Source organism: Paramormyrops kingsleyae, chromosome 11 (genome assembly GCF_048594095.1).
Source record: "Paramormyrops kingsleyae isolate MSU_618 chromosome 11, PKINGS_0.4, whole genome shotgun sequence".
NCBI lineage: Eukaryota > Metazoa > Chordata > Actinopteri > Osteoglossiformes > Mormyridae > Paramormyrops > Paramormyrops kingsleyae.
The window spans coordinates 23,683,954-23,970,808 of NC_132807.1; the positions used below are offsets into that span (position 1 = coordinate 23,683,954).

At 41.0% G+C, this 286,855-nt stretch overlaps 6 protein-coding genes and 2 long non-coding RNA genes across 28 annotated transcripts in view; 3 read left to right on the plus strand and 5 right to left on the minus strand.

Annotated features, from left to right (window-relative positions):
- Positions 1–2,621: 2,621 nt before the first annotated feature.
- On the minus strand, positions 2,622–12,308 carry LOC140577511 (lysosomal acid phosphatase-like). Its single transcript, XM_023839829.2, has 11 exons — positions 12,121–12,308; positions 11,314–11,409; positions 11,126–11,212; positions 10,340–10,492; positions 9,171–9,269; positions 8,977–9,066; positions 8,682–8,814; positions 6,979–7,067; positions 5,221–5,327; positions 4,673–4,833; positions 2,622–4,269 (listed from the first exon to the last, which is right to left on the minus strand). The coding sequence occupies exons 1-11, from the start codon at positions 12,244–12,246 to the stop codon at positions 4,145–4,147; spliced, it is 1,266 nt and encodes a 421-aa protein (XP_023695597.1). The 5' UTR covers positions 12,247–12,308; the 3' UTR covers positions 2,622–4,144.
- Positions 12,309–12,670: 362 nt separating this feature from the next.
- LOC111858237 (uncharacterized) lies at positions 12,671–15,602 on the plus strand. 2 transcript variants are annotated; one of them, XR_002841544.2, is made up of 5 exons: positions 12,671–12,939; positions 13,053–13,174; positions 14,036–14,247; positions 14,345–14,451; positions 14,558–15,602. It is a non-coding gene; the product is annotated as an uncharacterized lncRNA (long non-coding RNA). The 2 variants fall into 2 exon arrangements; XR_002841543.2 differs by having other exon boundaries at positions 12,671–13,174.
- A 54,413-nt stretch (positions 15,603–70,015) lies between these two features.
- LOC111858217 (muscarinic acetylcholine receptor M4-like) lies at positions 70,016–81,829 on the plus strand. The gene is made up of 2 exons (XM_023839779.2): positions 70,016–70,346; positions 77,693–81,829. The coding sequence occupies exons 1-2, from the start codon at positions 70,292–70,294 to the stop codon at positions 79,150–79,152; spliced, it is 1,515 nt and encodes a 504-aa protein (XP_023695547.1). The 5' UTR covers positions 70,016–70,291; the 3' UTR covers positions 79,153–81,829.
- A 5,244-nt stretch (positions 81,830–87,073) lies between these two features.
- Positions 87,074–96,809, minus strand: LOC111858212 (midkine-B-like). Of its 2 annotated transcripts, none has more exons than XM_023839775.2 (5): positions 96,675–96,809; positions 89,390–89,472; positions 89,109–89,270; positions 88,488–88,649; positions 87,074–88,033 (listed from the first exon to the last, which is right to left on the minus strand). In XM_023839775.2, the coding sequence occupies exons 2-5, from the start codon at positions 89,469–89,471 to the stop codon at positions 88,005–88,007; spliced, it is 435 nt and encodes a 144-aa protein (XP_023695543.1). In that variant the 5' UTR covers position 89,472; positions 96,675–96,809; the 3' UTR covers positions 87,074–88,004. The 2 variants fall into 2 exon arrangements, with proteins under 2 accessions (XP_023695543.1, XP_023695542.1); XM_023839774.2 differs by having other exon boundaries at positions 87,074–88,036.
- An 8,226-nt stretch (positions 96,810–105,035) lies between these two features.
- On the minus strand, positions 105,036–190,752 carry LOC111858227 (diacylglycerol kinase zeta-like). 11 transcript variants are annotated; one of them, XM_023839798.2, is made up of 34 exons: positions 190,618–190,752; positions 189,595–189,893; positions 153,389–154,231; positions 150,895–151,003; positions 149,156–149,251; positions 148,158–148,235; positions 146,443–146,514; positions 145,663–145,719; positions 144,568–144,636; positions 144,360–144,431; positions 143,758–143,874; positions 143,580–143,651; positions 141,438–141,533; positions 140,374–140,456; positions 139,639–139,699; positions 138,659–138,772; positions 137,942–138,082; positions 136,503–136,581; positions 136,040–136,095; positions 135,876–135,938; positions 134,455–134,528; positions 133,372–133,483; positions 132,655–132,854; positions 129,131–129,231; positions 126,353–126,432; positions 125,520–125,580; positions 123,119–123,159; positions 122,687–122,880; positions 111,170–111,204; positions 110,216–110,259; positions 109,862–109,982; positions 107,964–108,000; positions 107,637–107,736; positions 105,036–106,580 (listed from the first exon to the last, which is right to left on the minus strand). In XM_023839798.2, exons 2-34 carry the CDS (start codon positions 189,885–189,887, stop codon positions 106,464–106,466), a joined length of 3,888 nt encoding a protein of 1,295 aa, XP_023695566.1. In that variant the 5' UTR covers positions 189,888–189,893; positions 190,618–190,752; the 3' UTR covers positions 105,036–106,463. The 11 variants fall into 11 exon arrangements, with proteins under 11 accessions (XP_023695566.1, XP_023695572.1, XP_023695568.1 ...); XM_023839804.2 differs by lacking the exon at positions 153,389–154,231; XM_023839800.2 differs by lacking the exon at positions 146,443–146,514.
- A 4,979-nt stretch (positions 190,753–195,731) lies between these two features.
- On the minus strand, positions 195,732–226,349 carry LOC111858213 (cyclic AMP-responsive element-binding protein 3-like protein 1). Of its 2 annotated transcripts, XM_023839776.2 has the most exons (12): positions 225,970–226,349; positions 212,414–212,612; positions 207,647–207,810; positions 207,427–207,505; positions 204,677–204,834; positions 203,733–203,882; positions 203,318–203,376; positions 202,749–202,817; positions 201,595–201,694; positions 200,377–200,503; positions 199,498–199,747; positions 195,732–197,712 (listed from the first exon to the last, which is right to left on the minus strand). In XM_023839776.2, the coding sequence occupies exons 1-12, from the start codon at positions 226,069–226,071 to the stop codon at positions 197,676–197,678; spliced, it is 1,494 nt and encodes a 497-aa protein (XP_023695544.1). In that variant the 5' UTR covers positions 226,072–226,349; the 3' UTR covers positions 195,732–197,675. The 2 variants fall into 2 exon arrangements, with proteins under 2 accessions (XP_023695544.1, XP_072574383.1); XM_072718282.1 differs by lacking the exons at positions 212,414–212,612; positions 225,970–226,349 and adding an exon at positions 208,633–210,099.
- A 14,566-nt stretch (positions 226,350–240,915) lies between these two features.
- On the minus strand, positions 240,916–246,898 carry LOC111858226 (uncharacterized). 4 transcript variants are annotated; one of them, XR_011993859.1, is made up of 4 exons: positions 246,597–246,898; positions 245,242–245,374; positions 242,324–242,345; positions 240,916–241,955 (listed from the first exon to the last, which is right to left on the minus strand). It is a non-coding gene; the product is annotated as an uncharacterized lncRNA (long non-coding RNA). The 4 variants fall into 4 exon arrangements; XR_002841538.2 differs by having other exon boundaries at positions 246,464–246,898; XR_002841540.2 differs by lacking the exon at positions 246,597–246,898 and adding an exon at positions 245,711–246,456.
- Positions 246,899–247,172: 274 nt separating this feature from the next.
- The window catches only part of LOC111858218 (PHD finger protein 21A-like), a 53,134-nt gene continuing 13,451 nt past the window's right edge, over positions 247,173–286,855 (plus strand). For 2 of the 5 annotated variants that reach the window (XM_023839784.2, XM_023839785.2), the window contains exons 1-15: positions 247,173–247,442; positions 251,949–251,984; positions 252,497–252,548; positions 255,113–255,211; positions 256,447–256,479; positions 258,726–258,791; positions 273,530–273,688; positions 278,218–278,466; positions 279,571–279,660; positions 282,479–282,763; positions 283,445–283,555; positions 283,840–283,891; positions 284,047–284,126; positions 285,054–285,114; positions 286,791–286,813. In XM_023839784.2, the coding sequence (XP_023695552.1) occupies positions 252,519–252,548; positions 255,113–255,211; positions 256,447–256,479; positions 258,726–258,791; positions 273,530–273,688; positions 278,218–278,466; positions 279,571–279,660; positions 282,479–282,763; positions 283,445–283,555; positions 283,840–283,891; positions 284,047–284,126; positions 285,054–285,114; positions 286,791–286,813 (1,338 nt within the window). In that variant the 5' untranslated portion in view covers positions 247,173–247,442; positions 251,949–251,984; positions 252,497–252,518. Of the gene's footprint in view, positions 247,443–247,495; positions 247,565–251,948; positions 251,985–252,496; positions 252,549–255,112; positions 255,212–256,446; positions 256,480–258,725; positions 258,792–273,529; positions 273,689–278,217; positions 278,467–279,570; positions 279,661–282,478; positions 282,764–283,444; positions 283,556–283,839; positions 283,892–284,046; positions 284,127–285,053; positions 285,115–286,790; positions 286,814–286,855 lie in introns of those variants that run through there. The other 3 variants (XM_023839781.2, XM_023839782.2, XM_023839783.2) reach the window with 3 other exon arrangements.

Genomic DNA, 286,855 nt, shown 5'->3' on the forward strand with positions numbered 1-286,855 from the left:
CGATAACTGCAAATACAATAAACCGCAAATGACAATAAAGATAATAAAAGTCCATTGAGAAGCAATGCGTAACACATCGGCACATATCTTCTGCACAGACATTTTTATTGTATTGTCATATTTTTTGACTGACTCATTTTATCAATTGCAATTGTAGTTACCGGCTCCCAAAGGAAAAATAAACACACGTTCGGTCTTTTGTGTTATTGCAAAAGTGTTATGACTTAAAAAAGCACCCAGTGAGACTGCTTGTCAATGAACTTTTAAAATTAATTAGAGCTTTATAAGAGCATCTGCTAAATATAGCGCATTAATGCCGTTAACCAACTGAATTAACTAACGGGGGATGAGGGCAAAAATCAGCCTTCCGGAGCTAGTGAGTTACCAAAATACTGGATTAGATAACTGGTTGGTTTTATAGTTTTTTTTTTTTTTTGCACTGGTGAGCTGCCACAGAGAAACGTTAAGGCCGGAAACACTTCATTCAGCCACACAATATCCAGACACTAGCATCTTATTTAGTTTATTAATGACGGTGATAATCGTTATAAATATTTGGGCAGAGAATGTTTAAAAGACAGGAAGAATTACAGTTGGTAACCACATTTCCAGTAGTTGTAGTTTCTCAGTGGGGCATTTCCACGTACACAGGATTAGATCTAGGGTAAAATGGGTCCGGTAACGTTTTAGGATCGGGTGTAAACACCGTAGGCTATTTTGTGACCGTCGTGATACGTGGCTGCAGGGGCGCCGTTTCGTGCGTTACTGGGAATGAACGCAATTAAGGTACCTGTTCACGTGCAGGCGCATTGTACGTAGCGTAGGGCCTAATTATTTTAACTTTTTCATTTAACGTACCATAATTATTTAAAAAAATTTCAAGACAGCTGTGTTTCCGCTTTCTCTACCATCCACTTATTTGTAATTATTAGTGTTGTCTCAGTAGTTATTATTGGAAATATGTCACTATAGTTCATTTTTAGTTTAAGTTGCATTTTAAGTCTGGATGATTAATTTGTCTCAGCTGTGAGTCGGGGAGAAATTGGAGATTGTAACCTCTTTTGATTTAGTCCACTTATCGCTATAATTTTTTCAAAGTAAACATAAAAAGCTAAAACAAATGGAAGACATATTGAGTAATATGTTTTTCTTCTTTACTTCATTAAGTTTTTAATAATTATAATACACTAAACTATAAAATACACGGGAATGCTTGTGTATGTTGAACACACCCTTTTTTTAATTTGGAACCTATGCTGATGGGCAGGTGTCACACCCTGCCCGGCATTCCTCCTGTTTCTTTCCCCATCGTGCCACACCTGTTGTGCTAATAAACAGTATAAAACTATAGCTTTAACTTTCAGTTGACAAAGGGCACAGCCATGTTGAATTGTGAGGTTGGGGTTGTGCAGATTCCTCTAACTTCACGAGTCGGAATTCCGACTTCAGGGGGCGCTCTGGTTGAAATTTCAAACAAGGAATTTGAAATTCATGAGTTTTGAGTTCAAACAAGAACAAGGTGGGTCGAAGAACCTCGAGGCGGGACCAATCAATTAGATGTCTTGGTCCCGCCTCCTCTAGTTGCTGGAACCTACCTCCTTTGTAATCTGATTGGTTATCTCTCTGAACCAATCATTTTTTTGTTCTGCCCTCAGAACATTTTTGTCTATAAAACTCCTACAAGTTAGTCCCGCATGGTAAGCGCAAAGCTAATTCCGATATTATAGCTAGCCACAATGCTAGTTTGACATTATATGTGGTGATTCTTTTGATTTGTTTTACATATAAATTGGGTAAAACAGAACAAGAAAGTTGTGTTGTATTTTACTAAGAATATAGGTCCATACTTATCTTACTGTGAATGTACTTTATTTTATGTGGCGCATACGAAAGATTACTTTAATGTATTGAAGCTGTGCAACACACTGTTCTACGTATAAAACATCATAACATGAGCCAGTTGGTTAAATTAAAAGGAGCTAAGAATGGTACTAAAACTACAATCAGGAGATTAGTTAATGTAAATTGATTACAGTGCAAAGGGTATTTCTATTTAAATTGATGTATTTTATTTCTAATTAATATTGTGAAACACAATGTATTGTACACATATTTGGCCTGTTACATGCTACATACGGTCGGTCAAGTTTTTGCGTGACCTGGAACTAGACTTCGAAATGTTGGTACACGAAGCTCCAGGAATTGAAGCTATACAGCTGCATGCAGAAAACTCCTCTTTTGGGACTTAATTTGGATTTCATCATATACATACCCCAACCCATTTTACAGTGCGTTAGGAATGCCTTTATCATTGAGGTGGTGAGGACTTTGACTTGACCTCAGTTATTGCAACAGAGGACTTGAGTGGACTTTTGAAACAATTTCAAGGGATCTGGTGATATAGGTATATATGTTTTCTTTCCCACTACTCAGGTAGTCAGTTTGTAATTTATTTTGCTATACACTAATTGCAGTAAATTAGATTCTTTACCTAATTACTATTTTAACTGTAGTGTGTTATTCTTGTCAGTAAATGTAATGCATCACAATACACAGTATCGTACATCACAAAATTGGCTAAATAAACAGCTGTGCCAGTAGCAGAATATAAGGTAAGATAATTGAAAAGAATAACTCCATCATTTATTTTTTGGAAATCTGCATTTACATTTATGAATATATCCACCGTTAATGGTTCTATGTACCTTTCATGCATCCTCTTTGAAATAAATAAAAAATAAAAGAAAAGCACGCAATTGTGGAACATTGTAATATTCTTGTAGCTACCTTTATAATTTGCAAATGTTAAAAGAATATGCAGAAGGGTTTACTTCCAATCATAGTTCCTGAGACAACACTAAGGAATACAAATAAGAGGACAGAACAGAAAGCGGAAACGCTGCTACTTTGAAAAAGTAGAAAATATGTAAAATGAAAACGTTAAACTAATTACGGTACGTGCAATGCGCAGAGGGCTCATGCAGATGAGCAAGAACCATGCATTCATTCCCAATAATGTGAAACAGCGCCCCTAGAGTCACATATTATGATGGTCACAAAATACGGTGTAACCCTGGCAATGGGTGAGAGGAGGCCACCAACTGCCAAAAGGACGTCACACACCTGAGGAATGCATCTAGATGGGTTTGTTGCGCATATAGGGTGAGTCTTTACAGGCGTGTAGCCAGCCAGCCAAGAAGATGAACACACAATTTGTTAAACAGAAAACAGGCTTGAACAAGGCAAAGAAAAACACAAAGGAAAAGAGAGTCTGGATTGTGGACAGGTTAAAGAACAGAAACCAAAACCAGTTTCCCTAAAAGGTAAGCAATTTGACCTCTTACTGAAAACAAAACAAATAAAATCTACCCACTCCAAGATTGCCTGACCAATAACAAAAATTACAAGGTTTAGCACCTACCCCTTACCTAGGGTGTCTGGACATTGCGATTTAGATGTGGTGGTTTGAATCGATGTACTTCCCCGTCCAGACCCCGAAACTTACCAGAGGCTGCTAATCACCATGGTCACTTACAGCATATTTAAATGCTTATTTACACAAACAGGCAAAGTTGTAACGCTGACCAATGCAGCAGCATGAAATAATTGTTTACAGGCAAAGTGTGCTGACCCATGAGTGGTAAGTCTGTCAATCATTTCCTTTACCGCTTGGCCCCTTAGGTGAACATAATTATGGCAAAACCATCTCTACAAGATTTTCTACACACTGTATGTGGCCATGAACTCAGAGCGAACTCGGAACTTGGGCGATTGTCTTCTATTCAAAGACGCTACAGTAATAAGCCTTGGTCGTTTCAGTTAGCTACACACTACTTAGCTACACAGCTTATTATATTTTATAACCTACAACAAAGTGATAAGCTACATAGCTAATTGGGGCGTGATAAGCTTCAGAGTTTATTAGGGTACAGATACATGCTCATATGATTACATCGTGCAACTGTAATTGGCCTGCATTCTCTTAAAGGTATCAAGGTTACATTGTCTTCTGCAGGTTACATCTTTTTGGTATTATTCTAAAGATTACATTCTTTAGCGTTATGTAGTTTTATATTTCATATAATATTCCATAGTGAAGTAACAGTATGAGTGAGTGAGTGCAGCATCTCAACGCACACAACAACTAAAACACTGCACGCCATTGGGAGCAAACACATCTTTCAATTTTGTGGCTCCTCCCCCGCGGCCAGCTGATTGGCTGGCAATGTTCCGGAGCATAATGACGTCTCCCGCCCAGCATCCTTTGATCTGCACACACCAAAAAGAAGCAACACAAGTAGAGCACACCTACTGGCTCTTGCATGTAACAGTAGTATAGTTGGTATTTTTTTTTTTTGCCATGGCGGGTCATCACGGAAAAAAACTCAGAGTGGAAACACTGCAATTAGCCATATAACATCCAGATACTGGTATGTTTAGTGATGACTGTTCATAGACAGCTGGGGCAGAAACTATGTTTAAAAGACAGAAAAGATTATAGTTGGTGATTACATTTCCAGTAGGTGTAGTTTTTGAGTGTGGGGCATCTTGCAAAAAAAACACACACACACACACACACACCACGCAGCATGAAGAGATTGGAAAACAAATTGAGACAATATGTTCTTGGATCATGCTGATTTTAGGATAAAAATATAGTATTCAAATGTACCCGTGTTCTTGTCACACTGCTCCTTCCAATTCAAAGGGATGACAGGTTTAGTGTGGCAGATAAAGTCCTCCAGGGGGCAGTAATGCTCACATCCCGGCAGGACCAGAGGGTAAGGCTCTGTGCTGGTGTCATTCCAGTAGAACATGGCAATGGAGAAAGACCTGAAGGCACAAAAATACACAGCTGGTGTCTATAGTCACAGAAGAGACCTAAATGAACTTCTCAATGGTGGATATTTCAGAATAGCTACACTTGGTGACAGTAATTCTGATGAAACCCTCGATTTTACAACATTTCTAAGGCTAAACTAAGACTAAAACAGAATGTTAGCTACTTTGCTATTAGTTTCATTACTTCTTTACCCATTGCTCCTACAATGCTAGGTATGTACAATAGGCTCTCAGTATATCTAAGGGTGTTTCAATTCAGCTGAATATTTATGTAATAACACAGAAAACAAAGAACCAACTGCTGGTTCATATACTTAAAAGCTTCAGGGAACTGCTTGAATTTAAGGAAATACTATTAGGAATAATGGACTGTCCTACCCATTGTCTTCTTGAAACAACTCAAAAATGTGGCAGGAAGCGTAGGGTGGCTCTTTTCCATTGAACACATTTAAGGCTGATTGTAGTGCCACGATGGTTGTATCATGCTGAAAAACACACATTCACACAATCAGGAAAACACCCGGATCAGCTTGCGTGGGGTGAACTGTTGCTCATTTCACAGTTCAAATGGGAATTTAACGGAAATAAAGTTTGTTTTTCCAAATGGAAATCTGTGGGAACTATGTTCTTTACAAGTCAGTGATTCAGAATCAAAACTATTTCATGTCTGCAATTTGCTAAACATTAGACGACAAAAACCTCTACGTTTATAATAATTTCACCGACATTTTCTTGTTTTCAAATACTGCGATGGACATACAACATAGCTAATTGCACTTTTGACATTTTAATTCCACTTCAAAGGACAAGGTCACCTTCTATGGAAGCAGATTTGTGCCAATATTATCAAGCAAAACTTTTTGGACATCATACAAAAACAAGGCTTCGAGAAGAAAAAAAGCTGAAGCAAAAGAAATGTCATCTCAAAAGTAAAATTTATAACTTGCAAACACATGATTGGTCTTTTGATGATGTTTTCCTTTGTTTACACTGCCAGGTTTCTCGCTTGCGCTCCCTGACTTTTTGTTTATAGTTCTGACACAAATCTCTTGCATGGGTGGGTTTTTTCAGGGATGCGTCCCCATTAGCTAATAAGTTTTTGACTGACAGGTCAGTGCCACAGACATTTTTAACTGGACATTCACTACCCACTAACTAATTTTTACTGGATCCGACAACAAGATTAACAAAGTGAAGTGCTGAAAAAAGCACTGTGCTCTCCTTAACTGGAAATAAAAGTGGAAAATAAGGTTAACGTTAGCAAGTTAGCTAACGCTAATTAGGTAAAAGCTAAATTACATAGCAAAGCTTAACTACACTTCTAATTTAGCACAATAAAATGTATAGTGCAGCACAAACAACATCAACATTTTGTTTTTGCTTGATGTCAAAAAAGTTTTGCTTGATAATATTGGCACAAATCTGATTCCATAACCTTCAGATTTCAAATGGTCACTTTTCTATTAATCTGATGCTATATAATAAGTTTTCTGATTGACATTTAAAGGTAGAGAGAGAATACTAAGCAAGGCTGGATTGGCCATCTGGCATACCGGACATTTTCCAGGTGGTATAACTGGTTCGTGAGTCGACAAATTTTTCATGGGGGAGGAACCCCCTTGGAGAAATTAATAATGACGGACCCAGAAGTACAGGGACAATTTTTAATCCCAGTCCAGCCCAGCACTGATTCGAATGCTAATTTTCATTTATGAACCTGGACAGTTGAACACAGGAGGAGAGCTCAGTTTTAAGTGTTTATCACCTTAAACACATAAAACAGTGAAGTAAAATAGGACTGAACCTCACTCAAAAAACCTACGTCATTTGCTTTGTCTCAAGTCCAGTTGATTTGATTCTTGGTACCACTAAATAGATAGGTTTCTATGTCATTTGTGTGACATATGCTTCCTTCATGCTATGTGTCATTTCCTTTTTGTTATGATGGTAAACAATGTTTGATTACATTTCCTTCAAAGGTTCTTGGGTTTGATACAGGAAGTTAGAATAAATTCTGGGGGGGATTGGGGGTCAATTGGTGAAGAGATCCAGAAGTAATAAGGTAGACTAGGCCGTTTTACTGTCCTTTAGAAAAAAAAAAAGCATTGAAGGTTCCCACCCAATGAGCCACCTTACCGCTGAGTACATTATCATCTTCAGTGGCTGATGTGACGCATCGGCTGCAACTGCTGAAATGTTCTTCAAAATTTGATCAAGCAGGACACCTAGGAAGCAACAAGTGACAATGAGGGCAAGAATCCACATTTGCACTGAAAGCCAAATCAAAGATGGCCTGTTGTTTGACTACTAAATCTTTGTAGGAGCCTGATTGTTCTTGTTTTAGGCATCCATGTCCAGTGTTTAAACATTCCTGTTTATTAATTTTTCTCTCCCAATCAGCATAGATTCTCTGATGATTTTATGCTGCTAATATCATACAGTGTGGTTTATGGTGCAGTTCTTGAGGCACAGTATCCATTGCAAAACAGCATTTTTATAAAAGTTAAACATCTACAGTCAGACCTTGGACATTTGCGAGATTCCAGAACCCGTCGCAAATGAGGAAGATTCGCGGATGTTTGGTAGAGTCACTAAAAATGGTAATACAGTGGTACCTTGGTTTACGAGCATAATTTGTTCCGGAAACATGCTTGTAATCTAAGGCACTCGTATATCAAAGCAAATTATTTCCCATTAGAAATAATGGAAACTCATATGATCCGTTCCACAACTCAAAAATATTCATATACAAATTATTAATACAAAATATAAAGTAAAAATACATAAAACAAATTAACCTGCGCTTTACCTTTGAAAAGAATCGTGGATGGTGTGAGGGAGACGAGAGAGGAGGGTTATTTTGTAGGACGACTTTCACTATAATTAACGGAATCACTGCTATATCTGTTGGCTCACTGGAATCATTTTCTGTTTGTGCGACTTTAACAAGGAACCCATCCAATGACAGCCTCTTTTGCCTGTGGACATTGCATTGTCGTTAAACAGATTCATCGCTCGCACTGCATGCGCTTCCTGTTTTGAAGCCGAGCGCACGTAAAAACAAGAAAAACAAGAAAAACAAGGAGCGCATGTGTGCCATATAATTTTTGATGATACTTGGCGTTCGTAAACCAGGACTTGCTCGGTTTCCAAGTCAAAATTTATTAAAAACCTTTGCTCGTCTTGCGGAACACTCATAAACCGCGTTACTCGTAATCCGAGGTTCCACTGTATGTGCTTCTTTCTATAGTTTTAAACCCTAAATATGACCCCAGTCATGCTCCCAAAACACTTTAATTTCATTTAAAAGTTAGCTTAATACATTACCTTCAAAAAAACAAAAACAAATGTTTGACGTAAAAATAGAGTACATGGATATTTGTCACACTAACACATTTATAGTACTGTATACTAATGTTACCCCTACTAATTCACAGAACACGGCATTGGCTGCCGTTTTCTTTGCATTCACAGTAAGGTAAAATGAGTAAACGAACGGAACTGTAAACTTATTGACAGAAGTCAAATACGTAACCAAGATACAATTCAATAAAATACCAAAATGTACTCTGCATACAGGGTAAAGGTATTCAACCAAATAAAAATGACATAAAGACGTACAGAAATAATAAGTTGTAAAAATACTATGTGTGCACTAACCACGAAAAAGAGAGCAAGAACAAAAATACATACACATTATTAAAAATATTTAATAAAAAACAGTAGAATGAAATTTTCACGGATCTGTGAATTCGCGAATCACGAAGCGAATGCACGAGAACTGACTGTATTGCATTTTTCTCAGCAGCTACAGAGTAGACTCCCTCTCATGTGATTACCTCCTTGAAGCCGACTCTTCTCCGTCCTATTATACATATCAAACATGATACTGAAGGCAAGGTCATTCAGTTCTTTAAGTTCGTCCATGACCTCTGGTGTTACCCATGGAGGATGTTTGAGGTTGTGTTTATCCTGAAAATAAAGAAGTAACCCATCAATGCACTTAGCGCTAAGCTTTAGGACTGCCCCCCCCCCCCCCCAAAAAAAAAGAATTACAAGTATAGCTCACACAGAAGGAAATTAAATGTTATGAAGGTCATACGATAGAAAGCCTTGAAACACCTCATTACTCACCTCACAGAACAATGTGTCATAGACACGCCATGCAGATTCTATGGTGACCTGTTCCAAGCCAGTCTTGTTGCTCACCATTGCCAAAAAATCCTGACATGCAGAGATTGACGGTGTAAGACCTATGTAGTTCATGACAGGATTCCAGGTAACATGTGTTCATGATGAACTGTAGTACAATGAGACGGGGCACCTACTTCATAGGTATCGGTCATATTTTTATAGGCATCTGTTTCCCTGGTTTCATTCATTAAGCGCTCATACTTCCGGCAGTCATGCAGGGGGAATGAGAGCAGCTGTGAGAAAACATGAAGAACATTTCAGAGCGCAAACACCATCAGGTGTGTAGTTGCAATGCTGATTATTCTGTATATAAAGACCATTGTCACGGGAGGCTTCTGTCAATAGGACATCAACAGGATGACAAGAACAGCAAACCCGAATTGCTCTATAGTTGATTTTTTTTTTACATTAAAGCAGAATTCTCACCACAGTACTTATGACCAGCCTATCTGGTTAATAAGATTTCTCTCATGATGGTAAAAGTTATACAAAGTGCTAAGAAACTGCAAACTACTCTAAGCTCAACATCAAACATAGTTTATTGTACAACAGATCACTGCATTTTGATCTAAAATACTGTTTGAATTTACCCCATAAAATGTTTCCTGCTTGCATGTCGGTTCCTGACAGAGTGTGCATGTGTCATGAATCAAGTGACCGCGAGTTCTCTCACAAGAGTTATTTATAAATGTCTGCCTCCCCGTCCTCCATAGGCTCACATCCATGTGGATTTTAACACTACTGACCACCTGCACTTTCACAAATTCCTCACCAGTCTCCATCCAAATTGGCAACATGTGCCTTATGAGAATAATTTCGCTTTGTGTTTGTGTTGCTCGTTTCCACTTCCCCCCGTTCTCCTTTTTTGCCGAGAAGGGACACTGTTCCCTGTCACCATAATCTGCGCCTCAGTCTAACCAGCCTTCCCACAGAGCGCTAGACAACATAACCTATTATAGGAAGTTGAGAGGCAACCATTACGCATTACAAGGCTAAACGTTATTGAACAGACCCTTTATCATTGTTGCTCAGCATCAACTGAACTTTCCACCAGAATTCCTCTCATTAATGCAGGAACATCTTCTGAAGCTCATGAAGTCAACATTGTTTGTGGACACAAAAGCAGCAGACCACGATTTTCACCTCCTGCTGTCATCCAGGGCAACATACAGTATTCAGTTTACCCACAAACTGTCAAAGCTCTTGTCAACAGATACAGCAGCACGACATGAAGCAAAATCCCTCCTGAGGGAAATTGCTACATAACTAATAAGCCGTCCGAACCCCTGAGAGACATACAAACCCTCTCTTCTGCCTGTGGTACTGTATGGACAGGGATGGGCTGCCAGGCAAGACTGGCGTTGAAGATTTGAGCCCCCTCAGGTGGGTACAGGCCGGCCAGGTGTGCCTCTGCACTCATCAGAGTCCGGTCATAATCTGTACTCCGCACCATGACCTACAGCACAAACGCAGAGAAAAATGATAAGTACTTGGTTTCTTCTAGGTGAGCAAAAAAGGGTCATAATTAATCCCTGTTGTAACTGACTGTATAACAACGCCTGCAATTCATTATTTAAAAAGCATTACAGTAGTTATTCTGTATGTCAGTCTCAGTGCCTGCTTTGGCAGCTTCTCTGATGACTTGGAAAGCACTTATTCTGTCAGGAAAATCCGTAAATTGGTGATTTTCAAATTATTGTGCTGTAGCTGAATAATACATGGGATGTCAAACACTAATTGTGCATGGCCAATAGTTTAGGAAATCCGTTTAAATCACTTTTTTTTGTTTCAAACGAGGGGTGGCACGGTGGTGCAGTGGTTAACACTGTTGCCTCACACCTCTGGAACCTGGGTTTGAGTCTCTACCAGGGTTCCACATGTGTAGAATTTGCATTTTCTCGCTGTATTGTGAGGTTCCCTCCAGTTTCCATCCACAGTCCAAAAATGCTGAGGCTAATTGGAGTTACTAAATTGGCCATAAGAGTGCGTGTGTGAGTGAATGGTGTGTGACTGTGCCCTGCAATGGGTTGGTTCCCTGCCTTGCACCTGTATAATTAAAGTAAACATAAAAAGTAAAAGAAAATATGACCTCATGCCGATTGTATGCAGCATTTAGAAAACCATCGTAGCGCCGTCTGAGCCTCTGTCCCAACTGATAGTGCTGCCTCATTCCTTCCTGTGGACATGAGAAATGTTACCAAATACAAGACACTTTTATAATACCAAAAATATAAATCTTAAACCAATTCACAGCTACTTTACAGCAACCTAAAATACCTGCGTTAGTTGTTCAAAGCCTTGAGGCCAGGCGCTCTCCTGGTGGGGGTCAGTGGGGAAGGCTCCGACTGGTGAGCGATCGCCATGCCGATACAACTAGAGAAAACACAGATCCCATGGGCAGGTCATTTAAATGACACTTTATTGTCCCTTTCAAACCCAGCCCTGTGACACCAAAATCCCCTCCAACCCCGCATTTAAAAAAATGATGCTGTCATTCCAAAAGAGACTTTCAGTCATATTTATTATAGTGCAAGATCAAAAGCTGTGGTTTCTGTGCTCTTTAAGTGATGACTCTCTTATCTGAGAAAATATAAAAATGTCAAGAACAATTTACAAAAACACAGTTCAGGCATAGTCACCAAGACTGTGAATTACCAGGTTATCAGCAGAAGCACTAACCCTCTGAAGACTGAGAGACTGAGGCCCCACGTCTGAACGTCTGTCCCTTTGAGTGACCAACTGATAAACAATACACTTTCAGCTACTTTAGGTTTTACAAACTATTTAAAATTTAAAGGCTTCTGTGCTTGGCTAAGTAGTTTGGTCGACAGCAGGAACTCCGTGCTTAAGTGAAATCCAGGTGCATTTAATTGAAATGGTAGTTTGCATACCCTGTCCTATCTCATAGCGACCTTCCTGTCATGGAGTAGGTGGTCACCCTAAGGACAGGGTACAGTATAAGCACACAGCTCGGTTTAATTTAGCCTGTTAGCGACGCATAGTAACCAGGAGCTCAGCTGTCGTCCGGGTTCATCCAAAACGCGGTGACACAAGAAGCGAAACCGCGGAGATAAGATGGCTTACCACGGTGACAAACACCCGAGTCCTCTCTCCGGCCGCCGCATCTGAAATAATAACTATTATCAATAATTTCTGCAAAAAGACAAGAGTCGTAAGGGAGGCACGGAGAGACGGTATCCTCAGCTCCATTACGGCACAAAAGAATAGAAACTGAAAGTTCAGGTTTTGATGTTGAACTTTAAAAAAAAAAAAGCATTTTATTATTCTAACTATATTATTCTAACTAAAATAAGTGTTTGAAAGGTTTTTTTTTGGTTTTTATTTCAGATATATTTTGATATTTGAGGTCTAATTTTTTCAATTGCATTTTTTTTTTCAAATTCAGATTTTTATTTAATTTTTTCGGTTTTCGGTATCGTTTTTTCCCCACTTTCAGATCTATTTTTCACTTCCAGGTCGTATTTTTGCGGTTTCAAAGTTTTGGCACTGATTTGGCGTAGGGGCGTTATATGACATTTGTGCCAGTATTATCAAACAAAACTTAAACATCAAGCAACAAGACTATGAGAGAAAATCAACTCACTGAAGAAAAAAAAAACTGAAAGGTAAAAAAAAATGTATAACTAGCAAACTTATTATTATTGGTCTTTTGTTTTTTGTAATAATATCCTTTTGTTTACAATTACAGCTTTGCACTGCCTCCCTTTTGCTTTTGCGTGATTTTTCCTGCATGATTTTTCCTTGCAGTTTTGGACAAGTTCTCTCACGTGGGCGGGTTTTCACTGGTGCGTTCCCATTGGACAATCAGTTTTTGAGTGACAGCTCAATCCCTCCGGCGTTGTGTAGTACAGTTTCGGCAGACGTCCTAAACAGTGGGACTGGGTATTTATTCGATTCTCGCAATATTAGTGACGTTTAAGTATTGATCATATATGTTTTGTCTTGTTAAGTGTAGGAGCGCTGCAATTCACGTACTCTCACTGTACCGCCTACAGGAAGCAAAGACCGTCGCCCGCCGTGTTGCTGCATTTCTCGTGTGGGCGAGTTAGTTCTGTCACTGCTCTTTTACCGTGTTCATCATGGTCGGTGTGCTGCAAAAACAGTGTTTGCAACAAAGGTAAAGGATTGTTTAGGATTCCAAAAAGTGGTATAAAAAAACGCGATCCCGAGAGGAGAGATTAAGTTTTATCTAGTGAGCACAAAAAGCGATGTTTGCGCAGGACATCTCAAGAGCGGACCTCATTGACAGTGATCCAACATAGCCAGTAGTGATGTGGTTATCCGTTCCTTTTGAGTAATCGTTACCACCTAGTACTCGGCAGTCCAGTATTCGTTACGTAATACTCGTTACCCAATACTCGTTACTACAATGAACTAAAGACGTACGCATATCTTATGTCGTTAGAACGGCGATGGGCGACTAATTACCCGGCCAGTCAGTGCAGTGACCCAGCCCCCCCATCAGACTCGTATGTGGGTCATACAACATGCAGGCAATGAGCGCAGGCTTCAGATAATGGAAACCAGCTGCAAGTGCATGCCAGCCAGAACTGTGGCAAATAAGTCTGCATGGCGAGTGCCGATTGGCCGGTTTGATCAGGCCTTTCATTACTGTCAGCAACGAATCCTTGAACGGCTGAATACTCGTAACTATTCGTTACAGCCTGGTATTCGTTACTTACTTACTCGTTACTACTCAAATCTACACCAATGATAAGAATAACACTAAAATGATTAGTGTATCTATGCTTGAGCCTTTGAACATCAGCTTGGTTTTTGTTAGCGTGCTACCGCATCTCAGGATCCCCATTCTGTTCATGTTTGTATCGACGGATGTAGCCCGAGCATAAATACAAGTAATTTTATGCCTTTTGCGGTACTTCATTTATAAGCTGATGTCATAAAATTCTTTGGTTTTAAAAGTATTACGTGGAAAAATATTAAAGCCATTCTTATTCTTGCACGTTGGGCAAACCAGTCGCTATGTATGACAGAGGCAACATTGACTGGCACCACAGCACAACACAGCAGCGGGAAGAGTCTGCCGACCTCACAGGTGTCCAGAGAGGAACACAATAAGAAACGGGCACTCGAGGCGATTCCTTCAGCCAAATGAAAGCCACCCATCTGGGGATGCTTGTACTGACACCATGGAGATCTCGCTGACAAATGAAACAAGTACTTTAACAAGTACGTCAAGTATCCTGCCCTGAAGTTACTGTAAGTGGTAGGGTTTGGTTTTGTCTTACACTATAAATTGATTTCATTTTCTGTTCTCCCACTCTAGCATCTGATGCCATGGATCTGATGCAAATGTTCCTCCCTATCCAACGTTTTCCCCATGCGTCAAATGCAGGGCTAGTGTAGCTGAGGGGGATCGTGGTCCTCAGAATGGTGCTGTACTGCATCACAATATGATGCTCTTTTTGTGTCAAAATATCAGTCACATGGCGTAATCCCTGACTTACAAATAACCATTTAAATGTCTTTGCTGTTTCAGGGTCTTAGGATGTCATCTCCACTCCAGATGATCCTGAAACAGGGGTTGGAGGCCAATATGACTCTGTGTGATTTGTTAGTCAAGGAATCATGCATCAGGTTGATGATGTGTGAGCTAGGCAGTCTCGTTGAAACAATAAACAGTTGCAAGGGAGGGGACTGGTCCCTAAGGGACAAAGATTGTGCAATATGGAGAGTGGAACAGTAAATATATTCAGCATGCATAAGTTTGTGTAGGTCAGGCAAAGTGCAAAGACAACTGATAATACTGCAAACATGTAAATAGTACACAGAAGTGTCTGAACTTGTGTGAACATCTTTCTTGGCAAGAAACCAGGTTCTTGTGGGAGTAATGGAGGCTCTCTGGGAGTGCTTGACCTAGCACAACAGCAAATAAATCCATCTGCACTTTACCTATAGAACACTGACTTAAGTGCAATCAAGCTAGATTTCTTGTAATAACAACGAAAACTTGCACAGCACTGTAACATTAACATTACAGCAACCTTACCATTTCATGACGAAATTAAGATAGAGATAACATACAAAAATAAATTATGAATAATAAGCAAGGTGTTTATATTTGTACTTGTGAATACATCAAAATATTTCGTCCACACTTTTTATGCTTCAGTTTTTGTACCCAGCCAGAAACAAAGAAATTATGGGCCTTCAGACTTTTAGTCACATATTCGTTTAGTTGTTTGCTTAAGTCACCCATGACCAGATAAATCTGGATATCCTCATAACTTAAGTTTTTCACTTTCAATGTGTATGAGTCACATCCAATAATATCAGTTTTCTCTTTATATATATTGCTTGCAACTGGTAAAAGCTGATACACATACGCAGAATTCTCCATCACTACGACTAATAAATGCACCAGGATGGCAACTAGAGGCGGAGTGAGGCGATGTTTCTCAAGCAAGAAATCTATGCATGATTGTCAAAATGTAACTATATGTTCTTTTAAAATATGTACTTATTTTATTGTATTAAATGATGGGTCAGTTTCTTTTCCAAAGAAATAAATGTCCTTAAATGAAGCTTGTGACTTTTTTTGTTTTTAAATTGCTATTGCTAACTGTCTAATCTAACTCCCCCTATCATACATGATACGGTAACTGCCAGTGCTCCGGCCAGGTCAATGCTCAACTCAATGCAAAAACCAGACACTGCTATGGACCCCCCCCCCCCCCCCCAACCTTCATCAAGATTCATTAATCAATACATTAACATTGACATTTGAAATCCCTCCTTTTGTCACTTTCTGTCTGCTGCATCATGGTCCTGGAAGAATGTTGTCTGATGTTACCTTAGGCCTACTTGTATATAGCTGGATTGACGATAAACTCCACTGGAATAGATGGCTGGAAGTGAAACTTCAGTTATAAAATACAAAATACACTTTTTTAAAATGAAACAAGTATGTAATCATATATATATATATATATATATATATATATATATATATATATAGTCATTTTGTTTCTTATGCACTTCTTTGTCTTTAAAACACACTCAGAGGTCCTTGAAATGGGATGAAGACTCGGAATCATTCAATGGTCCCAGAATGGGCAGAAGCCCTGGAACATGCCAGCAAAAATGGTATTTGTACATGTGGGGGCCCAGGCTGAGCTTTTATCAGGGGGGCTGGATTCCATATAAGATAAGGTATATAGTTGCTTTTTTATTGACTTGTTTTGTTAGCATTCAGACAAGCTATCAAGAAGAATGCAAAATGTATGTGGGTGATACAGTTTGCTATTCTGCTAAGAGACAACTAAGGTATGATCACAATGAACTAACAGCAGTAGAGCACTAAGTTCACTCTCATGATAGCTGTGACCAAAACGGCCTATCTATGTTTGTCATTGGTAGATCAGAGTGCAAAGGTTTGCCTTTTGGTGCAGGAAGCATAACTGGGAGATCAGCAAGACAAAGGAGCTGGTGGTGGACTTCCAGTGTAACTGAGACCAGTCATCATCCAGGGGGAGGAAGAGGAGGCGGCGCAGGGCTGCAAGTACCTGGGAGGTCCACCTGAACAGCAGACTGGGCTGGGCAGACAAGACAGCGGTGCTGTACGAGAAAGGCCAGGGAGGGCTCTACCTTCTGCGGAGGCTCAGGTCTCTTAACGCTGCAGTGCATGTTTTACCAGTTAGTAGTGGTCAGTGTGCTTTCTCATGCTGTGGCCTGCTGGGGAACTGGCCCCAGTTCAGGCTGTGTCACAACATCTGAACAAACTCATCAGGAAGGCCAGCTCCATCAGAGGAGGGACCCTGGACACACTGGAGGTTATACATAGAAGAGGATGTTGCCAAAACTGGTCACTATTATGAACAATTCTGCTCACCCACTTCAGGGGGCGCTATTCTGGAGCACATTTATCCACTTGCTCATTCCACCACTCTGGGCTAAAAAGCACTACTGGGGATCATTCCTGCCTGCTGCCTCCTCACATGCCCCAACCCCCAGCCAGAACATGTCAGGATATACAGTAACATGCCCATCATGTACAGTAGTTTAGTACTATTGCACATATTTCACTGCTAGTTTGTTATTCTTATCTTTCAACATTTATTTTTGTAGCATCACAATATTCTTTTTCTTCAGGATATTTTATTTGTGCACTGTGTGCTCTATAAATTTGTGTGCATCATATTTACTTGTCCACACTGAGTGCACTGTCTATGCACCTTGTTTGTTTGACAGTATATGTATGTTTCATCTGTGCACTAGATTCTCGTTACTCGATGCATAAAAGTTTCCTCCTGGGATTAGTCCATCTTAATCTTAAGGTTTTAGCCTTGCCGGTTGCCGATACTTGAAATATAATTGAATTTTGCAGTTATAACCCGTTTAGGCAAGTAAAATCTAAATGCATGCACAACGTAACACAACACATTAAGTATAAACGTATCACAACAATTTTCAATATTACTGACCTTGAATGACATCTTAAATCGGCTATATTGCACTCTAAAACCTAATGTGTTAATTAACAACACTTTTGTGTTATCACTTCTCAGTATTTAGTGTGATATAATCTTAAATATGTGTTAAAATGAAAAAGACGTGTTAACACATGATGTATTAAATAATTGTCCAATCACACTGCAGAGTGCAAGTTAGTGGTCATTGTTCACCCAGTAACTCACAATCACATCAAAATTGTTTTCTATATTGATTGTTTATGCCATTGAGGATCAGATGAATCTCAGGTAACTAAGCTCTAACCTTTCATAAATAATACTGTTTTCTTTCCATCAATGGAATATAGTCTGGGCAGGCGTCAGAACTGGAATCTCTTTGTTTGGACCATGGAGTCGACCCTAGAAAGCTCACAGCTAACAGAGAAAACAGAAGAGTCATTAATGCCTGAATTGAACTGTTCCCTGCACACCTGTTCATGCGTCACAAGTGTCGCCCTAGTCTTGATATTCATAGCAAACTTTATCTTGATATCCCTCCGTCATTTCAATGCCAGAATGCTAATTGTTTACTGTATACTTTGGCTAAGGACTTCAAAGAATTAGTCCCAGTGGGAATGGTATTTAGCAGCATGGTGGCAGCCCCCCTGTCTGTGTGCATGTGTGTGTGTGGGGGGGGCGGTTAGCTTGCTCTGCCTGTTGTGCGGGTTTCTCTGGGCTCTCTAGTTTCAGCTAATTGCAAACAGGCTAATAAGTGGATCTAAACTGCCTATGATGTGTGTGCCCCCCCCATTAGACTATTGTGCTACCCAGGGTGTCCCCCCCCCCATATCCAATTACCCTACGGCTGGGACTGTAGCGCAGAAGTCACTGTTAGTAACTCTTTGTTAAATCACAGTTTGTCTTTGAGGGTGAGTAGATGTGATCCATCCGCACACTATTAGTGCGACAGGTGTGTTTTTATACTTATTTCTTTCTTTGCTTCCTCAGCCCCACTACTCTTGTTACAGACACTACTGCATATAAATACATATGTCACAGAGTCTGGAGGGGGACAAATATATGACATTATCAACAGGCAGTTGTGTGCAATTTGCCTGAAATCTGAAAAAAAAATTAAAAATTGCAATGTATTTAATAGGACAGTAAATTAATATAATTTAACAATGAATGCCACTGAATATAGGAATGGCTGACTACTATTATTTTTATTTTTTTTTACTTTTCCGGATTGTTGTATATGCTGTATATGTTGGCATATTTTCCAGCTTGTTTTATCCTGGCTTTAAAATGAGCTGCATTTTACTTCCAACATTGTCCTCTTGGTGGCAGTAAAGTACAGATAGATAGAGAAGCAGTGAAAGGTTTCTCAAATAGAACATGTGCAGCAGAGGGATGAAATCCTCCCAAAGATTTTTTTATTTCATAGTAATCCTTAATAAATGCGATTCAGAATGTACAATATAGCCCACACACCATGAGTTGACATTAAGATCGTATTTTACTTGTAATTATATGTACTTCGTAGGGCCTCAATTAGCCTCGGTTTCAATGGTAACATTGGGCTGTGTGTAGACTGTCCAGACATTCCCTGTATGGTACAAAGGCAAACCCCTCCTCTGGACAGGACGCCCTTACAACACTGACACAGTGCGTGTTTCTTCCCGACGGAGTGAATGTTTTTAAAAGAAAAATCTGATGGCCTATTTTGATTATCAAAACACTGCCCACTCGTCAAGCTATAAGAAGCTTTTTTTAATTTAAAATGTCACTTTCTGATTAAGTTTCATCACAACAGTACATGTGCTTAGAACAATTGGGCTCTTCTGTGTTTACTGTGATAATTACTGATCTTGTCAAGAGGAGTGTCTGTCCTTTGAAGAATGAGCTTCTGTACTGAGGTAACAATGTGAAAGCTCTCTGCAGGCCTTTGTGAGGGATCTTCTAAACTTCTATCAAATAAATAAATAAATGACACTGTTTATCGCTTGAATATTTTCTTTTTAACTGTCTAATTTTTAGTGAATCTTTGCATCATGCCAAAAACACCTGCATACAGTACATAAACAAGAACAAAAATATTTCAATGAGTTTGCATGTGTGTGGCAAAAATAAAAAAAATTACTGATAATCCTGATAAAATGTCTTTTAAGAGTAAACTTCAGTTATACATCTCAGAGATTTTTTAAACCATCAATATCAATACATTTTCATATATTTGTACAAAATGTATTCAAGGTTTTGTTTTAAAAAACACGCTTAAAACAGCAAATCTGAGCATTTTTAGAAAAGAACACCCAGTGGCTCTGGAATCGTTACCCTTGTTACAGTCAAAATAAGGATCACGTGCATTATGAACTTTATCTCTACTGTTCATATTACGAACATTATTTTAATTGTATATCTGTGTGCTTTATTTTCAGAGCCTCTTTCCCAATTCCTTTTCTCTTTTTGTGGTTGAATGTATTACTTTAATTTTTAAGGGTGTAGGGAAAGGGAAACAAATTTGTGAAAGCCTCATCGTAGCTCATTAGCCCAATAAAGGTGTTTACTTGCTATAAACGAGTTCCCCTGCTTTCTGATTATCCTATTCATCCCCTGTTCCCAACATGTACCCTTGTAAACAAAATATCCATTATGCTTTAATTTAAATGCCACAAAATATGCTGTCATACATAAATTAGATGCATATTTCAAACCTTTGTTCTTCCTTATGTCTGTTAGGTCACATCACAAGCAACTTTATTGCTTGTCTCCATTACAAAAACAGGAGAAAAGTGATCCTATTCCTGTAAATATTTCTATCCGGGGTACTAAATCCTGTTTGTATGAAACTTCGTTTCTGTGATTTGATGGAAAAGTCCTGATGATGGAACAACACTAGTATTGGTTTAGAATAGGCATGTATCCATTCGTCTTCAGGAACTGCTTACTAAGTACCAGGATACAGTAAAATATGGTAATTCTGAAGCCATACTGATGACACTAAGTATAAAGCTGTTTTTGTTATGGCTGCCATACTTACTGCCCTTCTCTACAGCAGAGGACGAAAAGCCACCGCAGTCACTAATACAGATTGCTCAAATTTTGTGGCCCACTCTGTGTGGCGGACATGCCGCCTACGTTTGTTATACATGCGAGCGTATTCTTTAGATACTCACTCACTTGCTTGTCTAGTCACATTCCACACACATTTGCTCCTCCTGAAAATGAACACACACAAATGCCCGCATATGTGAACAAAGGCGACACACACTGATTAGCAATAGTATTTTGTTGTGATCTGAATTAGGCAGATGGATTCGGTATGCTGTTTTTCACGCCGCACGTGTAAAGGGAAACATCATGCTTCATGCGAAGCGCCTTCCTGTTGTATATTGGTGGGAAAGCAGCTGTTCTGAGTCCTGGCTGAGCGGATACAGGGCCCCTGTGAGTCAGGCTATAAGGCCGCACTTCTCCAGCTCACAGCACGCCCGGCTGATGATGCAGCTGGGTGTAGCACAGGCGCAGAAGTGTGCACGATGAGTGCTTGGGGTGCCCACTTGGAATGCGTAGGCAGCAATCTCCACCTCCTCTCTTGTTAACAAACACTAATGTCTGCAATCAGTATGGAAATTTGCTCATGCCAGTTGGTTTGCTGACCACCCACAGACAGGCCCGAATAGGAGAATGGTGGCAAACAGTGCTGAAGGTGGCCAGGGTTCGAGCTGCACATGCCAGTCACTGCACAAGCTTTGTATTTTGTTATCTTGTTCTGTTTGTTTTAAAAAAAATTAATAACATGTAAATGATCATTTGTGATCAATTGCCTTATGGTGCCTGGGCTACACTTCATGTGTCCCGGCAGTCTTGTACTGGAGAAGGGGTTGGGTGGTGGATGGAGGTTACATTGGGGATGGCAGTAACCGTTTAGGGTCCTGGGAGGAGCTGAACACAAAACTTTTTGTCAAAAGAATTTCTTGGGTCCTCTTGAAGATGTTTGTCTGCCTTCTCTTTCAGTTGTCCATGACAGTAGAGCTTGTTTAAGAAATCGGCACATTTCTCAGCCAGGCGCTTTTGATGCACAGTACTCCAGAGTGCTTGCCTGTGTGATCTCCAGCTCTGCGTGCTTTTGATTTTAAAATTGCCCACTTGAATGACAGTAAGTATTACATAACTACCGCAAAGAGCGGGCAGCCTGCGCCTGACAACAGAATCATCATGTCATATCGATGCACCGTCTTGCACAGACAGAGTACTCACAGCAACCAAAAGTGACTTCCTGAAACCTCAGAGGGATCTCACTGACATTACTCTGTATTTGAAGTTTCATCATTCATATACAGGGTGTAATTTTTTATTAATTTACCATTGTCCTGGTTTCATTTTTAGATATCAGTTACAGCGTGCATTTAGAGAAAGAGAGGTCGATCTGTTTTTATTGGTCTTTATTGCTTTAGGGGATGTAATGATACTCACTTAATGATACCTGATACTTTATTATACCTTTTACATAATTTCTGCCTGGAATGAACTCTGCAGCTTTTATGTCATACCTATTTGCATGCCAAGCCTGTCTGCTCATGTGCAATTGGTATATTCAATATTTTTCTTATCTAAATTTCTTCTATGGTAAAAAGAACTTGTTGAATATCTCATATAATGTACAGTGAGAAGCTTCTCTAACCAATGATTAATGTATGTTACCTCACATTTTCTTAATGGATGTCTTAGCTATGACATATATGAAAATGCATTGAATTAACTGGCACCCCATCCAGGCTGTGCACCTGCTTTATGCCCTATGCTGCCTGGGACAGACTCCCCCCCCCATGACTCAGAGCAGGATATGTGGTTTGAAGATGGATGGATGAATAGATGGATGGATGGATGGATGGCCTAGGTAATGTACAGTATTTTATGGTACTGAAATGAATTGAATGAAGTAAATTAATCCAGATAGTTGTTTGTATTGCATGTACTGTTATATATACGGAAACCTAAAACAGTGTTTTTCACCCCAGACAGTCCATGTTTTTGCTCCCTCCCAACTTCCTGCTAGACAGTCCACATTTTTGCTCCCTCACAGCTCTCGGCAAAAACGTAGGCTGTCTGGGGGTCCCTGTGGACTGGGTTGTGGTACACTGCCCTAGAGCACATCGCTTCTCTCTGCCAAAGCCTCACTTCACAACCGACCTCCCTCCACCAGCCATTTGCAGCTCTGACACAGGGTCCGCTACCCTGGGCGATCTCCCGTTGTAGCCAAGCTAGGCTCAGCTCAGTTCAGATCACACACGATTCCTTCAAACCATGATTATCATGGTACCTCTTTAATCAGCTCTGGAGTCTGTTTTCCGTCTTGTACGGTGGCCTTTATACTGAAATGTGGCACCATTATGTGAAAAACAAAAAAAAGTCTTGAAAATTTTTATCACTCTATCAATCTTAATTTCACATGGAATAATCAATCGATTAAATTAAGAGACATTTCACATTTGTCTATCTCTTGAATTAAATAATAATAACTTTTTAAATAACACATAAGTAAAATATAGTACTTTCAGACAGATTGTTGAAAAAAAAATGCTACTTTGTAGTCAACACCAAAATAGTACAATTTATTACACTATTCCTGCCTCCCTGCACTCCAAAAAATACATTTATTTAAAAAAACCAGACACACAAAGTCCTTTTTAAAGAGCTGAGCTGAATACTGTGATGTCACTCACTAGCTACAGAAAAGTTCACCTGATGTCTTGCGAAGCTGATGTGCAAACTGATCTGATTTATGACCCCATATCATTTTCGTTTCAGTCATTGTCAAGCCTAATCTGTTTGGGCTCCTCTCATGAACGTTTTCACAAAACCTGAATAGACTGAATAGCTATTGCATTTCAACCTTTTTCAACACTGAATTGTATATACACTCCATCCATTTGTGGAAATAAATCAAGGGAAAACGAGGTTCTCATTGACAACCAAAGTGCACGTCACTCATTTAGACAGATTCAATTTGTTATTTGGTTAATTCCATTTGGTACTTTTCAAAATAAAAGACAAATTGCATACATATAGTCATACCTGGTTCAACTGGCTACTCTAAATCGCCCATAGGTGTGACTGCGAGTGTGTGTGTGGCTGTTTGTCTGTGTTGGTCCTGAGGTGGACTGGCGGCCTGCCCAGGGTGGACCCCGCCTCTCGCCAGAAGATGCTGGGATTGGCTCCAGCTTCCCCGCGACCCAGATGGTCAAAGCGGTATAGATGATGGATGGATGGATGGATGGATAGTCATACCTGGTAATTTTTTATTGTATACTAAAGTTACATTTACATATAGCACACGAAATTAGTTAGTTTAGTTAGTAGATGAAATGTGTCTTAATTCTGTCACTACTATTTTAAAAAGAACAAATATATCCATAACATCCAATCAGTCAATTAATCAATCCGTCATTCAGCCACTTATTCAGTACAGACTCCCGATGATAAAATTAATACTTTATTAGTATGAAAAAAAATCATATCATAAATAAATTATACTTACAAATTCTGATGAATATCAAGGCCTTCCTCACACTGATTAACACTGATTAAGGTAATTTTAGCTGAAGCTCACTGGTCTTTTCATACTTTTGATTCTTTAAATTAATTGAAGCCTGAGGCAATTTTCTTGTATGCATTCGGTCAACACTGGAAACTATTATAACAAAATAAACTGAATAAAACACCTGTTAAATGGTCCCCACAATGTCAAAATTTATTACACTGTAGGGGACATCTGGTCCCCAAAATGTAATATGAACCTAACCCCCCCCCCCCCACACACACACACACACATACACTCTAAAGGCTGTTCAGAGAAACCAGTTTCTTTCAGCTAGATGGACTATGTGAGGAAACTATTCAAAAATACCTGTAGAATACCTGTACCTCACACACAGTTATGACTCAAACCGACAGTAGTTTGTGAGGCCAAACTACTACCTACTGAGTGACCCCACCACCTTGTTGTAAATTGCTAATTTTTCAAAGCACAATGTGTAATATTGCCAGATGAATAGGGAATGTAATGGATTTCATCTGATTATGAGTATAAGATATTCATGAGATAGTCAACTGCAGGCATGACTGTGTATGTAAACAGTACACGTGGTCTAATACACAGAGAATTTGGTTTAAGATTGTTTTCTTGTATTTTTCTATTAAGTACTTGTGTTTCTGATATCCATGGACCTGCTCTAAGCTGACCAATCCAAACCAGCCCTGCTGTGAGTTTGCCCATCATGTGCCATTACTCGGGGGGGGGGCTAAAATCGCAGTTCCATTATGTGTGGTCGCAACCTGTTGGATTGCATCATCCGTGGAGGCGTGGGCTGAGAGCGCGGAGCGAAAGCGATATGACCGTGACTGGTGTGCATGCATAAACATGGCCTCACACTCCAGCTCTCTCTGCTCAGACACCAGTACCAAGCCGCCTGTTGAACCAGCACTTAATGCACCCTTTTCTTGGTAGTGAAACATTTAGTCTTCAGGCTGACCTGCAGTATATCTTTCTGGTGTCTGTTCCATTGTCTAAAACTGCACTCATCATCAGTTATTTCATGTACCCAAACAATATGTAAGAACAATTATTTGAAATACAGAGGAGTAAAAAAACCATCTGAGCTATAGTGGTTGGCCATGGCTGTTACTCTGCTTGAGGAAGGGCAGAGTACTCACCCGGCACATAGTGATGTAGTAAAATTTCTTTGATCCCGACTAGGTACGTATCCAGACAGCAGAACCTCCTGCCCCCTCCCACCACCATCACCTCCCTAGTCAGCCAATTCTACCAAGGGGGACTGCCCCCCTCCCCCGCCCCGAAATTGTTTTCTCGTTATGGGCCTGGTGCCCACACCTATTAGATGCACAGGGAAAGGTGTGCACCAATCCTCTTTCAACCAGAGAAATGCTTTGAGCTTTTGGTAACTCCAGCTGAATCACACAACATAAACAACTGTCAAAGATATTCTACAGAACTCAGGTATCACGTCAGGTGCTTAAAATGTAGGTAATCCGCACTAACATACTATAAGCAGCATAAAGGAGCACAAGGGAAAGACCTTCTCTTTACGGTATTGATGTAAAGGTTCCCACAATTCCCTGTCTGCTCCCACAGTTATTGCAGATAAAACTTTTTTTTTCACTATTTAAGCAAGAGCAGAATAAGCAGTGCTCATGAGCATTATTTTTCTAAATTAATTTTAAAATATAAATAATTAATACGATTGTAGGTAATGACTGCATTTTTAATGGAATGATGTCCTGGGATTTGATAATGGCTCACGCAAATGGAATTAACAGAGTTCAGGTAAGAGCAAAGACAACAAAAACACTGTAATTTGATTTGGAGAGTGAAATGCTGATTGTGGTGACTGGGTACTCTAGATCCTGCTTAGGAGTTTATAATCACTTTCTCACAACAACAAGATAGAGTAAGCAAAAGTCTAACCTTATTAGCAAGGTCCTGAGCGAGTCCCTGACAGAATGCGACACCCCAAACTCAGCACATCCTCATGGCCAGGATTCCCATCTGTCAGTCCTTTCCTCTTCAGCTGGCAAGCCCCTAAGCCATATAGCTAAGAAGGCAATGAAGGATTGAAGCACCAAGTTACAAAGGCTAGAACTAATGAGAGGGTAGGGTAATTAGCAAAGACTGGCACCAAAGGCCAAGAGAGAAGCACAAAAATCTGAAAATTAGGAGAAAGCCAACCAAAGAGAGGAGCCCACTAAGTAGGAAGAGCTAGACCTCAGGTTTGTGTAAAATGCATTAAATACATTGAGTTACATGTGTGGGGGTGATTATATATCGAAATCTGGAAGCGGGCTGGTGAGAGCTGGATTCTGGACTGGATGTGACAAACTTATTCAACTTTTTAACCCTTTTTTGGGAAAAACATATATCAACCTCAAAGCATAATACCAAAACTGGAATGGTAAACAATGGTTTGTCTGAAACGCCAAACCTCTCACAGCATCTACGTCAAACCTGATATTTGCCTTTAAATTGACCTTGTCAGGATCCGTATTGCTTACTGAACATACATATGCTGTAATGCATCTGACCTACACTGAGTCACTACTGAGATTTTGCTACTGGCTGTTGTGGTTACATTTTAAAAGTTTTGCATTTAAATGACAAGGTGAGCTTGTTAAAATGGAGAGGCTCACACCTCCAGTGTTGAGGGTTTGTAACTCCAGTGTTGAGGGTTTGTAACCTGACTCTGCTTCGTGTTGGATTGAATTTGATGGCTGATAGAAACAGCTGTTAATACTTGAATTGTTTTGTGTCCAAGTAACAAATATCCACTGTTTGTGAAGGATTAGTTAAATGTGCATTTAGCTGTTTGTTTTGTGTGTGCGACAGCCTAAAGCTACTCAGTAGTTGCCAAGCAACTTTCATACAGCCTTCATTGTAGTTTTATAACAAAGCCGTGGTTTTGATCTTTTTTTCATTTGTATGTCTGTGTTCAGACAGCCTCTTCAGAAGGCATTTAATTTGCACTAGAGGAATTGCATGTTGAAGCTGCTTCAGGTGTTACAGATTATGAGAATTCAGAGATGCAATGCATTCACGTACAAAATTAAACTGTATCAGGTTTGGCATAATTGATTTCAAGGGACCTGGATTCAGTCCTATTTCTTGCTGTTGGATAAAGGTTGGATATATAACTCAGGAAGGTCTCTTCTTTGCTAAAAGCAGCAATGTAACTTCAAAGCAAAAGACTTGAACCAAACGCTATGATTTTCCATTGTATCTTCAAAACTTTATCTTCATACTTTTACTTTTGGGTGTTTATGTACCTAGGCATTCAATTGTTTATTCTTTAGAAGTATACGTTTGGGTTTAATTCTAGTCAAAGGATTGACAAATACATCACCGTTATGACTTGGTGCTGCTTGAGAATTACTTTCTCATTTTAAGCTGTCTTCGATGAGGACAGCTTACATTCTTGACCCTAAGGAAACACTCAGATCTCTAGGACTGCAGAGGTGTTGTAACACTCCTTCTGTGTTTTATTTAAAAAATCTTGTTGTTGTTTTTGATTTTCCTACCATTTACATTATCACTCACTATAATTATTATTATTGTTGTTCTTGTTGTTATTGTTATTCTGTCTTTACTGTAAGCTACCCTTTACTGAATAGTAAAGTTAATAACACACTTAAATTGTATTGCACTTCTTGAGAACCCAAAGACATTTACTGTATATCCTCACCCATTCATTTATGTCCATTGTAGTGGACATTTTGTTTTTGCATCTATCTTTTCACTGATGTAAGGAAACGTATTTATTCCTGTTTTACACTAAAGAGGACATGCTGTGAAATTAAAAATAAAAATAAATTTGAAAAAATCAAAATTTCCTTCGAAGACAAATAACCTAAAATTGAAGGACACTTTTTTCCTTGGGTCTCAGGAGGATATTACATAAGGGAACACAGATCACACCTAGGACATTATATGGTCTATTATATATATAGACTATTTTATCAAATAAAGCAGCGGAACATATATGCATATATGTGTTATATATTTTTGTTATGTAACATATAATAGTGAAGCATTATAGTGATGTGTAGTGCAGTTAATGTCTTGGCTCATGCAGCACAGACGCAGGACATAGTGACTCAGTCCACTGGTCTTTGCCCGTGGATAGATTCTTATGTACACAATCTCTTGGCCATTATTCTCCCCCACAGAAGTTCTGGCCTCCATTCCGTCCCCCACGGCTCTCCACACTCTCACCCCTGCTTCTTTCTTCTGCTCCTTCTCCCTCAAGGTGTGCTTCCTGTGTTACTCACCTCATGCCCCCCCCCCCCCCCCTGCTGATACCTGATTTATTATTGATAAAAAAAACACTATCCCCTGTCCTTGCCTGCTCTGCTTCCTGTACTCCATCTTGCGCGCATCCTTTTTTCAGGTTGTTTACTCTACTTTCGGCCGTTTCATCCCTGCACATTCTGAGGTACCTTAGCTCAGCTGGGGGTTATGTAAACCTCAACAGGTTAGGACACTGTGGCCATGATCAGAAGATTTGGGTCCTGTGTCTGGCAGATTGACCGCTGAGCCCCCCAGCATGGTTCTCCCACCCCCCAGTCTCTCCAGGGGTGCTGGATGCTGGCTGACCCTCAGCTTTGACCTCCACACCTGTATATGTGCCTGTGTCTCATGGTGAAAAGGCAATTTCTCCATGGGGATGAATAAAGTATCACTATTCTATTCAGTTTTCTGAATTTGGTGGCATTTATATCATGCACATTCTAGTTTTCCTGACGGGGAGAGCTGAATTATTAATTAAATACAAATTATTAAGTTTATTCATGGTTAAAAAAACGTTTCTCATTCAATCATTGTTCCAGCTTCCTTATTTTTTAAACTTTACAAAACTGAAAGCAAAAGATTTGATTAGTTCTTCATCCATTCATTGCCAAATAGCATCTCTGCTAATGTAATTTGCATTTTAATGACCAATTTTGGTTGCCATCTTTCAATGTACTGTTTCCTCTCTTCTCTAGGTACTGTTGCAATTTGATACACCTGTAATTAAAACACTACTAGCAGTTGTTAACTTTAATAAATAATTTTTACGGCTTGTATTTGATTTATTATAACTGTCTCATTCATGACATCTCTTCGGTTTTAATCACTGTGCCACTATTTTCTGTTCAAATCCTAAATCGGCTAATACCAAACCCCGCACATTTGGTTCTGCATAACAGAAAAATGTTACATAAAGAAAGACGGTTTTATAATCAGTCTCAGCATGTCGATGCCGGTTTTATGATCTCTCCACCTTTTTTGTCGGTTATGCATGAACCCTGCAGAAATAGCAGCACACAAGTACTCTTGGAAAAAACACTTAGAAAAATGGTTCCCCATATCTGTATCAGCTACCTGAAGGCCCTTGACAAACATGACTTCCTGTACATTTCTAAAATGATCATCTCCCATAGTCAATGCTGCATGACATCAAGGCAATGAGCTGACAATACATTCTGACATCATCCACACTTATAACTCATCTCATCGACGGCCGGTTACATTAACCAGGCTACTGGTCAGGCTAAGTCACACCTAAGATGGTACCATGTACCCACTGAAACGGTATTATGTTTGCCATTGAGCAATGGGCTATTTCTTTCTACTCTTCCAAAATATGAAACTTGCATCCTATGCACCCTAAAAATGAATTCCCTCTTGCACCGAACGGAAATGAATCGATTTTGCCATTTAACTGGGTGACATTGCCATCTGTCACACTATGATTGCATCTGTTTTTCAGCCTTCAGTCACGCAAATGGGGTCCGCAATATGGGTCCAATTTATGAAAATGAATACTGAACTGTGAATTTAAAACTCAGCTGGTGTGATATTTACCACATCAGTTACCTTTTTTTTTTAAAGATAAAAAAATGCATGGTTTGTGAAATTTAATTTCTCCCAAAGAATGTCATTATGCCATCATAGACGCATTTCATTTAACGCTGGCTGCAAAAGTTACATAATAGATTTAAATGCTTTAATTTCAATTCCGGAAACTACATTTCCAGTCTTGGTGTTGTTGGTTTTGATGTTACCTGAATAGATGAATTTTCTCTTTTTTACAGGTGAAACGAAGGCCTTTCTGTCATCATATCCAATCCATGACACAGTTCAATAATTACCTGCCACAGGTAACTAGGCTATTATAATATATTCTATTACCAGGTCATTGCTGAAGATCACACGTACCTTCAGATGATTACAATGTATAATTTACATATTTGAAATTAATGTATTTAATTAATGTAAGATGTAACTGTTTGGAACAGGACCAGGCTACATATAAAAACAATATTAATAATAATTTGTGTAATGGAAGATATATATTAATAATATTTTAATGGGTATATTATAATAATATGCTAATGTATTTTAAGAAGGGACTAGATTTTTCTGATGAAAAGAAATATTCTTTAGACACTATATTTGAAAGATGACTCGTTTTTCATTTCTGATCAATTGTGGCATGATCAGTAACACATATAGTGCCTAGATGTATGTTGAAATTTGACCTATTGTAATCATCTCTGCCTTGTCAGAGTTTAGTAGGAGGAAGGTATGTGTCCCACGTAAGGGTTCAGTATTTTGCCGGAGTTCACTGATATGTTGGTATAACTGAGGAAGTAGAAGCTTTATAATAACATTCCTCACTGGCAGCAGGTTCAGGCTCTAAGAGCATCAGGCTCCAAACACAGCAATGTGCCATTCTATCCGATCACGGCGTACAGCTACATGATGCGAAAGCCCACAGACAGAGATGCTATTTTGTATTCAGATACACTACTGTACAATAGATGGGCCTCCTGATTAATAGCTGTGTGATTCAGTCAAGCAAGTTTGAAAACGATAAAACTAGGACTGCTTTCATTTTCACATGAATTTACCGTGGACCTCCCAGTAACATTTCAGGCTTATCATTTCCTTAGTTGTCTTTCTAGGCATAATGAAATACCTCTAATTTAGCATTTCATTTCAGAACTCTAGTTATACTATGGGACATGTACATTATGTGTACAGTAGATGTGTTTTTGTCTTTTTGAAGTGGTTCAAAGTTTTATAGATTTTAATAAAAAAAGAACACAAAAATAAAATTTGATTTGAATTTGTACAGTAAAGCGTGGTTTTCTACATCTTTAATTTGTATGAAAAAGTAACATTAGTATAAGTCTCTTTTGTCTGATGAATTTATGGTATTGGTATGAATCAGCATCCAGTCCAAGGTTGGTTGGTCCAAGGCCATGTGCCCTGTGCTGCCAGGAATAATCTCCAGGTGATCTTTACCGCAATTAATGGCTGAAAGATGGATAAACTGAATTCATGCTAAATGTTCTGTTGCTGAGTAGCAAGATCTATAATAATTTCATTAAACCTTCACTGTTCTACCTCATAATTCTGTGTCTTATCCCAATGCCACATGATTCTATATGCTACTCCTCATATATGAATATACTATTTATCAGTATATTTACATTTATATAATTGTATATTACATATTTTTTTTAAACTAGCATCCTAACAAAGGGATACATAAAACCTGCAATTAATATAGTACCAAAAAGGTATGGGTTTGTGTACTCAATGGACTATATAATGCTCGAAGGAAATGGTTTTGTGCATCGCTAAGACAGTTTCAGGAGGTCTGACACTGGGCTAATGTATTAATGTATTCCTGGACTGTTGCTGCAATCCTAGGCTTCTTGGCCTATTTGTGATGTAACGGGGCTACTGTTCTCCCTGTGGGAGATTAGGGACCCCGGAACCACATGACCTTTAGCTATATGCTAACCCAAGGCGGTGTGCAGTGGTTAGCACTGTGGCCACACATCTCTGCAACCAGGGTTTGAGTCTCATCCATGGCCCCATGCGTGTGGCTTTTGCATGCTCTCCTCCTGTTGTCGTGGGGTTTCCTCTGGGTACTCCAGTTCAAGACAGAAAACATTCTCAGGTGAACTGGAGTTGCCAGATTGCGCATAGGTGTACATGTGTGAGTGCAGGTGCCCCCATAAATGGATGGATGGATATATGCTGAGTTCTTAATGACGCAGAAACACAACACATCATGATGGGTAACTAACAGGACATAGCCAAGCTATGAATCCATTGAAGTGGATCTGAGTTTCCCATGTGCTCAAACAGCCTACTTTTGAGAAGATGAAATATATTCTTTTAGAGACATGTGCAGTTAACCTAATTTTTAAAGTTATTATGTTTCTCATAAAAAGTTATTATGGTGCAAACACTGATAAGGTTAATTCATACCAAGATTTGTATACAGATGCTCCTCTACTTACGACCTTTCAACTTACGAACTTTCAGACTTACGAACGAACAGGACTGTAAGTCCAAATTGTGTTTGTTGGGCTCACGTTTCCTGTCCGCAACATCAATTTTTTCTTTCTGCGTGCTAATTCTGCCTAGTACAACTTCTGGGCTCTACTTCGTCTGTACTTTGCAATTGTTGGAAATGTGACATAAAAGCTGAATTATAATTTTTTTCCATTAGTTTCAAAAAATCTTTTTGTTTTGCATTTAGATAAGCTTCCATTGCTAATCTTGGACACCTGGGCAAAGCCAGGCATTTGCTTTCTGGACTTAAGCCCCAAACATTTTTAGCATAAACTCAATTATATTTACGCAGTCATCAGGATGCTATGATGAATAGAAGTTTCTGGCCCCCCAGATATTTGTTGACCCTAAAACATATTATTTATATGTTCCATACAAATTAATTTTTGTTCGTGTATCAGCCTGTGTGGTTGTTTTTTTCCCATTGTGTTCTGCTTTGCAGCCTGGATTATGTTCCTGTGTGTTTCTAATTTTCTTCTTCCTTTTGTCACAAGTGAGGAACCAGGAAGGAGCAGGAACCACGGTGGGTGAGAAGTTTAATAGCTTCCTTCCAAGCTGTGCCCCATCACTTTACAGCACGCGGGGGAAAAATGATAAATTAATCTCAATGTTTTATTTTAGGGAAAAACATTGCCATGAAAATAGAGAACCTTACGCTATCTTTTATGCAGATGTAAAATTGTAGCTTACAATTGTAGCGATTTAGGTATGAAAAAAAATTGTCAAGCAGGGTCATATTATTCAGGAATGGTATGTTTTGGGGGAAAAAATACGGCATATTTTGGAACATTCCGCGATATGGAGTACTCATTGCTGAGCACTTGTTCTTGTGATTTATGTGTATATAATTGTTATAACTAAATAAGATACACTCTTCAATGACTTTTCAATTAACATTTCATCCTCACCTGTGGTGATACTGTGTTTTCTATTGTTGCAACTGAGAAACACAATGAAACTAATTTTCGCCTTTCAGCCTCAGTGTCACAAGAGCTTGTTCACCCACCCAGTGAGGGCAACTGTCACAGTTATTTGGTGTCTTTGAAGATACTCTGGCCTCTTCATCACACTAGACTTTGAACTGATAATGAATGTTTGATTTTATAGAGACATAGCTGAACATCGCTTTCTCGAGGGTGGCACCACGTTTCAGGGTCAGTCTGACCCCACGTTTCTGGATTTATCACCCAGTTATTATACCAGGATTCTTTCACAGGGCTTTTCACCATGTAAGTGTTTTGTGAACTCAGATTATATTAAATTATGCAGGTACGTATGTATGTATGTATGCAGGGATTTTTATTATTGTTGTTGTCCTTCTTAATGTAACCAAATGTGTTTCTTAATTTAGGTGTACTTCAGTATAAAAAGTTTATCCTTTCAAAATACATGAAAATGTATGTTTAATTCATCCTAATGAATTAAATCTTGATTTTGATGCAAGATCAGTTTGCACTCCTGTCCCCCATGTCATTGTTCTACTGGTATGTAACAGATAAACTGTTCAGTCTTTGTCCATAACGAAGAACAACGTAAAAAATCACTACTCATGTACTGCATTCTTAATGTTTAGCATATTTAGTTACCTTTTTAAGGTACAGTTACTGAATTAATGTGTTAAGAAAGTTTGCTCTTTTATGCAGAGTCATACAGCATAAAAACATGATGGAATGTAAGAAAGGAGACAGTATACAGAGCTGAAAGATTGAGCAGGCTGGTGTGGACACAGGTGAGTAGGGAGGCTGAGAGAGAGGAGCCCCCCGTGCTCCTGTGTGCTCCCAGTGAGTAGGGAGGCTGAGAGAGAGGAGCCCCCTCACACCTTTCAGTACAGACCCCTTAAACCTGAGGAGTTTTATTAAAATGAATCTCAAACCATAGAATGGAAATTTTTCAATATCCAACCTATTATAATAGATACTGGAGGGTGGCATGGTGGTTAGAGGGTCACCTGACACCTTGGGGACCTGGGTTCGAGTGTCTGCTCTGGCTCCATGTGTGTAGGGTTTCCGCCTGGTACTCTAGTCCCCCCCACCCACAGTCCAAGAACATGCTGAGGTTACTTGGAGTTACCAAATTGTGCACGTGTGTGAGTGTGCCCCATCCTGGGTTGCTCCCTGCCTTTTGCCCATAGGCTCCAGACCCCCCCCCCTCCCCCACAACCCTGAATAGGATAAGCAGTTTCAGAAGCATTTAAAAACTTAAGGCCACTTGGTAGCAATGTTTTCTTTTTGTCTTTATTAAGCAGCAAACCATTTAAAGGTCCTTAAATTAACATTACAATGACCTCTTTAATAACAAATAATAAGTTTTCATTCACAGTCAGATACTGTGAGGGCCATTTGACCATTTTGAGACAAAAGGCAATTTTATAGTCACACTTGTATGCAGTTTGTTTTTTCATATGTAAACTATTGCTGTTGTAATTGCATCACCTCAGAATCCACCACGATGCCTCTCTCACTCTCCTGCACCCTGTCGTCTCTTATAAACACAGCCGAACTTTCCAGAAAGAATCACTAGCACAAACACTACATACATTAAATAGCGACAAGGAAATCTTCTCCTAGAGACCCATAGAAGTAAATAGAGGGAATTCACTGAATCTTTTCTTAGCGGTAAACTGGACTTTCTGCCAGCACTGGTTATGAGCTAAATGAGTTTTTGGTAACTCAGTAACTTACTCTATGGTGTTTTATGGTTTTATGGCTCTATGGTCTGGCATTGTTTTTTAATGGGCTTCTAGCTCATTCTTATGCTCTAACAGCAAACACAGCGGGATGAGAATTGTGACTGACACAAACACCTTTTACTGCTGCTTTATCAGTGTTGCTATTTGAGTCATATCAAATAAGATAATCTTTATGAAAATGAATCAACATGAGACAATTAAATGAAACCACTTCACATAATCTTTTATTAACTGTTGGCTATGATGCAAGGTCTTCAATGAGTTTAAGTTTAAATACAAGTATGCAGTGGAGTGAGAGGGTAACCATTGTAATATAGGGTAGGGGTTCCCTTGGTGAAAACTGACAGAAAAAAGACCTTCAAATTATGTGATGAGTTTCATTTAACTTGTGTGTATTACTTTTTTGTAAACCAGGAAATGTATTATATATATTTTATATATTATATATAACTAGTCCTCCCCATCTCAACATTGCGGGGGGGGGGGGGGGGGGGGCTTAACAGTAATCTGTGAAATACAGTAGAAATGCTAGGATGAATTTAGTGGATCAAGAGTGAAGGAATTATAAGCAAAGAAAATTTTTAATTTTTTTAAATTTGTATATTTTCCCAGGGATGATTCCTCTGGATTAAAAAAAAAAATTATAATATATATATATATATATATATATATATATATATATATATATATATATATATATATATATATATATATATATCCTCCTGATGATATTTGAAATCATGCATAAATTGTTACCGACTTGAGGCTCAGGCAGGGAAAAAGTGACAATCCATTTGTAACTCCAAGACAAAAAGTGGTTTATTAAAGAAACAGAACACACTGGGGTAACCTCCAAAAAAGGAACATGAGGGGTCAAAACAAGAATAAAATAACAGGAAAAACAAGGGTTGAAAAATTAAAGATACCCTTACTTAACAAGACTAGGAAGCAGGAGATCCCAAGCAGACTGACATGCACACAGTGGCATGAACAGAAGCATAATGACCGCAGAACAAAGCGGGACAGGCACTTAAATACATACTACAACTGGGCTAACGAGAGGCCAGGTGGCAAACATAAGACAATTATCCAATCACTGAGGGCAAAGGGCAACAAACAACAGGTGGAACAATTAACAAGCACAGAACTAGGAAATCTAACAAACACTGAAACCTGCTGGCTAAGTGGGGAAGAGACACGAAGGGCAGGGAGGGACAGATGCTGACCCTGACATAAACATTAGATGGTAACATTTACACATAAGTTGGCTCCTTGATAGCTGTATGCTGATGATGTAATATCTGTTTCGCTTTGGGATGAAATAATGTGAATATGAAAAGAAGAAAAAGCAAAAGAAGAAAACCAAACTTTGCTAAACAGACTAACAGAAAAGGAATACTCTCATTTCTTTATAAAGAATGAATGTACTAATTCCTTTGTGGCAATTTCTATGCCAAAATTTCAGTGAATAGGCAGCTTAACACTGCTAACATTTAAGTTATTGTTAGGCCTTTCTGCTTTTGAAACAATATAAAAAAAAAACAATGACCTTTAAATAACTGAGCCTGTTTTGTTATGGAGCAACCATCTGTAACCGTTTTCAGAAAACTGCAGAGTGCATTCAGAAATGGATACAATATTAGAAAACTGGATGCGACAATTGTATTATTAAAAAAAAATTTCATATAATATCAGTTGAAAGCATAAAATTTCCCTATGCCAATAAAGCATTACTCGGGGGGATAGGAACAAGGGGCGAGGGGATGTATACCCCTCAATATTTAATTTGGCCTTACCCTCCCCATGGATTGACCTTTGCCTTTATATTACTAAGTTGTATCCCGCACAATATCAAACTCATTCCTATGCCACTGATATCATTATACTATTTTATACTATTCTGAACTGCAGAAACTCAGTATTATTTCCTAGCATGCCTCTTGGTTATGCCTGTTTTTTGAAAGCTAATATCTTTCGCCGTTTTTAACTTGAATGTCACAGTTGTCACAAATGGACTTGATTAAAAGCACTCAGTTAGACTATACTTGAACCAGAAACAGAGAACCCCAAATTGGGCCATCCACTCACAAAGACAGGTTTCCTACCCGCTAGTTCCTGGAAATATTTCACAACACACCAGAGGAAACAGAGTGCCAGTGGGATTCTGAGCTGCTTACTGGAGTGGCAGCTCCAGAATAAGGTGCAAAAGAAGGGTTTTCCAGAGGAAAACAGCTGTAACACTAAAATGAGCTGTGAACACGGAAATGAGATGCCAACACACAAAAGTGCAAAGTGTCATGCCCCCCTCGTGAGAATGATGCACCCCAGGTTATTTAGGAAAGTAGTCGCACCTGGCGCTGGCCCTTTAAGAACCTGGGGCACCTCATACTGCAAAGTATCGTTGATCCAGGTGGTGATGTACTGAGCATTTCTTGCCTGTGTTTCGCATAGCCCTGACCCAACCTGCCTGCCATGTTCCTGTCCGCTTCTGTTTACCTCAGATCCCGAAGTTGGTTCTACCCCTGTCCAGTGTCTTCAGTGTAAGATTCACTTCCCTGGCTTACCTGACATTCTGTACTGTGACCCCGACAAAGTCTCTGCCTGCCAGTTCCCTGGTTTGAATAAAACCCTGCTTGCTCAGCCCCTAGATCTCTCCCGGGTGTTTTCTGTCACGACACAAAGCTGTTGACAATGCCGACCAAAACCCAGAAATAAAACACGTAAACTCAACCAAGGTCCTACAAACCAAGAATTGCGACTCTAAATAAACCGAGCTCTGAGCCTCATATTCTAAGAGCAATGACAAAAAGTGAGCAGCAAACAATGCTCACTGGTCCATTTAAACTAGATTCGGAACCAGCTACCACTGGATCATACCGAGAGCACACAGATATGGCTCAGTTACCCCATTACAAAAGTGGCACAGGTGTGTGAACAGTTAATCTGCATATGATATATGATTTCCTATGTTAGCTGACTTACCTCATCCCTGCAAACGCTAGCTGTCACAAACCCCTAGATGACTTCCTTTTAAAGCATAGAATATCCCCTGATATGGAGAATTAAGGAAACATCCTAAGAAGTTGCCAGACTTCACTGCTCTTTTGGTAATAGTCAAGCTACTTATCTGAGAGCACTTTGGGATGGTTCAATGATGAAGGCAGTCATATATTTAAAGATTTCTTCCTAGGTCATATACATAAGAAGCTGCTTTAATAAGGCGTTAGACCAAACCTGATTTCCACCTGCATTCCTAAACCTTTCCTCTCAGTACTGTCAATAACACATGCTGTGGGAATTGCAGAGGAATTACAACTAAGAATTTGGCCTATGACTAAGAAACTGTTATCATTTGGCTCCACATAAATTAATCAAAGAGGTTTCAAACAAATAAGCTAATTCAGCAAAACTGCTAGATATTTGTTTCCAATGACTTTTACACATAGAAAAGTTAATCTGTGCAAATACACACTATATAACAAAAGAACTGAGTCACCTGGCCATTAGACCTACAGGAACTTTTATGACATCCATTCTAAATCCACAGGCAGCAACATGGAGCTGGTCCCCCTTTGCAGGTGTAACAGCTTTCCACAACATTGTGGAGTGAGTCCATTCAGCCAGAAGAGCATGTGTGAGGTCAGCCACTGATGTAGGATGTGAAGGTCTGGCTCACAATCTCTGTTCTAGTTTATCCCAAAGGTGTTTGATAGGGTTTAGGTCAGGGCTCTGTTGCTGGCCAATCATGTTCTTCTACACCAAACTCACCCAAACATGTCATTATGAACCTTGCTTTGTGCACTGGGGCACAGTCAAGCTGGAACAGTAAAGGACCTTCCCCAAACTGTTCCGGTAAAGTTAGAAGCATAGAATGGTACAAAATGTCTTAGAATGCTGAAGCATTGAGAGTTCCCTTCACTGGAACTAAAGGGCCGATCCCAACCCCTGAAAAACAACCCCATACCATTATCCCTCCTTCATCAAACTTTACAGTTGGCACAAAGCAGTCGGGCAGGTAACGTCCTCCTGGCATCTGCCAAACCCAGACTCATCCATCAGACTGGCAGAGAGAGAAGCGTGACCTGTCACTCCACAGAACACATCTCCACTGCTCCAGCGGCGAAATTGCTTTATACGACTCCATGTAATGCCTGGCATTGCACTTGGCATGTGAGGCTTGCGTGCAGCTGCTCGGCCATGGAAGCCCATTCCATGAAGCTCCCAGGGCACAATGTCAGAGGAAGCTTGGAACTCTGCAGTTATTGAGTCAATAGAACATCGGTGACTTCTACACACCATGTGCCTCAGCACTCAGCAATCCTGCTGTTACATCATGTGGTCCTGCCACTTTGATAGTTTCTGTTGTCCCCATGCGCATCCACTTCACAATAATACTTCTTACAGTTGACCGTGGAACATGTAGTAGGGAAAAAAATTCATGAACTGACTTATTGCAAAGGTGTCACCCTATGACAGTACCAAGCTTGAACTCAGTGTTTGTTAGAGTTACCTAGTCCTGTGCTCATTAATGTGAGTCACTCCACCTGTTGTGCTCATTGCCAGTGCCTGTTCTGTCTGATTGATTGTCTTATGTTCCACATCTGCCCACCTCATTAGCCCGGTTACCTATGTTTTTACTTGCCTGCCCCTGCTCTGTTCTCCAGTCAGTCATTGTGTCTGGCTACAGTGTGTTTGTTGCTTAGTTCTGTTCCCTGTGTTGCTCGGTTCTCCAGTGTATTTGCTTTGTGGTTTCTTTCGTTAAGTTTTCATTTTTCCCATTTTGTTCTGACCCTTTGCAGTCTCTTCATTTTCTCCATTTCCCCAGTGTGTTCAGTTTGCTACTAAACCCCTTTGTCTCAGAGTTGCTCAGTGAATCGTCACTTTTCTCCCATCTGCACCATGCTGCACTGTGACACTGTGGCAATGGGTCTGAATGAAACACTTGAATTCAATGAATTTGAGGTGTGTCTCAATACTTTTGTCCATATAGTGTATATTAAACAAATATATTTTAATCAAGGGTCTGATTTATACTGCTAAATTGGAAATCTGAACGAATAAAAACATGCCCTTTTATCATCATCAATCTACATAAAAGTACTTTTAAATTTTTAACATGCCCTTTTATCATCATCAATCTACATAAAAGTACTTTTAAATTTTTATGGTTGGTTGTTAGGAATTCCACATTGGCTAATGATCTTGGTGGGTCTTCTTAATAAGAGATTCAAGATATGAATGCAACAGATTAAAAAAATGAGACCTTTCCTGCATTGTTGGTTCTGCGATATCTATTCATTCTTCTGTGTTTGTATGGACGAAAGTGTTTGACCTGGAAGTTAAAGGCTGTCTGAATTAAAATGAGACAAAATTGAAATGGCAGCACTTTTTGAATATATTATCTTGCATTAAATGTTAAATGCTGACATGTGATTTCTATGCAATATTTCTTGTGATTTTTTTTAAAGTGACACATTACTAATTACTTTTGATGTCAAAGGTTTTATGTGAAGTTTACAAAAACATAAAGAACTGATAATGATACAAATTGGATATTAAAACAGATGACACAATGTGAAGGAAGGAATATGAAAAAACAAGTTCTCATCCATTCTGGGGATTAAAACAATTTCTATAAATGATACTACCTGACTGACGAGCTGCCATGAGACTGAATGGCTTTCAGATGCTGTGAGTAGATAGCCGGGGGGGGGGGGGGGGGGGGGAGTTTGATGGACTGGTGACACTGACAATGCTCACAACCCCAATCTTAACATATATCAGGCTTTTGTTCCCTGGGATGAACATGATCCCTCTGCCAGTTAGGGGATCGTGCCCATTGTGTGGTGGGCCCAGTTTGGTGCTGAGTCAACTTATGGGCTAGTTTAATAGATAATGTTTGTCTGACTTGCAATTACTAGGCAGCAGGCTACTGTTCAGTGTTTTGTACTCATCATTCCTCTAAATCACTCACCTCTGGCAAGTGGGCGAGCTTAATTTCCAGCCCTGGAAGTACATTTGATTGTCAGAACTAAAGCTATATTAGATACTAAACTGGACATCACTAAAATTCTTTTGCCAGTGAAATTAAACGCAGTGAAAGCTTTGCGAAAGGAGCAGAAATTTAGACAGATCAAACATAACCTAGAGTTTTCGTTCCTGCTGTGCCTGAATGATCTCCATGTAGTCTGTGGTTAAAGTTTGTAACGAAGGTTGCACCCTTATGTGTGCCACAAACAAGAGTGTCATCGACTTGCCTCTGTTGCGTGTATTCATACAGTGTCTGTGGTAGGACAATTATGTCACCTCTCTAATAACACTAGCTAAGCCACTTAGAATAAAACTCTGGACAGTCACTTCATAATAAAGGTGAAGCTCTCTCAGAATTACTATTCAGCCGTATTACAAAGTGCAAAGTTTAATTCTTCATGCATCATCCACTGTAAAAGTTAGGGGCCACTGCATGTTTCAGGTGAAAAATCAATTTGAATACAGAAATTGCTAAAAATATATATATTTTTGGAATAAACATAATATTAACAAATATATCACTTTATGAATTTGTGCTGCAGTGTTCAATATATTGGATAGAATAAATAGAGATTTTCTTTAATTAAGAAACTAATTTAATGACTGAATAAATGATTTAATACTTATATATTATTTTTGGTTTGTGATCTGAATGTAAATTGCTTAAATTAGAATTTGTTTCTCATGACTTAATGGCTTATAAAATAGAAAAGATATATTTCATTAACTCCTATACTATCACTTTAAATGTGTTCAAAAACATCAACCTACAATAGATCAATGGGTACATCAAAATCATTGCATCTCTTTGTACTTCTTTTTGAATTCTTTGTTACAGGAATTGCCCAGTATAGGTCAAAGTACCATTCATTTTTATCTTTTACTTTAATGTACACTGTCGACCCCCAAATCAGGAATGGTGTAACAGGTGGAGGCCACTGACATTTTTCCCTCCTCATCTTTCCTGATTGTTTTTTCACTAGTTTTGCATTTGGCTACAGTCAGTGTCACTACTGGTAGCATGAGGAGATACCTGGACCCTACAGAGGTTGCACAGGTAGTCCAACTCCTCCAGGATGGTGCATCAATACGTGCCAGGAGGTTTGCTGTGTCTCCCAGCACAGTCTCAAGGACATGGAGGAGATTCCAGGATACAGGCAATTACTCTAGGAGAGCTGGACAGTTAGTAGAAGTTCCTTAACCCATCAGCAGGACCAGTATCAGCTCCTTTGCAAAGAGGAACAGGATGAGCACTGCCAGAGCCCTACAAAATGACCTCCAGCAGGTCATTGGTGTGAATGTCTCTGACCAAACAATCAGAAACAGACTTCATGAGGGTGACCTGAGGGCCCGACGTCCTCTAGCGGGCCCTGTGCTCACTGCCCGGCACCGTGGAGCTCGATTGGCATTTGCCACAGAATACCAGTATTGGCTGATCCGCCACTGGCGCCCTGTGCCTTTCACAGATGAGAGCAGGTTCACCCTGAGCACATGTGACAGATGCGAAAGGGTCTGGAGAAGCCGTGGAGAACGTTATGCTGCCTGTAACATTGTTCAGCATGACCAGTTTGGTGGTGGGTCAGTGATGGTCTGGGGAGGCATATCCATGGAGGGACACACAGACCTCTACAGGCTAGACAATGGCACCTTGACTGCCATTAGGTATCGAGATGAAACCCTTGGACCCATTGTCAGACCCTACACTGGTGCAGTGGGTCCTGGGTTCCTCCTGGTGCATGACAATGTCCAGCCCCATGTGGCGAGAGTATGCAGGCAGCTCCTGGAGGATGAAGAAACTGATACCATTGACTGGCCTCCTCGCTCACCTGATCTAAATCCAATAGAACACCTCTGGGACATTATGTTTCGGTCCATCCAACGCCATTAGGTTGCACTTCAGACTATCCTGGAGTCTAGTGATGCCCTTGTCCAGATCTGGGAGGAGATCCCCCAGGACACCATCTGTTGTCTCATTAGGAACATGCCCTGACGTTGTCAGGCATGCATACAAGCACGTGGGGGCCATACAAACTACTGAGTATGATTTTGAGTTGCTGCAATGAAATTTCGGCAAAATGGACTAGCCTGCCGCATCATTTTCTCACTTTGATTTTCGTGGTGTCTTTGAATTCAGCCCTTTGTAGGTTGATAATTTTCATTTCCATGAAGCGATGTGGCATCCTGTCATTCCTAACACATTACCCAGTCCATATCAGTATAGATGTCCAGCATGATTTTTTTCCCATTGAGATCTGATGTGTTTTCAAAGTGTTCCTTTCATTTTTTTGAGCAGCGTATAATCAAATCTGAGGGATAAGAACATGCTCTAAAACTAAATTGCAAAGGACTGTATTGAATCTCTTCAAGAATGACCATCCAGCCAAAATCTTTCAATTTGCCATAATCACATTATTTTCTATAAAAAGGAGATTATTTGCAAGAATACTTTATAGACTCTTTATTCTTTTTTGTTTTCTTTCCTCTTTCCCCATAATCTGTTATTTCTTTTTTTTTAAACCTAGAGGAACATTATAGTACCTAATTCCACATCAGATCAGAGTTCATACTATCATGCCTCAGCTGGTATTGGATGAAGTCTGTGAATGGGGATATCAAATTACATCTTGATTCCTTTTGATTCTTAGGGAATACAAATCATCGCCAAAGCTGCAGGCATAATGCATTGATTCTGAAGAGGCAAAATGCTTGCTAGGCTTTATAATTCACACCATTCAGTAGCCTCTAGACGAAAAGCCAGAAAAAATGCCCCAAAGTCTACAAATTCATCCCTTTAATATGACAGATTTTTTTCATATAATTTGGCTCATGGGAGTTTTAAACAAAAATGTTCTTAGGGCAGAAGGAAAAATGATTGAGAGAGAGAGAGAGTGAGAACCAATCAGATTGTAGAGGAGGCGGGATCAACTAATCGAATGTCTTGATCTATCATACTCTAGACGCCTGGACCCACCTCCTCCACAATCTGATTGGTTCTCTCTTTAAACTAATCTTTTTCCCTTCTGCCCTCAGAACATTTTTGTGTAAGTAAATCTCCCATGAGCTATAATTTGTTGTTAAATATTCTGAGTAACCGAATTATCATCAAAATTCAGATTGACCCACCAATCACTCAATATTTGTCTACTATTTGACTGTGTTAAAAGCATGAAAATCAGCCAGAGCCATACACATATTTTCATGACTGCATAGATACAAATTATATAACTCAAAGCTATCTATGTAGCTAACAAATACTTTAACTAGCCTGTCAAAAATTTTCCCATTGTGTCTTTGAATAGTAGTTCACCATAAATGAATCAATAAGGACTGGCATCCATTTAAGGATGTACCTCATTTGATAGACATTTATTAAAATTGAGGGATAATTGTTTTTAATTATCCAGTGCACTGGAAATACAGAAATCTATAATGTAATCTGAAAAACTCAATTTTAAAACTGGAATGAAGTATAAATGCCATTTTAGACCTTAATGAAGGTATTTATGACACATGGGTGTAAATGAAGACTGTAAATTATTCCTATATCAAAGTTATTTGCTTGGGCTTTTTATGTAGCACGGCCCCTTGAGGTTTGAAAACTTTTTTTGGTCGTAGTACTTTTCCATTGATCCCCATGTGACTCACATTTCTTCCCCCACACTTCTCTGAGTCAATAGTGCAGTGAATAGCATCTATTGAAGGAGCATGTTAAGTAATGGGTTACAAATTCAGTTTTGTATGCATCGCCTGATGAGACTCATTCACTGCTTTTATCTGTAAGGTGATCACTGGCAGCTGATGCCTCCGCATTTTTCACTTTACACTGCTTGATGTTTTTGGGAATTTTTTGGTGACATTTAATATTTTGTGTACTTTTGGTCCAAGAGCAAAAGCAGCAGGTTATTAGTTGGTTTATCTGCGGTAGTTCTCAGATTTACAGTTCCTGTTCTGCAGTGACGTCCACAGACTTCTTAAGGAACAGGGCGCGGGGGGGTAAGGTCAACCGGTACTTTTTGCCTGCGGGTCACAGGATTTTAGCCGCCAATCTTCATAAAGTCCTATCTCGCAGAGCAGCACACCAACCAGGCTTCACGGATGAGTATTTGGCATATTTACGAGCTGACATGGAGCTGCCAGTCATCAGATTGGGGGTAAAGTATCAACAGCTTGTGAATCAGGAGGATCTGAGTGATGCCTATTCTTTGATCTGTATCCTAGCTGACAGCAAACTTTATCAGCAATATTGGGAACAGGATCTTCTCTCTCTCTCTACTGCTGACATGTAAAAGACATTTCCAATAAAATAATACAATGGTACCTTGGATCACGACCTTAATTCATTCCAGAAGGCTGGTCGAGTTGTGATTCGGTCGATGTCCATGTCGAATTACTCCATAAGAAATAATGTAAATGAATTTAATCAATTGCAGAGCCCTAAATGATTGCCTATCTAAACCTGTTCCCCGCCTTTTGTCCATAGGCTCATGGTGTCCTGTAACAGACAACATGCAGTTGGCTTTTTCATGTTTATAGAGGTAGACACACTCTTGCTCCCAGGGCTGAAGACTGGCAGAGGTTACTGGCTTGTCTTATAGGGCCTAGCAAAAGTGTTGATTGCTAAGGTTTCTGTATTTTGAATCACAATCAGTTCAGTGTTTGAAATGAATGTCTTGATAGATCATGAATAATACTCTCCTTACTCACCATAGCCTTATATGTCGCATGCTAGCAAAACTGATTTTAAAAATTAAATGGAATAAAACTAGTGTGGTCACGAGTAACTATTTGAATTGACAGGTTTAATTGAAAGTCTGGCAATAAGTCTAAGAATTCTAATTATTTTGTCTAGTGTTTATTATTTAATTGCAGATTAAGGACATAGAGCAGGTGTGGGGCTAAATGAGAGGCATGCTTTTTGTCTGCATAATCATCCATGCAATTAAATTAAACTGTGTTAAATCTGTAAACTAATCTCTTAGATTCATTATTTTCACTAACTGTAGCTGCTCTGGTCTTCAACTCTGCTTAAATGTGTGTTCATTTACACTTTTATGATTACATTATATACAAGTAAATTCCTCTTCATAGGCTTTTTGAGGGGGATTTTGAATGTGCTTTTCACAATCCGTGTTTTTAGAGGACATGGGCCATTGTCTGGATTTTTAAATTAACGTTATTTTTCTTTTCAGAAAAACAACCCACTCTGCTTATTCATCTTGGCCTTCATAAACTTTGGAAAGTTTACCTTTTCAGAGAAAAGGCCTTACATCTGGCAAGTCATATTACCAGACTCCTTTTTTAGTCCCCACAAGGGGAAACACAATTTAATATAACAATATCTGTGTCATTGCAATCAAAAAACTAAAGATGCCAAAAGTCCTGTATTTTGTTTGGTTACATATGGTTAAGGTTAGGGCTGGATAGTGGTTAAGGCTGTCTTTGTTGGGATTAGTGTTTAACATAGATCTCCACAAAGATATGAATACAAACTATGTGTGTGTGAATTATGTTTTTATTACATTGTGGGAGACCAAATGTCCCCCACAGTGTAATAAAAACCTGTTATTTTGATGTTGTGGGGAACATTTTTCAGGTCCCCAAAAAGATCTGTGAATGGAATCAAAAAACTAAAAATGACAAAAATCTCATATTTTATTTGGTTACTTATGGTTAAGGTAAGAGCTGGGTAGGGGTTAAGGTTGTCATGCTGGGATTAGAGTTTTCCCCATAGAAATGAATGGAGTGTCCCCACAAAGATATAATTACAAACCTGTGTGTGTGTTTGTGTGTGTGTGTGTGTGTTTCTGTGTAATTACAAAACTCTTCATTGGCTGTGGTTTCAAAAACATTAAATAATATAACTTTTTTTAGATACAGTGGAAACTGCTTATGGTGATCACTTCTGTATGGGTGAAATTGATCACTATATGCAGATGATCATTATAATTGATTTTTTTTCTTTATGTCTCAGGCAGATGACCATCTAATTTACATTTGCATAATTATTATATGAATATAGGGTAATATAACAGATAGCGTCGCTATTTACTGAATTTTATTGACTCTTTCAGAATACAGTACAGCAGTTTCAAATGCTTTTCATATTAAAGTATTTTACAAATTATATTACTGAATTGAGTATAATTCAAATGCGCTATAATAAAGTACAGTACTGTACATAAAATATACCTTATTGTAGTTTCACTGCTGCATGTTGTTGGCTAATTTTTGGCAGTTTATCATAAGCTTTGATGAGTCTATATTCGTCATTGAGAGAAAATTACGTTCTTTTTCCCGCCACGTTTTCTGTGCACGCAGCATTATCCTCAGGTAGCTAGTCAGATGCAGATGGGTTACCGCAAGGCAAAATGTAAAAAAGTAATCAAAGTAATGTTTAAAAAGAAGTTGTCTTAATTTTTTCCGTATATTGTCATGTATAAATTGTGTTTATCAACATGCTGCAGCTGGAGTATATGAAATTCCCCTTGGGGATTAATAAAGTATGTATGTATGTATGTATGTATGTATGTATGTATGTATGTATGTATCTATCTATCTATCTATCTATCTATCTATCTATCTATCTATCTATCTATCAAAAGGCTCAAAATGAACACTGCAAACTGATTACTTACTATAAGCGAATTATATAAACAGTATCTATATAGGAATGATTCTGTTCCAAGCTTTTTGATCCATATAAGCAGTTGATCACTATAACTGTGATCGTTATAAGTGGTTCGCCACTGCATTCACCACTCCACCTGTAATTTACCAGTAAAAGCTTTTACATATTTTCGTTTTAATTAAGATATTAAGATTCAAGGTGTAATGCTGGAGATAATTACCCATGAGAATATTTCCACTTAAAACTTAGAAGTTGCCCCTTGATTGTGAATATAAACTGCTCCACTTGAAGCCATGAGGTCATTTAACTAGAAAGATGGCATGGGAATTGGGGATAGACATCCCATTAAAAACCTTTGGTAAATTGTGAGTCATGCTAATGCAATACAATCCATCTTGTTATATTCCTGCTTGTACTGCACATATCAGTGGAGTGGGCTGTAAAATGGAGACACAGGAACTTGGAGAGCCTTGGAGAAAGCAGAAACAGAACGACGTTTTAGGTTTGGACATGGCTAAAACTGAAGTTATAAATATGATGATAAATATGAATGATATGTGGAATATTAAAGTTGAGTATAAATATATATATGTGTGCACACACACACACAAATATATACACACACACACACACACACACATATATATATATATATATATATATTTATATATATATATATATATACTCATATATTGCAACAAGGTTATCCTGTCAAGACAGATAACTAAAACTCTTCTTGAAATGAGGGAAGCGTAAATAACAATAAAACTTGCAATAAAAAAAATGCAATCAAATTGTCTCCCTGGGAAATTTAACATTGCATTCCAGATTGAACTAGGCAGTAATATCCGACAGCAGGGAGCAGGTCTGGGGTGAGATGGGACACCTGGAGAGTCCACCAAGTCAGGGCAGGTACAAAATGAGTAATATGGAGACACACAGACAGTGGGAGCTGGTAAAGGAGGTAATTGGATGGCAGGCTAGTGAACATAAGGCCAAAAGATTTAACGGCGTCCAGCAAAGGCAACAGAATCATGAGTGTTCTTAATGTGCAGTTTGGAGTGGTCAACAGGAGCACATGGTAATGACAAAAGGCGGATTTGGGCCTAAATTAACTAAATTCATTAAGAGAGAGAATTAAGAGAGGTCTTAAGAATTAATCTGCTAAACCAGAAAGCAAATAGAGCTTTTCACGGCCGATTTAACACAAGTTTTAAGACCTCCCTGATTCTTTCTGCAAAAATCTTGCCGAAGCAGTTAATTGGGACATATAAAACCTTCGGAGGCTGCCACTAAACTCCACACCCACCAGATCTGTCAGGTTTATGTCCTAACATGTAACTTCAAAACTTAAATTCTCACCATTATACACTTACAATATTTTTAAATGACCGTCCATTTTTTCAGCTAACTATAGTTTAAACAGATTTAAACTCTCACACTGAAACCATTTCTGGTCTATTAGGTTTGCACAGTGCTGAATATAATTTTAAACAGCAGGGAATAATTATTGGAAGCATCCATCCCAGAGAAGAACTTTAACCACAGCTACAAATTGCACCATGTTGGTCTTCATAACATAAACTAGATATCATAATACATAGGGTTGTGATGCAGAATGTAGGATAACAATTACACACATTCAACCCGACAAGTCCCACAAACCTTTTGACTAATGTGACTAACTACACCACCAAACAGTCAAGCGTTTCCAGGGATTAATGTAACTGGCATGCAAGCACGCATTTGCCGTATATAGGTTGAAATGCATGGTAATTTCTTGTCATAACAGCACCAATGTACATAGAACAAGCACACATTTGTGCTGTTACAACAAGAAATTGCCAAGTGTATTGCTTTTTATAGCAAATACATAACAGCTATGTCAATCCCTGAGCATATCATACAAAACACACCACATACACCTGAGGAAAGAAAGAAAAAAGAAGCACTAAACTAGACCTTATTTAGAGCCATAAAAGTTAATCAAGTCAATTACAGCTAGGAGAGTTTCATGAGCAAGAGAGAAAGGGTGGGGGGGGGGGGTCGTGAATAGGTGGCTCTGTACATTAGTCTATCAGTTATCAAATGTATTTACGATCACTACACTAAAAAATGTGATCAAAAAGTGCTTTAAATTTGTTTTGGGTATTGTACATGTCATGTAGTTAAATACTGCTTGAATTTTTTTAAACGTAACATGCTAATGAAACTTAATGCATTAAAATGGCTTCGCACCGCAAGTACCCTAATTTTCTTGATTATTCATTCATAATGTCCCCATGAAAATACATTAAAATATCAAGTTATTCATGGAATGCTTCTTATGCATGTCTTACCTCTACCAGAGTCTAGCTAATAAGTGACGTTTTGGCCACATTACGTTAAGTGAAATAATTCAAAATGCGAAATAAGGCATCAAAATGCAAAAACGACATCATGTAAGAGTATCTCGTCCACTTGAACAAAGAATGTCTACTCAGGCCTACTAATAAAAATGAATATTAAAAAATGCATGATTTTTAGCACACCTTTTAAAACTGACCTTTTATTAAATGGTTACTTTGAGTTTTTTTTTTTTTTACAAATTTTTGGGACATTAAGAAAAAAGGTTAAAGTTGTTTGAGACAGAGCTGCACTCTGGTAAGGTGCGATTTGGACATGAGGAGTCTATGTTTAAACCATTTATTTTTTCCACTAATCATATGATCATCTTACATTCAACAAAATAATCAAAATAAAAGAGCAAAGTGAGGAAACTTGGGAGGAAACTAAGCGGTGGCTCATTCCAAAGAGATGCTGGTAAATCCTTTCCAGGCAGTTCAGTACAACGGTCCACCTCAGGTTAGTCTAGGTGAGTTTGGTTAAATTACAAAACACTTCAAAAGCTAATGATACATTATTATTATTGACTAAGCATTTGCACAGACATTTATCAATTGCGAGCAAGACGACAAGCCCAGCTGTTTTTCCTGTGGTCATCCATTGAGCAGCATTGTTCCCTTTAATGTTAATAGGCATTACCATTGAAATAACTGGCATGGGTCTGTCCAGGCTATTAAATCAATTTTCATGTGAGCACTGCTTAATGGATGTGATTCTGAACAGTACTGTGACATCTGGAAGCAATTTCTTTGCAATTTTCCAGCCCTGTTTTGTCATAATCCTGAAAGAGATTCTATCAGACTAAAGCATGCTCCTTATATTACTGAATATATGAATGAATCCTGAATTGTTCATGACATTCCCTGTCTTCAACAGGGATTTTGAGGTATACAACCAGTTGTCAGTGGGCATTGCAGATAAATAGGGAAAAGTTAGAGAAAAATCCTATCTCATGGGGGATGGGTTCCATGAGCATTCTTTTCTGGTCCAGGAAAGACAGAACACATATATAAAAAAGGAACCAATTAAGTTCCTTTGCATTGGGAGATAAAGTGCTTGTATAATTGCCCATATCTATATTACTCACACAGGAGTTCAGGCTATGCGTGACCGCACTGCATATTAGGAAAGTAGACCATTACATTTGTCAACAGAAGAACCACACATTCCAGTTTCTTGTGGGGATCAACTTAGTTCTGGGGACACATACCTTCCAGTTTTACCTATGCCATGCAACAGCACCTATTATGTTTGGGTCCTTCTTGTTCAAAACTAGAGCAACCGGTAGTGGAACATCACAAGTTGCACATGTCAATTATCAATGCAAACCATTATTTCAATTACTATTCATCTTGGCTTTTAATTAAACTCCTTGCAATTTGCAAAGAATGGGAGGTCTTCTACAGGAAGAGGTATGTTCACCAACTTGACTAAAACCAATCAGTGTTACGCAATCAGGCAAGTTGCTCTTACATTCCAAGATTTTTTTTTCGAATCAGAAAGAATAAGAGCATGCATCTTGTAACTGGTTAACCTGGTCAGAGTAACTGGGGGCTTGGAGTCTCTCCCTGGGAACATGACACTGGGAGAACATGCTAATACTGCACACTGAACGATGGTGAGATTTAAGCCGCCCAACCTTGCAGGTGTGACATAACATCTGAACCACAATGCCATCCAAAATAAGTACACTTCAAAGGACATTGTAGCTTGAGAATATATTTAATGTCAATGCTTTTAATTTATTTAGATGAATTGATATGGGAGAATTAGGGAAACTTAAGTCATGCAATTGATTAATTCAGTAAAAAAAAAAATGGAAATATAAAAATAGGAAAGTGGCCATTACAGGTAAATGGCCTTAACATAAAATACTGTTCTGGTACAAAAGGCTTCTGTTTAATGTAAAAGTATTTTTTCATTATAATGTACATGTATTGTTCTAATATTTCACTGGCTGATGGAAATCACTATGGGTTTCCTTTTGCATCAATGAGAGTGTTAAGTGCTTTTTTGTGCCCCTCCCCCTCCCCCCCCCCATTCAAAATTTCTGTATTCTTAGAAGAGATTACAATTCTTTGTTTAAAGTGTGTGTCTGTGTGACTCTAGATGGTAGATTTGGCTAGGTGCACTTTGTACAGTTTGTTTTATATGTTAATGGATTTTTAAAATACTTTCATTTTATTACAATAAGTCCGAATGTGATGCCTACTCACAGTGCAAAAGGAAGGGCTTTGAATGTTACCAAGAATGTATTATTATTCTTGTCTCAGTAATAGATGATCATTATTCACTCCCGAAAGACAATTACATGCAACGAGGGACTCATCTGCTTCCAACATGAAAGCTATCCAAACTTTAAACCTCTTGCAGGTCTACCATAATTCACACTGCAGCCCTCATTTTTTACACGGAACATTTGTCTCTTAACAATATCGAACATTTTGTTCACATTTTAGTTCTTACAAATTCATAAATTTTCAATTTATGTACTCTAGGAATAGTACTTCAGTTACTGTTCTTTCAACAAATCAAAAAATACAGTTGTTAATGCACGATACCAAAGATAAGCATATACACCCAAGTTTTTATATTCTAATAAATATATAACACTGGGCAAAATATATAATCCATGAAACTATTAAATGTGATGTGCATCTCAAAACAGTTATTCAGTTACACACCCATGTGTGAATTAACTCCACTGATTTTCATTAATCTTTTAGATGAATCTCTGCTTTATCGCATGAGCTGTACATTTCAGGAACCATTAGAGCAAGTATTTAATCACATCTCCCTACCTACATTCTTGCTTACTAGTTCCAGGTAGCGTATGACCATAGTGTAGCCCACCTGCTGTCTTCATGACGGCTGGATTCATTAAAAAAACAAAGATTACAGTGAGCTAATGATCAGGGCAGTCAAGTGGTGTCTGGACAGTGACTAACAGCTAAATGCCTCAAAAATAGCAGAATGTTAATCAGACCTGCAGGTGAGGCTAATGTTTATCTACATTAATAATCATGCAATCCAGTCCATTATTGCACCATCAGCACTCCAAACATGACATTACAACAGACATCAAAGCAAAAATTGTACTTCCTTCTAGAAGCAATAAATTCAAAGTGAGTACAGTAGACCAATACTGACTCATGCAAAAAGATCATTAATCATGCCACAAGTTTTATTTATTCTCATTTGCTTACAAAAATGTCAACTTTAACTTACCTTTAAGTGTCTTTTTCTTTCAATTGAGAATTAGAATTAAGCATTAAAAACAATCTCTGCTTTTTCATTTTCAGTATTCCTCTGCTGTGTCACAGATGGTCAGCATCTCTGGTCCCAGACTGGCACCCATGGTCATCTAGCTGAGTACTCCGTATTCAAAGCATTAAGAAACAAAATGGCTTGATATCATCTAATAATATTTCTCTAACTGTAGTGCATCCATGGAACACATTTTTGGTAAAGCCAAATTATCATTGTCAGGACTCTATCCATGCTTATGATGCCTCCATAAGAGTTAATAAAGATGGAAATATGGGCATGCAAATGGTAGCCTTGCAACCTATTAAATAGCACTGAGCACTTCACCTGGAGAATTAAACAGAGTAATGCTATTAAATGGTTAAGAAGTGTGGCTGAAAAGATATGAAATACCCTGTAAAAACCATGGGTAATACAGGCATTCTGCAGCATCCCGTTCATGCACTCCTATCAGCAGAGCATGCTTTCCATTCCTGCAATTTACTGCATGTAGTTAAGGACATAAACCAGGGCTCCGATGGAATTTTCCCAAAAAAAATGCTTTTAGAGGCCGAGGATACATGACTCACAGGGTCTGTTTATGTTTATGTGGCGCTTGAAGAGGCACTGGACACGCTAATGGGGATCATTTATTCTCTGCATGATTTATTGATTCATCGCCCATCCGTAAGAACTGCAGCACCCATCACCAAGAACGCCCACACTGACCAGGGGTGCAGGCTTTTAGGTTTGTTTAGACGTGTTCTACTCTACCTAATATGCTCTCACTACATTTAACGTTATTAGAGTGACTGAAAGTGTTCAACAACAGATCTGAGCCTTGTACAAACCTGGGATACAGCCAGGGATACAGTTTGTTTTTTTCAAATCTCCTAATGCTTAGCTTTATACAAAAAAAATCATAAATGCTATCAAGCTTGCATAATGTTGGCATATTGGTAAGTTACAGTCAGCTGCCTCATTAAATGCTGCCTGTTTTGCATGTGCATGAAATGCACAAATATTATAAACACACATAACAAAATGTAGTAATAAAAATGAGCAGCACAGGTGTGGGTTATGGCGCTGCGTGCATGTGAGTGAATTTGCTCCAGCAGGTGAAAAGGTCATATCTGAATGACAGACCTTAATGGTCTGTAACATCACCAGCTTGTGGGTCTATCTGGCGTTGGGATAACCTCAGACACATGCCAGGACTACATAAGTATTTTCTTGAGATGGCAGAACTTAGTGTGCTGGTCATTTTGTGAAATTTATGATTAAAATTGTAAAAACTCTGTGTGAATGAAGGTAAGGTAGTGGATATGGATCTGAAAAATTAACACTCATTTGTTATAAACAGCTGAGCTGTAATAATTTCTTGATATGCAACAACAAGACATCTATAAATTATAAGAACCCCCCCCCCCCCCCCATCAATTTGATATAACAGAAATGTGATTTCTGTGATTAACAATGTCATTCCATCAAGGCTGGACTTCAGTCACACACCCACCCTGTTTCTGCGGGTTTCATGTTTCATCTTGGTACTCTGCTAACTTCCTGCAGTCCAAACATGTGCCTAAATTGTTTTTGTGTTTGTGCGTATTCCCGGTAAGGGATTGTTATTCTGTCCAGGACATCTCCGGTCTCCAGCCTTCCTGTGACCATACACAGCATAAGCAGTACTGAATCTGGATGAATCTGAATCTACAATTATTCATGGAGGATATTTACATAGCTGCATTTAAAAGCATTTTAACTTCAGTTGAATGACTTAATGTCTTTTAAATTTAATTTTTGTTAAGTTTCCTTGACAACCGAATGATAACGCTAGTGTGAAAGAACGGGGCTGTCGGGAATTCGGAAGGCAATACGCACGCGTATACACAGCGTCGCCCGTTACGCAGTTTTTGGTGTCAAACCAACCTCGCATCATTGCTAATCATATGGATAATGGCGCCTTGGTTAATCATTATAGACACTTTGTATAGCGTGCTGGTGGTTTAGAAAACATCGCAAGGCAGAGCATCAAACATGTTTACTTTTATTTTTACTTGCAAGAGATCCACAAACTTACTGCACATAAACCACCAGTGTTAGCTATTACATGCTATGTGGGGACCTGAACACGGAGCAAATGCGCTTTAAATAGAACGTCAGAGAAGATGCGCATGCTCAGTGGAATGTGCAGCCCAAGTGAAGTGGGGTGACTTTAAATTATCTGTGTATCACTGGTGAATATTGCTGCTTTGTTGAGTATAAGTTTTGTGATAATTAATCTATGTTGAAATTTATTTTTGGGTTTTACATGTTATGTAAATGCTGGGTTTTCCCCAGCAATAGAGTTGAGCTTTAGACTTCCGTAAACCTTTTGTAATTTCAATTAGTTTTATGTAGCATTATCATTTTTCCTTTAATCTTTCTTAGTTGTATCCTCATATCGCACCTAAATAAATCACAAATTACCAGAGGTGGAAATTTCAGGTACAGAAAGTAAAAATCCAGATCAGGATTTTGTTTCAACCAACCATTTGAGTACTCAGCTGGTTGGTTGAAACAAAATCATGGTCTGGATTTATACTTTCTGGACCTGAAATTTCCACCTCTGCAAATTACCAGGAACAGGAATCTGATTTAATTTTAACAAAAACGCACAGAACACACATACCTGCATGCTCGCACCAAGAGGCACAGGTCGGGGCTAAGGGGTGTCTTGTGTGTTTTTAATGTTGATTTCAGAAATGCGCTCTGAATTTTGATATCAGTTGCTAATTTTTGAGTGTCATTTTTAAGTTATATTGATGGTATACAACTCCTTATTAATGAAATATGGATATACTAAAGTTTAATTTGGGAAAAATGGTGGTACCATTTTACAGTAAAGCTACCCTTTGACACATAAATAGTAGTAACTCATTAATAAGAAGTAAACTGTTGTATAACTTGTTTATAATTGTCTAGTAATGATTTACAAAGTGTTACAACCTAATTAATAACCTGCTTATAAACCATGCATATTCCCATTATAAGGGTGGCCTTATTGTAGAGTGGCACCAAAATGGTTTTATTACCCTTTCCAAAAATTTTTTATGACAGAAAGGTGCAAAGTACTGTAAGTCTGTTTTGCCAGAGTTTACACATTCGGACATGTTGAGACAGGATCCCGCTCCCACTTTCTGAATCCTGGCCAATTGGTGAGCTCTCAGTGTGCTTTCTGACTTCTGCTGGGCCCTTAAGAGGACAAGCACAACAGAAAAATCATACACTTCCACCTTTTGGATGAGTCACCATGCACATATACTGTAAATATATCCATAGCATAAAATGTGATTTGTGTCAGTCAAAATCCTTGCATGATAGGGACATTCTGATTAGATATTTGAATTCAGCCCACAAAGGACTACACAATTATCAGTTCTGATTCATGTGAAAGAAAGAATATAAAAATTCCTTGACCAGTGTATTCATAGTGGAATAGACCTATCCTTCTGTTCAAGGGTCATAGGTCATCATGTCATGGTATGTACTGCTTGTTAACAGCCAGTGAAACATTACTCCTTAAACAGCAACTGGCCACATTAGAGTTGCATGTGCTCTCTTCACATCCTCATTATTTTCAAAGCACCTGTACACGCTGTGGGGGTTGCATGGGGACATGTTGCAGATAGCTGAGCATATACAGCACTGAAAATGATTAAATTGGGTATAAGTCAAGGAAAAATGGTCTGTTTTGTAAGTAGACTGTTAGATTGGACATAGTAATAAAATTCATTTGGGTAAATACCAAGCTTTTCAGATAAAATGTTATGATATGGCATTGTTTTCCCAGTTTTAGAAATCTCATATCTATGTTTCTAATGTTTCCTTTGTACCTTATATTTTGTTGTCCATTGCTCAGGTGCCAATTTTGTTGGTGATAAGTAACTATTGTTGTCTTTGGTTTGCCATGATCAGTCTATCCGAAAGCACTTATATTTACATTTATTTTATTTAGCAGAGATGTTTGTCCAAAGAAACATACAAGTGAAGCAAATAGCGTATTACAAACATGCGGCTTTAGAGGAAGTGACTAGGTTTAAGTGCCTAGATACAAGTGTAAGTAGTATAGGAGTAAGAGCTGCACATCAATTGGCAAGAACCTAGTAAGACAATTCACTGATGAGACGTACAACTTTAAGACATAACACAGAAAGACATCAGGCTAGCAGAGGATTTCCTGTAACAGATAGGTCTTGAGGTGTTTCCTGGAGGTGGAAGGAAATTTGATGACCAATCTGGACGGCCAATTACCCAGTACAGGGTCACAGTGAGCGTGGAGTCCCAGGCATGAGAGGTCATAAGGCAGGAGACACCCTACATGGGATATGCCAGTCCATCACAAGGCTTATGCATGCACTCACACCCAATCAGTCACACCAATTTCTGCACTGCAGGTGGAAGCTGGAAGAAACCTGTGAAAACACACATAGAGCCAAGGGCAGTAATCAAACCCACTGCCTTCTTAGGTGCAAAGCCACAGTGTTACCCGCAGACTGCACTCACACCATTTTATTATTGTGCACATGGGAACATAGATAAAAGAGCCAAAAAAAATCAATAATTATAGTCAGTCTCTCTGAGGTCATAATGCAAATCCTGGTAAAATATCAGATAGTTAGTGTGACAGGTGGCACTAATCATGCCAACATTTACCTTTTGTCTAAGGTTTTCAGTTGTGTTGCTGATAAAAATGGCAGGTAGTCGATGTGACGTTTTCAGCGAGAAGCTCTGAGCTGAATATTGGATGTCTGCCTACTCGTGTGGCAGCTGTAATAGCCATTCATAAACAAACATTACAGTTGCTGCTCTGCCTTGTCTCCTTCTATACTAACGCCATCAGTTTACTCCACCTCTAAGCTCCCGCAGATTGGCACTTGCACTGGTTTTGTCGGCAGATGCCAGGAAGTCCTTTGAGTGCTGCCCACTGTACCCAAGCTTCCACAAAGAGCATGCTCATCTCCTCCCGTAGCTATGGGGTGTGGTCAGCTCCTAATTGCTGCTCTCATAGTCTTTCTACGAGCACTGGGGCTCCCCACCTCTCCAGCTCCAACTCGGATGTGTGTTTGTCCACCACAGGTGACTGTATCTGCCAAACTGCACATCAGGAGCTTCAGCCAGGGCAGCCAAGACCCGGTTTCGGCTGGTGTGATATATGCCATATTTATGCTTATAAAATATAAAAGTGTACCAAAGAAAATAAGCTTTTTATTCAACACACAAATTTCTTTCTGAGATCTATATACTACTATGGCTTTTACTTGGGTACATTGACAGCATTTGGCTGCAGCTCTTTTAAACTGCCTTTATCCCGCTGTGTTTGTGCTTTTTCACAACCTTAATTTCAGTTAAATATTAAATGACAGGTTATGATATAGCTGAGCCGCCCACCCACATCTTTTTCACAGTGCCTCTGCCTCGTTCTGCTTCTGTTGCAAGGGCGCAGACTCTAATGAGCCTCCTCAGATTACCGCGCGGGTACTAGACGATTACTAGCCTGCCGTGTTTACAGAACGTCAGGAGACTGTGAGGCGCAGATGCCCCCCAAGTATGATCTACAACAAGGGCTTCTGCTCGACTGAGAGGCTTTTTGTGGTAATGCCAGGAATCGAGCTGCTATTTTTCCAGTCATTTGCTAACATGGGTTTATATGATAGACTTGCAAGTTTCCTCACTGCCTGCTTTATGAAACTACACTCTGACAAGATTTCTGAGCCATAAAGCATTTTAAGAGGTGTGCTTCAAAATATGAATTTTAAAGGAAACTTCACCTTTTTACTATATTATTGCCAATCCTCGATCATCATCATGAGGCGTCCTTATTCAAAATGTTTCTTTAAAAAAACTTTAGCTTTTTGCTAATAATTGCTATTACCGATCTTTACTGACAATCATCATCATACCTTTGTTTTTAGTACCTCCTTACATACCATTTTTATCTCTCTGTGTGGGTAAAAGAATAATCTAAGCAAATAAAGTATGTATAGTATGAGTATGAATATGTCATTACTAAATCACTAAACATGTCATTACTAAAAAAAAAAAAAAAAATCACATCTCTTGTCCAAAAAAAAACAACAAAACAAAAACCCCAGAAAACTGTAGTAATACTTTGGTATACAATACTTGTTGCATAAGTTGATTTTAAATAAAGGCTGCTTTTGGATCTGTGTCTACAGAGACAACACACTCCAAAGACAATACATTAAGTTTGAAATAGAGCCTTGACTTATATCTCATTAAAGTTAACGAAGAACTTTGATCTTATCGCTGATTATTTTCTCCAAATACCACATTTGGCCCGTCAAACTCACCCATGGACTCTCTGCCTTTCTGAGCATTAAAAAAGAATGATTTTATGTGTTTAAAATAAACAATCATTCATCTGCAATTGAAATGAACCTCTGGCCTCGAGGTCCTGAAAGCTGGTAAGTGCTACAGAGTGAGCCCAGGCAAGTAGGCAGGGCAGAGTCCCTGAGGCGCTGTTTTCTGGGCTAGATTGTAGGAGTATTTGTCTTTTTCTGGCTCTGCAAGCACAGGGTGGCCTGACCTAGCCACTGGCTTTCTCAGTCTATGGAGAATGCTTTGGAAAAGGCCCAAGGAGCTTGATGCTTTGCATTTGTGTAATGGTGCTGTTGAACCATGCCCACACAGCACAAATGAGGTTCTGTTGTGTAATCAGCCGTGTTCAACAACTTTTGCTTAAAAGCACTTCAAGCAACAGAGTTAAATTACCTTTTTTTACCTACACCATTTATTACAGTGACACATTCATCATTCCTTACTGAGCATGCAAATGAAATTAGCTGCCTTCTCTATCACATTCTCTATCAATTCCCTATATTCCCTATATTACATGTAGACTATTTCCGGGATCTGCATTTTAAATTCATGTTCAATTTCCAAGAACTAGGAATGAGGGATCAATATTCTCCAAGTCTCCACATCATCTGTCCTGTGTCTGTTATTTCCTGCATTACGTTGCCAAATTACAAGTAATCAGAAAATCTCATTAATTTTCCTCATGCTTGCAAATTAATTTCTCTTCAGTGCCATTTGAAATGTAGCATATTACTGGCAATAATTGTAGTTTTAATTGTGAGCATAAGGAGACACAGAATCTTGTTTTTTGGATAGTGTTATTCAGTGCCCTTGGATAGTGTTAAGTTGGCATCCCCTTAGAAGATGGTGCCCTAGGCAGCTGCCTATGCCGCCTAATCAGTTTGCTGGCACTGCTGTAGTTGTGGAGAATATCCACTCAAGGGCATAACTTTGGGATGAGCATTGTGGGGGTTGAGGTCTCCACTCATTTACGGAGGTTCAGGGGGTTTTATTGGCTGGTTTAGATTATTGGGGGGTTACAACTCCCCCATCCTCCGATAATTTACGCCCATAAGCGAATGATCATGGAATTGCCTTTAACTAATACAATAGCAATGCATGATGGGAATGCATCCATCCATCCACCCATCTCCCTTCTGCTCATCCTCGATGGTGTCACAGGGGAGGTGGAGACTAGCCCAGACAGCACATGGATGAAATGCCAGTCAGAAGCCATTTATTAGAAGGAAATTTACTTCATAAAAAGATGCCTTTGACATTGTCGGATGTGGTCAGGAAGTGGTGAACTTTAAAGTCTTTGGAGTTTACTGCCATAAATAAGGTCTAAATGTCTTCTACATAATATCTCACCACGCCTCCCAGCTGGGGTCCAACAAGAACACTCACATTATTTACCACTTTGCTGGAAAGAACAAAAAGTGTTAAACAGTTTAAAAACATTCTGCCTTTGATTTATTGCCCAGAATAAATATTAATGTTCATATATGTTTAGACCTAAATACAACTGGAAAAGCATATAATGATGTGTGATATGTATGTATGTCTGTAGCAATATTTATAATATAATTGCACAAACTGCAAAAAGGTGATGCCTTTAACCGCACTTCAAAAATACTGCCTGTTTACTTATAGAATGGAAGAAAAAATGGCATCATGTTATTAAAACAATTTCTACATGATATTCTGCAGTTGGTAGATGAAAGGCAAATCATCTTTTATTAGAGAACATATTAGTGACTTCCTGACTGTTAACATCTGAAAGAAGGGGGAGTAGGTTGGTGGTCATTGACGTCAGCAGCCCACACTTTTGAAAGGACATGTACACAATTTGACAAACGCATAATTAAACCTCGGAAATACAATTCCCATGAGCAGCAGGAGCCACACAGAGTGCAACCACAATATGGCTCCATGTGAAGATGAAAATACAGTACATCAGGATTTTGGAGTAAATTAGACAAAGTAAATGCTTATTCTACCAGTAACTAAAGCCGGGCATGATTCTGCCTCTGCATAAACATCTTTATTTGATTTATATGGTTTTAGTTTTTTATTGTTTTTTATTTTCTATAATTATTCTTATTTAAATAAGATATATATGCATTACGAAGGGCAGCACGGTGGTGCAGTGGTTAACCCTACCTCATACCTTAGGGTTCCATGTGTGTGGAGTTTAGATGTTCTCCTCCTGTTGTCATGGGATTTCTTCTAGGTACTCTGGTTCATTTACTGTTTTACATTTATGTGATGCTATTATCCAAAGCAACTTACAGTAGAGTACCTAGAGTTTACATGTGCTGTCTGGGATTTGACCCAACAACCTTTGTTGAACTACCAGTGCTTGCTTGGAAGACGAATACATTCATTTTGCAGCAGTGTTTCTAGACCCGTCTTTCTTCCTGGTTTAACCTACGATGCACTGATATGAACATGATGCCTGTCAGCTTCGGAGGGGAACGCGAGCACGGAAGCAGGCGAACGAAGCCAGGAAGTCCAATAACGGGTTTATTTTGAGGTAGAAGGACAGGTGCAGACATCGACGGACTATACAACGATGACAGATCTGGGGAATACAGACTGAGACTCGGACTAAATACACAGGACTAGGCAACAGAGAACGAGTCACAGGTGAGAACAATTAGGGCGAAACAGGAGGTAATGAGGTGGGCGTGGCACACATCGGGAGCGGACGGAGCGGGATGTGACAGAACCCCCCCCCAAAGGCGCGCACACCGGGATAAAAGGGAGGAGGCGACGGACGGGACCAAACCGGGGAACAGGACCTGAAAGACAAAACAGAACGTCAACCAAACCCAGGGAACAGGACGGAGACGCAAAACACGAACAGGGACGAAAAGAAGGACAAGACCTGACAGAGGACAGGGAAGGTGAAGAGACAGAGCCAGAAGGGAGACACAGGGGGAACACCCACAGGCGACACGAAAGGGCCAGGAGTGCCAAAAGGAGGAACAAAGGGACCAGAAGGAGAAACAGGCGGGACGAACGGAAAGGGAGGAGGAACAAGGGGAGCACGAAAAGGCCCAGGCGGGCGACAGGCAGCGGCCGGAGGGGCCGCAGGGGAGAGGGAGAAGGGAGCAGGAGGGGACCACCCAGGGACCAAGGGAACGGGACGAGGGAGTGACGGAGGGGACACGGAGGGAGCAGGAGGGAACACCAGGGAAGGCAGGCAGGAGGGGGAAGCCGCGGCAGGCGGAGGCGCAGCCGGAGCCGGCGAAGGCGCCGTCCGACGCCAAGCCGGAGCAGGGGGGCCCGGAGGCGGCCGACCGGGAGCCGGAGGCGGGACCGAGGACCGGCACCCAGGAACCAGGGGGGGACCCGGCGGCGACCGCCGACCCCGAGGCGCAGGACCCGCAGGCAGCCACCGAGCCACAGCTAGGGGCCGAACGGGCGAGCCAGGGGGCATGGCGGGCGGGACCCAGGCCCGACGCCTGTGTCCCCGTCCCTTACGGGACACTGACAGGCGGGGTCCTGGGTGGTGTTGGTCTTGCCGGGGTAAGGGAGAGGGAGTTAGGAGGGAGGTCAATAGGGCCATCCCAGAGGGATCCCATTCCAGGCCTTCCTCCTCCACGGAGGAAGGAGCGGCAGCCAAACAGGTTGGGACCTCCTCGGGGACAATGAGCAGGGCTGGGGGAAGTCGAGGCAGGGCCTCAGGTGAGGTCACGGGCAAGCCAGGAACGGCGGCCTCAGGCGGGGCCGCGGGCAGGACTGAAACGGCGGCCTCAGGCGGGGCCGCGGGCAGGACGGGAACGGCGGCCAGCTGGACAGGCGCCGCAGGAGGAGCGGCGGCAGCAGGCCGTATACGGAGCAGCTGCCTCAGGGTTTCTTCCACCCCGGCTAGCTGTGGGAGTGGGGAGTCAGGGGCTGCCATGGCAAACTCCCTGCGGAGTTGCTCCAAGAGCGGAGCTGCCTCCAGGGAGTCTTTTCTGGCGGGTTCGCCAACCACCCGCCAGTACTGTTCCTGCAGCAGGTGAAACCTGCTGCCATCCTCCAAACAGGGCTGTGGTTCCGGAACCCTGTGGGACGCTGCAGCAGGCAGTTCTGGTGCCGGCAGGGCAGGCAGTTCAGGTGCCGGCAGGGCAGGCAGTTCCGGTGCCGGCAGGGCAGGCAGTTCCGGTGCCGGCAGGGCAGGCAGTTCCGGTGCCGGCAGGATGGGCGCTGCCCTCCCGCGGCCAGCAGGGGGCGCCGTCGCGGGGCAGAACCCCCCCCCCAAAGGCGCGCACTCCGGGCGCGCCAGAGAGGGACACCCCGGCAGGCGCCACCAGCACGCGGCCAGCAGGGGCCGTCTCGGCGGGCGCAGCCTCCACGCGGCCAGCAGGGGGCGCCTCGGCGGGCGCCACCAGCACGCGGCCAGCAGGGGGCGCCTCGGCGGGCGCAGCTTCCACGCGGCCAGCAGGGGGCGTCTCGGCGGGCGCCACCAGCACGCGGCCAGCAGGGGGCGCCTCGGCGGGCGCAGCCTCCACGCGGCCAGCAGGGGGCGCCTCGGCGGGCACTGTCACCCCGCGGCCAGCCACCGGGACTGTAGGCACGCCAGGCAGGACAAGCGGGTCCAATGGGACAGACGGGTCAGGCAGGACAGGAGGTGCCGCTGACAAGGCGGCGGAAGCTGCAGCAGGCGGTGCCGCAGGCAGAGCGGCAGCAGCTGCAGCAGGGAAGACAGGCAGGACGGGCAGGTCGAGCGGTGCCGCTGCCGAAGCGGCGGAAGCTGCAGCAGGCGGTGCCGCAGGCAGAGCGGCGGCAGCTGCAGCAGGGAAGACAGGCAGGACGGGCGGTGCCGCTGACGAAGCGGCGGAAGCTGCAGCAGGCGGTGCCGCAGGCAGAGCGGCGGCAGCTGCAGCAGGGAAGACAGGCAGGACTGGCAGGTCGAGCGGTGCTGCTGGCATCGCGGCGGCTGCAGCAGGCGGGGCTGCAGGCAGCACAGCCGCGGGCAGATCGGCGGCGGCAGCAGGCAGCGCAGCCGCGGGCGGATCGGCGGCGGCAGCAGGCAGCGCAGCCGCAGGCAGATCGACGGCGGCAGCAGGCAGCGCAGCCGCAGGCAGATCGGCGGCGGCAGCAGGCAGCGCAGCCGCAGGCAGATCGGCGGCGGCGTCAGCAGCAGGCGACGTCGCGGGCCGAGCGGAGGCATCAGCAGCAGGCGATGCCGCGGGCGGATCCGGAACACGCAGGTCCGGAGCCGGCAGGAAGGGTGCTGAGCGCGTGGGCGCCCTCCCTTTCAGGGCTTTGGGAACCCGGGGAATGCAGTCCCTTACGGCGCGAATTCCGCCTTGCCTCAGACGCTCCGGATGCGAGCTGGCCATGCTCGTAGCGACGGTGTCCTCAAAGGCGGGGAGGAGATAGCAGGCTCCTAGGAAGAGCGACGGAGTCTCCTCCTGGAGCTTCTCCCTTCGCTTGGCGAGCCGGCGTTGCAGCCGACGGAGGTACTTCCGGGCTTTGGCCAGAGGGTAGTCCTGCCCCGACGGGCGCTCCTCCCGGAGCAGGTCCCGGCCCCGGCTAGCCAGCTCCAGGGCTACCGGGTCCTGCTGTACCTCGGGCTGGGCATGCCAGTATACGAAGTCCTGCAGCAGTCCGAGCCGGTGGTGCTCGGACTGCTGCTTCGTATTTTCCTGGAGATCTGTCATTCTGTCAGCTTCGGAGGGGAACGCGAGCACGGAAGCAGGCGAACGAAGCCAGGAAGTCCAATAACGGGTTTATTTTGAGGTAGAAGGACAGGTGCAGACATCGACGGACTATACAACGATGACAGATCTGGGGAATACAGACTGAGACTCGGACTAAATACACAGGACTAGGCAACAGAGAACGAGTCACAGGTGAGAACAATTAGGGCGAAACAGGAGGTAATGAGGTGGGCGTGGCACACATCGGGAGCGGACGGAGCGGGATGTGACAATGCCAATGATGTTGAAACATTCTGGAAAGAAAGGAAAGTGTCCTGTGAGAGATATTGGTGTGACAGAAACTCAGAAGATTTCTTGGTCGAAGGTGAGAAGCATTATGACAAAACTAGTGTTTAAATATCAGTAATAGGCAACGGCTGGCATGTAGGGTTAACGCAGAAAAATAAATTCTTCATATGCTTGCAAACATCTGTTTAGTTGCTAAAATTGTATTTTTTCAAATAAATTATTGAACTGCCATAGACATCTGGGTGGCTTATTCTAAAGCTAATTTAGGCCAAATGTTAACTATGGGGACTAACATAGTTAAATTGTAAATGTGTCAAAGACAAGTTTTATGCTTGTTAAAATGTCCCTTGATGATATTTTTCTGAATTAGATGCATATAAATTGTTTGTAACCTGATCCAGATGAACTTTGAATGCTATTGCTTAATTTATTTCAGTTCAAGTGCATTTCATTTTTACATATTTAAAGTTTATGAACACTGATAAAATAAGAGTGCTCTAATTTGCAGACTTGATTGAGGTCACTGTTGCAAATGAAGCTAAAAATATTTTCTAAACATTTCAATTACTCAAAAGATGATGTCATTCTACAAAGGGTTGATTTTTGGGATGATAATAATAACTATTCTATTAAAATAAATAGCATTCAAATATGTGTGATTTGTCCTGCTTACTCAAAAAGACATCTGTAATTAAATAATTCCTTACAAAAGAATATTTTGCAAGACTTGAACCCTGAATTTTCCAGGAATTGTGTTACCCTGCTATGTCAATTGTATATCACTTTGGATAAAAGCATCTGCTAACTAAATATCAATTAAAAACAGATCATTTACCAAAAGTAAAGAATGGAAACTGGTGGCTGTCAGAGGCTAAGCTCATTTTTGTGGGATGTGGAAATGAATGAAAATCCATCTTTGATATGTCATGGCTCTGGAATGAGAGAAATAACATCACTCCCAAGAATCACAATTGTCATGTTTTTGAACCAGAATGGTGACCAAACTGGATGCAGGGAAAGGAAATTGAATGTGATAACTTTCCACACGTTACCCAAAAGAATAAAACAGAAGAAAAATTATGGAATAGTGACACTGTGGAAAATGTAATCCGTGCCTTACAAAAACACTCAGCCTCTTTTAGCGAACTCCTGGATTTCAGAGAATACTTCAATGTTTATCAAAGCTTCAATGCTCAGTCTTTACTCACAAGGATGAAAATGGCTCATCATCATAAGAATGAATATGGTGCTTGCATAAATTTATATAGTGTAAATTCTAAATACAAATTCATTGACACGCTACGTTGTTGCTAAAATCGATTCAAAGAACTTCAATTACAATTGCACATTACAAGTGGATAAATGTGGATCGGTATTTTTGATCTGCAGAAATGTAATGATATTCCACAGGCTTTGGTTATGATTTTCAATGAACGTTAACTTTATTCATACTAAAGTGTAACTTTGGCCAAGCTCCTTTCAGTCCTTTACATGCCTCAAAGGACATTTTTGTCCTAGTTTTAAGTGTTTAGAAGAACAAAATTGTATGCAATATTTATCTACATTGCTTCGTCCATTCTGGTTACCAAATTGACTGTAGGTGTGAATGTGTGTGTAAATGGTGTGTGAGTGCGTGTGTGAATGTTGTGAACCTGGGTGATTCCCTGCCTTGGGCCCATAATTTCCGGGATAGGGACCCCCTGCGACACTGAATAAACAAGTGGGTACAGAAAATGGGTGGATGGCTCTATACATTTTTTGCTCAGTTTTGGCAAGAAATCCCCTAAAAACACAAAGGTGCACTTTTATCATATTTGAAACTAAGGTAGGTGTTGACCGTATTATGCTTGCATTTTAGACATTACATTTTTACTTGTTCCTACCTGCCTATAGAAGCCTTTTCCATCTGTTTTGCAGTGTGACTTAATTGCTTTGTTGCAAATGAAGAATTTGCAATCAGTAATCAGTAAAAGGTAATTTTGTGCACCTGAGCTAATTTATGTTTGCCATAGCAAAGGATCTGAACACTTCTGCAATCAGGAGGTTTCCACGATTATTTTTAAAACATCTTTTGTTAACAGAAATTTAAATTCCTTTATAAAGAAGCCATGCTTACAAGCATATGTAAAAGATAGAATGATTAACAGCTACATTCAGGGGATGACTGTCAGGGTTAGTGCCTGCCTGAGCCTGCCATTTTGTCCCTTCCCTGTGTGGCCAGCAGCCCCTTTGTCGTCTCATTGCCTTTGGCCCTAGTGTGTTACTCATGTTCCGCAGACTGCTGCATGGCTCGATGGGTTGAGCATATAGCATAGAGGCTGGAACCCTCTGGTCATGGATTTAGGGCTGGTCAGAAATCAGCCTCACCTGTTTTGATTAATTACTGGTTTTCCTGTTCTTTCTAGTGTTTATTAGTTCTGTGTTCTCCTTGTGATGTTTGTGCCTTATTTTATTATGTTCTATGTGTTCCTATATTTTCTGATTGTTGAATTCTTAGTGTGATTAGTGTTTCTTACTTTCAGTGATTGTCTTGGAGCTTTTAAATGGATCGTCACCTTCTAGGCTGCACCATGCTCCCAGTCCCTAACAATGAGAACATCTGCGTGTCTGCAGTTTTGTCTAATTCATTTTATAAGTATGGCTAACACTGGTGGAGGTAGCTGGGGAGAGGGAGGTCTGGGTGCCTCTCCTGAAGCTGCTGCCCCCGCGACCCGAACAAGTGGTAGATGATGGATGGATGGATGGGCTAACACTTCCAAATGTATTTTCAGCCCTGAAAGATGCAATAAAGGTGACAGCATAGTATTTGTTCTTGCTCAAAATTAAAAATTATAAAAAAAAATTATATTCAGACCAAGATTGACTTAAGGAGCATTTGCTAGTACAAGTGTTATCTCCTGTCACAACGCTATTGCTGACTAATTGCAAGAATACATCTTGGGCAATAATCTAACTGACAAAGAAGACATTATATCTTTGTTTTTTCGTGTACAAATATATATTTTTAAGCTTTCCAGTGGATAGATTCATTGTTCTGAATAAAATTTACCCACGCTCAGTCTCTCCCTCTTGGCTGTCATCTATCTATTTTTCTGTTGCTATGAGACAGTTGGCGATAATTTGCCAGTGGGTCCGTGGATTATTCTGTGGAATTAGAGGAAGTCTGCAGTGACAAGATGAGGGCATCAGATCCTTTCCGGAGAGGCCGGGATTAGTCACACGACGCGGGCACTTGTCTACCCTGCTTTTGTTTATTGAACCCCTTTGAAGGAAGAGCGCCAGTTTCAGCCCTCGCAAACCTAGCTTAACATTTAACGAAACGTCATGATACGAGGATTAATTGTGAGATATTTTGCTGACCTATGTTTTGTGGTTCTGGTGCAAAAGTTTAATGCCGAACCCAAAAATATGGTATAGAAACTCAGTTATAAGCGCATAATGTCAGTCATAACATATCATGGCATTTAGGTGCTAAGTAATGTTCAAAGGCATGAAACTTTTTGGTAAAAGTTTATATCTCTGAAAGAAGTAGCCTACTTTTAATAACTGTGTACGCGGTATTGTATGGTCTTTTACATCCGAACATTAATTGTTGTGAAATAGTTTGCTTTTTAAAAGCTAAAGACATCACAATGGCAGGTATATAAAACTATATATATATTATATATATATATATATATATATAAAACTCGGTTGCTTCTTTTTCTTTCTCAGTAGATTTGCGGTTAGAAACGCTTCAAGAAACTGCAGAACTGTCCAGGCGCTGGGTTCTGAAATTCCCATTTGAAAGCTTATTTCCGGGTTGTGGGAACACGGAATAACGAGTGCATGGTTATCTGTAAATTTTGCAGAAATTAGATAAATGTATGTACAAATAAAAATGAAAAATGCAACAGTGAAGAAAAAAATCATTCTCACGATAGCATAATTGGTTAAAAGATATGCTACGCATATCAATCAACGAATGCCGGTTTATCGGAATGGGCATGCAAACTACATTCTCGTTACAGAAAAAAACACCACTAGACCTATAAAGTTCATATGAGCGCCAAAATTTAAGTTTCAATCAATTACTCCCTTAAAACCTGAATTTCACTATATATACAGTATGTGAAATCCTTGTGCAGAATCCTCTCCTTTAATGTGAGGAATAACTTGTGATGCCCAACAGCATTGAAGCGACATAATCTGCCAGCCCCTCGCTGGATAACAAAGCTCAGGTTCGATCGGCGCTTCTGGAAGAGAGGGAGCGCCAGCAGCTCCCTTGTGATTGGTTACATGTCTATGACATCACCTGCAATTCGCTGCCTTGGTGCCAGTAAACTAAAAAATCAGATGTGTGCAGATGACGAGCACATCTGGTAGAGTTTAAACTGTCTTCTCATCAAAAGCATTTGAGTGCTGAGATTTCTTAATCACAAAAAAAAACAACGCGTAATAGTGATTAGTGAAAAGTACAGGCACAATAGGCTATTAAAGCTTTCCAATGCAAACGAATAACACAATAGATGCGTGGACAGAAATAATAAACGCTGGTATGAGTGTCACTCATGATGTGCACCTCTTAGATGGGGATTTTTTTCTTGGTTAAGCACGGAACAGCCATACAATATGAGTAGCTTCAACATCACAGCAGCTGATGGGCTTCCGCCCTGCAACTTCACTGGTAAGTTTGGAAATTTGGTCTTTGTATTTTGTAGGCTGCATGCTCAACGCAGAAAATAGAATTGGGTTAATTTACACTTTTCCACAGTTAAATAACTATTCACAGGTTTCGCAAAGACAGTTGCGCATAAGCATGTCTGCCAGCTTTATAAAATTGATATTTATAATGAATTGGACAAAAAAATAAAATAAAGATCGTTTGATCGAAAATCGGCTGTTTACTTAGACCTACACATTAATACAATTTAGATGTTAGTTAGTATTTGTAATTAAGTTACAAATGAACCTTACTTTTGCTCAGATGACTAATAACTAAGAGCACCAAGATCCAACCAAAGCCGTCGTTTTGCGCGGTGAAATATATAAGATGTTCGTTTAATGGTTGTTCAAGGTGATAATGTGTTGCTTATTCATAATTCAAGTTTTGACATAACAGTCTACATCCTTGGAAATATACTTCCGATCGGAATTAATATCGTAAAAAGTAGCATTTTTACTAACACTGCTCTGGAGAGCCACAATGCCAAAATACGTAATTTACCTGAATTATGTGCACTTTAACATTAAGTAGTTTTACTCTATTACATCATCGCCTGAAAACAGTGCATTACAATAATTAACTACCATGAGTTATCAGTGTAAACAATTCCAGACCTTCCAAATACTTAATTCATATCACATACACTTGAACCATTTTTCATCGTAAAATTATTTAGCCTAGCAACTTAGCAGTTGTTATGGTTAAATAATTATTTGTACAAAGTGCTCGATCGCAGTTTAATATATGGCGTGATATTCTCGCAAATTTCAATGAAATACGCGTATTTCGCTGTGAAGAAATATTCGACACAGGGTACCCTGTTTTTGGAAGGTTACAGGATATCACCGAAATTCATTAAAATGGAATTCTGGATCACTTCCGTTTTATAATGTTAGAGCTAATATCATTACCAGGAAACACATTCAACTAACAGCAGTTTAATTTGAACAAAATCTCTACACTGCGCCTTTTTCTGGTAATCTACTTCCAAGTTTTGGCAATGTTAACTAAAACTTTTCAGATCACATTCTACCATGCAACGTCTATCTAAATTAATTAACTGCAAATTAAGGAGGTATGATTTTTTGCAATATCGTAAAGACTGCAGAACATAAATATATCTCTTTTAAGGACTTGACAAAAGTGACGTGCATGATTAGTTCGGACGCAGCTAGTGCGTCAGTTCTGATAAATCCATAGATACAGATGTGGTTCATTCCGCTTTTTCAGCTCTTGACATCTGGACAAAGGTGGGGCCCTTTTAACAGTGTACAACTAGTCGTATGGCTTTACATGATATCTCATTTAAACAAGTAACTTCAAATTTCATTGAAATGCAAGCAACTACCACCATAATGTAAGTAGACCTACAAATTAGCATTCTGACTGCAGGGCTTCGCCACTGAAAAGCCTACAGAATTAATCATTATCATCTAATTCAATTCAAATACAAATAAGGTATCTACAGTATATGTGAAAGATGCTAACGATGGTCACTAGTATCCACCCCTTCCAATAAGCTCATCCATACTAGAAAAAAAAATATCATTCTCACAGTCTGCTGGGCCAAAACTTATGTGATGAGCCCCATCATTTAGACACATCCCATCCTGCTAGATTAATTAACTTGGCAACAGTTGATTAATTGGACAAGTGGCTCTGGAGAGACTCCAGAGCGACTGCAGAGAGGAACAGGACCGTTTGCTCAAGTGCCATGTGACACAGCAGACATGCTACAGGCAGTGTCTCTGGTGATCAAAGATGCATAGTCAAAATGAGAAGCATGTCGCTTGTGAAATAAAGTGTGACAGGTGCCCTTCACATAGAAACTGCATCATTCAGACACTCATTAACATTTAAATAAGTTCATATCCTCTTTTTGCGATGCTTTATACCATATAACAGTGAGAGAATGAAACCACACAGAGACTGACCTTTTAGAAAAAGTGATAGACACCGTCCCTTAAGCCCTTAGACCTAATTTGGATGTAGTATTTTTTGTAATGATTCATTTGTGACATAAACGATTCAGGACTGTCCCACTAAGACAGAATCAAACACAATTGTTTAATTCACGTTTTCATAATGCACAGTATACAGTGTCACAGATGAATTATTGGAATGGTTATACATTCATTGGATGCTATTCAAAAGTTGGTGTTATCTATGGATGATATAGAAAGGATAAACATGGAGGAACTTGCCTCAGCCTCCATCCAATCCGAAATTTCTGGTCCAGAAAGTAAAAATCCAGGCCAAAATTCTGTTTCAACCAACCAGTTGAGTATAAAGAGTATTTAACTGGCTCAATGACAATAAAAATGTTGGATTTTTACTTTCTGGACCTGGATTTCCACATCTGCCTATCAAGGGACCAATATGCTATAAATAGTTTTAGGGGAAACTACAGTTGACTGTACGCCATAGAAGCACCAGGTGCCTGTATACCGATGAACAGCTGGGAAAGAGAGCTCTGATTAAAATAACATCTCCACTGGAACCCTGGAAGTTCTACAGAAGACTCCTGGAGAGCCTGATGATTTCGTACTTATGAACAATTTTAGGAGATGTTATCTGGGGGTGCCCAAATTATTAATTATTGGAATTATTTTGCAAACCACACTCAATCTTGTCATGGGCACTTGCTTCCTATCCATCCAACTAGCAGTAATAAACCTGTACTTTGGAAAGCGGAAATAATAATCATCGCTGGAACACAAGGTTGAGAGTTGCACCTAGCTGGGGACTTGCTTGTAATGTCACAATTTTGTTATTTTATTAAAGGATCTTTATTCCACTGAGGGAGAGGCTCTTGGGTCAAAATTGAATAGAATAATGTAGCAGCAAGGAAAATATTTATTTTAAAGGTAGGAGCAGGGCGGGGCTGGGTTAACACAACATACACATAAGCACAAAACTTGAAAAAAAAAACAAAGCTGACATGTTTTGGGATATAACCTGGAATTAAATCACAGGGTGATTTCTGGTCTAGGGACTGACGTCAACCTGTAGTTGCAGATTTTCTGGGTGAAAAAAAACAGAACACACCGATTTATACATTTTGCAGGGGACTAGAGAGAGGTGGAACTAACCAATAAAAATAAACTCAGGTCACATGACTATCCCTTCTGGTACTGCTGGAGGTCACGCTCACCCGAGGTACACTGGATTTCAGTTTACTGAAAGACATCATTTAATAATTTCTGAAAGCATTAATTAAATAATCCAAATGGCATCAGTCATTCAGGAGAGGGAAAATGATAGATTGAAAGCAACACATTTTATTATGATAATTCAAATAGAATTCTGTTGTTCCTCCTCATTTATTTTTATAAGGCTCCATTTCTCCAAAATCCAGATTTCTTCAAAAGTATATTAATGGTATTATTGAGAGGCGTCTACTATTGGCCAAGGTGTTATTGCACTGTGAATTAATCAGTTTTATTGCTTAAAATAAATTGCAGATTGGAAAAAGTCACATACTGATTTAAAAAATATCCAGCTGTTTCTTTTTTCCTTAACTGTGCTAAGAGTGCTTCAGCCCCCTCCCCCCACCCCACAGGCAAGCTATCACTGTGTAGCAGTTACTATGCTATTTACCTCATGGTACAATCAGTGCTAAAGCTCGCTAATGGGGGGGGGCCTGCATGCTATTTCACTCTGAGATAATATTTATATTGGGATAATCTTAGGCCTGATTTTCCCCTTCTTGCACAGAATATAGATAATTCAGTTAGAGATGTGGCCCTATTGGAATATACAATACCATTTTAATCCATCGGATCCTGTCTTTAAATTCCCTATGCTAAAGAGCGGGATTATATTACAGTCACTGTATGGGGCAGGTATAAGGTGAATGGTTCACCTAGTAGAGTTGATAGATGTTATTGGTACTGTGGGGGACATTCAAGTGTAGGGAAAGCCTTGTGGCTCACATCCCCAGTGTCGTGGGTCTGGGTAGGGCTGGACTATTTAGTATTATGTACCTATGAGCAACAGCACCCGTGATGTAACATCAGAAAGATACAAAGCTAATTGGTGGCTATTGAAACTCAGAAATAGACGTTACATAGGCTTTTCAGTGAGTACTATATTAAAAGAACAATATGCACAATATGCAATCTTATTAAAAATGTTAGCTACTAAATTGTGTTAATTTGCGGAATGGGATGGGGGGGGGGGGTTGACTTAGTGTGCTTCTGGGACGTTGCGCTCCTGGGCAACTGCACAAATGCTATTATGGTTCTTCTAGGCTAGAGTTCCAGCATAGTGTGAGAAGCAAAGTATGAAGCAAAGCATCATCCTCAATGTCAACAGAAGACATGTATGACAGCCTGACTTTGTGCAGTGGAGTTACTCAGTCTATAAAAGGTGTTCTTTTCAAATTGAAATGATAACAATAACGATATAGTTAGTGACGTGCTATTTGTGTACTCCTGGCATTTGAGAGTCAGATCTTCTCTCATTAGAGCTACCGTTCCAGCATTTGCTGGAATAATGAAGACAAACCAGATTTAGAGATGACACATATAACAGGGGAGATGCTGCAGATTTTCACATACTATAAGCTGTGATCATAATTCAGCTGTCTCAGACATTGTTTACTGAATGGGCCTCTCTGTTTTCCAAGGAATTATCAAACATAGATCTAGATAAATAATAGCTGCCATTTATACAACTCACATGTTACCTGGGCAGATCTTAAGCTTCCAGGAAATCTAAGCATATATATTGCAGCAACTATGTCTGTCCATCCATCCAAGTCGCAATTTCTGATTCTGTATAGGACATAAGACAAGTTCATATATATATTATTGAAACAGAACTGATAAAACTAATGTCATTATGAAACTATTCTTATTTTTGGTAAAATAATTGAATGCATTTTCATTATTTATATTGTACGGCCATATTTTAATTTGTCCACCTGAATCAAATAAGTACATGTATCATTAATGAATCATTAATAAAAACATGAAGTACTAATTAAAGGGACTGAATTTTGTCTTTGCTTTGACAAAATCTATAGCCAGAAAAACAATTTATTATCAAGATGGGAACAGTGAAATGAACATACTGTATCCTCATAATGAGGGGAGCAACCAGCCTACACCAACCAGCCTAAACCAACCAGCCTAAACTGCACTGAATCGGTATAGTGACCATGGACTTTCAGCTTGGATACACAATGTGAAGTCGAACAATTTTTTGAATAAACTGGATCTCTGAATTACAGCTATAAAACATATAACTTATTTTGTTGCGAAGCCAAAGATTTCAGGTGGGAGTGATGCACTTTTCAGGGCAAGTATTCTTAGATTGAAATTGTCCAGCCTATAATATGAATCATCCCTCATTGTCATCAGAGATCTACCATTATGTGAAGAGCTGGCACGGAGAACTACTTTACTCTTTGAATAATTATGTGCGGATTCTGATGAAGGCCGTGATTTACATTGCTGGCCTCTTCTGTTCCATACATGATAAATGATGCATTTCACAGTCTCTCTTAAATTCCTTCGCAACATTAAGAAGAAGAGAACAGCCTCTAACCTGTCTTCTGACATTAGAGGAAATAAAACTGCAGACGTGCTATCAGGCTCCATGCTGACAGTGAACCTTCTCTAGCACCTGTGTCCACGATGGGACAGAGGCCAGTGGTTCCTGGATTTCAAAGGTTACAGTTAATAATTTATTAATAGTCATGATCCATGTGCTTTGTTGTTGTGTTAGAGACCATTTGTCGAATATTTACAGATATCATCACAGTGCTACATCCCTGGTAATGAAAAGTGATGGATAAGATAAGCAGGGTGAACCATCTTCCCATTGGTTACTTTACTGACTTCCACTGAGTTAAACCAGGACGTAATTGACAGCACACAATAATCCCACCCAAGCATTAGAAGCCCGAGCGCTGATATTACTGTCAGCTAGGCGCAGAAAAGAATATATTATTTTTTCTATGATGAAAAATCAGCTTCTGCCAGAGTCAAAAAAGAGAAAACAATAAGCAAGAACTCAAGCCTGAATTAAGAGTGACTTTTGATAGTTTGTGTCACTTATGGCAACTGCAGCCCCCACAAATGTGGGGAGCACATGCATTAGTGGTGCTCTGTGACCAGTGCTAGTGTTGTTACTCAGCATTAGTCAGCATGTATACAACATGTATACTAATTACTTTACATTAATTACATTATACACAGATACATTCATCTTTTTAGCAAAGTAGTACTATCCCTTAGTTGCAACTGGTTCAGACTTGTGTATATATTTATAATTCATTATATTATTATACAATAACATAATGAAAATGTAATTTTCATAAAGGAATAATGTTTACAATGTATGGCGAAGTGGAAATTAAAAATAGCTATACGTGCAGTAATAATAACACTGTAACAGATGTGCTATTGGAATGAATGACCGTTTTAGGTACCATAACTACATCTTAATTTTCCAAGGTTCATATTTGCATTACGAAGTCCTCAGAGAAATGCTTTTTACTGAATAGGACATGATGAAATGTGTTGAAATGCCTTTCCTTTTTCGACTTAATTATTTGCCAAAAGAAGCACAGCACTCGTAGCACGATACTCCTAGAAGAAGACAATCAATAGTTTGCTTGTCACCTGTAATATGAGAGCAGTGTATCGATGTATGCATTTTTAGAAACTCCATTTGTCACACAAACTTAACATCAGTAAATTCAATAGTGGAAATAAAAAATTTACCATTTAACTTTTAATATTTAAAAAATGCTTTAAAAACGACTTACTGCAGGCTCTGATACAAGAAGATTTGTGACATCGGTCAATAAAACCAAAGAAAAATAAATTCTGAATTAACCAAATAAGACATTAAAGAAAAGGCAAAGTTGTTAATGTCTTAATCTCCCTAAAATTGATGCAGACACAAAGAGGACAACTGATAAGCGAGAACAAAGGAGAATATAATTATGAGGAACGGGCTGCTAATCAACATGTACTTTTACACACTTAAAAAGAAACCGAATAAGCTTGCAAAGAAATTTAATGCTGAATAGCTTAATTCTAAATCTATAACATAATGGATACAAGGGTAGCCCTTTTGCAAAAGGTAAGGTCATTTCCACCGTCTTAAAAGGTACAAAAAATTGTCACGTGTTGATCTTATCTAAAAAGTTGCAAATAGCTTAATTCGAATTTTTATTTTGATTTGAAATAAAACCATATAAAAAGTTTTTAAAAAATGAAAAAAAAATCAATGAAACCGATTTTTTCATACCTTTCTAAGCTGTTATTTTGTGTTCTGTTATTTTTCTGCAGGCTCTGTTTTCAACATATCCAGAAATGCCAATTTTTCCAGCTTCGGCTGTGGTACTTCTGCCAGCAATGATTCCACTTCTGATGTACAGGAAGCAGGAGGCCAATACAAAACCATGGAGATGGTCTTCATTGCCCTTGTAACTGGGTCACTCAGTTTCGTCACCGTGGTGGGCAACATCTTGGTCATGCTTTCCATAAAAGTCAACCGGCACCTTCAAACAGTCAACAACTACTTCCTGTTCAGTCTGGCATGTGCAGACCTTATCATTGGGGTCTTCTCTATGAACCTCTACACTGTTTACATAATCAAGGGATACTGGCCCTTAGGGCCTGTAGTTTGTGATTTGTGGCTGGCCTTGGATTATGTGGTCAGCAATGCATCAGTCATGAACCTGCTAATCATCAGCTTTGACCGGTACTTCTGTGTGACCAAGCCCCTAACATACCCAACAAGACGAACAACAAAGATGGCTGGATTAATGATTGCAGCAGCCTGGATCCTCTCTTTCATACTTTGGGCTCCAGCTATCCTCTTCTGGCAGTTCATTGTTGGGGAACGCACAGTCCCTGAGGGCGAGTGCTACATCCAGTTCCTCTCCAACCCTGTGGTTACTTTCGGCACGGCCATCGCCGCCTTCTACCTGCCTGTCATCATCATGACAATTCTGTATATTCACATCTCGCTGGCCAGCCGGAGTCGTGTGAGGAAGCAGAAAGACGAGACCAAGAATGAGAAGGCCCTCAAGTCTACAAATCTTCAGAAAAGCCATGTGCTAAAGCAGAACAACAACATCTCCTCCAAGCCCAACTTGGAGTCTAGCAGTGACACAATGAAAAATGGCAAGATAGATGAGTCCGTCTCAACTAAGGCCGACTCCAACATCCAGCCAGAAGAAAAGGAGAGCTCCAACGACTCTAGCACAGCCATTATTACACCAAAAGACACCAAGGAGCTGGGCAGCGTGGCCTCTTCCGAGGCCACTGCTTCTAAGCCTTCAACTAAAGCAAACCCAAACTCTCGATGGTCCAAGATCAAAATAATCACCAAACATTCAGGGGATGAGTGCATCACTGCCATCGAGATCGTTCCATCAAGTAGTGGTCAGAACAAATCGATTCCACTCAACCGGCCAAAAACTGTGGTCCGAAAGTTTGCTAGCATAGCTAGGAGCCAAGTTAGAAGGAGAAGACAAATGGCAGCAAGAGAGAAAAAGGTTACCAAGACCATCTTTGCCATTCTTCTGGCCTTCATCATTACATGGACCCCATACAACGTCATGGTGCTAATCAGCACCTTCTGCCAGTCTTGTGTCCCTGACACAGTGTGGGCTATTGGGTACTGGCTGTGCTATGTAAACAGCACCATCAACCCGGCTTGCTACGCACTCTGCAACGTGACCTTCAAGAAGACCTTCAAAAACCTGCTGCTGTGTCAATACAAAAATATTGGCACTAGATAGACTTAAAGAGACAAGAATACAATGTTACATCAAGTTTATTCATCCATGCTAACAGATACTTGTGGAGGCAGAAACAATTTCCATTTGAAATGTTCGGGAGGTATTTAATCCAAAGTAGCCCTTCCCAGATCCTTTATTTTTCAGTGCAGAAATATGAATCCAGTGATGTCAGGGGCTTATAAATAAGTGTAAAGTATCCATAATATGCTAGTATCAGAGCACAAAATATGAATGATTTGGTGATCACAGGCTGCAATTTTTTTTTAACAGCAGCTAATTGAAAATGCAGACAGCTAGTTACTAAACAATCATCCAATCAAATCACAGTTACATGGTACTATTTTAGTTCTTACTAGCAAAAAGTTAGAGGGTAATGAGATTCGCCTAAAGGCAACAGCTATATGTTTGACAGAAAGACACAGAATGGAAAAGATGAAAGATAATTTTGTCAATCAGAAAAGTAACAGAATAAATATAATTTTCTAATTTTAAATCACATGACGGTTATTGGTCCTGGTTGTGGAAATGGGCCTGCCTTTACACTCCCAAGGCCACTAAGCTAACTTAAATGTAAAATTAAATTTAGGTTTATTTAAAAGTCAAAAGACTCAGTGATTAAACAAGACCAATGTGAAAATAATGCACAAATATGTATTGAAGCTATTTTTTTTTTTAAAAAAACAATGTTTTATGTATTTTATGCTTTCAGAGTAGTGCATGTCTCCACTGGTCTATTTCTCTACAGTTTATGCCCATTTCTTTCTTGTATCTGGACACTAGCCACTGTGGAGGGAACTAAAGAGCATTTGGACACAACCAGTAGGACCACATAGTTCCAACCTGGCCCATACTGGATAACATAAAAAAATGCCTACTTTTTAATAAAATTCAGTTCCTAGGCATCTGTGAATGCATGCGGGTGGAGTGTAAGATGCTGAGTGACTAAGCAATAAGCTCAAGAGGTCATGTTTATCGAAGAATAATGTCATAGATAAAAGCTGTCTGTATGCAAGACATGAGCTCAAGTGTAGTATTGCTTGTAAAATATATTACCAATACGTAAATTACCAATAATATATATATGCAGAAAAGATTTTCCTATATATAAACCGTATGGTTTTATGCAGTACTCGTGAAATAGAAGTTATGAACCTATGTAACTATTAATTTCTGTATTTACATTAATATTTCAGTGGCACTATTTTGGCAGACTCCCTGCTGATCTCATTCCCTGGGTTACTTCTTAAAAGTGAAATGAATTCACATGATATCATTGTTTGCTACAGCCAAAATGAGACTCCTTCATTATCTGTCTAACGAGGTTCCTGATTTGTCGTCGTTATTTTTAGCCAATTGGCCCTAAGCACTGGAACTGCAGATTTTCTATATACATGGAAATCTTGGGCTGGCGTTCAGACAGCAGTATGTAAATACTTGAAAAGATTATACATAATGTAGATACCTACAATTATATACTCAGTATTTCCTGTACGTCTCTTCTACTTGGATCATTGTTATCTATCAAATGTGATCATGTTCATTGAGTATTTAACTTGCTTAATATGAACTATTACTGCCTGTATGCGAAAATTATACAGTGATATTTCCAGTTCTGTTTTGTTTTCTTTCAAAAGTCATGTTAGTCTGGCTGAAAACAGCAGACGTCGCTTCAGCTTGTGGAGGTCCTCTGCATGATTGTTCTGCCAAACTCTAACTTTACCTTTAATGCTGTAGCGTAAATGTGTTGCTGATTTAAAATGAGTCCACAAAGAACCTAATTATCATGGGAGAGGTTGCGCAACATGAGAAGTGCGCCCTGCATGTGCTGAGACATTGCTATGTTGCTTAATGCTGCTGTTAGATGCCAGTTCTCTAGCTTGTTTTTGCACCACTCAGCATCTCTGGTAACAATATGTACTTACACAGTACAGACGCTCCTCTACTTACGAATGAGATACGTTCTGAACGGCCGTTCGTAAATTGAAATGTTCATAAGTCGTTATTCAATATCATTTTAAGGGTATACGCAAGTACAAAGAACTAGGATGCTGGGAGTACGCACACTACGCTGCTGTGTGGCGGGAGTAGCGGCCAGGAGTCGTACTAGGCAGAATAGGCGCGCAGAAAAACATAGGTGCGATCGTAAGTCTGAAAGCTCGTAAATTGAAAGTTCGTAAGTAGGGCAGTGTCTGTATACAAATTGCAATGTTACTGAATTGTTACCAGGCTTTATTAATCAGTTTACCTTGCCAATTTAAAATCTTAAGGGAGTCCAAAATTAGGCTGCAGGCACACTGAGAGAAAATGATTGTATCCTAATTGGCTGTGTGCCCCGATCCATCCATGCTGAAATCCCTCTGCTTAGAGTACACATAGACAGGAGATTGTGTTGTGGCCCCCGGATGGGAGGAAGGTAAATCTCTCCCATAGCAAAGGTAGATTTCCTCATTTAACGGGGATAAAAGCTCCCTAATGTATATCAAACGGCCATTTTTTAGTTACAGGTGTGCTTTGCTTGTGCTTTGTAATCCTTGTTGCTAAGAATTACACACAAGCATATGACGGCCAGCATAAGAGTAGACTGGGTAAGAGATCCCTGTATAATTATTTCCCTGACAAACTGAAGACTGTATTTTTTTATTGCCTAATCCTTAATAAATATTATATTGTACTTATGGATCTGACTGTGATGAATATCTTTGAATATCTTTAATTGGTCAGAACTGGAAGAAAACTGGAAGTAGAAACGACAGCATGTTTCTAACAATGTTGCTAGAAATATACTTTATATGCAAGAGCAGATTTTTAATTGCAGATAAAACTGTCCATCTATCTTCTGTCCCAGGGGTTTGGACCCGGGGGGGGGGGGGGACTGAAGGAAACCCCACAATGACATGGGGAGGACATCTACATGTAGGGTGGAGACTCGAACCCAGTTTATTAATGTTGTGGGGGAGGATCCACAAAAATAATAAAAAACAGATAAAACATACACAATCAAAATATCCTTAATATATCGCCTTGACAGGACATCTCATCCAGACGCCCTGTGACCCAATCAGGATAAATGCTTAGAAGATGAGTGGATCTTCTCATGAAATTTGCCACAAGGAATTTGTACTAGTTTCCGAAGGGAATATAAAACCGAACAGTCTAATTTGAAAAATATTGTTTGTAAATGTTTATATAACAGATAGCAAATGCATACTGCAAGAGTCATTTTATAAATTCTGTTATTAACTAGGGACTTGGTCAGAAGGCAGATAGAACATTGGACAATGGTTGAGTAGAAACAAATGAGTTCAGTAGCTATTAGCAGACTGAACCAGGCCTTCGTACAGATTCATACAGATTCATACAGTGATCAGGTGCTCATATCTGGGTACTGAATGAGAATTCAGGGCAAGATGGGAGCCAAGAAAATGAGGAGGAAAAAATGGCTGTGTATTATCCTGCTTAACAGCTTAATAATACGGATGCAAAGATAGCCGAATACGAAAAACAACCCCAAGCTATAGCAGCATAATAATAAAAGGCACAGATCAGACCGTCAATATTAAGTCACGATGCAGAACAACTAATAGAGATGATCACAAACAATATGACAAAACTCACTGCGTAGCTCACAAATAGCTCTTTGGTCTGGATCCTTTCTCTGATCAGCTATTTTAGCCATAGGGTAGATGACTGCAGAGGTAAATAAGCAAAATTTGAAGAGGGAATGTGAATGTGTATCTCAGATCTGAGCTGCTTTTTCGTTGTATGCAAGAGGAGCATGATAAGACAGCCTTGTTGCCTTTTGTATTACACAGAACCATGTGAAGATGATCTCAAAGACACAGTGATGGAATTATTTGTATGTCTAGAGAGGGAAAGTATATATTTTATATTGACCCCTGAATGAAGCAGGAAGGACAAGGAGATATCCATAGTGTATGTTTTTATGTATTTGTGTCTGAATAAGATCCGTTGCAGCTAAATTTTAAACATGTCTGCAACACTTCAGGGAAGAATTTCAGCACAATTTCAGTCACTGACATGATCTCGTTGTGTGTAACACGATGACAATAAAACCTTGAATCAGATAGCAGAGAATTGCAATATTACATTATCTTTGTGACTTTAATGGGATCCGGATGATCAGAATTGTACAAACATAAGCTATGACTGCAAGGACATGAAAAGAAAACAATCTAGATATATTTCTAATGTGAAAATCAAATAACTGGTCAGTGTTATACTGCGGCTTCAGAATGAACACAGGAGCAATTCAGATGCACAAAGACTGACCTAAAGAAACATCAGTCTAGAATTCAAGGAAATTCTAAGTCATGCACATGTTATTGACACAAACTTCCTGTTAAAACAGTTTTCTACTTAAATTCCATCAGGTTTGTTGAAAAACCCTTTATGTAAAGTTGTTACCTTTATGCTGAGCAATTAACACCATGCCGGCTAAAAGTCTTCACAAGGAGCAACATGTTTAAGGAAAAGAGCAGAAGATTTGAACTGAAGTTCACTCATTCCATCAGTCATGTTGATTGCAGCATTATATCAAGTATTGTGGCCTCCTGGGTTGTTGGTTCAGTTTCTACCCCTGTTCTGGTCTGTGTGAACCTTGCATGTTCTCCCTGTGTTCTCCTATGGCTACTCTGGTTTCTTCCCACAGCCCAAAAACATAAACTGAGGTGAAGTGGTATGGACTGGGCGTGGGAATGTGTGTCCAGTGATAAACTGGCATCTCACCTAGGGAGTCTCCTGCCTTGCACCCTATGATTCCTAGGACACTCTCCGGGTTTACAGTGACCCCTAGATATTCATTTTTCCACAATGGTTATGGAGAAATGGATGGACAGGACTTGGAAGCCTATGTCAATTAAAAATCAAGGTGGCCAGAGCCAAATACAGACAAATCCTGGAGGAGACATTACAAGTGAAAATGTTTTTGCAAGTCAGCAAGACAATCACCAAAAATGCACAGTAAACCGTTCAAAGGTCACTATATATAGACAAGTCCTGTTTAATAATCACACAGAAGTTTCAGTTTTTTGTGATCATTTGTCATGCAAGTAGGCTTTATCCATTAAATTATCCTTCTTTAATAGCACATCATTAAAAAATCATTGCTAAATAGTCAATCAACCTCAGCCAGAAGTAACTGCACAATTGTCATAATGTAAAATATTGGACAACAGTCAGGGGACATACATATTGACAATGTAACCAGAGTTAATCTTCATTAAATCAACACAGACAGTGACAGATGTTTCACCTTCAATTCTAAATTATCAAGCATCAAATAAAAAAAAAACCTGAATTAAATTAATCTTGTATTATATCATGTTTTTCATATTGAACAGGAAACAGTAAGTCTGACAAACACGGAATTACACAACTGGATTTGAATTAGGATATGACTTAGTAACTATAAATCATTTATAATTTAGAAATGATTAAAGCAAAGCCTTCAAATTTAAATTTAAAAAGGCCGCATGGCAATTATACAGAAAACACTATTTGATTTTTTTCTTTCATCTGCTGCTAGCTATATTTCCTTTAATAGTTACTATCATTTCTTAATGAAGGTAGATCCGCTGCCGGAATTTATACTTTTGGAAGGAATGTCTGATTGTTCAAGCAATAAAAACACTACAATAAAAACAATTACAAGTATATGAACCATGCCTCTAAAAATTCACAGTTATTTATATATTTGCCGAATATCAGTCTGTTTATGCTGCTTTGTATGAACGGCTTGAAATCCAGAGAAGCATAAAATGTTGTGAATATAAAGGAAACATTTTTCCAGCTTTAAAACACAGAACTAAAAGCAATGAGGTACTGTGGAAAATGAGAATTTTTTTCATGCTTTCCTGCATCTATGGTTTTAATAATACCTTATTTATGGTATCTTGATGAAGACAGAAAATGCTTATAAAACTCTAAAATCATAGATGGTTAGATACCTTTCTGAGGTGCACTTTAGGTTACAATGAACATATTAGTGCATAATTTAAGTCAAGCATAATTTTCAGGACAAATTCATATTGAACAGAAGGCACTGCCTGTCTGATTAAAAAGCCTAAATCTGTCAAATTATATATGTTAAGGGCATCAATCAGGTGACGAATGCAATAATAACATGTTGCCTTCATGTCATTAACAGTGCTTGCCATGTTTTTTCTGATTTCTCTATATTTAGACTGATGCAGATCATCCTAATTACATTTTACCTCTGTAGAAAGTCATCTTGTACATTTGATGAATCACTGCTTACCATGTGTTAGATAATTAAATATCTTTGAAAGCATGTGTTAAAAATCAAACATTAATAAGGAAGTGACATATTCTAGATGGTAAGACATTTCAGGTTCAGTGGGTCGTGTGCTTCTGGTTTACAGTTTGCATCCCTGGAGAGTCACATGAGCAGCTCAACGAAATGCAAAGATTTGGCTGATTTGAACAGAGGATGCAGAAAGCATCCAAAACCAGTAAACCCCCCAATTATTATAAAAGGCTGTATCATCATCATCACAATTATTATCACTTACATTCAAACATATTGATATATTTAATGGAATAAAAGTCTCAAATACTGACCTTGAAAGGCACGTCTACTAGGCTGAGAATGCATGTGTACAACAAAGTGGCATCATTGTAAATACAGAGGAGCCATTACCTCTCAGAGCTCACCAGAGTGCACATGGTGGCAATGGGGTGAGCAGCATCTCACCCCACTGGTGACCGAGGGCACCAGTTGTCAGGTGTGTAAGCAGATATGTGGGATTTTCAATCAATGGACCACTTTCAGTGTATATCTGGAAACTGCTCAGTGTGCAACAAATTTAAAATTCCTAACAATTCTACTACTGGATCTTTTAAAACATTTACAAAGTGTGTGTCAAAGGTCAGGTGAGCCCTAACAAAAAAGGGAAAAAAAAAGCTATGAACATCAAAAAGAATTCAACATAAAAAAGGCAGCTTATAGCCTTATAATCACCACAGTTATGGAGACACACTGAGGCCAAAGAGATCTGGGAGTTTATGAACAGAACTGGCCTTTTTTCTTATGGAAATCTGGCTTTTTTTCTCTATCATTAATATGTCCATTAATTTCCCTTCAGTAAAATAAAAGTTCATGCAATGTCAATGAATTCAAGGACTAATAATATGCACAGATCTTTATTAATTACTTGAATAAAATAATAATATTGCATATTATTAGACCTTCTCCTCGGAAACGCCGCCTCCCTCAGACAAGGCCATTAGACATCCAGACAGGTAGGGTACTCAAGGCAGCTATCATCCCGCTAATCATCTTAACAGCAATCCAGACGTTTTCTGCTGCAGTTCAAATTAAAGATAACATGTGTATCCTACAGTAACTTGTTTAGATAAACCAAATTTATCTTGATAGGACACAGGCTGCGATTCTCCCATTTTATTATGGGTATTGTCCCTGGTGACACTGAGGCCAGACCGATTAGACTTGTATTTGTTACCTGTGATTGTATAAGATAGAAAACCAGGTGAAACAGTGTCATATATTGAAATGTACTAAGACAGTACTGACTGTACCGAGCGGTATTTATAGCCGCCTTGATTCTGAAAACGGAAATGTTTAAAAAAATACATATTTTTAGGAACACTTGTCCTGCATGCGACAGAATTTTCAGAAGACGACATGACAGCAGAGACGAAACAGTACATTTGCCTTTTCCACCAGCACACAAAGCCATTCACTTATATGCTTAGATGACATATCCACACTGAAAAGCCATGCGTGCACACTCACACACACACTCACTGAAAACACACCCGACAGAGTTCAGACGCACACCCAGAGAGAACACAGACAACCGTGAGATCAGATAGAACCACAACAAACAAAAGACCAAACCATACAGACAAAACTTCCAAATGATTGTCTTAAGAAAGTTTATTCATTTCATTTGTGTCTTTCCTGTTTACAGCTCTTGTGAATGAGTGTTTTATCTGACGCATTGTATATATTACATGCAAATACTCTCAAGCTCAAAGTAATCCATAATTACTTTGGATTGGTCCCCCATAAGTTTTATTCCAACAATCTTTAAATATTACAATGCAAAAAAGACTACCCGACTCCATCATCTTTTTGAATATCAAAATATTTTCACGAGCCTTGAAAATGCTATACCTTTTCTAAGCGTTGAACTTTCTTTCCTTGTTCTACTAAAAGCCAAGGTGACACAGGCACTCTAAGTATAATATTTAGAACACATTAAAAACAGAAATTAAATTCTATTAGTAGCACTAACTCGTGTTAGAAAATAGCTGGACTGTGTGTTGGATGTATGATGTGGTATCTAGTTGTACAAATATACTACTTTTAAAGAATTTTTCAAAAGCAAAGCTTGGGAAGAGTGACTTCCCTTGGTTACATGCAGAATCACCTAGATGCTAGAAACCAATCAAAACGTAAAACAAAAAAAGTTCTGTACATTGCAAATAGTGTTTCATTTAGAACAGGGGTCTCAAATTCCAGTCCTCAAGGGCCGCAGCCCTGTGTAGTTTAGTTCTTTCCCTTTTCCACCACAAATGATTCAGCTCAAGAGCTGTGTGGTAATTAGCATAAGGAGTTGAATCAGGTGTGTTAAATGAGTAGTGTAGGGCTCCGGCCCCCCAGGACTGGAGTTTGAGACCCCTGATTTAGAAGATTCTGAGAACCCTCAGTTTGTGAGTTTTTTTTCTGAGGAGATGGTGTGGCCTGATGAGCATAGTTCAAAGAGTTTGGCTAAGTGGGGGCAGCTGGGGAGGGGGGCAAGCACAATACTGTTGTGGTTGCCAGAAATAGCTCGATATCCTAGCCATTACACCTCTTTTCCTCTTCCTTTCTTCCCTGCTGTAAAATAAAGGGATGAACCAGTTATTGTAATTTGCTTAAATACAGAGGCGGACATTTCAGGTCCAGAAAGTAAAAATCCAGACCAGGATTTTCTTTCAATCAACCAGTTGATCAGAAAGAGTCACAGTCACAGAGTACTCAGCTGGTTGGTCGAAAACAAAATCCTGGTTTGGATTTTTATTTTCTGGATCTGAAATGTCCGCCTCTGCTTAAATAATTTGAGGGTGATCATGTCTGTGCCGATCACTTAGAAATTACAGATCAATAAACAAACAGCACTTATAGAAACTCGATTCTTAATTTGTATCTTTATACTGCATCTGCTTCCATTTAAAAAACAACCTGGTGCATCAGAATTAACATTACAGTAACATTCTGGCATGTGGTGTATAAGTCATTATACTATAAAAGCATCAGCCTCATCAATGTCGCTCTGGATGTCACTGACCTTTCGCGTTTGTCTTGACTTTCGGAGGGCAGGGTTTGGACACCTTAATGGTCGTCTGGCATTCTGCGTTGTACAGAACCTTCTTCAGCGTCCCGGATCGGTTCTTGGTCCCAGTGGCTGCGTCACACTCCCCCCAGCTTCCAAACTTGTACTTGCAGTCAGCTAAAACACAGGTTACCCCACGGAGTCAAGTGGGAAGCGTCACTGATTTAACTAGCTAAATGCATCCTGAACACCATGGATGTAACGCTTACCCAGAACACATTTGCATTTGATGTTTTGGTGGACTTTGTAGTTCATCCAATTATTAATATTATTGTAAATATTACAGTATGGCACATGACAGTTACAAAGGTAAAGATGAAAACACGACTCATTAGGCATTAAGGAGATTGTAAAACAAAAAAAGGAAAGCCCAGAAATTAGCACAATGTAAAGGGGTTTTATCAGAATCAGAATCTTACATTATTCGTCATGGACATTACATGCCCAAGAAATCTGATGTTGTGTTACAGAGAATGCTGTTGACAAATATTAAGACTTTAGACAGCATTAGCTTAAGGGGATATGCAATATTTATATTTTGGATGAGGCAGGATCTAGACCGTCCTGTTCTCTTACCGCCAAAGTCCTTCTTCCAGTTGCACGGCACCTTGCACTTCAGCTTCTTGGTCTGGTCGTTGCAGGTACCCACGCGGACTCCGACTCCACAGTCCCCGATGTTGGGCACGCAGCTGCCATACTGCCACTCTGTGCAGTCTGAGGTAGTCTTGGTGGCCTTTTCTGTAGCAGCAGAAAACAGAGAGAGAGCGCTGGGTGATGTCCATGCGCCGGCATGATGCCCCTTACCTGGGTCTCAACACTGACTGAAAGCGCTCAGGCGAGCGGCTGATGGAGGTCACCTTTCTTGTTCTTTCCGGCTTCGGTAGCCACCACCATCATGGCCACAAGCAGCACAGCAGACATTGGGAACACACCCCGCATCCTAGGTGCAAAGAGAAAGCATCGCATCGCATAAAATGCAACACACACATACACAAAAAAACTATCAAATTTTACGCACCATCATTTCAGCCTGTGCCTCTCCTGCTGACATAAATCTCTCAAACTCAATCAGATTCATCAATGTAAAAAAAAACACACAAACTTAGAATCCAGTTTACTTTGTTTGCAAGCATTACTTGTACAACCCCAAGAAATGTACCTGTATTTTGAAAGGAGACATGTATACACATAAGATAGATTAGGTTAAAAACGTAAGTGTCTTCAGCTACATATAGTACATATAGGCCTAGAAGAGAATTTTTATATCCTCTGACTTACAGCAAGACCCCATCCATTGCTGACCTTATCCTACTAAAAGCTTTCTCTCCTGCAAAGCCTCTTTCAAACCAAAAGTTGTTCCCAAGCATCTTTCCCCCACCCAATATGACACAATTTGCTCATATAAACAATGTAATCACCACTTATGTTGCAATAACTGTAATAGCATTTCTCCTCTGATTAAAAAACCTTACAATCATTTTAAACCATCTTATGCTGAAACTCAATGATCCAAGCTACCTTACTGTACAATCTCACCACTTACACTTCAAAGTACATTCTGTGCCTTGCACATTATTTAATCTCGGTAAAAAAAATAATCAATACCTGTGTATAAACAATCAAGATATCTTCTACTTGTTTGCAAAACTGCTCAGGAAAAAAATCATGACACAAATAGGTATTATGTTGCATGGATTATAATTAATTGGTGAAATAGCTACAGCAGATTGTCAGGACACGTACTGAGGTAACATCACCACGTGTTCCAATATCTGAAGCCACACTATTAAGACCATTAGTTAAACTTCCAGGATTTGCTGCATCTACATTTGTTGTGGCGTGAAACATCGACCTTCCATTTTCCACAAATAAAATTATAGTTTTCTGCTGAATTCATTTGCATGGTTTTAAATGATTTTCACAGTAATAAACAGCAATAACAGGTGTGGATGAGAGGCACTAGATAATTTTTCCCACACTGCATTTTAAATGAGCATGAGAACCTAAGGCCATGCGAAGACAAAGCATCAAAAATGACTGAAATCATATCCACCCACCCATCTTCTGAACCCTTATCTTGGTCATGGGCATCTTGGAGTCTATCTCAGGCTGCATGAGACACGAGGCAGAGCTGCACCCTGGATGGGATGCCAGTCCATCACACAGCACACAAGCTACGGGCAATTTAGATATGCCAGTTATCCTGACTGCATGACTTCAGACTGCAGAAGGAAACCCACACAATACAGGAAGGACAAGCTAACTACCTTCTGACAAAGTGTGGGTGGGGTTCAACCTACCAACCCTGTCTGTGAAGCAAGAGTACCAACCACTGAGATGCTGTGCTGGCCAGAAAACTATATTCCTTTGAAAAAATTGCTATAATACAGCATTGGGAAGCCTTCAAATATGTTTATATTTTGAAAACGTATTTCTCACATAGGTTTAAAAATAAACCTATAGATAAAATACGTTTCCCGAAGTTTCGCTTCAGCACTGCCCAAAATATGACTCACTCAGGATACATCAGGTGGAGGCTGATTATTAACTGCAAAGAAAAAGTCCCAAACTGCCGAACCCGGACATAAACATGGCATTTATGCTAAAGACAAAAGCATCCTTGGAAAGGGGAGGAACCATGCCTTCTCATTTACTGGGAGCCAAGGAACACCCAGTCCTCTACACTGAGAGTGCTGTTCCTGAGAGAGGAACCACTTTGCAACCCAAAGGGAAGCAGAAGGAAGTCACAGAGTCCCAGAGGCTCCCACGGTGCTGCAGTATTATCTGTTGGCGCAGTGCTGTACCCTGGCGACCAACCACGATTCCCTGCAGGGGGACGGACAGGTACCAGCACTAATTCTAGACGCACAAATTTCTCCAACCTCTTTTCCTCTGGCTCTCAGAACTGAGCCAATAGTTCGCATGGTAATGCAAGCTCTCAGTATGACCCCAAAGTAGAGTATGGGAAAGCTGCTTAGTCCAGAGTCATCCTGAGCACAAATGAAAGGCACAAAGACGTTTCCTCTTGCTTTCGCCATTTAAAATTCACTGGCCTCAGGGTAAAAGGTCCCTGCAAGTTTTATATAATGTTTATCATTGTTACACCTATGTTTTCACTCGTAGGTTACAACAGTGGTAACGACACTCATTTAACACTCGCTACTCCTAACAAATCACAGATTTCACAAGCCAATAAACAATTACTCAGACAGCAACAGAGTGTTACTGTTGGCAGAAATTGTACAAGATAAAATGATTATGGATTCCACTGCCTGTAGCTATAAAACTAAATTTGTATCAGGAATGACATAATGATCAGTTAAATGAAATTGATTAAATGGCCACAAAATAAATCCTGGGGCACTGTTAATTTTTGCCAGCAGTGGGAGATACTGTCACAATTGGTGATTAAAATTGTATAATTTAGCCATAAAATATTGAACCTTTAGCCATTTATTTCTGTCTGTATGTCTTCTCATCTATGTCCTTTTTATGTCATTTTTATGTTCTCAAAACCTAGTTGTAGGAAGTTTTAACTCTGACATTCATAATCATATACCTTTTAAAATTTGGAAAAGGCCATCAGTGGAGTTCTTGTGTTTTATTGCATATCGTGCTATTGAGTTTAGCTCATTAAGATATAGCTCAGCATGATCATATCGATAGTATGTTTTTTGTTGTCGTTTTTTGGCTGTATCCCCATTCTTGCAGTCTTGCTTACTCACAGTTTGCTTATTGTACTTATCTAACTCAGAGCTCCAGATCTCCAAGCCCTAGCCAGGAGGCTCACCTTTTAACCTCGTCACAACTGAGTTTCCTTCAACACATCTGTTGATGTAAGTCTTCATGTTACTGGTGTATATTTTATTTTCGCCAACCATCACCTTTGTATATGAGTATCAAAAGTTAATTTAATTATGAAAAACAAGTCAAAGTATGCCTAACAATAAACAGGACAGCTGGATCAAAAATTAAACATAAAACAAAATAGCAAAAACATGACCTTTGTTTTATAGGTCAAAAAAAAAACAGGGGAGGTAATGACAAGTACCTGTCAATAAAATGGAAAACCAGGGTGAGCCTAATGCACTCTTCAAACAGTGTTGACTTCATCTGTCCCAATCAAAGTCAAATATGGCTCGAGGGAACCCAGAAATGGCCGCCTGCCTGCACACATTTCCACAAAGTCAAAATGAACTTTCTCTTGGCTACAGGACCCCGCTGCTGCAGCTGGAAAGGTCGTCGAAAGTGGACAGCCATCTCTTTCGCAACTAAGCCCAGTGTCCTGAAAAGCCGACCACTCAAGCCACACAACGGTTTAGGCTTCCCCCCATACCGTTCTACAGCGGGATGTGCATCTTCCTAAATCTCGAACTCACTCCATGCTTGTGAGCCAACAATGGCAGCAGTAAAGTAGCAACCTTCTCTTAGGCAAATGGTACTGCAAATTAAGAAACCCCTGAAGCTAAAGCGAAACCCAATGAGGTAGACATTTAATACTCTTTAAGTGAGTCCATAAAACACTCTGTTCTCCCCCTAAATTTGGCTTGCCCGACAAAAAGCTCTGCAGCACTGGAGAGCAGGGCATGATTAAACACTACCAGCTCCATAAGTCTTCCTTTGTCTCTGCTTTTCCAGCATTGTTAAAAAGTTATGGAATAGTCAACCTCCTTCTGCAATGACATTTTTCCCCAGGCAGAAATGATGTGGGCTTCGCCAAGCAACACTTTTGTCTCAGCAGAAACAGCACTCAGCAGGCCCATCTCACCCACCACGTCCTACCAAGAGGCAGGCTTCAAGTCTCATGAAAAGCCTTTATTACTCTCTGCAAAGAAAACAGATTTCTTGGTTCAAAACAGGCCTTTTCTACTCCCCATTCATTTCTTTTTAAAAGCCTGACAACTGGGATCCCATACCGTGCTTTAGAAACAGGTCTTTCTTCCGCCCAGCTCAGTGTAAACTTATTTGCATATGTAGACAACAAAACCTCAAAGGATAAAAGGGGAAAATCACTGGAAATAGTTAAGATAACCTTTTTGGAAATGTACCTTACAGTCAGGATTGATTATGCTTCTCTTGCAAAGTATGTAAAATGAAGAGTTAGTTTCAGCAAAAATTTGTGAATTAAAATGGGTGTTACTGGTCAAATAGCACACATTTTGCACTTGATGCATAAACATTCTGAATCAGTCAAGTTATCTGGCTTTCTATTAATTACTATTTACCGTGATAATAAAACAGTATAAAATACTTGCTATGGATTCACAAAAAAGAAGGATACAAAACATAAAAAACACAAATGGCATTGCTTTCACACATCAGCATACATATGGGCGAAAAAACAAGAAATAAAAAAGGAAAATCAAATTGTATTCACTTCAAAAACAGGCTGACTGATGACAGCTGAGGTATATCTCTGAAAGAAAAAAAAACTTTTTTTGTATTGTGCTTTCCATGCCTTTCAGACCCTAGGAAAACATTAACCCAGAACCGAGAGGACCTTACAAAAGAGTATGAAGAAAGCCAGCTGGAATGTAGGTCATGCACCACTAATGACATTCACCGAAATTCCAGACCTCTGCTTTCGAACCCCCCTGCTGGGCAGTACTGAGTCTGAAGGGAAAAGTGCGTACCCTAGAGGGTCAGCACCAGAGACCGAGTGTCATGTGAGCGAAGAGGGGTCAAAAATATATTTGAGTGTCTTATAGTGCACTACATATAAAATACATTTTTCCCTGATTTATCTATGCTGGCCTAAATTAAATATATTTACTTATGGAAGTAAACAAAATCAGTGGAGAATGAGCTTGGAAATAAACAAAGGTAAAGTCAGGCATTTAAACCTTGTGAGTACTAATATGTACATAATCATTTTCTTCCTCTTTTAAAAGATGTCCAAATGTGATTGATTTAATCTAACTTGGCCATGACCAATAGGGTCAAAAAGAGGTCAGAGCCTATGAAAGACTGACTCTCCTAAACAACAAGCGATCGATAGCCGTGCCACTCACACCACTCACACTGACACGAAAAGGCTGGTGATGAGGTGGCTGTTTGTAAAGCCTCCTGCAAGTAACACATTAGAATGCTTTATTATGGTATATCAAAAATAGGGAGCAAAGATTTACACGGTGGTAATTCAGAAAAAGTAAATCGACTACTTTTAAACTAATAACTTAAATGGAATGTCTGACTCTATAAATTCCACTTGAGTGGTTAAAGTCTGTCCACCACCACCACCCCCCTCACCCCCCAAGTAAATCCAAGTAAAAGTAATAAGATGCATTAAAAACACTGATTTTGCACTTTTATTTCCCCCTCTGGCAGCATGGTGAGATGTTTCTGATTTTGTCAGGAATATCAGTAGACTAATATTTCTGAACTCTGCAAATCTGCATTTTTTGGTGTCTGGATCTCAAATAAATACTGTACATGTTCTGTTGATGTGGTGGTTCTGTACAATTTTTAAATATTCTAACCCCAAGACATTTAAAAGAAAACTCGGCATTCCGATACTTTTCTAACTTATCAGTTGCCCATAAATATTATGAAAAGACCTAGACTAGCATAGCAAACCTCACTGTTGTCAGAAACTGCACCAAGTGCACTAAAGGGCCAAGTTATGTCTGATCCACATGCCTGGAAACACTTGGCTTATTCTTCTAATACAGTGCACAATACAAAAATTTTGATTTTGGTACAGTTCTCAGTTACTGTTTCTTTGCATTCCAAAAAGACATTAGTCAAACTGAAAAAGCGGGCTCTTAAGGGGAAAAAACAGTCCTGATAAAGTAGACAAATACCGCACCCCTGCCAAGTTGAATTTATCTGAATACTGAAACGGTTTGATGGGAGAACAAAAGCCGGCAAACAACATACAAGTAAAGACAGACAAGTGAAAAGAATGTTAAACAGCTTCCTGTGAGACTTAAGGGCCATTCCCTCTTCCCGGTTTAACTGTTCCCATGCCCCGCTCTCGGTCTGACAGAAAGACAACCCTGGTCCGCTACGGGGCGATTCCCGTACTCATACTTAACTTTATCAGATGTGTTAAACCGCATATTTTTAGCAACTGCTCCCCGAAATCAGATCGGCCGAAAATCGAGGCTGTTTGCATACCTCTAAGTGCTCTTACATAAAACTGTAACATTGAGGATTAAGTTCTTAGCGGCAAAGTAAAACTGCTTTGCATCTGAAGAGATGGGAGAACAAAAGGACGCAGGCTGACAAACACTGGCAGGTGAAAAGGTCCAGCGTGCTGAAAGGAGAAACGTGGTCAGTGGGAAGCGCTCATGTTCTGGCAGTGTGATCGCAGCGCCTCTGAAGGGCGCATTCAGGCCATCGGAAGAGAGAGATGAAGCATGTCAATACACTGGAAGGAAGAGTCACCTCATACGGAAGACTCAGAGACGGGGAAGTTTGCCTAAAGTTTTTTAAACATGCAATTAAAGCAGCCGGGCACGCCCACCAAACTAAGGGGAGGTTAATGGATTTCAGTGGAGGGAGAAGGAAAATTAAGTATAATTCGTACAGCACTATAATTAAATGGATTATCTTCTAACTAGTATTTGAATCCACAGATAAAAGTGTACTGCAGTACCGTGACTCACAAACGCCCGTAGGAAGGGTGTGCAGTAATATGGGTACCGCAGTGATGGACTCCCCAATTTCAAAGTTTAACACTTCAGACGTGCACAAGAAGACTCACTGTTAAGTTCATTTTTAACGGTACAACTGCGGCAAAACTTTTTGAGGATTAACAAAGTCAATTAACCTTTCAAGTGGAATAATAAGCCGCTCGAATGAGTTTTAGTCAACCGTCCTTCCTTTTCCCCGTTTAATTCTATGTAAACTATTCATTACTGGGGAAAAGAAGCGGTTCTCATTGTATAAAGCGTCCAGTGCGCTCATCGCCACAAATGCAACATAAAAAGGCAGTTAGATAAATTAATTTAAATCCAACTGTAAATCTTCCGTACAAGTAGATTGTCTTAAATATTACAATAATAAGAAACACTATAATAAAATAGCAACACATTACAGTAAAACCTCTAAACAACATTGCAATCAGGATATTGAGTGTAAATTTTCATTCTATAATTCATAATTAATTTTCAATACTGAGGAACTATATGAACTTACTTGAGTTGTTTATTGCAAACTTCCTTGCGCTTTTAGCCACACTACGCTGAGCAGTCCGGTGCTTTCTGGTGCCTGTGGCCCCGTCCTTTGTTTCCCAAAAACTAGTTTGAGCTGGTCACATGTGGGCAACATTTAAATTAACCTCTCGGTGACATCATTCATCACGTGACGATAACTGGCAGTTTATAACTCGTAAAATAAGTGTTTCGGCTACCAAAACTTTATAGGCTATTAATGAAATGCTGTAGTAATGGTTCCATTTAAATCTTTTAGTGCTTCCGCACAGACTTTCGTATTTCGTTTATTATTGTACTGCATCAGAATCAAATAATTTATTTTTCCATGTTCACAATTAAAACACAAAGAGAGTTAAAGATCACAATATGTTTTGGGTTTGTAACATCCTACTTAATGTAGCACTTGCGTTTCCTCACTATAGATAAAATAACTTTTTGTGTGTGATCTCACAGGACAAAACATAAAGTAACCATAGACAGTACATATTTACGAGACATCAATACTAATGAATATACATGCATAAGCATACATGGTTAAATCAACTCAGATGCAGACACACCATGGAGGAATGTACACAGACACACAGATATGTATGTAAATGTATGCAAATCACTGGAAGATCATGGTGAGACTAAATTTAAACTGTCCCAGGCACAGGGACACATGTACAACAAAATGCCTTTAAGAACATGCACCTTATATATGTATCTCGTACTGTACACACACACACGCACATATATATATATACTGTATATATATATATATATATATATATACACACACAAACATATATATATATATATGTATATATAAACATACACACACACACACAATATGCATACATGTATGTATGCACCTGTACGCTTTGTGTTAATGGTGCAGTTTATTAGACTTTCAGTGCTACAGATGAAAGTTTGCAAAATTTATACTTCAAATAGTAATTAATGTGGTGCGACAAACACCAGACTTCTGCTGGAGTTTGAGCCCAAGCGAATACGGTTCCCTTCCCTCCACTCATGTCATGCAATGGATAGCAGTCACTTCTGCAGTTATTTATATGACATAGAAGACAGACTGGGGCCACATGAAAGCATGATTGTGAAAACCGGTCTCTTCTGACAATGTAAAACGAGTTGTTTCCGATTTTCAGTGATACGATTACGATTTTCAGTGACATAATTCTCAATGACAGGTACTGGATAGATGAGTATCTGTATGTGATTTAGGGGAAAACAAGCTTGTGCTTCATTGCTCATAACACAATTCTGATCTGTGCAAAACAGATGATTACAGTGCTATAAAGATTCCTGCAATTCCTCCACTGATTGGCTTTCAAACTACTGATCACTGTCTCTACACAAAGACAATATCCGGCTATTGTATTCGAATGACAGCACAGTGAAACAGACTATTACCACCTCACAAATGCTGTCTGTCGTGAATACCCCTGAGAGGCAGGTCTGAATTCACAGTCTGAACAGTCTGACACTTTCTAAGCAACAAAATAATATTTAAGAACACATTTTCACATTATCAAATCTGCTGTTTCTGATATGTTCTTCTGACTCGTACATAAGGCATATTTTGCATATATACATCAGTGATAGGGTGGTGCAGTGGTTAGCATCATACCTCTGGGATCATATCTCTGCTCTGGTTCTGTGTATGGAGTCTAGATGTTCTCCCTGTGTTGTCGTGGGGTTTTCTATGGGTAGTCCAGTTTCCCCCCACAACTCTAAGGTAAATCGGAGCTACTAAAATACCTATAGTAGTGAGTAATATATCAGTGTGCTCTGCAATGGGTTGGCACCCTATCCTGGGTTGTTCCCTTCCTTGCGCCCAAAGCTTCCAGGATAGGCTCTGGATGCCCTATGACCCTGAACAGGAGAAGTGGGTACAGAAAATGCATGGCTGGAAATCAGTAGTAACTGTAATTCAATGGAGCAGGTATTTTGCATTTCCACTGTTGGTGGCTCACTGGTAACATTACTTACAATGTGATCATTGAAACCCATATGGCTGTATGCGGATACAATTTCTTTTTAGGGTTTTTATAGCGACCAACAGGTCCTCAAAGGTACTAAGGACCCAACCGTGCAATACCTACAACACTTATAAAACTGTCACTAAATAATAAATCATGTCTATCATGTCTCATGAGGTATGATCATGTCTACAGTAACTGTTCCATTGGCCAGAAATGTACATTTATATAGGAGACGCTTTTATCCAGTGCAGTTGTGAAAACAGGGTCGGCCAGTCACTGCAGTGTTTGGGGCTTAAGGACCTCGAGCAAAGGCCCAACAGTGAAATCATTGTGCTGACCATGAGTTTTCAACCAGCAACTACGCGAGCAGAAGTACAGTGTCCTGACCCACCAAGACACACACCGCCCCCAGAAACCAAAATCTTGTCTCTTTTCTTCCCTTCAATTTCAGGATTGCATAATGCCTTCCATTTCTCAAGATAGTACTCAAAGCGCCTTTATACTGCATTTCACCCCTAAGCTCTTGACTGCATTCTGATTGCTTATAAGAGAACTCTCACACTATTGCTTTTGGGAAGGATTCACCACTGCTCCCTGCAAGAATTTACATACTTATTTAATCTACATCAGAAGAATGCCTGGAGATTTCGTACACATATATGGTGCTGTCATTGATTTTAATATGAGGCTGTTATTTTCATATCTATTGCTTCTTTCTGAGGTGTATTTCACATTTCTTAAAATGGAGAGTTATGTATTTACGGACACACAGCATTATGCAATGTTCTAACCTTCTATGTGATACGTGCCTTGGAGTCACAGTGTCACCCGTAAAGTATCGGGGTTTACTTTTGGGATTAATAGCTACCCACATTCTTCTTCTGATGTTAATCCTACTGATACTGGGGTTGTGGGAAGGGGATAAGGATCCCTAAATCTTGTGCCCTGGGTGTTTAACGTCCTATACCATCTGCCAGGAGGGAGGTGAGAGAAAAGTGTCTGTGCAGGGAGAGTGGAGTATTATATGATGTGGTCTCCTATTCCAAGCAGGGACGAGTCTGACCCTTGGCTCAGGAACTTTCACTGTAAACTTTTGACACTCAGTGTGACTTTGACTGTAAAGTGTGATTGTTAGTACAGTATGTGTTGTATTGTATTATTTGTATCTGTTAAACCTGCCAGCAATTCTGTACCCAAATAAAGCCTCCATACCTTCTTCCCATTCCTCATTAGTTGGATCACTTTGCTGTCACACACAGAGCAAGATTTACACCTTGGTTTGTGATGTTTTGTCACATTCTGTCAAACAAATTATGAAAAAAAAACAAGAATCAGAACTGCATCTTTGATAATGAAAACAAGACTTGAGACGGGAACTACCAGAAAACACAGTGACCCCAACTCACACTGATCCTAGAACCAGCCCCAGGGCGCCGGCGGGTGGGCTCGGGGGTGGGGCGGCCGCATCTGTGGGGCGCTGCCGGTCTCCGGCGGGGTGCCCGCTCGCCTGCGATCTGGGGGGGTGGGGAACATCCTCTGGGCCGTCCACTGGGCAAGTCCAGGGCATCTGCTGCCGGGCTTCAAAGACGAGCAGGTGTGATTGGGAGTGTGTGTCTGAGTGTGTGTATGAGTGCGTGCATGGATCGGTGTGTCTGCATGTTTGTCCTGGTACGGGGAGCACGTGGATGATGGGGCGGTGTGGGGGTGGCAGTGAGGGGACTTGGGGGAGGGAGGGTGCGGGGGCTGGGGAGGGAGGGTTGGGATCTGGGTGGGGGAGGGGGGGTCGGGGTAGCCAGGGGCGGGTGTGCTTGGTGGCTCTCGGGGCGTCCCCCTGGTCCCCCGGGTGGGGGTTCTTGGGGGGGGGCGGGTTTCCCCGGGGCTGGCGGGGCCCCCGCGGGGTGTGCGGGTGCTCCGGGCTCCGGGTTCCGTCCGTGCCTGCGTGGCCGGCCCCCGGGGGGGCCGGCGCGCTGCCGCCTGTGGCCGTGGGGTTCCTGCCTCGTGCTTGCCGGTGGGGGGCGCCCGGTGCCTCCTTCCCTGCCTCCCTTGGGTGGGCGCGCAGCCTTCCGGTGGCGGGGGCCCGGGTACCTGGCCACTGTGGGGCGGCTGGGTCCGTGACCCGTCGGGGCTCTCCCGGCCGTCTGGGGGCCTCGGGGCGGCGTTGTTGTGGCCTCGCACACACACTGAGAATCATTCCATGTTAACCTGCACACTCATACATACACTCACAACACACAAACATACACACATACACATATGCGTACACACACACATGCACGTACATATGCACACGCACACACATACACTTAGAACGCACACACACATAGACATGCACGCACACGCACACACATGAGCGCCTGGGGCTCTCTTCCCCTATTTTATCCCTCTTTCCCCTTGTCTGGGGGTGTGTGTGTGTGTGTGTGAGAGTGTGTGTGGGGGTTGGTGTGTGGCTTCCACTCCCTCCTCTCGGATGCGGATGCGGGTACGACAATGTTTGGACGGTGTTCCTGGTGGTCTGCTTGTGCCTACTGTATATATTTATTTTCTTTCGTTGGTATTGACGTGTTTGGTTCCAGGAGCGGATACTGGCACAGGCATGGTCCCATGTCGTGGCGGTACCACTGGTTTCTTTGTGTGTATACTGTTTGTGTGTGTCCCTGGATCTTATCTTTCAGATACAGCAGCTGGTGTGATGATACGGTGTAAAGCAGCAAGATGCAGAAGCTGTCCTCATCACTCTTTCCTTTTTTGTTCTATTGTTTGTTATGTATTATTTCTCTTTCCCTGTCTCTCTCTCTCTCTCTCTGACCCCCCTCCTTATTTTATTTTTATTATGCATTTATTTATTTTACTGTCTCTCACCCCTTTCTCTCCTTTCTCACTTTCTCTCTTTTTTTTTTTTTTCCCACTAACCCCCCCTGTCAGCTCCGGCTTTGTGGCGCAATGACATATAACTGATTAATAAAGAGTATACCTCAAGTAACAAGAGGAGCTTAAATCCGAAGCTCCACTTGTTAAAATAAAAGTGTTGGCACAATAAGGCACCCAGACTAACATCCTGCTTGCTAAACTGCCGACACGACAGGGGGAGAAAAAAAAAAAAAAAAAAAAAAAGAAAATTGGAAAAAAAAAAAAAAAAAAAAAAAAAAAAAAAAAAAAAAAAAAAAAAAAAAAAAAAAAAAGAACCAGCCCCAGTAAATGGTCTCAACAAACTTAAGGATATGGGGGGAGGGGGGTCGCACTCTAGGAAGTGGTCAAACCCTTTGATGGTACAAATGTGCATGCTAAAACAAATGCCTGATGGGAAGTCAACTGGGCTGTGAAATAGAAAAGCCACCTCTTCCAGCCAATGACTGAGGCCCTGTGCATCAGACACTGCACATATACAGTCTAGGTGGAAGAGGGAAAACCAAAATGCCTTTAATGGTTTCGGTTCATGGGTATTTAAGCACTGGTGAGAAGATTTCAGAGACGTGCCCAGATTGTCAGACAACAGCCCCAAGTGTCATTTAAAGGTCTCTTGATACTTTTTGCTATAATTGAGACATTTGCCTAAAAAGCTTGTAAACCAGGCTGCTCGCATGTCATCGTAATTGCAGATAACAGTGCTCGATACCCTAAGGCAGTTCTCCAGAAGCAACCCAGACAGCTAAATACACTAGCATAACTCAAAATGGCATTCAAAACTGTAGCCAAAGCTAAACTGGTGAACTATTATTGAATATACCAGAAAATTAAACAAATTTCATTTCACAGCTGTAGAAAAAGGTTGTACATACAAGATGAGCAGTGAACATGCCAATGTGTTTTAATATACAAGACAATGAAACCTGGCCAATAGTGTTTGAGGTTTCATGCATATATAAACGTGGCCTGGTGGCCAATCTTCACTAATTGCTCAGTCCCTTATTAAGAGCACAGTGTGAAGGTTCAATTAGCGGAGAAACAGCACAGCTGTACATAAGATATTGCAATAACACAACATAATGGGAGACATATCAGACACACAAATTGTTGGTGTGCATCTCGCTGGTGCATCTGAGACCAGGACAGCAAGTTTTTGTGGTGTATCGAGAGCCACGGTTTCCAGGGTAGTATTGGTATACCAGATATCTGGGTACTAACCCAGATTGTATCCAAAAAACATAGAACCACAGCTACCCAACTCACCGCAGAATTAAATGCACACCTTGACTCTCCTGTTCCCACCAAAACTGTTCGTCGGAAGCTCCAAAAGGGACAATATTCATGGTCACACTGCTATGGCCAAACCTTTGGTCACTCGTTCCAATGTCAAGTGGTTTTAATAGTGCCAGTGCAAATCTTTGACTGTGGACAATGTGAAACATGTCTTTCCCACATTTGGGAGAGTTATGGTGTGGAGAAGCCCCAAAGAGGCTTACCGCCTGGACTGTTGCGTACTCAGAGTGCAGCACGGGGGTGGATCAGTAATGGTTTGGGCTGTAATATCGTGGTATTCCCTAGGCCAACTACTTGTTTTAGTGGGGCATGTTAATGCCATTTACTACCAAACCATTCTGGAGAACCATGTTCATCTAATGGTTCAAACGTTGTACCCTGAAGGTGTTGCTGTGTTTCAGGATGAAAATGCACAATAAACAAAGGAAGACTGGTGACAGAGTGGTTTAAAACATGAAAGTGAAGTTGAACATCTCCCATGACAAGCACAGTCATCAGATCTGAATATCATTGAGCCACATTGGGGTGTTTTGGAGGAGCGAGTCAGGACACATTTTCCTCCACCAGCATCACGTAGCAACCTGACCTCTGTTCTGCATGAGGAACGGCTCTGGCCATGGGTCCCTCTGGCCACTGCGCAGGACCCATATCTGTCCCAAGATGAACTGATGCTGTAAGCCTCAAAAAGAGGCCCTACATCATACTAACAAGTTATCATGGTCTAAAACCAAGTACTTCAGTTTCATTGTCCAACCCTAGTACAGTATATAGCAAAATGAAATCGAACGTAGGAAGGAATATGTTGCCAATTACCAATGTGCATTTTGTAATACCCACGTCTTCTTTTGTGTATATAGTCAAAAAAAAAATCAAACCAAATAGCTGTTGAGTGCTCTGCTCATGGTGACACCTGTCACCCTAAACCAAGTGCATCACTCCAGCTGAGAGCCAGATTGTAAGTGTGCGGACATGAGCACATGCGATTCAGGGGCACCACCTGTCATTCACGCCTCTAGCATAACTAGGCTACGTGTTCTTTTGTTTCGTTATATATACAGAAATAAACAACAATCCATGGTTGACCATTAATAACAAGAATGAGAACCAAGAGTTCGCACCAGATTACGGTTTTATGATTGTGATGCATGGTTGATGAACTGATGGTATTGCAATATATACACACCCATACAATTTTAATGGGTCCTAGTGATCTGAATATGAGGAAAATGTTACGTTCAAAAATAAAAAGTGTAATGCAACCTTGATTTTTTAAGTTTAACCACAAATGAATATTTCTGTACTTATGTGAATATTAAAATATTAGCTGTCTTTTTTACTTATTTGAGTTGTGCTGAGATGTAACAGCCTGAGATGTTTAATAGTATGGCTTGTATATGGTCCCCTATAAAGCCCAGAAATCCATTTCCCTCTAACGGTTCTGAATCCATTAACATGACAGAAAAAAGCAGATGGAAAAAAAGGGAAATATTCTGACAAAAATTGCAGATTCTCCCATCTCCTAAACCCGGCCTCGTTCATTTTGACACTTTCATTTTGTGATATCAGCTGTATACACACATTGAGAAAACAAATATCTGAGTTCTGAAATATATTTGTTGTCACTTCAAAAATAGCATAGTGACACCATAAAATGTTCTGAAATGGGAGTGTTTCGAAGTGCTTGGCTTGCAGTTTTGAAATATTTATAATCTTTGGTAACAAAAATAATAAAAAATAGACTGGCAGTAACAAATCTGGTCATGGCTCAATGCATAATACTGTTTGTGCAAAAAACAGGTGAACAAGTGTATTTATAAAAAATATTTTAATTAATTTCTTGGTTTGATATTATGGTATGGTTCCATGGGAATAGTGTAATATATAATTCAATGTGTTTCAATAAATTTTCAGAGTCATGACTATAATGATAAAAGATTTTAAACTTAATGTCCACATTAATGGGCATTTTGGGGAAAAAAGGGTCTCTTTTCATCCATCCTCCCTCACCACTTACCCAGCAGAGCAGCAGTGAGCTGGTCCTTGACGGGGTACCGGGACACGAACACACACACTGCTGGTGTCAAGGAACAGTGCCTTCAGCACTGAGGAAGCACGGAGGCTTCATAAAAGAAACACCAGGAAAAATACTACAGCATAGATTTCCATCTCAGACATTTCTTTAATTCGACATTTTTTATTTTCTGTCACTCAGCATTTTTGGTTTATTTTCTTAATAGTTGACTTTCTTCATTTATTTGACAAGTTTATTGTAACTGAGGATGAGCTAGAAACTGCTTTGAAGAGTGTTTGGTGAATAAGAATGTTTATAAAAACTTTAATATTTGAGAGTGTGTGGCTGCGATTTTCCTCAGGCTTGCATTAAGCTGCAAAACCGCTGCTAAAAGCATGTGTCACAGTGAATGTGTAAGTTCTGGCTGAAAATGTCAAGAGACCTTATTTCATGTTCAGCTTATAACTAAAGCTTTCAGTTATTTTTAAGTCCTTGGCGACCTTGTCACTCTAACACCACAGAAAGGAAAATGCTCTCTACACATTGACACTCAGAATTCTCAAGAAATGTCCAAATAGAAAATCAAACATCCTATAGCAAATCTATTTTAAATGGTTGCAAATAAATATAAAATGTTACATTCCCACATGCAGTAGCACATTTGGTCTACAGTGAGGACAAACTAGTCGAATACAGACATCTGCATCTTTATCTGCACCTAGAAAAAAAATATTCACAGTTTTACATTATAATCATATTGTAGCAAGGCATTACATTGTAATGATATATGCCATGCCCTTAGTAAAACCAGTATGAATTTTAAAACAATGGACCAAAAAACTTAAATGAATAAAGAAAAGCCATGGAGGGCAACAGCAGAAGAGAAGCGTTTAACATGTTTGGGCAGAACAATACGATTACAGCACAGACTTCACAGCTACTGAATAGCACAAATCATACCTCTCTCTGTAGAACATTCATTTATTTCTTTTTGTATTGTACAGAAAAATGTTCAGAGTAAAAAGGTCCTTTTACCTGAAGGTTGAAACAGCAAACTAGCTGGAACAAACAGGTCAGCTAATCACAAAAATATAATTACAACGAAAACCCTCAGTAGTCATGTGAAATGTCTGAGTAATTTGCCGTTTGAAACTGACGTTCTGTCACACTAATGGCTAGACCATGCTTAATGACAAACTTCATTCCCTGCCACAGCCTTTAAAGTTGAAGATATCGCAGATTCACGTATTACCACGGCAATCCATTTTTTTCCTGCATATTTTACATTTATAAGCTTCAGTCTGGAGTTATAGGGCAATTCATTTGGAGAGATATTCTACGTTTACGACCTGATACCTTCCAAAGCCAACTTTGTATCTGTCGAAATTCAGTTGTGCACTGCCTTCATAACTCAATCGGGATATTCAGACAGAAATCAGACACAAAATGCTATTTCAGGAGTCCAGCTATGAAGAAGAAATATCCATTTGGTCCCCCAGAAGTCCTTGTTGCCTCTAACAATACTATCAGTATGTTTTTTTCCCCCAAGACAGTTTGGCACAAAGGGATACAAGCATCACACGGCTGTCTCTTGGTCCTCTCTTTGTATCATCTGGAAGTGCTGTCGGTTCCCCAAGTAGTCTGCCAGATCCTGATCTTCTGACTTCTCAGCGCAGTTTTTTGGTGTGTCACCCTAGAGGGAAAAGCAGCATGTGGTCAATCCTGAAGCAGCTCAACAAGCGTAAGATCAGGAAAAGACTAAAATCCCAGTGTTTCCTAAAAACTCCATCAAGGCCGAGTGTTCCGAGTCAGCTGATTGAGAATTATGGTAACTGTTGGTGCTACACGACCTCTCATTTGACAGAGAGAAATGGCAGGGTAGAGTTTTTTTCCCCCAGAATTCCTCAAGCTATAAATCATAAAAAAAATAAAGCCAGGTTTCTGCAAGATTACATTCATGGCAAACAGTTACCATTATCTGTGCTTGCAGGCGCGACATGCAAAGGATTTGGGGAGGGGGCCAAAATGGCCACTAAGGAAAGTACAGACGTTGCAAACAGCATAAACGGAAAACAAAAGGCAACCTTCTGGGGGTGCCTTGATTTCTGACTGGAAGCTGAAGAAGTGGTGACTGTGTGTTTCAGTGGAAAAGGAGTGGATTCCAGTGTAATGGGTGCGTTTTCCATGTCGTGTGCTGTTTTGTCAATGACGGCAGCATTACATTAATGTGATTTCATGGTAGCCAAAATAGTGCTAATTTGCAGAAAGAGATGTTAGGGGTGTTTGAGAATGGAAAAGGAGTCTCTCATGATCGGGTTCAGAGGCACAACGACAACACAGGCAGGACCCCTGAGTCTAACTAGTGCATTGCAAAGACATATCTGCTTTATCTGTATATTCAGTAATTTCGCAAAAGTGAAAATAAAGGTCTTGGGTTTATTAAGTTCTTTTTCTTTACCATGCTGGGGGAGGGGGAGTTTTTTTTTGCCTGGGGCCCCCAGAGTCCCTAGAATCGCCTCTAATCGTGTCATAAACTTTGGCTGTCACATGGGGCACGAACCCTGTGGTGGTAACTATGATCATGCTGTACCCCAGACTGCTGGACGTCAGTGGAGTAGAGAAAAACATCTATATCCAAGCTAATTAAATAATAAATGAATCTAAGTGACAATGGTCAGTGACAGACGTAAACATCTGCTACGGCCTTCCATTGGGTCGCAGCTTCTCGTACAGCAGCAGAGGTCCTCACCTGCAGATCTGTCTTCATGAGAGATGCTCCAGCCTCCACCAGGTAGTGGCAGATGGTCCTCTGGCGCCGCGAGGCTGCTCTGTGTAGAGCCGTCTCCCCACTGTAATCACAGAGGCCACATCAGTCTCCCTGGTCCATCACTGCTGCGCCACTTAGACCAGACCAAACACCCGGCAGCACTGGGGTAGCAGCTCTTCTTACATCAGCCACAGGGCCACCAGACACGTATCACATCTACAAGCATCTTCATTATCCAATCAAGAGTGGCAGTTTCTAAGGTAGTGATAATACCAAAGGGGTAGTAATGAAAGACTGAATGATACGTACTTCTCCTTTTCCGTTGCATCCAGGACTTCAGTGGGCACTAATCACATATATTAAAAAAGCATTTTAAAAAAAGTTAATGGTTATTTGCATTGTCCATTGCCTTATTTACAGAACAATGGAAAATACTGCTGTCCTGCAGGGTACACATTATTCACAATGAAATGTGCAGACAGTGTAATATAGCATCAGACTATAATAGAAGCAATTTCTGTTTAAAATGGACCTAATATTAATTTAATGCTTTAATTCAAAGTACTGATGAAGGCATTGCATTAGTGTCCCTTTTCTGAAAGGAGCCCCCTGCTGGACAGTTAGTTTCCTTCATTGTTCTCTGGAACAGCGTGAAACACTTTGTTAGTCTTTGCAGACAAGGGTGCTCCTGTTCCAGGTCCCATGTCTCAACGCAAGCAGGATGTTAGAGTATAAGATAACTAGAGCCTGGTAAGGATTCTGCGGATACTCCCTTTGGGAACATTATTTAAAAAGAAAATAAAAAAAAAAATGGAGACTCCAACGGCAATGCTAAGAAAACGTCACGTGACCAGCGCTAGCTGCTGGAGCGGGAATCACATCCACAAGGCTGGAGGTGTGGGCCGTCAGTGCTAACCTCTGAGACACTACGGCTCCAGACAGAGTACCGACTGATATAAATACTTAGGCGCTTCTTTTAGCTCTCTTGTCAGCTGAGCCTAGACAGCATCTGGCGTCAGACTAGTGACAACATCCAGAGAAAGAGTGTGTGTCAGTCGTGCCCACCTGATTACCTGACAGCTACGGTCACCCCCATCTCCAGTGCCTTACCTCCGGAAACAGAGGACCCCCCATTATTACCAGCCATAATCAGAATAGTTATACATCCATCACAATTGTAATTGTTATCTGCGATGTGATGTGAATTGAATTGGGTTTAGATTCCATCATAAATTACTTCCCGGAAGTATAACTGAATCTAAACTGAAGTGGAATTATGAGATATATCAAAATTGACAAACTGGGCAAAACTGTGATTTGATTCCTCATAATATCTACAGCAACCGATTATTGCTAAAAGTGCTATATTAAATGAAATTGTTGGACTGAATATTTGGCATCCCTCGTTTTCCAAAAAGTTTTTTTTTCTATCATGAATGTTTCCTGTACTTTATATGTATGAGTATTAGCTGTCTAAATAATATGCAAAATAACGTCTTGGATCTTAGATGTTTAAGCGCCAATATCAAGCGAGTTCTAGCACCACCTATCAGGTAGCAGAATAGCAGATATGACCAGGCAGCGTCACGTTCGGAAAGATTGCGAAACAGGTAGCCAATTAGAACACAGGACACACTGATAAGCTACAGCCACAGCAAGTGCATAGTGTTCGTTACAGAAATTCAGTCTTTTCACACGATGCAGGGATTAATTTACTATAGTCTCCTAGCAAATATGTCATACAATTACCAAAGAATTGGGACAGACGTTTACCTTTCCAGCCATATCAAACATTATAGTGTTGGTTTGCTGTTTGAACTATTACGCATTCAGGACTGCATACAATGGTTGTTGATTTGTAGACCAGGGAAAAAAATGAGTGAAATTCCTCTACTGATAATGATTAACTATTAAACATAACAGTACATACATCTAAGTCTAATATACCTTAACATGTCTTAAAACATTGCATTCATAGCACTTATAATCGTATAATGTTTGTTATTAATGTATATTATAATGCTTTTATAAAGCATTATGAAGGCACACCTAATGGTCTATGAATGCATTATAAATGCATTATGAAGGTGCACTTGATGTGAATTGTTTCCAATTTTTTTTAAAGAAAACCGCACTTAAGAATGTAAGTGCTGACACGCTGACATTTCCATGTTATAAATCAGATTTTTTTTAAAATCGTCTCCTACCGTTGTCGATGATGTACTTGACAATCTCCTTGCTCCCCACCTCCACAGCATGATGGATTAAAGAGCGACCTGAGGAATCCAGCGCTGTCAGATCTGCCCCTTGCTCATGGAGCGCTCTAAGCTGGAATAAACAGCAGCTGCCATCAGTCACACGCCGGCACAGGACGCCTCACAGTCCACAGCTATCATATGACACCCACACCTTCCCATAGGTCATTCATTTTCACACCTAATCCCTAATAAAAATTCAATAATCAAAATAGCAGAACTACCTTTATTACACGTTAACGCTTATACACGCCTTGTCCGAGGTGGATTTGCCCGCGGTTCGTAATACAACATCCTATTACTTACCCTCTGACAATCTTTGCTTGTCACACATTTTATAAGCACTTCAACTGAAAGGGAAAAAAAAGTTATTACGCAGTCAAGATGTTTCTACTACACATCAGTCCATTTTACAGTCTTTAATGATGAATGCAGATCCATTAAGCCATATGATGTATCTGAAATTGACTATTTCCTCTCCCTGTAGCCCTGTCTGGTTTTTAGCCGAATCATACTGTACGTGTACGAATGAGTGCTGTTAAACATCCCCAAGCAGAAAACCCTCAAGCACCACGTCAGAATCTCAGAAACATTGCAGAAGGTCTATGCTTAACATAGGTACCTTTCCTGTGAACGCACATACTCGTTACCTTACCCACCAAGCTGTTTTTGCCAAAACAGAAGTTACAAAACACGCAAGTAGGACTTTACGGCATAAAAGAAAATTATTTCATTGTCTAAACCTTTCAAACACTTACACATTATCGGTTTGAAAAATGCTCACGGATCTTTTGGGTCCCTCAATGTGAAATAGAAACAATTAACTGAGAGCAATTGTATGCAGCCAAGCCCCTCTAAGAGATGCTTTCCAGCTCACTCCAGAAGCCAGGGAGTATTAGGCCAGAATGCTAATAGAAACGGTGTGAAAGTTAACAACAGCACTGCAGCTCCCCGGGCTTAAATACCATCAAACTCATCTCTCAAATGTCAGGAGGGGGAAAATGATCTGAAAATCTTTTTTGACAGATGCAAATTTAGGTCTGCTCATTACAATAAGTGAAGAAAAAGAACTCTAAACTATAACCTTTATAAAAGCACTTGAAATTCAGACATTCTCTTTAAAGCGAGCAAAGCTTTCCTTCCAAGCCTGTAACTGACAACATTCTCCACACTGTATCATCAGACAGGTGGCCCCATGTTTATGCTGGAAGTAACATCATAATTTACTTCCTGTTGTACAGATGCCGCTGTGTTCCTCACCTTGGTCTGTGTTGGTAAAGGCTGGACTATCAGACCTAAGTTAAAGAAAGAAACAAATGAAAACAGAACACGTTATTTACATTCAGTACTGTAGCTTAAGGGCCTGCAGGATTTGATCATGATTTAAATGACACCCTTTCCCCTGGTGTGGATCTGTTTCAGCTTGAAATAGAGCAAAGTAGAAAAGTGCTGAAGTATGCAAAGTCTCCTTGGAGGCCTAACTAGTTGTGATCCCAAATCTATAAGAAGTGACATTAAGGGCTCATTAAACTGGATAAAAGTTTGTTTTTGCCCATAATTTTGGGCACAAGTGTATTTTGTGGGGAATCATGGTAAACAAAATAGGGGGGAAATTAAAATGGACCAAACATTCAGCTTCTGGTCTCAATCACCGTATAAGGGGTCGAAAGAGAGCTGGTCTGAGTCAGGAAAAGGGCAGGTCTGGACAGTGTCTACCATTGTCCTTGAGTCTCACCCCTCCTCTCTCTCTCTCTCTCTCTCTCTCACACACACACACACACACACACACACACACACACACACACTCAGTCAGGTAAACATATCCTTATGGGGACCGCTCATTCATTTCTATGGGAAAAATGCTAACGCTAACTATGACAACCTTAACCCAACTCACGGATTTTTATAAAATAGAGTTTTCCCATATGGGGAACAGGAAACTGATCCCCATACGGGGAAAAAAGCTTTCATCACATTGTGGGGACATTGTGTCCCCATAAGGTAAGGTATACCTGCACACACACACACACACACTGTTCCTTTCTGTCATAATGGCAGCAGCTACAGAATCGATACTCTATGCGCTGTATTCTGTTTGCTAAGGGACTATATGGTGGGCCGGAGGAGGTTCCAAAGTGCCCCCCTCCCCCACACCGCCCTCAGGTACACTGCAAATGCTGACCAGGGAAACATACTGGCTCTAATTAAGCACAGTATTGGACTTTTTCCAGCTGGGGGACCTTTCACCCAGTTCCTCCATACCTCCTTCTGCCTTTCGAGTATCACTACAAGATGTCATAGGTTACCTTCAACATTGTCTAAATTTTCTTACATTTCAGGGTTACTTTGCATCGGGCCATAAAAATAACTAAAGGATGGGCAGTGTTTATATTCTGAATATCACTGGAGAAATGTGTAGTTTCAACATTTTTTTTCTACTGCAAAAATAACAGGGTCTTAAACACATAAATTATGAGAAGGACCTTTTTCTGACATTTCTGAGATGGGCTGGATGTACGTATTGTCCTGGGATTCTGTCTACACAGCATATAAGGATGTGTTCCCATATCTTTGTTGCTAGGGTAGCAGACTGGATCCATATTAAACAAGAGGTAGAACAATTTTTTTTAATGCTTAATTTTTTAATTTGTGATCATTGGAGTATTCACAATAGTACAGTTTATTTATGGTTATAATTGCTTTTCCTGAACTCGAAAAGCGTTATAGAGTTAAACATAAGACACTTTGGAAACATGAGTATTTAAGACACTATAGCATTTACAATTTTTTTCCAGCTAACTTTCGCCAAATGCTCAGTTTCTCCAAGATCTTTAATGCCAAAACTGCCACAATATTTAAGACAAAGAGCCACCTTCACTAGAAACTAATCCTAGGATGTCAAATTAAATTAGAATGTTCCATGAATCAGCAGCCCTTACATAGCACAGTTAGTTTATGAAACAAATAAACTGAAAGTATTCCTCAGACAGGTTCATCTTTTCAGGGCAAAGCACATGAAAACACAGCTCTTAGCTCAGGTGCTCCAGTCAGGACAATCCTTTTGTCATCAAACCATCCCACCATTAGAAACAGTGGACCCAGTGCTTCCCAATCCGGTCCTCGGGGACCCGCAGACAGTGCATGTTTTTGCTCCCTCTCAGTTCCCTGCTGTCTGGCTGGGAGGGAGCAAAACTATGGACCGTCTGTGTGTCCCCGAGCACCGGGCTGGGAAACACTGCCTTAAATTTGCACGCCACATATATGCGTACACTTTATAAATACAGAACACTTTAAATCAAATGAAGATCTACAAACTAGTTTGCTAAGAAACATTTAGAACTGAGAGCTTTCGTCCACCTGCCCTGCCAACAAATCTGAACAACCCTCCTCGCTCTTCAGGGTAAAAATGTTTTCGGGCCATAACAACCAGAATGAGGGAATACAAAGGCGCCATTAGAAGAAAAGCAGCAGAAGCCCACTGCTGGCACAGAGATCAATAGCCCCCATGAAGACTCCACTCACTGCAAAGCTGTGCACGGAACAATCAGCGCAAAAACACATAAGCAATTACAACAGCTCCTCTGTTGCTTGGCATGCAATGAAAATGAATTAAAGTAAAGTAGAAACAGAGGCAGAATTATTGAAAATAAAAGAACCACTTCAAGACCAGAACTTGTCTTGGGGGGAGGGGGTCCGATTCTGTCTGCCTCCCATTTGACTGTGTGCCATCCCAATGGGGGGGGGGGGGGGGGCAGGGGGCTTTGCTGCTCACCCTATTCCCCTCTCAGCATCCACTTACTGCAGCCCCATTAGGATGGTGCTCAGTGAGCCATGTGCAGGAAGCCCACAGCTCAGCTGGTTGCAATTTAGCACCTCCAAGGTCATTAACACAAATGGCCTTCACATGGGCCTGAACCTCCTAATGGGGGAGGAAGACTGCTTCTCTTAAAAATAAGCTTTAATTGGCAAAACCCGGGACCCGCAGGTCAACGGGATCATGAATTTGGGTGCCTGAAATTAAAGATGCTTGAAACATAGTTCATAGTATAACCTGATAAATTATTTTTAGTAAGTTACAATGGCAACACTCATATGTACTCACACTTCATTCTTTCATAGTACAAAGTTACTTATGTGTGTATAAATACAATATTCTTTAGCTCAGCTCCTGTGAAAAACACTTGTATACTCTATGTATGTGCAAAACATATTTTCAAGAACTCTGGAACAACTTGAAAGACATGAAAGCTCTTAGGAAAATGGTACGTCTTCCTGTAAACATGTTTTTCCTCCCAATAAACTAACTTTATACAGGTTTCATGTGAATAAGTACGCCCTTAAGAGTTTCGCCGCAGAAGGCACTAGAGAAATGGTACAGTTCCTCAGGATGTCTCAGGCCAGTAATTATGTTATCTCAGGACAACAGCGAGCATGGTTTGAACATGGTTCTGACAGCTTACCCATAATGCACCTGGGACAGTTTGACATGAATATGATGCAAAATCCAATTAAGACAACAACCTTCGTCACCATACTCATCCTCCATTTGACAGACAGAAATTAGACACAGCATATGGCCTGGCATATAACTGAACGTCAGGAGACAATAGCTTACTTATAATTAGCACGTACGGAAAGTTATTAAAATAAGGTAATAGCAAGCCTGTATGAAGAGCCGATTCAGCTGCCTCTAACTGTTCGCCTCGGAGGAAATGGCATCAAAGGAAACAGCCATCTGGTGGTGATGTTTTTCACAGAAACATTGACAATTACAGAGGAGACAGGAGCCCACACCACTATAAATATACCGTGAGACAGCATGATATGAAACAGCTGTCTTGCCCCCATAGGGGTCTCTCTTTGGTGGTGTCTTGTCAAGGTAACGGCTACGACTTAGCCTGGGTACAAATGTTAAACAGCCTTTTTTTTTTATCATTAGCAAACCAGCCTCTAGTTAAAAAGCTGGCCTCTGAGCTGCCGGCCCCCCAACGTTTGGTATAACATCGCAATTAGCAACACCATCCCAAAGTGTCTGCATTAAACTATTAAACTATGGCCGTCTGAGAGAGATGTAGTAGCAGGGGTAACAGATGAGTCTACCGCCTTACACATCGCCCTGAATGGCTAGATATTAAGGCCAGTACTGATTTCAAATAATTGGGAATTGAAGATGCTTTCAAGAGTGGTATTTTATTTCCTTGTTGAATTCACCTAGCATGGACATGGGAGCTCGTTCCAGGAAGAGAGGGGGGTCTTCTCCCGGAAATCCCAATCTGCATACAGCCTTCGTTTAACTCCAAATGCATCTCATTAAGTCTTTGTTCTCTGAAGAGGAGGGAAAGTTTTGCAAATGGCGAAAGAAAAAACAGGGCAAGAAACAATTGGCTCTTTGGATGAAGGGCAAAAAGAAGGCTAGAAGATGATATATTCTGCTAAATCAGGGGGAAATTACCTAGTATGCTAAGCTGTTGCTACGATGGTACATCATCTGCTCATGCATACTTAAGTAAACAAAAAATTGCATATAATCACATAATGGATGCTATCCATAATTAGCGACATGGCCTATAAACATTAGAAATTGTTGTTTATATAACAGAATAGAGCTCTCAGGGACTGTCTGGCATGCATTAACTTAAGCCATTGTGCTCATTTTTCCCCCCATGTTTAAAAGCATTGCCAGAAAGGTTTATTTTTGCGCGCCACTATGTCAAAGTGGGCCCGCCTTGTTTATCCTGCCACTGGTGACTTCTGCTGTGCACTTAGCTGGAACCCTTAAATGTGCGCCCTGCTGATAGCAAAGACACGTCAAGACTTAGGGACAGTAGGAACACACGTAAATAAAGCAGGGATTCGGCCCGTTCCGAGCGTCCAACAGGACAACGGCTAAAGCACATACGAAGAATCTTCCCGCCACAAAAATGCAAATTTGCACAAAACGGGAATGGAGTCAACAGCCAGAAGTGCAGGTGATGGACCATCGAAGACATGTTTCATAGATTTAATGTTAAAGTAAAGAGCATGGTTGAAGATATAACAGCAGAAAATGGTTAGAAAAGGCACCTGTAGATGTAGACTGGACGTTTATGGGGCAGGAAAACCAAAAAATATGCAGTGGATGCAGAGTTAGACCTGCTCAGGGAGGTCTGTAAAGTTAGAGCTAGCATTCAAGGGACAGTGGATCTGCTGCCCATTTTCACACTCCTGTCCCTAGGAAGCTGCTCTGAAACCTGCAGCAATTTTTTTTATCAGCATGACGAACACCCCTCTTTCAAAATCATAAAACTAAACACAAAGCAATAAGTAGATGAGTAATCATGTTTGTAAAGATCACATGGTGTGTACAGTAAAGGAGTATGCCTTTAAATAAAGATAAATGATGTTACGGTGGATGATGAATGAATGTTGCACATAACTAGACACAATGTATTGCTTATATAATAATCAATGGCAATCATGGCTTCTCAGGCTAATTTACAAAGACTAAGAAGTAAACGTCAAATAGGAGTGTTTACTGTTAGTGGTGCTATTATACTCCAGTCAATACAGTAATATGTTATTTTGCATAATTACTCTACATTTTTCAGTATGACTAACTGAGGGTGCCATCGCACTACACTCTTCAAACACAGAAATGGGACATTAGCACATCCCCCAAAAATGCACATCGGAAACGGGAATGTAAATTTGGGACAGGCCAGTGTTCTGTCTGCCACTCGGAGAGGACATTAGAATATTTCATCTTGTTAGCCTCTGAATGGGTGGCGGTAATATACTTCCATGAACAAAATTGTGAGCGTGATGTGAATTTTCAGTGCTCCATTTGTAAGTCAGCTACCCGTATAAAGAGAAAATTTTGTATTTTAACAGCCAGTTTCTCTGCTACTATTATATTTTGAAGATGGTGACAGAACCTGCAATTGGAGTTTGACAGGGTTTGATTGTAAGACTGGGAAGTTCAGTTAGACATTGAGGGTCTGTGTCAGTATTTAACTTTTAATTCTCCTACTTGCTAGTCTTGACAACTGATATAAAAGCAAATTGATGCCACCAGTAATAATCACAAATTTCACATTACTCTCCACAAGTAATTTCTTTGTTCAGTGGACTATGATTAATGGGACTGATTATGAAAAAATATACAGGTATAAATTAGGTGGTTCATTTTTTTCTTTTGAAGAGCATCCTCCATGGAATGTGATTTCTTACTGCTCATGCCATTCATTTAAGGCCATATCTCCATTTAGACTTGCTAATATGTAATGCATTACTTTCCTAGCATACTTTCTAAGCATCCTGAGATGCTAGCGATACTATTTACCACTGTTAGGAAAATAGTAGCTATATTGCATCAGTTGTGTTTTTAAATCACACACTGACACATTAGTAATGACAGAATGGAAGGGTATCCAAACTGACGATCTTTCTAAGAACGTTCCAGTGTGCATAATAACCATGGATCTATTTGGGCCAAAGGTACCATGGTACCATGGCACTGGGTGGGGCTTGTAATGCCATGGTTCTCCATGGTCTCCAGACTGATTCTCAACTGTTAATTATAAGCTGCTATTGGGAACCTCCATTCTGACGGTGCAGAAGAACAAAGCTTGCTAGTGATTGGATGTCCTGGTGAGAGGAAGAGATGGGGAATGGAAGATGGGCAAGGGAAAGGAGTGTGCTCCTCTGAGTGGTAATATTGAATAAACAGAACCCTATTTAGTGATTAACCCAATAAAATCACACTGAACTGGGGCCAACTGTGGCTTCTGTGCAGTTCCAGGATGCCTCGCACCTAAAGCGGCCCGGATTTGTGGTCTTCTGGGAGTTGCGGTCCACCATCGCCTCGGCGACAGAGCTGTCGCTGGAAATACGCTTGTGTCACATGGACCTGCGGAGCGAAAAGGATTCTGCGGGCAGGAGCAGGGGCTGAGAGAGGTGCAGGGGACAAAGGCACGCCATGCAGGAGGATGGGCCATTGTGATGAGATTAGGCTGCGAGAGAGCAGGGGCGCACTGGAGCCCCCCTCCGCATCACGGGGGGGAGAGCGCACAGCACCCAAAGCCTTGCTGTCTGCTTCGTTATTTTCAAACGGCTGCCCAGACGACTATGTCTTATCATTTAGCAGAAGGAGTGCAGGGGGGGTTGCACCGTAAATAAAGCCCTCACAAACAATGGCAGCGACTACGTCCCAAGTATTCAAAAGAAAATGAAAAAATCTACCAGTGGCTACCAAACTAGCTTACTACCCATGAGGAAAACGGCTGATTATGATTGGTCCTTCTACTAATCTTTTCTTCGTTGACTTCTTGTTACCGGTGTCTTCGTTAAAAAAAGTAAACAAAAAAAAGGCTTTCTGATGCACTCTCTTGGGTACTGCAGTGAGAGTCTTTCAGCATCACCTTCCCCTGCAGTCCCGGTCTCCTCTCGCTTTCGCTACCATTTCAGGGTTTTTGCTCCTACATAGCTCTTCCTGCCTCTCTTAAATACTAAAACGGCCTGCTTAGCAATTCAAATGAGAATAATCGCTCGACACACATGGAAAATAACTATAATAATGATTGGTTCTGGATGAGTGATATAAGCTCTTTTGACAGAGAGAGGGCTCTACCACCCCACATCTCTTTCTCACCAATATTGGATTAAGAAACATTCGCGCTGGAAAAAAGAAAAAAGAAAGTAGAAAACGCCGTAATAGGAACTGAACGTAAGCTGATAGCAATATCAGGTAGCTGCAAAATTTTATGAGTAAACGCTTCCCCCAAACCTTGTAAAACTACATTATAAGTAGCAGTCTACTGTGTGCGCACACTTTCAAAAATGTGTTAGTAGAGCATAATACCTAGGAGATCTCCAAAAAACTCTCACAAGACGCAGTAGCTGCGACAATACCAGCAGCTTTAAAACAATCCATTGTTACAACACAACCTTAGATTTGCCAGATCGAAACCCAGAACATATTTAAAAATGTGAAGAAAATATATTATGCCAGAGATCAGACAGTAACAGTCCTTATCGCCTCCTCTTTATTAAATACATTAATCTAATTAATTGTTAATTGTACATAACCTTAAATTAGATTTTATTTGCCTTACATAAGTCAATCCATGGACAATGCTGACAGTACAATAATAGACCCTGAAACTTAACACATAACTACAGGCTTATCTATGTAAAAAAAATCCGTCCAGAGAATCGCAACATAGCATCTTCTTTTGGAATCCAGGCACACATGTGAGAAGAGTTTAGAATGTCTGCATTGTGGGAGAGGAGGACCTGGCGTCCGTCCATCTGCAGAAAGACACCATGGCAGTCTTCAGACTCAGACGCTCATGAAGTGCGCTGTTCCGCATCACCACCAGTAGAAATCTGACATTGTGAGGTCTTCATTAAATTAGCAGCATTTTCATGTCAAATTCTGCTGCAGCTTAAATTTGCACAGAGGGGATTTTTTTTTTTTAATTTATTGAAAATTTTGTGACATGCTTATTAACAGTGACTTGGCTGCCTAGCAACCAATTTGTTTCAGAGGATGTACAGCAAGCTTCAAATGACCCTTGTGGTTCATTTTTCCACCAACTACACAGGACCTTAGGGCTGATTCTTTACAATTGCTGCCAGTGTGGATCCCGTTTCATTTAGATACCTACAAATTTTGAGGACATATACTGCAACTTGAACTTTGAAACCCTTTGTGCTTTATTTTGTGAAGATAGAATTTAAGCGACGCATTGAGTAGAGCCCAAAAGAATAAACCAGTCACTGAACTCTCCGGTCACTTTCACTATCCTGTCCATACTCATACACAGACAGCCCTGTTCACTTTCATATAGGAAAATAAATCCCCTGTAGAAGGAGGGGTCTTGAAAATCAGCTGTTCTCCCAAAAAATGCATCAGGCTCCGTCCAAAATTTGCTATTGCTTGCTAGATTCTTCCTACTTTAAAATCAGTACTACACACAGGGCTGGATTCAATAACAGAACTGACCTTTGAGTTTGCTTTGAATTCTTTATCAATTGAAGACACCATATATGGATAATTAGTGAAAACCAAGGCTCTTATAGAAGGTCAAAGTCAATATATTCAGGAGACTTGAGTGATATGCAGAGGAGAGGTGAATGACAGGGAGGCATACAGATTTGTTTTGGCAGGGAGAGTGAACAGGTCCATCTCTGAATGAGCTCTGTCTGCAGACTTCCAGCGGGGCCTTCAGCAAGGGGCTCAATATAACAGGACAGCAGGGGGGGCAAATGCAAAGGGAAGAGAAGATGCTGGCATGCATGAGGATGGGAGGGCAGGAGAAGAAAGGCAAGGCTAATACTTTTTCTTTATAGGAAAGAGACAGCGGGAGTGAGAGAAGACAGACCTCTGGTCTTACCTTCTGACTGCGGGCTGGTCCCAGTCTCACAAGAGGGGTGGGAAGGTGGGAAGGTGAAGGTAGAAAGCAGAGAAAGACCTAGGACTGGTGTTGGGGGGGGGGGGGTCCCCAACAATGCAATTGGGCCACATGCTCTTTTTCTCTCGACCTGATCACATGATCTCTGACCTCATACGAGTGAAAGCAGAACCCATTTTCCCGTGGGCTTCCAACAATTCCCACAAGCTTCGGAAGCCCGAGAGGCTCCACAGACAACAGAAGTCAAAACACCAAACATGTACGAACAACCGTTAATGATGCATTTTAGTAAATGCAGGAACAGTGTGTGAGAGTTTAAGCACATTTAAGGACATTTAGCATTCTGCTGTGCTGTTGGGCGCAAGAGGAGAGAGCAATGGGAAAATTACAAGCAGATTTGCAGGAAAGGACACCATGTTTTGTACCATTATACCAATTCACTAGTTACACTCCTCTACTCTAAATCAGCACAAAAAAACATCACACAGTTTACATACATTGTTTACACAATGAAAATGAATTTCAATTACCATATCTGGTCTATCAGCCTACTCATACCTACATAACTACCCTACTCTCAAAAGCTGTATCACAATCTACATTATATAATGTGTTTGATGGGATTTATTTAGTAAAAATAACATTTAGTTCATAAAAATATCCATGTTAATCCATTTCCTTTGGCACATTTTACAAGCCTGAATAAAATCCAGGTTTATTCATGAAACATATTTAAATGCAACAGAGAAACTAATAAAATGTTCAACCAGTAGTCTATGCAGGAATTTACCTCAAAAGGTTAAACCCAGTAAAGTTCACAATGAAGATCATTTCCTATTCTTTCAATTATGTTTTCTTTAATATTCAGCCCTCACAAGATTTAGGGGTCAAAGGCAAAAGAACAGCTCATTGACAGCATCACAATGCTACAAAAGACTACAATAGTCCCGGTCAACAGGGAAACTCTCTTCAGAGTAGTTCAGAAGGGACCTGAAAGGGACAGACAACAGATCCTGGACCTGATTATACCTAAACGTGGTTGTTAAAATGGTAGTTAATGTCCTCTGATTAGTTTTGTATGTTTTACGACTTGAAAATCCATCTACTTTGGTCACTTCTTTCCTGTGCTGCGGTGTCCTTTCATGTTAACTTTAATTACTACAATAAACCCCAGTGCAAACCCTTAAGATCCTGTTATGCACTCCAGCCCAGACAATTGTGCTGGATGTCCACGAGCCTGTGAGTGCCCAAGTTTGGACACCGTCTCTGCACAAAGTCACAGCGAATGCCAAAGCCCAGGAAGCAAGCCTCATAATTAATTTTTTTTTTGAAGGACCTAAGAAAAGCACAGAATTTGCACTTGAGTCAACCTCTTGTTAAATCTTCACCCAAATGATTACCTCCCCAGTCGGAGCACCAGACGGCTGGTCTCCTCGGGTGAAAACTGAACAAGCCCAAGGTGAATAATTAAGAGGAAAACAGCAATTAGAGAAAGCTGAGGATTTAGGTGCTTTCAGTCCATTCCAGACTTTCACAACTATTTCAGAACCAATAAGCAACCAAAATGTCACTTCTCTGAAAGCAGTGACCATTAGAACACTTATTTTTATTTATTTAGCAGATGCATTTGTCCAAAGCCACATACAACCGCGACGGATAGTACATCTTAAGCATAAAGCTGTCAAAGACCCAAACAGGCACAATTGCAACCTTGCTGAGCTTCAAATGAAGGACTAGTGAGATGCAAGTTAGCATTGGAACAGGAGCTACACAATAACTGCCAAAACGATACTGCAAAATGCACCAGAAGTAAAACTGATTCTTAGTGTTCACAGTACTTTATTTGTCTAGTTACCAAACTTCAAACAGCGCTATTATTTACAAAGAGTAACCACAGCATTAGTGGCTTAATTCAAACTAACACACTATTTTAAACAAATTGCTATTAATTCAAGAGCCAACTGCTTAAGAAACTGAATGTATAAATTACATAAAACGTACACTCATGCATTCAACGGTCTTTTGTGTATTTCATACTGCACTTGAAGAAAACTGGTGAACAGCAACTGCAATCTATTTAAACTGGTACTGTTTGCAGAAAAAAATCAATATCATAACCCGACTGTCAAAAAATGGGTTTTTTTATTCCTCTAAGTATACTGTATTAAGTATATTTCTGTGCCTGCCTGCATGTAATGACTGAAGTGCAATTACATTAAAAAACTGGTGGTTTATTGATAAAATAGTAAATGTCATGCATTTGTTCACAAACACAGTTGAAAAAAAAATACAAAGCACATTTTTTTGTATTCGAATTCCCAGACAGTGACGTTTTTGAATATGTGTAAAGAAAAAGAAAAAGAAAAACATTGCAACCCATTACCTGGGGGCTGACGAGGAGGGTGGAGAAGAGGATTCTGGGAAGGCAAACTGCGTGCTCCCATCTGGGTATTCTCCCGAGGACTCGACCAGATGAGGCATTCCAGGAGAAGTGCCAACCGTCTCCTTCACGACCAGCTCCGGGTCCAGGATGAATAGCTCATCTTGGGAGAGGTCTGTTACATAATTCAAGTGCTCCTACGGAAGAAGAACAAGCAGGACACTTTTGCCATTAGCACATGTACTTGACCCCTGTGACTCAGGCGATCAAATGATGGAGGAAAGAGAAGACATTCCTCTCATCCCCTCAATCGACAACGGCGGCAACAGCTACTTAGAAACATTCAGTCAGAAACAAGTCAGAAGCAACAAAATTACAGACAACTGACAGACTGTACTAGTCTGTATTTTATTTCATAACCAAATACCACCTTACCTGAGCTCGATCTATTCTGTAAAATCGATCTGCTGTTGTTGCTGCAAAGACACGATACAGAGATTTTAATGATTTATAGGCTTCTGCTCACAGAGGAGGCTACTGTTGGAAAGCATCACAATAAATGTAACATGGTCTAGCACAATGTTTCTCAAACCAGTCCATGGGGACCGCCAGTTGGCCACATTTTTGTTCTCTCCCAGTTCCCTGGGAGTTGGGAGTGAGCAAAAACGTGGATCATCTGGAGGGCCGCAAAGACTGGTTTGAGAAACACCGGTCTAGCATGTAGCATTCCAGCTGTGGTCTGGAATTCCAGGAAATGGGGATAAGATTTCATTTTCTGGTCGAATCTTCTGGACTGTTTCCATGTAGCCATGAAGTTTAAGTTATTATGAAGTTAAGTTAATACTAATTGTGAAATATGATGGGACAGGACTTCTCAATTCTGGTCCCTCAGTGTCACCAAAAGTGCATAAATCTCACCCAACCTCGGTCCTCAATTGATTTGTTGGAGTATTTATTTAGCTAATGTCATGTAACCTTTCATTTTGGCAGAAAATTCAACTATTAATTACAAATGTATTTTAAAACCTCGTTGGGACATCACAGGGCACACCTGTGCTGAGACTATCTAATTTTGGCAAGTTTAATAACCCTGCAAAACAAAAGAGGAAGAACAGGACCTTGTATAATGAGGCCATTGAGGAGAAAGTGTCAGTGTTAATCGAGGGTGTGACTTTACTGGAGTGTCTCCAAAGCAATGATAATGAATAATGAATAATGAATGAATGAATGAATAACATCAACTGGAACACTTTGGGGATAAATGATTATTTTGGTCTTGTCATGCCTGTCATGCCAAAGAGGCGACTGAAGGCTGTTTACAGACTGAGTGGATCCTAAGCCAGCAAATATTAACTAACAAAAACAGTTACACAAAATCTGCTGTTGCTTCATGTTGTTAAGACTGCCATTAGATATATGTTTTAGTCTATGAAAGAATTTTTAATGTATGAAAGTAGAAGGCCAAATTTACCACAGACAGATTACTGAACAACAATGTTGCATATCATGCTGCATATCTTCACATCTCATAGGCTTTTGTAAGTCTAGGTGTTGTATTGTTACTCTTTTCAGCCAATTAACTGCTTATCGTTTCCATGGTGCCATTCAGAAGTACTATCGTATTGTCGTTTATTTATTATTTCTGTGAAGTGTTAATGGGGTCAAGCACAGGTGAAGTGCAACTCAAGGCAAAAAAAGCTTAATTTATTAGCCTTGGGTACTGCCCATGCATCTCTGTGCTCCAAGGCTACACAGCCGACACAACCTTCGGGATACTTGAGAGCTTGATAAATGACCGGACTGTTAATGCATATAAATTTAAAACTGAATGCCGTAAAAAAAAAAAAAAATGTGTATATATGTGTGTATATATATATATATATATATATATATATATATATATACACACACACACACACACACACATATATATATATATATATATATATATAAAACTGGTTGCTAAAGATTTCTTCAACAATCTTAGTTCAGAAGGACCATGGATCAATTGATGCTGCAAGAAAGAAGGTAGCCAGTGGAATAAGATAAAAAATAATGGTTTAAGCCTAAGAACAAGGAACTGATCTTTTCAAAGAGCTCACAAAACTGAGAGGAACCTCAGTTCACAGCTTCAGCTGAGGATGTGACAGGAATATGGTCCCATTATTGTCCCTATGCAGTGGGCCTCCTACCACTGTGTGCTCAGCAAAACTATTGAAAATAGCCTTATTCCCCAGGGTGGGAACATTCTGCTATTTCACATTTCAACAGCAAAAGCCACGCTCAAGGCTCACTGTGAGATGGCTTCTTTAGCTGTAGCCAAATGAACTGCTGTTCTGGGATTCAATTAGAAAGTCTAAAATAATCAAAATGACCAACTGGAATGCACAGAGCAGCTTTGTGCAGCTCGCAGAAAAAGAATCTGAGCAGGGAAGTCTGACAGGGATGGAGCACAATGACAAGAGTACTATGACCATCTCCATGACAACGCCACAGAAAACACTGTTGGCAATTGTTACCAGCATACTATTTCTACAAGCCGAATACCCACAAAAGCAAAGTATAATGATGCAGAACTTCCCTGCCTTCCTTGCACAGACTGAACCAGATCCCCATAGCTTTCAGAACAGTAGGGATCAGTAGTACTAGTAGTTTTGTGTAACTTTGTAACTTGACATGTTGTTCCGCATCTGCTGTATGAATGGTTAGGTTCTGGCATCAAAGCAACATCTGATATTTTTACAGTACTTTTAAATGGAGGGCAAAAAATGGGTTAAAATCAGTGAAATACCACTATTCAAGAAGCCTGACGTTTTTGTTGGGGAGGGGTACTCACAGTCTAAGAAGCACCATTTGGTTGAGAGCTTCTGTGTCCTTGACTTTGTACCATCATCCCCCTAGAAAACAAACAGAAAGGTACCCTGGGGTCAGTAATGCCGTCTAACCAATTCCATATTATGCTTCTATATTGGTACAACGGTAGCTTTACAGCCTGCAGCCATAAATATATATATAACAGGGTCATTTAACAAGGTAAGAAGAACTTGAGGCTTTCAAGTGATATTTCAATAATTTAGGATTGTGAAAGTCAAAAGCTGCCCAGGATGCAGTCTGTCAAAGAATTAATTTCAGGAGTGTCAAAGCACACTGTCTCTCCCCCTGCTCTCATTATCAAAAGCAAATTAATAATGACTGACGTGCAAAGCTTTTTTTTTTTTTTTTTTTTAATTTTGGGGAACAAGAGCAAAACAGGAATCAAATTAAATTAAAATTCTGGGCAGAGCTTAAACATTGACTCTTCTTCCAGTTATTTCATCTCAGTCTTGAAACAGAGGAAGTGTGATGCTTTGGTGTATTACTGTTTACACCTAAACATGCATTTCCTATGATGGTGTTGAAGGATTTTTGTACTGGTTTGCCTAACTGTCACATCAGAGCAGAATACAAACCAGCAGGACATGAAGGTGACAGAGGCCCTGAGCAGGGACAATGTGGCAGGGCATTGAGGGACACTGGCGGCAACCTTGGTCTTCACCAACCCCTGTCTTCATCAGACCAAGCCTTCCTTTCACATTCTACCATTCTTTTGACTAATTTTTTGTGATTCTTCTTCAGAATCCCTCTCCTAATCCCCCCTCACTGCCCCGTCGCACAGAACTCTCTCTTTACCTCTTGTAACCTCTCAATGTGAGAGCGACAGGTCTCCAGGTCACTGTCTCCTGGGACAACAATGATGCCCAATGGGATTGCTGGCAGGGATGGACAGGAGATAGGGTGCAGTTAAAGTTTAACATTGCTACCATACAACTCTTATACAATATAAAAGCACATTATAAATGCCTCTATTAAACAAATACTTAGCCCATTTCCTCTTTCGAAGAAAAGACACATGAGCCAAGACAATACCCAGTAAAAACAGTGAAACAAATCATATATAGACATAGACACACACACACACACAAAATACCAAAACACTGTGAAACGGTTAAGTGTGTAAAAACAGAATCATTAAAAGGTAAGGTAAAATGCATTACAGTATACTTCTTTTCAAATACAGAGAATCTGGATATTCCTTCCAGATGAATTTCTCCAGGAATCCAGATACTCCCCGAGCAGGAACACTGCACAGACCCATAGCCCCACCCCCTCACTGTCACACTGCAGGACCAGCTGACTGGCCACCGTTCAATGCTGAAACTTTCTTGGAACCCTAAGGTTTAATTTAAAAACATACGTAAATGTTAGACGTGTTTCCGTGGCTAAAGTGAGCGAGCGTGAATACTGGCAGCGGGGCTGGAAAGCCATAACTCTCTTCCTCAGGACGTCTCTGAACTTTCCCTGCGGAGATCTGGCAGCTCGAATGCAGCGGCGCATCGTTGCCTAGCGACAGTAGAACTGATAGCCTTTAATGTGATTCAGGGCCCCTCTGCTTGCTGTTCTGCTGCTGCTCACAGTAGCTGCCCGACTATATTACCTTTCCTTCAGCATCTGGCAGGAAGCTCCATATCTAGCTGACCTTTATACAGGTAGTGACAAGGTAGCTACACAAACTGTGTAGTATAACAAAGAAGTAATTTGTCCATTTATATATGTGTGTATCACTATTCACTATTCACTATTCACTAAATTTTGATATGCAGAGAACAGGAGTTTTGTGGATTGTCAGAAGTGAATGATTTGTTTGACTAAGGGATTGCAAGGGGACAGTGTAGATATGCAGGACCGCAACATTTTATAGTAGACATGCCAGTCCTTGTGAGTACATTTCATGCATATGAGAGGTGCTCGAAAGGAGCAATCTCAGCAAGTCCGCAAGCACTCACGTCTAATGCTTAGCTACAGAATTTGGGTGTTTCACACACAGAGTGGTTCTACTTTTAAGAACGCTGCTTATGCAGTAAGTAAGCACAGACTCCCTGTTTCCTGTCCATTACATCCAGACCTCGTCCAATCAAAATGTGAATTTACCATGAAAGAGCATAACCTCAGACAGCAATTATCACTGCAGTGATATGGTTAGTGCTCTGAAGTGCGCGTATGCATAATACAAATGAAAGCGTTTTTGCAGTCAAACAAAATTGTGTCACCTGACAACTTAACTCCTGTCGCTTATGTAACATTGTTTGCAACGAGCTGTATTAATTAGATTTTGCTTTTGAAGTTGAGACTAAACAGACTACCTGACGCTTGAAACGAAATAGAAACAAATGTTTGTCATATGGCTTTTGAAAGAAAAAAAAAAACAAATACAAACAAATAAATTAGTAGAGAAATCATCTAGGTAAGTTTGGTGGCACATTTGTATTTGCAAACAAACATTGTTTGTGTACTGGAACTATTACCCAGCAGTGTTGGCAAAGGTACAGTGTAAGGGAGACCTGCATTGCAGACAGGAAGGTCTGCAGCTTTGGGGCATCAATTAGTGACAGCATGGAGCTCTGTCCTCATTAGAGTCTCATATGCTTGATGTCTGGCCAGTCCTGCACACTAAGCCAGCCAGTGTAACAAGCATAGATAAGACAAGGTGCTAATCTAGCCTCTTCACACCAAGCACAGAAAATAACACGAAATGACTCCCTATGCCCAATTACTGTAATTCCATTTTTAGATGTTTAATGGGTACACCCCTTCGACAGAAATCTTGTTAGCAACACATCATCTGCATATACAATTTTTACGTTTTAATAGGCACCCCAGAAAATACCCAAACAGGACCAGCATATCTCTGATATGATGATGTTTCTTTTTTGCTAGAAAAGCTGCCGAAACTAAACTTTCCTCGGTTCCTTTGCTCTTTTATGTTCATTAATCAGGTCCGACCCTCAGAAAAGCCAACTTTTCTGAATGAATGTATTTGTGTTTATTTAGCAAATGCTGAATCGAGAAGGCAGGCACCACCAGACCCTGCAAAGAACTGGGGTTAAGGGCCTTGCTCTATGGCAGGGGTGTAGACTGGTATGGACGGTAGTGACATGTACCTAGCAACATTATGGGAGTATTGTGTACGTTTGGGGGGGGGGGGGCGGGCAAGGGGGTTTGATTTCCACCACTGTTCAAACTAAACCTACACCGGTGATTTAGGGCCCAATGGTGACATCATTATGGCAACAATGGGATATGAACCTGCAACCTTCCAATGATGATATGATGTAACTTATATAGCTCCTTCTGCTCATCAACAGGGGAGCCCAGGTACTGACTCACTGACTTATTATATGAAGGCAGTTTAAAATTAAGCTGGCAACAGAATGTAGAAGCCCAAAGAGAAATAAAGACACGTTTCGTTCAGCATAAAATGGAATATTAACTGCTCAGCATTCAGCTGGCCAAGAATGAGCGCACAAGTTAAAACTCCCCATTTACTTTTCGAGTTACACCCATGGCTCAGGGCCTGGTTGGGGTCTGTGTTCGGACGCCGTCCGGCGCGGTGGGAGCAGCGACACTTACAGGCTTCCTTCAGCTTCTCCTTGTCATAATGCAAAGCCTCGTAGTCCAGCATGCTGATGCGGCTGACGTGGATATGAAGCTGCTCCGGGACGGGAAGCTGGCTGTCGGGACAGAGTCAAGTCAAGTTTAGTCATTTATTTATATGGCACATTTAAAAACAACAGGTGCTGACCCAAAGTATTTTCCAGTTTAGAAAGAATTAACAAATACAGTCGAACTTCGTTACAACGTACCTCGGGGGACATTAAGAATTTGTACGTTATAACCATAGTACGGTGTAACCAAGTCCCTCAAAATGAATGATAGAACACAAAATGTATATAAAAAAACTTTTATAAAACACCCCTCAAGTTGACACTATGACATACAGCTTGTGTAGTTTGAGGAATATAGTTCCTATTCTAAATAGGAACTATATTCTTCAAACTATGTTGATATCAGTTACTCATAGACAGCCGACATAACGCAAAATCCACTGCCGGCTTATCGTTCAAATCGCCTTACTGTGACCTAATGTCAAACCGAAATTATGCACCTGTATGATTCAATTGGCTGAAATAAATTTCGATACCATGACACCATGCAAAACCATGAAAAAACGGGGGCTGCATGCAAGGAGTCCGGCCGGCGTGGAATGCTTCGTGAGGATAGGTTCATACAGTTAGGCGTTGCTAAGCGATGTAGATGGCCAGCAACAGCCGATTATGAATTGTACGCGCGCTCGGAAGATGAGGCTGTACGTTGTAACGAAGGTCAGTTTGCCTATTTTCCTCTGAAAATCATACGTTATATCGAAGTTTACGCTGTAAAGGTGTAGGTTCTAAGCGATACCAGCAAATTGAATAATGCATTACGCGAATTCGGGACATTGAAATTTGAACGTTGTATTGGTGTAAACGTTATAAACGGGATACGTTGTACCGAGGTTCGACTGTACTGCATATATAGTAAAATATATAAATGAAATAACATGAACAACACAGTAAAATATAAAATAACATTTATTAAATAACAGGGGACAGGATGTCGGCTGGTCAGTGAATCGTCCCGGTTATAAGGTGTCTTAACAGACACGTGGCACAGCAGGAACGAATAAACATCTCAGCTAGGACCCATGACACTATAATACAGGCATCGCATCAAAAAACTATTATTTTACCCTTCTTTCATTTGGGATGGGGGGGGGTCACTGTAATTGTTTGGTGTTGTCTTGCTACACCTGGTAGTCATTTCCAGTGCCTGGACATGCCAGGGTATTCCATTTTTGTTTTGACAGTAATGTAGACCAGATCCCATTGTGCACATGTGTGACCTGTTGTGCTTGCGTACATTTCTTTCTTGTCCTGTGACTCCTATTCCCCCCACCCCCCCGCCTCAGGGGTTCTCAGTGGAGGTTCGCCCCCACCGCTCTGAAATTCCCCGGCTCCTGCGGTTTGGATCACTGAGAGCCACCCAGGCTTCCTGGCATCATAATGCAAACTTTAACACAAAAGTGAGGGAATGAAGGACAGGAATTGATTCTCTTAGTTATTAACTTTCAGAGATTTCCAAGAAAAAGAAAACTAGGGGTGCTTTTCCACTGCACCGGGTACAGTACTTTTGGTACGGTTCTTTTAGTTCCTTTTCCATTGACTTCTGGTTGAGTACCAGTACCAAAAGTTCCAGGTACCAAACTAGCTGGGATACTTTTTGGTACTTAGGTACTTTGGAGTGGGACTTGCAAAGTGCTCATTGTTAGTTTGCTATGCGAATACCCAGCCTCTAAATACAGTACAGCAGTACAGTGCCTGGTGCAATGGGAAAGAGCCTTAGGTAAGAGTTTTCTTGAGGGGGCACAAATAAGATAGTAGTACATAGCTATTTAATGTATTAATTAACCAGTAACTAATTTACTGATTCCACATTCATTCATCATTAATCAATCATGATGGTTAATCTACTTCATGCAGAAACTATATTCAAAAATATGTGATCAATACGGAAATGGTAAATCAATTTGTGTCTTGATCAGTTTGCATCCCAGAGATCTTGGCAGCCTACTCTTTTTCTTTCTCCCCTCTTGTGTCTTGTCACTCTCCAGGCTACTTATTTGGAAGAGAGGAGTATTCGTTCAATTCTACCAGCACCCCTGTAGGCAACCAGTCAATGTGAAGATCACTAAAGGGCAAGAAAAAGGCAGAGGAACATGGCCGTTTAATCCATCCGATGAAAGACAGACCAATTGTTGCATTCCCTCCTACGTCCAGACTACAGAGGACTAAAGCGGCCTAACGCCAATAGGACCCAGATCCCCTCTAAGACGCCTTGCTCTGTCAGCTGTGCCGCTAAGAAAGAAGATTGCAGGGTTTTCTAAAGCCCGCAATCAAAGAAATATATCAAAGAGAGCGTGCTACGATACATAAGACTGCTCCGGAGGAAAATGGAAAATGAACAGAAATGTGATCGTGACTTTGAGGGAAAGATAAGCTCAGATTGTACCCCTCTCCACAGGGATTAGGCTGTTAGTTCTCTGCGTGTCACGGAGATCTCTGTCAGCACTTGGCGAATCCAATAAATCCTGCTCTGTCAGTCTCGCACACCTGCACAACGTTCAGGTAATTACAGTGTGCCCTTCCCTTCAGCAAAGGTCTTCCGAGTATAAATTCTTTATATCTTACATGTGAAACAAATAATATTGAATTTAACATTAATGTAACTTTAAACAGTAAGGTATTGAATAACTTGCAGTAATTTTATTCTGCTTTTCAAAATCTTTTCTCCAATAAATTATTGGCTCACTGGATAAACTTAACATAACATTATAATTATTTACTGCAGTAATGGATAATTATGCCGTAATTGCTAGTGCATTAAAGCCCTGTCATTCTCTGTAATTTGCTTATGCCCAAATAACCTTATCATTATTTCACCTTGTTATTTAGCGAGTCATTAAAATATACATCATTAGCAATGTGTTATATATCCATGTCCTTAGGTAAGGTACAGCCATGTTGTAGCACAGAAATGTTAACGTCATCCACTTAAATCAGTAAAAGTGCCAGAAGGATTAGGAGACAATGACAGGTGATGTCATACCACAGACCTGGGAAAGGACACATGTAGGTCTTGTGTGAAACCCAGATGTGTTCATTCATAGCAGACACTAAGAGGTGGCATGGTGGTACAGTGGTTAGCACTGTTGCCTCACACCTTTGGGACCAGGGTTCGAGTCTCCGCCTGGGTTACATGTGTGTGGAGTTTGCATGTTCTCCGCATGTCGTCGTGGGGTTTCCTCTGGGTATTCTCCCTCCCCATAGTTCAAAGACATGCTGAGGCTAATTGGGGTTCTTAAATTGCATGTGTGTGAGTATGACCTGGCCCCCTGTCCTGGTTTGTTCCCTGCCTTGTGCCCATAGCTTCTGGGATAGGCTCCTGACCCCCCCATGACCCAGTAGGATAAGCAGTTTGGAAAATGGATGGAAAATAGACATTAAGTGTTGACCGGGCAGTAGCGTCATCCCCAAGTTTCCTAAAATATTTCTTACTCATTCAGCAGGGGAATGGAGGTCCTCCTCTTGGTCTTCTGCACCATGTTGGCTTGGTTCCTCAGCGAGATGCGGATGATGGAGGGGGCCAATCTGCAGGGCTCCCCATCCACCTGCATGGGGATGGACTTGTTGGTGGTGAGAGTCACCTCTCGGCACTGGTTCAGCCGCACTCCGTGGCCTCCAACCTGAAGAGTAGCCTGAAGGAATAAGGAAATGAGCTTTGGTCATGGGTTAGCTACCAATAGCTAGCTAACTCGCATGAAGCATGAACAATAATAATACCGATAAATAAAATAATAATAATAAAACAGACGTACTGTCTAATGTCTGTAAAGGAAATAAAATGAACTTTGTTTTTATCCTGCTTCTTACCATTTAGATACGGTGTTGTGATTAGAATACAAAAAGGGAAAATTTTGGTTTTACTTGGAAGAGTTTTTTTTTATAAAAACAAATTTTAGTCCTGTATGAGGCATCCACTGATTAATCACTATTTTGCATAATTTTTGTTATTAATTTTCTTCCATGCAACAGAATCATAATTCACACATTTGAATGGTTTCCATGTATATAATACAGAAACACTCAGCAAGCATTTTTAATACATTAAAATCATTTTCCAGGTAAATGGTGAGAGTCAGGCTGAGACCAAATGCTCATGCTGTGTTTGCTTATACAGTTATGAGGCCTGTGGGGGAAATGACTCTCTCATACCAGGGAGGTCATGGTAAATCCGATGACTTCGATGTAGCCGTCATCATGCCTCTGTGGCTCGAAGTCACGGTGCTCACTGGGGTTTCCCCAGGGCATGGTGCCGGCACAATACCTACAAAACGACAGCTGTAGTCAGCTTGGTGCAAGTGCTGGATGCATGGATTCCTGGGGAGTCCATTAGGCAGCTATTGTGTTTTATTTAGCTAGCAAAACTGCGTACACACCTCTCCTGAACCCTGGCTGGCAGACAGACAGGCAGACAGACAGGCAGACAGACAGACAGGCAGACAGGCAGGCAGGCAGACAGACAGACAGACACACACACACAAACAGGTTTGTGATTATAACTTTGTGGGGACCCTCCAGTCATTTCTATAGGAAAAACTATAATTGCAACAATGACAAGCTGAACTCTGACCCAGTTTTGGCATTTTTAGTTTTTTGATTGCAGTCACAGGATTTACAAAATTCAGTTTCCCCTTATGTGGAACAAAAAATTGGTCCCCACAATGTCAAAAATTAATCCCCACAATGTAATATACACATAAGCGCTCACTGTCCCATAACACACACATACACGCGCGCACAAAAACATGCACACACTCAGAACTAATTATGACACATGCCTAAAATGTTTCTTGTTTTTAATTTTATAACAGAGGGGCATAGGCTGGAACTGATTTAAGAGAGGCAGAAAAGCCTTATGTAAGAATACAACAGTACAACGCTATTCATGAAAAGAAAAACAAAATAGCCAAAATGTCCATTTAAATTCTGAGCACAAACTACTATATGACCAAAAAAGCCTATAATCTATAGAGGTTTGCAGGTTGACTATGATAAATTTGAGCAATAAAAATACAGGTGAATTTTGATTAACGGGCACTTCCCAGAATGTACAATAACGCCTCACTGGAGCTGTTGTTAACTCACTCGTCACCTGAACAGCGATGCGCTCTGTTTGGTGACTATGGGGAGATGTAGTTACGCCTGTCTTACACAGAAAGTGCTCTGGTGTCACATGCAGTCCTGCTGAATGACACAGAGCTGAGGGGAATGAGGCGAAGGAGCCGGGCAGCTTACCGGGGAATGTTGAGGAAAACAAGGCACTGAAGTTTCAGCTCCTGTACTTTGGAGGTGAGATCTGTGCCGTCACACTGGCAAAGGCAGAAATGAAGGACAGTGAGGTGCATCCTGCAGTACACCAGGTCCTCGGAAACAACATGATCCGACAGACTGCGAGGTGGATTCTACACTTCTGTGCAGAAGGGCCAATGAACATTAGGCGGCTAACAAGTGCCTGTACGACATTTTGGGCAGGAAACGCAAATACTGAATTTCCACTTATTTTATTTATTATTTATTATAAGATTCCTTATTTTTTTTCAAACCCTTTCAAAACTGAAGAAAATTAAAAGACAATAGAAAAATGCTTCAAACAGCATAGTAATGCATAAGATGAGATCATTTGGAAGATGCCCTTCAGATTCAGTCAGGACAGTTAGGTTAAAACCTGTATTATTAAGGTGCACTTCTGATTTGGCGAGGAAGGACAAAACCACAACATTTACCTTCATTAGGATGCAATGCACAACAAAACATTTACATACTTCGAGTATTTATGTATTTAAAAACTCATACTGCAAGTCTAATAAAATGTGCATAGTGAAGAGGGAATCCAAAGGCCTATTTCTAATCTGAATAGGAAAAACTCAAATTAGTACTTTAAAAATTGTTTTACAAGTACAGAAGTAATATAGCAAATGTTCTTTGTAGTAACTAAGCAGAAAAAAAGATTAGCGGGATGAGAATAGGAAATATTGGTAGTATATTACGGAATTAGGAAAGAGAGAGCTGAAGTTTGAAATGACCTAAGATTTTCTGTTCATCAAGCTGTATTAAATTAAATACTGTTTAGCTTAACTCTGGTTTCTTTGAGTCATTACATACTTGCAATCAATCCCAGTAAGAAAGATTGTTAATCGCGTCTCTTGAATTTACGAACATTTATTAAATCATATTGTCCCCTTCTGTTCACATAATGGCCAAATAATTTGATATCCTGCTGTTCTTAAGTGTATGCTTCAGAAAATAAAAAAAGTTTGATATTCCAGAATTCATCTAATGATGCTGAATTCTCATTAAAATTATAACAAGGAAGAAGTCAACCTGTTGCATTGGAGTAAGCAAGTTCCAGTTTGGGCTAAGCAAATTAAAACTGATAAACTGGCATTGAATTAAATTATGATACAGTAACCATGGTAATGACTTGGACAACTTTTTTATGATTTTGGAATGACTCACCTCAATGCCAAGCAGGTGAGGAAAACATCTGTTAATGGTTTGATGATTCACATTGTTTTGCATTTATAGCATTATAATCTTCTCATGAATTACAATTATATCCATTATTTCATCAAGTGTCAAAGGCGATCTTGGTCTTGATTACAGCATCGACCCATTAGATTCAAACTGGATCTCTTACTCAATGTTATTCCACTCACCACAACTTTGATGTGCTTTGCCAAGTCTTTGGAGCTTCCCATAAGGAAATCTGAGAATGCAGTCTGCAGACAAAGAAGAAAAGAATATCAGCAAACAAACTTCATGGAAAAAGAAGAGTGATGCTTGCGCCAGAATTTTATTTCACGGGGAACAGTGCACTTACTCCCGCATAAAACATCTTGTTTCGAAATCGGCTGTTGAATTTCTCTGGGTTGGCTTCTGAAAAGAGGGAGGAAGATAGTTTCAGATTGTGTTACATATATTGATTAAAGTATCAATAAGGTTTAAATAAATCAGAATGAGTGTGTCTTTAGATCTTTCAAAAGGATCACTCAATTGCTCTGACCTAAAGCACAAAACTCCTTCCTCAACATTCAGATTCACATATATATGTGTGTCTCTGTATGAGGACTTGTGATTTTGAATTAATATATGTTATACACAGTAAAATAAAAGAGGTATTGGTATTTTGACATATACCACAGCATCAAGGGGCAGTAATGCATCATTCATGAAAAGTATTAATTTGATGTTCTTAGGTAACATACATTGGCAAAGTATTTTGATGATAAAGCAGGATTATGGATGATTACATTTAATGTTTCATTTAAAAAGCTGAGACAAACCTCTAGATTCATGGAACTCCAGAGTTACGTGTGCGTCAAAGCCGAGGCTGAAGTAATTATTGAAGACGTCAAGAGGAAGCTAAGGGGAAAAGGCAATGATTCAGCAAGGAGGAATATGTGTCCAATACTTCATGCTAGCAGAGTTGGGGGAAGATCATTAAGGTTGAGCTCATCTACCGCGTTTTTTACAGCAAAACCGCACAGGATGTCTGGAGAGCATTATGTCACCCAGCGCTGTGTCTGAACAACATCTTGGAGCAGGAATTAGTCCCATGGCCCCTACTTTACATCATAATAATAATAATAATTGCAGCTGTATGGCAACACTGGCTCATCAGCTCGCTATGTTTGCCCATCAGTGGGAATTCTGATCCAATCCAGTTTGGCGTGTTATTAATTACAGGTCTGTATGGGGTCAATTACATGTCAAAAACCATCAGAGCGGCCATCTCGCCCCTGCTTTATGCAGTACGCCCTCCCCAAACCGGTGATCTCTGGCCACCTGTCTGAGAGAGCCAGAAGGAAGGGGGGGTGTCTGTGGATTAGCTGTCATTCTCATGGACACAGTTAGGCATCTCTCCTCTACGCCCAGTGACACTAGATGTGTGACAACAGCTGTCCTGCGCGGCGCTGCCATAAGGACGCTGTTGACATGGCAACCTGAGCACCCTGTCGCGTCCTCGCTCATCCCGTAGCTGACGACAGGGCTCCTGATTTCCTCTAGTGCACAACCAGGGTTTAAGAAGTTTCTCAATGTATATTCTCTATGTAATCGGTGATCTCATTTGAAAGTCATACCACTTGAAGCTATGCAGGTTTGGGCCTGGCCATTATTTGGATGGGAGGCCAATCAGGAAAGCTGGGGTGGTGCTGGGAGAGATGTGGGTGTGGCCAACAGGGAAGTAGGTGTGGCCAACAGTGAAGTGGGTGTGGCCAACAGGGAATCCCATCCTGTGGTCTGTGTGGACCCCAGTGCAGTGATGAGGACACTGTGTTGTAAAAATTGCTCTATCCTTCAGTAGAGATGTAAAAGTCCTGACTCTCTGAGGTCATAAATGATCCTTGGACATCTTTTCAAAGAGTAGTGGTGGTGCCCCGAGGTCCTGGCTTAAACTGCCCACTGCGGCCCTTTCAAAGCTGGTCTCATAATCATCCCCTATATCTAATTGGTGAATTCTCTCCTGCACCTTCACCACCTTAGCTACTGTGTGGTCGAGCAGACTGGCGCAGAATGACTGCTGTCGAACCATGCAGGTGGGGGCTACACAGTGGTGGGGGCTCCCCACTGGTTCTGTAAAGCACTTTGGGTGTCTTGAGAAGCTCTACATGAATGTAACATTCATTCATTCATTCGACACACCGATACGCTTACATTATCACGTACACTTCCAGTGGTGTGGTACATACTGTACAGTGTGGCTTGGCTGTTTAAGACCCACCTTGTCTGTCTGCTGCTCATCCTTCTCCTCTTGGCAGGCCTCCAAGTTAGGCTCCACAATTAGGTTCCAGCGATCCAGCTGAACAACGTTCCCATCCTCCACATGGGACAGGATCTTGGAGATGGGCTCGTCCGTATAACCCTAAAAGCAGAATCTCCGGTTGTTTACTCTGTACAACGGCATCTGCTCAAATGCTTGATATCACTGAACGGCACATTAAATACTCGATATGCTTTCAAAGTAAAAATAGGTTCTCTCAGGTTTTCATATCTCGACTTATGCACAACGCTAAGTGAATTTAGAGGGAAAATGCCACAAATCATAAGGTATACAGGTATATTTAAATAACTGTTTCTCCATAACTGAAACGTTTCGTATAAAAAAAAACCTGTCCTTAAATTTTGCCCTACATTTGGGAAAGTACACCATTTCCTATTAGCTGGCTCACAGAGATCAGAAAATTCATCAGTGTTTTGGAGATTTAAAAAAAAAAACTGATACAAACAGTATCTCAAAACTAAACTGTTGTACTGAGTTTGAAGTTCCCAGGCCCAAAAGGGATCATCAGTTAAAAGTCATTCATTAAATTTTTTGTCTTATACCTTGTATATAGAGCTCATAGCTTTGCTATATCATACTCATAAATAAAATAAATGATTTTACTAAAATAAATATTTTTTTAAATGCCACAGAAATAGCACAGCTGCGCTATCTCACCCCGCCCCAGTTCAGAGTCCTGGCCAGGTCATTTCCGGTACCCAGGGGCAGGATCGCCACGGGAGGCTGCGGGCTCAGCTGCAGCTGGTCCAGCGTAGAGAGGATCCAGCCCACCTTCAGCCATTGGATGCACAGATGCATCAATCAGACCAATCAGTGCCATGATCAGTCTTCTTTCCTCATCATCAGTTATCATCACCAATCATTGAATGACAAAATCATATCCCTCACTCTAGATGCCTTGATCAAAGCCGGCATGGTAGAAAACCTGTCTATGCACAGGTACAATCAGGAAAAAGAACAGGTTTTGATAAAAGTTGCAGGTTCACTGTAAAAGCGCATGACAAAGTGACACCTGCCACAATGCATATACTGAAAAAAGTAGAAAATTTGTCTTTTTCATATTATATATTCATGTCTTGCAGCTCCCAGTCTAAGTGGACAGTATGGTTTTATGACCTTACTGAATAGTGAAATAGCATAACATTAGCCCTTAAGTGCCCATACAAAGTAGGACCTTAATTTGTATGGCACTGTGTGACATCTTTCTGGGTTAATGATTTGGTCTAAAAAGGTTCTTCCAGTTCTCTGCTTTATCGCTGGCTGCCTGTTGCTCTCAGCACCCATTTCTGATCCTATTCCCTGGACCAGGACTCACTTTTAATTGTGAACCTTAAAGCAGAGTCCCGACTAACCACCAGCCCTCAAACTTTCAAGAGGAAAGAGGCTATTATTCAGTAAATATTCAGTTTTCAGTGGCTGGGGGGGTAAGAACAGCACTACAATATCATGGTCAATGTCAATACAGATCACAGGCTGATAGTGACTATGTCGCACATAGTCATTTTCTTCTATTTTTTAGCTGGCTCGCCATTGTTTCATTGGCATCTGGTTCCATCATTATCATGATTAGCAAGGCCACGATGCCTGAAGGTCCGGTCCATAATAATCTATCGATTTGAACGCTCGTTCAGACTGACCGTTCCGTCTCCACCGCATGCCAGAATCCGCAGGTTGGGAATTTTGCGGTACATTTCTAACCTTGAAAAGAAAAGCAAAACACCTCAAAAATGCGGGCAAACTGAGGGATGACTTATCCTGTTTTAAATGTGCTCTAATAAATACTTTTTGATATTAATATGCAGTTCGACCATACAAATAAACTAAACGTGCCAGTTGTTTATAAATTTAATACATTCAGTGCTTCCAAGCTTATGAAATGATTAAATAAACAAATATACAGACAGACAGACAGACAGACAGATAGACAGACAGATAGATAGATAGACAGACAGACAGACGGACAGAGGTCCATGTTTACAGTGAAAAATGACATTTTGTTAAAAAAAAAATCATAAATTGCTCTAGTTCCCATATCATCACTTTGGCCTGATAAAAGCTAACATGATACGAGTCCAGTTTCACTGTGATGGAAACACACAGCACATAATCAGCCAGTAAATAGTGAAGGCCCCTCTCTGCCACTGCCAAAATTTCCTCTCCCAGCACCGTTGCCAAAGCAACGCAGTGAGAGCCTTCTAAAAAGCCAGAGTCATCTCCATCGGTAATGGCAACCTGAAGCCTGGCCTGCACTGAATGCCACACTTAGTGAGACCTTTTTCAATGACAGGAATTACTGACTAACCCTTCGAACCTGTAACCCTATCCGATGGCTGACTGTCAGTATCAGAATACCAACACCATCATACTCTTACCCCTCTTTAGGTCCTCCCTGGCTCAAGTCAAACACCTGCCGGGGATTGAGGCACCACAAGAAGGTCTGGATAATCTTTGTTCCCTGAAATGAGACCATGAGTAAAATCATGAGGAACGTGCTTCGTCTGAGCAAAGATGTCAAGAATTCAATCATGACACTCCGTTATTACCCTCGTCACTCAAAAAGCAGAGTAGGGATCAGATTCTTTACCAGTTCAAATACAAATAGCATGTTTTTTTTAGTTGTATGAATCATTTTCACTCATGAAAATAACTTGCACTCTTCCACAATGCTTGTTGTCAAGCATTTTCGTAAACAACACTGTGGCTGTCCCAGATGCCTGTTCAGTTCTCCCGACGCCACACACTCAATGACAGAAACTATTTGCTGTTAAACTATTTAGTCTCTGGGGAAATTTCAAGTGCAAACATTATTCTTAAACCTGGAAACCTATAATCCAAAGTATATTAAAGACAGTAAGCAGTAAATCCAATGATGTGAGATTCATTCCAAATTCTGGGAGAGTAAATGCAGTCCTGGCTAATAGATGATCTGCTGAGTGGCCACCAGGGGCACTGCAGGAGTAAGGAGGTATTTAACCCGTATAAAAATGTACATGGGGGATAAATCATATATTTATACTCCAATGTACTGAACAAAATTCAGATTTACATCCATCCATCTTTCAAGCACAAATACTGGAAGGGATTATGGAAAAGTCCAGATTTTACTTTAGTAAATTGATTTGTACATGAACTTTGACGGTACGCTGTAATGTGTAACACAGTAGCACAGTGACACAGTGGGTTGCACTGTCACCTCACACAACCAAGGTTGGAAATTTGAATTTCACTCCCCATATGTTTGTGTAGTTTGCATATCCCGTGCTATTTTGGATGCATTTAGCTGAACTGGCATCTCTGAATTGCTCATTATACATAACTGTGTGTGTTCTGTAATGGACTGGCATCCATTCAAGTATGACCTATGCTACATGGGATTAGCTCCGCCCCCCGCCCCCCCTCCCCCCGGATTTCATGAAGGTGTGGTTCTGAGGCTCACCTGATTTCCCCCACTCTTAGGGTTAACAAACACCAGCAGAGGCTTCAAATGCTGGGAAGGAATCGGTTTGACTATGAAGGGCTTCCATCGTGTCTCCTGCATTGGGAAGGACAGACAGTGGGGGGGGGGGGGGGGGGGAGTATTAGGGTTGTGATGATTACAGACATGCAGCAGGTACTCTGGACAGACGCTTCACTCGGGTCTACTGGCCAAAGCAAAACTCATCTATCAAGTGAAGTTTGCCACAGATAATAAACTTCACTATCAGCCCACACTCAGTGACCGATTATTCATGCATTATTCAAACAAAGAACAAAGTTAGCAAGGTGATGTTGGTAGTACCATCTCCCAGCCTTCACCAAGACGCACTCAAGAAACTAACATATAAATTAGAGCATATGCCAGGTTGCAGACAGTGGCTTTTCTGCTGGATCTTTTCATCCTGAAAATAAATGCGAAGGCAGTGGCAGAAATTCAGTGGGATGTAGCGAGCAGGACGCCCCTGTCATTACTGACACATGCACAGTGTCTGTGCTCCTGCTGATCTGCATGCAAAGCAGCCAGTATGGAGGACAGAACTCACACACTGGCATGTCTCTGCAGCACAGAACCCATACATCTCCACGCTAATCGAACCTGGCAATTTCGGTTTATATGCTTATTGTACGTTGTACTTCCATTGTTACTCATATGTACGTATGGAAAATTATACTTACGTGATTATATGCTTATGGAACACAGTACTTGCATGGTTATATTCAGAGTTGGGTAATTCAGGTCCAGCGAGTAAAAGTCCAGACTGGGATTTTGTTTCAGCCAACCAGTTGGGTACTCTGTGACTGTGACTCTTTATGCTCAACCGGTTGGTTGAAACGAAATCTTGGCCTGGATTTTTACTCTCTGGACCTGAATTGCCCAGCTCTAGTTATATTTAATTTATTTACTTAGCCGATGCTTTTATTCATCCATGAAAGTTATATGCAGTTGAGCAGGATCGACCAGGCCCTGGAGCATTAGAGGTTACACACGTGGACAGAAGCACGTATGTGTTTATGTCATTGTGCTCCACACTATGTCTGCTTATGGTTTTCTACCATGGATGCTTGCATGTCCTGACGTGTCAATCACTAGTGACCTCATCAGTGGTCTAACCAGAACACATCATTAACTCAGTCAATCATTGACCTGAATGTTGACTTCATCCATCATTAGTGTCTCTTTGTACTTCTACATCTTACATAATGTTAAATATAAAGCATTGTTGTGTCCCACAAAATAAGGATGGTTGAAGGTCTATTAAGGCAACTTTCCATCAATGCGAAACATTCGTCTTAGACAGAAATGGGAATTTCAGCTCCAGAGAGTAAAAATTCAGACCAAGATTTTCTTCCAACCAACCAGTTGAGTACTCTGTGACTGCAACTCTTTATACTCAACTGGATGGTTAAAACAAAATCTTGGCCTGGATTTTTACTTTCTGGACCTGAACTATCCACCTCTAGTCTTAGAGAAAACAAAAATGTGCTTGTATGTGTGCGAGCATACACGCATGCATGCGCATCTGCCCGGGCACCAGCTTTCCTCCCACACGCAGCAGCTGCGCAGTGACATACGTGGGCAGGCATTGTGGACCGCTCTACGCGACTGGCCTAATGTGGGTTGCTTCCAGCTTCTGCAGGGATGAACCCAGCACTAGGGCCCAGGGACTCTTCAGTGGCATACTGATGAGCTAGACATCCTTGGCCTCTGAACAGTCGGCTACATCAACACAGACACAAACCTAGTACTGCTTTATCCGTAATGGATGCTCCATAAATCTTCCACAGTGCAAGGTGCCCTAATTATAATACCTGTGGGCCACCTGTATTCCAGACTCACTTTCACAAACTTTTTTTTGAGGGAGGGGCAAAGGTTATGATAATGTGTCTAAGTGGGGCTGTTGGGTAATGTATGCCAAAGCAGCCTGCATTAGCAAAGTGTCATTTATGGGACACTTTGAAGGGGTTCCACTTTTTGCTGATAGAAGCAAGCAGTTCTCTTGATTTTTCGCTGTCATGTCGAGGTAAATGACGGCATGTCTCCGGGGCATTTAAATCCAGGTAATCCTGCAAATTTCTGCGAGTATATACACCAGAACCTCACCTCTGCTCCCTTCTTACTGGACTTGCGCTTGAATGAAGTCCTTTTCTTCTTTTTGCTTGATTTCAGCGAGGTCTACACCGCAAGCACAGAAATGGTAGAGTAAGCAAACCAAAAAAATAAGAAATACCAGAGAGAACTATTACACCGTGAGAGTATAAGGAGTGGCCAGGCAGGTTACCTGTGGTCTTCGGGCACGTATGATCCAGGTGGGGGGCACGATGACGGAGGCGTGTGCCCCCAGAGAACACGCCTCCCCTATGTGCTGCAGCATGAAGCATGTGACCTTGTTGTGATACTGCATGGTGCGTAAGAGAAGTATTGCGGTCAGTAACTCTGAGGATGGCCAATCATCATTCACACAGAAATGCACATGTACAGATATGAAAAAACACAAATACACACACACACACACAGTCCACGTATTTATATCTTTATGGGGACTCTCCATTCACTTTTGTGGGCTTAACCCCAATCCCAGCTATGACGACCTTAACCCCTACCCAGCCCTAAGCCCTAAGTTTAACCATAAGTAACCAAACAAAATTCAAGACTTTTGACATTTTTAGTTTTTTGACTGCACATTGTTTGTTTCCTATGGAAGTTTCCCCTTGTGGGGACTGAAAAAATGTTTGCCACAACGTCAAAATAACAGGTCTTTATCACACTGTGGGGAAATATGGTCCCCAAAATATAATAGTTACATAAACACACAGACACACACACACACAGATAAACCTGCACTTCCTCCCATACTCAGAAACATTCAGGTTTGTGACTTACTGCCTGTTTGCACCAAGAACAGCTTATGGCCACTATTTCCTTACTGTGAAATGCAAATTTTTGTTGAAAGCCCTGTAAAAAAACAAATTTACATAAACTAATCAGATTGTTTCCAAGCCTTATGACTCCAAAGAGCAGCTGAGTGTCACACGACACTCTCTGCCACTCTGACGGCTTCTCTCTGCTCCCCGGCGCCCCCCCCCCCCACCTTTCCGCATTGCCGACACCGGCCATCTTGGCGCCTCCGGTGGACCCAGTGGTGGCGGACGATGGGTGGCTGCAAGCAGACAGATCGGAGATCAGGTCACAGCCCCAAAGAGCCACCCCTCAGGGCTGCGGCAGACAGATCTGAGATCAGGTCACAGCCCCAAAGAGCCACCCCTCAGGGCTGCAGCAGACAGGCAAACCAAAACCTGCACTCTTAACTAAATTCATGCTTTGGCAAATGCAAGGCGTCACACTTAAAACAAGACCAGATTTGTTTCCAGCTATGACCTACAGCACTGTTGTGTCTTCGAAGGGCTTGTGCTTAATGCACAAGAGGTGTATGTTTGACACAATAGGTGTATTTACTTGGATTAACTGAGCTGTTACTTATCCTTAGTACAGTTATATTATAGAAGTAAATTTTGCTAAATGTGTGGACAGACTAGAATTAACCAAATTATTGTAATCCAGATTTTTAATATATCATCTGGGACTGAATAATAAATTTCAGCTTATTCTAGAAATAAAAAAATCTTAACTAATTTCCTCCATGCATTCTTTTACTTTACGCTTAGCATGACATTCTAAATCACTTTTTTTAAAATTCCAAGCATCATGACATGTATTCATGTATTTTCATGTATTCTCTGCAGACAGTATCACATAAGGAAACTTTAAAAACGGGAAACCAGATGTTGGAAAAAAACGCTCTACATTTACTCATTATTCCCCCGCTGTGTCACCCACTGTTTGTTTAATCTGTTTTTATTTAGGAAGAGTGATATTCAATAATGCTCAGCTAAGAACTATATATGTATGTATGTTTCTGTATTTTTAATTTTTCCCGTTAATTATAGGGAAGCAACTCTAACACAAGTACACAATTGTTATTAAAAATAACAATTCGTTAAGAAAAGCACTGCTAACATTACTACGCAACTTGACCATGTTCGTTAGTTAAATTTGACGGTTCTACAGATATTCGCGCCTTTATGAATAATTGTGTGTATGTCGCCCCCTAATGGAACGTAACTGTAGTAAACCTCACATACGTTCAAAAAGTTTTTCTTTTAAAAAAAAAAAAAAAAAGGTTTACCTCGCGAAGATTTCTTGATCCAGATTCCCTAAACGATGGTTTACATCTGAAATTTATCTAAAAAGGAAAATCAGACGTCCATATACTGTTAGATTATCTGCAAAAGGTAACATATGGCATATCAAAATGCTCCTTCCACACTCAAAGCTGGATTTTGAAAAAAGGATTAGTTATAGTCCCAGATGGTCAATTCCAAAAGAGATTATAGGTTAGACAGTGATTTAAAAAAAAAAAAATCAGCCTTATCCAATCAGAGGTCTGGAGTGTTATAAAGTGAAAAACCAGTAAAGCTGCATCTCTGTCTCAGATGGAATCCAAAGCCCATAATCTTCTGGATGCCCAGGTACAGCAACCACAGAAATTTTTAATCAACATTTTACACATTCTAGCTTTGTAATGTCTGTTGATCATCTTCCCTTAATGTTTGGGGCCAAAATTGGGAGGAAAACAAGGATTTTAATTACACCAAACATGCATTAGCCAAGTTTGAGATCAGCATAGAACAGTAAACACACATTCCCTGCAATTAGTAAAGCAAGATTTAGAGGAAGGACAAGGTGTAGAGTAAAGGAGCGCACCCTTCAGCTCGTTTAAGTCCCTGAGGGAAACCAGCGATTGCAGGACAGACGTGCCGCAGGAGATACGCGGGAGAAAGAGCCGGAATAAAACGAGCTACCCAGCCCAGGACGACACGCATCAAGAGGATCCCATTATTTGCTGGAAAGATTTTCATTTTTTTTTCTAGAGCCAGTCCAGCAGAGTATAACAGAAGTGTCTCACTCGACAGGATGGGTCTTTCATAAGCTGGTCATGGAGAATTTCTACTGGAGTCAGTTGTTCACTGTTCGCCAGCTGGGGGGGGGGGGACGAACACAAGTTCACACAGGTCCTGAGTGACAATTCTGCTGGTGCTAAAACTGCATCTTACAGGTTAAATGTTCAAGTGGTAAGCGTGAAGGAACCAAAATATATGCTAAATATGAATCCCTCTCTGGAGAAGGTCTGCACTGTGACTGGTTCTCAGTTTAATTATAAAAATATAAAAAATAGGATAATTATTAAACATTTATAAGGCTTTATGGAAATAAAAATATTCTAGGAGTGAGAATTATGTTATATGTCAGGTATAAGGGCTAAATGCAGTATAAATTATTGCTCTAATCTCAATAATACTTTTCATGCCAAGTATTTTGTACAGTATAATTGCTTATTATTTATAAAAGACAGGATATTGTGCATTTGGAATGCATTCACAGAGATGTTTGTATTTTGAAATTCAGTTGTGGGAGTAATGTATTAACAGATAACATGGTCATATACTCTCGTTCTGCCTGATTGTGTGCTCCCCCGTCAAAAGGTTAATATTAGCCAATTATGAAACGGAAGGTTCTATTGCAGTTTTTCCAAGAAGGGGTGTTTACACCTCCTGTTTACATCCTTTCTGACAGCTCAGCTTTAATCAAGCTGCCCTTTAAAAAGAAGAACAATTATCTCATTTACATGTTGAGAAGGGCAGCAAAAATTGGCTGAGTCAGTTTTTATATTATTTCTGTTTTCATTTGTCAATAAAATTTCTCAAATACTGCTTTTTAGATAGTTTCCTAAATATTTCATCTTTCCTTTCACGCACTTATTATTGGTTAGGCAACTATGGAAAGTATTTAATAAACCTCCTTTACATACGTAAAGTCAATGTATTTGCAAATAAAAACAGAACATTTCAAGGAAGAAGGAAAGCACTTCAGCATTCCACACACTTCTCCTGAACTGCCTGTAGTCTGTGAATTGCTCATTTGTTCATGCTTTTAAGCTGCTGCATTTGCCACACACAAAATCCAACAAGCATATTAGATTATTCTTCAAAAGAAAATACCTTTCCCAATGGAAGTGGGATTGTTGAAATTTTGAAAGACATAGGTATTCGCTCCATATACACATTAGAAACCAGTCAGTTAGATATAGAAGTCTGTGATGTTTACCAGTCACAATTAATCAGCAATTAAAAAAAGAAAAAACTTTGCTAAATTATCTGGGAAATACTGCATTTTTAGTCTACTGCTGATCACATTTTCAATGAGAATAATTGCATCCTATAATTGTTATTTATATATTGTTTAGTATCCCTCTGGGTGCTAATGAGTGCAATTGCAATTAATAGCTTAAAGGCAAGAACAGAACTGAATGAGTCATTCAAAAAAAAAAATATATATGACAGTTAAAATGAAAATGGCTGTGCAAAAGATACGTGCAGATTTGTTAAACACTGCTTGTCAATGGACTTTTCTTATGAAACAAAGACATTTGTAACATTTTTACAGATTTAAGCAATCAGCCCCAGACTCGGCGATCACTGTATGTTCGGCTGCTTATTTTGGGTTTTTTCAGGTTCTTTCAAAGAGATCCTACTTGTTCTTTCAGCTGCACGTTGCAATACAGACGTTGTGGTTAACTTGCCCCAGTGGCCTCCCACATCACTACCCGTCTTCCATGCTTACCTTCTCCAACTGCTCGATGCAATTAGTGTGCACCACGATTTTGCAAGCACCACACTTCTTCCGTGCTGCCGACTTTTGCTGTGATGAAAAGAAATGGAAAAAAAAACTCAGCCGAGTGATGTTTTCTTTTTTTACTCAGAAAACAAATTAAATGCTAACAGTCAAATCAGAGACATTTCAGAGCACAGGTTCTAGAGCATTCCTGCTCTGTACATCCACTTTTCAAGACCAAGATGTTCACTGCAGGATTTGGAGTGAGAGAAGAACCCAATGCAGGAATTGCATGACGCACAGAGCAGGGGGCAGGGCACGCGCTGGACAGGATGCCACGGGTCACCGGGCACAATGCAGGTTGTGGTACTACTCATGAACCAGACGAAATACACACAAGCGAATTTAAGGAGAAGCTATAACCACATAAACCACAAGCCTCTGGGCTGTGGAAAGAAACCAAAGCATCCACAGGAAACCAATATGAACACAGGGAGATCATGTAAATGGCAGATAGCAAATCAAAGGTTTAAACCACAAGCCACCTATCTCAGGTATTCAGATACCTCAGGGGGTGCGTGAGAAGACCATGGTAATATGTCACGGTGATTCAGGTTACTGTGGGGCTTTTTAACCATGAGGTACTTGACTGATTTGGTTTGGTGGTCCTTGGCCCAACAAGTTTGAAAACCACTGATCTGCAAGGCTTACTCAAATTTTGTATTAATGCAACACCAATAGTAATCAATAGATGGCACTGTTTACACAATGTCTAAGCAAGAACATTTCCTAGGAACAGGAAGCACTGCAAATAATGCAACTGGCTTAGACAGTCAGGTCTTTGATGTGGTGTACCTATTGTGAGATCATTTTACATTCAAATTACACCAGTTGCCAGCTCAAGAGGTAGGCTGTAGTTGTCCGTTGTAAAATGGAACTGTCCATTACAGAGTTGTAAAACGCTCTGATGACAGTTATTCACGAGAGATGTAAATCATCTGACTCACCAGCGTCCTGGCCACACAATTCTGCTCTCCCACGTAGCAGGATTCTCCAGAGACACTGGTCTCGAACCAGATGTGTTCTCCATACAGGGCACCCTCCTACACGAGCGGAATATTTACAAAAGTACAAAGGCGTCAGTTCAAGCACGCATCATGGCCGGGAGCAGATCTGTCGAACGCTACGCTGGCCAAGTTTTCAGAGGCGCCTCATCCAATTTACAGCGTGTGGCATAAACATACATTTATATAAGTGACAAATTGTTAGAATTTACACAAAGATAGAAGAACTTCACAAACACAAAGAACTTTACAGACAATGCACTTGAAAAAATGGGATTTCAGTTAGAATATGTACGCACAAAAATCATCACTGAAATGAAGGGGAGCAGACTAATTTGAGAAAAGTGCATGAGAAGCTTCAGGGAAATATTTATCTTTATAAATAGATTGTGACTGGCATCCATCCAGGGTTTACCCCAGCCATGTGCACCCTGCGGCCCAGAATAGCCCCCAGGCCTGGCTGCAATCTTCACCAGCATGAGCGGTTGGAAGACAAGTGGATGCATAAACAGAGATGTTGCTTTAAACATGGATGGGCCCCCATTTTCTACACAGGCAGCTATATTTCAGCATGACATGGAAATGCAGCCTCTCTATTGCCTTCTTTACAGCTTTTTCCTGTTACTCCTGCCCCACTGTGTAGTCAGATCGGCGTACAGCTGGTTTTCATTATATACAAACCACGAGCCAAAAGCTCTCCCTAGCCCAGTATCTCCCAAGCTGGTTCCACAGACACTCCATTTTTGCTCCCTCCCAGCTCCCGGTGGGAGCAAAAATGTGGACTGTCTGGCAAGGAAAGCACGTTTTCATCCTGTCCCTTGTAAATTACATCAATGTCAGAATTAATAATTGCAGTTAATGGTTTAATTATTGTAATTTGTAATTTCACTTGTACACTGATACAAGTCAACCTAGCTGCAATATAAAGGGTGATTTAAAAAAAAAAACTATAAAATTAAGTAAAAACAGTGAGCCGTCAAAAAAAATGTGGGGTCTCCTTAAATGATGTCGGTCTGGGTTGGGGTCGGGGGAGTTTGGAAATTTACATTTCTGCATAGCTGTAGTGGCAACATGGGCTAACACGGGGAAGGCAAGGAGACTTGACATTATTGTGTTCATCACATGCACAATGAAAGAATACAGTATCTTCGACAAACAGAGCCAATAGTAATGATGCACTAGAAATCGAACGTGTATGTAGAGGAGGCCAAGGAGGACACTTAGCTGGGTGCAAGACCCCACCATTACAATACTGCTGCGAAACAATTTACCTAAAGTGTAAATAAACAAGGAGTGACGAGTTTAAACAGCCACTTTACTGATCTGGTTGGGAATAAACCCTGAAGTCAAAGGGCATGATGCCCTTTAAATCACTTACAATCCTAGCTACCACGTTACTTGGCTTGTTTCACTACAGGAGGCAGGCAATCCTTCTAGAAATATATTCAACAAGACAATATGTGCTGTTAGAAATCAAGTTCCCGCAGAGTGCAAATATGTACATCTTGGGTCTCAGCTATGCTTGCCACTTAAGTCCACTTGGGCAAGAATTGCAAATTTTAAAAAATATAACATACAGGCAATGAAGTCAACAAGTGATGCATTTTTGTTTTAATTCCACACAACCTTGAATGGTACTTTTGGGTCTCTTAGACTCAGTACAGGTTGGGGCAGCCACTCACACTCCAGTCCACGGTGCAGCGGATCTCCCGACCCGGGTCACTCTTCCCCACGGCCAAGGCGCTGGGCTGGGCTGCTAGGTGCTGATGGTTCGACTTGGTGATGGCTTTCCTAAAACAACACAGGAAGATGCACCTTTAATGGCCCGTTCCAAACCGCATCCAGGTTTAGCTGGACAAGGATCATGTATACTTAAAGGGGGAAATTTTATATATATATAAACAAGACAATATATATATATATATATATATATAAAATGTACTTTTTTCTCCCCTTTAAGTGTGTGTGTGTCTGTATGTATATACTGTATATATATATATATATATATGTTTTTATATATATATATAAAAAAACAGGTTCTGTGCACAGAGCAGGGGTGATTCCAGAAATGTACCCTTAGCCCCCATTTAGAATAACCATTTTTCAGGGGAGCAGAGAGGAAAACCAGGGTGGCAGGGTGGGTCTATATGGCCTATGGCAGCGTTTCCCCAATCCGGTCACTGGTGAACCACAGACGGTCCACATGTTTGCTCTGGCGGCTGGGAGGGAGCAAAAACGTGGACTGTCTGGCAGAGAGCTGGGAGGGACGGGGTTGGGAAAGACTGGCATTTGGGACAGAGTAACAAAGTAACAGTTTTGGGACAGAAAAGAGACCAAACAGCATGTAGGATGATTAAGGTGAATGCTTAACTGAATCAGTGATATTTCCCTTTTGATAAGCAACACTCATGTCTAAAACAGGTTCATAAGTCATATTTCATTATACTGAGCAACATGTAGAGTCAGTGTACATTCATTAAGTTGCCAACTGTACAACCAGTTTGGAAACAGTCCAACAACAATCAAAACGCAAATGACGTTTTCTTGGAAACACTTGGAAAATGTGATTTTACACTCAAAGGGAGGGGGGCAGGGCTGCACTGGCCATCTGGCATACACTGCATTCTCCCGATTGGTTTGTGGGCCAGCAAAATTCATCGTGGGGGACCAGTAGATTCTGCCATTACACTCAACGGACAGGGAATCTGTGGAGGATTGGTGAGCTAGCGGAGATGTTAGAGGTCTTGGAAGACTAGCTTTACTCCCAGGAGTATGTCCTCGTAAAGAGGGCCTTCTGGGTAATGTGGCTGAGCTGGGAGGGGCAGGACAGAGTCGGCGCTGGGAGTCAGGGGTGGGGTGACGCTATAAACACAGACTTTTCCCCCATTAGCTCAGAAAACTGATGCCATTTGCAAAGCCGTTATCCAGCATAATTTCACCTCTGCATTCTGTAAGTATTGCAGGCTCTCTATTTACAATATATTAGTAGATACTAGTTTCAGAAATACAGCACTCACAGAAAGTCTTGGGATACTTGCTTAATTCAGTAATAATATTGCAGATTTATTGGCTTTATAAAAATAATTACTACAAAACAAAATTTATAAAAAATAATTAATGAATATACAGTATATCACATTAGAAACAACCTGTAATTTAAATAAAACAATAATTTCAAACAGTAATAAATTGAAACCAAAATTATAGTTCAAAAAAAGCTGTTCTGAGTCAAGAAGTTCATTGACAAACAGTATCATTGGGTAACACCTTAGCAATAATACGAAAGACCAAACATTTGTGTTCAGTATCTCCCTCTGAAAGCAATTCATAGCAAAATGACAAGAATGTAACTGAATGACTCAGTCAAAAATATTGACACTTAATAAAAAGAAAATTTCTGTTCAGATTTGTTACACACTGCTTGTCAATGGACTTTTGTTATGAGACCAATAAATTTGCAACATTTTTACATAAATAAGCAAGCGACCCCAGACTTCCTGTGAGCACTGTACAAAACTAAACTTGCACAATCTTCCCCCACCAATCAGGTAGTTAACAGTTATCAGATCGTTGATCTTTTTGCCTATGTCAGTGTACATGTCTTCAAATGTCATGTTTATGTCTCAGCATTTATATTCTGTTTATTACTTTTCAGTGTTTCCGCATCTTTCGCGGTCAATTGGTTCCACAACCTACCATGATACTTCAAAACCTCGTACGTTCAAGCCCCTATATAAAAGCGCCTATTTACTTCGCATATTTGCGACCTGTTGTTTACTTTAAATCAACCCTAAATTACAGAACTGTACCTATACAATGTAAATTCTGTGTGAAAACAGCACAGTAGTTGTTATCCTGTATTTTTTAGGGAAAAAAATACAGAAAACATTGCTCATCCACATTACAGTACGGTCATTTTCGAACTGCCATCGTTCAGACACGTAAGATGCAGGCTGACTGTATAACCATCGAGAATGATATTTCACCTCAGTGTGAGACAAGCAACATATATTTTAAGTGGACAATAAAAGATACTTTGACTTCTGACTTTGACCAACAGCTCCACACAAACGGAGTACTGCGGCATTCTGCATGCATCAGCAGTGGACCTGCATTCCTGCTTTCGCTCACTGCGGGTGAACGGTCGCATGCCGACGGAAGCGAGGATCTACATACGAGAGGGACCCACTCCACGTCTCCAGCTGAGGACGGCCACAGACTCCCGTCAGGGGACGGGCCAGGGCCCGGTGGGCACGGAAAGTCCTGCGATTCCAGCGACGGCGTCGCGGCTGGGCGTTTCCTAGCCTCCATCTCTTTCTGTAGGCTGGCCACTCCCCACGCACACGAGATGAGGAAGGGATACGGCTCAGGGGCACCAGGGGCAGGTTTACGAAAGTGTCGATATCCTGCCACATGCCCTCCTCTCCGGATTCTTCTCGGTCCCCCTGGCAGCCAGGATCAGGCTTCCGGACAGGGCATGGACTGTTCATTTCCACCTCCGATTCGGAGCCGGAGGAGACCCGGCCAGGCCCGGCGCCCCGGACCACCACCTGCTGCACTGTGCCCAACGCTGTCCTACCATCATCCTCCTTGGCGATCTGGAGCAAGCTGGCCAGCAGGATGGAGGAGCCCAGAAGATGGGCGTCGATGGCGTGCAGCTGGCCGGCGCCGCGATGACGCACGGCAAACCGGCGGTTCAGGATGGGAGTGGTGGTGCTGGAGCGACGGCGTCCGTGACGAGAGCCGTTCAGCAGCCGGCCCTCACAAGAACACTGCCCCCCGGAGGCTGGGAGGGATTCGTGCAGCTGGGTGTTCGATTGAAGACTGGTGCTGGACCTGCGTCGGGCTTTACTGGTGGACAGAGCCACACCAGGCCGTGAGGACCAAGGGTCTGACGCGGCCAATACCCCATTAGCCTTAGCCTTCTTCTTCTTCTTAAAGTGCCGACGAAAAAAGGCATCCATGTCGTTCAGATCAAACTCCTCTAATGGTCCAGTGTTACTATCAGACCTGATGGTGCTGTTGGTGCAGAAATTTGCAGTCAGTTCAACTAAACGGACAAACTCTCATCTCCTACTGGGAATGCAGTACTGTTCTTTTGGCTTCGGGGGAACTGACTTGCTTTTCAGGGGGCTAAAGAGGGACATGGCAGCATGTTGGAAATAAGTGTATCCCATGTAACCCTGACAGTTACACAACAGCCAACCCAGGAGCCCAAATCACTGCAATCATGTCAGACATGAAAATGTAGTCACAAAGACGTCCCTGCCACATATTCAGTGTTTCACACTAAGTCCATTTTACCATGAATTCCAATTGGAATAAAAATAGGTTCAAATGACAGCCTGAGTGGCTCGCTTTAGTTAATGCATAATACCAGACAGGTCCTAAAGAAATATTACTCTAAGTAGCATCATTGCTATGATGCTACTTAGAGTAATAAATACTTAAAAATTGCCGTTGACAGTCAAAGCTGATGCCTGACCTTCTAAACTGTTCATCATAATATTTTATCTTCTGTCATATATATATTTCATTTACTTTATTCACTACCCCTCTCCCCTTGTTTATATTTTGGGTATGTGGAGGTTACCTGAGCCTTGCCATAAGCATTTGTTTACTTTGGCCTTTCGTACAGCATATGTTGACATTTTTCATTTGTTTTTAATCTGTTTTTTATTCTATTTTTTACTTTTATTCTATTTTTTATTTGATTAATTTTAGTCTATTTTATTTATTTGAATTTTTATGTACTTTAGATGTGATTTTAAGTTTATTTTTGGAATTTATTCTTATTCTGATACACTTGTAGCACTTTGGTCAACTTTGTTGTGTGAAAGTGCGTTATAAATAAAGTTGCCATTGCCATATGATAAATAAAACACTTTGATTGATCACAATGCTGCCTGAAGGCCATGCAGAGAGGACGGCGCGTCCATGGCAACCTGGGAGAGTGAAGGCGGGTTGCCAGGTAATAGCAGGTGTCTCTCAAGGCATGGCTGAATATCATTTAAAATATAATTTAAATACCTTTAACTTATTGAACAAAATCACTTCATTTTGAAAAACAGATTTCAATACTTTTGATACAAACGATATTTCTGGGGATCGAATCACAGAAAAAAATTACATTATACAGAATAGGCTGTTATTTTTCAGCTTTATCCCACCCAGAAAATAAGAAAAAACATTAGTAATTACAGCACAGCAAATATTTACATACTGCACCCAATTACTCAACGGAAATTAAATACTGATAGCCATTACACCTGCGATATACCTATCTAAGAAACTGCCATAAGAGGAAAGACATATATAGCCATGTAAACATAGGTAAAATTACATGGAAAACAGAAATTTCTACAGAAAAATCACGTAGTAATATGACTAAACTGTGCAATTTGCTTACCCACAAAGAAGTAACAAAAAAGCTGTTGTTACTATGAACGTAATAAACTTCAGAGAAAACACTTGATCAGAGGAAGCCAATATGCCCTGTGGCATTTCAGTCACGACCATCCCCCTGGAAAGTTTCAACTCTCCACACCTTGCTGAAAGGCATAACCTAACATTTGCAAAGAATGTGACAAGATGATCGTACAACTTTCACCCCGTGTAGTTAAAACCCAGCAGAAAACACAACAGCAGGGAGATAAAAGTGGACAGGAGACCGTGCCAGGTCCTGCTCTCCAGGCAGGAACGAGCCTCACATACTGTCGTCCTACCCGTGAGCAATTTCAGTCAAAGAAAAATCTGAATTGAAAAATTTGATTTCAAAACTTTAAAAAAAATTTCCACATGCAGAAAATATGACGCCAAGAAAGATAGCCAGCTGTAACAAAGTATTGCTCTGATTGAAAAGCTCTCCCCGTCATTTCACTTCTGATTATTTTTCCAAATTAGCTAAGTGTGCTCTGCCCAAGGTATCGCTGAGCTTCACTGCCAACAGCATTTTTCAGGTGTTTCATTAAAACAAATTGGTATCTCTAGCAAAAGAAAACACATTTGATCATTTAGCTAGCATGAGCTATCACGGAAATCAGATGATGTGGGAAACTGATGCTTTGACTTTCAGCAAACTCTCCAGGCTAAATACGTAACATGCCTGCACCTCCTGAACCACACCCAGTATAAAAGTACTCCTTTGAGAGGTATATATCGGAAAACAAAAACTTCCTGATCCAGTTTCAGCTATTCAAACTGTACACTAAAAGACAACTTCCTCCCAGCATGACAGGTGTCCATTTAATATCCCATTGTTTCACATTTGCAATAATCGGAGCTTTAAAAGGAGGACAGAGAAAAGTAGATTCAGAGTGTATTAACTGAAATCGGTAAATGTTAGGATATTTTATGACATATTCATCAGTAAAAATACAAAAAAAAATGTTATATGACCTGCCTACAGCATCTATATGACATATGGACCTATCACCCATATTTCAGGCAATGTACAAGCAGCAAGATGAACTTCTGCCAGGATATCCATTTATTATCGTTATGTTTCAAGGACCGAACAAACCTTGGTATTCACACGACAAGAACGCTTCTCTGCTACATTATATTATGCAAGCATAGAAGATTGGACAACTTCTAGAAGTTGTCCTAAACAGGTATCCTTAATTTCCCTTATATCCCTCCAAAAGTGTATACTGTCACAAACCAACATTTAAAATCTTATAAATAGCTGCTGTACTCGCTGTGACATATCACAGAATGTCAGACGTTACAAAATGTCAGAAGGTTGTCTAAAAAAACCTCAGAAGATACAGTACTGCATTCCACACTCATCAACGCACAACACAAAGCAGCCTCAACTACAAGAGAAAATGATTCTTAATGCCATACAACCTGAGAAATTCAGACAGTTCTTCCTAGAGCTTTCTGTATGTCCACTAAATTAGATGGAGCCTTGCAGACCTAGAGTGGAAAACGGGAAGCAGACTTGGAGAGATGGCAAGGAAGAGGAGGTGCTGTTTCAGTCCTTATTAAAATAACTCCTGAGCTGGCAACAGACTCCACTTCCTCTAGATAGGAGCAAAATGCAAATCTATGCTTGCACACACATACATGCGCACACAGACATATCACCAGGCTAAGTGTGTGCTGCAGATTAGCTGTAGCCTGTTTCAACTGTTAATGCTGTAGTTAACAAGTCACTACCTTCCAGGACCTAAGCATCAATGCAAATTTGCCCTTTTCAGGAAAATTCATTTCCAGCTAAAACATTAATGCTATCAGCAATACCTCCAACCCGAAATGGTTATGTCTTTAGTCTCCATGCCACTCAGCCTCCCAAAAAAATTCTTTATAAATTCAAAAACTTATAAAATCATCAGATAACTGGTAACCCAAAGCATGCCATCAATAACGTTACCACTGTTTTCACTGTAGTATATGAATTATATGGACGAGAGGGCAATATACCCAGAAATGGCTAGTTAGAAAATTCAACCAAATAGCCCTGATCTAATTACTCATCTCCTCTCTGTGTGAGAACAAAGGTGATTCACCCCAAAAGGAAATAGTATATAGGCTGCATTACAGAGTCTTATTGGTCACCAAATCCCCAAGCTCCCCAAAGCTAATGCTTTTTAAATACACTTTAAATCAGGTCAGATTTCTGATAAAGTGCTAACCAATTATAGCTCAGCTAAACTAGAGAAATCAGGTTTCTCTGAAGCCCTAAGAAGCTTATTATATGATAAATTAGAGTTAAATTACACTTTTTCAAAGCCTATAATGAAACTTTCAAATAGATTAATCTGCTGTATATCAGCAACTCAACAGTTAACATCAGAAGCTGTCAAGCAAAACTCAAAAAAAAAAATCAGATGATTCTCAGCTTGATATACTCAGTGTATATTAAACAAGTGCTGTATGTAGGACAAATGTACAGATATGCTTCAGACTGCGGCCTTTTTGAATGCGATAAGTGTACATACCCTATATGTGACATTTCAGCTTTCCCACAGAGAGCTTCAGATTGGACATACTTGTTATTGAGACTCAGCCAAGAATGATATGCTGATGAGAGGAGTGGTGAGAAAAGTGGGCATGTTAACACATCCACCTCTTTCCACTGCGAATGTGAGAGGCAGGACTGTACACCCCCACACAAGAACGCTGCATCTCAAAAATGTGCCACAGGAGTGTGTGATTCATCCAAATGGCATTTAGCATAACCCAGCTAACTGCTGACTGTGGACAAACTTCCCGTTTCCGTAAAAAAAAAAATAAAACACACACACACACAGGTTTGTAATGATATCTTTGTGGGGACTCTCCACTCATTTATATGGGGAAAACTCTAATCCCAGCATGACGGCCTTAACGCCTACCCAACCCTAACCTTAACCATAAGTAACCAAGCAAAATACGAGATTTTGGGGATTTTTTGTTTTTTGATTGCATTCACAGATCTTTGTGTGGACCTGAAAAATGGTCCCCGTAATGCAAAAATAATAGGTTTTTATTACATTGTGGGATACACACACACACACACACAAACACACACACACGTATGTGCTCACAGAAAATCTTGGGACACTTTCCTAATTCAGGAAAAATATTGCAATTTTTTGGTTTCATAACAAAAATCATTGCCTCATTAATGTGTTTACAGATATATCACAAACATATATAACAGAAGTTTTAAGTCATTTAAGTTATTCATTTCAAGCTGTAATAAACTTGCATTGACAAGCATCATTGTGTGCTTTTTAACTAATAACACCTTTGGGAGCCAAGGACTACAACTACAATTAATAGCAAATTGACAAGAACTGAACTGAATGAGCCAGTCAAAATAATGACAATAAAAATAAGCATTGCTTGTCAATGGGCTTTTGTTATGAAACCAATAAATCTGCAACATTATTACATTATTACAACATTATCCTAAGATGTTACGTGAGCACTGTATATATATAAAAAATTTACGAAACGGAGACATGAAATCAAACTACAATCTTACTGGTTAAAATGTATTAGATGTTCTTGAAAATATGCCTGATATTTTGTCTGTCATAGCAGAGATTTACTGTAATTATTCTTCAGCTATTATAGATTTGCAGCCCCAGAGAAGCCATTTGTAGTACCGTATCATTTCTCAAGAGTCACGATGTAAATTGCACCTTTAAAGGGACAGCTGAAAGTGTGGGTTTAAATCTGAAGTAGAGCTGAAGAATAATTCACCTCAACAAATCACCCATTGTATATGTGTCCTGTGATGGACTGGCAATCCATTTAAGTGTTTCCCAACCCGGTCCTCTGGGATCCCAGACAGTCCACGTTTTTGCTCCCTCCCAGCTCCCTTTCATCTATGGGTCCCTGAGGACTGGATTGGGAAGCACGGGTCTAAGGTGGAGACATTTCAATGTATGTATGGGCAATTCTGAGGTGTCAGATCGCTTAGTTGCATGTCATTGTACTTGGAGGAAACCATGCGAGACAGAAGCAGGGGTGTGACCCACTAAACCTCCCCAGATTTAGTTTTGCTAAGGCTAACTTGGTCTGGACTGGTGTCTTATCATTGCAAATGGGATCCTGCTATTATCAAAGGTAAAAAGGTACTACATTTAATTATTTATCTCATAACAACAATCTAAAAATATTGTACTGTTATTAAGGACTGATGTTAACTGCACTAATGTTACTAAAATTAATATAATAATAAAAATAACTGAGTAAGTACCCAGGGGTGCTCCAGAGATTTCCAAATGTAACTGCAGTATAGATTAATGTTTTTTATGCATTACATTTGATTATGCATTACATTAGAAATGTTCAGATTGTGAATATTAAAATTATGAAAAATAATGAATGAAATTATGTGGGATGAATGTTTTATTTTCTCTCTATTTTCCTGGACACCCACAACTCCAACATGTTATGGAATAAGTAATGTGTGAAAATTGAATAAAGTGAAAATAAATACCATATTACTTTTGCAGATACTTTAATCCTTGTTATCTTGCAATGACGTGATTTTGACGTCAGTAATTATTGATTTCACTGTGACCTTGTACTGGATAAGAGGTCATCAAAGATGGATGGCTAGATGATTCTTAACTGCGTATGAGCAAGTAGCATGTGTGTGGTCTGAATCAGCACTGCCCTCTATTGGCCAAACATGACTGTTTTTCATTAATACATAGTGCTCAGCTGAAAATCTTACACACACACACGTTGGCATATCTATGTAAATCCATTCATTTCTATGGAAAAACCCTAACCCCAGTCACAAGAACCTTAACCCCTACCCAGCCCTAAATTTACACATAAGTAATCAAACAAAATACAAGACTTTTGGGATTTGTAGTTTTTTGATTGCATTCGCAGATTTTTATTAAATGGATGTTGCCCAAATGGGGAGCTGAAAAATGCCCCCCAAAGTAAGGAAGTTTCAGGCTGTACCACACTTTGGTTAGTCATTTGGGAGTAAGTCGTTTGGTCAACTTTCACTTATTTAGGGCACAAGGGATCAAACATCACTTTCTTAATTATTTAAATTAAATAATTGCTTAAATTGAGACAGTCTGAATCTGAAAGCTTCGTAAATAACCCAGCCGTACAAAGGCATTAGAGAAATTAATTTATAAAGATGCCTGGAAGCATGTATGGCTTGGGAAATAATTAAGTTAATTATATAAGAGGTTTTATACATGCCAAACGGCTAACCATTTCCTCCTGGGAGTTGTGCCGTTGATGTTATATAATAATTGAGAGATATGTCGAATACTTAAGTACTAGATACCAGCCTCTAATAATAGCAACCTACAGGTGAATGAGTACAGCCTATTTTTAACTCCCGCTGTACCAACAAATAACTCACCTCTACCATAAAAGGAAGGAAATGTATAACATTTTTCAGCTATGCAAATTTCTGTCTGCAGATAAGTACTGGTGTTACGTCCTAGGCTATTGTGTGAAATACTACACCTTGTTACAGATATCATCCTTATTTTTATGAAAGATCTAACTTTTCCAAGTGAAGAGCAAGTGAAATGCTATAATACCTTATTTACTAGTGATGGGAAAAATATAGATTTTATGGTTAATCGTGATTCTGGTTTTGACGATTCGATGTCAATTCACAAAATCTCAAGATTGATCTAGTTAATTTATGCCTAATTTATGGCTTTGAAAATATTTTCAATGAATTAAGTTTAAATTTCATGCATTAGCGAATGTGTCTTAAATGTAGACTGAATAGAGTTGAAGTGTAATCCATTCGCACTTGGGAATCTAAATCAAATTGCATTGTGAGGTCAGGACCGATTTCCAGCCCTAAACAATCTTCCTCATATAAAAAGATTTTAATTTATGTTTTGGCACATAGCTTTAAGTTACAGTTCTTCTGAAACATAGCATGTGAGTTTTGAATTTGCCCATTTTTATTTCCAGATATTTTCAGTCAGAAGAAATGTTTGTGCTTTGAAAGAGGTTTAATTTGTTTTTAAGGAACTATACCTATATGTTCCTTTTGCTATACAAACCATTGGCCTTTCTTTAGTGGTTTACACTGTTTTTTTTATTTATTTGTAATCCATTTAGAGCTTTTTAAGCATTTCTCCAGATATGAAAACCTGCTATATAATATTTCATATCTAATTCCTATCGGACAGATATCGAATGGGATTAGAATCAGATTGAATCGAATCATCACTGTGTGAATCAGAATCGACTCGAACCAATCCATCTGTTCCAGTATCCAGCTCAATTGCTTACTACAGAATTCTTTATTAACATGAATGATGAGTAGTACAATTTCTTATTTGTCATGAGGCTCTTAACTGCTAAATATCTTTTCTTTTCCTTTACGTGACGTGCGTAATTATTTTTTGCTTAAGGGCACATGCATCATCATGTATCAAGTCCCTATGAAACTCAGAATGTACTTTTGTGAATCAGTCCAAATAGCACTTCCTGTTTTCACACTGCGTCCTTCTCACACTGCCTCATTGGCAGGAAATGATTTCCGCCCCAAAAACACAGGCCCCGCCTCATTTGACGGCTGAGCATTGCAAAGATAGTATTATGAGCAGTAGCTGCTTACAGTGACAAATTGGTTTAATTTTGCCTAATTGTGTTGATGTCGTGAGTCAGCTTAAGGATTACTCATATTCTTCGCCTGTTTGTTTTTCTGCAACGTTCCACTATGCATGCATCATTTCCTGTTCCACTCTGCATTCTGCTGATGCCCTTTCCTCTTCAATTTCCTCTATCCAATTAAGCTTGATAAAATCCTTGAAATAAATCCGGACAGTGAATGGTCATCACAGCTAAGTCCAACTCTGTGTGATGTTGTTGAAGGTTTGTTCCTGGTAAAGGCTAAAAAAAGAACTTTATTTTTTGGTTTATATATGCTGTAATTCTGAGGATTATTGACATTAGCTGGAGAAGTTCGACTGCATGAGAAAACAGACGGTACCAGTGGAATCAGCACTAGGAGCTGTCCAGACTGAAGATACCGCCAGGCCTAAATCCCTTTTTCCCTACAAGGACAGCCCACATACCCAACATGCAATCTTTACACATTTTACACTCTTCCCAGGAGTGGTGATCCTGCCAAAATCTCTAAGAACAAAGTATTAAAGTGACAATGTCACAAAGGACCTCAGTATAACTCCTGGGGATTTGTAGACCTCTCTCTGACAAGCAAAGCAGAAACAGCCACACACAAAAGAGTGCACACTCAAATTTCCAAGAACCACTGGTATGATCCTTAAGTTGCAGCCGAGAGATAAGGAAGGGAACCCAACTGTTTAACCCACAGGACTGACTGTAGGCCTTCTTACTACAGACAGGTAATGCAGTGCAGTGAAGGTCTGGACTTTGTGTACCAGACTTGTGCACCACTTGATGATTTCAAAGTTCTTCAAAGGCACTGCAGAGGCTTGTAGCAAGTAGACAGGACAAACCCGTCCCAATAAGGAAACCTGTGAAATCCACTACAGAAAGGGCCGGTGTGTATGCAGGTTTTCGCCACATTACTAATTAGATTACCAGTTAGAGGACTGATTGGCTGAAGAGTCCTCACACCTGGGTTTGAACAGCTGATCTAAAGGTTGTCCCAGAAACCTGTATACACACTGGCCCTTTGCGGATAAGATTGCCCATCCCTACACTGAATGCTACAAATTTCAATGGAACCAGAGACGTATACAGAAGCTATTTTCCGGACGCTGTTTTTCCAATCGCCAGTTATGTAGCCACACATGCAGCGGCACTCAGGTGCACTAGCGATGTTTGCTATTGATAACCATAGTTGAGTAACAATCTAATTCTTATACATGTAGCACTGAGATCAGGAAAATGAAATATGTGTAGTGTTTACATGGCCGTGGTGAAGGTGTCTGTTGCTATCAGCTTCCACATAAGGAAGCATGCTCCAGTTGTTGTCTAAGCCAGAGGTCACAGGAAATAGCTGTTTATAGAGCATGGTATAGTAGCAGCCAAACAGTCACGTTGGTGGTGTTCAACCAAACATGAAAACATATGAAATTCTGTAGCAACAAAAGCTTTGCGGCTGACTGACTTCTGGAAAGAACCATTTTGCTCCCCATAAGGTAGATTTTCTTTCAGAATTTACTATGCAAAAATGTTCTCACATGCCCACAGGAAAGTGTACACACACATACACACACTCACAAGAGATTCGTCAGCAATATCAGCATAACCTTTTAAATAACCTAATGGAACATCAGCTCATTTTCTGTGGTTGCGCACCGCAAAAAGCAATACATGCAAAATTGATTTCCTCCCCTTTTGAAATGATGGAGAGTGAAAGTGAGAGTCCATTTAACTGTAGAAGCCAGCGGCACTTTTCCGAGCGTTACTGGGCCAACCGGGACTGCAAATTGACACAATCATATAAAACCAGAAGTCTTAATGCCATTTCAATAAGAACGGCACAAAAAGAGTCATTGAAAATACATTTATAAATGTGATCCGAGCTCTGCCCATCATAAGAGAGCGGGAACCAAACATTTTCTGAACACTACTTACAACATTCTCCTGATGGGACACGGACGATGGATGAGAATACTTATTAAGGGCTATTTTAGCTTTTTAGGGGGGGGGGGGGCTGCAGCAGATGGGCCCAGTTTTAATGAGAGCACAAAGTGCCGACCATTAGCTAAACAGCCCAAGGCTTTAGCTCTCCGGGAGACAAGCAAGGCTAAAATCCAGGCCGACGATGCTATTGGATGATGCTATTGGTGTAGTTTTAATTGAGAAGAAATGCTGACTGCGACCAAAGTGGTTCTCTTCAAGGACTGGCACCCAACATTTGTGCATCGGGAATATCCGTGATCCCTGAAGTGAGGATGTTGCTTCCCTAACAGGGACTGATGTAGAAACCTGATCAACGTAGTAACTGGGCTTCAACAGTATGGAGTCTGATCACTGTTGCCATGAATACATCAAACAAAGCAACGAAGAAACAAGAGTCGCTTTGTATGTTTAAACCCAAGAAAATTCAAGTCAGACCAGTTCTGTTCTGAATGGAAACAGGTAATTGGCAGGTCTTCCATTCAGGAACTAGGTAGGACTGACAAACCGTGGCCCGTCAGCCTGGAGTGGCCATGTAGAGACTTCTGTCCAAACGGTTCATGGAACCCACATGGAACCGAGGACAGGAAGGGCAGGACACAGGACACAGGACATTAATCAAAGGATCAGTGAAAAAAAGGGCCGGGACAAATTAAACGACTCATATCACTGCATAGAAAAAAATAGCTATTCAAATAACAAACCACAAGCTGATAAATACAGCAATATAAGTTAATAAAAACAGTTTTATATTATTACTCTTTGTTCTCATTAATTCAAAGTAAACAATTACATTGAAAATACTTATGATTACTATATTACTAAAATTGCTCCCCTCCCCCCAAGCCAGCCTGAGATAAGAAGATTAAATAGGCGGACACAATTTCATCATTAATTATTAAATCACCTGCTACATCTTACCCAGGCTTCAACACTCACACATTAGTGGGAGGTAATTTAATGAGCTTGTTGCTATGGTTACCTATCAACCACCTAATACCTCCTTCAACTAGCTGGCCCACCACTGCAAATCAACCCGAGCGAGGCAGCGAGAGGCAGGGACGCCCAATGAGAGGCATGGTGAGCAGCCATATCGAGTCACACCTGGAAACCCCCCGTCAACATCTCTCGTTTCATAACTTGGCATAAGTTAAGGTTTCCTGTTATACCCTAAACCCCAGGGGGACCCAATACAAGTGTACAATTCAGAGTTCCGAGGGATTAAAAATTGCACAAATTATCTCTATGTACAAAAACAGTGTTGGCAGGAGAGTTCGTGGTGACGGGTCCCTTAAATTTGAGAGGCTGATTGTCGTAACTAAAATACCAGCCTGTCTAGGCTCACTGAGCTCAATATCACCCTCTTTGGGACACACTGACGACCTTGGGGGTTGGTGGCTATACAATGCGACTCTTTAATGGAGGCGATACGTGGGAACTGGCCTTCATCCATTCAGGGGTCTGCCTGGTTAAATTTCATCCATTTGACCTTGTTTTTCAATAGAGCCTTGAGTCAGATATGCAAAAATATGAATAGCACGTTTTAAGAATTAATTTAAATGACAACTTATGTAAAAGATCATCACCGTAGCACAAAGATCTTCAGGTAGCGCTTCCTTCATGAACATGAATGAATCTTCCCCTACCATCCTACCATCCTACCATTGCACATGAATGTGAGAGAAGGCAACTCTGATGTAGGAGTGTCTTTATTCTGCACCCAAAAATCGATTCTGGCGTAATCAGACGGATGCACTGGATCGCCACCTTAATATTAGATTCATCTCGAAGCATTGATGCCTCAGAGGTGAGTAATTCAAGTTCTGAAGAGTAAAAGTCCAGACCAAGATCTTGTTTCAACCAACCAGTTGAGCATAACGAGTCAGAGTACTCAACTGGTAGATTGAAACAACATCTTGGTCTGGATTTTTACTCTCTGGACCCGAACTACCCACCTTTGCGATGCTCCTTCACACCCCTATTGCAGGATGGTGTCATGTTCAGCTCTGTTTTCTGCAGTATCCTTACTATAATAGTGCTAATTACCTTTTATGTTCAGCTGCTCATGTAAAATGAGGCAATTTGCAGGGCAGGAGCTGCAAAGGAAGAGCCAGCAATGTTTGTATTACGGCACCACGGGGGTGCAAAAGCCCTGTGTAACACCCACTTTCATCACAGTGGGAAATGAAAGGGAAAGTCTCTATGTGAGTTTACAATGCATATACTTCTGCTTATTACATAAGTGGAGTGAAGGCAGGTCCAATTAATTTGCCGTTCGAGCCTCAGGTCTGTGCATAGTATGCCGGATTTGTCTTTCTGTCAGGCTAAATAAAAAGATAATAAAATACCCTACAACTTGTTAGAAGGAAAAAAAAAAACATTTCGATCTTGACATCTAGGCCTCAAGTCCAAATCCAGGCCATGTTTTCAGTTTTTCCAGGTAGTTACCACCATAATCACTGATTCTGATTGGCCAAAGGCTTCAGATCCTGGCTCACAGGTAAAGGAAGGCTGGAAAATCAGCAGTACTCAGCCCTTGAGGACAGAGATTTGAATTGCCATAACTTAGATTGTTATTTTTGTATGTCACAACTAATGTAATAAATCTGACAAAATGTAAGTCAAAGAAAATTGACTGAATATGTATGACTATCTACAACCTTAATCACCTTGTACTACTTGAGAAGAAAAAAGAAAGACAATTAGCATGATCCGGCATTTGACAGATACAGTTAGAAATGTCTAAGATACTAGAACAGGCATATTTGCCATAAGTGTAACAGTGAAATGTCAGAGACTGGTTTCCCAGCACATTCAATAATCACACACATGGTAAAAAAAAGGGGGTCATTAATACAGATGTCAGGAGGTCACATGGTCAGGGGGAGCAGGCAGCCACTCTACTACATGCAGCTCTAGATGTACAGTGGCTCCGTTTTGGGCCCAAAGCAGACAGGGCTGATGCATAAATATGACAGCTGACACTAATGAAGTAGGAGCGCCAGAGCATCAGAAAGACAACTTTTTTCCCACCAGTTAGCACATTTCAAACCCTATAATGCTTCTCAGCTCCTATAGAAATGTTTATATCAGTGTTACTGATAATGCTTATGGTGCTGGAAAATGATGATGCTGAACATCTCTCATTCACTCACTCACTCGCTCACTCATTCACTCCCACACACACAAACTCACGCGCACACACACACATTATTTCCTGCACCTCCGCCTTTTTCATCACACTTTCTACCAGCACTTGGGTTTCTCTTTTATCACAGAAAAATGCAAACAAACGAGGCCGTGAGATTTCGAGATTTTTCCATTCCGAGTTTCCAACGTTCCGGAAAGTCTCCCTAAGCCTCACGTCCTGCACTGCGGCCGGGACTGAGTGCTGCCACTCTGGACGGCAATCTGCGAACACCGATGCCGTCCGACACCGGGCTGAACGGGAGCCTCTGGCACGGCAGCTCTGCCCGTAAAGTAAACGAACAAAACCACTAAGAAAACAAGTCAAAGGACATGTTTAACAGCTCGCTGCAAGCCCAGACTTTGGAGTCTGCAAATGAGACGCTGTTACATACAGCTGCATATTTTTCTGACATTAAATCAGACTTATGAACTTCTCCACACCATAACTAAGGTATTTCAAGTATTTAGAATTGCACCCTCGTTCCAAGCATTCAGCGTCTGCAAGAGTTCATTCAACATTCTAAATGACTCAGCGTGGTCAGCCTCAGAACAGCGCCCCCTGCAGGTAAGACCACCTGTCGTGTTCACCTTGATGAATGAACTGGGTCACCATACTTGCAGATGATGGTCTAGAAGCTGAGGGTCTCACAGGGGGCCCCTCTCACTCACCTCCTACCAAAAAGCCGCAGTCCGGTGAAGGTCTTGGTGCTGTATCTGCGGATGGGAGCCTGGCGCTGACCGTCCAGGACGGAGGCGGCCAAGTCCGAATTGGAGGAGGATGCAGAGCTGGAGGTGGGGACGTCCTCAGCATCGCACAGGGGCTCCAGGCAGGAGCTGCCCCCTGCCCCCTCATCTCCCTGCGGCTCCATGATAACCCTCTGCCACCAAGTGTCTCAAACTGCCCTACAGACTCGCAGCAGGTCCTCAGAGTTACGACAACCTCATCTTGCAAGATGAGGCAAAAAATAAAGAAGCATTTTTTTTTTAAGTCTTTACCAGCAGCTAAACCACATAAAGGGAAAAAAAAAACAGAAAACAGTGCAGCCTTGCTATCTTCCAATGAGAAGCAGCCTCCTGAACTCCCTGCTACAGAGCCCTCCTACCTCTCTGTGCACACCAGGAAGTGGAGAGCTGCTGCAGTGCTCAAAACAAACTTCCCTGATCGGCTGGTGGGCGGCCGGTGCTGTGGGGCTACTCTGCCCCTCCCCACTCACTCTCCTCTCTGAGCGAAGCTCTTTCCCACTCTCCTTCTCATGCTTCCTCAGCTCGTTCGCCACTGGTCCTGCTTAACTCGCTTCTTAGCTGCCTTTCTATGGGACTGCAATGATTCAGGAAGTGTCAGCGCCTGAGAAGGCACTCACAGGACCCAAACATAGGTGTCTTCAGATGTGCCTTCTTCTCTTGCTACTTCATTAGTACTCTTTCTAAGTTTTCAGCTTATTTGATGGTTCTTCCTTAGCAACCCACATACTACGTTTATACTCATCTTCCTCTTTGTCTCGCTCTCTTGTCTTTTGTCTTTTCATCAAAGAACTCAGCCGCATGTTTGCTTGTTCCTATTAAAGAACAGCCTGAAGCAGAAGACAAAGTGCTGCCACCCATTGGTGGTGTCTGGAAAAGCAGAGGCTCAGAGTGCGTGAGCGCATGACCCACAATACGGAGGTTTGGATTTCATTTTGCCCAATCATGCTCAAGATATGTACGCAGGACGACTCATTTCTCACACCACATCTGGGGGGACACAACTGGAGTTTTGATGCTAGACAACAGGCTGGATAAGCTATGACAGAGATTTCAGAAAAATGTAATCAAAAAACATCTTTTGAAAACTAATGACATAATAATGAACCGTGAGACGTAAATGTATGAATCTTGATAAACCACAGACAATATAGTTTGAAAACAAACTTAATGGAGATCATTTTATGCACTAGTTTCTATATAATATAAATAGAGGTAAATGTAGCTTGTACTCTCTCAGGGACAGATAATTCCTATGATAAGAAACAAACGGCAAATTCTGTTACTTGCGTTTAAGATTTTTCCGGAGTCAAGCAGCACTAAAGCGTTCTGAAACACTGTGGTTGGTTGTCCAGCTATGGGGCTTTCCAACATGCAGCCACCCCCCCTTTAAACGAACTTGTTCAACAACTTTTACCGTCACCACCCCCCTCCCCCCAGCTAACACCACACCATGGTCATACTGGGCAGTAAGGGACCCCCCTGCCAAGGCCACTGACACAAAAAACGACGGCTGAAACTAACATGCACCCTTTTCTGTATCATTCCCACATACATTCATTCATCGTGCTGCAGTTTCCCAGAATGACTTTTTTAGGTAAAGTGCTCATACTTCAGCTGAAATCGAAAAGCCTGAACAGGGACTCAGACAGATACCCTCTGTTGGTCATTCAGTGAGGTGGGGGGGCACCGCTGGGGCGAAAGTGATGGAAGGTGAAGCGCCTTAACCGTTTTCCGTGGAACCCGATTTTCCGGAGTTGCACGCGAACCGTCTTTTATCACGCCTGGCTTCCCTTCCCACACACGGCTTACACAAAGCCGACTAGACGTGTAAACCGCCCCGGCGAGATGTGACAAGATGGGGCAATATCCAGCTGGGGAAGGGGAAAGAGGTATAGATTACTGCTGCAGTGTCCTATACATACTGACTGCAATATATGTATGGTTCTGGGTTTGGGCCTCACCATCTCTATTGTGGTGTATACCCACAGCATGCCTGGGGGGCAGTGTGTACCTGACTAAGATACACCTAGTCAATTATATTGCCCATGCGCAGTCCACAGGCACAGTCTTCGGGCTACACGCACACCGCCCGCAACCAACCCCCCATGATGAAATTTACATCACTTCCCCCCTTGTGCAACTGAAAGCGCACACGGAAAATATGAACTAGGATGCTAAGCCAATAATTAGAAGTTCAGGGTTGGCCAATTAAAAATCCCAGGGTTGGCCAAGTGATCTCACTGTTGGGATCCTTGGGCAAGTCCCAGTTGCTGCAGGCACTGGCTGACCCTGTGCGTGCATCACTTTGGATAATAATGTCAGCTAAATAAATGAAGACATCTACACTGACCTAAAGGATTATTAGGAACACCTGTTCAATTTCTCATTAATGCAATGGGCCGACTGATTCAAGCTGACAGAAGAGCAACTTTGACTGAAATAACCACTCGTTACAACCGAGGTATGCAGCAAAGCATTTGTGAAGCCACAACACGCACAACCTTGAGGCGGATGGGCTACAACAGCAGAAGACCCCACCGGGTACCACTCATCTCCACTACAAATAGGAAAAAGAGGCTACAATTTGCACGAGCTCACCAAAATTGGACAGTTGAAGACTGGAAAAATGTTGCCTGGTCTGATGAGTCTCGATTTCTGTTGAGACATTCAAATGGTAGAGTCAGAATTTGGCGTAAACAGAATGAGAACATGGATCCATCATGCCTTGTTACCACTGTGCAGGCTGCTGCTGGTGGTGTAATGGTGTGGGGGATGTTTTCTTGGCACACTTTAGGCCCCTTAGTGTCAATTGGGCATCATTTAAATGCTACGGCCTACCTGAGCATTGTTTCTGACCATGTCCATCCCTTTATGACCACCATGTACCCATCCTCTGATGGCTACTTCCAGCAGGATAATGCACCATGTCACAAAGCTCGAATCATTTCAAATTGGTTTCTTGAACATGACAATGAGTTCACTGTACTAAAATGGCCCCCACAGTCACCAGATATCAACCCAATAGAGCATTTTTGGGATGTGGTGGAACGGGAGCTTCGTGCCCTGGATGTGCATCCCACAAATCTCCATCAACTGCAAGATGCTATCCTATCAATATGGGCCAACATTTCTAAAGAATGCTTTCAGCACCTTGTTGAATCAATGCCACGTAGAATTAAGGCAGTTCTGAAGGCGAAAGGGGGTCAAACACCGTATTAGTATGGTGTTCCTAATAATCCTTTAGGTGAGTGTATATGCATGTATTATACTGTCACGGCATGGCTGTCTCACCTAGGAATGTACTTAATTTCATTGCATTCTTTCGTCAGTCTGGCAAGTTACTGAGCCAATTTACAGACGTATACATGGACGGCGCTCTCTTTTACAAGTCAATGGACCTGTTTGTCCTAATCCCCACTCATGTAGGCGATTTGAACAAATGGTTGCTACTATTTAAAAGTGAAGTCACAAAAGCATGATTTGAAACATTCTGCCCTTGACAATTCAAGGGGGGCATTGAAACCAAGGATTCCTGCTGCAGATGCTACAGCAGGTGTTATTGGAAACTGAAGCAGATCTGGTTTCTAGGAAAAGGAAGCTTGCCCCTCCCATTATAGCCATTCACCTTTGGCCATTGTTGCGTCACAACTCACTCTTTGTGCTTTTCTTGAGTGACAGACCTTGCAGACTTGCCAGTTCGCTGTGGTGTCCTTATAACCCAACCGGCCGAGAAACTTCTCATTCCATTTCACGACATTGCAATGCCTGCCGAGAAAAGGAAATTCTGCTATACCAAGGCAAGTGGAGTGTGACTGAAGGTTAAGGGGGGGGGAACATGCTGCTTTGCAATGGCAGTCTGTACCTGCATGATAGCATAGGGTTTAGGGAGGGCCAGGGACTGAACAGGACTTGTGTTTGAGGCAAGGGCAGGGTCTGTCTTAGAAATATATGTTAAATTACACCTCTATGTTTGTATTGCTCTACGCAATACAAGCATGCCTGAATGGGTATTCCACTGGAGAAGGTAGAAAACATTCCTCAATCCTCTCATTCTTCCTAAAAGTGTGATTATCTCTATGCTGCTGATAGGTTTAGATCACGGTCTATTTTTACAGGCACAAGACCATTAAAGCCACAGAACACAAGGGTTCTAGCTGTACCGTGTCCCTTTCAAAATCTAGCCAGTCACCTCAAGTCACAGGCTACCATCATTATAAAATCTTCTACATTTATTTATAAGCTATGCTCAACTGAAAAGATAAGAGCAGGGCCCTTAAACCTGAAATCTGAAAAATCACCGTTTTCCTGTTTAGCTTAAACACGAATATCTCTGTGCTTACCGTTTTATTTATGGTGTCTTTGGCTTACACTTTGCGCTCCGGGGTCAATGATATGGGTATAATAGCACATTTATACAGCTGCATACACACGGTGCAGAATGCAAATCGTTTCCTAAGACAAATAATGCGTAGACAAGCATTTAATTTGCGTACTTCTGAGAGTGTTTGGGGCTGCCTGAGCAACTACACGGAATACCTCCACTCCGACGAGCAGTGTAGTTCTGATTTTCCAGTTAGGCAGGAAATTACATCACAACTAATACAAAATGCAGAATTATAGTTCGCCCACAAACCCACTTTCTTCTTCCTGCTAATCTTCTATTTGCCGAACTTTCTTTTTTTTTCACCTCCATTCTGAGTCAAGGTTGTTATTTTCCCCATATAGAACCAGTTGAATATCATGTAACTGAATATCGTGCATAGGCCTAAATACCAGATGACGTATTTGCTTTCAGGCTTAGCATATGTGTATAACACTTTTTACATTTTATCATTTTAATTTATTTAGCATTTCCACTTATTTTATTTCGCAGTTGCTTTTGTCCAGTGACAGACAACTGAAACAAAAAGCACATTACAACCACGGTAAGACTTTACTTGAGGTGGCACGTACATTACAGTAATGTTAGTTACGTATTGATCACATGATCGTTCATCAGTTCATGTACTTAATTCATGCAGTTATCTATATTTATTTATGATTTGTACTTCAGTAGTAACTTAATTACTAAGTTACTTGTGCCCCATCAAGTAAAGCGTTACCACAAACATTTTGCAGTCACTTGTCCGAATATAATGCTCCACAATGCTTCTAGTACGTAAGGATGCACTGTATTAATTTTCAGCATGTTTGATGCATTTTTTTGTTTGTGTTTGTGTCACCTTGGAGAAGAGAGTCTGCCAGATATGTTTGTGCACAGCATTGTCTCCTGGAGGTGAGATTATTCTGATTCGTAAGTTTTAAAATAGGGTTGATGTCACCCATTACTGCATAATGCTTTACTACACTTTTACGATAGTTTACAGTATAAAGTTGAAGTCGGATTTATTCATCGAATTTGCCCCGTAATTATAGTTATTTTCCTATTGCTTTTTACTGTTCGTGATCTTTGGCTAGAATGCGATGTTCCAAAAATGTAATTACGTTTTGAACGTGATCTTTTTGGCACAGCAGAGCAACACAAATAACAGAACACTATGTACCTGACATGCATATAAGGTCATATAAACAGGAAATGTATATGTAAAGTGTAAAAAACGCAAAGTGTAAGCCAAAGACACTGTAAATAAAACGGTAAACACAGAAATATTCGTGTTCTAAACGAAACAGGAAAACGGTGCTTAGCGACAATGCAGCTTCTGTCTCCACCTTGTGGATAAAATCCTATTGAACGGTTAACCATGATTTATAAAAATGACGCACATAAACTGAAACAATCGGTATACGAGTCCAATATTGAAATTCAGCCATTAAAGTTGAACAGCTTATTATTGAAATTAATTCATCGTTTGTGATTTATACCTTTTTCCCAGTACGGGACAAAATAACATTTTAGAAAGCGTGGGCATCATTAGGTCCGATCAATTGGGCCTATAACCCCGAATATTTTAGCCTCAATGCCAATCTTCTTTCCTTCCATCAGGTAGGAAAGCCTCAGGTACACTGACTTTCTCAGCTAGAAACCCCCCCGTTAGAAACCATCTTTTTCAATAACATTCCGTCTACAGCATCTTCCAACTGCTCATGCTGGTAGGGCTCACTGCCGTAAATGGAAGTATCTGATTTCCCCCATTAACTGTGTATTTATCACACTGACTGGGTTCAGATCTGTAGAAAAAAATGTAACAGAGTGAACACAATTTAAAATTTTTCAGTTATTATTCAATTGATGTAAGGAAGACCCAAGTGAAAACCCCCCCATCCCCTTAGTTTGTGTCACATGTGTAAAGAAACACACCCAAAGGCTACATTGCAACCACTTTAAGTTCCAACTGTATTAATTTAACAGGTGTGGCATTCTTATGTCATGAATCCATGACATCAGTGTGATTTAAAAAGAAACACTTATGATGGTGTGTGAATTATGTAACTAATACTGCTGCATAACTGACTACAAGTCACTCATTGACCCAGTTACCCAGATTTAACTGATAATTAGATTCAGCGGATTGAAGACTGCCAGCTTTGACAGCAGCCAGGCCTGTTGAATCTGGACATCACTCATACTAAACCTAACCATTAGAGGGAAGTAGCTGTCACACCATATCTACAATTTGCTATGATCAAAGAACATCCCAGAAATGAAGGAAAAAAACGTCATAGAAATGCATCACTCCTGAAATGGTTACAAAGCCATTTCCAAGGCTCTGGAAGCGGAGAGCACTGGGAACAGTGAGTCTTTGAAGGGGTCGCTGGCCTGCCAATATTTCTGCAAGTGTGCCGTCACAACTCATGAAGGAGGTCATAAAATATCCCAGAAGAATGGCCACAGAACTGCAGGTTTCTCTAGCCTCAGATAAGGTCGCAGAAACCACCCCTCTGAAGAGCAGATTTGGTAAAATCGCTGCTAACTTCAAAGAAAACCCCAAGTCCTATTATGCCTGGAATATAACAAGTTAAGCACTTCAAGTTAATAACATACCAATAGGCAAACATAGCGGTGGCAGTGGGATGGTGTTTTGCTGCCTTGGGACCTGGATGAATATCGGCCGTAGGGGAAATGGCTGGTAATCTGTCTGTATGCTAAAGCTGAAGTGTAACTGACTTATTCAGCAAGAAGGCGAAGGCGAGTCCACATTTGAATGGCCAAAAATAAATGAGCAACTCATTTCAATAAGCTACCAAGGTGTATGAATAAAATCCTTTTTTCAAATAGCTGGCTAAAATTCCATCCATCCATCCATCCATTACCATCCGCTTATCCGGGGTTCGGGTCGCTGGGGTAGCAACTTCAGGAGAGATACCCAGACCTCCCTCTCCCCAGCTACCTCTACCAGCTCCTCAGGGGGGATGCCGAGGTGTTCCCAGGCCAGCGGAGAGATGTAATCCCTCCAGCGTGTCCTGGGTCTGCCCCGGGGCCTCCTCCCTGTAGGACATGCATGGAAAACCTCTCCGGATAGCCGCCCAGGAGGCATCCGCACCGGATGTCCAAACCACCTCAACTGGCTCCTTTCGACGTGAAGAAGCAGCAGTTCTACTCTGAGACTCTCCCGGATATCCGAACTTCTCACCTTATCTCTGAGGGAGAGCCCAGACGCCCTGCGGAGAAACCTCATTTCGGCCGCCTGTATCCGTGATCTCATTCTTTTGGGCATTACCCATAGCTCATGACCATAAGTGAGGGTAGGGACAAAGATGGACCAATAGAGCGAGAGCTTTGTTTTCCGGCTCAGGTCTTTCTTAGTCACGACTGCAGACCGCTCCGATCCGTCTGTCCAGCTCTCGATCTCGCCTACTCTCACTAGAATTCCTCTATTATGAAAAAAGGAATGTAGCGAAGGTTTCTCTGCAGTTTTTAGCTGCTAAGGGTGGTTATAAACTTGTTAACTTGTTAATGATGCGGGTCAAACGAATATTGGATAATTCTATTCATTAGATAAAGGATTCTTTTCCTAAGTGTTACATTTACTCAGGTTCCTATTGTCTAAAACATTTTATCTAAAGATGTGAAACCATGCAGTGTGACAAACATGTAATAATAGAGGAAATCAGTAAGTAAATACTTTTCCACAGCACTGTAATTTGGTGACAACTCCTAAAATAGGGTTTAAAAAAAAAATCTAAATTTCCACCCAGTTCAGTAAACGTTACACAAAGCTATCGGTTTACAAAAAAAAACTCATTTCAAATAGTTGACAAGCACTTTAAAAACTAAAATGAAGCCACTGGTCTTTGGAGTAAATAGTGTCCGGATCACCATTTACTGAGCAGGGAAGCCTGTTAGCAGCATGCTCACTGCTCACCTACCTGCATGGACTGCAGGCCGGAGGGGTGGGAGGAACATCCCACGTCTGCCGGTGGCCCCACATCCTCACTCAGTTCCACCCCACTCCTCAACTGATCAGCATGTTCGCGAAGCTCATTCTCCCCGATGAGACAACTCCAAGGGTACAGGAAGCAGCAATGAGCAGTTAGAGTAATGACTACTCTACCACCAGACCGCTGCGTTAACTTTCCTTTCGGTTCCTGTTTTAAGACTTCCTCCGCAGACAACAGTCAGTCAGGAAACCAAAGTCCTTCACACAAGAAAGCAAAAAAAAAAAATCAAAGAACGAGCATATCTTCCTACAAGTGCTGCAGTTTTGTGTTTTAATTCAGAAAAAGTACCGTGACGTCTTCAGTAAATGTGCCAAGCGCAGGATCTTCACCTTAACATGAGGGATCGTTACTTCCTGCTTCCTACACATTCAAGACCTGATCGATGCACAATATAGAGCCAAGTCACACTAAGAAACTGTCAATAGCAGAGGGGGAACCGATGGCCAGCCTCAGGACAGTTCTGTTGTGTGTTTCTAACCTGACACGCTTTTGCTCAAGGAGTCCAGCAAAGGCCAGACAGATCAAGCTCGTGCAACTGCAACACTTGGTGCGCTAATGCCACAAAACACAAGTGTGATTATCTCAATTACACATATCTGCAAATGTCGACGTCTGTCTTATGAGGCTGAGCAGAGCAGACTGTAGAATGTATAACTAAATAAAACAGTGCAAAATCCTTACACTTCTTGCTGAAAAACCACAATGGAAACTCACTCATATAATGCAAACTTATTCTTCAGCCAAGTAGCTCGCAGCTCCAATGTCCACGTAATAATGATAAAATAATGTTCTGCAGCCATATCAGCAAGTAGCTACCAGGGCCTGCAAACCCAGCTGTGTGACAGACATTTTTCATCAAACTGTCTGCTCATAATCTGACCAAGTTCCTTTCTAACGTTGATAGTTGGCCAGTTATTGTGGTGTGACATTTAACTGCATGCAATTTAAAGGCCTTCTGACATAGTTTGACTGGTCCTGAAGCTTTCCTTCTTCATTTAAAACACTCTTGTATCTGCAAAATGAACAATCACACATGACATCTTCAGAAGTAGAGAGAGTTTTATGGTCACCTTAAATCCTACACAGTAGCATTGGTTTAGTACATTTCTCACTGCTGATCAAACTGTTCCATAAGTGAAATTATTGAAATTCCTGCCATTCTAATTGACTCTCTCCTAGCTTCACTGATTTAAATAATAAGGGGCAAATCCCAAATCAGATGCTTGTAGCAATGGACATAAGCATATGAAACAAACCTTGGGGTGATTACACCATAGGACCCCAGAGCAAGGCTAAACCCAATTACTCCAGGGACTGTCTGAATTGTAAGTCACTTTGCATAACACATCTGTTAAATAAATTAAATGTAATTGAAGCTAGGCAGTGGTTACCATTCTTTAACATATTAGTACACGCTCATTAATGAAAATCTGATTATATTTTAACCAATATGAAAACACAAGGAGAAACACAATGACACCATGGGTAGCACAATTGCCTCACACTTTCAAGGTGTTACTTCTCTTTGTGGGTTAGAATCAAACAACCATTGGGTGTGTGTGGAGTTGGCATGGTCTCCTTGGAGACTGGATTGAAAAACACTGGGTTAACCAATGTCACAATCACCCACGCCGTATGACAGTATGAGCATCGTGATAGATTGGCATCCACAGGTGGAAAGTTCAGGTTCAGAAAGTACAAAATCCAGACCAAGGTTTTGTTTCAACTAACCAGCTGCCTGTGCAGATCAATAAACCAGGAGCTGCTTCAGCATGTCATTGACAAAAATGCACTCTGCTAATATACAGTATATATACAGCACGATACCCCCCAAAGCAGGTCACAGTCCAAATGTAACTCTCTATGGATGTGTAATACATGGTCAGATGAAGCTCACAGCCACTTTTCCATCATACATTTTCTATTATCTTTCCATTATCATACAGCCACAAACTTAAAATCTGGAATGGCTGAGAATAGCCTAAGGCTAGCTCCGGTCTGTGCTCCTCTGATTGGCTGAAGAATCGTCAAACCACTTTCATGCCTCTATGTGCACTTTTTTTGCCTAGTTAGTGTCCAATCCAAAGTTACAACAATCCCTTCTCTAGAATGTAGGGAGAGCTATCCCGAGTCTGCTTCCCCATGAAACCAAGTGACCAGCGGCCACGATACTAGGGTAACCACAGAAGAGACTAGCGTGAAGCTGGTAATCATCACATGACCAACAGTGGTGATCATTTACATTATTATCGCAATGACATCAGGATGCATTTAGCACACTGAAGTAAAAACCAAAACATAAATAAAGATTCAACCACTGATTATCTCTCTTTTCTCCTGAAGATTTTATATTGTAGTTTATTTGACATCTATTCTATCTTTTATATTTTGTTTGTTTAATTTTTGTTTGTGATAGATGAGTTTTTTCATCTTGTTATATAGTATCCAATGGTGTCTCTCTCCATCCTTGCAGTTGTAGCAGAAGCAATTTCCCTGCAGGATCAATAAAGTGTTTTTCCGATTTTGATGTTTTTGCTCTCGATATTTCTTAAACTTTGACATTTTGAGGGCATTGCTAAGTCCATATCTGTCAAAAATGACAAATGAATGCATGAATTACTATCGTCAGCCTTCTGACAGTGGCCAAATATATTCAGTTATCGGCCTCTATTAGGTGCCTGCAGGCATATCAAACGTTTTTGTACCTTTCGCAAATCAGTCAAGACGTCTTATTCGAAGTACATGACGCAAAAATGATCTCAACCAGAAAGCATAATCTTAAGACGTGTTGGACAAGGGCGTGGCTTTCGCGGTACGAATGGGCCGGGTTGGATGTGGACGGGGTTGGATGTCCAACCCCGCCCTCCTGCAGGCTGCAGCCAGACATACTTGAAGAAATTAGCCGTGGTAGATAAAGATCCTGACTTGTCGCACGCAATCACAATGTAGCGAGTAACGGTAAGCGTCCGTTCAAATGTAGTGGAGTAAAGAGTACATATATTCAGTCACAAATGTAGTGGAGTAGAGAGTAAAAGTTGCTTATATTTTTGATACTCAGTACAAGTACAAAGTAGCCAAAAAAATACTTAAGTACAGTAACGAAGTCCATTTACTCAAGTACTTTACACCACTGTTTAATTCACAGCTTTTGTGTGTGTATATATCATACTGTCTAGGATCTGGATTTTCAGTATTATTACTAACCTCAATGGCAATACCTTTTTATATTAAATGTACAGGAACATGTAGCATGAAATTAACATTAAATGAAATGCCTGAATTTTAAAGTTAGAAGCCCAAAGCAGAGGGGGCATACTAACAATGTGGGAAACTGATAGTGAACAGACCTCTAGTCCTCCCCAGTTAATAATTTATAGCCTGGTTTTAAAGGATTATTTCTGCATGAGAACTCAAAGCCCTTCGTAGTTTCTCAGACTTGGATTAAGCCTAGTCTTGTACTACACTCAGTGGTTGCTCTCTTTTTATTTTGGTTTCGTTATTAGGAGTTACACTCAATACCCTTGAGCCTCTGAGCTTTTCTCTTCTTTCTTTTTTCCTGTTTCTCAACTTCCTCATGAAGGAATGACTTTGCGCAGTCCGGTTGCCTCTCTTTGGTATCTCAAAAGCATCCACTGTGTAGATCAGAGGCACAGGGGTCCTGCACACATTCCCCCATGAATGGTCTTCGCCCGCAGTGTGTCCTTATTGCGGAGGGGAATCCTTTAATCCCGGATGGGATGCCCAGCCCATTACATAGTGTACACGGCCACAATCGTACACGGTTGGTAATACTGAACTACATGCGGAGTACCCCCTAGGACCCCCACAGACGATAGGGGAGATCATGCTAACTCCACATGCAGGGGGCAAGATTTAAACTCCCAAAGTGGGCTGTAGGAAGCAGCAGCACCCACTGAGCCACTGCAGAGGCCATGTGATGTATGGGTGAACGGTGAAAGGGCCATTCCACTATAACTCAGCAGCACAAAAACAGTCAAAATAATTCAAAGCAAGCTGATGTAACAGCAAGTAATCATGAAGCGGAATACTACTGAAAATTCTTGGTGAGACCGTTGGGAGAGATATTTTTTTTTATGTCTTGAAATGGCACTCCTGCCCTCTTTAATCCAGTACTCAAGCAAGGCTGGACAAAGGAACGCATGTGAACTACATTACATGAATCTCATTTTAAATAAACTGATTCATAGCTGTTGACTGTAGATTATATTAGATGTTCTGGATATAAATAAGTTTTGATCATAGGAGTGATCCAACTCCGGCTGTATGTGTGTGTAACAGACCCCACTCCGAGCTGCAGTCAATGAAGAACATCTTTCAGAAGAGATGCATGACAGTCTGTTGTCTTTGCAGATAAACTTGGGTCTTGAAAGGAAGTGTCCGACTTATCTTTCTCACTATGAACTTTGTTGTTAAAAAAAAAATGTCCGTGGCTAAATATGTTAGTGTGTGGGTTGCTGAGGTCCTGCACAGGCAGCGCCTGAAGCTGCTGCTGCGCAGATGCAGAAGACTTTACATGAAGTGCTTTCTGGTTTAAAAAAAAAACAAATAAAAAAACTTGCACTGTTACTGAAAAATATTCATGGTGGTGCTTCAAAAGCACGATTGACCAGCAGCTATGAGGCTCTGACGGACTCTGCATGCTGCAGCAAGCCCAGGGGCTTGTGGGCGTCAATCGTGAATCAATATCCTGTAGCTGGAGGTTTCAAATCAATATGTCCGCAGATGTGGTAAATAACGAACTGTGACCAGCAGCAGTGTTTATCACCATTCAAACGATGCGTCTGCATGGGGGCCCTGAAGTTTGGGGACCCCTACTGGCCACAAACAGCCACTACACAAAATATTAATTATGCTCAAGAGGTAGCCAAAGCAGCACGTTGTGTTACGCAGCTAGCTGGCAACAACGTTCTGACTCTGTTCACTAGCTATTTCTTTATACATTGGGGGGGGGGGAGCTGTTTGAGTGGGGGGGGGGGCTGTTTGAGTGGGCCTCAAGAAACAATTCCAACCCTGACTGTGACAGTAAAACATGCAGCTGTAAATTGCTATGTTGAAAAAGTTTTAATACTGTTAATCAATGTTGCCTTTTGCAATAATAATTTGCAATAATACTACAATAACACTGATAATTGTTATCATTCAAACTCACTGTGCTACCAAGTATTTAAATAAACATATGTATCTACTTTACCATAACTGAAAGATAAAAATACACGAAGGAAATGTGATTGTCACACCTATTTCAATTAACCAGCACAAAATCCCTCTAGAATGAGGCTTGTAATTAAGCGTAAAAAGGAAATCTAGTATTTCAAGCTCTCTTTGAAATACAGTCAGGGTACAAAGGAACAATATTTATTTCAGACTTTCAATTACTTGAAAATATCTTGCTTAAAATACATTTTGCGTTTCATTTCGCATTTAATTCTGAGTCTGCCGTGTCCGCAGAGCCAGCAGGGTGTGAATGGATTGATTCTATCCTGTTCAAATTTTCCATCCAGATCATCAGAAAACCAGAAACCCAAATCACTAGTCAGCTTTCAGAGATACAACTACAATCTGAAGAGATCACGTTACAAAAATTTTGTTCACATGTAACAAATTAAATTGCATTAATCTGTAAAGTAAAGATGTCCTCTACAGCATCTGGTGATGGAAAGCTGGATCCCATGCATACTGTATGCAGTTTCTGTAAAAGTTTTCGAAAGACATCATTCATCACACAACAGCCCTCAGAATTTCAGTTTAAAATAACCTTCATTTTGCATTAGTCTGTAACATCATTTGCATGTACATCGTCCGTCCTGCTCTTTTCGCATGTATAAACTGATAGTTTGAGTGTAAATGCTGTAAAACAGCTCAATCGCAGTCCAGAAGAGCACATGGGCCCTTTGTCCACCCACGGTTCATGGTCTCTCCCAATCAGGTTTTCAGCAAGACAAGGTCGACCCATACCCACTGGGCCTGAAAAACTCAGTTCAAAAATACCCTAATAATAGGGGGGGGGGGAATCACACAGCGCAGTAAAATTATATATAAGAAACTGTGGCAGAGTATGATGTCAAAGGTCTAACGTGAACCAAGACAGGATGTGCAGTAATTAGGCAGCTCAAACAGCGGCTGCCCTGATCAGCAGAGACCTCATTTTACATGTCATATGGGACACAGATCAGCGGGGGTCACGCTGCCTAGGCGCAGCAGAACTTACTATTGGTGCTTTAATTAAACAGCCTTCTCTACACTTCTTGTAATGTGGGGAGGTTTTAATTAATTGTGCTGCCTTAGAGATTCAGTACATTTATGACCCATCTCCCAGATTTGTGAGGTGTATCACTGCAAACTCATAAGCCATCACGCATAGGGCAGCGAATGAGAGAAATCCCTCTAGGCTTATATATATATATATATATATATATATATGTATGTGTGTGTATGTGTGTGTGTGTGTGTGTGTGTGTGTGTATACTTTCAGTTTTAATTCACTCGGACGCGAAACAGCGCAAACGTGACTAATGTCACAATATTGTTCAGTTCTGTAGCGACAGTCTTCACCCTCACCCAAGTTCGTTTGGCTCTGCAGTTGTCTGCCCTTCACTCTCCTCTTCACTACGGCTGTGCTGACGAGCAGCGCAAAATGTCCTCACCACTCCGAACTCAGCTGGCTATAATATGTAAATCGGAGAAAATATAATAATTTTACAAAGATCTGGGAAGGCGTGCTGAGGATTTACTACAAAGAGTATATGAAAGAATTACGAATCTCAATAAACTTTTAAGCCTACATCTTGCACGTTGAAAAAAACTCCGGAAAAATACCATTTCACAGGAGATGTACTCTCGCCGTAGAGAATTTCTTTGAGGATGATGTAAATTATGTAGTTAAGGCATCACAGAAGCATGCGACAGACCGCCTCATTCACATATAGCTAAGGCAATATCTAAATGAAAAATAATATTAACCCATAACTAAATTATTTTTATTTACGAAAGCAATATCATAATATGTTAAGACATGAAAATGTGAATGTGTCTATCGTTCTGAGAAGAGCCTCAGCCTCGTGCTCAAACCTGTGGCTCACGGGCCGCAGGTTGCCAACCCCTGACCTACTGTACCAAACATCATAGCCTAGCCTAGCCTACCTTCAAAACATACTCAGAACACTTACAATAGCCTACAGTTGGGCAAAATCATTAACATGAAGCCATTTTATAATGAAATATGAGATATCTCATGCAATTTATTTAATAGTGTTCTGAAAGTGAAATAACTTTTACCCATCTTAAAATCGAAATACTGTCACACGGACCACCGCAACCCAGGGAGCATGTGACGTCTGTGTGGTGTGTGTGTGTGTGTGAGTGTGTGTGTGTGTATATATATATATATAGTGGGCGGCCTTGTGGTTAGCACAAAAGTTTCCAAACCCTCCTTTAGATGTTCTCAATCTGCTTATGTGGGTTCCCTCCAGGTACTCTTGCCCAGTGTGTGTACGATTGATTGTAGTGCTGTCCAGAATGTCCTGTGACTTGTGTGTCCTGTCCACTTCCTGAGATAAAGCTCCAGGCTTAGCATGACATTGAACCTGAAAATGTGGTTTTGGATTTTATGCATATTGCATTTTTAAAAGGGAGCTTTTTAAGGTAATACTGCACATACAAAATTACTATTTAGGTGTATTATTTTTTCATTGCAGTAGAACACAGCAATAATTATCACCCCAGATGTAATTACTACAAAGAAAAGCTATTTGTTTATGTAGCAGATTTTTTTAAAAGGGGTTTGTTCAGAAGATATTTTCAGCCTTAACCAGAGAACAGAAGAAACTGTGGTAACAAAATAGTGACAAGTAGGAAGTGACATCATAATATGTCCTATTTGTAAAATCCCCTTTGTTTTGTCCCCCCCTTTTCTTTGCGATGTTAAGAACCATCAAGCACTACTTAGAAAATGATCAAAAACAGTAAAAATAATCAAATGTATTCATGGGGCATGAGATTAAAGCCACCAGGCCCTGATAAATTATGGATTTCAGTTCTTTGTTCCAGCTCTTATGATCTTAATATAATTGGAATATCAAAGAGTTCTTAATCCAGTCCATGGGGTCATTTATGTCTGCTTTCATGTCATTACCACCAGGATGTGTCCTCTGCTGGCGGGAGCTAGTTACAGGGAGAGCACTTTTCAGCTGAACAGGCCAGCAGCCGGATCATTTATTGCTATTGCATTAAAAAACACTGTAATATGCAACCCGGCAAACCCACTAGGTCAGAAAAAGTTAAATCCTCTCTCACACCTGCTCTGGGGTCGAATTGACCCCAAAGGCACATGTCAGGTGACTTCTCTTAGTAATATTATTATTAGAGTTATTTAGGAAACTGTACTTTTTCAATTCCATTTTCCAAATAAAAATATATCAAACATTTTCCAAAACTATTTGGTGCAACAGTGATCAGCAAAACTAACTGGAAAGAACAACAGATCATGGATAATGAAGTACATGATGTAGTGAAGGAAAAAATGGTTAATAAAGAGCATATAGGAAAGGATGACCAAGCAGAGGCGTGAGATGATCAGAGTCATGGATGGTAACCTGACCAGACAGAGAAACCCCATGATCCCAGGTGACATGCAGATATGGAAATATCCAGTGGGGATTTTCCCTGTTATTATAAAGGTGCTGCCATCTGTATTAGACAGACTAGCCGCTAAAAAGAAGAGTTCAAAGCACAGGTGTTTAAATTCCCAGGTTTAGAGCACAGTAGCTAATAAATCATATTACTGAAACTAGCTGATAATGCATGTGATTAAAAAAACAACATGGGTATGAAGAACCTATGGACCACTAAAAACCACAAAGCATAGCTGTGTGGGAGGCCGTGTCTGACTTTTAACCAGTAACAGAAGAGTGTCTCTCCGTACTTCCTGGCAGCAGAGTTCTCAGGCCTCCGAGAGGCAGCCCTGAGGCTATGAATAGATTATTTCCTGGCTGGGATGGTGGCTTCCGCATATGGATCCTTCACTCACTTCCTTTTCATTTTTCCACCTCTCGTTCTATAGGAGTAACACTAGACTAGTTTTACAGCGTTTTGGCTTCAAGTTAATGTACAGCATTTGTCAGAATTCATTGCCGATGCACCGTTTAATCTCAAGTCTGCCTCAAATTCACCACTCATCATACTACATCAAATAACCAGTACATTTGTTATAGGGTTCACAATATGTATATACTGTAAGTCACTAATACAAGACTGAAACACCAAGCATTCTCCAAAATCATGAGGTTGTAAGTAATTTCAGTAATATAAATTATGGCAAATCTCAATGCCATGAAAATACAATGGAAAAAAACAATGACTATTATTTATTCATGAGAGTGTTTGGATATGTGGCATGGCACAGGCGGGAAAAGAAGGTGACGATCCACTGGTGGCTCATGTGACAACAGGAGTTTATTAGGGAACCGAACACTGGGAAAAGCCACAAGCTAGAAGGACCATGAGGGATCAGAAACAAACAGGGAAAAATAACAAGAACTAACTACACAAACCATAAAGTAACAAGGGAGCAGGAAACTAAACAGCACAGCACACACTAACCTTCACAAAACAATGTATATAATACAACAAATCACTGGAAAACAGAACAGGACAGACACTTAAATACACATAGAAAACTGGGGCAAACAAGGAAGAGGTGTAAGACAATCAATTAACCAATCAAGCCAGGGCTCAGGACAACAAGCAACAGAACAATCAACAAGCACTGGCACAAGAAAATGGGAATCAGGTGGAACTAATAATTAACAAGCACAGAAACTAGGGGACTTAAATACCAGAAACTAAAACATTAACTACATGCTGGGAATTAAACACTAGGAAGAGAACGCAAGGATAATTAAACAGAACCAGAATGGAACAGAACATAAGCAGGGATAACCTAGGACAAGAAAACACTGGGAAACAAAGCTCCACGAAGTACAAATAAACGCATGCCTTGGGCCAGCCTTAAACCCATGACCAGCAAGATTCAGTTTCTGAGCCACACAGTCAGCCCACTGAGCTATGTGGCGGTCAAGGGAGCAGGGGAAGCACACAAGGGTGTGACAAGACGTGGCGGCCAGCGACACCTTCTGGCCAAATGGGGAAGAGACACAAAGGACAGGACCAGACAGGTGCTCTCCCTCAAAAGACAGTAGCTGCAACTCAAGCAGAAATTTACCTGGAATGAGTCATCCTTATATTGTGAAGGAAACCACATTTGCATTTGCTGCGGGTGGCAAAGAAGTTCAACAGGTACAGTGACAATTTTCTTTTTAAATCATCCATCCTTATTCCGTCTTGCCAAATGTCAGTGATGTAATCACTTTTTAACTATTTAAAAAGGATCCACGTCCTGTAACAGTGACCAAACCAGACTACGTATTGTAATGTCAGTGCAGCCATGTTGTAAGTAAGGATAAAAGTTGACTTTGTGCCCTTTCAGGCACCTATACCATGGCACTCACAGCTTGGTACCCGCCCACTGCTCTTCAGCGTGTGGCCGTCATACACACAGATCGTGCTCCAGAACATGGAGAGGTATTCAGGGGCTGGCCGTCATAGCGGTGCCCTTGTGACACTAACACTGCATATAAATGAGATGCTCACCTACAGGGCTTCTTCCCTTCCTGAAGGTCATGCTGTTCAAGACATCTCAATACACTGCCATGCTTGACTATACTGCATTCATTCTCAAGGAGTTACAGACAAAACAAATGCTGTATATTGCTATCCTCTGGGTTTATTTTTTAAATATTACTCAACAGAGCAACATATACTCAACAGGGGTGCCACAAAGAGAAGGATGTTAGGATGATTCTTCCAAGGGCCCCTCATTGACAGGGGCCTTAAAAAAAATTTGGAACATAACTGGATTGATTTGGGTTGGGGGCCCGATATGATACAAAATCCCTAGCGGTGCCCCTGATTCTCAATCCAGAATATAATTTGATACAATGTACCATGTGCAGAGTAACTAAACACTCTCACATATTTGCACTGGCTCCCTCGTCACGCACTGAGCATGCGGTGAACTTCAGAGACCACAGACCTCCACGCCGGCCATCTCACAGCTGCTGCCTGGCCTTAGAAGGGCCGCATCCCACACAGCAGAAAAGAATTTCAATGCAAAATTATCATTTCAAAATCAATAACACATCATGCCACATATCAATAAACCCAATTATCAAGGCAATGTGTAAAACATTCTACAAAAGAAGGTATTTATCAAAGGATTTTATTTGTAATAAATTGTAGAATCGGTAGTTGTTAAATTATGGTATTGGTGGCCTAATGGTTAGGGAGGTGCACTTATAATCAAAAGATTGCTGGTTCAAATTTCTAACCTGCAAAGTACCTCTGAGGGACCCTGGGAAAGGTACCACCTCCAAGCACTGCTCTCTGGGCGCTGAATTAGCTGCCCCTGCTATGCCACAATGCCACATATGGGTTAAATGCAGAGGATACATTTCATTGTTATGTGCTGTGGTATGTCATCAATGACAACTGATCACTTTCACTTATGGGGGGGGGGTCACTGAATTCCTGTAAATATCCTCCCTTTTACTTTGCTTCTTCTTCAGAACTCAGAACTATAGCATCATAGTGGGTCTTGCCTCTTAGTAGTGCAGCATGTTAAAATCTGTTCCGGAGGTGGATCCGCCAAGGCCACAAAGTGGGACTCACTAAGCGCCTCTTCAGCTCCCTTTCGGCGTTATGCAAACTCCACATTCCCGCTGCCCCTCTCATCCCATTACATAAGCATCCTACCCCGCACACCAGTCCGTATCCCCTGCCCACTGCGTGCCGAGCGCCGGTGTGCCACACATTCCTATTACGAGAAGAAGCCCTCATCTCCTTACATAATACGAGTGAAGGGTTAGGGTTAAGTAACCAGCCTGTAGGTACAAAACCAACAGGTGAAGTTGAGGATAGCAGCAGAGAGGAATCTAAGCCACAGACATCCATGTTCCGTTTGGTTTTTCACCACAACCAAAAATCACAGTGTGAGTCATTTTGTGCTCATTATATTTTGGGTTCCCTCAGGACCACAGGCGGTGACTCTGACCTTGTATGTCTGAAGTACAAGAACAAATTCAGCAGCACAAGTTAAACTCTCATTAAAGAACCAGTTCAAAGAGAAATGCTTAGATGCTCTAACACATCTAGCAGTAATGTTCTTGTTGACAACCATCCTCTTGAAATTCAAAATCTAATTAGACACATGTACATGAAATCCCAAATAAGGTTGCATTTGATTTTATGTAGGCCTTTCAATTAACAATGTATTGGTTTCAGAAGAAGTGACAGCTATACTACCATTAAAATAGTGATTAGTATTTCTAACCAATATAAAAAAGAACCCCTTTTTGACAGGTGATGCACTGACTGTTTGTTTATATATGTTTGCTTTACTGCATTCATTAGAAATTCTCTATTGTGAATCTTTACCTTGAAATATCGCCGTAATTCATAAATATAAAAGCCACTCTAATGTATGTGCCCTGAACAATAAGGCCTAGTGTCTGTATAAACATCCCACTTGTCGATTATTTATGACGACTGGAAGCCAAATTAAGCTAACAGGTAGATAAGTAGCTTGTGGGCCGAGATGCTACGTATCACGTTAAGCCTTGTCACAAACAAAAGCAGTGTATATCACTGCAATCCCGCGGTTAATCAGAGCTGGTTTAACGAAGAAACAATCGATTAAAGTGTATGCAGTATAGCATAAAAGAAAAGGGCAAAAGTATGAAATATAAATATGCACTTTGGTCAAAATGAATGTGCAGTTACAGTATAAAGTATCTGTACTTATTTGTAATACCCTGGGTATCATTGTTATCATTTCAATTACTAGAACTTTCGGGGCAATCAGCAGAAAACGGACCAATTAATTTTAATCTTGTTCTTGGGTGAGATGACCCACACATTACGGGCGAATCGTGCCTTACCTGTAAGACACCTGTTTCCTAAGGTTCCGGTGCAGAAACTCGCTCTCCATCTGTATGTCCTCCTCCCCCGTCACAATCGGCTCTTCGGATCGGCTCTCAGCTTCGGCTGCCCGATCTCTGGTGCTCTCGTCCAGGTTGTGACATTGCCCATCCTCGCCTTCGTGAACGATCGCCTCGCCGTTGTCGGCTGGACCTCTTAAGGTCGGCGGCTTCGTTGCCATTGTTGGGGTGCCGTGCGAGCCGCGGCCAGATCGGGCTGAGCTGCCCCCGGTGCACGTCGCCGCATCAGCCATCGACCGCTGAAAGGAAGCAGGTGTCAGAGTAAATATATACGCAGCTGGAAGCAAGCTTTGTAGCTGCAGCAATCCTGTGTGTGTACAGTAAGTTATGTTGTTACTAGATCATTTGTTATGTGTCCTTCATACTAAGGCGCAGCGCTGGCGATCGGGATGGCTGGAACGCAAAGCAGCAGGAGTCGCAGCGGGATCCGACCGGCACCGTCAGCAGGAAACTATTGCGAATCCAGCAGGACAAGATGCCTGTCCTGCGTTTGGTCTTTGTCTGGTGATTTGGCGTAAGTAACTCATTAAGAAGTGATATATTCTCCGCCTGCTTGATTTCTAAACGATAACCGTAATTAGCTAGTAAATCACGGGTAAAACACTATCTATATGCTCCGCTTAATGGTTGTCAAATAAATTAGGAAAAAAACCGCCTGGGATCGACTGAATAGAATTCCTTTTCATCTGGAAAACTTGATACCAAACTATTTTTTTTTATTAACAGGGGTTCCCTAACACCTGTGCAAGTCCCCTGTTAAGCATTAATTTATTAGCAATGATCTGACTGTTTTCATAACACACTTGTCTGGATGCATTTCAAAATGCTGCATTTAGTGTACATTCAGCTACAAGTACGTTTTTGCCAAAACCCTACGCTGCCTGTGTGAATGAATCGATTATAAGTCAGTTGTCTTTATGTCTATCAACAATTTTCAGAATTTTCCCCCAGTTTTCCCATTACCTCGTATGCTGTCAGAATCCGAAGCTAAATCCAAACATGTCCCATATGTAGCCTATATGAAGGCTCGCCCTTTACCGTGGAAAATGTCCCTCTGAATGGCGCCTTAAAACTGATTCACACCTAGGTGTCAGATTACATCTGCTTTATAACGTAATGTTTGAGGAAATGTCGGGAATGCGGACGTATTGCATCACGCTGTGATTTGTTTGCCTCGATGCATTCAAGCGATTCTAAATGGTAATTTCCACTAATGATTAGACCACCACAAAGTATAGCATATTTCTAATTATGAAGAGACCCTTTGATGGATTTCTCTAGTTAATTTGTAGTTATTTCATTATTTTCATTTAGTTCACTCATTTGCAGCTTTCATATTTCGTCCTGTCCTTGCTTCTTGCTTCCTCACATCATGTTCTTTACGTATCTCATACAACTCATTCACACCAAGGCCATCTGACTGCCTGGCTTCTGGAGTCTGTACAAAGAGCATAGATAAACGGTCTGCTTCCCTCAGAGGGGGCAGACAGACCATGGACCAGCCGTGTGTAAACATCTTTCTGTAACATTTTCGTCCTGTCTCAATAAACTGCTTAAGCTGAAAGGAAACTGCCTCATCTGTCGAATCTGAAAGAACCTGAGGATTCACTGAAGAAATCTATGACAGTCAAACCTTGAGATACAAAGATAATTAAGTTTAGTTAACAATATATGATATTTTACCCTGTACAGAGTTGAAGTCAAAGGTTTACAGTAGCCTACATAGGCCTATACAGAGGCTAAAAGATTTTCCGACTAATATTTTTACAAATCCACACTAGGTCTGAGCGATATGGAGAATTGCTTTATCGTGGTCATTTTTTTTGTATTAGTCAGCGTCAATAATAATATAAATAACATCACTGCCTGACCTCACAAATGCTCTTCTGGATGAATGGGCAAAAATTCCCACAGATACACTTTAAAATCTTGTGGAAAGAGAAGAGTGGCAGCTGTTATAGCTGCAAAGGGGGGACCAACTCCACATTAATGCCTATGGATTTAGAATGTGATGTCATAAAACTTCCTGTAGGTGTAATGGTCAGGTGTCCCAATACTTTTGTCCATATAATGTGTATATAATCCAAGTCAATATTTTTTTACTTTAACTTCACATTATTTTGCTTTAAATTGTCTTAGAATTACCCTTGAAAATAAAAAAACTCAACGAATGGACTGCAAACTGAAATCTAATTTTAATAATAGGCTGTCATTCAATAAATAAATAAAATCTTTTTGTCATAAATTGTAACGCTAGAAAACGTGGACAGGATGTTTTTTGTTGAGTTTTCTCCCCGACTGTCTTGCAGCTTATTCAAGAGAACGGGTTTCACGTTGATGGTAGTTGTCACCCATCCAGTTTTTAACCGACACGTGATATGTCCCGTATTTCTTCAGATTTAAAGTGAAATCCCAGTTGCTGGTTTTTGTGACTGTAAGCACTTGCGTTCTGTATGGTCTACTGCAGTGTTTCCCAATCCAGTTCTTCCGGGCCCACAGACGGTCCATATTTTTGCTCCCTGCCAGTTCCCTACCGGAGGGAGCAAAAATGTGGACTGTCTGAGGGTTTGCGAGGAATGGATTGGAAAACACTGGTCTATTGGATGGCAAAGCTTCAAGTCGTGCAGTATTTCCGTTTTTTATTAAATTGTAAACTGCAAGAAGTACCGCTATACCACCTACATTTTTACCCTGTTTATCCACAGTATCTCCATTTTTGAAAGGTGTAGGGGCTGCTGAGCTGCCGCTTTCTTCACAGAAACTTCAAGTTTCCCGTGAGGGAGTCATTATCTCTTCCACAAAACATTAGCATGTGATGCGTCCAGCTGACTCAACCAACTTTGCGGAATATTTGTTGTAATAGGCTGTCAGTTCGTAAAAGGCTACCATGTGATTGGTTGGAATTGCCTTAGTTTCTGTGATGTAATAGGCTGATGTTTGCCATCAAGCAATGTTCCTTTTCGACAGTTTATCGAAGTTTTCTAATTTTCCTTTTGTTTAGAATTTGGTGATCAGTGGTCATTGTCAACACACCACAGCACACAGTGCGCAAAAACGAAATGTGTCCTCTGCATTTAGTGACCGTATGTGACTTCCGTGATATAGCAGGGGGCAGCTAATTCAGCGCCCGGGGAGCAGTGCTTGGTCGGGGATTCGAACAATTACAAGTGCGCTTCCTTAAACATCAAGCCCACTGCCCACAAAGGCAAAGTTTTTGCTCCAGGTGAGCAAAACCTCGGCATGGCCCCGCTTGCACTGCTGTATAAGTACCGCGCGCTAACCGATTGCGCCACTGGAGCTTTGTTTATATTATGGGCAACGATAAATCGATATATTGTTTATATCACTCCAGACATATGTTACTATACATTTCCTGTGTGAAGCCAATAAAGATATCTATTTTATTTCCATAAACGGCAAAAATGAATATATCGAAATAATGAGATTTATTTCAGCCTTTATGTACTATATTTGAGGTCAAAAGTTACATACACCTAAAAATTTTTAAACTGTTTTTTTTTTTTTTTTTACAACTCCAGACATGTTATGTTACCATACATTTCTTGTGTGAAGTCGATCAGGGTATCTACTTTATAAGAGGTAATATCAAATGAATAGCTATAACACATTTATTTCAGTCTTTATTTACTTTTTCAGATTTTCCAAAGGGTCGAAAGTTTACATGCATTTTGTTAGTATTTGGTGGCATTGCCTTTTTATTGCTTTCTAAATGCTTAGTGAAGCCTTCTGCAAGCTTCTCAGAATATGTGTGAATGTATTAATGCCAATTCCTCCTGACAGGATTTGTGTAATTCCACCTTGGCTGGGTGCACAAAAAACTGTGTGTGCTTCAGATCAGGGCTTCATGGTGGGTACTGCAACACTATGCTGTCTCTAAGCCGTTTTGTTACAGCTTTGAAGGTTTGCTTAGCTTCACTGTCCTGCTGGATAATAAAGTTGTGACCAGATTTTTGGCTGTTGTCTTAAGGTGTTGCTTTAGACAATTTTTAGACAATCTTCCTTATAATGCCATCCAGTGCACCAGTCCCTTTACCGGCAGAACGCCCCAAATCATTATGGCCAATTTTAGTTTCATCTTACCAGGTTCTGATGATCACATGTTCCAGCAATTTGGTGTATGTCAACTTTTGGCTTCAACTGCACACAGGAGTTCTTTGATTTTCACATAATCCCGTCTCGCTCTCTCTGTGAGACATATTAAAGGTGAGAGTTAAAGGTCAGCCATATACCTGGTACCCCCGGAGCCTTTTTTTTGGGGGGGGGGGTTGAACACCCAACAGTCATTTGATTACTCTGCAGTCCACAGCATTCAAAATAACAGCGTGCTGGGTACCAGTACAGTGTCCTAACCCAGAGAGTCACACACTTTTCCAAATGTGTTTTCAGATTTTTTCATTCATTTTACCGTTTCATTCATAATAATATCAAGCAAAAATAGAAATTGTCATAAGTGTGTGCAAATAAGTATGATTTTGCAGCCGTACCATAAGTCCACCTATAAAATGTTTCTGAAAGAACTGGACCAGAGAGATCTTTATCCTTTGAATGTGTGCCAGTGTACATATTTTGGGCTGCAACAGGAAAAGATAATCTCTGGAATGGTGACAGCAACGGGTAGATGCCAGCGGGCTATGCAGAGCAAACCTGTCACCAAGGAATGTAGGATATGATGTCACCCTTCAGGATCTTTGGGCCGGAGTTGTTTGTTGCTTTATAATGTTCATATGTTCCCAATGTTCTGATGCTGATTTGCCCAACCTGAGGACACGGCATCCATGCAGCACATGCTGTAGCGGATAGACGTTCATACATGAACCTCCTCACGGGAGTGAAGAACCTTGCCTAGGACCTGACATTCATTCAGTCCAAAAAACTATGTTCACATCAGGAGTACAGGCATCATACCTCGCATGCAATTTCTATCAATCCAGCCTGTTCAATAATAAAAGCTTTCAATGCATCATCCCTTCAATAAAATCAAGGTGATTCATAAGTGCAGTCAAGGTAACGACACAGGAGATTATTCACCTACAGAACAGTACTGGTAATTATAGCTCAGGAACATTTTTAAATCTTTCAGAAGTAAACACCTTTCAATACTCATGGAATAAACAACCTAGAGGTTCTTTTCTTGTGACACTAATCAATGCAGACAATAGGCTTAAATGTTCTTAGTAAGTAGAAATTTTGCCCTTCCAACACATTAGAATAAAATTGCTTTGTTCCTCAAAATCTTTCTGGTGTTAAAATAGGTAATAAAATATCTATAATATATATAATTTTCTAGCTAATTAATTCATTTAATTCACATGGCACTGTAAATCCTCAAAAATCAAATTGCTTTAATTGTGTTTATTGGTCTCTTTTGGCTCCCTGCTTTTATTGTTTTGCAAGCAAATATAAGGTCACATGACTAGAGTTGAGTAGATTTAGGATATCCCTCTCCAGGTACTGATTTGTAAAGTATGAGTTATGAAACAGAGAAAGATTTCACTGACTGCCTAGTATAATATCTGCCATACATGTAATATGCATGAGATCTTAAATCCATTCCTCCATTTTCTGTAAACGCTTGTCCTGTTTAGAGTTGTGGGGGGGTTCAGAGCCTATCACAGAGGCTACAGGCATGAGGCGTGGAACAACCCAGGATGGGGCACCAACCCATCGCAACACACACTCACACACCATTCACTCACTCAAGCAAACCTATGGACAATTTGGCAACTCCAGTCAGCCTCAGCATGTTTTTGGACTGTGGGAAGAAAATCAGAGGAAACCCCACGACAACACGAGGTGAACATGCAAACCCCCCCCCCCACACACACACACACACACACACACACACACACACACACACCCCTGGCGTAGACTCAAACCCAGATCTCAGAGGGGTGAGGCGACAGTGTTGACCACTACACCACCATGCCACCCCTAGAGCTTAAATCCGCTTCAATAATTAAATTAACAAAAGCCTTACTGTTATAATGCAAATAATACATTTTGGCATGGATGAAAATAAAATAGAGGAAAGCAAACAATAATCCAACAGACACAAATTTGCTGATGCATTTTTAATTGCTTTCATGCTAACTACAGGATAGGACAGAAATACAGTATTAAAAATGAAACATGGAATAAACGTTTTGGTGGTGCACTCAGTTATCTTTATAATTTACAGTCCCTGGCACTGCATACCTCACTTTCAGTGAATCTGCTGCTTTGTGTGAATCATGGGAAACCAGTTCATGCACAGAACACACAATATCCAGAGACAGCGAATGAATATAATAATTCTGATATAAAAATATCTTCCTTTTTTACACAGTGCACAGTTTCACTACTCATATTTACAAATGCAAATACAAAGGGGAAGCTATTATACAGCACAGGCAAATTATGGTTACATACACTGCGGAAAATATTCAGATGGTTTTTATGAGAGCAGATACTGATAAATTCCAGTGTTACTGTATGCACTTTAACGGTCGTCCACATTTAAGCAAATAGGTTCGGGGTTGAATCATTAGCAAAAGGAGATATCTGGCTCTTAAAGGGATTTTTTGTTGTATTTTTTATAAGTTTTGCAAGTTACCAGTTCCTTTTTTTTAATATATACTTATATGCATAATGACCTGTTCAGAGACTCAAGCCTGCTATAGCTCTGGGTTACAGGGAGACATTACATCTGCACTGGACAACAGCTTTGGTGGGCTGTACTACTTGTTTTCTCCACGAGGGGTGCCTGACAGTGAACGGCAGACACATTAGCATACGATGCTGCATTTCAGTCGGTGAGGCACCCCCTTCTTTGAGCCCTGACACCTGCCCCTTTCTGCCTCTTCCTGGGAGATTGGTCAGCCATCCACATGGTACTCACTTCCCAGAGTTCAGTCTGACTCCCCCTTTTCCATTATACAACTGTCTGCCATCCAGTGCCTCTATAAGCTTAAATGTGGACTTGTTTTAACACAATGACGAATATACTATTTCCAAAATGCTAGTAGAATATATACATTTCAATGATTGAAAACGAAAACCAGGTGGTTCAGAAACACTATTGTTTTGGAAAATCTTATCTGAAAGATTTGTCTGAAAAAAAATATATATATGTCATCCAGCTTTTCACTCTTTCAGTTATTAATGTCAGTTTATATTAATTTTGTTAATTTTGTTTCTTGCTTCCCATGCAAAACTTTCTTAACACAGAAATAATGAAATAAGGTAGAAAACTGTCTAACAGTTATGATAAAACAGTGTAAACAAAACATTTTCTTAATTTTCAAAGGCAAATGTTAGAAATTCCTTGGTAGCATGTATCAGGAGTTGTATATTTGTACACACACACACACACACACACACACACACACACCCGTCAACATTAACAGGATACTTTAATACCCAGATTGAATTAAAGATACTCTGTCATTCACACTCACTCTTTCCAACAAGCCATTTGGATTAACAAAGAAAATATAATTAAAAACAATAAAACATTTCTGATTGTATAAGAGGGTACAGACTGAACTCAGAGCATGACATAGAAATACTGCAGTCTAAATATGCTGGTATCTGTAACAATTTGAAAATATCCTAATAAAATATTCACCCTTGAGAAATCCTTCAATAAATTACAAAATTATATGGGTGATTGCACAATTTTAGAGCTGGCAAAAATAATTAAAGTCCTCCACCCCCCCACAAACTTACACAAATCTCACAGAGCACAGCCTATGCTGCCCATGCTTTCACTCCCCATTACCAAGAAAAACCGGAGAGAATGTGATGTTTTATTCAGAGTGATATCCATGCCTGTGGTGACGATGACTCCCCATTCGCACTTCGCCTTTGTCTCTCATCTGCATGGGAATCTGGGCGTTACTCTGGAGGTACAAGGCAGGGGCATGGATGCACACAAGGGGGCGCTGTGGAGCTGGAGACGTCCACTGAGGGTCATGAGTCTGTGGGAAGCTGCACAGGAATGGCAGCTCCAGCCCTCTGGGCTAGAAATACTCTGTGCTGCCAGTGGGTTTCGCCTTCCTGTGGACAATAAGCAGGAGATAGCAGGTGCTGAGCCAGAGGGCCAAAAACTACAGGCATGGGCAGGCTGCCCTACAGTATTCTGACACTGCATTACCACCAATGACCAGAGGGGGTGCTGAAGCGCCCTCCACACGCATACTTCCAGTGCTACTGACTCCACCTGCTCGTTCTCTGACAGCACCGACCCAGAACGAGGCTCAGAGTTCATAACCTGAGTCTAATAGCAAAAGTACTTGGTTCATCCACTCATCTGATGCCAGGGACTGCGCTGGGCAAATAATGCTCCAGAGAGCAGACGTACGTCATAAGGGGAGGACACGGCTATGAGACAACACCCGGCAAGCTCCGCCCACTTGGTACAAACACAGGAACCATCGTCTGAAGACTTAAAGTCAGCAGTTCCTGTAATTGTGCTTTCCAAGGGTCTATTCTGTTTCTTTCAGTAGCATAGTGTGTGTTGCCAACTCCTTCTGCAGGAATGTGTTCAATAGTATAAATGCTTTCAGTTTTGCTTACGTGTGAGGAGCCTTTTAGGAAGGTGTTAATCACAATGACAGAAACAACCATCAGACCTTCAAAGAAAATAATATATATGGAAAAAATAAAGCCATAAAAGTACCAAAAAATCTAAGCCTGTCCAAGCATTTTACTATACACAGATGTACGGACATTTTACTTTCTGTACTGCATCAGTATTCAGTTTTATTAACAACAGAAACATAGTTCAAATGCACTTAGTATTTCCTTAAATTTAAACACGCAATTGTTAAATAGTCATCCACCCTCTACTGCTGTGACAGCTCGTTTCGGCAGCCAAAAAGCATTATTTCCGCTGTGTGGATTATAAAAAACAAAATATGCAAGGTGGTTTGACCGGTTGTGAGCAAACAAGCTGATCTTTCAAAACAACTCCTGCCTAGTATTATGTTGGGATTCAGAACAAAGCAAGGCAGAGATGCATATTTTAATGTATAGACTTCCTAGTCTGTGATGGGCTGGCTCCCCATCCAGGGTTGTTCCCTGCCTCATGCCCGTTGCTTCTGGGATAGGCTCCGGACCCCCCGCGACCAAGTAGGATAAGCAGGCTGGAAAATGGATGGATGGATGGATGGATGGACTTCTAGTTCTACTAGTGAAAGTACCTTGATAATCACCGGTAAAAAGATCCTAAATCTCTAAATCTACATAGTACATTCACAAAACAAAGCAAGTAACTATTGCATCGCTGAAGCTCTTTTGTAATACAGGTCGTCGTAATTATGCATACAAAATACTGTGAAAAAGTCTTAAGCAGTCAAAGAAAATCACGTTTACAGTACATGATTTTCATGGTAGTGTAGAACTGTAATGTCTGTCAAATTGTTTAAGTTTAGCCATTTCAAAACCTCTCCTGAAGTCACGCCAGTATCTGCAGCCACCATCCATCACATCCATTTATTTCTGACTCGACCACTAGCACAACAGGATTGGCTAATCAATACATCATTGACTTTTGTTAACTAATTAAATTGATGAATTAAGTAAGCTGGTGGTGACAAACACATGGAATGGCTGAGGTGCCCTGAGGAGGGAATTGGGAACTGAAGCTGTGTTCTTCTAACCAGCCAACTAAACATAGTAACTTTTTGGAGAACAGAAGAAATTCTTATTAGTTTTTATTATGTTCCTCTTAATTTGCATATGTTCTAATGTTCAATTGTGCTTTTAACTGCCTAGATAAACAGCTTTACACATGCATTGTACGCACAATATAATATTCAATGCCCCCTTGCCACACCTCACCTTTCATGGTACTCTTCTTTATCACCGAGGAAGTTGGTCTCTGTCCTGTTCAGGTCCACCAGATCCGTGTGGACCTTGTCCAGGTACTTGCTGGTTTCGTGCTCCCCGTGAGGAGCGGTTGCTGGCTGCTCCTTGGTGAAGCTGCGGGAGGCGCCGTCCCACTCGCTGGCGTCTTCCATCTTCAGGAAGCCGCTGTAGGGCTCCTCCAACGGGGAAGCCTCGTCATAGAAGAGGAGGCTGCGCGAACGGACTGCGGCACAGCGTACACACCGTCATTATATTTATTTATTTAGGAGACACTTTTTTCCAAAGCAATAAAGTAGGGGTAGCCAATCCCTGAAGGTTAAGGGCTTTGCTCAAGGACCCAAAGGCAATATCACTCTGCCCAGCACAGGATTTGAACCAGCAACCTTCTGATCATGAGCACAGTGTCCTAAACCACAGAGCCACATATTGCCCTCATAATGTTTAGATAAACCTCCTAAGTGCTTAGTTCTTCGATTAGATACAGTTCTCTATGTATTATTCATTCAAGACTCTTATCTTTCTTACAGTATTTATGAAAAAAATCTTGCTGTGTGTAAACGGTTCTGTACAACACAATTAATAATAATAATTAAGCAGCAAGGTCACTAGATCTTTGATGGGCTAAATGCATCATAGCAGTCTTTCCCAGTCTGCTCCACAGGGACCAAAGTATGAACTGTCTGGCAGGGAGCTGGGAGGGAGCAAAAACATGCAACATATGTGGTTCCCCGAGGACCGGGTTGGAAAACACTGCATTAATAAATTCATTCACTGCAATTACTCACAAGGGCTTATGACTAGACATATACAGAGAGAGCACCCAGACGCAGTAAATCAGAACAGTGAACATACTGTGGCTGGCCGTGTAGATGTCTGCTGGAGGCAGGGGTGAAGACTTCACCATATGGGACATGGAGGACACCTCGGACAGCCCTGGCATGAAGGAGCCGAGCACCAAGACGAAGCAGAGCAGCACCACCTAGCAGTGAGATCCAAAGGACATAGATGTGAGGTGCTGAACCTTTCCGGCACTGAGAATGTAAGACAAAAGGGCAAGATCCAAACCAACAAAAAATGACCTTCCACTGAAATATATTCAACACATCTACCCATAGTTCATCTACACCAGGGATCAGTCTGTCCATACATGGACAAATGTGTCGATGGCAAAGCTTGACTGTGTCTGTGGCAAAAGAAAAATGACCATATAGGCTACGTTTTTAAATATCACATCTCTGGCAAAAATTGAATTTTGCTCAAATTGTCCGTCAGCATTCGCCGAGGTGCTGAGCCCTGATCTAAACAATTACCCTGGTCAGGATTATGGGGATTATTGTAAACCAGCAATTGAAAAATCCTTTTAAATGCAAAGAACTACTTCAAAGCCCTAATGAGTAGATCACACCAAAATTATTGTATCTCATACACCCATAATTCCTCAGTAAGGTTCCAGGCCTCATACTCCCATAATCCCTCAGTAAGGTTCCAGGCAAAGGCAATTTGCTGCCTTAAGGATTTGTATTTAAAGCTTAATTCTAGACCAATAAGAAACAAACTACATAGGCCCGTGTTTGCAGGTTGTTCTTCTAGCCAGGCAGCTTTACTTAGTGCCCTGGGGGTGCATTTCCCCAAACCCAAGAATCCATATCTTCTGCAATCACAGCCTGGCCTTCCAGTTATATGAGCCTCTGGCTCCAGGGCTGTTTGTCAAAGGCTCTGCTATCCATCACAGGCAGAAGCCATAGCCACGCCACACCCCTCAATACACAGAGAGAGCCACCATTCAGTGTTATAAATTGAATGTGCTTCTGCCTTTACACCAGCAGACACACTAATGGATGTGCACCCAGCGGGCCCACTGGCCATGCCGCTGCTCTGAGAGATATTGCTATTTTCCGCTCACGCGTTTTCCCACAAAAACCCATGAATCTCCAAATCAGAATTGGCCACATGAATGAAATTCAAGCGTAATGTGTTGCAGAGGTGATGCGTCGGTGCCCACGGACGTCAGTACGGCTCGCTGGCGTAAAACGGCGGTGGCAGCAGAATGATGATGACGGCGATACGCACCATGAGGCAGGTTCCCGTTTGGGTGGAGGCTATCTTGCAGAACTGGGGGACTTTTCCTGCCACCAAAGACTGGAGCTTCTGCAGCTGCTGGAGGAGAGACCTGAGAAGACAGATATTATATGGCATATATGTTGATAGGGCAAGGAATAGGTTGTAACTATAGGTATAGGTATGAACTACATCTACTGTTCTCAGAAAGACAATACATATCCCGCAGGACATATTGAGGATTCAGGAATAAGAAGAGTATAAATAATCCCAGCAATCTTGCCCAGCAGTAAACTATAAGTATTTCAAATGCAGTCATTCAAACACTAAGTCAAAGTCAAAATGCTATTGACAGACATGCAGAAGATCTTAAATCTGAATTGTAGTTTACGTAAAAGGTACAGACCTACAAGGAGACCGATTTAAATGTAAATCTTTCGGTTTCATTCTCAAATGCATTTTTCATGATTGCACATCTGACCACTAGAGGGTGCCAAACCTCTATTCAGGTAAATAACAGCATATTCTAAGATAATAAAAAATTTAGTTTTTCAGGTACATTGTGTGAATGTTTGTCCTTTAGTCGGAAGATGTTTGGCATAAATACCAAGACTGGAGCACCAGTTTTATTTTAAATTAAATAGTAGACATCTCTTCTCCTCTATCCAACCAGATTGATTGATTCTCCCTGTCAAACTATGAAAGCACACCAGTCAGACCTCTGTCACTTTCAGTATATAACACAGGGACTTTTATAAACACTTTGCACTGCCAGTTTAAATAATTCTATTGCTATCTGAGTACCAACTCAGCCAAGCCAAGCCCTACTAGTGCAAAGTCTCAGAATGTCTTTGATAGCAGTACAGTGTTATTGTTTTTAATATTAACATTAATAACATATTATACATTTATCTGACGCATTTATTCAAAGCAAATACCAGTAGAGAGAAGGGCTACAGTATGCATGTGCTCCCTGGTATTTGAACCCATTACTTGTTGAGCTAAAAGAACTGTAATACACATATTAATTAATATGATATTAACATTACAGGCGGAATTTATCCATTAATAAATTTCATTTTATAAAATTAAGTTTCCAAAAGCTGGCATGATGACGAACAGCACTTGGAGGCTGCCCAGCCCAGCCGTAAACGCTGGCATCCTACCTGTTAGTGCCCTCCAGCGTCTCCACCTTCTTCCACAGCTCGTTATTTTCAGAAGTGTACGTTTCTACCCTGTGGGGCAGACGTTCACGTGAGTGAATGCTGATACGTGACACGTCATTTGGCGGACATCTAGAAGGACTCCACGGTGCACAAAGCGTAGTATCATGGAGTCAAATTACTGAACGCTGTCCACACCAACAAGTGTGTCCTGACTGATTTAAACTCCTAGTTTGCATTAAGGTTCAATCCAAACATAAAAAAGAACCCAGTGAAGAACATTAATACAGTGCAGCAGTGCATGATCTGCTTTTTTAATACAGAGGTTACTGAATAGTGCAAACCATATTCAACACCCGGATGATTTTTCACAATGGTTTAAGAATACAAGCCTGCTGATGCAGAGTCTTCAAAGAATATCCATAATGATGAGAAGAAAAGATGTAAATAATTTTTCAAAAAAGCATTCCTGTAATTAACATAGTCATTGATTATGAGTTAGTCATTAGCCTTTAGTACTGTCATGGACAGAGGTTTCCCCTGCCGGAGTGAATCAGTAGTATCTATCTTACTTCTTCTCCAGACATTCCACGTACTCCTTCTTCTTCCTGCGGCTCTCCTGTGCTGAGATCTGCATATTGAGAAATGGGACGGTTATAAAATTACATGGGATTTATAAGAAGGACAAATTTGTGCCCCATTGGTTTTATAATCTATTAAAAATTATTATCCCATTATATTTAAAAGGACTGACACTTATTTGCAGTTCCTCTATTACTTAGCTCTTGCTATTTTTTAATTTAGGAGATATCTGTTCTTTCCCTGGATTAGAAGGTCTGGGTGCATATTACCCTCAAATTAATTATGTGCCCCGTCAGATGGAAGCTAGTTAGTCCATAACTGTGACACGCTTATGAGGATTGTGCCCCCTCTTTCTCATTTCTGATGCACAGAAATACAAGGAAATGTACAGGGTGAAAGACGCACTTTGTTTTTGATCTTTCTGCGGACCCTCTTGAGTGCTTTCTCCTCTGTCTTGGTCAGCGGCAGCTTGTTGGGCACAGGGTAGCCCTCAGCAATCAAGGTCCGCTTCTCCTCCTCTGTCAACATCAGGGGGCCCGATGTTCCCTGCAGCTTCTGAATAGAAGAGAGCCAGAACCCTGTAACAGCAGAATCACCAGACACTTGCATCTGATCAGAGGCTAGAATGTGGCCCATAGGTTATCCAAGGGGAGGGCTCCAGACAGGGGTGCAAAAGGAGAATATGCTCTGCAGAAATCTCCTGGTCTAAGCGGAGATTTCAGGCACATGTGAAGGTTGGGATGTGTAATAGGACTGGTCGTCTTGTTCCTTTCCTCAAGGAAGTTCAAGCAATTCAGAATGAGCAACTTCTCCATTACAGAACCATGTAGACATTTTGGTTTGGTGGCTCGTCAAAAACAAACAAAACGAAACAGCTGTTTTACAGATGTTTCACAGCTGTTTCAAGGTCGGCCATATGAGAACAAACTAGACACAGTAGATGGATCTTGACAAAGACCAGATAGCAGAGTCCTTAAAAATATCAATGTGCAGAACATGACCGACAAATGAATAATCATCAACAGAGCCACCATGGATTTATATCGCACAGTACACCATCTATCCATCCAGTACAGATAATGGAATATATTAGCAGATATAGGGCTAGGACTTAACCAATAACAGCACACAGAATTTACCACATACCTACATACAAGCAAATGTTTTATGAAAAATTGCATTTATCTGCCACTTGTTTTCCAAAGCAACAATTATTTCACATTTTTATAACTGAAGCTGTTCAGGTCAAGTATCATTGGTTATGGTGCGACTGTAGTGCAGCTTCCTTAAACTATAAAGCATATGTTCTCCGATCACAGCGCCCTCTGCTGGTGCGGAGGAGTACTCACATGTGGAGCAGTGAGGAGAGGCGAGGTGGAGATTGCCGCGGAGGTGCGGGTGGGCTGGCGTGCTGGGCTGGGGGGAGGCAGGGAGCGGGGGCTCTGCGATCCGTCGCTGTCGCTGCCGTGGCTGCTTGGAGGGGTGGGTGGGAGCTGCAGCCGCTCGTCTGTGAGGGGGGATGGGGGTGGGGGATGAGCCATGAGTGGCAGCGAACCCGACACACACCTCTGCAGCTGGCAGGCTGGGAGCCCCGGGATGCGGTCGCATTCTTCAGCAGCACAACCTCATTACTCAACGTTAACAATAAAAAAAGAGGCATCAGTCATGCTGGGTGCTTTCTGGCCTAAACTAACAACCTGCTGACAACACGCAGCAGAAATAAAACGGCAATTTCCAAATTAAGCTACATCAAATAAAGACAAATTGCAGTTCCAGGTAATTAGCGCTGGAAGTCTAATCTCGGCTCCTGTGGCCACATACACCTTGAGTTACATTTAAGGCAAAGGGAGTTCCTTCATTCCTCATGAGGATTCCTAGTGATGCCAAACCATCCCTTCCGTCCTTTTGTCCCCCCCCCCTCCTCCCCCGTCCCCCCGTCCCACCCCCAGGACCCTGCCAAGTCAGCCAGCCAGTCCTGGAGTTCTGGAACGGGCCGTGTGTTTAGCTTGGCTCCGGCCCAGAGTGTGGAGAAGTTTCACTTTGTTTTTGCTGGAAGAACTGGGATTGAGTTGGAGGATGCAGATTTTTTTGTGAAAGCCAGACGTATCACAGACACAAACAATTAGTCCTTTATCGAAAGTGTGGAATCTGAACTGGATCAGAAAGTATGTTGGTTCAGGACTGGGGTCTTGGGGGTAACACACAGATCACACGTACTGTTGCTAAAGTACAGCAGTGAACTCCAGCACCTCCATGCACATCTGCTACCTGAAGTCATAAATCACTTATTCCACTCCTCTTCTCTATAGTAACAGCACAGGTGCAGTTGTCTTCACACAGGAAATTCAAGTCAGTACTTCTCTAATCATCGCCTGCATTCAGGATTTCTAGGGACCAAGTATACTTCTGTAATTCAACTGGCTTTTTACTTGACAGGGCACAAATACTTAATAATAACTGTTACTACTGAAATACAAATTATGCACAAATTATGAGCAAATATAGTTGCTACTTGAGATAAAAGATACGCCACGATTCATTACTGATGAACAAACATGAGAGCAGTATTTCACTTGTGTTATTCATGACTTGTTCCTTCAGTAGTTGACAAAAGTTTACACAATTAACAGATATAGTAACAAATATAGTAAGTGCCTTGGATGAAAGATGCATCCTGATTCATTAATGATGAACAAATATGAGATCAGTATTTAAGGTGAGATCTGTGTTATTCACAACTTATTCCTTCAGTAGCTCCTTCAGTAGTTCACAAAGGATTACAGAATTGACAGATACAGACAGCAACAAATATAGTAACTGCTCGAGATAAAACACGGTTCATTAATGAAGAATTAACATGAGATTAGTATGTAAGACTTAGTTTGTGATTAATTAATACATAAGTAATAGTATAATACTGCATTATTTGCGGCCCATCAAGTAAAATGTTACCCTTTATAAATACTTTATTGTTCGATGATGATGATGATGATGATGATGATGATGAAAAATTGATGAAGAGTATGGCCAAGACATGTTGGTGTTTCATTTTAACCCCAGACACACACAGTAAATTCACACAGCTTAATATTTCGCATGGCATATTTTAAAACATCCTCTTTTCATTCAGGTTTGGCTTGAATGAGAACTGGGCCCGTCGGTGGTATGTACTGTATGAGGTGAAGTTCGTTGGTAATAAATGTGTTAATGGAAAACAGAGACTAAAAAAGCAAGTGTTTAGCTGTGCGCCAATAGGCTGTAATTGTACCTTATGATGCTGCATTTGAGCCAAAATAAAAAGGTCTTATATAAATAGTGGACTCCACAGGCAGACAAAGACCTAGCAGAGTAGGCAGACAAAGACCTAGCAGAGTAGGCAGACAAAGACCTAGCAGAGTAGGAGCCAGTTAAGCGGGATGGGAAGATACCCAGCTGGGTCACAGTCTCGCAACATAAAGGACAGAAAAACACTTTTACGAGACAATTAGTTTGCCAAAGTGGCTAAATGCTAAATTAAAGTTAGCATTGCAACCTGAAATACATTGAAATGTTTCTTTTTACAGTTATTTTTCATTATGTTTCACGCATTGACCGTGTGACACAGACATTTCGCCCAGTTCACACGCTCACACGCCACACCTTGTGTTTCTCACGCTGAGATGTAAGGGATACCGCCCACCAAGGTCTCCCGTTATATAGAATTAATGGACAAGGCGCAGGCATAAGGAGTGGAGTTTTCCACTGAGTTCATCGCTGTCCCGAGTTATACAGAGTTAATACCCATCTACCAGCCTATCAGAAAATAGCATTTGTTGTTTCCGGGTAAATTCCAAATTACATGTGATCCTGCTGCCAGCACATTATTACATGGATGCACCCACAGATGGAGTGCAGAAAAGGTAGAAGTAGAAGAGCAAGATCCGATCAATGCAGTAGGCAGGGCTGTAAAGTCTCACGCACTGACCGTGGGACATACACTCCGCCCCTAACAGATGTAATCTCACTCCAAACTTTTGATGAAACTTGAGAGCCCTGTATGTACATTGAAGTGATTATTTTCCTGTCACTAGACAGTTGTAGCTAGTGACGTCATTCTCACCCGGTGAAGTGTTGAGGGAGGAGTTGGCTTCGTTTGGCTCTGTTTTGATAGCAGGCAAAGGAATATGTTTGCTGGACCCCTACAGAACACAACAAAATAACAAAACAGATTTCAAATCTGACATTTTCTCTAAAAAAATTTAAAAATGCATGTAGCTCAAACAACATTTGGATTGCAAAGTGTGGCATAGTATTGGCACGACCCCGGTTCCAGTCTCTACCATGTCCTCCTGTGGCTCCTTCAGTGCTGGAATGGCGAGGTTCAGTTGGTGGGGGGCACTGTCTAGCAGAGCGGTGGAAGAGGATGGTTCTGTGAGCAGGCTGGGCTCCTGTTTCACCAAAACGGCTGTCAGGTCCTGGCCAAGGGACCACAGGCCTTCTGACTCTGAGGGAGCAATGGTGAGACAAAGTGAGCAGCGGTATAGGAGAAGAGGCAGGCCGAAAGTATCCCTCTGCTGCCAGCAGGGGGCGCAGTAGGGGCTTGGATACCCTGGCAGATTCAGGGGGCCCTGCACTTAATATATTGTATAACATTTGTAGTTACGCCCCTGGTTGTTGGACTGAAAGTTTCCTGTTTGGGTGGAAGTAACACCAGGCCTGCCAATCAAAGGCCTGCCAATCCCAGGCCTGCCAATCCCATGCCTGCCAATCCCAAACCTGCCAACCCCAGGCCTGCCAATCCCAGTCCTGCCAATTACTTCAGCTGGCCCCCATGCCAGGGAGCACCTCCCACCTTAACCCTTTCCTGGACCCGGACTTAGGACAATTTCCCTATTCCGCCCCCCCCCCCGACAGGCCTGAGTAACACCACTGTGTGCTGAAGACACAATTTTTAGGCAGCAAAGTGGCAGCTGTGATTCCGAAGCTGCTGTGAAGGACACTGTGAAGCTCAATGTACCAGAACTGTCATTATCCCCCAGCCAGCTTATGTGAAGCAGCGTGATCCAGCACCGCAGTCAGTCACCCCGTACAGGAAGCCTGCCCATCAACAGCGCCCCCTGCTGATGACACACGGAGCAAGCCCAGGGCTGGCGTGGAGGAGAGCTTTGAAAAGTCAGCACTCCAGAAATCCAAGGCGAAAGAAGTGCGTACCCAGGGATTACTGTAGGCTGCCTGCCTTTTCATCCATGTTTGTGTGTTTCAGCGTGACTGAATCGATAAAAGATTTCAGGTGCTTGTAAAAGGGGCACAGTTGGCTGTAAAGTACCTGGTGTTGATGAAAAACAGGTTTCAATGCCAATGCGGCCCCCCAGGGGTGCTAGGGTGAGGCGGGTGGTCTCCAGCAGAAAGGTGATTATGGGCCCAGTGTACATTCCATTCCTGCTGAGGTCTGTCCATGCACTCCACTGTGAATTATAGCGTATTAAAGACAGAGTGTGGCTCAAAATCAATCTCTTTCAGTGCTTACACAAAGTAAGCTTAGGATTGTGGTTTTATAGTGAACATCACCAATTGGCTAGAGACTCAGACTTGCTATTCTGCAGATTAAAAGCCTCAATAAAATGCCACTTGTTTATGACCAGCTGCTTAATTTAATAAACTGGACCGAAAATGTCAAATGCGACTATACGGGTGTTATCTGTGTCGCCAACACAGCTTCCTAGGTCCTAAGATTACATCCAGTTTACTGGTGCTGGAGGCTAGCTCTGGTTCCCATGGGAACAGGTTCATGGCTCAATAAACAGGGAGACAGAAAGAGAGTAGCGTTTCAAAAGGTCAGAAAGTGATCTTCACTCAGCCAATCAGGTAAATGTGAACGACATCACTGGACATGTAGCGCTCGTTTTGTCACTCCGGTCTTTTTATAATCAATGCTAACTCTGAGTGCTGCAAAACCCATATATGGACCTACATCTACTGTAGCTGAATCGCAGATAAGCCGCGACCATTAAACAGTGCAGAATGATAGCAGGAGATTTAGCACAGTTCACAAGGCCATTAGATGGAGGCCCATTTCCCATAATAATAAATGCTTGATAGATGACACCGTGAGAGACAGTTTTGCATTACAATAAGTGAACCATTGTGGTAATTATCTTTTATAAATGGCTATTAAAATCCTCAATTTTTAACCATTTTGAGTAGCTGGCAGACTCCATAAATCATGACAGGGCAGCATGGAAGGTTAGTGGGTGGCATTGTGGTCTCACACCTCCATGGATGGGGATTTGAATCCTGCCTCTGCTCTCCATGTGTGAAGTTTGCATATTTGCTTCTATTAGTGTGGGGCTCCTCTATCTATTCCAGTTTCCTCTCACAGACCAAAGACATGCAGTCACTTAACTGACATCTCCAGATTTGTCCCGATTGTCTGTATGTGCCCCGTGATGCACTGGCATCCTGAACAAGGTGTCCCTCTGTCTTGTGCCCTGTCCCACCTGGGACAGCATAGCTGACCCCGCGGCGACCCTGAGCAGGACAGGCTGGATATGAATAGATACACCACATATGAGACGTCAGCAGTGGGCCAGTTAAGCAGGCAGGCAGTGTGCGTGGTGGCGAAGAGGCATGTTTATCACATTGTGTGTACAACTGCATACTTTAAAGTACAGTACAAGTCGCTGTGTATGTTTTTAGTAGGTACTAGAATGATTGGGGACACCTGCAGGTAAGATCTAGAAAGAAATACCCACTGGAGAAGGGACTCTATCTACAGATAATGTGGAGTTAGTGCTGTACATAGATTTTTAATATAATTATTAGGAGGTTCTGCAAAATCTTAATTTCTTAGATCTGCATTATACACTTCCTTGATTTGTCCTTTTTGTTTTAAATCAGTTTTATCCATTGTATTACATTAAATACTTTAACGTATTTTCCATGTTAGATATTTAGTGTAAAACAGCCTATAACTCCCATAATGTGGACCTCATAACTATAAGTTAAAACATACTATAAATTATTTGTGGTAATATGTATACAGCTGTACAGTGAGACATTGTAGCTATTAATCTAGCATATTTATAACTATGCATAAAGCAGTCCTATATTTCAAAAGCACCTGTTCTTGTAGGACCATTAAAAATCTGCATCCATCCATTTTCTGTAGCCACTTGTCCTATTCAAGGTTGGAGGGGGGGGGGGGGGGTTGGGGTGGAGCCTATCCCAGAGGCTACAGACACAAGGCAGGGAATAACCCAGGATGGGGCACCAACTCAATGCAGGGCACAGTCACACACTATTCATACACATGCATGCATACCTACCTACCTATAGACAACTTGGTAACTCCAGTATGTTTTTTGACTGCTGAGATGAAACCAGAGTACCAAGAGGAAACCCCACGACAACGCAGGGAGGACATACAAACACATGGAGCCAGGGTGGAGACTTGAACCCTGATCAAACAGGTATGAGGTGACAGTGCCAACCACTGTGACATTCTGCCACCCCCAGATAGCAGTTTATATACTGTACAAGAATGCATACAGTTATTGGGCTTTTAATCTTCCTTTCCACATAAGACTGGTTCGCCATTTCAGGGGGCTCCCAAGTGAATTATTATCCATGGCAAAACCACAATGTGCCAAGAAGGAGCTCATTAAGCTCAGGTGGGAAAAGGAAATGTTGGTTTGATCTTCACACCAGAACAATAAAGCATCAAGTGTCTCTGTTCACCACCATTGTCATGTGACTAAAGTCCCATATGAAAACCATTCAATCACAGTCTGGGATTTATTCTTCCAAATACACTGGAACATAGGCAATATGTGAACACAGAATGCCAGACCCCCATAGCTACATAAAAACAAACATGTACACGTATACAAATGTACATTCAGTTACATATAAATGCACTACCAGACAGAACAACAAACACTTAACTGCACAAAAAAGAAATTCCGAAAATCCCAAATGCAAGCTACGGGAAATATGGCCAGGTGGCCCATCAAGACCTGAATAGTGGATTACACTCAAATATCTAAGCATACTTTTGTACGCTAATAAAATTTTGAATTCCAGGTCACATACTATGTCCTCATTCTTGAATCAGCTTGACTGTAATGCAAACCAACACTCTTTACCCCAGTCACCTCATTCTGGGCTTATTTCCATTTTTTCCATCTTTCCACTGCTTTAGGCATCCAAGGCACATCACAACCGTTTCATTTTTTTATTAACGAGTTTCTGCCCTCTCAGGAAACAATTCAGGAGCTCCTGGCCTTCATTTAAATGTGTGTGTGTGTGTGTGTGTGTGTGTATGGTCCAGGTATACCTTACATTATGGGGATCAAAAGTCCCAAAATTTGACAAGATCCTGTAATTTTGTCGTTGTGGGGACCATGTTTACAGTCCCCACAATTCAATTTTATAAAAATCTGTGACTGCAATCAAAAAACTAAAAATGGCAAAAGACTTTTTTTGGTTACTTATGGTTAAGGTTAGGGCGAGGTAGGGGCTAAGGTTTTCGTTGTTTGGATTAGGGTTCTGCCCTTAGAAATGAATGGATGGTCTCCAAAGAGATATGAGTACTGGTCTGTTTGTGTGTGTGTGTGTGTGTGTGTGTGTGTGTGCGGGTTTACCTATCCTTATGGGGAAATAATGTCCCCATAACGTGATAAATATCTGTTTTCTATTTCATAAAAATCGGTGACTGCTATGAACAAACTAAAAATGCAAAATCTCTTGTATTTTGTTTGGTTACTTATAGTTATGGTTAGGGCTGGGTAGGGGTTAAGGTTGTCATAGTTAGCGTTAGCATTTTTCCCATTGAAATGAATGAGCGGTCCCCATAAGGATATGTTTACCCTACGTGTGCGTGTGTGTGTGTGTGTGTGTGTGTGTGTGTGTCTCCCTGGAAACTCACAGGTAGAAGGGGCCCTTACTGCTTCCCAGTCATCTGACAACCTGGCTTTCCTGTTGAACCATTCAGCATGTGCCTTGTAATCTTTATTTTCTTTAACCAACCGGATGCTTAATAAATGAGACAGACATGAAGGGCTGATCCTGGCGTGAAGGAACACATTGGTTGTCTCACTGTCCTGTACCTTTATCCATCTGGATGGGCATGGTGGGGCTCTGAGGGGCAGAGTCTCCACTGAGGGAGTAGCTGTGCTCTTCCTGGATGGCAGGGTTGGGAGGGTCCAGCTCCATGTCCAGTAGAGGATTCCTCTCTGACAGCAGATGGTCATCAAAGAAGCTGCTGAAGAGCTCGTTGGAGAACTCCTCCATCTGCTCTGAGAAATGCTGCAGGACAAACACACATGCATGGCCTTTAGTGAACAGAATCTATACAAGCTTATTTTCTTTTGTGGTAGAACTGCTTGTTTCTTAATCAAGGACCATATCACGTTAATAATAAGGTATTAAATATGCTGAAATGTGCGATAAAGTTGTGCTTCCTGATATAAAGGGGAAAAGTATAATTTCTTAAATCTGTATTTCCATGGCTGAGATTTAAAATGAACTGTGTTAATGAACTATTGTGATCTAAAATACAATCTGTTCAAGTCCTATTGATGAGTAAATAAATCTGGTTGAGCAAGTATATCTTCTACAATATCTCTAAAATATCTTCTACTACAAAGTATGTAAACATTTTGAAAATCAAGAATATTGAAAATTGAAATCATTAGGCTTTCACACAAATAATGCTTTGGAGGGGAATTAGCACACTACCCTCAGCAAGGCAATGCTATGAGGGATAGACTCACCCACCCAAGCACCAATGACCCTTGAAGCTGAGCATGTTTGTCAGACACAATAATAAACATCTGTGTCTTTTACAGCAAGAATGTACAACCATCCAATAAACAGGCCTAATGGGCAAGTGAAATGATATTGGCTGATGTGAACCACTAGAAAAAAAAAGCATTCAAAAATCCTGGGGACAGTTCATCCAATGTGCATGGAAGAATCACCAATAGAACAACTGTGGATTGTCACGACCGACAAGAGGAAGGACTCGGGGGGCAGGTGTGGTGGAGAAACAAAAGGAGTTTCATTGAATTCAATCAACAAAGGCTGGGGGAAAATGAGGGATTAAATCAGAGGTACTGGAATGAGGTACAACCCAGGCAACAAGAAGGTGCAACATCAATGACTGGACTGAGGACCATAGCACTGGGAAGCAGGTATATACAAGACTAATGAGGGAGCTAATGAGAGGCAGCTGGGAATTATTAACATGAGGGTTAGGAACAAGAGGTAAGACAAATGAGTAACAAGTGTGGCTTGTTAGGGTCACACTAGGTAGGAGACAGGATGTTCAGGTGGACAAAGCAGGCAGGATGTAACATGGATCATATAAAATTACTGATTAAGATAATCTGCATGGTATATTCCATCTGACATGGCAATTATATTCTTGTAGCTTGTGAGCTTTTTGCTAAATACATTTAATTACTACTGTAATGCTAATCTGATCCTGTGAGTTTCACAGGGGCAAAGATTTGCAAGAAATGTTGGTGCGAATGGAGACCAATCAATTGTCAGACGTGTCTAGAAAAACAAAACCTGAATCCCACTCAATTTAAACTGATCTGCATTACTTAAAAATGCAATTTTATGAATTTTTCATTTTTTTATTTTGCATTTTATTACCCAATGTCACTCGCTAAAAAAATTAAGTTATGGCATAATTGTGATGTCCTGCCAGTTGCTTTAGCTGAGTGTAGTTATATTTTATGCCATAATCCAGAGGGCAGACGTATTACGCTTTGAAAAGGTCTTGCCGTTAAACTCCCATTAACAGACGGGTATTCCGTTTGCCTGAGCAAAGAGAGAAGTGTGTATGTAAACCAGCGTCACAGTGACTCTTGGGAGGGTTTCTATTTGCTTATGAAGAGGATGTTGAGGTGTGGGGGGAACCTGCAGGTGTGCAGATCCTGTTGACTTAAGGCAGTGCGTAAGAGCTCAGCTGTACAACTACCAGGCAGGGCACACAGGTCACGTCTCCTTAAACTGTATCCCAACCCCACCTCCACCTCAGTGCACCGTCAGTCTGTAAGGCACAGTGTACCCTGTGCGGTCTAGCTTCGTCAGTCTGTAAGTCATGATCCACTCTGCGCGGTCTAGCTCCGTCAGTCTGTAAGGCATGGTCCACTCTGCGCGGTCTAGCTCCGTCAGTCTGTAAGGCATGGTCCACTCTGCGCGGTCTAGCTCCGTCAGTCTGTAAGGCATGGTCCACTCTGCGCGGTCTAGCTCCGTCAGTCTGTAAGGCATGGTCCACTCTGCGCCGTCTAGCTCCGTCAGTCTGTAAGGCATGGTCCACTCTGCGCGGTCTAGTCCGTCAGTCTGTAAGGCATGGTCTACTTGATTCTTAATAAAAGGTTTTGGTGCCGTCAACAAAATGTATGGAGGGCTTTTCAAACCTGGACCTTGATTCCAAATCCAGGCCTCGTTTTCATTTCTCCCAGGTTGTTAGTGTAATAATTACTGATTCTGATTGGCCACAGAGGTTTCACATCTGGCTGACAGGTAAAGGAAGGCTGGAAAATCAGCAGTGCTCGGACCTTGAGGACCGTGATTTGAATAGTGCTGGCATAAAGGCAGGAAAAATCGCTATATTACTGCAACACTATACACAATGGAAACTGAATATTAAGATTTTGTGAAAAATATCCCAATGATCACATGGATTAATTGTCAGTTTTTAAAGATGGATGATTCTGCCATCAATGTACAGTAGCTGTTTGGATAAGTACTATGGCCCACAGAAGTAAAAACCCAATTATGGAGAATCTCTTTCATCTGCTGAAGCTGACCTTTGCCGTGAGTAAGCTAATCAACAGAGCTCCTCGTGCTGCCCGATAAATTCTTCCAACCTGCCTCCATTTCCTACAGTGATTGTGGTTTAGTCTAAATAAGATACATTTGACTCAATAAAAATAGGCAATCTGAGTATAACAAAGTATTACAAATGTAACTAATCTAAAAAGTATAATTCACTTTAAAAAGGTGGGAGTCAGTATGACACAGAGTAACAATAACTTGGTTCACCTACCACAGAAAGATTTATTTGTACTATTCTCTGCATTTTAAAAGACAACCCAAGTAAAAATAACATATATGGAATTATGCACTGATCAAAGAAGTATTAAACAAAATAATTTGTTGGTAGGGAGGGGGCAGCGCTGTGGATTAGAACTCAGAAGGATGCCGGTTCAAATCCCGTGATCCTACCATCGGGCCCTTGAGTGTGGCCCTTAACCCTAATTGCTCCAGGGACTGGCTGATCCTACTGTCTCCTCTATGCCAGTTTTATAAGGTGGCCTACAGGGATGCTCTTCCAGCTGTCCTGAAGAAGGTCCCACATATGCCGAGTACTCATTGGACACTTTTCCTTCACTCTCTGCTCAGACTCTTCCAAAACCATTTCTACTGTGTTTACATCAGGTGGTCAGGTCATGTGATGCAACACTATGACTCTCCTTTGAAGGCGGCTTGGTGATTCCAAACTTTACACTCGTTTTGTTTGCGTGTGTGTGTGTGTATATATATATATATATAGACACAGACACATACACATACAACACATAATGTAAATCTAGCATTAAATTAAATTTACACTGTTCTTGGTGTTAGGTACTGTGGCCTTTGACGTCTATAATGATACAGCGATCGCTCACATTTCACACACAAGACTTTCTTCAGTTTCTGTCTATCGTTAAACTGCCACTGGGCCTGATATCCCCTCTGATCTAAGCGGTTAAGGCTGATGCAAACCCCCCCATTTTCAGCAGCATGTGACAGACACCAGAAGCAGGTACAGAAAGCCAGTCAATACCAAAATAGATTTTTCTTAATTTTCCCATCAAGATCTACTTTCACAATCAGAGCCAGAACAAATACATTAAATGCGAAGTAAAAAAAAATAATGCCTAGATTGAAATAATAATTGATGATTATTCCATCGCTTTGCTTTCATACAACTCTTAACTTAAGCAGATAAGAAACATTAAGAAACATCATTAGGAAAATAAGATAGAAGTATATTTCAGTGTACTGCCTTTGCAGTAGAATAGTGTTTGATGTTGCAATAGATAATGAAGTCATAATCATTGTCTGGGTAAACTAGGCGCTCTTTTACCCAAAAGGGTCATTAAAAGTCGTTCCTAATAAATTAGACGTTGCTTCACTACAGTTATTGAATGAGAACAGGCATATATTATAATACATAATAGCTACTCCAAAAAATCTGACACAAAACAACCCACTGACTTTCAAAAACCATTATAGCTTTTTATATCGTTGAAACCAGTTGGCTGTGATGAAATAATGTTCCGCAAATGGGAAAATAAGCAGGCAGACCTACATGCCATTCAGACCGCGTTTGATCTGCGCATTAAAACATCTGTAGATGAAACAGCTACCAATTAAGTAACTTTGGAAAGTCTCCCCGACCTCAGTATGCTCTGCCTGTGAAATGACAGCAGAAATTCTAGCTTTAGCTATTTGACTCCAATTAAAAAGAAATGCGATTCTAGTGAACTTGCCAATCACCCCCAAAGGAACAGATTACACAAGGTGCGGTCCAAAAATGATAATTACCTCAGCCAAAAAGTAAAGCGAGCACAGAGCATGTGGGATACTGTTAAAGAACTAGCCAAGCAACTAGATTTGTATCTCCTACTTAATGAAATAGTTTCTCAGAAACTGCAATGAAAGAGAAAGAGCTGCTACATGCTGCAAATACTTTATGTGCAAATGTCTGTTAAAATAACTTTTTAACTTGAATAACTGTTTGTCAGAATACGGAATGTCTCAGACCTTTAATACTTGTGTTCCTAAACCTACGAATAAAAGGTAGCGACGGTATAATTTTTTAAAATAAAATACATTTTCTCTCAAGTAATTTTTATTAATTTTGTCAAATTATGATTCATAACCCATGTCTGACAGCAGTTACTTAATAACCACTTTTATTCGCATGAACAGCGCTATAGTGTAAAGTTAGCAGGAATTATGCATAAGAATTTTTTAAAAAGACAAATTGCTTTGAGGATCAGCCAGCTGCTGCCTACCGCCGAAAGCATGTTTTTTCATTCTTACTTTCCTCCACCAGTCAGAAGACAGTATGACGATCCGCTTTTGACTGCAGCCTATTCTCCACCAATTGGAACGCAGTATGCAGATAAGCAGGCTAGCAAGCGCATCTAGGAAAATGGGAGTGCAGGGTTTGCATGGAGTAGGCAAAAAGGGTATTTCTATATGCGGGAAACAATTTGGTGGGGGCACCCTTAGTCTAAATAAACCAGGACAAAAATAGACATGCTTAAAAACCAACATTTTTCCTGTTAGTATAACTGCAAGAAAAAAAAGAAGTGACTGTTTGCACTTGGACAGCTATAAAAGATAGTTACATATAATTAACTATGAAATAAGTGAAAATTTAAAACTACTATTTGCTCATGCTACCCTTATTATATAACAACATTATATAACAATATATAAATATCTGCTTTGAGTCTTTGATTTTGTGAAAACACAAGCACATGGTCAGTTTTTGTAGATAAGGGTTAATGGCAATAAGTGTTCATTACTTGCAAATGTGTCTGCAGCTTTACAGGCGAGTTTTTTTTTTTTTCACTTCTGTATCCAGAGTTCACATCTGGGGATTCTCCGCCTGCGCTCATGCCCCAGATGCAGCCGAATCATGATCCCTGCCTTTGATTTGCTCCAGCTGGGACTCATCTGCTTGCACGGCGACTGGGTGTGGCGTCACGTCGGCAGCTGGGGTGTGCAAGCTGGATCAGGCCGAGCCAAGGGGAGATGGCCTGGAGTCTCACCTGGACCACCGGTGAGCCAAGTAGGGCAGGTCTGGGGACACATCTGCATCAGAGCCCCCAGCCAGGAGGAGTGAGCTTGGGGGAGGAGCCTGGACTCGCCCCAGCAAGGAGAAAACCTAGCTCAGTTCCAGAATGGAGGAATTCCCTCAAACCCCCACAGGTGATAAAAACAACACATGGCTGATCCTTATAAAGATACTAATATGTGAACAACTGCTGCGCTTTTCAAAATGATTTCCCAATGGCGTGAGTGATGCATTTTTATATTGGGGGGGAAAAAAATACTTGGCCACTGGAATGAATGGGCTACCATGTATTCATCTCAAAGCCACTGGTGATGTATACTCCTCCGTCCCAAGGGGAGCACTCACGGCTGTTTGTGGTTGGACGGCTTCCATGTGACTCAGCCCCGTCCTACGGCCACACAGCAGGCAGCCTTTGCATTGTAATCTACTGCAATGCGGTTCCACGCTAACCTGGTGAAAAGGCCGGCTTTAGATTCCCAACTGGGGCCTGTGATTAGTGGGTGGGAGGCTACGGGCCCACAGTGGCTGACATTTACACGAGTCGCCTGAGGCTTCCCTCTTCCCAAAAGGACCCTGAACTAGTTCTTCATTCAGTAGACACAGGTAATTAGGGCCGAGGAGTCAAATGGCAAGATAAGGTTATTGCCTTGATCAGGAGATTAACTGGTCAAAACATGTCCACAATTTAAGCTATGTGTGACATCTCTGGGTACCAAACACACTGGCGAAGATCTGCCGAGATCCTAATTATACTTCATAGTTACTAAAATCACAATGTTCCTTTAGTTGGGATGCCTGCATCCATTTTCTGCGTCAGACACCATATTTATACATATTTATAGTTTTTGTTCCATCAACCAGGGAAAAAGAATCGCCAATAGGCTAATAAAATAACCTGTGCAGTCGTCCTTTATGTCACCTCTTCCAGGAAAGTGCATCCATCCACCATATTTACTGACGTCTGCACGCTGCTTGAGGTTTTCATCAACATGATGATACACAGCCAGGGAGCGGGGAGGTGGGGGGGGGGGGGGGGTGGGGGGGCAGAACCTTGGACTTGCTATGAATGTTGCTGATCCAATAAATTACTAAAATCAGTTCCATCTCCACCTCACAAACAATATGTTATATTCCGGGTCTGTGGTACTGCCCTGTATTATTCACAACTGTCACTAGAGTCTGGCAAAATCTCTGACGAGCAACACTTACAAAACGAAGCCTGAAGCAGAATCCATACAGAAACCTGAACTAGGTGTTACGTCCTGCATGAAGGGGGTGTTTTTGCCCCGTACATTGACTCCCCTCGGCTTGACTGACACCTGCCAGGTACAGCTACCCAGCTGATGAACTCAAAAGCAGTTTCCCTTGATTCTTTCAAACTCCCCAACAGACAGATCTGATTTGTGGAGACCAGCTCATTATACTTAAGCACCCTTCCTGCCGCAGAGGTACTCTGTTACTACCTGGACCCAAACACCAGCTGGGCTCAATGATCCATCATGCAGTATTAGAAACACAAGCCCACACTCGCATTCAGAAACACACCCTCCAGCCTCTCTTGTTAAGAACAAAATCTGCTTGGGATCATAATGGACACAAATCATAGAGAATTTGAACAACCAGTCAAACTGGCCACTCGTACTTTCATGGATCCTGGTAAATTTCCTTATTACTGGTATGTCATGATACTATTAGCACAATCCCTGATGTTGTAACATTATCACGACTGATGCACTTTTAAAATGCAACACATCGCATTACAGCCAGCTACATATTTTTAATACCCTAGGATTTAATGCTTATCTGTCTTCCCACATTTTAACTGAAGAATTATGAACCTCACAAATGAATTATACATACACACACATTTCTGAGAGTGTGGCTGGTGCTGATGATTTGAGTATGCCTGACACATGTTAATAATTCTTCCAACATTGTCCTTATCCTTAAGTGACACTGAGTACTGCTGGGGGCAGCTCCACGTTGTTTGGCCAAAGGACGGTCTATGGAAGCCTGTTGCCCGAAATCGAAGACAGATGTACGCCAGGTCCCTCCAACACTGCCCCCCCCCCCCCGCCCCCTAGCCAAGCACAGCATGGCCGAAGACCTGCAGATGATCCATGGCGCCAGAGGGAAGCGGCGACTCTCTGCACTGGCTGCCCATAAACATCTCCATAAAACGGAACGCACCAAAGGGGACCAAGAGAAAGCGGGTCCACATCTAATGATAAACTGAGGTTATGGCAGAAAAAGGGCACAGCAGGAGGCAGCCACATGGGCGGAGCGGGGAGGACATGGGCAGCGCTGCGCCCAAATAAAGCCCCCATTAAAAAAAGACAACAAAAACATGACTGTGCCCATTTAACCAGCTTGCAAAATCTCCCACCTTGCCCACCATTAAATCTGTGTGTGGAAGGAAAAGCAGCTCAACCCACCCATAGGCCTCTTCAAAGCCGCTCTGTGGGCCTCATTACTGCTCACCCGGGTTTCGTTCTTGGAGGTCCGTCCCACATGTTACATCGCACAGCTTCAGCACTCTCCATGTCAGCCAACGATGTGTACTTGTTTACTTTATGAATTTACTTTATAAAGTCGACTTTATCCCAACTCTTTACTGGCATGTCTACAAACCAGGGCTGTGCAGAAGCTTTTCGAGGGGCAGGTGCTGAAAGGGGGGGCTTTATAGCCCACAAGTTCACATTAAATAGCTCAGGCTAAACAGGCAGGTGCTCAGGCACCCCTGCGCCCCCCCACCCCCCTCACACACACACACACACACACACACACAGTCAGTCAAGACGCTCCAGCTTCTAAAACCCCGTGCTAATCAAACATCTACCAAAGAGTGAGAGTTTGCAGTTTGCAGTTGCAGCATACCTATAATATTTATATGCCTGAAACAGTACCAAATATATGCACAGTTTGCTTAACCTCAAAGACTCCAGTACACCCTTTCAGTTTAGACATATGCATATTGACTTAAGGCATAATACATAATAAGAATTGGATTTGGGGAAAGTGATGTGTATTGATGGACCAGAATCCTGTTTTTCAGTAGACAGCAATCTCTGCCAATAACATCACCCAAGACTTAGCTCTCTGTCTGCAGACTCCTTGCATAAAAGACAATAATCCTTCTGACACTGTTTCAAGACAAAGGAGTGTCCTTAAAATCCCTCAGCTTCCTTTCATTTCATTAGATTACTAACACACGGTTTGTGTTTATAGTCTCAGGGATACGTACTTGTACTTCATTAGGGTGAGATTATGGTGGCCCTGAATGACCAGAGCACAACATTAACAAAATGCAAAAACATTAAGAAGAAGCAACAACAGAAAGACGATACAAAAACATCAAGACAAAAAATTAAGCAAATTTCAGTTTTAAATGTGTCTTTTCTTAATGTGTTGTGTTCTCTAAATATGTTACGCTTTTCAAGGAAGTGCTCTGTGCCACAGAGGGCAGTATTCAACTCTCAATATCATGCCTCTGACGCTGATATCTGCAGTAGCTGATTAGTGTCAACGGGCTACAAATTCAGAAAAAAACATAACCATGTGTTAAATAGTTTTTAGATTTAGATTGCTTATGAACAGAAAAAAACCATCACCTTATGTTTTGAGAGCAGTGTCACAAACAGACAATAAATGAGTCTGTTGGTGGACATAGTTGAGTGAATCGCTTTTATGTCATGGCTGCTTCATTTAACCCATGCAGCATACATAGGCATACATTGATTTTTGTCTTTATTTTGAGACTTGTGTTCAGAATAAAGAAAATGTCTGTACTGAATAGTTGTTGCACATTTGGAAATAAGAAAGTTATTTAAAAAAAACTGTTATATCACACATGTGGTTTTTATTTAAAACTGTATTCCCCCGCTACTCAAGCAAGCAAAATCATAGCTATCGGTGTGATAGTAGCACACTAGCTCACTGTTTCACGTTTGGGCCTATATCTCTGGAACGGTTAGCCATAGAAATGTTTTTTTCTTCACACATTCCCTGGTTCATGCCAAAAAATTATCGCAAATGGTATTATGAAGCCTCGCCTACTTAGATTGTTTGCTGAATGTTTTGCATGATGTGAAAAATCTACTGTTTCGTACTCATCCTAGAACATTCACAAAAAAATGTAACTGTAGCATCTTTAGACCATGCAGACAGGATTTTGATCAGGCAAATCGTTCCGATGTTACAGACAGAGGCATTTCTTGGGCGTGACCTATTTGCAGTTAACGAGCTATTTCTAATCAATGGGGCATCCAGTTCTCACCAAATTAAATGCTAAGCCTAGTTGTATGACATTCCGGGGCAACTCGCCAAATTTCATAAAAAATCAACCAATGGGGGCTGCACCACAGAAAGCTTTATAACTCAGAAACCACTGAACACAAAAATATGAAATTTTGTGTGCGTGTTCATGGCCACACGTCCGAGCAAATCATGCAATAAAAGTTCACCTGCTCATCAAATTTCAACAGGCTATAATTATCCTTATTCATGAAATTTGGTGTAATGATACAATACTCCTTCCGCTACTCAAGCCAAAAAAAAAGGCACAGGTTGGGCTTATTGTGGGGCTATAGTGCCCATAGACCATAGGCCCTTATACAGTAATGTAGGTGTTATACAGCCATACAAACGCAAAGTGTTTCCACATTTAATACACATTCATTTATAGACATTCCAATGGAACATTTGATGTTAAATGAGGCCAAAGCATCTTTTCAGGCCATAGTGCTTTGACCCCATTAATTGCCACCTGCGGCTATAATAATAATAATAATAATAATTGTTAAAATAAATAATAATAATAATAATATGTATTATGTAGTCATGTTATATTATATATGCTATAATATGTGTTCAAACACCAGCCTGGTAAAGGTATGGATGTAATCTAAGTTGGAAGCCAACAAAATGACCTGAGGTAACCTTATAATAATAGGTGCTGTCAGTGGCTGACATCCAGCACGTGCCCTGAAACATACTTTAAACTATATAACTAAATTATATGCTTTACCAGTGACTTTGTGTGCCTCTTAAATTAACAGTGTATTGTAATTGACAATAATTTATTCTAGAACCCTGTGAGGTCATACTCCTTGCCCAGACAAGAAAAAATAAAACTAGCAATGTTTTGGAACATGGACTGTTTTACAGTTCACTATACATACTTTAATTCAGTTTGTAAAGAAACATACATGCTACTCATAAACCTCTAACTTAAGAAAGCTTACTCAGTGAATGCTGAAAGGATTATTTATAAATGTATATTTGTGATTATGATTTTAAACCTTTCGACACTTGCGCCTCAAATGGACCTAAAACTCCAAATTCCAGCCACATTCATCACACAAGTCTAGAACTAAACACCGAAAAGCTTTTCTTACTTTTTGCTTGAAATGTAAGAATAAAAAGAATCGTAATATTACTACTATCTATCTGATTTTACTATCTCACAAACGAAAGAGCCCAAAACCAAAGTGTAACAGACAGGTGGCTGGAATGTGGATGGACAGACAAATTGAAAGACCACACTTTCCTTTTCTACACTGGCATTATTTGTAAAATGATAATTCTTTTTAGTGAAAAATTCTACAACTTTTCTGGTATATTGTTGTGAACCATACTATTTAAATCAGTGGTTCTCAACTGGATTAGCCCCAGGACATACATTTTTTCTTGATCATTAAGTCACAACCCAAAAAGTTGTTGACCTGCTGAGGGGAAGGTTGGGCATGTTAAAAGTTGTTGACTGGAGGGGCGTGGCACCAGTAAAAGTACCTTTTTTTTAAAAAGCACACACTTCACATCCCACCAGTTGAGAATCACTGATGTAAAATACATACTCAACTGAAGACTTTTAAAAGTACATTTACCTGCTTGCATATTTAACAGTGAACTGACAGAATTTCACCTACAGTCTGTCAATGCACAAAGGCTCTATTTACGGTATTCACAGGTTATATATACCTGGAAGTGACAGTCAGAGAAAGTGGTATGAAGCTGTTCACCCTCAGACAAATGTCAGACAACATTTCCCACAAGGAATGCAGTATGCAGCACAAAATTGTAAACATGGTATTTACTCGTGTACAGAGCTGTAACACAGTCTTCACTTACACACAGAAGTAAGAGCATAGTATTCACAGGCTTATCACTACATGCATCCTCGAGATGGATACCACAGTTAAACCTCTGTGCACTGCTCCAACACCAAACTCCTGCTCTCCATGTTACAGAAATGCAGGCGGATGTTTCGTTATAACTCTGGGGTCTATGTTAGAGCCTCACTGCTAACCTGTGGCATGCAGGACCAACTATGTCTATGTTCCAGTTAGTCAATACGCCTGACCATGGATGCAGGATGGTCATAAAATCATCTACTAGACCTTGTGCTGGGGTGTGGGAACAAGAGGGATTTGTTGGCAGGAAGCTGCTTCATACATCAGAGCTGTCCCAAACGGGCTTCTTGAGTCAACGGACAATAATCCAAGCAAAATGGATCATTTCCAGTGTACTCATAACTATTCAGACGAAAACACAAGTTGTTATCAAAAACTTTTGCAAAAACCAGTCCCATAGGACAGAGGCTTTGGGGGAGTGACAAGTAAAAGTCATGACCTCAGTAGACTCACTACATAAAACTGAACAAGACTATTTTAGTCCTTAATTTGTGTTTATTGAGAGAGAGAGAGAGAGAGAGAGAGAGAGATGTTCTTTCCATCCAATCTGAATATTTTTAAGCCAGAAACACAACTGTCTCAGAAAACTGAACAAAAAGTATTATATTCCTGAAGCTGAGTTTATTAAGAAAGACAGGGAGGGAGCAGTATGATTATATCCATGCAGTCAGTTTAAATAGTCTCGTGTTGTAATACAGTTAAAGCATTCATGAGGAAGCATAGAGAAGACAAGGTGTGCCCTGGACTCCAGTCTATTACAGCACACTCACGGAAATTGCTAAATTCACACACAGCTCAGTCACCAGGTCACTTGAAGAGCAAGTCTTGTGAATCCAGAGGGAATCCACAATAAAAAACAGGAATCTGCAAAATTCTTATGTCTGAAAATTTACTACAGACAGATAAAGTAACCATACTAACTTTTCAAGATTTTTTGTTCAGTTTTTAAATGACTGGTCTTAATTTATTTGCAAGTCGAAACAGTGATATTGAGCGTCCATTAATTGCATTAGCAAGCCAAGTAGGCCTAATGAAAACTTGGCATGCCTTTTATATATTTTAATGACTTTGATTACATATATTTAGATAACTGCATGCTTTGCTGTATTTTATTATTCAAATTATACCTCCAGTCTATCACGATCAGAACTCTCGGGAAGGATGAGGCAACCCGGAAAAGCGGAGGGTGCGGAACAAACGTTGCGGCTGACTGGGGATCACGCCCCCCGGCTGGCGGAGCATCGCAACTTCAGGCAGATACTGTAAAACTTAACAGCTGCCTTTCGTCTCTGCCATGTTTAATGTCCTTTTGAAACACAATCATTTCATTTTTTTTCACACGCTTTCTGATTTAACAGCTTGGTGTCTAAAACCTACACGGCCCAAAATCTGCGATGTGGTGCGATGTGCCCGAGTAGCTGTCACACAAAAGAAGTTCATAAAGCACGTTAAAATAGCCATGGAATAAGCGCTGATGGATTTGCAAGAAACATATGGTCAATCTTATAAATGTTGTACAAGAAATCTGATGCATCGTCTTATTGTGTTTAAGCAAGTGTTACAATATGAGAAAAATAAAAAAAAATCTGTAACGTACCATATTGCCGAGAAAATCAGATTCATTCAAGTCCTCAAGGTCCAACAGGTTGGAATTAGGGAAAAGTTTCTCCGAGGTGAAATGGTCCACAGTCGTGTCCATTGCAATATGTTTCCTTTAAATGTTTACTACACCAGACCGGTGTTTAAATATATAAATAGATTTTAAAAATGTTGTTAGTCAGTACGGTTTAATTGTGACTGATTTTATAGTTTGTGCATTTGCTACCGTCGCTCTCTAAATGACTCACTTTCTCCAGATACCGCCGTGAAATAAGTTCATAAGGATAATAAAAGCTGTTTATATTTTCTGCCTGTTCTGAAAGGCAGACCGCTCTTGTCTTTCTGTCAGGTCTGTCATGTCCAGCTGTGGGCTATCTGCAGGAGACAAACCTCTAGATTAATATTTATGTTGTCACCTCCTTAAACTCGTTTTCATTACTCCACAGTCTCCTCCCATTCCATTCCCCTTAAAGCCAGAGAGCCGCATTTTCGGGAGTCGATGATTTCTTCACCAAGCACACAATGTCAAACTGTACTTCACTGAACTTTGCGATATCTTTCTAAATTTCCTCTGGTGTAGGATTATATTACTTACTCTGTATACATAGCAGAAAGTATGTAGGCCTAATTGATTTTAAGAGATCATTGTATCATTTATGAGTTCATCTATTTTGTTATACAAAAGAATCTAATGTTAAAACGCCTTTATTCATCTCAGTTTCTTTTCTTCAATTAAACGCTGTTACTGGAAATAAACACGTCGTGTCTCACTGGGACTGTCGTGTAGGTTAAGCTGCAGTATTCGTGGCCATGAAAACACTGGACTGACAATGTTAATACCAAGCAAAAATCCATTTCCCACCGTTTTGCTGAGGACTGTAGGGTCCTATTGGTATTCTATGGACTATTCAAAATACTTGAAATAATTGATTATGTAAAACGTACACACACTTCAAAAAATAGAGAGGACAATGATCAAAAGATCAGTCATGTACATCTTATTTAATGTGGCACACCATTACACACTGTGACTATATTTGTTACAAAGTATCATGTATAAAGTGTGTGTGTATGTGTGTATATATATATATATATATATATATAGAGTGAGGTTCATTGGGTATCACTATCAGCTTCCACCTCCAGGGCTGGGGGTTTGAATCTCTCTGGTTCCGTGTATGCGGAGTTGTTCTTGGGATCTGCCCCTATAATATATGTAATACAAGCAGATATAAGATATACAATACAAGCTGATCTCTTGAACTTTTAGTTCTATTATATCTGTTAAGTTCATAAAACAGTACATATTGCCCTGGGTCTGTGGTATTAAATGTCCCCTCCGTCATTCTCTGCATCATGGAGTTCACCATTACCCTATGCTGCTGGGGAAGTAATGGAAAATACATAGATGGAATTTTACTAATTCTTTAATGTAAAAAAGTTTTAGCCCTGCACAAAAACTTAATCAAGGTATTCATTGCAAAAGCAAGTTTGAACTTCAAGCCTCTAATTGATGGATGTCTGGTCTCCTGTTGTTATAATTATCAAGCATCATCATTTTGACCTCCTTCCTGATTACAAGATCTGGGTCTCTTCAAAGAGTAAATCATAAATGTTTCCCTATAGTCAAACAACCATAAAGTAGGAGGAGTCAACACATGAATGGTCTGATCCAGAGACCTGCATTGAGACTAAGCACAGCTGTTAAGCTTGCTAGGATTCACTGGCCCTAGAGGCTTAAGTCGTCTTCGTTATATTCATTGTTTAGTTTTTATGACAGTCTCAAATCTGAGTAACTTCCATTCTAGTGTTACAAAATTGTAGAGTTTCATTATCCAATTTCTGTTTACCTTCTCACTCTTGTAACAACCAAACACATATAACAATCTATGTGCATATTGTAAAGAAGACGTATATGCCAAGACAGAAAAGGAATGAAGGTTTTCTCCGATATTGTAATAGTTCTCTTGTTTCTTCTTCTTGCCACTCAACTCAAGACTTGGAATTAATTAAACTAATGGAAAATAAGCATTATAAACCATTTATAGCCAGACATTGTGAGACAATTAGTACCAGACTAGCAAGGCAATAACACCATCAGACATGACATGAGATTTTCAGCCATGCTCTGGGAGAACTTCAAAGAGTGAAGAGATGACCTCACCAGCAGCATGATAATTGTTTCAGGAGTTCTAGTGCTACAATGCAATGGATGAGATTTACAGTGGAGTGAAATTTGTTCAGTACGATACAGGAAGTAGACCTATAAATGTAGTTCTGTAAAAACAAACATTTGTCCAGTTGCATATTTGTTACACATTTAAAAGGGACAGGCTGTAGGTTTTAATGGCAACACTAAAACACTCGCATGCTATGATGAAAGAAAAACATCTACGCTGGAACTGCATGTGAGTGGAGAACATGCTCAGCAATCTTGACTTCGTTCTCCTGCCTCTGCAATTCTCCCCTGAGGGACCCGGCTTCAAACATTCATAATATTTTAATCTTTAGTCCTCCAGGTGGGGATAACCCCTTGGATACTGTCAGCTGTCCTGAGGATATTTAGCAGGGCTGGAGATCTTACTGCGTAATGACTCCATCTGGGATGTGCCGAGATGAATCAGAAAGAAATAAATGAATTCACACTCTGGCTGCTCCCCGTGGTCCCGTGAAACACACTGGTGATGATGGTGGTGATACTTAATCATTGCACTTCCCAAAATTCCCAATGCCTCTCATGTGTCTAAGTAAACGTCACTCTTTTCCTACCTGTCAGCAATCCTCTACAAACCTTCCTGACCTCATTAGAGCAGCTCGCGTCGGGTTTATTTTGTAAAAGTAGCTAGACCTGGTAATCTGTTACCTCTAAATAAAAACATGCCACTGACTCAAACCCCTGACTACTCACCGTTTTTCAGGCGGTGTCAAATGTACAAATCTAAGCCAATTCATCCTTCTGCCAATATGTAGTGCTGTTTGTTTCATATAGTAGTCTTTTTTCTTTTTGGAAAATGGAAACAATGTCTTGAACTTAAGCTTCTCGCCATCGACATTTTAGTCCAAGCTACAATGTGTTATGTAAAATTGAAGGAAATCAAGCCAAACACCATGACCTGCAATGAATTCTGGGAAATGGATAGATGATCGCAAGAGTAGCATGGCTATGTTGTTGCCGAGGAACAAGCAAAGGGCATCTCTCTCCTGTGCCTATCACTTCTGATTACTTTAAGTCTGCATGTGACAGAATGGCAGATGTGTTTGAGGGATAAGATTTGCACATATCCCCTTTGGCTTCTTGTTTTGTTTGCTCTGCATCCAGAGGTGAAGGATAGGGCAATGTTATTTGTTTCTAACGCTAACAGGAAAGCCTCCCGTGAATTCACACGTCACACAATGACAAACTCAATAGGCCCGAATAACAAATACATTTCCTATAAGTGTGTCAGTGTTTTTGTGTTGCTCATCCTGTCTTCCATCTTTTCATTTTCCAGCGATTAATTAATTAGAGTTGCTTGCTAGACCGTCTTGTGCATTCGCACAAATTTGTCTGTTTATACACCAGACTATTTTAGGGAAGGGATTGCATTTTCCCCCAAATTCAGTTCTGTTAACCACAATCACATGCCCGTAAGTATTGCTTTTTCTGGATTCAGCTCCCGATTCTGTCTAATCTACCTTCTATTTACTGACAAGGGCAATTCTCTGTGGATGACTCCTCAACACTCCCTATAGATGGAAACACTCCATATCCTAGGTTCTGGGCAGCCTGCATATGACTCGTATTAGCAAGTGAGTCCAGGTATCTTGCGGAATAGGGGACTGTGAAGCCTGACTGTGAAGTTCACACAATAACCCTGGTGCCTTATAAATATATATTTTTTGAATGAATGAATGAATTTATTCTGGTTCTTTTACAATAACATCAAAATCATAACAACAGATTCCACCTATTACAAGTCCATCCTTATGCAAATAAAATCCAACAATATCTAAAAACTAGAAAGATGTAGGCTGGTTCTCCTAACAGTACCATCCACAATCAACGCTTGTTATGTTCCTGTTTACTATATTCAGCTCTACGCTCATCCAAACGTATCTTTATTATTTCCTCTATTATTATTTTACCAGTGTGTTACTAGAGGTGACAATCATCCACCATGACTTGTACTCTTTGCATGCAGACACAATCCTTTATGCTACTGCGTAGAAAAGATATTAATAATAATTCACCAATTGACATAGCCATATGAGTTACCGATCAGAGGTCAGACTTCATGATGTAGAAGATTGCCTTTGTTGTAGCCGGCACCGTTCGTGATCTATTACATGCCAGATCTCATTTCCACGGGGTTGGTAGGAACGTGGAGAGCAGTACAGCATTTGGTAGAGTGCCATGCTTATGAAGTGCTGTCTGTTGTTTGGGATGCCCGTGGTGTAATTTGTACTGCAAGCAACTCACCCATTCGGATTCTTCCGCCGAACGTCCCGGCAGACTCACTCAATAGTCTGTAATTATGGGCTGAGCAAAGAATGGGATGTGATTATACAGTAAGAGCCACTGGGACAGAGCTGTGGTATTACACTCGGCCAGTCTCACCATTAAAGGCCATGGTTCTCCTCCCACCTACACCCCCCCCCCTGCCCTGTTCCCCACGAAACCAGATGGCCATGGGTTAACGCTGTAGACACACATCTTTCTGGGTCCATGTGGCTTCTCTAAAATAGCCTCCGGAAAAAAAAAAAAACTCAAATACCAAAACACTAAAAGTAGGTTAAACAAAGAAATTTAACATGAAATGATTCAAAATATAATATCAATCTCACAGGCATAGGAAAGAAACACACAAACCGATCCAAAGTGACCTCAGTAGAAATATGTAAACTGGAATGAGCGAGCCTGACACTAAAATGTAAATTACTATCCAAATATTTATCACTGACTATGATTTTGTTTAATAATGCTGAAACACCAATGGACCCAATTTGCTTAGAAGCAGCATTATAAATCTGTGATAAGACTTTCATTATTTTTAGCATTAGCTTAGATCTGGGGAAAAAAAACACAATTCCAATTACATGTATGTAACCAAAGCATGGCAACATTTCCATGGGAAGATGAGGGTGATGTATCACTGCGTCAGGGGGGCTGGTCACCCCCAGCCTGACCCTCCCTCTGCAATCAGGACGACACAGACATTTTCACCTCATTTACTTGTGGAAACAGGGAAAGGTTTATATGAATAATGAAGGTTTATGACGTCAAGGAACACAATATAACTGATTCTGTGACTCACCAATCTTTTCCGGTCGGGGCCAAGGTTCTTAAAGCATCCCTACGCACATTCCCGATGGATGACATCTTGGTGCCATGGCAACCGATTTTATACGGCTCATGCATGAACATACAGCAGTGGAGTCAACAGATTTAAAAAAAAAAAAACATCAAACGCTACATTTTCTTATGGTATTGTTCTACTGAGCTGGGCGGGCAGATTATCAGGGATCATCAGACATGATTGTTGTTCTCCTGCAGCAGAAAATTTTTATTTTTTTTACAGCTTTTCCAGAATTTTCAAGACTATGTTTTTGATTGTAATGGGGAGAGATGAAAGCAGCGCTGCATGCTTCATTCTTACAAAGCCAAAATTCAGTGGCCACAGACAACAGAGACCAAAGCTAACCAATGGCACCAGGAACCCACGAGTGGTCTCTCTCTGACTCAGTGATACCTTCAATTCATCGACATTATAATGAAAATGACCAGACTGTAATTTTCTTTAAAGGGGAAAGACTGATTATTTTGCCTACTTCACATGCTTAAATGCCATTGTATATGTGTTTAATTTTATTTGTCACAGTTGCGTAGACTTCTGTTGAGTACCTAACAAGGGAACGACGAGTCAGATTCCCTTTCCATATTCATTTGTGGCATCCTTTTCCCATTTTTACAGGATATACCTGGCTAAGCATCTGTCTGCACTACGGCCAACACAGAGCCGATGACATTTCTCAAATGACAACATGCAGAAATGACTGTGTGTATCCTGACTTAAACATTGCATCTGATATGTCTGCCCTCATCAGCCAGCTTGTGGATGGCTACATCCAAACAGTGTAGCACTCACCCCTGCAAGCTGTAACTTGACTTCTGAATGAGGTTGAAAGGTTTCCTGGCAAAGTGCATCGCACACTTTGCTAAGCAGCCATGCTAGGGAGCATCCGGCCCCAAAAAATCAAAAAAGAGGAAATTTTCAAAATTTTTTTTTTTTTTTACAAAGGTTGACTAAGGGTGAGACAGAGATTCATCAAATTGGTAACATTTTCTATGAAAACCATGTCTATAAATATCTATGAACACATTCATAACATTATAATGCATCCATTAACATGGTTATAAATACATATATTAAAAGGCATATCATATTATAACCACATTTATTATGTATTATGAATGCTATATGAAGCTCTTATCTATAGATACCTTCATAACGCAGTACAAAACATCCTCGATTATCATACAGACCATTATAATGCATTATGAAGGTATTTATAGTGCATTATGTATGAGAGTTACATTGCAGCTTATGAAGTATTATAATCAATACCATGATGCCTTATGACTGTCAATAGAAGATGCTGTAATGTTTTATTAATTCTTATACATTATAATGCATTATGAAGGTATCTATAAAGCATAAAAGATGACAGCTTAAAGTTAAGTGTTACCATAAAATCCCCCACACAAACATATTTAATATTTGAATTTCTATACACTGAACATCAAGATAAATGAGTGAATATAAAACAAATCCAACTATCCATCTTCCAACGTCTTCAAATCCGGTCCAGGGATGCCACACAAACACATAAAGTCAATATCTAATACACAAAGCATGCCAACCTCACCCTCTGCCAGGTGTATCATTACAGCTGGGCAGAAGCGTAGGGACTGGATGGGCACGGCGGGCATTGGCCTGGATCCCCCAGCTGGGCCGATTACATCACAACGACAAATCTGTCTGTTTTTCACCGTAAAGTGAAAATAAAGGAACTTCGTTTATTAAATTCTCTTTGTTGATATTAATTTAATCTAGAGGTGCTAAAATAATGGTCATAAATGTTAACATTACGCGGGGGTGTGTCGGGGGGCCCCTGGATATTATGTTTTTTTGCCTAGGGCCCCCAGTGTCCCTAGAATCGGCTCTGCAGCTGGGGGCAGTCAAGTAATAAAGACATCAGTCTGAAACTGCCTGCCGATTTGCATCAATACGCAAAGACAAGATCAGGTGTAAGTTGTTTACACAGCTGATTCCACTCTCCCTGCTAAGGGTTTAACAATTTCACAGAAAAAAAAAAACTAATTGTAAATGGTCCAGCTGCTTAGATATCTAGTCAGGGTATTTAATTTCATAATCTACAGGTAAAAATAATTTCACTGTTTTTTTCCCCCATCCAGAATAAAGTTAGTGTTTCATTCAATTTGTTATCTCGCATTTTATATTAGTCAAAAGTATAGCCTGAGGTTACCGGGCTTATGAAGAATCAGGTGTCTGGTGCTGCAAGCTGACCACAGAGAGCTTTCAATGCAACAAAATTACTTTTCAGCTCTCCGTCCAAGCACACCCCGGCCGATTAGACTCTCCCTCCTCGGCAGAACCGTTCTAAATTTAGCATATAGGAGGCTTTCAATCGCAACTAGTGAATGGTGCCGCTCACACTGAGCCAAAGAATCAAGGCTTAATGAGGCACCAGCATCACTACCAGTTCTCCCACCAAACTCCAGATTGTCGTCATCTAGCTTGTTATTATAATATTATATTTGTCTTGAAAATGTACAATTACCCATTCATGGGGCTGTATGTTTCTACTAGGATAGATCAGGTTAACTGCCCAGGGCCACAATAGCCATCCTCCTGAGATCTGACCCTAATCATTGTCCTCAAGCTGCTCCCACGTTATACAATTTTTCCAGTAGCGCACTGAGCTGCAGAAAAGCCTTGGTGTCTTTTCACTACCCACAGGAGCTTAAAAAAACAGGCTTTTCCAGCCTACTAGAAAACCTGGTTCCGCTTTATTGCAGTTTGTTACGCTGGGAAAACAGTGCCTGCACAATCATCTTCCGTAAACCAAGAACCCCTTACAATCAGTCAGTGCATAAACTGGCTCCGTTTAAGTTAAGAAACACTCCGTTAAGTGTTACCAAAAGGAAGCAGACTCCATTTGCAAGCAGGATTAATATATAACTAGACCACATCGGTAACTATAATCTGTCTCCAACCAGCCTGTAACCACACTCAGGTTATAAATCTAACCAGGCTTCTACCAGTTGCCAGACAGATGTGAAGGCCTGTCCCTACAGAACACTGTCAAACTGAGACATAAATCTTTGAAGCCAAAAAGCACATCTTTACAGCAAATGGCTTGCAGCAGTTATTTATTTTAAGAACTTTATCATGGGCCTTAGGTTACGGCAAGAACAGTAATGTAAATTAAAACAAAATATGTGTGCTGTAACTTTGGTAGGTCAAACAGCAAATTTGGTCAGTTATAGTTTGATATTCAGGTAATTTGTCCAGATTGACAAGATTGAAGGAGCATGACTTTAAATTTTCAACCAGCAACAGTGCAGACTGATGTTGTTATATAAGAATGAGACGGGTTGAACTGCTCGCCCGACCAAGGATTTATGCTGAATCTAATCACTCACAGAATATCCTAATGCTTACATTTACCTATTAATACATTTTGTGTAGATATTTCCAGGGATTAATTGCTGAGTCTGTATACAAATGTCCTTCTTCATAAACATTCATATCCTGGCTACTTGTTGCTCATTCTTGTACGACTACATCACACATTGCTGCTTTACTTGACATGGCACGGAAGTGCAAAAAAATGGACTTATATCTAAAAGCTTGAAGATCTATATTGCAAATAAATTGTTAATAGTACAAAAAATGACTGCATCTAGGTATAAAAGATGGAATAAAAGGTGGATTTTAGTTCATTTTCAAGTGAGATGCTCTATATTCAGCAGTGACTCTTTCTAAAAAGCACATAAAATCAGAATCATTGAATCCAGAGAAATAAAAATAAAATGATGACTCATCCATCTGATTTTCCGAGCGGGATATGGCTGACCTTTTATTTCCCGTTGGCACATTCCTATTAGATACACAATGTCAGTTCACACACCGAGGTTCATTCAACCCAAAAACAGGTACCATTGGCTTTTTGATCTATGCTCTCTGCGTTCTTGTTTTTTTGATTGCCGCTATTGTCCAGATGACCATTTCTATTCTTCCAGCCCAGAGTGCAAACAGAGATTGTATCTGACTGAAGATTAGAGGGGATCCTTTATACTTCTTCTGTTTCTGGAACAATGAATTTGAACAGCATGTAGAAAGCAATTTCACATCAGCATACATAACAAAGAAGGAAATCAAGGCTTAAAAACTCAAATTCCCATCCCTTGAGCTCTGAGGTATCAGTGTATCCACTGAGCCACTGGACCACTTTGTAAAGAAACAGTAGTAACACTGCATAACTGCATAATGCATAACAAACATGGCTATGTTATGCCGATTTATAAATAGTTATGGCTGTGTTTATAATACATCATGACTGCATTATAATGCATTATGAAGGTATCTATAATGTATTATGATGACTGTTTTATGTGTTACCAAAATTGTTTCCAAAAACTCCAGATTAATTAAACGACAATGATTGTAACTGTTAAACATGATTGATGGCAGTTGGATGTTCCAGACCTTTAAGGAAATGTACGGTTCCCTCTAAATCTGACCTGAATAAATCCAATCCCCCAACTGCGATCATGGACAGATCCTGACTCAGAATGTTAGAGCCATCAAATACTGACCTTTGTTCCTTCATTCTTATAATTAGGCCTGGTTAACATCCTTTAAGCTACTATTACTATATTACACCCACACTAAGCACTCTTCAGCAACTACATTGCAGTTTTTGCTCTTGTACAGGAAAGCCAAAATGAGAAGGACAAACTGCATCCAAATGGCCAACCAACAGTATACGGGTTATTTTTAGTCTGTCGGTTCCTGTCCAGGCCAAAATGCAGCGTCCTTCAGAGCAGAACGTTCACCCATCACTAGGAAATTTCAGTAATTATATCAATTACACTGAGGGACTCGAGAAAGGGCGTGGCACCAGGGCCACATCCAAGGACAGTTTGTCTCTGATTTCCACATTAAAGGTTAATCACATTAAACAAAAGAATAGCAGGGTATATACAGGGGCGGGGTCACAGGGACACTGGCCCCAGCTGAAAGTCGATTGGCCACTTGGAGTAAACCTCCCCCCCCCGTCACTCACCCATTCAAACTATATCATTGGCTAATGATAAGGCTTGCTCCCCTGTATGAGTTATGGCCCCTCTTACCCCTCCCCCCCCCACACAAACCAAAAAAAAAAATCATACAATCACCCTTGGAGACGATTTACGTGAAAGTGCCACACGGTATTTATCACAGACAGGCCTGTTGAACTGTGTGCTGTTTCACTGCTACTGCATTAATTACCAGTAATCAAGCTAGTCTCTTTAGCATTTTAATGTGCATTGTGAAAACCTTTTTTCCCCCTCAATGGTGTTAAATTTATCGGTACATCTGAACTTTTGAGAATGACAATATGGTTGTTCTGCCTTCTGTTTTATATGGAGATCAAGGTTGAAAATAAGTACATAATAACGAACAAGTACTTTTAAACGTGATCCTTAAATTACATGTTCATTAGCTGTCTTTTCAAATTCATTATTTTATTCAATTACATAGAGTCAGAGTCTGAAATCCGCTGGTTTCAAAACTGCAAAACACGCTCCGTACTGTGATGATGCAACAGAAACTTCAAATATCCAGGAGTTATGCATGGCATCTGAGAGCTTAGATTTCTCTGTCTTATTATGATGATAGTACATGTTACCAAAGTGTACGAAATTTCAGTAAAACACTTTCCAATAGGCCCGTTTATAGTAATGCTAGCTCTACAACTACATAGTCAAGATCCACATTGACTGGTATATGATTAATGGTCTACAGACTCCGGTCTTTGAAGCAATAACTACTTCCCTGTGACATAATTTGTAAACATGTCTAAATAACTGACTTTTTGGAAGACATGCTATTGCTTTGGGAACCAGAGGTGAAATGAGACATATTCAGGACCGTCTTGCCTAACGCTCAGCGAATGTTCTGGAGCTCGTCTTCGGATCAGAGGGACTCTGACTCCCTCACACTCCCTCGGTTTTTCATACACGCAAAGAAATACAAACACGCAAAACACGCTCAAGCTTTATGTGCAGCTAAGTGGAAGTTAGACTGTTATGTTGGAGTAATCCCAATCTGCAGGAGGGAGGCTGAGTAAAGTATGTCTAATGGACTGACCCCCAACCACCGCCCCTGAATGGATCCTTCTGTCTCTGATGCTTATGAAAAAACTCCTAAATATAAATCTTTATGATACAGATCAAGATGATAAACTAGCAAATTAGATAATCCAGAACTGAGTTTACACCTCCAGGGTTTAAATCTTGCCGCTGGCGCTGTCTGTGTTTGGACTTTGCATGTTTTCCTTGTTTTTGCATTGGTGTCTTCCAGTCCAAAAAAATAGTGTACAATTTAAAAAAACAAAAAAGAAAAAACACGAGGTTAGGTATTTTGGCATCTCTATAAACGTTTCCCATTCCGCGTGACTGTGCGTCTGGTTGTGTGCCTTGCATGGGCTGGCAACCTCTCTAGGGGACTCCCTGCCCTGTCACCCCTGAAACAGGCTCTACAAAACCCTTACTAGATAAGCCTTCATGGACGATGGATGGATGAATGTTCTCCAGAGTAGTTCTCACGGCCAGCCTAAGAATCTGAAGCTAACAGTGAGTTCCCATTTCTCAAAATAGCCATCTTGGGCCAGCTTAAGACAGACTGGGACAACATCAGCTTCAGTGTATTAGGTCTAGCAAAGGAAAGATTCAGGGAAAATACACATAAAGGATATTCAAGTGGATAATCTTAAAGATAGTGTCAAATGGGAAAGGGACTAATAAACCTTGACGTAGTTTAGGACTGTGTTTTTATTCCATCTCTGACATTTAATTAAAAGAACTTTCTGCCTGCAGTAAGCATAATCGACTGCAGTAGCCTCCACACCACCACTATAAAGGAACACGGGTATAAATATATTTTATTAAGTTGTTTTTTGATGCTTTGTATTCATTTTTGTACTTAACGGAAACATTTACTATGTAAGAAAGCATGGTTATGGTGCAACACAAATTAGAGGATGAATTCTGAATCTAACCAAGTTCAGCTGAGGAAAACCTTCTACATCAGTTTTACTGTGAAAACCAAAGCAAGACACACAAGTAATTTTATTAGAGTTGAATAACAAGTATTATCTTTTAGTTAAAATGGATTTTTAAAATGATTTTTAAATTGTATTTAAAAGGCAGCACTCCTGCCCTGGGAGTTTCTAGCTATTGAAAAGACCGGGGGCCGAGTCCAGTTAACCTGGGGCTTGACTTAATTTCTTTTAAAGGAAGATTGGCATCAGGGCTAAAATCCTGGAGGTTATAGCCCTGAGTGTTTGGACCTCACCACACCCGTGCTTCTGCCTTACTTTCCCTTTCATTAACCGTGAAAAATGCCAGCTGTTGCTTCTCCTATGGAAACTTTTTCACAAGAAAGGTAAAATGAAATAAAGGTCAGGACGCAGTGTTGAGGAGGAAGGGGAGGATTCCTGGTGGGGACGCTGATTAAAGTCAGGCAGGAAATCTTTGTCGAGGTCTAACACACCTGGTGTTCTCCAAAATCACAATGATCCTCAATATCCGTCAGCCCGGCACGAGTCCATAATGCTTTTTCATCTCTGACCTTATAGACTCTCTCCCGTGAAAACGGAGACGATGCGGAGACGACAGCCATCAACAAATAGCAGATCCTTACAAAAGCCCGACGTAACAACAGATCAATAAAACTGTTTTTTTCTTTTTTTAAAGAATGAAATTCAGTGGGATTAATTTAGGTGAAACACCCCTGAAAGCTGAGATAAGCAGCTCGAGGTCATCCTGATATGAGCCCAATCCACCTTGTTTATGTAATCCATGTGTCTGTGGGATTATTGCTTGAAAAGGTCACAGGATAACGGGCCGCTATGAAAAAGAGCGTCCTGAGGTGGTAGATGGAGCTCATCCAATAGAAGCTCATTTGTGGTATACTTTTAGGAGATATTTGTAACTTGGAGATGTTGGTACTTGTGAGTATGAGCAGAGGTGGCACCGTTAGGTTGGTGGGTTGAAATTGGGTGACTCAAGCACTCAGACGGTACAAAAGCTTGGCTCTGGCCCTGAATGTCATGAGAAGCTGAGAGATTTGCTTTCATATGTTTCTACTTCACCGTGAAGTACCGCCCGAGCAAAAATAATACAGCCTTACAACTGCCTTGCCAAGAAATATGAATATGAGTCTAAATGAAAACAAATAGGGTAACAAAGAGTTCAGCAGCATGATTTTTTACGTGTGTTGTCTTTAAGACATAATCTCCTCCAAGAAGGATAGTAATTGCACTGTCATCCTGTCTGGATTTCCGAAATAGCACCAGGACGTATCTGTCAGGATGCCACTTCAGCAGTAGTAGTGTGCTGTGTTTGAAATCGCTTGAGTTAAAAAGAGGTCATTCTCAAATCCAGCTCTCCTATCAGCAGAATTTTGGAAGCCATTATGGTCATTAAAACAAATGACAGGTACTGTTGTTTAATGTTGCACATAATACAAAAGGGGTTCCCAGGATTCCTCCTTAACGTGAAATCTGAATCCTAATCCCATATCCACTGTTTTCTCCCGTGCTACTTATATGTGGTTTGGTAGTCAGGAGGACTTCCAGATTCATAAAATACTGCAACTGGATCTTTCCATTTCCCAAGAAAACTCTTAATATGTAAAGAATTACTGGAATGGTAATACGCAGTTATTTTCTCTGACTCCCGTCATGAATATGCATTTTCAGTTGCCCGGGCCATATAGGATTTCACCACGGTAACCTGGAAAAGTCATACAGCTTGAGAGAAACAGATGTTCTTCTGTGAAAGTGAAGTTGCCAGCGTTTATGCACCCCAGAATGAATCGCGTCATTTCGGACTGCTATTCATAGCTACCACTTTTCTGCTTATTTAAATGTAATTAAGAAAAACATGAACTCAAGACTTGGAATGAGGCTCCCCCCCCCCCCCCCAGGACTAACCCTGAACTGAAAATGACAGCATTAGTTAAATGAGTCACCGGAGCCAGGGGGGTAGTGCGGGGAGGTCTGGATGATCTTTTAATTTCTACAATGATTATTCATCAGTTCCTCACCAACAGACTCCTCAATTAACGAATCCCAGTTGACTCTGACCGGTACATTTTAATCAGGGTCAGCCGGCTGGATGCAAGGGGACAGTTGGATAACGGATCACTCAGATGAGTCGAGTTCTTGGTTTCCTGCTGTGCACCTTCGTGATTACGCTCTTTTGGTTGTCAGATTTCTGAGATTTTAAGTGAAACGGCCCACGATCCCATTTCGAGTTTCAAAAGTTAATCCACTGGCCTTTGTGGGCCCACAAGCTGCCATATATGACGTTAGGGTTTTATTATTCTCAAATAATACATGTGACTAAATGACTGTGATCTAATTTGTAATACGGTTCTCTGTGTTGTTCATGCAATGACCAGGATTTGGATAAAACATAAGCATTTCGTGACAGATACAATGAGCAGGGTTGCCACTGTTAGTCAGCTGGCTGGCGTGAGATTTCCAGAAGTCTGCACACACACGCACACGCATTTACATGTACGTAACAGTTTTATTACCTTGTAAATAGTCTATAGGGATTGCAAACTACCCAAATATTTTTGCAGTAGCTTATTTATTGGTTTATAATGGAAAAAAATAGATTTGCAGTAAGATTTCTTGCGTGAGTGTGAGTTGGCAGCCCTCACAATGAGTGCGATAGAATATCAGCCATACTAAGATAATACACAGACAATCCCGTCAGTTGACAGTATAATACAATCCACAAGTCCTCTGAAAGAATCACTGAAGCACTTACATGTCCCCAAGGCTCCAGTGGTGAACAGCACTATGAACGGTGCTTCTTCAACAGTACAGTATTAACGGGCTGAAGCACTGCTTACAAAAGACAACAGCACCACCTACAGGCGAGAGCCCGCAAGTATGACGCATGCCTTAACGTTAACCTGCTGCGGTTGTATCCATTCGTGCGAACACCGTATTCGGAAATATCAAGTGACACCCGTTAGTCACTGTAAATTAAGCTTTCATTGACAATACAACCGGAGTTAAGAAGGAATTGCATTTTTTTCTAATAACAGTTAGATCAGATTGTCCGTTACACAAAAAAAGTTTATTAATTTCATTAGAATGAGTGGCTAAGTCTTCATGAGTCAGTTAATTTGTTTATAAATAATTGCTTTATAAATCTGAACAGTCTCTCCAGCACCAGTGCTTAGGAACTGAACATGGAGGATGATAATTAAAGAAATGCAAAACCTGAAAATTCTACATTAGTTTTTTTTTGTCAGTCCATCTTTAAGGTCAAACACATTAATGGTTTCATTAGTATCATCTTAATAGTATGAATGTTAATTATTCATCTTACACTGTGAGTAGGAACCTCCTATCTATCTATAGCTTTTAGTGCTTATGTGTTGCATTGTGCATGTATGTGCTTGCATCTTCCCCACTGCATCGTGTGGTTTGTCTTCCTGCGATGTCCTGTCATGGACTGGTGTTCCCTTACACTGCGCCTGTTGCCTAGGATAGGCTTCAGTCCCCCTGCGACCCTGTATTAGATAAGCAGCTGGAGTAAGGATTTATCCTTACTCCACCTGAAGCCTACGCTCTCTGCGTCCAGCAGGTGGCAGACCTTTCGAGTTTTGTCCACTGCAGTCTTTGACCCTTCAGAGGAGCAGATAAACAGGACAAAAAGTGACAAAGACAACCTGACAACAAAAGAAATGCTTTTTTAAAACTTAAATAAATAATTAGATACAATGCCATCAAATCACATTCACATCAAAATCCCTGAATGGGAGACTGCCTTTTAAAAGGAACTATATGGACAAATCATGTCACCTTTGATATCATGCCCTATTTATGACCACAGCCGAGTCATACACATACATTTTTAGATCCTAAATATTGTCTTACTGTGTCTGTCAGTATAGATAGCTATGTCTGCAATTTTGTTAGAATATTGCTATGTTAGGTTGCTAATATACATCAATTTATGTGCAATCAAGCTGCACTTAAATAGTTGTACTTACCACTGCCAAAGTTCTTCTTAACCTAAACCAAAGGATGTGCTAAATTAACAAATGGAAATCTTTCTTATTTATACACTTGAAAAAGATTTGCAGATTATATAAAATAAACCATTACTATATTCAACTCAAGATATTTTTAACAGCAAACGTTTCCTTAGATTCAGATATAATGGCTCATTTACAACACCAAAATAGCAGTCTGACAGCCACTTTTAGTTTGTGATAATTATATTTGTGATAATTATTTGGCAAGGAGCCAGCTTTGCAGTTAAACTCCAAATCATAGAAAGTTCAGGTCCTTAATCTAGTGCCAGATCTGAAAATGTAACACACCCTTGAATAAAAACCGTATGAATATCAATCTTGCATGAATCAATATAAAATATTATTGTATATGAATTTGGTACTTAGTAGAAAAAAAAATCTCCAACAACATTTTACTGAATATTTCGTAATGAACTGTATCTTTTTTTTGGCTGATTTTATATTTCTGTTATTCAGCCTTTCCACAAATTTGAATAAAAATGGAAGACCCTGTATAATTGAGAATGTGACCCATCCGGTTTCTTGTCTCCGCCTTGATCATCTTTTCAGTTCAGTATCACTGTCCCCTAATGAACATCTGCTAAGAGAAGCAGGTGTGTTTCATTATGTTATAGGTCCCTCAGGGGTTAGGGAGCTGTGCTTTGGTTAGAAGGTTGCTGGTTCAAATCCCAGTATTGGGAGAGTGATTTCACTGTTGGGGCCCTAAACGAAGCCCTTAACCTCCAATTTCTCCAGACACTGTATGACCCTGCTTTCTGAATTGTATGTTGCTTTGAATAAAAGTGTCTCCTAAATAGATAAAATGTAAACACTTTGACACAGACAAGGGGAGAAAAGTGATATGTTTCCATATTGCCCCTCTCTGGTCTGTTATATCTAAATGACTGATTTGAAGGAATTTGAAACTGAAACTAAAGTGAAATTACATAAGGTGTTTCCACCATAACTCTGAGTAGCATTGTTCATGGCTTAGGAAGTTAGCCTTCAAAAGCTAACAAGTCTTTTTCATTTGATGTTAAACTCATACTCAAACTATTTGTTTTCATATTTTAGTTCAGTGAACCTTCAATACGCTCATATAAACGTGTCCAAGGGTCTACAATATTTATGGTAGTTTTTCTTAAAGTAACGATAGACAAAGCGAAGTAGAATACCATCTTAACAGAAGCAAATAAGCAGATGCAGTTGGTACGAACAGTACAAAATAACGCTTAAATGTCACTGGGGTTCAAATCAGGATACATAGCATATGAAACATAATAGAAATTATAAAAATGATCTAATTTCTGCAAAATATTATATGAGTACATATAAATTATATTGTACTCAAGTTCTTAAATAGTGTTGGAGTAAATCAAAAAAGTATATAAATGTATTCAATGATAGCTATAATATTGTAAATATCAATATGCTATAATGTGACAATGTTTCCAAATAAAGTGCACGTGACATGTAGAATAAGTGCCTGTATTTTCCTAGAGGAGTGGCAAAATTGTGATGTAATATAAGACGTATGTGGCTGACAGCCAACAGAAACACACCTATTCACCATCTCAAAGCCAACACACCTGAGCAATCACTCCTTAAGCCAGCCGTGCAGAGACGTAGCGAGCTTGGCAGGTGAATCATGTGTTATTATGTTATTTAATTCTGGAGGGAAAAAAAAACTTACTTAACTATTTATCTAAATCTAATACCTTTAAATCTAAATTTACCTAAAGGGATTTATGTCTTTCATCGTACACTTGTTCTGACATTGAAACATGACAAAGCTGACTTGAACTGAATTGAATTAGCTGTGTTCTGGTGCATCTTTAATTCATTGTTTGGAAATAAAATGAAATCACCTCATTTTTTGCAGGTAATATTAGCCAGTGACTGAAAAAGGCCAAATCAGTCAATCATTCTTACATACAAAAATCATAACAGTTAGTTTCCTGATTTGTTCACACTGTGTTCGGATATTGGTAATATTCAAAAATCTGTGTCTATGAAGTTATTGACATCCTTACCTAGTAAGACAATAAAAAATGAAGTTAAAAGAACATAAGGTGAATAACCAGCTAAATGCTTGGATTCAATGTACTAGTAAACGTGATTTCATATCTGACTCCATTATATAATTCTGTAGAAGAGATTAGCATAACCTTTGTCATGTTAAAGTACAAACATACACCTTTGTGCCTCAGTGGAAATGGAATCAAAACTCAAAGGCTGATATTCAAGCATCCGACAGACAGGGATCATACAGTATAATACTGGAAAACTGTACACAACACTATTCTTGTGTACATTATGTCTACATTATTGTCTAGTTTAGGTACCTGCCTTGAAGTAGATGGCACCAGTGTTTTAAAACCCTGCTTATCAATATTCTAGAACTTTTTATGATTTCTGGTTTGTTAAAAACTGATTAAGCTGATACACTATTATTCAACATGTACAAATACAATGTACAAAAACAGGAAATGATGGTGACTCATAGCTAAATGACCATTGCACATGGGTAGCATATAAATAAATTAATTTCCAGCTACATACAAAGAATACTACATCTGTATAAAAATCTGATGATTGCAGAATACCAGTAATAACAACAGAAAAAAATATCCAGAACATATATAAAAGCAAGATATGTAAAAATGTCATTTGAAATTTGTAGTGATTACAGGGGATCAAAAGTGGTATTTTGAAGATGTAAGATAAAGGATGGATGGCCCAGCCACATTCATTTCTTCATGGTCATTTCAAACTGTCTAAACAGCTACATAAGGATTTAAAAAATATATTAAAATATTATGAAAATCATATCCTTCAAAGCGCACAACTTTTTCAGGACAACTCTGCAAAACAGGCCAAATACTGTATATTACCTTCTGTCTGAAGGATGTAATGTGTAGGCCATATGAATCCATTCCCATCAATCTGTCGTCATTCCTTGCTTATCGTACAACAGTACTGCTGTACTAACTTGCTGGTTATATGCACAAACTCTGCAATCATCTCCTGTATGCACAAAAATTACAGACTATTTTAGACCCCCCAAATAAGTAAGTAAACAAATAAGCAAACAAACAAATAGAAATATAAACAAGCTTACTGCACCTGTACTGTAGTTCTAATTGAAAGATCAACTCATTTAGAGCATTTAGATGTTAGCGCGGATTAACAAGGTGTTTAAAATGCTCCGTGTTGCTGAAGGGCCCCAAGGATCAAATGATAAAAAATGACTAACGGCTTGTCACTTCCATCGTTATCACTTTGTGAGCTATTTAAAAATGCTATTACCATGCCTTGTTATTGATTTAATTGAATTTCTTATAAACTACTCTGATGACTTACCGTGCATTATAGTTAAGATTAATTTGTTTTTGATCACTTACTGTTCTCTAATTTGAATTAGCCTACAAAGCAAAACGCTTCATTCATAAAGTAACCATGTTTTTTCCTTAATACATATCACATACACGTCAAGAAATATTCTTTGCAACACCAATGACTTTCTTATTCGTAATGTAAAGGCACGATCGAGAACAGCGTTTTTCCAGCTCCCGGTATCAGTCTTTGAGAGGTAAAAAGATAAAATGATCAAGCATGTACCCCAACACGTGAGTTAACAGAGCACATGGAGAAACGGAAATCAGGAACTATATGAATATGCACTGTCGTTTATTTTGTTTACTATCTAAAATGGTTTCATTTTGTTATATTTATACCATAAATGTTTGCCTAATATTTAGTTTTAAGCATCTATTCGCAAGCACCGTAGATCCAAAATACTCAAATACAATTAAATGTAAAAATTATAGCTCATGAAAATATTTCTTTATTAAATAAAGAAAAGTCATGCATCTGGTAATAATTTACACCTGGTAAGTATGCCAATAATATGTTTTCAGTTATGGTAATTGGAAACAGGTAGTGACTGCTTCTATGAAAATCCATATTATATTAGCATTAAGGCCACAAATGGACTTAGCGTTTACTGTAAATTGATAACCTAAAATATGTACTCGGTTCACCGAGTCATGTGAATGCACATTGAACTTAAACCAGATTGTCCGTTTTAAAGAGGCTTAATAGCGAAAATCTCACCTAATGCTAATTCCTGCCACGTATTGACTGCTTTCTGCACGGAAAGCAGGCGGGTGGCGTTAAAAAAAAGCGAGGCGAGCTGCACCCACCCCGCCAACCATCCCCGTCATTTTGCTCCTACAGTCCGCGCTACCTGTTAAACGGCAGCTCGCTTTTGTTCTTATTCCTGCAACTCATCCGGTTTTTTTGAGCTTAATGAACGACATGCAATCCGCTACCGGGGTCTCCGTATTAAACTGAATCGCAAACCCCGTTGCTCATCCCCTGCACCCGTGTCGGTCCCCATCGGACTGTTAGGAAGAAACACGCAGTCAGAGAAAGCACGATCGGGGGGGGGGGACCCAGCAGCGGTACCATCCAGAGCATGTTCCGCGTACTTCTTCGCACTACATTAAGTGAGTAACTTCACTCCAGACGAGTTTTGCTGACTTTACATCCGGGTTTTTTCCCTAGGCAATGGGAGTCGCAGCACCGCCGTTCCTTAGGCAAAGTGAAATAAATTCGCCGCACCGTCACACAAAGTAGTTCTCTTTTTGAAACTCATTTTCTTTCCCGTACGCGGTGATCGTCGAAACAAGCACCTTCACTCAATGCTCATTTCATCGTCACCAAAAACACGGGAGCCGCCATTATCCCGTTTATCGTCTTTTATTTCACTGTTTTTTTTGCCTCCTTCTCTCCCCTTCTTCCTGCGCGCATTGATAACTCATGTGCTCAGGCCGGGGGTGAATGAGATTGAAGAAGAGTTCTTGTTTTGTATCTCAGTTTCTCTCTTTTTAGACAAATTAAATAAAAAAAAATAAATTGAAACGAAAACTCTGATCATATTCATTGGGGGGTTATTTAGACGTCGGCGTAATAATTTTATATTTGGGAAAGGATTAGGTACAGAGATACGGGGGTGTTTGTAAATAATTATTTAAATAATTTGTGAGGAGAGGAGGGTTGACTGCTGCTCAAGTGAGTAAAAGAGAGGAGGGTAAGTGCACCTCGGGGTCTTTATATTATAAGAACTTTTGTTTATTTCCCTGTTGGAGTCCAGTTCGGTTCTGGGGGCGGCACGGCTGTTTTTCCTCACGCCGCCGGAGTGTTTCGGGCGAGGTAAAGCGGTCCCCGTCTCACCGGTTTTGTTCATTTATCCGTATTTAGGAGTTGAGTGATATTTTTCTAAGTGCATAGCTATTGGACGGATAGAAACGAACCGCTGAGGCGCAGATCTAACTTGCTGCGGTCGAATATTAAATATGATTACGCACGTTTTATGTTTATGGAGGGGGAATAAAATACCTGGAACAGTAAAGAAATGCCACTTAAACAGTGTAGCGGGATCCTTCATCTTATTGTCGCGATCGGTCACAGCGTAATACTTGATGATTTTGGCTGTTCTCCGTATGTACAGTGTAGCGCTGGTACTCGGCTAGCTACATGCGTCTTGTTGTCTTGGGGGTGGGGGGGGGGTGGTTGTTACAGGAGCGCAACTATGTAACTTGCCGGACGCTGGGGCAAAAAAGGGGGTATTTCGTTACCCAAGTTAAGGTGAAGCGGGCGATCGGCGGTGCGGCTTGATGGGCTCGGAGCCGAGCAGCGGATCGCAAGCCGAAGCGCACCTCGACCGGGGCAGCAGAAACTCCCGCTAGCAGGGCAGACCATCTTCGGGCAACTTAATCACTACTTTGCGTCAAGTCGTCCGGACGTTATTTATTTATTTATGCGCCTTCGCTGGACGCCTTCCCCCCCCCCTCCCTGCTGGTGCAGCCGTTTAATTGTAACGCTTCCCATTTAAAGAAATAAGACACCGGGCTTGTATTTGCACGTATTGGTAGCCTCCAAGCTAGCTAGGCCTTTCGCTTTTTTATATATTTATATCACTGGAAGCTGGTGGCATTTCATTGCGCGGCTATTTAAGTGTGAAATGTTTCGCTTTTTTCGCATTTTATTCCACTTCCCTTCTTTGTTTGGATCACTTTAAAGTCATTTGCTGTTGATTATTGTGCACCAGGTAGGCGAGCGTGCCTATTAATTGCCCCTTTTCCAGACCGCTATTGCATAATAAAACTGTAGGCATTTTTGTTATACGTGATGTTTTATCCACCTTTATTTCTAGTGGGCTTATTTTAATAACCTGTAGGCGTCTGTTTATCAAAGTGATGAACAACGTTTCTATTCGATCGTTACATTTTTGTTGTCCAATATATTAGTTGCTTACCATTTTTTTCTTTTAACTATATCATGGCAATAATAATAACTAGTTATGGTTACCACAAGTGGATCTTTAGTAGACTGCGGAATTTATGTACACCCCATCAATAAAAGTCTAACTCTTCAGCTTTCTACAGTGTTTTGTTCAGACTGGTATGCAAGGGTTTTAAATAATGTAGCAATTAACCGGTGGAAAGATGCAACAAAAAAAATATAAGCATTTTAATCTTAACTGCTACATATCGTGATTGTTATTTATATAGCATGGCTTGATTGTTATAAGCTTAATAAATAACATACAAATACATGCATCATGGCCAATTGGTTATTATAAGTTTAATACTTAACTCGTAATGCATGTATCTGTAAGTTATGCGGCACTGGCAAATCTAAGCATTCTCACTGTGTACTAAATATGGAGTACTTTATGTTGGTTTTTGAAATAACTGGAATATCAACCGTGATACCAAATATCTGAAATATTAAGTACGTTTGTTTTTTTCGAACTGAAGTCTGGTTTATTAGTACTAAAGATGCTTGGTCATATCTGTTTACAGAATAAGATTTGTTTTCTCTTCTTGAGCTTTCCTAAATTAGATTGAAGCCATTTATTATGAGACATTTTAATCAGTTTCTGTTTGCAGTACTGAGCTGTTTACTATACAACTTTTCAGTTTTGTAAAACTTCTCGAATCTCAATTGTGTCATTGGCATAAAAGTGCACATTGATGATTCTGGAAGGGAAAACATGGCTCCTCTTGCCTCAGGTTGCCATATTGCTCTTGACACCATATTTGATAAGAAGAAAAGCAAATACACAACTGTCGGTTAAATGATGAAATACAAACTCCGATCAGTGAATTGGGAAAACTGTGGAAAATATTGTCTGGTTTTTGAAATGCCTTCTTATCTAGGACCAGTGTAAGACCTATAATCTACTGACTGTCAGACCCATAGTAAAGAACCTGAAGTCAACAGATGGGCTGAATATGGCATGTAGTTTTATTACGTAAAAGCTTATGAGAATGTTAGAAGTTGTTGTATGATATTCTTTGTAAATATAAAAAACTTGTAAATTTCATTTTTTTGCATTAACAAGAAGTGCTGGTTCAAATGGTTTGTGGTTCTTTGTTAATTTATTGACTTGCTCAAGTATTTTTATGCCAGAGTTGAGGGCCATTTGAGGTGCCTTTGTGATCTGGATAAAACATCAAGGATGTGAAACATCAGGAGTCGCCTCACATCATCAGCCAGCTCGTTATTCTAGCTGTAATGTGGCTTTTAAAGTTTCAGGGGTAGAATATTTGTCTTGGGAGCCTGAAAGTATGACTGATATGCAACAATGTTGCTCTCTGTGCATAACATGTTAATTTGCTACTGAGTCTGATGTCTTGCATGTGAAGCTGGAACGTCATTGAGCAGAAGGTGTGGGAATATGGTCTCACATAAACAATGTCTGCGTTGACTTTAGCACCAAGTCATTACTGTCACTGAGGTGATTGTGTAGAAACTAAGTTTGTTGGGATCTTGCAGCATTGTACTTTCAGGGGGACTAAATGATTATCAGATTAGACACACCCGTTCAGAGTTTGGTAATGTTAATTTAACGGTGACGTAAAGATCATTTTTAGACAGAAAAGAAATAAATATAGTGAAGTTGCATGATCTCTTTTGCGACTGAAAGAAGCTGTTGAACACTAGCGAATAGTTTGTAAAACCATGTCTAACAAGTTTTTTCCACCTGCAAATGGATTGCTTCTGTTGCAAATGATTTAATGAGATCTACTGCAGTGGATAATATTAAGAAATGTGGTCAGTGTTATTGTATTTTTCTTACTTTTATGCCTATACCTGAATTTACAGAGTAAAAAGCAAAAAAGAATTGACAGGAAAAGCATATAAATATCAGAGACAGCAAAAATTTAATGAGTGAATATTATTAGTGGTCAAATGCTAATAAATGAATTAACTGTAAAGGCCAGGACGTTAGCAGTCCTTTAATCTATATTGATCATATAATGTGAAAATTAACTGATTGATCGGATTCAGTTTTTTTTTTAAAAAATGTTTTAGATTGTTAAACGTGGCTGACAAAGCTGTGATTTTGGGGGTCTCCTGTATGCCAGTTAAGTGTATTTGGTGATTGTTCTTGCCCAGACTGGAGCTCAGACATAACCAGGGACGGACAGAACTGGTACACAAGTACGCATTCACCTTTAAAAATGATTAGAGCAACAATCGATTGTGGTAACAGTGTAAATGCGTACTTTATTTTATGTGCATTTGCGCTGATATGACAACAAAATATAATGAATTTTAATCTTTATATGCTAACTCTACTTCATTTACGGTATACAGGTTAAAATTCAAGGTATTTTCTTGTCATAGCAGCGCAAATGCACATAAAATAAGTAAACATTTGCACTTTTACAAACAATCGATTGTCGCACGTATCATTTTTAAAGGTGAATGCGTACTTGTGAACCAGTTATGTCCATCACTGGGTAAAACGGATATATTGGTACAAAACATGCATTGATGCCACTTCTGTTTTAGACCACTAATAAAAACTGTTCATCTGCCCATATACTGTCTAAATGGTAACATAATCATTTACTGTAGTGTTTTTATTTTATGAATTAGCTACACAACATTTGGTTGTATTTGCATGTTTTATATATGTGTGTTTACAAGAAATGAATGTGGGGTTAATTGGCCAAGATGAAGAAACTTGAAATTATAAGCTACATAAAGTGGTGTGTATGGGTTCCTCATCATAATTACTCCGGGTACTAGTTTATAAGGGACAGTTACACTGGCACCTGATTAAATACCAATCGCTGGTGCAGACTCTGTGTAATGGGTCACCATCTTCTCTCTTGGGGACCACCTCTAACCTGTTTGAAGGGGTGCAGACTCTGTGTAATGGGTCACCATCTTCTCTCTTGGGGACCACCTCTAACCTGTTTGAAGGGGTGCAGACTCTGTGTAATGGGTCACCATCTTCTCTCTTGGGGACCACCTCTAACCTGTTTGAAGGGGTGCAGACCCTGTGTAATGGGTCACCATCTTCTCTCTTGGGGACCACCTCTAACCTGTTTGAAGGGGTGCAGACTCTGTGTAATGGGTCACCATCTTCTCTCTTGGGGACAACCTCTAACCTGTTTGAAGGGGTGCAGACTCTGTGTAATGGGTCACCATCTTCTCTCTTGGTGACCACCCCTAACCTGCTCTGTTTGAAGGGGTGCAGGCTCTGTGTAATGGGTCGCTGTCTCCTGTCTTGCAGGAGTTGGAGAGCAGAGGACCATTTCCCCGCCAGGTGGTGAGTCCTGCTATTATTGTTCTTTTGGCTTCCAGCCCTGGTTGGCAGTCTGTCACGCAGGACGGCTGACGCTCTGCTCGATTTCGCTCTTGCTGGCCTCACTTTTCACTCTATTACACTCACTCGCACCGAAAAATTAACAGTTGAGTTATTTTTCCTTTTAGCTTGGGTTAAAGTGTGTGATTTTATATACATATGAAACATATATAGTTCTTTGTGGTAGAAATAATTTCAGATCATTTCAAGAAGAAAAATTGAGTGAAGCTTTTATAATTTCATATATTCTTCCACAGAGTCAGCACAGTTGTTGCCCTTGAAGCATGAGCATACCGGTCATAATGTCTTTAGAATCACTGCAACAGAACAAATTACGAAGATGCTGCCTTTCAGAATTTTGTAATTATTCACAAGTTATTTTCTGGGTAAATTCTGGTATGATAGAGCCATCCCTGAAAGGCTGACATCTAGGTAAAAAGTGATGTTAAAGTCTGATTTGATTGTCTTGTGTCCAGCTGTATCCCTGAGGCAACTTGGATGGTGTTCAAAACTGGAGAGGGTGTGAAGGTAAGACGGAAAACATTTTCCATGTTTAAAAAGCCAATCCTGGCTTCAGTCCTACTTTTCTAAGCAACTTGTTGGAGTATAACTTTTCAATACTGAGTTTTTAGCACTTTTGTGTGACTGCAAAATTGTATGTGTAATTGATTTAATAACTGGTAGAAATAACACAGTAATCAAATACAGTGTTTAATGTGGGCCTTTGGAGCTAGGTTAGAGACCCTCATTTAAGTGGTGCATGTAATTTCCCTTTAAAACATTTGTAATAAGCTTAAACTGGCTATGTATTGTTGCTTATATATTGCTTAGGAATGGACCTAATTTTACTCATTTGATGGAAAGTGAATATATATTGTATTTCTAGAATTAGTGGCTTAAGAACTGATGGAGGAGGATAAGAGTCGGGATTTTGCAGTTCTCTGAATGTGGTGTAACCTGAATTTCCTCAGTAAAACATTCAGTGGGACAGCAGAAAGTATTGAAAATTTCCCCGGATTAGGTGGCTATAATGTATTCATTGGGAATATCTGCTAACTGTAAGTAAGTTCCCTCCTTGAGTGTGCAGGTACCCATTTGAATTTCGTAACCGAGACTTGGGACACCGTTGCTGCTAATGTTGCTAGCGCTGCTAGCATTTGCGGCATTAGGCAGCATTAGCCCACCCCCCCGGTCAGGCTTTTGTAAACTTCTGCCAGCGCCTTGCGGTTCCTGCTCCGCTGTGGCACCGGTGTCTGCTCCACGAAAGGTGGATCCGGCCCGAGCCCGGCTGAGTCAGAGCTCCCGTTTGCGGCAGGGAGGCCATCTGCCACAAGCGTGGAAACCCATGCCTGTTTCTCCTATGGAATGGGAGCAACAGATGGCAGGTTTGCTGGCCTTTTTAGGGGCTCCCCGTAGACGCTTCTCGTCCATTGTGTCAAGTCGGAGCGGTCGGTGGACAGGTTGCAGTGGCTCATTTGACGTCAGAGTCTGTAGTCTCGTAGTTTGGACAGGTGTGACCATGCAAGGACGACACCTTTTGGCCTGAATCACTTTCGTTGTTGGGTTTGAAGATTCGCTTTAGGGTTTGGGTTGCAGTTTTGATTAATTACACTTGCGATAGTGTGAACTGGCGTCCGCAGACTTCCTGCTTTGACTCTGACAAAGTAGGTCCAAATGATTCCCCAACAACAGTATTGATCATGGGTTTTTATCTATCTGTCTAAAATTAAGGATACTTTTATTCTATCCTCAAAATACAACCAGCAAATGCAGTTATTCCAATATTTCTGTTAATTTGCCTTTTATCCCAAGTACTTGGTGCAGGCTACCAGCTTGATGTTGTATGACTGAAACCACAGGTGTCTTAACTGTGAAAGAGCTATTAGTCTATAAGAGATCTTTCATTAACCGTGCAGAATAAGTTTGGGTGCTTCGATTTCTTAACAAGGGCTTGTGTGGATTAAATTTAATCTGTGCAGTAGAGATTCCGATACACAACTGCCGATACCGATAGATTCCAATACAAGAGCTCTTTAATACTAAAATTTTATGCTTTTATTTCATTAAAATATTAAAGTATTATTAAGTTTTTTAACTAGTAAATACAAATGAAAAAATGTACACCAAAAAAATCTTTAATTAGGCTACTAGAAACATGCGTAATGTACTGTTCCATGTTTGTACATTTTATTTTAAGCTTTTCTGAGGAATTTTGCAGTTCAACATGAATTTCTTCCAAGCTAGGATAAGCAAGTGGTGAATGCTTAAAATGCCCTACAATTTCTCACAAGCTGCTGCGAGTGCGCAAAACAGCCCAAGCTAGCAACTCCCAAAGCATCCATTGTTGTTTTTTGCATATTACTCGCGTTGTCTCGCACAATTGCGTGTGCTTTCTTTAGTGGAATTTTCCACTAAACACTACTTCCACCTCTCAAAACTTTATTTTTACAAAGACTGCAAATCGCTGTGCTACTTGATTAAAAGCATAAAATACTTCCAGACCATGACCTCTTATCTGATGGTGTAACGCTCCCCCTACTGCGAAGGGTATGCGTATGACATCACAGCAGGCGGAAGTCACTGTGCTCACACCCACTGAGTGGCAGTGTGTTGGCGTTCAGCCTGAATGCTGCGAAAATAAATCTAAAATGGGGTTGATTGTGATCGATTGATTGTACAAATCGATTTAACCAGGAATAGGAGTTCCGAAAACTAAATAAGTATGTATCATGCGTGGATCAGTCACATATGGCCAATACCTGGTCTGTCTAGTAAATCTGGATTGGTGCCAATACATGCACCTCTAACTGTCAGGTGCAATATTTGATACTTAATGGCACAAACTGACACCTGTCCCTGAGATGTGGTGTTTATTTATGTAATGCTTTATAATTTGATTCTGTCACGTTTATGGCGGACATAATCGTTTGTCATGCTGTAAGTGGCACCCCGTAGTCTTTCTGATTCAGCATCTGTGTATGCAGTTCTCTGTTTGCTGGCAATTAAGGTAAGTGGGGACGTGCGCGTAGGACTATGAATTTGCATCAGTGGGAAGCAAACGGTTACACGACGTTTCTTCTGCGTTTCTGCAGGCTGAAAGCTCACCCGGACTGACGTGCAGACAGAAGGGACTGATGATGGAATTACAAACGCTACAGGACGCCCTGAAAGTGGAGATACAGATCCATCAGGTAACGGAGGCACAGCCTTTATGAAGACGTTCTCTGTTTGAGAAACGCTGATAAGGAGCGACGCCGCGGGCGTCTAATCAGGGAGTGCGGCCGGGTGATGGGGCCAGAAAAGAGTCAAAGCCTGGATGAATGGAGAAGAGCGTTAATTTTTCTTTACCATAGAGGTATCACTGGTACCCTGTCATATCTCATGATTCTGTGTATTGTTGTATTACCTGTGGAACAGCATACATTAACACACTAGTATTAGTCTGATCGTTTTGAAAAGCTGTTTGTATTTATTTAAGGAAAGAATCTCAGTAATAATGCAAAATGCTGAGTACTGATCACAAGGCCTGTGAGCTGCAAACACGTTTACTTGTCTTTGTAGATTTACTTCTCTTATTCCTCACCTGCAAATACGGCTTGGTAGAACTTATAAATTGGCATAGTTATTTAATTACAAAAGTGCTTCTAGATGTATTGGCCCCAGAACATCCCTAACTGTACTTGTCCCCCCGTTTCACTCATGAAAACATTACCTTATGATATATTTGTGCTTTTTAAGCTTGAGCGTCCATATTTGTTCAGAAGGCTTGTGTGGTTAAAAGTGCAAATTTCAGCCATTCCCTTTTTGTGTGTGGTGTTTTGCCTGAGAGAATAGGCTTTGACCACACGCTGTTCTGTGTAGATGTTTCAGTTCACAAGTCATTAGCCAGGCCACAAAACAACGTTGAGAAGAGTTTCTTGCACTGGACTACTAAGTGATCTTTAAAAAAAAAAAAGTCAAGAACGCCATTTCCAGTAATACTCTGTGTTTTAAATTGCAACTCCGTTTGAACCTGTTCATATGTGCAGGGTACCAGCAGTGTTCAGAATTTCCTCTTTTTTTTGGCTAACTTGAGTCAGTGAGGCCTGTACTTGTTCTGAGAAATTGTTGAGTCTTTTTAACAAAGTCTGTGCCCCAAACCATAACATAAGTCTCACAAGCTGTAAGTAACGATATATCAGTTTTAGTTTCGGTTCAGTTCACTGAGGGATAGTGAGATACACATGCTGCAGTACTAGTCTTTGACTGTAGGGGCTGCTGTGTGCAAAGTTTGTAGCACCTTGAAATATACTGCTGTGGAAAACGCCATACAGATAGGGTAGAACAACTATACATATTGTACTCTACATGTCACAGAATGAATCTTTCAGAATGACTCCTGTTTCCATGATATTGCGGTTCATTCAGTTTTTTCTTTTTGTCATAGAAACTAGTTGCCCAGATGAAGCAGGATCCACAGGTAAGAACCAGTTATGCACAGACCAATCAGAATGCATTTCTGCACCCTCCTCTCTCACTCTACAACATCCTGTGCATACCATGTCCACTGCACAAATCTGTCTGCGTGTCCCCTGTATATATGATTTGCTTCACTGTACACATGTGGAGCCATATATTTATGATGTTGGGATACAACCTTGGGAATTTCAGTCATGTACTTACCACGGTGTATCCCTGTGCCAGGAAGAAAATGAGCAATTGCTTAACATCAGTTTATAATGCCGTCAACGTGAAAAATGTTGAGTGTCAGGTGCCTTCGTGAAGAAGTTTTGGCGTGTTTAAATGGGCTGGATCTGCATGTAGAGCAGGGGTTCCAGTCCTGTTGGGTTTCCTCACGTTTAACACACCTGATTCAGCTTCTCCGCTAATTACCACCCAATTCTTGAATTGAACTGGGAAAGAACTAAGCTGTGTGGGACGGGGGGTTGGAGACCCCTGATAAAGAGGTTTTGGTCCTTCACTTGTACTGAAGTTAGTTTAGTGAGCTTGAGTTGAGGCTGTTAGTGGGACTAGGGAATGGAATGATGGGGGAAGAAAGGCGGTCTGGTTTGGGTCCCTCTTGTCAGGGATGGGTGCCGTTCTCATTTACTCTTGGCAAAAAGCACTTTCCGCTTTGCTTGCTTTATCTGGCAGCGTCCTTGCAGTTGAGCTGAGTGCAGGTTTTATGCTGCTGTTCTAGTAAGCTGCACATTCTACTTTGTACAAGCTCTTGCAGGCTTGCTGAGAGCCAGCTTAGGTATTACTTCCTGGTTTGATAAGTAGAGTGAAGATGAGATGGCATCTAATCATTTCCTAGTATAATAACTATCTAAATACTTCTCTTGCTCATCATCAGATGAGGACTGATTATTTAGTTCTAGTCGCCCAGCTTCGCTTGTCTAGTGTTTCTCATAGTCAAAGATTTAAATCCCCTTTCTTGGGTATACACAGAAGTGATGAAGGTACAGTATTAATTCTGTTCTTTGTTCTAGTTTGTTCATACCCCCCCCCCCCCAGGGGTGTACATTGAAGAATGCAAACAGAAACCAAAATCCATTTTTAGGCATATTTTTCCGAACTTATTTTTTTCTTCTCTTTCCTTCATCCTTTTAAGCTGTCTCTGAGTCCTTAGCTGGGGGCTAGTCAACCTGCGAGATGAGATTTTTATTTTGGACAACCTAAAAAAAAAATAACTTCGTTCGGTGCAACGGGTAAAAATGAGAATCATCCGCCGTGTGCTTCAGCTGAAATAGGGGAAGCCTTCTGTCTCTGATTGGCAGGCCAGATTCAGGCTGAAACATGTTGAAGCCTGGTAGAACCAGCAGCGGTACTGCTACAAGCCTGGCTTTCCCGCTCCTGCTCCGGAGGGAAGCTCGGGTTTCTTGTCTGAGCTTCTCTCAGAGGTGTGGGGGCGGAAAGACCCACGCTGATAGTCGGAAACGGATACACTTTCCTTATACTGTTATCTTCTGTTTGCCCGAGTCCTTCTAAACCACATCGGGGCCAAACAGAAATGCAGAAAAAGTGAAAATAATCCCCATTGAATAATGAACTTTGATTTTAATATCATAGATGTACAATGTTTCATTTATCAAATTATAAATTTTATTTTTTTCTAGATTTTTCTACATTGATGTTTGACTCTATATCGACAATTAATCTTCAACAATAGTACATTTTAAAATCAGGCTTGTTTTGACTGTAAATCTGCATAAATCACACCTCTGGGATTGTTTCATGAATATTTAATATCTCACTGCCAATTGGCTGGCAGGAAGTAGGAATTTGCTCACTGCTCTGGCAGTTCTGACTAACATATTCATATCTGTGGCATTCAGTACATTACTGCATCAAGTTTACGGTCTCAATGGGTAATTCTAAAGGAGATCATTCCAAGAAGATTTTTTTGATCACTTTCGGAAGCATGCGAGTCCCTCCTCCCTTAGAGAAACATTGTAAATCCTCAGGGAGACAGCAGCTAAAGTTTAAGTGCTTCTTAATAGTAATTCCTCATTCCCTATCACACCTGGATAGAGCACTGGGGCTAATCATTCAGGATTCACCGTGTAAAAATGCTTTAATTCTATTACTGTTTTAAGCAAACCCCCCCCCCCCCCCATTCCACCAATGGTGGAATGTGGCTGAAGTCTCTTGCTGACATACTGTGCCCTCCAGGAAGGGTGTTGAAAGATACATGCTCTAACAAGCTTCTCCTCTCATCTGCAGAACGCCGATTTGAAGAAGCAGCTTCATGAACTTCAAGCTAAGATCACAGCGCTGAGCGAAAAGCAGGTGGGTGACTGAGCCGGGGATTCTGGGAGCTTTTAATTGGCGTGCACGCACACACACGCGCGCTTGCACACACACACACACAGAGGTGTTTCTGTTGTATCGTGGCCATGTTTAAAATTCTGCCTCGGGGGGAATCCAGTGGGAGAAAGTGACAGAGATGAGGGATTAAGCTGTGTATCTGCCGGGTCCCTGGGGAGGGGCTGTTGCAACGAGAAGAGCATCTCTATTGTTCCCCCCAATTATTTTTCAGACGTTAGAGGTGTTTCTCTTTGATTTTTATTTACATGGCAGACATTTGATTAGAACATGGGTGACGTTGTTTGTCTGGGACGTCACAGCTTTCTTTTTGAGGTTACCTTTAAAAATGTGACACTCGTGTGATTATAAACTGCTGCACAAAGCTGAGTAACTAACTCTTTAAAAAATTATTCTTTTTGAACAGCTCGTAGGCAGAGGAGATAACATTGCCTCTGACCAGGAGTTTAATGTGGCATTTGATATGGGGCAGAAGTGCGGTATTTGACATAATGATAAAGCTTACTGGGAGATCAGTGTGACTGGAACATCGTTCCTTTTATTTTGGATCTTGTTTGGTGTCCGTAGTGTCACTCCTTAAAGCGGGCTGCAAAATCAGGACCCTTTTGAGATAATGCCCGTCTGCTCCAAGGTTAAGCTGTGTTTTTGCAGTGAATGACCGTCTTAAGCACCAGAAAGCTCTTAATTGTTACAGAAATCATTGATGTGATGTAAGGGGAACAGCAGGTGTGTGTGCAGCCATTTTGTGTGCCAGTGGTCTCTGCAGGGCATTGTGGGATTGCAGTACTTTATGTTGTGGGCTAGAACGATAACACATATAGGTTTCACAAGCAGATGTGACAGCGTCCAGCCAAGCTATTGCTGTCTTTCCCCAGTCCGCTGTTCCTTTACTGTCCCTGAAGTTCTCCAGCTGCATCCCATGAGGCCATTGCGCGTGATTATTGGTCCACTCAGTACTGGTCTTGGCTTAAACATTTGGCCCAGGGTAGTTTAGTAGAGAATTAGTTACATAGATTTTTGAATTTCCATCAGGCTTGAGTAGTTCCTAAATCTGATTCAGAATTCATTTCATGTATTCACTGTTCTTTGTCTTGTTGGTAATGTGCCGGTTTTACCATCTTGCATATAATCATAGAGTATTTTGTTGATGAAGTGACAATGCGCTGTGTTCTGTACCTGAATGATAAAGTCACAGTGTACCTCTGTGTGCTGCTTTGGAACTATCCTCCGTATCCTGGCGGGGATGTACTGTCCTTTCTGATACCATACAATTTCACTTGTTGTCCTCACCTTTGTACCTAGAAATTTAGGTCTTAAAATTTGTATATTTCAAATTTATGGCCGTATATCTGTAGAAGTGTCGCATTTATGCAGCGGCAGAGCCGCAGGGGCACTGGCCCCGGCTGATATGGTGAAACAGAGCCCCCCTTCCCTGTCACTCACTGATTTAACACGCCATTGGTTAATGATAAAGTTGGCCCCTATGAATTATGGCCCCACTTAAAAAAAAAAAAAAAAATCTTAGAATTGCTACTGCATTTATTATCTCTGAGGACAGGCGGGTGACTCTCCCAGGACGGCACTGTGTCCCGTTTTCAGAAGCCCTTGGCCCTCTGTGCTGGCTGCTCTGTTTATTGGGGCCTGGGAGAGTGTGACATGCCGGAAGCTACAAGTACAGCATTTGCTCCCTCTTCTCCGCTTTTGGTGCCCTGAGCAGCTGGGGGAGCCCGAGGGCTGACTCTGCACTAATAGTCTGTGAATCAGATTGGATGAAGCCTCCTGATCTCCTGCAGTGGTGTATTCATGACCTGAGAAGATTCTTTTAATAAGCCAGGTCAAGTAATACTAAGTAACCCTAAACATTTTTTTTATTAAGATTGAGACATTCAAATCCAAGAGAAGTAACTTTTTTTTATGTTTGGGGACAAGGAGTAAACGACTTTCATTTTAATTTAAAATGTTAGTGAGTACCAGCACTAATTCCTGGGCTTTTTGTGCTAGAAATTTGTGAAATATGTGCTTGTGCTGCTAATTGGCTGTTTTTTGGTTTCTCGTTCATTTTTTTGAAAGAGAAAGTGACAGAGGGCTCCTTCCTCCAGTTTGCGCTGACAGTTTGTCATACTGCAGTGTTTTTTTTTTTTTTTTAAAGCATTGTTTTTGAAACGTGTATTTTCATGTAAATTACTGTATTGTCCCAAAGTACTACAAAATGCTCCTTGCAATGCTTTCATTTTTCTTGATATTAAGGCGCACAGTGAAGTTCATCATCAGTGAGTGAATTGCCTTTGGTCAGCGCGTGTTCAGCTCTTTTCTCCTCCTGGAGTGAAAGTCTCTGCTTGAGATAAATGGTTTAGTGGGCCCTGTTTTAGCTTTATAGAACTTTACAGGCTTTTTTTTTCAGCCCCACTGTAAAGGTAACTGCTTTAGCTATGTGCTGCATTTGGTCAGATGGGATGACGATAATGATCGTGGACGCTGAGCCATCATGCCAGAAAGGATGGAAGTGCTTCCTGGTCAGTCTTTGGGTGCTCTTCCATCCCTGGTGTCCCGTGTTCCTCACTGCAGATGTTGGCCAAGAACCATCCCCACTCATGCAAAGGTGCAAAGGGACACCAGTCACATCAGTATCTGCCCCTTTTTTTTGACAACAGGAGATGCACTCAGTGGTTACTTTTGCATGCGTGATTCATGATTCGTATCTGGGGAGTAGGCTTAGCTTCTGAAACACCCTGTAACGCGGGTATCTCATCCAGGCCGCATGTGGTAAGGGCTGCAGGGATATAACGTCAGTGTTTTGGGTTGGGTTAAGATATTGATTATTAGTTTGCAATATCCCCACCCCCATTTCATCCATAATTGATTTTGAATTGATTTTGAAGTGTGTGCGGTTGTTTTATCTTTGTGCCCGTTTTGTCATTTGTCATATGTCATTTGTAAATGGCAAAGACATCAACACGACATAATTTGCCTCAGAATGAGTTATGTAGTCCTGTTTAATGGCTTTAAACCCAAAATAAAACCCAATACTTAATCTCCACATGGTTCAGACGTGGACCCAATCCCACCATGCAACCTAAAAATGTACCACAATAATTAGTTTTCAGACTGCACACTTCGTATATCTTTGTAACTATTCTTATAATTAATAATCTGTAGCTGCTGAGTGTTACAAGTAAGAAAATACCATGGCACAGATCTTATAGTAGAGGTTTGTTTTAGCTCTATAACCTGTAACCCACAGGCAAGACAGTCAGAATCAGCATTGATCCGCTTCACCGTTTCAGCGAAAATTTTTAGTATGTAGTTACTCTGATTAGCAGGTTCCAGCACATGTGATGTGGCATAAAGTGACTGTTTTACAAGGATGAGCAGATATTGGAGGATCTAATTTCAGACTCTTCCTTTTGAAAGTATGTCAGTATTACAGGGAAGGCGAGGTGGTTGTAATAGCACGCTGCGGCTGTGTCGCGGTAGACGAAGTGATGTTACTGTAGTAAATGAAGTGATGTGAGGTAAAGCTTTTAAAATTCATGTGATGGGTGTGTACTTTTAAATGTACAATGTTTTATAGCAGCTGAAGTCTTGTAGTGGTTTAACAAAGTCTAGTGTGCACTGTAGTTTGTTGCTGCCATTAGCCTGACATTGTAATGAAACAGTTGAGTATTTTGCAGTCCAATACTTAGCATTACAGCCTCCCCCCATAAGGACAAATCAGTTTCAATTACTTTTTTGAAAAATGCTGTTCATTTTCCAAACTTTAAGTGAAAACAAGTCAAATATTTGTACAAGAAAGTCCACTGCTGCCATCACAGCTGCATTGTATTTGATAACCGTAGTTACTGCTATTGTTACCGTCCTTGCAGATGCATCAATCCTGATGCCATTTTTGTGAGCAAAGAAATCCTTTTCTTTATGCTGCTGGATAGGTCACCAAAAGGATGGATGGATGGATGGATGTTAACATGCAGTAAACGTTAGACAGACTTCTCTCTATTTCAGTCCTGTGCGGCTCTTCCTCGCTGTGCAATGGATGTGGGCCACCTTTCGATATTCACAAAGGTTCCCCTGCCTTCCTGGGGAGGCCGGGTCTCTGTTAGTGCTGACACCTTCACAATGAGAACACGGGGGGGTGTGTGGGGGGGGGGGGGCAGCCGTGGTCTCTGCATTGTTCCACGCGCCGCGTGCAGACGTCAGGGCAGAGCCAGTGCGCAGGGAGTGTGCCGGAGCTCAACCGAGGCCCCTTTTGGCGGGAGGTGCCTTCTGACATGTGGCTTTCTTGAAGAGCTTCTCCTTTCGCACAAAAACACCGTGTTCTGCGAACCAGCAGAACAGGGCTTCGTGAATGTGCCAGGTCAACGAGGCGCTTGTGCATGCTTTCTGTTTTTTTTTTTTTTTTTTTTTTCCCTTTTTTTCATTTTATTTTTTTATGGTAGCATATGGATGGATATTCAGGTGAACAAAGAGGAGTTTGCTTTCTCATTTCATTCTGCCTGACTGCTCAGTCAGACAATGTACAATAAAGGAAGGTGAATGCTTTTTATCGAATAACACATTTGAGGTTGCAATTTAGCAGTGTGTCATTAGTATTGCCTTGTAATAATTGGTGGTTGAGGAGAAAAATGCCTCGCAGCTTTACAGTCCAATTTCAAAAACCAATAACTTCATTACTTTTGTAATTGCCGGAGGCTATGTGCACTTATTTTTCCAATGATTACCCTGGCAGCGTGCTAATGCTGACTGGGACTGTAGCAGATAGTGGGGAGACTCTGAGGAGAGATGTTTGTCCTGCTAATGACTTGGAGGAATGACCTGCAGCTCTGAGCCGCTGTGTTTTCCAATATGTTATGAGGACAGTTTTCTAAAACACAGGCCAAGGCTTACAAGATCTTGACTGTTATGTAAAAGTGTTTTTTTATTTTTTTTTTATTTTTATTAAATGAGCCAGCTTCCCGCGCCTGTTGTCTCAATCTTTTTAATTCATTATTCATATGAAAATAAATAATTGTGATGGTGAAAGAGCGAATTCTGTAGTGCAGTATTTTGGGGGAATTGTGTATTATTTTCACTACTGGTAATTCTGTTGGTATGTTGTTGGCTTGTGTTTACTATTCTGTTGAATATTAAATCTGTATAATAATCAGCAGCTGGCTTGTTTCCTGGCTGTTTGCCGTACTTCGTTTGGTCTGCGGTTCACTATTGGCATGATAGAGAAGTGAGAGCAATCTTGACATGGTATTTAGTGCCGGTGGAAATGCTTCAAAGAGACATTTCCTATGCTATGAAATGTAGCATGTCATTGAGTTCTGGGCTGCGTGTGTGTGTGTGCGCGCGCGCGTGTGCTTGCACACGTGTGTGTGTGTCTACATGCCCTCCTTCATCCCTGCTGTGAGATCTCTCCACTGGGTGACTGTGTGCCACGGTAAGAGACAGGAAGTAATGTGAGAGGACTGTCAACTGTGGTCTCAGTGCAGTTTGAAATCCATCAGCAGCATTTATGCAGGGGGCTGTGCACCTAAGAAAAGCCGCCGCCCCCCCTCTCCTCGTAAGCTCCGCCACTCAGGCACAGCCCGGCAAAAGCGCGGTATGTAATTAGGAGCCTCGAGGCCGCCTCGCTCCTCCAAATGATCTCTGAGCTCTTTGAGGTCAGAGATGTCATGCTGCAGCCATTTTCTCTGATGTGCCCCCCCCCCCCCCCCCCGCTTTAATTTCCTCTCAAATGCAGTTCCTTTGCCCACCCCCTCTGTCAGCACCTCCCCGTGCTGGTAAATGCCATAGTGCGCAAACCTGCTCTAAGCCCCGTTCCCTCAAGTGCCGTTTGACTGACTTTATGGAGGCAGCAATGCTACAAAGTTAAAGTAATATTTTAATTTTTTTCTGCTCTTTTTGCTGGTGCAGGAAATATTTAGGTGCATGTTGTCAAAAATAGTGTCTGTGCCCTAGAGATGTAAAGGAAGGAATTTCTTTGAAGTAGTGCTGTGCAAGGAAAGAGGCTGAATGTTTGGGGGAAGCTTGCGCTATATTTTTCCCGGTTAAGAACAAGCTGTCCTTTGGGTGCTGGCCTAGACAGGCTGCTCATGCCGGGATTTACTGTGTCCGGCATAGCGAGGCTTCTGGGATGGAGGAGGACTCTCGGACACCAGTGTGGAATGGGGAATCCAGTAGATAAACTGGGAAGGGATGGCAGTTTTTCCAGCAGTCGTGCTGTTGCCTGAGCCCCTGTGATGCTCTCTCAGCTCAGCTCCACGTACTTTCAGAGGAAGTCAAGACTGCACTGTCCCCGTCCCGCTCAGTGACAGCTGATCCCCCCCCTCGCCTCTCAGCAGTTCGCTGCTTTGCAGCTCGTACTTTATGGCTCGAAAAAGAGGAGGGGCGAGGAGAAGGGGGGGGGGGGGGGTGTAAGCGTTGAAGGCAAGCCGGGCTGGACGCGAGAGTGGTTTGTCAGGGTGGCTGAGGGCTGCTGTTGAGGGCGGGGCTCAAAAGCTCCACTGTACAGGAAATAAACTTCATCTGCAGTGTGCAGTGTGAGCTGGTCTCTCTGTGCCCTGCGTCTCCGGCTCTGCATCTGATGACGCCTTCCAGTTACAACGGGGGGGTTTGCTTAAAGCCAAATCGTGTGACATTGAGTAGCACGGTGATCCTTCATTGGTGCTATTAAATGTAATATTTACATTTGATTGTTACAAATACAGATCCAGCCAAGAGTCATTTTGTAATATGGAAGATATATGGAACATATCACTTGAAATGTGCTAATATACTGAAATTATGGTTTTGTGAGATTTTAAGGTCTTAATTATGTTTAATTATACTTTTTTTAAGGGCAATTCACGCTAAACTTTATAGTGTATAAATCAGTACATTTGGGGGCATCACACCACTTTGTGTGCTCAGAAAATGTATGAAATATAAAAAAGACAAATGTAGCTGGATCACTGTCTTTTGTCTTATATGCTGTGACTGCGCCCCCCCCCCCCCAAAAAAAAAAAAAATACTCTGAAGCTGCGCTCCTTTGATTGGTGCTAGCTGTGCTGTGTTTCACCATGTGACTTCAGTGGAAGGGGTGAATTGATTGGCTGTCAGGGTGTGTGTTAGAGTACACTGCTCATCTGTGATGGGGGGGGGGGGCGGTGTGTGCTGATGTTCTGAAATTCGGTACGCTCAAGGCACGCTGCGGGGCGACATGGACAACGAACGCTTCAGAAATATTTCAGATCAATGAATTAATGACGCAGTAAATGGGAGAGTGCGGGGGGGGGGGGGGGTGTCTAGGGGCTGTGGGCATGAGAACTGCCTGAAAATATAGCTATATTGCTATGATGCCTCATATTCTCACAAATTATACAGATTGATAATATAGTGTTGCTGCAAACCATGTATAAAATTGTCCCAGCCTATATGTATCAGTGAGAGAGCGGAAAGGTGTTCAGTTAAAGTATTTGCAGCCTCGTCTGCACGGTACCATGTATAGTCTGTGTTTGCTTCATAAATGAGATTCATGCAGATGGCAAACCTTTGCCCCAGCCATTGGCTAACTTAATCATATATACAGCACTCTGCTCAAATGGTGTTGGGCTGATTTTAACTGAATTTAGCTGCCAAAGCTTTTAGTGTAGCTCACGCATCTAAATTTAGCCTTTTCAATCTTCTGCCGTTTCACCGCACGGTTTTGTGTTTCTTAAGTCGAATGAACACAGTGGTCTGTCTCAGTCCACTAAGCTGTTTGCTTCTCCTTCCTGGTAGCACTGAAGACACCCCTCCCCCATGGAAAAAGAGATTGTGCTCCTTTTTTTTTCCTCTTTCTTTTCCCTGCATTAGATCTTGCGCTTTTTCCTTTTGTACGCTTTTCTAGGGGAGTAAAATGCCCACTTTCAGCTCAGTGAAACACTGTGATTACATAGCGAGTTCTTTTTCAGAACTGCACTTTTTTGTATTTTCTCGTACTTAATAAATGTGCCAGCTAGTGAATATCTTGCTGGTAATTACTAGGTGTGTGTGCTAGCCTGCAAATACATTTGAACCATGTCACTGGATAACTTGATAGGTGTCCATGGCAACACTATTTGCAATTCTTCTGAGAGTTCTGATCACCCTTTTGTTATTCCTAAGATGATGTCATTTTTACACCCCCCCCCCTTAAGAAAAGTGTAACATGTCCCCAGCTTTCTTATAAATCCTTATTTCAGGTCATGTGAGTTGATGAAACTATTCTGTTGCTGTTACCTCCATGTTGTTTATTAAAAAGTTGTGTGATTCTGTATTTATAAAAGGAAAAAAATATGACCGTAGCTTATAAATAATTGAAATAACCTTTTGTATATGATATACTGAGAATTGCACTGTGTTTGTAATTTACTTTGTGGGGTCCAGATTTCCTCTGTAAACCTGTAACTTGGGGGTATTTTTTTGACCCCCCACAAGGATGGCCGCAGTTTTTAAAAATCTGTGAATTCAATCAAAAAACTAAAAACGCCAAGAGTCTTGTATTTTGTTTGGCTACTTGTCGTTAAGGTTAGGGCTGGGTATGGGTTAAGGTCATCATAGTTCGGATTAGGGTTATACCCTTAGAAATGAATGGAGTCCCCATAAAGATAAGAATATAAGTGTGTGTGTGTGTGAGAGAGAGAGAGAGAGAGAGAGAGAGAAACACACACTATGCATGATGTGTGTTATGTTGTAATATAAACTGCTATCAACACTGAAGGTCAGTATCGGGCAGATGATGAAATGAATCTTCAGACGGCAGCCAGCTTTCCACAGCACGAGCCTTAGTCTTTCCAGATCAGGGCAGATTTGCGGTTCTGTCTCTTGTGTTGTGCACTGATATCTGACCTCTTGTTTTCATCATCACAGTGCCGCTCTTAATGCTGCCCAGAAACGCTCATTCAGATGCAAGGTTATGCGAAGTTCAAGCGGAACTTGGCTCCAAAGCAGTGTGGCCAGTTTGTCGAATACTGAGAGAGTGTCATTTAAGTTCTTCTACAAATCACTCAAAAACATGATAGATAGATTTGTAAATATCATTGCTCAGGCATTGTATATGAATTTGTAATCATGAATTGCCACACATGAGGCAGTATCATTTTTTAAGCTTATTTTGTGATATCCAGCTTTCTGAATTTCACTCTCTGTGCTTGTCTCCCTTTTGCTGTGAGAACTTGTTCCTTCTCGCTGCTGTATGGTTCAGTTTTACCATGTGGACAGTAGATGCGTGTAGGTGTCTAGTACTCAGCTGCAGTGAGGCTGTATAATTAAGTCTTACCGGATGCAGCTCGGTCAAATCCATCTCGCTTGGTCACACAGCTCAAAAATGGCTTATTAATATGAGTTGATTCACAAACTGCCATTAATTGGTAGTAAAACGACAAACCGTTTTTACGAGTGGTTCCGTTTTCTACTGGTTAATTATCAGCCACACCATTCGTCAGCTTAAACCAGCCAGCTGTTTTTATTCTGCTTCGCTTGGTGCTTGTTCGCTCTTCATTTGGTGCTCGTTCGCTCTTCGTTTGGTGCTCGTTCGCTCTTCGTTTGGTGCTCGTTCGCTCTTCGTTTGGTGCTCGTTCGCTCTTCGTTTGGTGCTCGTTCGCTCTTCGTTTGGTGCTCGTTCGCTCTTCGTTTGGTGCTCGTTCGCTCTTCGTTTGGTGCTCGTTCGCTTTTCGTTTGGTGCTCGTTCGCTCTTTGGTGTTTGTTCGCTTTTCGTTTGGTGTTTGTTCGCTTTTCGTTTGGTGTTTGTTCGCTTTTCGTTTGGTGTTCGTTCGCTCTTCGTTTGGTGTTCGTTTGCTCCTCCCCGAAGTATGCATCTGCACGTTTACTGTTTGGCTCGAGTGATCCTGCTGGTAGAAACTTTGCAGATGTACTTCATTTTCATCACCTGAGTATGACCCCGCTGCTGGTTCTCAGGTTCAGGGTGTCAGCCCACGTGTCCTGCTATAAGTCCCCGAACTGCTGAGCCCACTGCTGCGGCGCTCTATAATAAGCATGACTAAGCATTGGCACAGCCCGACCCTGCGTTGCAGTTGAAAGCCAGTTAACAATGTACTGAAATCAGCCTTGGGACAGACATCGGCTGTTAGTTCTCGGTTATCAGACTGGAACCGTTAGAGGATGAGTTTGGGTCACAGCTTGTCAAAATAAAGGCGTCTTTCAGACGCATCCTTTACCAACGCCAGTGTGTGGAAAGGGGTGGGGAGTGTCCGTTAGTCAAGAGGGTGCAGTGCCTTGCTGTGGAGAAATGCATAACTGCAAGTCGCTTTGTCCAGTTCGATGTTTGTGCTTGAACTGCCCTGTGCTGAAAAATACAGGACAAGTAATATGTAGATGTTGCTAAGAGAGATTCTGCAGAAGCTCCTTCAGCTGCTTCCGGCATTCACCAGCCAATCTTTTTTGACTGCTGGTACCTGCAGGGCTTCAAAGGTTTTGAAAAAGGGATTGTTTTAATAGTTTTTCTTGTGGACTTAATTGCAAATGGCAGGAAAGACATCTTTGCCCATTTTGAAGGCGATATTTTGATAGTGAGGTGTAGTTAAATTTTAAAGTCTGTTGTGAGCACTGAAGTGGTTTAATCAAGTTGCTGTATTCAGTGTGGCCTTTGTGAAGTAACATTTTAAATTGTCTTAAAGAGTTGGAACTTCAGTACTAGTGAGGTATGGATGACCTGGTTAAAAGCTGAGTATTCGTATGCAAAATGCCTTATTATATTCCCCTGGAAAACTCAAATCCTTCCTATTGGTTGGCTGTGTTATGAGAGCGGGGGAGTTTACCGCACTGAAATCTGGGATTGTCTCAGTTTTCACACTGAGAACTGGGTGAAGGACATAAAGGCCAGTCCACTCTCTGCCCCAGTAAGGGCTGTAGAGGGAATCGGTACCATTTGCATTGGAGTCTGCTTATTTTGAATTTGCAGAAAGGCTTATGCTTGATAGATGTGCTTTCTGTATGGTTTTTCTGCAGTGAGTGTGTGTTGTTTTCGCTCATTTGCCCTGGGGTTTGATAGAGGGGACACAGCTTTCCCAGACTTGGGAGGTTAGCTTTGAGCTAATAAAGGCCCCTTTGACTCGCCTTCCGTCCTTTTGATAAAACATCACAATCTCTGCTGTTTGGCGTCCCCTCAAAGTGGCGGCCAGAGACGAGGGGGATCTGGGTCCAGCTAGCAGCCTTTTCAGGGCCCTCGTGGGACTGGCAGTCCTGAGGCCCGTGGAAATGGGGCCCCTCTCCCCCTTGCCAGGCTGGCATAACCGGGCCCTGACCAGCTGTGAATCCCTGGATCTGACGCACTGCCCTGGGCCACTCAACATCTGGAATCGTGCTGCACTCGCACAGCGTCCAAGGGACCAAACGGCGTTCAAAAGCAAACTGTAAAATTTAAGCTAAAGCAGTTTCACGATTAATTCACATTTGGATGTTTCATATCTGTTTGGGCCACAATCACGGGTCGCTCTCAACCTTGCGGCCGCCTTCCATTCGCTTCTGCCTTCGCATATGTGTCGTATGCAAATAAGGGCTCTTCCCTGCATCTCATTAGCTTAATTGCTGGCTGGGCTGGTATGATTAGTCTGTTTGACTTGCTTGTGTAATTACCGGGCTGCTTCCCCGCAGTCTGCCGCTACCTGCAGCTATAAAGTGCCTGTTTCTCGCGCTTTCAGCCGGACGTTGGCCCAGAAGGATCCTATTTGGCCTGGAGGAGAGACCAGGCCTTTGACACAGCTTTAGCACTCAGTAATTGCTCTCTCTGTTGTAAGATCTTCAGTGCGGGTCCCAGCCCCACAGGGGGGACCCAGGCGGAGGCTGCTTTGCCTCCCCTCCTTCTCTGGCCACCTGTGGGTTTGGAGCTGGTCTCTTACTGGCGTAATACATTATGAGGATTCTCTGAGCCTCTCAGCTCTGCTGTAACATGCGTTTTCTTTCTTATTTCCTGTTTCCTGTTGCTTTTTTCCCCTGCAGTTAACCTTATTAAAATATTAGACTTGTACATGTAAATGATGATGATTAGTCCAGGAAGCTGCACGTGGATGGTGTCGGACGTGATCTGTATTATGATCATGTCATTTTTGGTGGACAGATTTGGCATTAATTATTATTTTTTTTGCTCCTGTAATGACGGCACATGCCCAGGTGTTTCTTTTATCCCCCCTAATTATTTTGGTGTGTGTTATTTTTAGAAGCTTGCTACACTTTATTGGTCAGTTGTGTAAAATATATTTTAATTGCTGTTGTGAAACTGTGCTGTAGTTTCCAGCAGGAGCCGGTTCGCCATGCGGGTCGCAGCCCCCCGGCGGGGCCCTGAGCTCACACCCTGCAGGGTAGGTGTGGGGGGCGTGCAGGTGGGGCCCCTGGGAGAGATGCTTTACACTCAAACTGCTGTCAGCACCTGGACCACTGAAAATTTACCAGCTACTAATATACATCATGTTGATTCCTAAAACATTAATGTAAATTATGCCATTATCTTACCTTTATCTGGAGCTTATTTTTTTATTATTTTTTTTAATTAAATGTATTAAAGCTGGTGACAACTGCATACATTTAAACCTGGAGATAATAAATTGCCTTTATTATAAACCAACAAAATGTCAGATGTGGAGTTGATTTGTGAGTACTGCTTGTGATAGTTTGGCATTTTAAAAAGCCCTTTCTCATCATGTTTAATGCAAATCGCACTGTCCAGTTTTATTTCTCTTTCTCGCACCATGTCTGCACATCGCCGGCGGTCGGCTACTGTGGTTTACAGCAGGGTTTTGTAATTTCCTCTGCCGCTGTTTCAGTGCTGACACGTGTGGGATTTGCCTTGACTGTTGCTGGATCTGGACATTCATTTTTTTTTTTTTGCTGCTATATCATCCAGTGCAACTCGTCTGACAAGTGTACAGGGAACTTCCTGCGTGAAAGGTCTTTGCTGGAACGCCACTGGCCTGCCTGCTATTCAAACCTCGTCCCAGATGTTGTTAAATGCATGTTCTGGTCGGCCGTTTGTGGTTTCAATGATGTCATCATCAAATATTTACATGCCTTCTGGTCCATGATGGCCCGTGTTCTCACAGCGGTGTGTGCCATCATAGCATAGGTCCTTTCATATATGACGTGTGAGAGTGCATGCAACACATTTCAGTAATTGGGGTATGAACGACACACTATTCATGTGCATAACACACTGGCAGTTCTGTACACACTTGTGGTTCGAACCCGACTTTCTTTGCTGTTTCTGTTTTTTGCTGTCAGCTATAGATATTTACTTTATATGAGATGTTGGAAGCTACCAGGCTGAAATGTATTATTCCACTTGCAATAAATGCTATTGGGTATGTTCAACATATAAAGACCTGGAGCTGGTTGCATAAAACACCCTTAAGTCTTCTCTTTAAGGTTTCTTTAAAATGTTCACTTAGGTATTTAGGTTTTTCCCCTTATCTTGGTCATATACTTAAGGAATCCCTTAAAGATCCCTTAACAGTTGCACAAAAGACCTTAAGAACCAAAGTAAACTTAAGGTACCTCTGACTGTATCTTAACCACAACATGGCCAAGTTAATGGCAATAAATGAAGAAATTTAACACATCCTGAGAAGAGTGTTCCACGACTGTGAGAACCCAGTGGAGACGATTAATGATGAGTGATTATGTTATTTTATTTATACGGCCTGCCACATGTTTATAATCTCTTATTAAATCTGGATAGCAGGTCGATCTTTCAGCTTCACAGGATTAAAAACAGTTTAACGTTATCACACTAATAAGCGCTGGTAAGTTTCACCCTGGGTACCGGCAATATTAGACATTAGTACATCGGTTACAGAACGAATTTTCTGATCCAGAAATATGGAGTCACGTGCAAAAATGCATTTAATGTGAGATACAACAATAATTCCATCTGCTCATTTTTTCCTATTACCAGCTGCTTCTCTTTCCAGTACTTCTGTGTATCTTCCACATTACCACCAGTGCTTGTCATCAAACCCTTCACTAGTTCTTCACTGCAGGTCGAGCAAAAAGTACCTGCACACAGTGAACACGATGCACCAGGGGGAACAAACCACATTCTCATCAGATAATGATGCAGTGGGGAAGAAATCCAGACGAATATATATTTCAGACGAATCATATATTTCATTAAGTGATAATAGGTATCATGAGCAGGCGTGAGTGCAAGCAAGCAAATGGTCTCGATGAAAACTACAACTTTACTGCTGTAAAATGTCGTTCAATGCAGTACATTTCTTAAGGTTTTTTCTTAACTAAGGAAACCTTTTAAGGGACTCTGTGCAACACCCTTACATAAATCCCTTAGCCAAGGAGAAATTAAACCTTAGGTTTTCCGGTGAAGCATGACACTTTAAGGGGTTTTGTGCACCTGGCCCCTGGAATTGGAGAAAATCAATATGTACTTGAGATCAGTGTAGTATCTGCAGTTTACGTCTCACACCTTTATGTTGCATGTAATGTAGGGAAGGTCACGGGTTCAAATCCCATTCTCACATCCAACGTGCAACATCTCCGTTGGGCCCTTAAGTGGGGCCCTTGGCTCCCTGCAGAATGGTCCTGGGGTACTGGATGGACAGCTGTCCTTGCACTCAGACCCCAGCCTTTGCCCTCGCCTCTGTATGTGTGTATGTCTTTGAAAGAAGGAAGATGGGCATATGTGGGGGCATGTGGCAAATGAAGTGTTTGTTCTCTGTAGCACTGAGCTTTTCTTGTCCCCTCCCCCCCCGTAGAAAAAGGTGGTGGAGCAGCTGAGGAAAGACCTGCTGAAGCAGGAGCAGCCGGCGGCGGTGGGCACCAAGCACGTGCTGCAGCTGGATGGCAAGGCGGCAGCGCTGCCAGTCAGCCAGGTCCCGCTCTCCCTACCGGCACCCAACCTCAGTGCTCAGCAGGTAGGAGGCCGCGCTGTATGCCCCGGGCCCTCTGAGGCACCATCCGTGTCGGGCGGATGGATGGATGGATGGGAAACGGGCACAGCTCTTTTGTAAAACATCGCCTCGTACTTATCTGTCAATGTATAAACCAGTGTGTGTAGCAGCTTATAATGACACACGGCTAAAATTTTACTACGTGCATCACTGCCTTATGTCATCCTATGTCATGATGTCATAGGCCTGCTTTGTATCCTTTCCATGTCCATGGTATGATACCCATGGCATTATGCTGTTTCAGTGTTCCCCTCCTCGCGGGTTATATGACAGTTTTACTGCATCATGTCACCCCCTGCCGTCTAATTCAGGCTCGCTTTGTGATGTCATGCTTCACTGACTCTACCATTCTGATGTACGCTGATGTAAACCATGATGTCATATCCGTCCGTTTTAATACAATGGTCACGAATTTTTGCTTCCCTCTGAGCTCAGCTTCATCTCCTGTCTTCATGCCACATCATGACTGGCTGTTTTTCTTTATTAGTATTACTTTGTTAGTCGGGGTAAGTAGCGTCTGTTTACGAATAAAGACAGAGCCGCTAAATGCAGGTGACTGTCTAATAACTTTGACAACTGGAGCCAGGTTGCCACACGTTTTTCAGGTGCCGTCCGAAAGAAAGAGAGAAAGGGAGCGAGAGAGAGAGAAGGAAAGAAAGAGAGAGAAAGAAAAAGGAAGGAAGGACACTGAAGAGGGGACCCAAAAACTCGGGGAGAGAAAAAAACTGTCAGAGGGTCCAAGGTCGACTGGCTGCCGATTCGCTCTGGGCATAACAGGATAGATAACAGGATGGCTTACTTCAATAATCTAAATGTGTAAACTGAGGTGAAAAGTCCAATCCAAAGTCTGCCAGTGAGTTGGTTATCGGTGCGGGTCCGGTTAGTTCTCTGAGTCTGCAGATCATAGGCCGTACCCATGATGTTGGGCCACCATCACTGAGAGCAGGCCGGGACGCCCTCTCAGCTGAGAACGGGTCTGAGGCGCCACGTCTGACAGCTGGGGACGCATCTGGGCCGAGGTCCAGCCGGCTTCCCCCCAGCGCCCCTGCCAGGGTCTCCCCAGCGGTGCCACTGAACAGAGGAACGGCGTTTCATCAGGAAAGCAGCAGCCTGGCAAGGGCTCAGCCTGCATTTGAAAGCGGCCTCTCTCAAGTGGGCTGAGAGGCGGCGGCGCACACACACACCCCGGCGAGATCTGAAGGGTCTCTCTCTACTTCATAAGGCTTCTGAGGCTGGCAGGCTCTCGCACAGAAGCCTGCTTCCTTGATTCAGTGTGGGATACAGAAGGCGGCTGGTGCGTGAAACAGCCCAGCTCAGCGAACATCCAGCTGAACGTTTTTAGCGGCTGTCTGCTAGCACTTTGGTCGGCAAAGTGGCGCCATTTGTCATATCTGCTGTCTTTTCGGCGCGTGTCATGATCGATGACCAAAGCTAACTCGTTATATTTGGTTACAGTTTCTCTTTGTAACGTTCCCATTCAAGGCTAGTGTCACAAAATACATTTCATCAGCTGAGAATTGTATGTTGCTAGTTAGTTCTTCGCAATATTTTTGGCAGCCTTACATTTTAGGCAAATCATGTATTATCAGAAATAAGTGGAAAATAACTAGCTTTTAATCACTGGAATTTTATTTGGATATCGAAAAAATCATGGTTACACCTTTCTGTGGTCGTTTCTTTCACTTTTCAATTGAGTTTGTTTTATTTATTGAATGTTTGCAGAATTCCTTCCACCATTAGAGGTTTTCAGGTCTTTGCAAAGCTTTTTAATCTGAGGGATTCTTGACTGCTCCGTGAGCAGTTCGTTTCCTAACTCTTGTCAGTGGTGGAATCTGGGATGCCAAGGTCGTGTGGCCTTTCGAATGTATATGTTTGGTGATTAGAGTTTCTGTCGTGGTGTCCGACAGCTCCTTTGTGTTCATTATTGTCAAAAAGAAAAAGGGAATCAGTACGATTTTTAAAGATTGAAATATATCACTGCTTTATTCATGTAATGTGAGTACTGGTGGTTTTTCACAATGCAAATGAGAGTCCAGTTCTTATAATCATACTAATTTGGCTTATGCCAATGCACTGTCATGGCAACTTCACAATTTTATACTATTTCCAAACATTTCTTTTTAATTCTCATTGCTGATCCCGTATCAGATCAACGACTATTTTCAGAAGGTACTGTATATACTACAGGTGGAGATTTCAGGTCCAGAGAGTACAAATTCAGACCAAGATTTTGTTTCAACCAGCCAGTTGAGTGACTGTGACTCTTTATACTCAACTGGCTAGTTGAAACAAAATCTTGGTGTAGATTTGTACTCTCTGGACCTGAAATCGCCACCTCTGGTACATAATATACCAAAAAGCATCAGTGTCAGTATTGGCCAGTGCTATATTTGTTGTATATTTATGAAGCAGATTGGTTGGATATATTTATTCTTTCATGTAGGTTTAATCAGTTGGAATTTGAAATGAAGTTTACACCATGTCTGATCCATCCATTTTTTTTTTTTTATTGTCATGGTTGCTCTCATGTAGACTTACTATCAAAACTACTGCTTCGTGTAATTATTAGGTGAGTTATTATTCCTTACCTGTAGAACATGTATGGATATTCTACTTGATCGTGATTGTAATTTAAGCATCTTTATGCACATCTGCTTCATATAATGGATTGTATGTGAAAAATATTGAGTTTGAGTGTTTTTAGAGAACAGTGGAATAACGTGGAAACATGAGACTTCAGCACATATCCGGCAAAGGTCCGGGGTTTTCCGAGCAGTTAGTCCAGCAGCACATTCCCTCTCTGTCTGTTATAGATGCCGTGGGCCGTCGTCCCATCCTTTGTGAGTGAGGTTTCATGGTTTCTGCTCTCATTGTGATTCCCATCAGGAGCCTGACATTTTGAGTGTTCCCATTGAAAAGGACAAGCCTGATTAGCTAGGATTGCCGGCTGGAACGTCTCGCTACGTCTCCACGGCGCGTCTGAACAATAGGCTGCAGAGGGAGTAGCGATCCAGCACCTACCTCCTTAGCGGCAATTTGCGTTTAAGTTCTTTTTGTTTATATGGTGTTTTCCGAAGCACTGGGATTGACTGGAGTACGACGACACTGGTGATTCGCTGACAGATTTTCTAGGGAATGACTTAGGGTTCACGTTTTTGGTTTCATTACCTTTACAGTGCACTGCCACTGAGAAGTGTGCAAGATCTGTAGCAGACTCACTTCCTGTAGCTAGATTCTAGGAAGAATAGTAATTCATCTGTGACTGTAGAACAGTATTTCCCAATCCAGTCCTCAGGGACCCACGGCCGGCCCGTGTTTTTGCTCCCTCCCAGCTCCCCACCAGACAGTCCACAATTTTGCTGGGAGCTCGGAGGGAGCATCAAAAGTGGCACTGACTTTTTAACGAATTGGGCTTTATGTAGTATAGTGTCCAAATTAAGGGTAACGCTTTTGTATATGCCGGTTTACCATAAAATATCTCTTGGGGGGGGGTGTTTTCAACAGAAAACTCACAGGCTGGGGAAGAACTGGCCTGTTTCAAAGAATGCGATTGAGTGGCGCTACTTGAAAGTTGAGTCCATAAAATGTGTAACTGCATTTGTCGTTTATGCAAAAGTATATAAAAATGTCTTAATGGTGGAAGACTGCATCTGTGGCTCAGTGATCATGTGGTCAGGGAGAGGGCTCTGATTTGTCAGCACTTTTAATAAATATCATCTGTTCTTTTAAAGTACAGAAAAACAAAACCAATCCAGTTATATTCTTTCACAGTGGCTTAGTCTCTTTTCCTGTCCACGTACTGCGCTGAAAAAAATGCCAGACTTGCCTTAAGCGAGTCTTTTTGCAAACAGGCAGTTTCTAGCTAGATACTTCGGTTCTGGTTATTAATATGCATTTTTCTTACTGTTATGGCAGACAGAATAAAACCCTGTTTGTTTGAAAGTTGAGTTTCGATTCAGATGTGTACATCATTAAAGATCGTCTCTTAATTTGCTGCCACTATAATTAATGAGGGGGAGCTGTGAGGTCAGCAGCAATGAGTGAGACGTTGCAAAGGTAAAAGCATATTAATGTGCTTGCACACTTGGGCTAGCAGAGTTAAGCTACTTCAGCACCAAGTACAACATATGAATGCAATTTAGCAGTTGGCTATCTCTGTAGGATTGCTTTTAATGAAGCATGGGGATTCCATGTTAATGGTCTCCCTTGAAGATGTATGCATGTAATTAACTGCACAGATTTTCCTGCACTTTCATAATTTCACAAATCAAATTGAACGTTATTCCTGGCGGTTTCTACAAATGACGGATTTCTGTGGGAATAGTTGGGTGGATTTTCTTTTCTTCTTCTTCACATGGTGGGTTCTGTGATTCTGGCAGTGTGACACATTATATTGATTATGATGAATGGTTCTAATGCGTAGGCTTGGTTGTTGTCTTGGTGTACTGTATCTATGCATGTCCTAAATCCAGCCTGTGTTTGTTCCTTTGCAGAAAACTTTGACGGTTACCCCTGTCATTGCCACGAAGACGCTACCTCTGGTGCTGAAAGCTGCTGCCCCAGCAAGCCCTGCTTCCATTGTGACACAACGGCCCACAGTTGCCATGGTCTCTGCCATCAGCAGCATCCCAAGTGCAGTGAATTCCGAGGCACAGAATGCGCCCGTCAACCTTCAGGCACCCAACAAGCTGACCAATCAGAGTGCAGAGGGTGTGCGACCATTTTCGAAGAATGCTGTTGTAGTAAGTCCCGTCCTGTGCCACAATTTCTCAGAACAGTTTGCTTACCATGCATGTGTTACCTGTCGGATCGCCTTAATGTTAACCAAAGGCGGACGAAATCGTGTTTCACAGTGTTATTTGCATGAACCTGCGAGGAGACAAGATTCATAAGCACATCTGAAATCTTTGGATGCCAGTTAAGCACAGTGGTGTTGCATGAAAAGATTTTAGCTTGTATTTTTCTGTTATGTTTTGAATGTCCGTCATGTTGCACGTGATATGGGATGGTTTGGCACGTAGAGCTCCACCGATCATGATTATTTTTTTGTTCTGATTTAACATTAAAAAATTATTCTAATTAAAAAAAATATATATATATGCTATTAGAAACTTCTTTTATTGAAACTTTTTAATTGAAAAGAAAAGCCATAAAGTAGAGTTAAGTTGTAAGGAGTAACTTAACACTGAACATTTGCTGGTCATTGCTGTAGTACAATAAAACTCTTGTTTGCTTATCTCATAAGTGTGACACATATAGCTGCTCTGCCACATGACATTTGTAGCATTTTTACCTAATTGTTACACTAACCAGTTACATGAGACTGTTCAAAAATACAGCACATCATTCAGTAATGTGACGTTCGTGTAAGCCTCTATTCAGGTACTGTGCACATTCACGTAACCCAATATGCTTGTAGATGTAGACTGTGAATTAATATTTCTACAATTTAATGTAGACCACACACTAAGGACAGCCACCATTGTGTACCAGTAACATATTTACAAGAAACAGCACAGAGAGGCTCTGTGCGAATTATTCCCTTTTACATTGTACCCGCTGATTACTAGGATATCTTGATGAAAATGGCAGGAAACGATCATCAGAACTGAGGTAGAATTGTCAGCAATGGATGTTGATTATTGACCTTATCAGTAAAGTAGTGGCTTAATTCTTTTACACAACAGTGCCACTGATGCCAAGAAGGCCCTGTATCTATAACGGTGGGTCGGTTGGGCTCTAATGGTATGGAACAGCATGACGGGTTCGGTTCACTCTGCTGTTATAAACGGCATAACAGGTTTGGTTCAGTCTCTGCTCTTTTATGAATAGTGGTTTCACCGCAGGTACAGCCCACCTCCACCGCCCAGCCTATCAAAGTTCCTCAGTTTATCCCTCCTCCCCGACTGACGCCTCGACCCAACTGTCAGCCGCAGGTTCGTCTCCTTGGATACACACCCTTTCTTCCCTTATGTTGCAACCGGGAAGGGTAAAAGCAGACTCTGTCTCTAGAGGGCGCCGTGTCCCCGTGCAGAGAGAGACTGCAGCCTTTGGAGTCTAACCCGGGCCTGCTTTTATGTTTCACACCAAATATTTAAATATCCATAAAATGCCGGATGTTTTGATTTATATGTGCACTTTGAAAGGGGAAATACGTCACAAAGAGCAGGAATGGGGTAAAATCCCTCTGCTTTTGCTTTTTTTTGGGAAGTGTTAGAAAGTGACATTTTTGCTTATCTAGTTTGGAACGCTCGAGAAAGAGGAGAGAAAATTCTAATTCTCCATAATGTTCTGGAAGAGATGGAGGACAGAGAGCCCTGTAGGTTTTCAAAAGGGAAGAAAAAAATATTAAATGTAAACGAGTAATCAAAGGTAGTAAGTAATGTGCTGTTGTATGAACACTAGAGAGCCACTGACCACCAGGGTCAGATTTCGTGTTTGTCTTTGTGTGTTTGTCTTTGTGTGTTTGTGTGTATTACATTGTGGAGACCAATGTCCCCACAATGTGATTAAAAACCTGCTATTTTGACGTTGTGGGAAAACTCACTCGAGTGCAATCAAAAAAACCAAAAATGCAAAAAAAAAACAACAAAAAAAGAGAAAAAGAACAAAAGAAGAAGAGTTCTTTGTTTGGTTACTTATGGTTAAGGTTAGGGCTGGGTAGTGGTTAAGCTCGTCATGTTAGATTAGAGTTTTCCACATGGAAATGAATGGAGAGTCCCCACAAAGATATAACTACAAACCTGTGTGTGTGTATGGTAGCTAATACACTTAATTCTGATACCCCTGGAGGGAGCTTAGATCAAGACAGCTGTTTGATTTATTTGTACTGGAAAGAGGGGGTTAAAAAAAACCTCAATGCAAGTAAAAAAAACAGATACTTGACCAGACTTTTGCCCAATGCAGTGTTGTCCAGAAATTTGGGTATTTTTGCTTGAATCTGTTTCTGTGTAAATAATTTAGGAATTTAGGTAGGGTTGTTAAACATCCTTCAATGTGAACAATTTAATGATGAAATGCACTCACTTCCTTTTTAATGTTTTAGCCTTAGTGGGGTTTATCCTGTTTGCTTATAGCTGGTGATAATTCTGCTGTCCAGCTTTACTAGATGAACTTAGAGATACTGATGGCTGCAGGTGTTTCTGCAAGACAAATTCATAAACACATCTGATCAAAGCAAACCATCATCTTATTTCACTATTAATCTAGTTTGGGTTTTCCAGTCTGGTCCAGATCCAGTGTAGAGTTTTCGCCTGCTCGAGCCAGATGGAGATCTCTGTCAGAATGGGATCCAGTGCAGTGGTATGACCACAGTGTGTCACGACAGGCTACACATTCCCTAGTATTCCTGGCCGTTATTGGATGCCCCTGCTGTAAATTCACAGCTATAATAGTAAAATAGTAGGTTTCGCGATTTCTTCCAAGTCATTTAAGAATCCATGCTTATAGCAAAAAATAAAATAAAAATATCTGCCCATATCAGCTTGGTGCCCTCTTTACCTCTTAAGTCATTTTAATTAAACAGAATTTACTGTAGATGTCCCGCAAAATAATTTTTTTATGTGCAATAGTCCTGATCTGGCATTTATTACCCACGGCAAATGAGAGTAATTTCTCAGATTTATTTAAATTTACCTTGAGCTGTTAATAGAGCTGTAGTCAGCCGTGTCTGCTGTACTCTAGAGAATTATCATCAAATTTGCACAAAATTGTTCTCTCCTGTCTCTGAACAACCCATCTGACGTGATATATGTAACGTTGCAATTTGGTCCAGAAAGCTTCTGTCCTGCTGAATATATTCACCCCTAAAATTTTAGGCACCTGTCAATAAGAGTGAAATTGTATGAACAGAAGAAGAGGAAGCATGATAATGAAGTGTGTTATAATGTCATCAGTTCTTTTTCTGAACTGCTTGGTTTCACTAACTCCTCCACTGATCTCAGTTCTGGGGTGGGGTGGGTTTGGTCCTACCTTATCAGCCGCCCTGATCTATTTTGGGTTATTGTGCTTCAAAACAATGCCACTAAAACCTTCATTCTTGGATTTTTCTTTTTCTTTGATTTGATTTTTCTGTAAATGAGGACAAACCAGACACAGTGACCCCTGAACTCCGGGTTGGACGCATGCGTTTTCTCATGTGTTCTTACTGTTCGGCAGTGAAGAGGAACTGGAACCAAAAGCCCTCGATGTAACCAGTCAGGGAGTCTTATGTATTGTCTGTTGTTGCTTGTGTGTGGCTGTGGAATCTTCAGTTTGATCCTGTCTCACTGCGTGCCTGCGGTCGCGTTTTAGCCTCTGTCCACCCGCTTCCCCTCTGCTCCAGTTTCCGTTCCTGTCATTGTGCCGTTAGCTCCTCACCCCGTCCAGTGCGCCAGCCGTACAGCGTGTTTAAAGCACCGTCTGTCTGCGTTGTTTAGCCAAAATCTCCATCATCATCCGGTGGTAAAGCTCTATACAGACAAGGGGGAGGTGGGGGAAGGAAGGTGAGGGGAGGACGTCTTTGGGGCAGTTTCCTTGGCAGCCTGCTCCTTCAAGGGCTTCAGGATAAAAACCTGGTTGGTTCATGTGGAGCTAAAGCAAATGAAGATCTCTTCTGATCTGATCTAGAGGAAGCTCCCAGGACGTTACACGCTATAGTGTTCAGAGCCTTCTGAGTGGTTGGGCGTGAAAGGTCTGCCAGAGCTTGCCAACAGGTTACCTCGAGGAAGTCCTGACCTTCCTCTTCTCCGCCTCCTCTTCCTCTTACTCATCCAGGTCCGGCCTAAGCCCGTTGCCCCGAACAATGTGCCCATCGCCCCGGCTCCCCCCCCCATGGTGTCAGCGCCCCCTCTGCTGCAGCGGCCGGTCATGCTGACCACCAAGGTGACCCCCACGGGTCCCATCCACCAGGTGCGCATCGTCAACGGGCAGCCGTGCGGCGCCATCGCCAAGACGCTGCCCGCCGGCCAGCTGACCAGCATCGTGCTCACCACTCCGACCACCGCCCACCCGCCAGCTCCCCAGGCCGCGCAGCCGAGTGGCCCCTGCGGCGATGCCAAGGTGGGGGGGGGACTGGGAATGTGCGACTAGGGAGTGATTTTCACGCCTCCTCTACAGAGGACATGCTGACATTTTAGCACCAAAATTGATCATGATCATTTAAATTACTGCAGTTTTGATTAACTGGAGATTTGAAACTGAAAGGTTGTGTTAATCTGGGGGCCGGTTATAGAAACTGGGAGGTACATGTACCCCTCCCCAATATTGAATTTGGATTTATTCATTCCACCATAAATAGATCTTTACATTTGAAATAAGTTGTCACCCTACCCCCCCCCCCCCCCAGTCAAACTCCCTCCTATGCTGTTTTCTGGGAAATGGGGAACTTTAACACAATATTACCTACTGTAATGTGTAGGTAATATTTTTGGCATTTTCTCTGCAGACACAGTTTTAAGATGCCGAATTAAATTAGCCTGACTCTGGAGCGCTTTCATATAATATCTTTATCAATGTTTAGGGTTAGGGTTCTGAAACTTTGGATGTGAAATTATCTGACAACCCCTCCAAATTCTTTGGCAAACCACAATTTGAGAACCGCTTCTTTAGGGTACTGGTCACAAAACTATGTTAACGTGCTGCATTGTGTATGCTGCTGTTGGTTAAAAATATCGAAATAGAATGAGTGCGATGACGGTGTGGATTGCATGTTGAGAGTGGTCTGTCTTGGCTCCGTTTCAGACTGTTAATTCTCAGGGTGGGACAGAGCAGAAAGCATCGACGACGGCTTCTTCGTCTCCCGCTCCCACCCCACCACCCACAGTCAAACCCAAACGTGAGGAGAACCCTGAGGTAAGGCTCCGTTCGTGATCTGATGGCGCTGTAGGGAATTGGAGACTTCCGTTGTTGCATGTAGTGACTGTGGCCCATAGTCAGCCATAGTACTGTGATTGAACAAATTCGATGGTCAAAGCAAGACTCCACTAAAAGCTCCATAAATAACGTGTTTCAAATCAAGGGCAAGACATGTAATCTTCAGGATTTTGACAGGTGTGCTTATCTGACCTGACAGCTGAATTAGACATCAGTGTGTGGTAGAGATTGGTATTAAGTGTCTTTATTCTCCTATAACGCAGAAATTGGCCTTCATGGATGCTCTTGGCCTTGTGACACACGATCATCTAGAAGGTGAGGAGACCTTTTGCAAGCACCATAATATTCAGTGATAGTGGTGTTAAATGCTGCTTGGACAGAGTATGTCCATGTTCCTCTTGTTGCTGTGTACGTGGGGGGAAGTTTTTATACATTTTTTTTTTTCCTGTTTCCCTCCTGTCCCTCTACAGAGATTCAAAGCCGAAGACAGGAGCGCAAACGGAGAACGACAGCGAATCCTGTGTACAGCGGAGCCGTGTTTGAGCCAGAGGTAGGCAGGGCTCACAGTCACATGACAGGATATTAGCTTAAGACTCCAAACAGCACTGGTGCAACTGGTGTTTGTGCCTCTGCTGCCCTAACGCAACACTGCCCAGCGTTATATTTGATACTGAAATGTCGCGGTTGTTTTGAACCGTAATGGAATGCGTAATATTTTCAGTGTACAACCACTCTTCGTTTAGTGACCGAATTCAATTCCAGTGACCAGCTCGTTATGTGAAATGCCTGTTAAGTGGAAATCACGGTAGCATATGACCATGACTGTGTTTACTTCAGCCTTCCTTACTCAATGTCTTTTATCCTTCTTGAAGGAGACATTGTTAGCATTTTGTACATTCTACTTCAAAGATCTCTCTCAGTCCAGTGCGTGTTGCTCTCAGGCATACAAAATTAGGTGCATTGGCTGGAAAATTATTTTTTTAAATTACTATTATTCTTGTTAATTCGCAAATGTCTGCTGATTCAGATAGAATAGAATAGTGATGCTATATTAACCCACGTGGGGGAGTTCTCTTTTTTTTAATTTTGCCCCAGCTTGCTCTCCATACAGGTGAGACGAAGCTTGTGGGTCACAGCGAGGTGGCAGCTACCTTGCAGGGAGCCGGGGGTTAAGGGCCTTGTGCAGACCCCCCATGGGCCTGAGACTATACTGCTGGGGCTGAGGCACGAACAGGCGATCTTCCGATCTCAGGCGGAGAGACTTAGCCGGCTGGGCCACACACCGCTAAACAAGGAACTGTTTAGGAACAGTTTTTTTCTGCTGCATGTTAGATGCTATTTTAACGTGGTTGAACAAGCCTCACTTTATATGACCTTGGAGTGAATTCCTGCAATATTTTATCAATCTTTTGGGTAACTATGAAAACCAAAATATTACGTCGTATATGCCCTTGTTGATGAATAATTCCATTCGCAGCGCAAGAAAAGTGCAGTAACGTATCTGAATACACCCCTACACCAAGGCCCCAGGAAGAGAGGTCAGTATGTTCATCCTCAGCCGCCGGGACGTTGCTCCTTCTGAAAGCTGTGCACCTCCTTTAATACCTAGCCAAAAAATTCTTTGTAAAATGGAACACTACATTTAAACTTAACTAACTGTATACGTGTGACAACCACAAAAGTCAAACTACTTTTACATGCAGACATGTTTTGGACATTGAGCTGCATAAGGCTCTATGTTTAAAAATGACACCAATCGCTTAAATGTTTTACTGAGGATATGTTTTCCAAAGAAGCCAGTACTGCAGGTTTGAGAGATCAGAGTAAGATTATGGAGTATTAACTAGGACAGTGTTTCTCAACACAGTCCTCGGAAACTCCCAGACAGTCCACCTTTTCGTCCCCCCCCCCAACTCCCTGCCAGACAGTCCACCTTTTCGTCCCCTCCCAACTGGGGAGGCAGCAACAACGTGGACTGTCTGTGGGTCCCTGAGGACCAGACTGGGAGAGACTGATCAAAGAACATTATCATATGCAAAACTTTGCTTTAATCCCTATATAAGTAGTGTTTATGTGTTGTTACTATCTAAGCCAGGAGAAGGGGAAATTGTGTGTTGCGTTTCCTGTTGTCGTTAATAGTCATACAAGTGGAAATACTTTCTGCTTCGCGCTACAAACGCTACCACCCCGTTTCCCACTCATCCGTGGCTCTGTCTTTATTCTCCATAGTTTTAGGAGTATTTCCCAAAAAATATCCAACTTGCTGTTTTTTGGCATTGTACCTTACCCTTTTAAGTATACAGATTAGTTTTAATGTATGTAATATCTAATTTTATAAGACTGTGTCAGAAATAACATTTTACTGTGCCCATATGAGTAACGTCAACAGTAGAACATTTAGTCTGGTCTAGTTCGGAGATTACTGTGTGCATGTAAACAGTAGACTTGTTAACGATTGACTGATACCTTCCCACTCATCATAAGAAGACACTAAGAGACTTATCCTTCACCCAGAGGTGGAAAATTCAGGCCCAGAAAGTACAAATCCAGACCAATGTTTTGTTTAAAAAAACCAGTTGAGTATAAAGAGTCACAGTACTCAACTGGTTGGTTGAAACAAAACCTTGGTCAGTATTTGTAGTTTCTGCACCTAAACTTTCCACCTCTGCCTGCACCCTTCCCACCCCAGCTGTCGAGAGGACTTGCCTAACATGAAATGTGACCCCCAAGCAAACAAACCTGACTGATGCTTCTGCTGTCTTCATGTTTGCTCCCTAACCCTAACCCTAACCCTATTCCCTGTAGCTCTCTAGCCGTCTCTGCTGTAGTTTGCGACTGAGTGTTATTTCATTGACAGAAATAGTTCCTTATGTGTGAAAGGAACTATCTTTGCGAGGTTGGAAATTACCATAGCATCACCACCAGCCATTGATAGTCACAGCTTTAAGCCATTAAGTCTGGCTTGACAGTAATTATGGTTCATTTAAAAGATAAGTTTTAATTATTAGTTTAATGGTAAATATTATGTCTAGGAAAATGTCATGGAGTAGAAACTGTTGAAAATGTCTTTTGGTGATGAGAAATGCAGGTAGGATACCATCTTTGTCGCCACTTTGAGAGCAGCCATGTGATTGGCTGTCCAGTTTGCATAGTTCTCCATTTAGCACGCTGTTGCACTAATTTCCATGTGCTCCTCCTCCTCTTTCCATGCTAGCCAATGAGGATCCTGTATCAAAGGTATGTGAGACAGATGTTTTTTTTTTTCTTTCTTTTTCTTTT

Bases quoted from the DNA above. Each gene is read 5' to 3' on its own strand.
- LOC140577511 (XM_023839829.2), bottom strand. From the start codon at position 12,246: ATGGAGCTGAGGATACCGTCTCTCCGTGCCTCCCTTACGACTCTTGTC. The intron at 7,068-8,681 runs GTAATCACATGA...GTTGCTTCCTAG, and splicing joins GAAGAGTCGGCTTCAAGGAG to GTGTCCTGCTTGATCAAATT. The intron at 4,270-4,672 runs GTACATTTGAAT...TGGTGTGTGCAG, and splicing joins GCAGTGTGACAAGAACACGG to ATCAAAGGATGCTGGGCGGG.
- LOC111858217 (XM_023839779.2), top strand. From the start codon at position 70,292: ATGAGTAGCTTCAACATCACAGCAGCTGATGGGCTTCCGCCCTGCAAC. The intron at 70,347-77,692 runs GTAAGTTTGGAA...ATTTTTCTGCAG, and splicing joins TCCGCCCTGCAACTTCACTG to GCTCTGTTTTCAACATATCC.
- LOC111858212 (XM_023839774.2), bottom strand. From the start codon at position 89,471: ATGCGGGGTGTGTTCCCAATGTCTGCTGTGCTGCTTGTGGCCATGATG. The intron at 89,271-89,389 runs GTGACCTCCATC...CTGCTGCTACAG, and splicing joins AGCCGGAAAGAACAAGAAAG to AAAAGGCCACCAAGACTACC. The intron at 88,037-88,487 runs GTCAGTGACATC...TTTATTTTACAG, and splicing joins AGTCAAGACAAACGCGAAAG to CAGGGAAGAAAGGAAGAGGA.
- LOC111858227 (XM_023839798.2), bottom strand. From the start codon at position 189,887: ATGGCTGATGCGGCGACGTGCACCGGGGGCAGCTCAGCCCGATCTGGC. The intron at 151,004-153,388 runs GTATGTAGATCC...GTGTTGTTTTAG, and splicing joins ACGTGGAGTGGGTCCCTCTC to GAAAGCCATCACCAAGTCGA. The intron at 111,205-122,686 runs GTAATGGGTTGC...TCTTTAACTTAG, and splicing joins CCCTCCTCGTCAGCCCCCAG to GTCTGATAGTCCAGCCTTTA.
- LOC111858213 (XM_023839776.2), bottom strand. From the start codon at position 226,071: ATGGACACGACTGTGGACCATTTCACCTCGGAGAAACTTTTCCCTAAT. The intron at 207,506-207,646 runs GTAGAGACTGGA...TGTGTTCTGTAG, and splicing joins AGGAGCCACAGGAGGACATG to GGGTCCAGCAAACATATTCC. The intron at 204,835-207,426 runs GTGAGAATGACG...CCCCCCTCACAG, and splicing joins CTCCCTCAACACTTCACCGG to ACGAGCGGCTGCAGCTCCCA.